The sequence below is a fragment of the Clarias gariepinus genome, chromosome 13, assembly GCF_024256425.1.
Source record: "Clarias gariepinus isolate MV-2021 ecotype Netherlands chromosome 13, CGAR_prim_01v2, whole genome shotgun sequence".
Classification (NCBI taxonomy): domain Eukaryota; kingdom Metazoa; phylum Chordata; class Actinopteri; order Siluriformes; family Clariidae; genus Clarias; species Clarias gariepinus.
The window spans coordinates 7272785-7561142 of NC_071112.1; the positions used below are offsets into that span (position 1 = coordinate 7272785).

The 288358-nt window shown below is 38.7% G+C and overlaps 2 protein-coding genes across 2 annotated transcripts; both read right to left on the reverse strand.

The window, feature by feature from the left end:
- Positions 1-781: 781 nt before the first annotated feature.
- On the reverse strand, positions 782-50179 carry fmn2a (formin 2a). Its single transcript, XM_053510054.1, has 18 exons — positions 48058-50179; positions 46847-47013; positions 45243-45341; positions 39802-40630; positions 39393-39687; positions 38948-39092; positions 30562-30649; positions 23497-23558; positions 22066-22157; positions 21218-21347; positions 20758-20904; positions 19744-19803; positions 18910-19030; positions 11346-11438; positions 6504-6555; positions 4174-4323; positions 3664-3745; positions 782-1223 (listed from the first exon to the last, which is right to left on the reverse strand). Exons 1-18 carry the CDS (start codon positions 50177-50179, stop codon positions 1197-1199), a joined length of 4761 nt encoding a protein of 1586 aa, XP_053366029.1. The 3' UTR covers positions 782-1196.
- Positions 50180-54368: 4189 nt separating this feature from the next.
- On the reverse strand, positions 54369-233235 carry chrm3a (cholinergic receptor, muscarinic 3a). Its single transcript, XM_053510583.1, has 4 exons — positions 233066-233235; positions 184439-184549; positions 68821-68907; positions 54369-57081 (listed from the first exon to the last, which is right to left on the reverse strand). Exon 4 carries the CDS (start codon positions 57060-57062, stop codon positions 55257-55259), a length of 1806 nt encoding a protein of 601 aa, XP_053366558.1. The 5' UTR covers positions 57063-57081; positions 68821-68907; positions 184439-184549; positions 233066-233235; the 3' UTR covers positions 54369-55256.
- Positions 233236-288358: the final 55123 nt, after the last annotated feature.

Consider the following 288358-nt stretch of genomic DNA (forward strand, 5'->3'; position numbering starts at 1 on the left):
TAAAACATATTTCCAGGCGAACAGGTGAACTTTTGACCTCACACCAAGTTATTGAGGGGATCTATTTATTGGCATGCTACAGTATCTGCTATCACCCAGATGAGGATGGGTTCCCTTTCTGATGACATCTCACAGAGCTTTCTCTTTCCACCCTTGCATTTTGCTGGCTAATTAGCAAGAATTTTCTTCTTATTATTATTTAAAGTGATTTTTTTTGTAACAAATAAAAAGGAACTGAAGTTTAATTTAAAATGATTTAAAATGAAAGTAACAATTTTTGTGGATGTTTTGTTTGATTAACAACACTATATATTTAAGTCCATACTACAACCATGTTCATGATGACTTGAATTAATATGATATAATAAAAATTTCTAAAACTAGAGAAAGGCGTTCCTTTTCGAATGATCAGCCAAACCAGGTGAGATCATCAAGATGAGAAAGAACTGTAGCAAAACAAGACACTGTTGAACAGTATTTTATTGCCACATCAAAAATAACAAAGTTCCAGTTTACAGTTTTGGCAGATATATATATATATATATATATATATATATAATAAATAATAATCTGATGCTAAAAAAGAACTGCAATAATGCCTTTTGCAGGTTTTGCAGAATAATGTAAACTAAATATAGTTCCGAGACAAGGTTTATTAAACATACAGGGTGGCCCAAAAATCTACAATAATATGCATTTTTCTTAGATAAACTTTATATACTAATTTCTATTTCTGCCCAATGTAGCAGATGGAGTACAGCCAGATCCAACATTACTCAGCTTTTTTCGTTAGGCTCATCAGTGATCAGTAGTCTATTAGAACAATCGCTGCACTAAAGAAGGAACATCATCTCCACATGCAACAACATAAATTCTGATAAATTCATTACCATTTAATGTTCTTCTATACCTACAGTGCATGCTCTGAAGTCAGTCACGTCAATGTGATGCATTTGCTGTAAATCATGCGGTGGATCTATGGATTCTACCCTCTGGCCCGCCCTATACTGTAGTTTGTTACTTTTTCAGTTGATAAAAAGGACACACACGCTGATTGTCAGTCGCTTTACAGGTCAGTGTTTCTCATTTCAGTTTGGTTCGAGTTCTGATTCAAATCAACGGCTAATGATCTCGCTCAGCATGCATTTAATCGGTAGTGTGAGAGAACAGAAAATGTTAAACAGCACCGCAAAGCTTCAGATCTTCTGCCCCAGTTTGGCTTTCTGTCAAACAAAGAAACGACTGTGATGTGTTATTTGTATTTAGTACCAGAAGAAAAGATGACCATCTGTGATTAATGATCATTAAATCCTATTTGGCTAATTCGTGCAAGACTCGAAAAGAATTCTTATACTCGGGTGCTTTTTTTTTTTTTTTTTGGAGTGCAATGGTTTGCATACCCCTACTCTTCAGTGATGACAAGAAGACATTTTATGTAAATAGGGCTTATATTTTTGCAGTTGTTTAGTTTTATAAATGTTCTAAACAATCAACAATCAGCATTATTGATTGTAGGCTGGTTCAGAGATTCAACACAGAACAACACATGATGTGGGCCAATTGGTAGGACAGTTTTCAGGGTTCTAGAAGACAAACTTTTCAGCATTTTCACTACATTTGCATTGCTTACATCATGTTTCCATGACAGCTGTTCAATTTACAGAGTGAACCCATTATTGCATGTGTCACCGCGTGTACATGGATATCATCAGCTGTTTGCCTTTAATCTGTCTGTCTGTGGTGACTATGCACAGTTAAAACTTGCTATGAAAATTTGCTATGAATTGCTGTGGCTCTAAAAATCCCAGCCTGCCAAGACTCTGACAGCGACAGTTTAGCTTGTAAAGTGCTAATGCAAAGCTACGGTGAAATACAGTGGAATTACATAAAAGAACAAATAGAAAGACAGTAATTTGCTATGGTTAGGTCGCGGATAACACAGATTACTTTGAAACAAGGTCCATGATGTGCTGCAAAGGTCAGATCCTGCCATGACTAATGCAACATCTTTTTTATAACAACCCTGGCACTTATTAATCCCTTGCTGTCACATGAAATGGATTTGTAGCACACCATAGCTGTTGGCGTAGTGACCTGGCATCAGTAAATATGATTAGTTTTCCTGTACCTATTTATATTTACAGATGGCTCAAAAGACCCTAAAACAGGACATACAGGTATAGCATTCTTCATCCCACAGCACACGTTAGAGTTTAAAAAGACAACCACAGATTAATCATCAGTGTATACTGTTGAGCTATTAGGATTATTAAAGCAAGAGGTCAGGAAGTTTCTGTAGGCAGGACATACTATATTAAAATATCACAAATAGTGCTACAGCTGTCCAGTAAAGGTGCGTGTTCAGGTCCCTTTTCCTTGGATCCAAACTCATATAAGAGGTAAAGGAAATGAGGGAGTTAATATGTATGCTAAAAAGAAAAAACATTAAAAATGACAGGTTAAGTTGAAAATCAAGTGTAAGCTAGATCTGAGGTCAGGATAATTATTAAGGATTTTTTTTTCAGTCAGGGGATACAGGTAGAAACGTCTACAGAATGTAGAAACGTGTAGGTACAGTATAGGAAAAATATATGGTAGGAACTGAAGGAAGGATGTGATCATCAGCCATCTGAGACTAAGACACAGGACTAAATCAAAAACTTTACGGGAGAGGACCATATGGTGGTACACTGCCTGACCAAGAAAGTCGCCATTTAAAAAGCGTCAACTTAATGTGCTGCACTAAGCAAAGAAAACAACTAAGGAGACCTGAAATTCCTGGAACTGGGTTAGGGAGCCTTCAATACATTATTTAAACCTGGGAGGATAGTGCTGAACCGTCAACTTTGTGTAAGAAATGTGGTAAAAAAAATAAAAAAAAAATCCTGATCACTTAAACACTTAACTAAGCTGCATGGTAATAAAAGCTATGTTTAGTAGTGAAAGTAAGAGCATTTCTACACACACACACACACACACACACACAATGTGATGAGAATTCACAGCCCTGGGACTAAACAGCTGTGTGTCCACAAGAAAAGTTAGTGTTAATGTGTTGGTGTTGTTAGTCAGAATAATCGGTTTTCGAGGAGGCATAAAGTTTGGACTGAAACAGGGTCATAAGTTGGTCAGGTCTAGACTCAGCAGTGTTATTTGGCAATAAAACGAAGCTAGCTGACGAGCTGCATGTACTGTATGTAGCTTGTCACATCTATGGAGTTTTTCTTCACTGATGGTACAGCCATATTCCGGGACTCAGATTGTGAAAGAATGGCTCGGGGAGCATGAAGAATTATTTTCATACATGATCCAATAGAAATCTTTTCAGCACAAAAAATTGCCCTTGCTACAAGCATATGCAGCATGCTCAAATCACGCGAATTACTATGAGTAAGGACAAATCCGCACGAGACAGATTCTTATTTCAGACTGCCCATGACTCATTAGAGTTCACGAATTCATAGCAAATCATAGCAGAAATGGTAAAAGTGAGAACTAGGCCTTACACCCCACACTGATGTTAATAATCTGCTGAATCAGGTATGAATGGCACAAACTGAGAAACTCCGTATACTTGTTTTACAAATTTCCTACAACAGGAACATAATGTATGTTATATTTCTTTCGCAAAATCTAGCGCATTTTAAAGAAAAGGCCACTTACCATTCCAGAGGCGTGTTTGGGTTTGACGCTGTAGGTTGCTTTCTCTCGCGTCTGCCTGATCGTCTCTTCGGCTGATTTCAACCTGAAAATGCAGCAAATTCAATGTTTTATACCTGAAGCTTTATTCATGTCAAACAAAAACTCAACCACTGGAAAAGGTTTGAATTGGCTATTTATTAGGACAGTCAATATTAGCGTATGGGATCAAGCTAGACATTTTAACATGCTAATATTTTTTAAGGCAAAGTAATTAAGTTTGGCCCTAATGGCTTCCCATAATTGCAGTGCAGTTTGAGATACTATAAAACTGCATAATTTGTCGAATGATTTTTTTTTTTATTCCAGCACTGCACAGTTTTTAAAAGTAAATCTGAGATTTAAAAATTGTGATCAATCATGATAAATTACCGTCTATAACTGTTATTAACTAGATTAAAAATGGTATTTTTTGGAATATTGGAATATTAAGATTTATTTTATTCATGAAACCCGACAGACCGTGAGACCCACCGTTCCTTCAGCAGAAGTTTGTTGTCTCTTTTCCACAGGTCTTTAAAGTCAGAGGAGAACTCGTACCACACAGAGAAGAACGTGTTCGGGGACACCTCCTTTTCCTCTCCTTTAGGTTTAACCGAGAAAAATACACAGAGCTCCAGAAAGCTGCAAATAAAAAAATGGAAATAAAAAAAAAAATTACTTCGGGAGTAAAACCTGAACACTGAAAAAAAAAAACAATTATTACAAAAAGCCAATAGATAAGGTAATAGATGCAGAATAAAAAATAATGATGGAGTAAATAAAAAGTTTGCATTAAAAGTATGTGTGCAAAATTCTGCTGTTCTCTGGAGGGGCCCCGCATTGTAGCCGCAACAGTAACAATAGGACAAGAACGTGTTGTACAATATTAACACTTCTACAAAAGTAGTTTTCTTATTTATTTATCCATTTATTTATTTATGACTGATATGAAAATGAATGTTGTAAGCTAGCAAAGTTCTTTGTAATTTTGCCAGGTCTATTATCTGAACATGTTGTAGTAGTATAGAGAGTGGACTGTCGTTATGTATTAAAACACATTTACATAATCATTGAAATTCACACACAGTCTATTTGTTTGGTATGATTTGCTGCACATAAACCTGCTTTTTTCACATTTTAAATATTACATACGCTACTGCTCAAAAGTTTGGGGTCACTTTCTAACCCCATGGTCATTTCTGTCTATTGAACAGTTGATATTGAGATGTACCTGCTACTCATGCTCTGGAAAGCCTTTATAGCGGCTCTAATCCACAGTGCTGTTTGTTAATTTTTGAGGCTGGTAAGATCTTCATGAGAGACAGTTTCATCATGGAGCTTGATGGGTTTTACAAATGCACTTGACACAATACTGTTCTTGCAAGAATTATTCCAGAAACGCTGACAACTGATGTTGTTGTTGTTGTTATTGTACCATATTTGCTATTTCACAGTTTTGAGATCCCCAGTATTATTTTAGTATGTAGAAAAATAAATCCCTAATTTAAAAAAAAAATTGCAAATGATCTTAAACTTTTAAGCAGTTTTAAAAAATTTCGAGATTTGCATGCCATTCTTCACTTTGAAACCTATCAGTAGAATTTGCTGTTAACGGTCTTGCAGCAACACAACGCATGTTTAAATCACACATTAGGATTGCCTGGACTGTTCCGTACGACACAACTACAATGGCAGCAATGTTGTGGATTGTTTTCTAGCGATCATCATGCACAAGTTGTCGAAAAGTTTTGACATTTTCGGGAGTTGAGCTCCTTGAAGGTCTTTCTGGTCTGTCATCGTCATTCAATGTTGTTCTTCAGCTCTTGATGCGCGCGTGCCACTCTACATCACTAAATAAAAAGTGAATAAAATACCTCTAACGACTATCTGTAAACTTGTTGAATCATGTCAAATGTTGTCCATGATAAAATAGCAGATGGTCAGAAAAGCACCAGTTGCCCAGCTCTCGATGTACACAGGACAAAGTCTTTTGGCACACTGACTTATGAAGGTTGGAGCTCCCTGTGACTGTGCGTGTAGCCTTGTGCTGCCATCTGTTGGTGTTTTATAAAACCAGTCTCCAAACTTTTTGATACCCTTATAAAAGAATAAACATAATAAAAGGGATGTTTTAAATTGCTGCGTGTTTGTTTCAAAGCTATTCTGGAATGTGGGACAACAACTTGTAATTTAGAACAGTAAAAGTTTTAGCTGTTTTTTGTTCTGCAATGAAGTGCAGCATTGATCTTGTGCGTCAGAAAAGGTTTGGATCAATTGTGAGCCTGAATCTCAACAGTGTAGACTGTCCATGCACTGCGGAGAGAGGGTGTTGGAAGGGGTCCTGCGTAGGTCACTATGTGTTCAAAGAAAAAGATGTAATAATAAGGGTATATAACATAAACAAAACATTACTTAATTGATACGACTGTAGATTATTTGATTTGGCCTCAAAATGCAAAAATGTAAGTTGTCTTGAAATTTTTAGTTTTCTTAACTTTTTTTTTTTTTTACCCAGCACTACATTCCTCACATTATGAGTTTATGGAACCGACCAGCAAGCTTTCATCATGTGAACTGATTTCAAGAATTTGTGGGAAAAAAAATAAGAGATTTGTATGAGCTTTAACAGACAGAGCTGTGGTTATGTGAGAGGTATGCGTACAAAACCAATACATTATATGCACAAATAGGCACACCGTGTTCAAATTCAAGTTCAATCAAGTTCAACTAGCACTTTACCGGCACATTGGAGGTAATAAACACACAACACACCAGCACAGAGGCTGAGTCTGAAATGAAAATTTAGTTTAACAAATTAGTACCTTTTCTGGGTTTCAGTGAGTTGTTTTTCCTGAGCCTCCAAATCTGTCCTGGCTGAGAGAGAGAGAGAGAGAGAGAGAGAGAGAGAGAGAAAGAGAGATAGGAGGAGAAAAAGAAAGAGAGAGAGCAGCAGACAGAAAAAAGAGAGGAAAGGAAGACAGATAGACAAATAAAGCAGAAGAGATAGTAAGAGGGGACACGGACAAAAAAGAGAAAGAGAAAAAAAGAGGAAAAGAAAAAGGAAGAAAGGGTCAAATAAAAGGGGAGAAAAGGCAGAGAAAAAAAGTTAAGAGATGTGGGTAAAGAAAAAGAAAAAAGGGGGGAGAAAGCAGGGAGAAAAAGGCAGAAAGACAGAAAAAAAAGAGATCGAAAGAACAAAAAAAAGAGAAAAGGAGAGAGACAGAAAGAAAATAAAAAAATTAATGATGAATTTGGCCTTTTTTCAGGAAGGGTGCCAATAATTCCAGATTTTACAATATATTAATAAGCAACGTTTAGTTTGGCATTTCTTAAAAAAAAAAAACAACAACAACAACTTAATTTTATTTTTATTTCATTTCGTCCCACCCTGTTTAAGCTTTTTTAAAATACTAACATGTGTAATGCTTACCATTTTACATTACTTGTTTGTTTTTATTTTATTTTTAGGATCTTGGTCCTTCATGTAATGTTTGTGTTGTTTAAAAGAATTCCGTTAGCGAGGAATTGTGGGATATTGTTTGAGAAATATAATTGGGCGAAACTGTGTATAAATGATGGAATCGAAACTTCGGCGTCTCCGCTAGGATCATGGCTGCGGTTGTGCGAAACCCCTTCAAAGCGCTCGCACACAGGAGAATTAGCAACAAAAGAGTTGAATGAGCACAGACCAAACAATACAGCACCGCCGAGTCTCTCGCTCGCTCTTTAGTTCCCTCCATGTCTTTCTCTCTGTGGTTAGTTTCAAGCCAGCGGGACTCTCGGACTGCTCCTCCGCCTGGAATCTCACAGTCACACATGTGAGGAACTTTTCTTTCTCCTCTTCATGTGCTCTGTCCATGGGTTGTAAGTAGTGGCAGGATAGTGGGTAAAGAGAATGGGGATGAAAGGGAGACAATGATGAGAGACGACGACTCGGCCGGCTAGCACGACACGCAGAGAACATGTGGCTATGGTTATGGACAGATGGACAGAGATAAAGAGAGGAAAATGTGAGAAGGGAAAGAGAAGTGTAATTGTGTGTAATGACCGGGACAAACAAATAAAACACCACACGCATTCAGATCTTACAGATTTTCACTTCCGAGAAAAAGACACACTGGACGAGGGTTTGGCCTGGATGTCAAGAAACCCGTTACCTGGTTTTTTACACCACTCTCCAATCTGATTTGATTATGGATCTTGGACAGCAGTTCCGACTGTAGCATATCTATTTTAACGCGCTCTTTCTATAATGTTAGTGTTTCTATAGTAACTACTAATACACAGGAACTCACATAAGGATGCTTCACATAATAGTCTACTAATAATCATACAGTATAACTGTTGGCTTGTCTAAGAAAAAAATTAAATGAATATTTATGGAAGGAGTCTCTAGTGTGAGCACTTTGTAACATAGTGAGAGAGAGGAAGAGAGAGATTGAGTAAAGGAATAACTCTTTTATCATTGCTATAAAACAAGTGCAAACCTGAACTTGTCTCTTATTCGCTACACAACATTACATTACAATTAGGCATTTAGCAGACACTCTTATCCAGAGCGTCTTACATTTTTATCTCATTATACATCTGAGAAGTTGAGGGTTAAGGGCCTTGCTCAAGGGCCCAACAGTGGCAACTTGGTGGTTGTGGGGTTTGAACCTGGGATCTTCCAAACCGTAGTCCAATGCCTTAACCACTGAGCTACCCCTGGCCCCCAATTGTGTGTCATTCTTCAATAAATACAATACTGTAATAGATGCAAACTACTGTGGTACCCTCCAAGAAGAGTAACATACTTGTGATCATGTGATAATATGAGAAGAATCCATTTGGTTTTAATTTGATAATATTGATGAGTTTACTTTAGTTCAAGTTTCTGTACTAAGATTGTACGCTATACTGCCGAAAGTATTTGCTCACCCGCCTTCACATGCATATGATCTTTAATTGACATGCAGTTCTTAATCCGTAGGGTTTAATATGATGTTCGCTCACCTTTTGCAGCTATAACAGTTTCAACTCCTCTGGAAAGGCTTTCCACAAGGTGTGTGTTTATGGGAATTTTGGAAGTCAAGTTCTTCCACACCAAACGTGATCATCCATGTCTTTATGGACCTTGCTTTGTGCACTGGTGCGCAGTCATGTTGGAACACGAAGGTTCCAGCCGCCAAACTGTTCCCACAATGTTGGGAGCATGAAATTGTCCAAAATGTCTTGGTATGTTGAAACATTAAGAGTTCCTTTTACTGGAATAAGGGGCCGAGCCCAATGACTGGAAAACAACCCCACACTAGTTCATACTGGAGACGTGGATGAGCGAGTTTGTTGTGGAGGAATTGACTGGCCTGCACAGAGTCCTGACTCCGACCTGATAGAACACCTTTGGATTTAATTAGAGCGAAGACAGACCTTTCTCGTCCAACATCAGTGTCTGACCTGACAAACGCTCTTCTGGAAGAATGTTCCACAATTTTCATAAACACACTCCTAAACCTTGTGGAAAGCCTTCCCAGAAGAGTTGAAGCTGTTATAGCTGCAAAGGGTGGACATTTAATCCAATGAATTCATAATTGAATGTCACTCAAGTTCATATCAATGCATGTGAAGGCAGGTGAACAAATACTATTGGAAATATGGTGCATCACATGCACGTCTATCGTGCATGCGCCACAAAACCTAAGATTAATAATAAAAGGATTAATCAAAAATTCTCTGATTGCTGATTCTTTCTAACAAGTGTTTTTCTGATGGACATACAGCTGTTTAATCCCAATTCTGTGAGTTCTCATTATTGTGATTTCCATTCACTACGGTATGGTGCAATAATTATTTAATTATAGGGTCGAAAACATTTGCTTATTTATTTAATTTTATTTTACACAAATTGTATGAATATATATTGCATTTACATAAATGTGTAAAAACACTTGCTGTGGTCACACAGGCCATATTTCTTCAATCTAATCAATGTCATACACTTTAGAGAATACAACTTAAATGTTTTATCATCTGCCAGAAATACAATATAACAGAAGAAGAAGACTTTTTTTTTTCCAACGTTGAGAAAAATCTAATGATTCAGTAAAAGAAGGTGACCGAGATGGACACATGGGACCAATATTATGGGACCTATATTTGCAATATTTTAATTTCTACCCCCATGTGGGGTAAACGTGCTCAGAAAAATAATAGTTATTCCAAAAGGACAGAAGCAATCAAAGCAAGTGTTAACATGTGAAATATTTACCTATTGAACAGATTATCAAAAGTTTACACCACACCTCTCATTCTGATTGAAAATTCTTTCCGATCGGGCTGGATCGGGTCAGACTGTTCTGATTGAGGTGTTTAGATGATGCATTTTTATTCTGATTAGGCTAATTTTCCAATTATTAGTGGAATAAACACCATCATTGATATATTGACAGATTGAGTGTTGTAGACTCAGAGGAATGAATCAACAGGATGTGTGGTTATAGTTATATAATTTCAAATTCCAAATTCCAAATCTCCATATTAGGTGGTCCTGCATGTACATTAGGGCGAGTGCAGCGCGTCATATCGTACGGACTCGCCTTATGGTTTGCATTAGATCGAGTGATGATGCTGTGTATTTTCAGATTCTAAATAAAAAGACTGATTCTAAGCTGAAGTGCAAACAGTACCCATGAGCCTGTGATTTATTAGATTGGCATGAGACATGGGGAAAACAACCAGACAAGTGGGCCAATCTTTCAGGACAGGAAATGAAAAAGAGAAAATAAAGGATAAAACACGCGCAGACTGGTCTTCCTCTCAACACAGTGAAAGAGGAGATGACAAGAGATCAAAGAAACAGCAGGATAGCAGGAGTGCTGAAAATGGAGATGAAGAAGAGAGAGCAGAAGAGGACAGGCCGACAGACAGGACTGTCTTGGGAGAGCTGAGAGATGACAGATAAATAACTCAGGAAGAATCATAAACAAAAATTTATTAGTAAAGTTGTACGCAGACAGTTTAATGGCGCTGGGGAATCTTTGTATTTGTCCCCTATTCATGGGTATGTATAGGGGACATGACAGCGGATGAGATAGCTAATGACTGAAATGAACAATTTACTGTATCTTAAGGAGACAAAGCTGTGAAGGAGACACTGGAAGACACCAGAAGTTAAGTCCCAGTAAGACTGATCTCCCTGGACTTCCACATAAGCACAAGATCATGTGACAAATCTCAAATCACATGACGGTACTAAACCTTGGTGCGCTTCAGCACAGGCGTCTAGCCGTCTCAGCTGATGCTCCTACACAGCCTTGATCATGCAGGTTTTCGCTTTATAATGTCAGAAGGATTTGCTCTTCTCCTTCACTCGAGACACTCAGGAAATTGTTCAGTCACTTGCCATCTTGAATGACATCAAGTTTTCCCACGGCACCCTGATGCAATATTCTCTCCATCTTCTTAATACCTGATTGCGTATAAAGCCAGAACCAAACCATCAACCACATACTTGAAAAAAATAAAATAAAATCAGGAAAAGAACAGAATATAGCAAGCTGTCAAAAGGAAAAGTAATCTGGGATGAGTGAGCTTTCATTAGGGATTATCTCTTAAAAATTCTAAGATGCAATCCCCCCCAGTGTGTGTGTGTGTGTGTGTGTGAGTGCTTCCTGGAAGTTTCTTACCCTGAGAAAGAAACCCCTCCATTTTGTCCTTAAAGGGCTGTAGATGTTTGTCTGTAGACATACCACACACTTTCTCCATCTCAGATGAGCAAGCTGCAGGAGCGGAGACAAAATAACACGAATGTCATGTGTTCTTGGACCTGTTTTGCTAGATGGCCATTATGCTAGCAACTTCTAAGAAATATTTTGTTCCGCTTGACCGTGGCTGCTTGCTGAGTGATGCGTAGAGCAGGAGCTTAGATATGAGCCACGAGTCACTTCCATCACTGTTCATGGAAAATCCGGATGTGGCATGTCACATGCTAATCTCTTTAGCAGCTATCTATTACAGCGTAATCCAATTTATTTGTTTCTAAGAAAAGTAAACCAGTGTTTAAAAAACTAAGTTATCCAACGAATATAAAAGAATAAGTAGTAGTATATTACTGTTGCCAAAAAAAAAAAAAACAGCCACATTTAGCTTTGATTACCGCACACAATGTGCTAGCCAGTTATTCCTTGTGCTCCCAGAAGCACTCTTACACAATCTGAGTTCTGGAGGATGCCTGTACCAGCAGGAAAGAAAAACTCCATAGATGTGATACCCTGGTCACTCAGTACGTTCAGGACGTCAGCTCACTTCATTTTATTGTTACACATATTGTTGCTGAGTCTAGACCCGAGCAAGTAAAGCAACCCCAGATCATAACACTGCGTCCAGCGGCTTGTACAGTGGACACTATGCATGATGGGTGCATCGCTCCCCTTCATTACCCTGACACGCTCATCGCTCTGCAAGGGGATCAACCTGGACTCATGACCTTTTTCCGTTACTCCAAAGTCCGATCCTTACGCGTCCTTGCAAACTGAAGCATTTTTGGGTTATTCTCACTAACAAGTGGTTTTCTTATGGACACAGCGCTGTTTAGTCCAAATCCTGAGAGTTCTTGTCACATTGTGTGCGTATGCAAATGCTCCTACTTTCACTATTGAACATAGCTCTGGTTATTAATGTTGATTTTTTTTTTTTTACCATGCAACTTCACTAAATGATCGCCATTTATGATTTTGTTCTGACCAGATTTTTTCCACAAAATCGACGGGTTAGCACTATCCTTCCAAGTTTTTAGTAATGTATTGAGTTCTTAACCCAATTCCAGGATTTTTAAATCTCCTTAGTTTTTTTTTTCTTTGCTTGATGCTGTCTAATAATTTGATCCTTCTGAAATGGCCACATTTTATTTATTTATTTTTTTTTGGCTAAAATGTGTTTCATATCTGATTATACTGCTATTCTTTGATATACAGTGCCAATGCATTTATGTGGTTTAAATTAAAAGTTATTATATGGATATGGAGCTTTACTCACTTTTTTCAACAGACTGCTATTATTTTGATCACCACTGTAAATATAAAGCTATTTTTCAGATATACACTACTGTTCAAAAGTTTTAGAACACTTTCTAACTCCATGATGGTTCCTGATTTTTTATTTCTTTTCCAAAAAAATGCATTAATCTCCTTTGAACATTTAATGGTGAGGTGTTTCTGTTACTTCTGCTCTGTAAAGACTTCATAACGCCTCTAATCTGAGATGCTGTTAATTGGTCATTTTTCAGGCTGATAACTCTAAATGAACTTCTCGTCTGCGGCAGAGGTAGGTTTTGGTCTCGCCCTCCTGGGACGGCCTTTATGAGAGCCAGTTTCATTGTGGTGCTTAAAGGATTTTGCAAATGCACTTGACAATACTGTTCTTGCAAGAACTATTACAGAAAGGCTGACCTCTGTGTCTTAAAATATCAACTAACTGTTGTTTTTCTTGTTGTTACGTAATTACCTAATTCCATATGTGTTATTTTATAGTTTTGTATTGTTGTAGAATGTAGAAAATAAATCACTGAACAAAAACAAAGAAATTTGCAAGTGTTCTAAAACTTTTGAACGGTAGTGTATATTAAGGTATGTTAAAACACAACGATGAGAACCGTATCTTTATCAAGAGGATAACATCTTGAACCAAGTTTAACCAATATTTCCCTTATAAGATCATTTTAAAACAAACATGAGGTCATTTAAACTACTTCTCTGTTCTCTTTCTGTTTGTAAAAATTCCCTCTTAATAAAAGTGCAAGGTTCGTTTTTGAAGGGTTTATGTTGTAGAAACGTACAAAAATGTCTGCTAAAAAAAGTTACAATTAAAAAAAGGAAACAGTAGAATAGCTGTGTATTTATTTAAATATTAGAAAAATGTACTTGCACCTTTAATGTTCCTAGGATATCACTGGGTTAAATAAACCACTTAGTGACTGTCAAAGCTGACAACATCTGCTTTAGCGTTTTAGTCTCGGATACTCTGCTAACCCCCCCAAGGCGATAATTCACTCGCTGTATGGACCGCAATATGAGCAAAGCCCAAAAGTCTCACGAGGAATCCAGCAGCTTTCAGCAGCATGAATTGTGGATAGATTGAGAAATAAAGCGCATAGCTGCTGAAGCTACAGTAACGGTCTCTTACGCAAAGCGACCCGCGACTTGATTGGTTTAGCAGGAAGATACAAACGAGTTTTGAAGGGTTGAAAGTTTAGTCATTTTGCCAGCTGGGCTCGTTTGACAGGATGTGTGATTCATTTGAGATCATGAAGTTCAAATGGGCTGAAGTCTAGTGATTCGTAACTCATTGGAACATGGGTGTTCCCAGCTCCTACAGTTGAAAGGTACCCCTACATCTGATAACATAAATCGCCTGCCTCAGGAGTTCTTACTCGGACCCTTTGCTTGTAAATAATAAACAATTCTCATATGAAATAGATTTACCTTAAAATCCTATTCTAGAATGTTAACACTAAGCTTTGCTCTGACTCAATATGTCCTTGATGAAGTGTCCAAGGGTGTGCATATGGTTAAAGGTACTGTATACATTTTTCTGAAGTACTATTGAGTACAGTTGGCAGTCACTACAGGGTATAGCATATAAAAGGAATTAAACATTTGTCTGTTCCCTAGTTAAGTTGCCTTCTCTATCTCTCACTCATCCATTCTCTCTATCGCTCATCCAGTATTGGGTCACAGTACAAGGCGGGGTCACCATGGACAGGATACTAATTAATCGCAGTGCACAAGCCCACTAACACACCACTATGGCCAATTTGGAAACCCAGATAACCTGCATGCCTTTGGACTGTGGGAGGAGACCAGAGCACTGACTCGAACCCTTGACCCCAGAGATAGTGCTAAGTACTACGCTACCGTTCTGCCATGCATACTCTATCTATGATTTAGCGGGAAAAAAGCCAGAATGTGGTTTTAAATCCAGATTAAGACATGCTTGTTTATCTTGACCTATTCTCAAGCCCAGTAAGGCACACATGAATGGTCTTGAGTAGCATTACAGAAAGATCATGGTTAAACTGAGTGTGTCAGGGTCACCTGTAGGGATCTGCAACTTACAGGCACAGGCCAAGAGACTTTTTAATATGCTCAAAAAACTCACAGTGGATCTATGGCTTTTTATACCCCATAAATCCACCATAGTTTTCATAGTTAACCGTTCCATATTCAGTGCTAAGCAGTGTAGAGGAGGCATGTCAGGCGAAGACCAGGAGTTTAAAGTGACAGAAAGGTATTACTGAAATGTCAGAGCATTTTAACATTATATATATATATATATATCCTCTCAAGGTTTCTTCCTATTGCATTCTCGGGAATTTTTTCCTTGCCACCGTCACCCTTGGCTTGCTTTTGATTCATTTAGATTCATTCTTCATACAAACTTCCATAATTTCTTCTGATCGTGTAAAGCTGCTTTGCAACAACCACTATAGAATAAAATTGCATTGAATTGAAATACATTTCTAGTCGTTTTTATTACTGATTGTACAGTACATTGCATTTTATGTGTAAAAAATGTTAAGAGTTTAAATCCCACCACCTCCAAGTTATCACTGTTGCCGCGTCTTTGCCTGAAACATGGCTACGTATCATGCATTTGAGTCTCACTGGCTGTATACACGAGCTTTACAGTTTGATGGAACGCTCCAGTTACATGTACATTAAGTGTACAGTAATACAAATTAAAATGTATTTTGTCTTGGCTTTCCCAATTCAACCTTTTTATTTAGTGATTGTTAAGAATTCTGAATATGAACTACAGTAACCCTACCATCAACTTTATAAGGAACACCTGCACATGCTCAGGTCAAGGGCTTTAATTAATGTTTACATCAAACATCAGAGTGGGGATATTGTAATCTAATAATGTTATTTTTTTTAAGTGTGCATTTTAACTCATGCTTTTCTCCTCACCATGGATGTAAAGAGTGTTTATGGACTTCCAGTTAGCTCAAACAAGTCTGGTCATTTATTTACATTTACGACATTTGGCAGACACCCTTATCCAGGGTACCAAAGACCTAAGAAACAGACAAGTCTGTCTTTAATTGTCACTTAAAGATTACCAGTGACTTAGCTGTACGAACATCTAGAGGAAGTTCATGCAACCACCACAGTGTCAGAACAGAAAACGGTCTAGACGCATGTCTTCCTCAATGCCTAAGACATGGTGGGACCAGTCGAGCAGTGCTGGAGGATCGGAGGGACCGTGGTGCAGCGCGTGCTGGTCGTTCTCCTTTGATCTTTCTCATCAACAAAGTTTTGCAGCATCCAGATCCTAAGCACACAGGATGGTCTAAGTCATGTTCCATGTCATGATGATTGGCCTCACAATTTGCTGGTTGGATAACTACTGAATACTGTAAATGAGCAGGTGTACAGGTGTTCTTATTAAAGTAGACAGTAAGTGTATTCAAGAAGAAAGGAATAAAAGAAGGTTTTATAGATGTTTCAGGATTAGAAAAGATTTCATTCCGAGTCACCCAACACTTCTTAATCGAATGAACAAAGCAGCACTGATGCATTTGTGTGTAAAGAAAAAAGAATCTAAATAAAAAAAAGTCCATTTTACGCAACACTGGTTGCATGCTGCTTCACTTTTTACTTGTTTACAACTTTTTATTCATTGCTAAATTAAATATTCATGTACTGACATGCTAGACCACAGAGTGTATTGTTTTAATGTTCTGTTTTTTTGTATTTTCATATATTTTCTTTTTATAATTAATTTATCCTCTCCTTTTGTTTAGAATTTTAGGCAAACTAAATAAGAAAATTTCAGACATGGCACGTATTTTAGGGAATGACGGCATAAATGTTATTTTCAACCGAATACATTCTTCAAAGAGAAAATGTCCATGCGAATGGGATTATAAACTAATCGTGTGTGTTACGAAACTGTTGCGGTGGTATGTTATTGATTCACTGAATGAGGCCTGGAAATACCATGGAGCTTTATTATTGCAGTCGAGTTTATCGTGTTTATTTTGCTGTAGTTCATTGCATTGACTTATTGATATAGTCCTCTGCATTGACAAGAAAATGTTTGACTATTAATATGGACTTAACCAGGCAGTGCTTTTTTTTTTTCTCTAGTTGCTATAATGAAAATGATAACCGGAACAAACTTGTTTTGCAGATGTTCCACCACAACATCTGTATCAAACGCACTGATCAACCATAACAATTCAATCACCTGCCCAATATTGTGTAGGATCCTTTTGTTTCATTAGAACAACTGTGAACCATCACAACATGGACTCCGCAAGTGGATGTCTGAAGGTGTACTGTGGTCTCTGGCACCAAGGTGTTAGCAGCAGATCCTGTGGGTTGCAAGGTAGGGCACTCATGGATCAGATTTGTTAATCCAGCACATCCTCCATATGCTTGGAGGAAATTTGTAGACTAATTCAATACCTTGAACTCTTTATCATGCTCCTCAAACCATTCCTAAATGGTTTTGCAGTGTGGCAGGGCGCATTATCCTACTGAAAGAGGCCAGGCACCTTCTTCTTTTGCTCTGTATTTCAGCTCTGATGTTCACATGCCCATTGTACTGTAGGAGCATTCAGCAGTGGACAGGGGTCAGTATGGGCCCTCTGAGCAGTCTGTGGTTACACACCAAGCTGTGATCCACTGTATGTCCTGACACATTACTATCATAGACAGAATTTTTTTTTTTTTAACAAATAGTTCTGCAGTAGCTCTTATGTGGGTTTTACCCAAACAGTCTATTCTTTGCTTCCTATGTGAATTAATGAGCCTTAGACGCCCATGACTCTGTCATCAGTTCACCGGTTCTCCTTCCCTGGACTACTTTTGGTATGTACTAACCACTGCATACCAGGAACACCCTGGAAGGCCTACTGTTTTGGAGACGCTCTAACTCTATAGCTTTTTGTCAATCACAATGTGGTCCTTGGTAAAGTGTTGACTTGCTGCAACACAACATAGTTGACAAACTACAACATAGTTTGTCAAAAACATACTATTGTTGCTTATCCTGTGGTTGCTGATCCATCTCAGGACACGCATGCACACACACACACACACACTGCTACAGACAGTTTTCGGGAATGCCAAATAGTTTTATTTGCATATCTTTGGAATGTGGGAGGAAACCGGAGTACCCAGAGGAGACCTGTCAAGCAGAGGGAAAGCATGCAAACTACACACACAGACACAAGGCGTGAATCGAACCTGAACCCCAGAGGTGCAAGACCACAGTGCTAACCACTACACCACCACGCTGCCCCAATATTACTGTATATATCACGCTTTAATACTTAATACTAATTTAAAAAAATCTAATGTTACAGGCAACAGGTACAGTAAGTCTGCTGTGTGACAGGTCAGATCACGTGCCTTTACTCATTAACTATTGGTTATTCTTGCAACTTTCTCCTAACATCTCATACATATTAAAATTATTAAATATTTTAAGTAATTTATAAAATATTGTGATAATTACAATTAACTTAAATCATTTAAATAAAATTAATAGACATAACTGGACATCCCACCCGTTCAAAGAATCATTTATTATTGTCTTTTTATTATACAAGAGGTGTTCAAGTCAAAGCAGGACTTTTTATTGTGCAGAATAATAGATCACAGTTATGAGAGTAAAAGCTACCTTTATCTCTCTATATCATCCCCTGCTACACTAATGTAACTAATTATCACAGTGTTTTATTAGTGCTTGGACACCATAGAGGTAGAAAGTTTCCTCAGTACGCCAAAGCCGTGATTGTCTAAAACGCTGGCCTCCCAGGAACTCCTTTAATAGCCCAAACATGTGAAAATAACTTGGAGTGAGGTCAGGACTGTATGGGGGGGGCAATAACTCTCACAGACAGATGCCTCTCTTCCGTAAGTTGGTGGCAAGTTATCCGCTGAGCCACGTTTGCACCATTTAAATTTCTTCCTGCGGCTAAGAGTCTCATCACCATACTATGCTTTGAAGTCTTCTGTAAATGTCACATCACTTATACGCCTTCATTCACTAGAAATTTCGTCTCAGCTTAAACCTCTTGGATAATTACATTTCGAAAAACAAGTAAAAAAAAAAAAGTACGTGTGATGTATACATATATATATGTGATGTATAACAATACCAGCCAAGTGACTGTATATGTGGGTGAGTGTGTGTTTGGGGTTATGTGATGTGTGTGTGCTGTGTGTTTGACTTTCTCACCATTTACATCTTTGCGGAATTTGCACAAATCACGCCGGAAGTCGTCAAACTTCATCTGTGATGCTTGGAGAAGGTCCTGTGGCTCAGGCAAAGGGTACACGCACGTGTCTTGGCCTGCGTCCTGACACACATACACACCAACATACATACAGTATGAGCTAAACAAGGCAATTACACTGTGAGACAGGGTGTTTAGAAACACACGCCAGATCAGAACATTATCCTACAAATCTCATTTCCTCTCGAAACAAACAGTCAAACAGTCAGGTAGTGTTATAATTAAATCTACTGGATAGGGGGAAAAGGGGGAACTGAACTCGGATCAGCGAATATCGTTCTTTGTGATGTTTAACCACAATACAATAAAAAATCTGTTTTAATTTGATATGCCAAGTGTTAATAGCCTCTGATCATCTGATCAATAACCTAGGACCTTACCCAATCAGCCTGTAATCTTTTCAGATCTACTGGTTTGACTTGCGATCACTACGCTGCATGCTAAATGCTTCCAATGATCACTTCACCCATCAGCACGTCTATGTTAATCGACTATATTTAGCATAAGACAGAAAAGTGTATATGTTTTCTCTTATTGTATCGTTTTAATCCTCAGAGCCCCAGGAGTGTGTGGTGAAGCACAAACACACCATCTTTTCTCAATTAAACACATGACGTCACATGAGCCCACATCTGTCACAGCTGCTTATTTAGACTCTCGGCTCCTCAATGTCGGCTGATGGTCAGTCGGGGGAAAAAAACATAAGGGTGAAATGAAGAAAAAGAAGAAAAAAAAAAAAGAACAAAGAGGGAAATAAAGAGAGATGGAAAGCATACCTCATCAAAGTGTCGTAGATAGTAAGCGACGATGAAGGAGAGGAGACTCCGGGAGTTATCCTGATAAATGGAGGGAAAAAAAAAAGGGCGAGAAACATGCTGTCAATCATCGTATTGTAATTGTGAGGATGGTTTAGGTACAAGAAGCTCTGAGGATGAAAGACAATCCACACACACACACACACACACACACACACATACACACACAATATTGTCTTACTCTCCCAGTCATGACCTTCTATTGAGATCCACTGAACTGAAGGTATAATCCTGCCCTTAATCTAAGCCCTAACTACAGGGAAAAAATGGAAACATTAACATTTTTGAAATAAAAGATTTATTATTATTTATTAAGACCGGGAACTCCAATTTCCTCCCACAGTCCAAAAACATGCAGTTTAGGCTAATTGGCGTTTCCAAACTGCCCGTAGTGTGTGAATGAGCGCGTGAGTGTGAGTGTGTGTGTGTGTGTGTGTGAGTGTGTGTGTGTGTGTGTGTGTGTGTGTGTGTGTGTGTGTGTGATCACTGTGATGGATACCCCACCTTGTGCGCTGGGATAAGCTCCAAGCCCCCCGTGACCCTGTATAATGTATAATAGACGCCCCATAAACAACCATTAAAAGCATAAGTTTTCCTACTAGGACTTTTTCGCATAGTGTTTATGGCAGGAGTCTCTAGTGTACGTGCTCACTGTAGGTCAGACATGAGGTCAACAGGACAAGTGTTTTTCTTCTTCGTATTAATAACAAGCACTGATGAAGAACCTGCTATTATACTGTATAATGGAGGTGAGAGCACAAACTCACTTGGGTCACGAAAGTTCAACAAGATTAAATGGATTACAATCGTGGTTGGTCATTCTCTAATGAAGAAGCGCTGCATTATTTAAGGAATGTCATAATAAGGAGTAAAACATTTGGGATGTTTGCTTTTTGTGTTTTATTTTAGCTACTGTTTTATTGTTTAGCTAGCCTTCATCATCCTCATCATCCTCATCAGGCCTCGTCCACTCACGCTGCTCTTAACGTCTTTGAGCTTGGGCAGGACGTCGAGGGTGAAGCCATCCGCTTGTCCCCGACTCCTGTTCCCTCCGTTCATGAAGTTCCCGAATGTGAGAACCAGAGCGAGAACCTGCAGCACACTTTTACTCTGTCTCAGAGCCTGAAGAGAGAAAAGTCAGGGTTTAGTTTAGTCTGTCTTTCTCATCTAGTCATGGTTTTATTCTACTGAGGTATTTATATTATCCTCAATATGACTTTTTCTATTTTTCTACCTTTCCATCTCTCTCTCTCTCTCTCTCTCTCTCTCTCGCTCTTTAACTCTGTGCCTGTCACTCTCTGTTTGTGTCTCTTTACTTCAAGTTTAAGTATAAAGGTCACTCTACTGGCATGGCAAATATTACTATCTGTATTGCCGAAGTGTGGATACAGAGCTCTCTGCTAGGGCTGACCTTTGACCCCTCTCTCGCTCTCACCGTGCACACTCTCTGCAGGAGGCTGATCTTCCTCTGTACACAACTGATGCTCTCGGTGAACGTGGACTGAACCAGGATGCAGAAAACCCGTTCTGAGAACTGAGGAACCTCCGACAGCTGCAGCAGAAACCTGTGTGTGTGTGTGTGTGTGTGTCAGAGAGTGTGTGGAGTAAGCAGAATTAGGTTGAAAAATTAAAAAACATTTTTAAAAAATAACCACCATTAAAAATTAAATTATGGAAAATAATAAACCAATCAAAATCTATTTAATACTACTTCTTTATAATAATAATAATAATAATAATTATTATTATTATTATTATTATTATTATTATTAATATAACAAACTGTGACTATGCTGATGATGGTGATGATTCAAATATTGGTTTATTTTTCTTTATTAAAAGAATAATGGCGTGATTATTGCAATTAGAAGTAATGCTAAACTTCTAATTGCTAAAAAAATAATTATTGCAAATATTTTTATCATCAATTATAAATCAAATGTAAAATAATATTTAAAATGATTTTAAAGGCAAGAAATTAATTATAGGCAAGTTTATAATTAAGACATATCGTAACTCACAATATTGCATGGGTGATTTTTTCCCTTTTTTTTTAAATCAAGTCACTGAATGAAAAAACACTAAATTATTTTTAAATAAAACAAACAAACAATTTTTTTTTAATAAATCACTTCATCATGATTAATATAGAGTGTGTGTGTGTGTGTGTGTGTGTGTGTGTGTGCGTGTGTGTGTGTGTGTGTGCGTGTGTGTGCGCGCGTGTGTGTGTGTGTGAATGTGTGTGTGTGTGTGTGTGAATGTGTGTGTGTCTCAGGTCCTCACTGTTCAGGCTTGTCTAGTGGTTTGGTGTTCTCCTTTCCAGTGCTGGATTTGATGTGTTTCTCGATCCGTTCCATTTCCTCTCTCTGCGCTCTCTTCACCAGGGAAAGAGAAATAAACTGTGATTTATAGGAAACCAGGCACATGAGCAAAGAGCTGAAAAGTGTCAGCAGTAATTACTGCAACTATGACATTAATGTGGAGACAGTTAGGGAGTAAATTCTGTGTGTGTGTGTGTGTGTGTGTGTGTGTGTGTGTGTGTGTGTGTGTGTGTGTGTGTGTGTGTGAGAGAGAGAGAGAGTGGTTTTGTGTGCAGGAGTCAGAGACAGTGTGGAGTCTCACACCACAGAGAAACAACCTCAACACTGCAATAACAGAGAGGGGGGGGGGGGTGCAAAGGGAAATACGGATATTTCTTTTTCTGGATAGAGAAAAATGGGAGGGCAGACAGAAACAGACAGGACAGGTAGATATACACAGTCAGAGAGGCAGACAGGTACATTAAACAAACACAGAGAGACTGGCAGGGAGATATATGCAATCAGAAAGATAGACACCAAGAGGCAAACAGGCAGTTCCATATACACCAATAAAGTGATGGACAGAGAGGCAGACCGGTAGACATACACAGTCATAGGGACAGACAGAAGGACAGACAGGTAGATTTACACAGAAAGGCACACAGAAAGAAAGACAGGTAGTGATACACAGTCAGAGAGGCAGATGATGAGAAAGACAAAGAGACAGACAGAGACAGACAGACAGACAGACAGACAGACAGACAGACAGGGATAAAGACTTAAATAATATATAGGGATAAAGGCAGATGAAGATAGACAGATATATAGGCAGAAAGATAGCCAGAGACAGACAGACAGACAGACAGAAATAGACAGTGACCATAAAAATGAGAAAAAGCGAGAAAATAAAATAGTATTATGAATAAAATATCATTATACATAAAAAATACTAATCAAATATTTAACTATAAAAAAAGACCAAAAAATATCTACCAAACAATTAATCATTCAAAATTTATAAACATACAAATACCAAAATAAATAAATAAATAAAACTGCTACGATGACATAAAATGGTTACCTACAGTACCTTACTAATAGAACATTTTACTCCTTTTTTTTAAGCTTTCTTGTTACATTTAAATGTCTTATTGTCTTATTCTGTAATTCTGTCCACTCTCTCTCTCTTCCTGCCCCCCCACCCCCCTCCGTCACCCTCCCTCCGGCTCCATGGTAAATAGCTACATTCCCATGGTGTTCGCGGCCTGTGTGTTTATTTTGCTCTGTAACACACTCATTTCCTCAGTGCTGTATCCATGCAAACCCAGCAGCGAAATAAACCAATAATGCTAAATGATGGGGGACGCTACCGAGATCGTCAAAAGGCATTTCCTCCAAAAGAGAAACTGCTTACGTTTTCATAGAGCGCCTGAAGGGTCTCCAGGTCCACTATGGTGTTGTCCATGTTCAAGATAGCTGCCAGGAGAAAGAAATGGGAAAAAAGACTTAGTATTGTATTAAAAGTTACACAAATTCCAGTGTGAGTTCCAAACTGAAACAGATATTTGAAAAAGCTGAAACTGCTCATAGGCATAGGCATCTTATCCATTAATCCCATCATTGGTGTTATAAAGACAGAAATAAAGAATATCTTCGGATCGCTTATTCTTTAGATGTTTTGTTCATACTGTTGGTAGGTTTACTTCGACACATGTTCAATTGTCTGGAACAAACTATTCACCGCTGGCAAGGCCATATGACTTACATTCCGAAAACTTACTCTGCCTTTGAAAGATCCAGGTCCAGACCTCGTAATGTTCAGGGCAGTATGTGCTTAGGAATTACCAGACCTTATGATTGGCTCTCAGAACTGTTCCATCCTGGACCATCACAATGTTATATGGAAAATGTAAATACCTGAACTCATATCATAAATGAGCAGTTGGTAAGCTTGGCAGATGTTTTTGAGAAACAATTAATGGTGGCCATATTGTTCTGCTATGATGGAAGATCTGTGATTGAGTCAAAAACTAGATAACACCATGGTCTCTGGGGTGTAGGTAGGGGCACGAGTTTCCCAGCAAGCTTGATTCTGGAAATCTTGGCTTAGGTACAAAATATTAGGAAAGAGATAAATTGGTAAATGTTTGGAACCATTTAAGACCACCAATACTTGGTCTGGAAAATCTGGTACACTTAGTGGTGTGTCCAGTGACTAGAGATGATTGGGCCCAGATTAGTCTGTCTCTCAGATAAAGGTGAAAGGTAGAATTAATTATTTCTTTACAGGACACTCCTTTGGTATTTTGATACATCCATGATAACATATCTGCATATCACTTTTAAACTCCGGCATCACTCACTTACTCATCTTCTATAACGCTTTATCCTGTATTCAGGGTCGCAGGGGCCTGGAGCCTATCCCAGGAGGCTTAGGGCATGAGGCGGGGTACATCCTTGACAGGGTACCAATCCGTCACAGGGCACACACACACACTCATTCTACGGGGAAATTTGGGAATGCCAATCAACATAACCTACATGTCTTTGGACTGTGGGAGAAAACCGGAGTACCTGGAGGAAACCCACCAAGCACGGGAGAACATGCAAACTCCATGCACACAGAGACGGGAATCGAGCCTGGCCGGGAATCGAACCTGGACCCTGAAGGTGCAAGGCAACAGTGCTAACCACTACACACTTTAGAATAGTGTGGAGTTTAATCTGGCAACAAACAGCGAGCTTGAAGTGAGTACAAATGCTTTGCAGTCTTTACATATTCCAAGTTTTTGTGGTCAGTATACAGTATATCATAAAGGGATAAAGAACTCCATCCAACCAGTGTCACTATTCTTCCATCACTAGTTTCACTGCCAAAAGTTTCATGTTGCTTGCATCATGATTTCTCCCCACAGCGGTCATCTTCTTGGAAAAGACTGCCACTGGATGCTGTTTAGCTTTATCCCCAAGCCTTTGGTAGAGTACTATTCCCACTCTAGTCTCTGATGCATCAGTCTCCCTAGCAAAGGATTTAGAGAGGTCTAGATATTTCAACATGTGTAGAGTTGCTGTAGAGAAAACTTTCTCAAAGCCTTGGTTAGCAGATTTATTCCACTGGATGTGCTGGGCTTTGTTTCCATGAGGGAGCTGTGATCGTACAAAACCCATTTAGGGAGCACTGGTAATAATTAGTGAATCTCAGACAGCATTGTAGTTGTTGGAACAGGCCAGTCTATGACTACCAGCACCTTATTTCTGTTACTCAATGATTTATCCTAAGAAGGTGATGTAATTCACATTTTTCTCCATTTACATGTAACTGGTACTCTACTAAATGAGACAGGACTCTTTTCACATGACGCACAAGACAGGAGAGATTTGTATCGAAATGTCATTAATGTGAGCAAACCTTCCGAGCATGTCTCTTAATACATTATTAATCAAGCAATGAAATACCGCTGGTGCTGACAAAAGCCCAAACAGCATTACACATTATTTGTAGTTGGTGTTAAAGCCATTTTTCCACCCATCCCTGAATTCGCTCTAGATTACACATGCTGTACAGATCCAGGTTTTCTGCTAAAATCTTGGCTTTGCTAAGTTGCTTCAGGTCAGACAGGCCCAGTGGTATAGAATATCCGTACCTCACCATAACCTGGTAATCAGTCCAAGACCCTATGACCCCTTCTTTCTTCACAAAAAAAAAAAGAATACAACTGAAGCAGGGGATGTGGATGGGTGGATATATCATGTAATTCCGTAGCTATGTACAGTATTCTTTGTTAGCTTGTATTTCTTTTTGGGAGATGAATTAACCCAGTTGAAGAAATGCACTTTTTTTAATTTTACTGAACACCGTATCTGAGATATTCACCTGGGTTTAATTGTCACAAAGGTGATGGACAGGTGCAGCAATTGTAGATTGCTTGTTAATATGATCACCAAGCAGTTATGACTGGTCAGCCAGGGAAGTCCAAGTCTGGTTCCTCTCCATGTTTCTTCCTTTTGCCATCTCAGGGAGTTTTTCCTTGCTTTCGTCGTCGCCCTTGGCTTGCTCATCAGGGACTATCTGATCATTTTGATTTATACACATTCGCATTTCATACAAACTTCCATAATTCTTATGATTGTGTAAAGCTGCTTTGTGACAATGACAATTGTTTATTGAATGAAATGTGTGGTAGATATGGTGATGAGAATAGAGGTTTTTAGGGAGCTCACGCCATGAGACAACTGAGCTTTCTAAGCGTTGGTTTCTATGTGCAATGAGCCACATGGCATTGATCACTGCGGCAGGAAAAATATCGCTCCTGGCATCATCATCTTTGGTCAGTCCCAATTGTAGAGGCTTTAGGTCTGATAACATGTGAAAGATGGCTGGTTGTCAAGCATGGAGTACTGGTTTCTTTTAGTGTCAAGGCAGATGGAAATGTCAATCAGAGTATCATCTAAAACCTGGTCAATTTGTCATGCCATTTCTGTTAGCAGATTCCTTCAAAATCATTGACAATGCACCACATTGAGAGCTGGTTTATTCCCTGATGCAAAAAAATAAAAGCATATTCTGCTATCCTTTGGTTGCCCTGTTTGTGCAGAAGGAAATGTTCCCCCACTACCTCACCCTCTGGATAATGAAACCCTCTTGGACCCCCTTTCATTACATATGGATAAAATAGTTTAAGGAACTGATGTTTTCTTCCCCTTCTGTCTATACCATAGTTGCCCATGCAATCACTTTGTTGGTCAAAAGGTTGAGCAACCCCCTTGCACTTTTATGGCTCCCCGGCATCTTTCTATGGATATGCAATGAGGCTGCTTGTCATGATGATAGTGGCTGCATCAATATGGCGGTTTGCAGTGAGCTGTTTGGGGCACGTCTCCAATCACCCAACCCTTATTCGTTAGGACTACAAGAATATCCAGAGGAAACCCATCAAGCATGGAGAGAACATGCAACCTTCATGCACACAGAGGCAGGAATCGAACCCAGTCCCTGACCACTACGCCACCGTGCCATCCAGTGCTGTGATTTAAGTTTGAATGTAAAGCCTACAGTATGTTTGCATTAACATTTTATAAATGAATAGATGTTTTTTAGGGTTAAAAAAACATGGAGGAATGTGCTATATTTCACTTATGCATTATTTTAATAAACTGTGAGATTTATGTGAATTGTTGGTTATTTTCTCTTACGTAACATAAAGTATTAAATAATTCGGTTTAGAAACCAAAATTGCTAGACTATTTTTAAAACAGACTTGTTGAGACGATCAATCATAACCTTCAGATGGAAACCGCAGTTATGAATAACAGTAACATTATAACTGCTTCAGATTCATGGAGCACACCATCATACCTTAATTAGCGTTCATTTCCGAACCAGCTCAGAGCAACCAAACCCATGAAAAACATGCAGGAAAGAAATGAAATGTCACGATTATCAAGCAAAACAGTGATAAGTTCCAGAAAATATCATTCACGGCTGGTTTGATCCAACATCACCACAGGCCAAGATTACAGCAAAACATGCTGAAGGGAGCCAAAGCCACTCTTCAGCCCTGATGGTGGCGAGTTGAGCAATTTCACTTCCATTATGTTTGTTCAGGCTGAACACTCAGATTCCTGACTGGCCTGAACTCTATGAAGACATCTGAAGCATTTAGAGACTCGGCCCTGGCTCCGGAGACATGGAGTAATTGACGTCTGGAATGGCAAAAAAAAAAAAAACTGGAATGCGATTTACTCTGAGACACACACAGAGCTGCAAAAAAACATGTATGCACATGTAGATTTAAGTCAGTGACCTCGGATTAGCGTATGAATTTCTTCCATAGCCTAGGCTGATTTGCAGAATTAGCTGGGAAACCTGTCAAATGTAGAGTATAAGCTCCCTTAGGAAGCAATTATTACCATTAATCATGAGTAGTAGAAGTAAAAAAGGTTGAAGTACTGAATTAACTCCCTGATAAACCTTGAAGTACATGTTCACACTTTTCTATCCTTACAGAAATCTAAATGCTTAAATTTCTACGTACTGTAAAGTATGAAAGCAAAGGTAGCAGCGTGGATAAGGAGTCTCCAGTGTCAGTGCTTTGTAAATGTAGGAGGTAAAACATTAAACATTACATTACATTAAAACTATTATCATTAAAACCACCTAGGGTTTGGGTTCTCCTTGTGCCACCGGGGTGGCTCTGAACCCCGGGGGCGTGTCTCCGCTGGAACTCTAGGGGTATGCTGTGATGTTTGGCGCCGAGATGTTGGCAGTGGATTCTTTGGGTAATGCGAATTGAATAGGAAATGCTGGTCTGGCGAATCCGAAAGGTGCTCAATTAGATTGGGATTTGGGGAATTTGGAGGCCGGGTGAGCAGCCTTGGGCTCTTTGCCTGCTGGGCCCAGTGCATGGTGGGCTGTGGTGCACTGGGTGTTCTGGTGACTTTCTATCGTGGTCAGCAAAATGGATTCAAAATATTATTTTTGTACGTATCAGTATAATGTCATTCCAGTACAACATTAGATGATCTTCTGCACAGAATGCTGGAAATTGGAAATAAATCACACCCTTTTTAAGGACAGATTTTTTTTTTTGTTGCTGCATGTGAGGCAATTGAAGCAAACAATAATGATAAAGCAGTGATGTGCACACATAAACAAGTGCTGGAAACTAAAGGTATGCCATGGGTTTGTGGACTAAGCAGGCAAGAGTGTGTTTTTTTCTTCTGCTAGGGGAAAAACAGGAGAGCTTATAAAAGCCACGTGACAGTGCAAATAACCATTAGTGATTGGAAAAGAAAAGGAAAAATAGATTATTAGTGGTGTGGAAAACACTAATAAAAACACTCAGTCTGTTCAAACAATCAGTTTATCAGAATTCCTATTCCATCGTAACCAAACCACACTGATGCCATTAATATCTGGGTAATGAATTATTCAGCATATCTTGTGCAATAGAGTAAATTCTAAAAGCTTGTGTAAGAATTTTATTAGGTCTTTTACGAATATCTTTAGCGATAACCCCGCCCCCTCAACCTAACCTGAACTTTCTGTACAAGTTGGGATTTCAAATCGTGAGAGCATGTTGTTAAGACAGTGCATAACAGGATATGGGTCTTCACTTGCTGCTATTTGTAGCAGTGAAAAGGCCCATAAAGCGTTCGTTAAACACTCTGCGGCTTGGCATTTTTAATAACAGATCACACTTTATGTGGCAATGGCACACGAAACCACAAAACCACAGGTCTTTGTACTCTGGAAGAGTGCCTCGCTTTATTTCAATCATAACAAAAAAATCCATGTGATTTAATTGCATGGAGCAGCTTTTATTGACGAGGCTCAGAATGATTATAGATAATTACAGTTAGATGTGTGTGTGTGAAATAACGAGCAGTTCCAAACTCATGCTGGCTCGCTCATGCATAATTCTTCGTCCTGTTTGGGTTTTCTCAAATAATAACGCATGGTCTTGCTGATGAACTGAAGGACTACTGTACACCAACATAGGATGAGGAGAAGAGATGGTGATAGAGTCATGGGCATCCAAAGCTCATTAATCCACATGGGAAGGAAAGGCTAGCCTGTTTGGGCTGCGTAGCCACAGACTGATCAGAGTGCCCACACAGACCCCTGTCCACTGCTGAAAGCTCCGCAATCGGCATATGAACATCAAACCAAGAAGGTGGCCTGGTTTGATGGAGCACATTTTCTTGTGCCTCATTTATCCAAACAATAGATGACTCTGGGATGCACTATGGGAAGAAGGCATGCCAGCAAAGACAGATGTGATGCTCTGGACAATGTTCTGCTGAAAAGTCCTCATTAAGAGTGCTGGCATTCATAGTGATGTTACTTTAACATATGTACCATCTACCAAACATTGCTGCAGACCAAGTATTCCCTGATTGGATGGATAATGCACCCTGCCACACTTCAGGACCATTTAGGAATGGTTTAAGAAGGATGACAAAGAGTCCAAGATCTAAAACTGGTACAGTGTGTATAGATGTATATATGTCCATGTAACACTCCATGTATGTATACCTCCGGTCAAATGTTTGGACAAACCTTCTAATTCCAGAAATAATCATTTAATTCATTAAAACATATTAACTTAAATAAATAAGCAAACTTGTACATTTGTTGCCTGTGTTCTTCATTTTTCCTTTACGATCATTCTCTATCATTAATAAAGGGGGAAACCGGTAAATCTGGTAAAATCATACTGTCGCTGAAAATTGTCATCATTCAGCAGCCCTGTTTTCCCCCAGTGATTCCCAAAAATATAAACAAACTATTACCATAATCTAAACCAGCATGAGCCTGATTAACATTAAAATATATGTAGTGTTCAAGATCAAGGAGAGTAAATACTTATACATTGCATTATATGAACAAAATCTTTCTAACATACATGCATTGGGAAGGGAAAAGACATCTACACACACACACACACACACACACACACATAGTCCTAAAGCTCACCATGCTGAATGTCCTTCATGTCCAAATGCAGACTGGACATCAGGATTCCTACAGCCTGGGAACGTTTATTACTCAAAATCTTTACCACCTGAGAGAGAGAGGGAGAGAGGGGGTCAAAGGTCAGCTAAAGCAGAAAGACTTTTCTATCTACTGTATCTATCCATCTACAATGATATTTTGGCCAAGACATTAAAGTACATTATTGCCAGATCTATAAACAGATTTGTTTATTAATACAATATTTAACAACCCTGTGATCTTGCATCAGGATATTGTGCTGAGCTGTGCAGTGTTTTATTCGCAGCTTTGTCCTCATATGGATGTAGAAATATAAAAGTCCATAAAGTTCAGCCAAATGTAATTATATGAGTGACAAAGCTGTCCAGAACATGATCCTAGTTTGGGATCTGCAATGTGCTGACATGCCCCACTATTCACCACAGGGGTGCGGAAGAGTTTGGAAAGCTGATTAATTCCGTTGTAAACACGTAACTATCAAAAGAAGTTCATGTGACAAGGTCATAAGGCATTGCCTAAAATTTCTTAGTGGAAGAGATCTTTTTTTTTAATACTTCTAGATGAGTTTTTTTTTTTTTTTTACTTTTTGAATAAAAAAAAAAATGCAAAATCTGTGTGTACAGAATTGAAAATGGGTATGGAAACCATTTTCTTGGGCAAGAATCACCACATCACACACGTCAGGTCTAAACACGACAACATTAAAAGCAATAACGGAAAGCCTCTAATCAAATATTATTCTCAGCTGCCTGTACGTGAACTCATGGCACAGGCCTGGAGGGGTAGCGGTACTAATATGAGAAACAGTTGGCCTGATCTTTCTGTGTGTGTGTGTGTGTGTGTGTGTGTGTGTGGTGTGGTTGGGAAAAGCCAGGACTCTGTGGGTTCTGAGTACAAGAGGCCACAAAGGATAGAATCAGAATATATTTCTTTCTCCACTGCTTAAAGACATCTTTTGGCAAACCCAGAAGATCCAGAGTTATTTTAGTCCATAATGCTAAATAAAAAAAAATATATAATGAAGATATAAAGTACGGTAATCATACAAATGCATAGGCATTCTTTATAAAACATATACTTTAAGATTAGCTTATACCATAAGACCTAGACAGATAAAGTGTGATGCTTCTACGAATTTTAGAGAACCTTCCCCACCTTGAAATAGCTTAAAATAAACTAAAAACGTCTAATAAATTAGTTATGTTTAAGTCTTTATTTATCATATACTGTACATTACTGCACAGTGAAATTCTTTCTTCGCATATCCTAGTGTAACTGAAGTCAGAGTCCAGGGCTAGCAATGATACAGCATCCCTGGAGCAGACAGGGTTAAGTGCCTTGCTTAAGGGCTCAACAGTGGCAACCTGATGGAGCTGGGGCTGAAAGCGTTAAACTTCCAAATCAGTAACTCAGTGCCTTAGCCCTCTGAGCTACAGTACCACTGCCATTTAACCAAAACTACAACTACGAACAACTGACAAAAAAGTCTTTAAGTTAAAGAACTTCGTTCCCAAATATGTTCTTCACGAAGTTCCATGAAGTTCCTAAATCATATATAAAAAAAAGTAATAATAAATAAGCATTTTAGAAAAAGTGCCTGGTAATATTATGAAGTTTCTGATGTTCGTATGGATGTGTGGTTGGCCAAATAGAGGGATGAATGGGTGAATGGATGGATTTGGTTCATGTAATGGATGGGTAGTTGAGTGGTTGAGGGTAGGTGAATAAATGTGTGGGTAGTTAATGAGTAGATGCATGAATTGGTGGATAGATAGATGGTTGGATAGGTGGGTGGGTGGGTGGATAACTCACTCACTCACTCACTTACTCACTCACTCACTCACTCATTATCTACAGTATACCGCTTTGTCCTGTGTACATGATCACGGGTGGACTCCAGCCTATTCCAGGAGAATTAGGGCATGAGGCGGTATAGACCCTGAATGGTTTGCCAATCCATTGCAGGTCACATACACACTCACACTTGCACTCATTCACACACTGCTGAATATTTAAGAACACCAGTTAGCCTGTTCTGCATGCCTTTGGATAGTGGGAGAAAACCGGAGTCCCTGGAGGAAACCCACCAAGCACAGGGAGAACACGCTAACTCAGGCCCCGAGGCGGGAACCAAACCAGGACTCTGAAGGTGCAAGGTGACAGTGATGATCACTACTCCACCGTGCCGCGCGTTGGGTGGATAAATGGATATATATTTTCTGAAACTAAGAAAATGTTGCAAAGTCTTTGTAAAGACCTTTAGACCTTATGAAAATATGTCTGAACACATTCCCGAGTTTCTGATAAAGTTTTTTTTGGCCTCCAGGAACATACCTAATAATGGATGAGTGGAGGGATTGATGGTGGAAATATATTTATCTTGAACAGAGATAAAGTTCTTGACAAACTTCCAGAGGTTTAGATATATTCTCCGAAATCTTTCTTGCTGGTTTTTGAAAACACACCTATGGACGGATGGCTGGATGGAGTGATGGCTCTGTGCTGACTATATATTTATCACAAACCATGATAGCTTTTTAATATTCGCCTATAGCAGCAGAACAGTAAGCATTGCTTATCATGTCTCATTTCATTTTAAATATACGTTTTTATATATCACACACCCCAAACAACAGCCCCTGTAGTGCTTTGGCAGTTAGAATCCTAATGACACTGGGGCAGTAACATCAGCTGGGATCAAACCCATGACTTCTTACGCCACATCCAAGTTCTCCAACCACACAGAGTGAATGTGATTCCAGGGTTCAAATAACTAACAGAGAATAGATGCATTTCAACAGTAGGCTGCTTCAATACACACTCGCAGACATACGGCCACAGTGCGGCGTAACCACAAAACCACACCAGGCTGGCTGGAGTCTCTGGGTAAGCCTGTGGTTTGGGCTCTGTGGATCTTTAACTTAGCCCAGACCCACACAGCGAGAGAGGGGGAGAGAGAGAGGGGGAGAAAGAGACACAGAGAAAGAGAGAGAGAATGAGGAGAAATAAAATACTGTAGAGTCAAAACACCCACAAAGTGCTTAGAACCGCTAGTCCTTACCAATAATCTATGTACGTTCCCAATAACAGACATTCCTTTGACCCAAGTTCCCATTTTCTTATTCATACCCCGGTCACTCCCTAATATCATTATCATTCTTTTCCAGTTCATTTAGAACATTTTCCACCACATAATGTGTTAAGACTCTTGTCAAAACACATCAGCAAAAACAACTTTTTTTTTTTTTTTTTTTTTGCCCTCAGTCTGTATGCACGGACATGAAGGAACACACCCATGCATGCTGAGTCATCAAGCGTCCTTCTTTTCCCCCTAACGAAGGAACAACCGCATCGTTAATCACCGAGCAGCAGGGGTTCGGAAGTTAGCGTTCTGCGTATCGTGCTGCTGACTTGCGCTATTTCTTCCTATTTGTGGCGAATGAATGGATGCTTTCCGAATACTAAATAAAAGACATATCCCCTCTGGAAAACACTGCGGTGAAGATCATTTCAATGAGAAGCTGCTGAAGGATTTACTACACTTACATAACTCCAGCGTAACTGTTGTTGTAAACTACCTCTAATTACAACGTGCATAGATCATAGAAAATGCTTGCTTTTCATTGGCTGCTAGGAGTGCATTATTTTTACTGGGATGCCTGTTTTCATACCATGGAACCACGCAGGAATGTAACAGTGACAGCAAGCAAAAATAACGGGTTAGGCTAGGCCTCACTCACCAGCCACTTTATTAGGTACACCTTCCAAGTACTTAGTTGGACCAATTTGTGCCTTAATTCTTCATGGCACTGATTCAGCAAGATGATGAAAACATACATTACCTTCGAGAATATGGTCTGTATTGACATGATCACAGCCATGATCTCCCATTCCAAAGGTGCTCTATTGGATTGAGACCTGGTGACAGTGTAGCCCATTTGAATACAATACAAGGAGCTCATTGTCACTGGTAAGAAACCAGTTTGAGATCATTTTGTGACATAGAGCAATATCATGTGGTCATAAAGAGACGAACACAATCAAGAACTAAATACTCAGGTAGGCTGTGGCATTTTAATCATGCTTAATTTGGACTAAAGGGCCCAATGTGTTAAAAAAAAGTCCAACCCCAAAACCATTATACTACCACCATTATACCACCACCACCAGCCTGAATTGTTGATAGAAGGTAGGTGAGATCCATGCTTTCATGTTGTTTACGCCAAATTATGACCCTATTATCCAAATGTCATGGTACAAATTAAGACGCATCCAACCTGGCAATGTGTTTTTTATGTTCAGGATGTTATTTTCTTTTCCTTAAATATGGTGAACACATGCAACTTGTAATCCCAGTTTCCTGTTCTTTACTGACAGGAGCGGCACCAAGTGTAGTGTTCTTTCTGCTGTAGCCGATCTGTTTCAAGGTTTGATGTTGTGCATTCAAAGATGCTTTTCAGCATGTTTTTCAGTCACTGTTGCCTTTTTATCAGCCTGAGCCAGTCTGGTCATTCTTCTCTTTACCTCTGGCATCAACAAGGCATTTTTCCACAGAGAATTACCACTCACTAGATATTTTTCTCTTTTTCAGACGATTTTCTGTAAACCCTAGAGACGTTAGTGCGTTGATCTTATGGTCTCATTGGGCTGGCACCAACAACCATGCCATGTTTAAAGTCAACTAATTGAGCTTTCTTTTCCATCACACTGGCAATCTTTGATTATTTTTCCCATAACATTTTCTTAATATAATATTACAAATGTCGCAATTTGCGTCGCATCACGGTTTTTGGTCATAAATCGGATCTTTTTTCAGATCAGAGACAAATGTTATTTTAATTCTCATTTCTTACATCTAAAATTAAAATACCATTTAAAGCAATGAACTTTTCCCCATGAACTTAAACGAAAACAGCCTTCAAGATGACCAAAGTTTAATTAAACTCATGGATTTCCCTACATGTTTCTGTGAATAAAGTCTGTCAGGTGCTAAAAGACTATAACTTTACAGAACCAACCAGAAAACGTTTCTCTTGTCAGAAACCATTTTACATCACTGGGTTCTTTTGACCAGAACTGATCAAAAACAGCTGAAGAGGTTTTACACTTCTAAAATAAGACCCTCTAGTTGGCTGTAGTTCAACCTTCCAAAACATACAGTATGGCACAAAAATGTATTTAAATTGTCATTCTGTATTATATTAAAATAATGTGCTGTATACTAACATGCAAACTAATACACTTAAAGAGCAGAGACAAAGAGTTGAATAAATGCAGCAGTGAGCTCAGCTTATTAACAGGATGACTGCAGAAAAGCATAAGGTGTCCCTCAGGGTGCAATACTAGGCCCAGTTTATCACTTACGTTCATACTGAACCCTTATTATAAGTTAAATTATTAGACTTAAGTATTGCTTGAGATGTTAAGCAGGCCAACACTTGTCAGAAATCTTTAGTCAAGTCAAGTCAAGTCGCTTTTATTGTCACATCACGTTACTGGTACACTGGTACCGTACACGTGAGTGAAATTCTTATGTGCAAGCTACACAAGCAATAGTGGTGTACAATTATAAGAATAAATATACATATGGATAGTACAGAAGTAAAATATTGTGCAAGTGTTATTAAAAAAAAAATATATATATATATATATAATTTATAAAAAAAAATAAAAAAAAGTGAGCATAAGTATACACATCTACACATACAGAATATACACACATATACACGTCTATGTATATATATACACATACATATATATACATATATCTACATATGCACATACACACATATGCATACATGTATATACCCATACACACACGATTGTGGGAGTGTTTACTTGTGTATAATGTATAAGGAATGACCGCAATGATTGTTGTGCAAAAAGGCAATTATGTGCAATGTGGAATCCATAAAGTGGCTTAGTGACTGTAAAGTGACATTGTGAAAGTGACAAGTGGAGACCTATTGGTCAGTGTTCAGTAGTCTGATGGCCTGATGATAGAAGCTGTCCCTCAGCCTGCTGGTTCGGGACCGGATGCTTCCATACCTCCTGCCTGACGGGAGCAGTTTAAATAGGTGGTTACTGGGGTGACTGGAGTCTTTGATGATCCTCCTCGCTTTCCTCAGGCACCGCTTCCTGTAGATGTCCTGGAGGGAGGGAAGCTCACCTCCAATTATCCTTTCGGAACACCGCACCACTCTCTGCAGAGCTTTGCGGTTGTAGGCGGTGCTGTTGCCGTACCAGGTCGTGATGGATCCAGCGAGGATGCTCTCGATGGCACAGCGGTAGAAGGACCTAAGTATGCGGGGGCTCATGCCAAATCTTTTTAGTCTCCTGAGAAAGAAGAGTCGCTGCTGCGCCTTCTTCACCGTTTTGTCAGTATGAACTGACCATGTGAGATCCTCTGCCATTTGGACACCCAGGAAGCGGAAGCTGCTCACTCTCTCCACAGCAGCGCCGTTGATGATGATGGGGGAATGTGCACCCCTACACCTCCGGAAGTCCACTATCAACTCTTTGGTCTTTCCGACATTGAGGGAGAGATGATTCTCCTGGCACCAATGTGTCAGGGCACTGACCTCATCCCTGTATGCCGTCTCATCACCGTTGGTGATAAGACCCACCACTGTTGTGTCGTCCGCAAACTTCACAACGATGTTGGAGCTGCTAGTGGCCGTGCAGTCGTATGTGTAGAGTGAGTACAGTAGAGGACTCAGTACACACCCTTGTGGAGCACCCGTGTTCATTGTAACAGGGGATGAGGTGATACTGCCCAGTCTGACCATCTGGCATCTGTCGGACAGGAAGTTGAGAACCCAGCTGCAGAGAGAGCTGCTCAATCCTAGCTCTTGTAGTTTCCTGTCCAGCTTTGAGGGAACGATGGTGTTGAATGCAGAGCTATAATCTACTAGCAGCATTCTCACATACGTATTTTTCTTCTCCAGGTGGGTGAGGGCAGTATGTAGAGTCAGGGCTATGGTGTCATCAGTGGACCTGTTGTGGCGGTATGCAAATTGAAGAGGGTCCAGTAAGTCTGGCAGCGCAGAGCAGATGAAGTTCCTGACCAGCCTTTCGAAGCATTTGTTCACGATGGGGGTCAGGGCTACTGGTCGCCAGTCGTTCAGGGATGTGATGGTGGAGGATTTGGGTACAGGGACGATGGTGGCCATCTTGAAGCAGGCTGGGACTACAGACAGAGAGAGGGAGAGGTTGAAGATGTTCATGAACACTCCAGCCAGCTGAGCCGCGCATGATTTGAGGACATGGCCAGGGATTCCGTCAGGACCAGCGGCTTTGCGTGCGTTTACCTGTCTGAAGCACTTCCTTACATCCTCTTCAGACACCGTGTGCGCACTTACGTCATCCATGATGCGTTCGCTGGGCAGTCTCGTGTTGTTTCCTGTGTCGAATCTAGCGTAAAATACGTTTAGATCCTCACACATAGAGGCTGTGGTCTGCGGTGTGCTGGTTTTCTCTCTGAAGTCCATAATTGTATTCAGTCCCTGCCACATTCTTCTAGGATCATCAAATTGTTGTTCCACTTTGTCCCTGTACTCACGTTTCGCAGACCTAATAGTCTTCCGAAGTTGATAGGTGGCGTGTTTATATTCCAATGTGTTAGCAGAGGCAAAGGCAGAGTTCCGTGCTGCCAGTGCCATGCGAACATCACTGTTTATCCATGGTTTCTGGTTTGGATAAATTTTTACTGTTTTGGATGGAACAACGTCATCTACACATTTCCTGATAAATCCACAGACTGAGTCTGCGTATTCATCAATGCTGTCTGCAGCCCTTCGAAACATTTCCCCATTTTCCTTTATCACGTTTTATCACGATTATGTTTTTGCTCCAATTTCTGATCATTAGTCCACCATCATAAGTACTGAGCCACTCCTGCCCCTATTTTTTTTAGAGGTCTTCATTTGTCACATATACATTACAGCACAGTGAAAGTATTTGCAGCATAAATGCAGCATAAATTGCTGAAAGAAGGCAATGCTGGCTATAATAGAAAGGTAGCAGAATACCCAAAGCACAACAGACTGCCACAGACACAGTGCCCAGCAAACAAGGCCCCAGATCCTAATCCGACTGACCACAGAGGCCCACCCCGCAACCCACAGCACCCAAAAAAAATCTGTCCTGGGACCAGACACCACAGCATACCCTCAGAGGTCTTGTGATGTTATCATTATCTTTAACGTTTTCATTTAAAATGTTAAAATTTTCAGACTTTTCAGAATTTTCAGTTCCAATTCACCAACTTTGTTTATTACAAATTACAATTTTTAAAACTAACTTTTAAACCAAAGAAGAAAAAAATAAACTAGAAACAATTGAAACAATGAATAATTTTTTACTGTACCTGTTTAGTCTTGGATTTGGAGATAGTATCAGAAATTGGCTTTTTCTTTTCTTTCACTGCAGTTTTAGCGAAAAGCTCAACAAACTCTTCAAAGTCAACATGTGGCTCCTCAATTTTTTCCCACACCAGGTGTGTGTTTGGTTCTCTGTGGTCAAAGATAATGAGATAATTATAAAGAAACACTTAAAACCAACTTTGTAACATTAAACTTTGGATGGAGTGATACTAATACTCCTACTGTAAGTTCTTACACAGTTTCTGATGTATCTATTTTTTTTCTTTAATATAATTACATTTTAAGATGTAGGCAGGATTTTTAACTTAGAACAATTAGTCCCAAGTTTATCATGATAGTAATACTCAAGAGCTCTACATACTTATATACTAGTACATATGTTAAAGCAGAATGCACACACCATATACAGTCAATGAGGCAAATGATTACTTTTTGGCATGCAGCTGTATTCTGGTCCAGTATAAAGGCTTCATGGGTCGTGGAGGCTCTATGATTGCCCTTAAGGGAACAGATTCCTGAGAGGAACCCATTGACATCAACCAGGGAAAGGATGGGGGAACAGGTCCAACACCAGCGGGATGTGGTGGAGGTGGAGGTCCAATCCCAGGAAGAGGCGGTAGAGGTGGAGGTGCAACCCCAGGAAGAGGTGGTGGAGGTGGAGGTGCAACCCCAGGAAGAGGCGGTGGAGGTGGAGGTACAACCCCAGATAGAGGCGGTGGAGGTGCAACCCCAGGAAAAGGCGATGGAGGTGTAGGTGCAACCCCAGAAAGAGGCGGTGGAGGTGCAACCCCAGGAAGAGGCGGTGGAGGTGGAACCCCAGAAAGAGGCAGTGGAGGTCGAGGTGCAAACCCAGGAAGAGGCGGTGGAGGTGGAGGTGCAAACCCAGGAAGAGGCGGTGGAGGTGGAGGTCCAACCCCAGGAAAAAGTGGTGGAGGTTCAATACCTGAAAGAGGTGGTGGAGGGCCAATACCTGAAAGAGGTGGTAGAGGTGGACATCCAAAATGTGGAAGAGGTGGTGGAGGTGGAGGTCCAACCCCAGGAGGATCAGCAGGTAGTGGCGGTGGAGGCGGTGTAGGTCCAAAATGTGGAAGAGGAGGTGGTCGTGGTCCAAAGCTTGAAGAAACTAGTGGTAAAAGGGATCCAATGCTTGAAGAAGATATTGGAAGTCTAGAAGGGGGTGGGGCCTTCACCAGAAGTTGAACAGTAGTTGTCAGGGGGCAAAAAGATTGTGGATGTGGAGAAGGTTGTACAACTGACTCAGTTGGTTCCAAAGTTGTGGGCGGCAGAGGAGAAGGTGGAAGGGTTTGTGTTGTAACCTTTGGGTGTGGTCTTTGACATTTATGTAGCTGTACTGCTAATGAGGTGGTGCTATCATTTAAATCACAAGACCCTGACTGGTCAGATAAAGGCACTGTAAACTTGAATTCTTCTTCAATTGGAGAGGTTTGAACTGATTTTGCCTTGTAAGAAGATATCGGTTCATTGATCTTTGTAAACGCATGACCAAGATTAACACCATCTACCACATTTCCTGTCAATATTTCCTCAGAGATGTTCAGAGGTCTTTGAAGTTGCTCTAGGTATAGTATCCTCTCTCTTAACTCTTTGATCGTTCTCTCCAGCTCACCAATTGATGCAGAATTCCGTTCTGGAACAGAAGAGGTGTTCTACAAAGAAGAGAGGTAGAGAAATAAAATGAAGATGAAAAGACAAATCCCATATGTTTAAAAACATTAATTCTATGTATTTACCTAGGAACAGGTTTAAAGAAACAATTTTGGGTTTGATAATGGATGACAGAAAGAAGTGTAACTAAGGTTTTATTCATTAAGTAGAAACAAAGGTTTAGGCAGTTTACAATGTTAAGTGTACATCTAAATAAATAAAATACTTGTGTTACAGTTAAATAAATAAATGGAAAGATGTAAAAAAAAATTGTTTTGTCTAAATAACAATCTCCTCATCTCCATCTGAATGCTATCTGACACTAACAATAGGAGTCTGTTTTCAAAAATGACAAATAAGATAGTTCCTTACAGAAAACCTTATTAAATGTTTTCCTTTGTTTAATAATGTTTTCTTTTCAAAACTGCTTATTAGTTCAAGACTAAGATTAAAGCTTCTACAATACAAAGCCTCATTTAGTTATCTCTTAGTAAATTTGCATGTAAATGTTAGCATACGCCAAATCAAACAAAAAAACTCAGCATAATTTAACAAAGTTTCGGGAACTCTTGTTTTTCCTCAAACGCATATGCGGATGTTGATTAATGTCAATCACCCGTAAATTACCGGATGCATACACTACATAGAACCACTGATACGCATGTGGTGACGCCCAGAAAAACTCAGATCACAAAAGTAGTAAATTAGATTTTATCAAAGGGGGAAGTGAGAGATATTTTGGTTTATATTGATGGGAATAGATGCACAAATACACAACATTGCCGAATAAAAAGTTGTAGTTTCAGAATAGGTCACATTATTGGCCTGCATTAAGCACGAAAAAAAAAAAAAAAAGCAGAAGGATTTGCTGAAGGTTATGCTTCCAGATATTAAAACCTGGAAGTTTATTCATGTTAGCTGGACTTCTTTCTTGTTAGATTAAAACGTTTCACTATTCATCCAAGTCACGTCTTCAGTCTGATGGAAGCTGGTAGGATTCCACAGACTGTATTTGTATCTTCCAGGGTCAAGGCTCTCCCCTGTCTGAAAAGGCTTGATGGGGGGAGGGCTGTAGTTTTTGAGAAGACCAGCAATAGAGAGAGTTGTTAAGGTATAATGGCCCTGGGGGGAGGAGGGGAGTCCTTAAGTGTGGCTCTCCTGGTGGACCTGTAAAGAGGTCTTTATTTTCTTAGGGATGGTCCTAGATGAAGCCAAAACCTCCACCTCTGTTGAGAGATGGATTTTCCCGACCTTTATCCGCTTTGTCCAATATTTGTACATTACTGTTCTCAAATGTAAGTCCTTTGTCCTTCAGGTAAATATATATATATATATATATATATATATATATATATATATATATATATATATATATATATATATATATATATAAACATTTTAAAATAAAATAATAAAATAAACAGTCGAAATCAGAGCTATGTTTAATTATGAAGGTAAGAGCATTTCCAAATTCTAATATTATTTGTCACATACACAGTCATACACAGTACGGTATGCAGTGAAATGCTTATAATTCCATATACACACAATGTGATTAAAAATGGCAGGATTAAGACCAAACAGCTGTGTGTTCATAAGCAAACCAAATCATTAGTAAGACTAATCGGGAAAAAGACTTCAGTTTGATAATGAGCAATTATCTTATTATCTTGACCTTTTTTTGACCTTATCATCTTGACTGGGCATGACAGTGCAACACAAGGCCAAAATCTGGAACCAAATTACATTGATATGAGAATGAAAAAATTAAATAGAATACATTAAATTACACACATAAGAATAGGATACATGTTTGTTTTTCTAAAATTCTACAGTTTTCTTGAATATCAAAATGTCTTGTTTAAAAGTGCTCTTGTACAATTATTAAATAATTCTGTTCATATCCAGATTGATAAATGTGACTTAACAAGCAATAACAGAAAAAAATAATCTGCATTAATAAATGACAATATATAAGGCTCAACGTTTTGTGGACTTTAATTCATTCATTTTATTGTGCATTATTCTATTCTAGAGAATGAGTTATTTTTATGAAGATTAGGCGAAATGATGAAATAACAAACGAGTCTTAGATGTTTTGATTTTGTTGGATATTTTCCCCCAGTTTGGTAAGCTTGGGATGCTTGAGTTAATGAAATGCATTGTAAGTAAAGCAAAACAATGCTTACAATGTGTGTGTGTGTATGAAAGAGAGAGAGAGAGAGAGAGAGAGAGAGAGAGAGATAGGGCTTTTCCAATAACACAGGCCAGGCATGCATGCGGCGTACCACAAGGCATTAAAAGTGGTTTGGCTGATGGGGGAAAATCTACTCTTGCTTCCCGGATAATGGGGTGAGGGCAAACACGGAGGAATAAAGGAATCGCCCCATTCAGCATGTAAAACTAAATGCACGCACACACACAAACACACACAAACCAGTAGTGTGGGTCACAGGAGTCTAGAGAGTCTACAGAGTCTAGACGCCAGGAGTGGTGTCTCTGTGGGCTCCTTGTAGGCGAGCCGCGGATTCTGGGGAAATCAGGCGAAAGAGCCAATGCTACACCATGATCCAGCCTCAAACAGTTTGAAAAACTTCAAACGCTCTTGTGTGCATGTGTGTTCTCGTGTGTGTGTGTAAGGAAAACCTTGTACAATTCAGGTCTTATTACTTACAGACATGATATCGGTGTCTGTCTACAGAGTCTGAAACGTTTCATCGAGTCAGATCTTTTCAATTGTTAAAAACTGTGATGGAAAAATATTTGGAATATAAATAATATTATGTAGGATCCCCCTGACACTAAGTGTGTGCAGATGGAGGGAATGGGAAAGTCATTAAATCGATCGGAGAATTTTAAGGAAATGAAATATGTTTCATGTTGTAAATACTTTCATTCCTAATAAAAAAAAAAAAAAAACAATAAGAAATCATTTACTGTAGATTATTGAAACATCTACCTATGCAGTGGACCATTAGCTACTGTAGCCCTGTAGCTGTAGTGCAAACCACCCGAGGAGGCGTCAGTCACCATGGTTTTTTGGTTTAAATCAGGGAATCTCGACTGTGTGTAAGCTTAGACACGATGGATGCAAACATCCACATAATGAATACACATCAAACTAAACAGAATCTCAACCATACTGTGCAGTAGCTCCTTCATTAACTGGCTAAATAACATGACTGGATGTAGACTTGCAGCTCACCCTGACCACCCATGAGATATGAGACATACACACACATCTGATAAATCAGGGTTCGTACTCTTTAAGGAAATCTTTTTACAATCTAAAAGTTTTCCAGGAAATGTTCCACCACTTACAGTATAACTCATCTCATGTATAAATTAGTGCCTTACATCTGTATTTGTAATATTGCCGATGTCTCAGCAGTTTGGGGACAAGTGACACGGATTCGGACCCAATATAAACATCAGGTATCAGATAGCGAGAAAACTGGGCTATTATGCATGTTATTAAAAGCTTAGGACATGGTGTAATAGGACAATAATCAGTGATGGCATGGGGTGATGTTGCCTGATGTGAACTAGACTTTCTGTGACCACTGTGGAGTTAACCGTTTTACTTTTTTATTCTTTAATGTTGTCAAACTGCCATGAAACAAGTGACTTCCTTATGTTTTAACAGATGTTCAAATTTAAGCCAATTTTCTATGGCTTAAAGTGGATAAAGAGAAAAATGATATTATCTAACATTACAAAAAAAAAAACAAGTGCAGTGTTCTATATCCTGAACACTCTTCTGATAATTGACATTCGTGGCAGTTCATGAGGCGATCATTTGTAGCAATTCATTATTCACATATATATATTTTGTTTGTTTGTTTATTTTTTTATGGCAAACTCCAGGCTCGTGCTATTTACATCCTCTGTCTGGCCACTCTATCTACTGTATAAAGACCTGATCAGTGGAGTTCTGTAGAGGTTCCCAGAGAAATGCAGGAGTTCTTCTCGAGTGACCTTCGGGTTCTTGATCATCCCCTTCTACCTTCTTTGTTTAGTTTGGCCGGGCGGCCTGCTCTAGAAAGAGTCCTGGTGGTTCCAAACTTTCTCCATTTATGAATGATGGAGGCCACTTTGTTCATTTGCACTTTAAATGCTGCAGAATTTTTTTTTGTACCCTTCTCCAGATCTGTGCCTCGATTCAATCCTGTCTCTGTGGTCAACAGACAATTCCTTGGATTTTGGTTTGTGCCAAAATCCAAGGAAAGGCACACAACAACTGACTTGTTGTGTGCCTTTCCAAATCATGGTCAATTAACTGAATTTATCACAGGTGGACTCCAATTAAGTTGTAGAAACATCTCAAGCATGATCGGTGGAAAGAGGACGCAGTCCGAGTAAAATTTTGAGTGTCATGAGAAAGACTGTGAATGATTAGGTAATTTTTTTATTTTTTATTTTTAATAACTTTGCAATTTTGCTTGAAGAATTTAAGAAAATAATGAATTTAGTCTATTTTGGTTGTAACATAACGAATGTGGTAAAAGTGAAACGCTATGAATACTTTCCGGATACACTGTGTGCACAGAATATATATATATGAGCTAAATGAGTTCATACAGTAAATAAATTTATAAATAACGACTCACACACCTGAGCTGTAGTACAGGCTGGAGGCCAGAGGGCTTGTAATCGCCCTGGTGCCCGTGCCTCAGGATGACCGAGTGGAGCCCATGTGTACAGCTGTGCTTTCTGAGAGAGAGAGAGAGAGAGAGAGAGAGAGAGAGAGAGAGTTTAGAAAATAAACACTTTAAGGACAGTGTGCAAACAATAATTCAAATCAATATTAATAAGGGAATGTAGGGAGTTTCTTTAAAGCAGGTCTCTCTAAAAGGAAGAGCGACCTCTGCTGGTGTGCTCTTAGATCCTTTTCGCCAAGTGAGTAATTCAGGGTTTTTTAAAATTAATATTACAACATCATTTTTCAACACATCACCTGATCCATATCTCTGCCATGACATCTCCATGATGCTTTGCTAGCTTGATTTAGCTCCTAAATAATTTTACTTCTAGGCCATCTTATTTTAAATTGATGACAATCTTATGATTTTCCTGCCTTATATTATTGTGATCCTATTCTGGTAAGTAATTCTTGGAAAGCCCACCAGAAATGTTCAGACAAACTAAGATGTCTTACTGTTTAGTCCTGGGCTCGACTTTAAAACTCACATCTAAGAATGTGGGAGAACCGCTGAAACAAATTCTTTAATCCTCACACGTCATAACGACGACCACACGTCATGAAATGGGAGTTGGCATCATGCCAGTTAAAGACGTCGATTAACAAGCAGAATCAAAAGAACAGATCACATGCTCCATTTATGTAATGAGCTTAGCAAATATGTGCGTGTGTGTGTGTGTGTGTGTGTGTGACCTCATTTGTTTACACACAAATCAGCTCTGATTAAGAAAGTAAAAAGGGCAGTTATAGCTGCTATGATCAGTCACATGATGATTCATGAATATAAGCAAAAATATTGGCACCCTTCATTAAAATGAGCATGAGCACACACAGGTACACACACACACACACACACACACACACACACACATTCACGTGTTCACACCATGTATACACACACAAATTCACGTGTTCACACACGTGTATACACACACACATTCACGTGTTCACACACGTGTATACACACACACACACATTCACGTGTTCACACACGTGTATACACACACACATTCACGTGTTCACACACGTGTATACACACACACACACATACATGTACACACACATTTTTCAAAATCACTTTTCTCCCCCCAGGCCCGAGTGTCCTGAGGTGTTTAATGATGTGCGAAAACAGGGTTTATTTTAGCTCAAGGCTTCAGCAGCCGCCTGCCTCACTTTATCACTTGCAAAAAATTATCTGTAGACACACACACTTTCTTGTGCATACACATTCAGCTAAATGTTAAGCCTAAGTAATAATCAGATATAATTCACAGAGGCAAACAGTTGTCATGTCCTGGATCTAAATCTTCATGAGTCAGAGGTGATGTCATTATGATAAATCTTAGTTTGACCGACAGCTACGTGGACATTATTAGACAAAGGAACAGTAGTTTAGGCTTTTTAAGCACGTCTACAGCTGTTTTCGCCTACAAGAGAAGTAATGATGAGGTGGCTTTCATAATTAAAACTGGAAATAAATTCAGGACAATAAAGTCAATAATAATGGAATATTTACGTTAAAGCTGAGCTCGCAGACCGCATCGCTTCCTGGGATTGGTTTTCCGAGACAGTCATTGAAGGGCTGGAGGATTCCCGTAGCCAGAAACCATGAACAAATCTTCTCGGCTTCTTCACCATCACCATTAGAACCAGCAGCTGAGCACCTTTCTAAAAGAGTACGACCTGAGAGAGAGGGATAAAATAAAGCTTCTCATTTATGACCAGGTAAAGGGGATGAAGTACAAATGTAAACAGAACCATGCTACCTCAATTGAGCACAAGAGCTCAAGCCTCAAACTCACTCACTTGTTCCCCGTGCCAAATGCAGGGCTGGAAGCTGACTAAATAAATTTACTTTCTTACTGTATTTAAGTAAATATTACACACATCTGAACTTTTTTTTTTTTTTACTCCTACCGCACTACATTCTGGAGCAAGCATCAGTACTTTTTACTTCACTACATTTCTGCATGACATGGTGTGTAGTATTTGGAGTGAGAAGATCACCATCTGCTGACTATTATGCGTAATTACGCTTTCCTTCGTTAAATCCATGTGTTTGAAATCAGAAGCGGAAATGGTAGCAGACTGGGTCTCTCTCAAAGAGAGAGAGAGAGAGAGAGAGGAGACTAGGGCATAAGGCGGGGTAAACCCTGGGCAGGGTGCCAATCAATCGCAGAGAGCACACACACATACACTCACTCACACACTACGTGCAATTTGGGAACGCCAATTAACCTAACCTACATGTCTTTGGACTTGGGGGGGAAAAGCGGAGTATCCGGAGGAAACCCACCAAGAACGGGCAGAACGTGCACATGCACACAGAGACGGGAATCGAACCTGGCCAGGAACCGAAACCAGACCCTGGAGGTGCGAGGTGAGAGTGCTAACCACTACTCCACCGTGCCGCCTGATTGCATGCTATATAGGATAAATATTGGCTAACATTAATAACTAATAATTAATTTATTATTAATAAATAATTGTAAGGAGAAAAAGTTACCAAAACCAACCTAGAATTGAAACTATTTGATTGCTTTAACCTTGTCAGGTTTGGATTTGGATTTGGAATTCATTGGACATTTTGGAAAGAGGCGAGTGGGTAAAGAACCTGAAAGAAACCCACACGTAAAGAGGGAAAACAGACAATATCCTGAACTCAATAGTGTTTTATCTTGCAACTTACTCATTCATCTAGTAATCTAGTACCAAGAGCCATCTCACCTAGGAATACATCTTGAAATGTGCTTCTAGCTGTTGGTTGCTGATTTCTGAAAGAGTGAAATTCTCTGTGGAAAAGCTCAGGAAACCTGTCTAGATCCTGATACCAACTACCATAGAAACCTGCTGGGCTGGCAATGCTGCAGGAACGTTGTCTCTTTGTCTTCCATCGCTCAACACCGAGTGACCCCTGACTCAAGCTGAGGTCTTGGCTAAGTTTGCGTAGACGCATAGGGTTTTCAGCAGGAGTGGCATAAGGTGACTGTGGAGGAGAAGACAACTGCCTAGTAGTGGTCTTCACATAAGATGGGTGGATGGTAGGGTATGGTTTGACCCCAGGACTCAAGGTTCTGTGAGGTTGTGATCCTGGATCCACAATGCTCTCTGACAGCCATGGCGTAATTGAAGTACCAGTACTTTTCCTCCTTTTCTGAGTAGAACTGCTGTGCCTTGTGCCATCCATGAAGACATTGTGCTCCTCGTCAGATGTCATAATGAGATCCACAGTGCTGACACTCTTCTGAGACATGAAAGTCACCTGCCTGACTGTTGTTCCTGGGCCAGTAAGCTGCTCATTACAGCTACTGCTAATATTCAAACTCTGAGACAAGGTAATGTTTCCCTGGAGATCCTCCTCAATTGGGCATGAGGAAGATGAATCTTCTTCCAGATGCTCGTCAGCGCTCTCAAAGGACGTGCTTGTTGTCAACGTGTCCTGGATGCTTGCGATACTGGTTCCTTTGCTTAAATTAGTCTGATTGTTTTGGCTAGTTTCTGGTTTTGCACTAGTCATCACGCTAGTTTGAATGTCAAAGTCACTTTCTGTTTTGGTAGCATGTGTGACTACATGGTTATGGAAAATCTTGGTGCCACCGGAGCACTGAAAACTTCTTGGTATATTTTCTGAATCTGCATCTGCAGTGGAGGACAAAGATTCCATCAAAGTCAAATCTATCTGAGGTTGATCTTTACTTTTTACTCCAATCTCCAGGTCCTGGATCATCTCAGGTGTCCCTACGTCTGGACATTTTTGTTCCCCTGCTCCTTTGCACCACTGCTGCAGGCCTATGGTCTTCTGGATATCCGTCAACATATCTTGATTCTCAGAGGCTGAATGAAAGCTACAGAGATCAGTTTCAGACCCAGAATTGCTGCTGTCCTTTATCCCATCTTCCATACCCATATCCACAGATGGCTGTCCACTTCGTGGAACGTGCTCACTCTTTTCCGGATCACTGTCAGGTAAAATGCTTCCTATATCCTCCTTTAAAATGCTACCATCACCAAGACTACTTCCACGATTATTTTCTTCAAACCCCATGTCTTTCCTGGATGCTGCCTTCCGGGGAAATCCCTTCCGGATGTTTATGTTCGAGAAGACCGAACTCCTGGAGCTCTCAGTTTTGGATTTCTTCTCAGCCAAATCAGCAGATGATTTCCCAACTTTGTCCTGAGACTTCTTTATCTTTCTGGAACCCTCTGCTTCTTTGTAATCAAATCCATGACTGTCTGTGGTGGACTCTGTCCTGGATGTACCTGCCTTCTTTTGCTTGGCTTCCTGGTTACCCATGTTCCTCAGCAAGCGAACCCCTTTAGCGATCAGGCCATACTGTGCATGACTGTTCTCTGGTTGACATGGCTGCTTTTTCTGCCTCTCCTGCTTAGTCTCTCTGTGCCATTTTTGCTTCACACTCTCTGGCTTTTTCTGTCCCTCACACTGTAATCCCTCACCCTTTCTCTTTGTGGTTGCGAGCAGCTGTTGCGATGATGTAACCTGTGACGCAACGAGGGAAGACATGAAGGGGGGTGGATCTTCATTTCTCTCTTTTGAATTTTCTCCCTCTCCTTTTTGATTCCTTTCTCTCACTCGGGCGTGAGCAGGATTGGGCGATTCGCATCCTGGGATGCTGGATGACCGGCTGGACCGCGGATGCTTAGGGTGACCCAGTAAATCCCTACGTGACTGGAGCTTAGAATCAGACACTCTTTGGAGTTCTTTTTGCTTTCTGATAAGTCCTGTGAGACTGCTTTTTCTCCGGTCTCTCTCTTGGTGGCTGAAAGGAGAAGGGTGGAAGATCTCACGCAACAAGGGAAACTGGGTCTCTATGGTCTGGAAGGTCTGCATCCTGTATCACACAAAACAGACACATCTGTATATACACATATTGCAAAGTAGCGCAGTCAGAGAATCCTCAGCTCAAAAAAACAAGCGGAGAGTTAAAGGGTTACGTAATGATCGGAAAATATATAGCTATGTACTGTACAGTGCAGTTAATTATGCAAAAACGCTCATGTTTTACATTAGTGCAGTATTACTGTATTCATGTAAACTGAGCTCTAGTTTCTCTCTTTCTCTCTACCTTTTACAGAGGTGTTGTTGGGGATGAATGTTCACTTGTTCAGTCCGTGAGGAAGAAGGAAAAATAAAAAGCCAGTGGAGACTCTAATGCCTGGACCCGTCTCTTTTTCCTTTTAAACAAAAAACAAGAGCATGTCACATGAATGCCATATGAAAGCCCCAGGCAAAAGTAATGAAGCCACAACCATGCCGTTCTTTATGCTATTTAAACAGGATTATTAAAGCAGTATGTCAGACGTAATTGTTGAAACACATCGGACAGGAATTAAGGCCATAAGTAGATGAGCTATGTGGCATCTGGTGAGTCCTCCTGTGATCTGAAATGAGAATAAATAGAAAGGAGTTTGTGGCTGTGTGTGTGTGTGTGTGTGTGTGTGTGTGTGTGTGTGTGTGTACATCATGTGAGCTCCTAGATTGCTCGCATAAACCGGAGAATGGTGAGATTTAAACATCACGGACTCACACAAATGAACAGTACAGATAAGGAATATTACATCATTTCTCATCACTCATACTGACATGACATATGCAACTTTATTAAAAGTAAAGCAGGCCTTGTCTATTCTCCTGTAATGGCAAAGTACATAATGATAAAATCTTTATACCACAGTGATGTGCCTTATTAATCTGGCAAGTGTAAAGACAAGACCATACAATAGTGGGCAAATTATTGAGACAAAAGTGAAATTTTTTTTATAACATTCTCATATTTTAAAGATTATGATAATCATGAGTTATGAGTTATTTTTGCAGTATAATTTGTATACAATAATAAATATTTTGTATTACTGTATATACGTCAAAATGTGCTGCATCTGGTTGGGCATAGAGTCAAAAAAGGCGTCGGCAGTCCTCTGTGTCAAATACTCAATCCATGCCTGCTAGATAGCTTAATGAAGATCATCTACAGAAAACTGTACATGTCTTATGTTGTCTATTCTTTAGAGAAGAAAAAGAAAAAAATCTTGCAAAACAAGATAAATCCATTTTGTCGAGTTTTAACAAAATTTGTTTTGTGCATACAATGCAAAAATATTACACACTAATATAAAATATTTTGTGCCTCATTTATTTGAGTCACAAAAATCTTAAAAGGCGCAAATGCCCATTTTTCCTATTATACCGAACGCTCAGTCACGCAGCAATATTACAGTATCACCGCAAATCAATCCCTGCCATCTCTATCCGTTATCACCTATGAGTCTGGTTTCTCTCAAGGTTTCTTCCTATTGGCATCACACTGAGTTTTTCCTTGCCACCATTACCCTTGACTTGCTTTTCTGGTATAAACAGTTTTTTTCCTCTTATTGTTCTTTTTAAAACTTATTTCCAGACTTTTTTTTGTTCTGTAAAGCTGCTTTGTGATGATGATCAGTGTCTAAAGTGCTAAATAAAACTGAATTGAACTAAAATGACAAAATATTATGTCCAGATCACTTTTTAATCAAAGTAAGGGTGTTTTACTTGACAAAAAAAAATTCTAGTTACACTTTTTCAGATGTTATCTTTCAAAATAAGTTTTAGATTATGTGAAGTTTTACATACAAAAGTTCCCTTTTATTACAGAAACAAAAATACACTAGAACAAGTGCATCAGCAATTCACTTAAAACATTCACTTGACACAAAAGCACACTAACGTCGAAGCTGCTGTTATGGAAAATGAATTAACAAGTTCTGAATAACAACAAACTGTTGTTGAATAAATTAATGTAATTTTATTATCATGTTAAAATAATCTTTTCTTCCACATCAATTTAAGGCAAATTAGCAAAATGTCTTACAGAAAAGTAAGAACCCTATGTTTATCTATTAAAATCTGAAGAATTATTATACTGTTTCACCTGCCATACACAAATGATAAGAGTGGCGTCAAACTGGGATAAAATTTCTGGTAAATAAAGGCTGCACACAAATTCACCATCACCACTTATACATTACAGGAATCGGCTGGGAGTTATTGCCACACCCCCCGTACAGTCCTGACCCCGCACCAGGCCATTTACACCTCTAATGGAGTTCCTGAGAGGCCAGTGTTTCAGATGTGAAGCAAATTCAACTTCAAATTTAAATTTTATTTGTCACATACACAGTGATGTGCAGTGAAATGCATATCGCAAATGCAAATACAGGGAGTCTGATCATGGTGCTTGACCCGAGAAATCTTAATGGTATCCAAGCAATAATGAAACACTGGGATCAATGCATTAGTGTAGGAGGGGGTTATATAGAGTAATAAAGGAGGTTTCCAAAAATGTGTTCTGTTATTCTGCAAAATTCCTGGTTTGACTCGAACACCAATTTTCAGTCAGTAAGCACTTATCACATGTGCTATATTTATTATTATTATTATTATTATTATTAATAATAATAATAGTAAAAATAATCACTATAAATAAAGATGGTAATTAATGGGAATTTACAACGCAAGTGAAACAAGACATTATTTTCATAAGAACACCACATTAAGATTATAGAAGAGCCTGACATTTAAAAACCTGACATTACAGTCTTAATGATTAAAACCATGTAAGCAAAGTAAAAAAACAACTTGTATTGACTTTCTATGTGTTTAAAGCCACGTATGATCAACTCACCGTTTTAAACAGCTGATCGCAACCTTTACTTCAGCCACCTAAACGAGAAGAAGATAAACAGGGAGAGGAAAAAAGGAAACAAACAGCATCCTCTGCAGTCAAACATCCATCCTGACTGGAGTCGAAACACAAAACAAGTATTTGTGACGCTCCTTTTGCTGAGTTCTGTCTTCGGTCACATGAAGGAAAGCTTCCCATCACATGGGCTCCTCTATTACACCAGACCATGAGTAATATCTGTTTTTCTCATTCTCAATCTCAAACACACACACACACACACACACACACACACACACACACACACACACACACACACACACACATATACACCATACAGAGTTTTAACTGTACACACAAATCAAACTAGGCTTGGTGTCAAAATGTGGATTTTATTCTGAACAAATAAAAAAAAGGAAAAACTTCCACAATTAGCTCAATTTATACTAAAGCACCAGCATTTACACCAGTAATTACACCCAATAATGAAAATTTGACAGAAGTGCTGCTTTAGCAAGAGGAGGCACGTTTCCACATTAAAGGAAGGAAAATCTTTTCTATGGTAAAAGCTAGTTACAGAGACTTGCGTAGTAGACACTTTTTTTTGTAAAAAATGAAAAAATAAAAATAATAGTCTAATGATTAATCAATTTTTTGTCAGATGTTTATTTACATTTATGAAAGGAGTCTCTAGTGTCCAGCGCTTTGTAACAGTCAGAATTAAAGCTGGAACTAAGTCGCTGAAAGGCTTTCAGGACAGAAGAGTTTGTGCTTTATAGTTTAACTATGTAAAGCTGTTTGTGTCTCGTTAATGTCAAGAGAAAGTCAGACATTTATAGCTGCTATTATATTAAAGTAATTAAGAACAGGAAGTGATCCAATCTGTGTGAGTATTCATTGCAAAAAAAAAAAATTATAATAATTATATAATTAAAATCTTTGTCCTTTTGTTGTTTTAGAATAAGAATGAAAATAAAAAAAAAAAGAATGCAAGAAATCTGGCAATGTTTTTAATTGATTTAAGGGTTTTAAAATATTAAATTCATATATATATATATATATATATATATATATATATATATATATATGAATGCATCATAGCACCATACGATAATTTATTTTAGAGCCAAAATGAGCAAACATTAACTGCCTTTGTGTTAAGCGTATTTTAGGAAAGTGGAAGATCTATCCTGGTATACCTTTATTGAAACACAGGAAATGAGTGACCTGTAAGATCACAATGTGTCCACCAGAGGGCAATGAAAGTTCAGCCAGTAACGCTGACATGCGTTTTTATTTATTTATTTATTTATTTATTTATTTTTACTAAACTGTCAAAAAAAAAAAAAAACTAAGCAAATAGTTTCACAACAACCCAATTCAACAGCTGGACCAAAATCTGAATAATAAACACAGTGAAATTACATAATTACCCAAACATAATAAAGATATTTGGATCAACAGGCACCTTGTGATTGCTGTTTACACACAAGGAATCTCAGTAAAGTACAAATAATGAGAATATGCGAAATAAAGCGATAGTAATCTATGTACTGTACATTTCATGTAAACAATAGTCACGCTCAACATGAAGCCTATCACGTACCAGAGTCAGGATCTGAGAAAAACGTATCAATAGTGCGAAAATTATCATTTTAAACTTTTTGATTGTAAATTACAGTTTAAACAAGAACATTAATACACCGAGATCTTACAATGATGCAAGACCTTCTTTCACAACATATTCACCAAAACAGCCAAACTCTATATACAGATAAATCACTTCACCTCGAGGTACATTTACAAATTTAAATTTTTTTTCCTTTTTTTTGCAAAATGTTTTAGTTTTCATGAATTCTTTCTAAAACAGTCAATTTCCATCCCTGAAATATACATGCAGTTTACTGATACATCTAAAAAAAAAAAAAAAAAAAAACTAAACCAACTTGTTATAACTCAAATAATTCATTTAACAACAAACTTGATGTTGAGTTTAAGGGAAGTCCTCTTATCTGACATCAGGTCCTCTGCGAATCATCCACTATTAAAGTCACAGTGTGGAATAGAGGTCACAATTTCGAACCAAGCAAGAACTTAAACAAGTTCTAGCACTGCTCCAATTAACGTAAGAACTTCATAACCCAAAGCCAAATCTCACGTCTCTGCTCCAATTTGGAGTCGACAGCTTCACTATATCTCAGTGTGCAAACTAAACCCACAGATTTCATCCATGTTTTCAGGCTAGCGATGCTACGTAGAGTCTCCGTGTATACTCCTGTGCAAACGGACAGACTCCTTTTGCTGAAAGCTTTGCTTGATTTTCTTCTCGTTCCATCGACATAGTAGGATCATTTTAAAAGTGCCGCGGAAAGTCTTGTTGCACAGAGCGTAGCACATCGGGTTAACCGTGCTGTTAACGTAGCATAACCAGTAGCCTAGTGCCCACAGGGATTCCGGGATGCAGCCGTTGCAGAATGTGTTGATGAGCACCATGATGTTGTAAGGTGTCCACGTTATGATGAAAGCGAAAAGAATGGCACTGAGAGTTTGGGCAGCTTTCTTCTCTTTCACTAGTGACATGCGCTTACGTTTTGTGATCTGTGTCCTTGCTCGAGAGACAAAACGCTTTGCCAGAGCTGCCTCTTTGAAAGATATAGGAATGGGGGCAGGTTTGTTGGTGGTAGCATCGCTTGTGTCAACGCTTGTGGCTGTAGCCTGAACGGCAGACATGGACTGCACATCGGCCGCGGTAGTGGCGAAGCGCTTTTTGCCATTGCTGACGGAACACGACAGACCGTCATTCTTGTTGTTGCTTTCTGCTGTTCCTCGTAGTGGGTCTTCTTCAGAGTTGCCCAACTCCCCAGAGGACTTGATCTGGGAGTTCACAGCTGCCCTCATGCCTGGTAGGCTGAGGACAATAGAGAAGATAGCACGTGCTGTAGGTGGTGCATTCTCCTCCTCCTCGGATGAGGCAGAATGATCAGCAGTGTCGTTGTTGTTCCAGGTGTCGCAGCTGGTCTGTTCTGCCTCAGTTCCACTATGGATTCCAGGTGCAGCACCAGCTCTCCACTTCCAAAAGTGGCCTGAAAGTCCAAGCAGGGGCTTTTGTCTCTGTGCTGATTGGCTGAGATCTAAGCTGCGGCCATTTTTAGAGCTCGCCCTTGTGGCAGCGATGCGGAAACGAGGCCGAGGCCGGTCTGCTCCCCCCAGCCATCCTCCTGACCCTTGAAGTCCTGCAAGTTCCCGAGAGCGGTTCTCAGTCTCTTTATAAATCCTCCAGTATAGTACACTCATAATGGTGACAGGAAGATAAAAGGCTGCCATAGCTGTACAAAATGTAATAATTGGCTCGGACAGAAACTGGATGTAGCACTTGTCAGGCGGAACTGTCCTCTCTCCCACAAAATACTGCCAAAACAAGATGGCTGGGGCCCAGAGGATTAAAGATACAAGCCAAGCCAGGCCAATCATCAATCCTGCACGCTTGGTAGTACGTTTGGCACGGTATGTAAGTGGGCGCGTGATGGAAAAATACCGGTCAAAGCTGATCACCAGCAGGTTCATGACGGATGCATTGCTGGCCACATAGTCTATTGCTAACCAGAAATCGCATGCCCAGTTTCCCATGGCCCACTGCCCCATTACAATATATGCCGTGTACAGGTTCATAGATATGACCCCTATGATGAGGTCGGCGAAGGCCAAACTGAGCAAGAAATAATTGTTGACAGTCTTGAGCTGCCGGTTGACTTTAAATGAGACGATGACCAGGATGTTGCCTATAATGGTGATGAGGGAGAGCAATCCTGTGAACAGGACGATGAGAATCACCTGCCATAATGAATGGCCACCCAGAGGATCAAACTTGCTCTCCAATCCCCCATCACTAGTGTTGACCACATAAACAGCACTGAAGTTCAGAATGGCCTGAAGGAAAGAGGTGTTGGTGTTAGCCATGCTCTGAAGTAGTGGCCATGGAGAGGATTGTGGGTAAGCCGGTGTTCCCAGACTGCCTATGGGCAGGTATTGACCTGGCTCTGTGCTGTTGGAGTCCATTATGCAGTCCAGGCATATTCTGAAAAAGAAAAAAAAAGGAATTAGGACTAATTAAAAAAAAAAGTGCAATTTAGAAGTCAGTAGTAGTAGCAATAGAACAGGATAGAGTACCGAGGTGGCCATGTTGCTTAGAGGGTTTATGTATTTAATTCAATTAATTTTGATTTTAATTGTTCTACCAACAAAACAACGAGTTGCAACATTAATAAAACAGTGAAGGAATGTTTCTCGTGCGTGTTAGTGAATAACAGGCAGCTCTTCTATTATTTTTCTATGAAACAAACAAACCACAATTTTACTCATTTTAGTTTTTATTGTCCTACAAAACTGAGGGCATTTCCACAAGTATTTTTTTAAGCTAGGGTTTTCTATGTATTTTGACCTTTTATTGGGGAACAACTTCCAGGGTGAAGATATCTAGACACTTCCCTTTCAGCATGTGGACAGGTAAAACAGCAATATTATTATTATTTATTATTTTTTTAAAAGAAACTGTTTTTAAAAATAACCATGTAGTGTAGGTGTGGACTGGGGCAGTGGTAGCTCAGGCTGTTGAGGCCTTGGTTTGCTGATTAGAGGGTCCGGGTTTCAATTCCCACCACTGCCAGACTGCCGCTGTTTGGTTCTGGTGCAAGGCCCTTAAACCTTTTCCCATACAAATTAGTTGCCAATCCCAATGCCTGGATGAGAAATGAGGCGAGTCAAGCATCGGGCTATTAACCCAGTCCTGTAAAAACACCATTGCTATAGACATGACAGACCTCATCACTTGATGTGCTCAACAAAACAAAACATTTACGTGTAGACTAGGGCAGGGGGTCAGAGTTCACCTAGATAAATATTCCCTTTAATCAGGAAAATTTTTATGTATAGTCTGCTTTAAGTGGAAAAGCAGAAAACTGTAATGTTCAGGTTTCCTTATGCTATGGCTGATGTTAATGATGGAACCTCTAAGAACATTATCCAAAAGTCAGAATCTGCTTCGGGAACAGTTCTTTCATTAGTGATTAAAGATTGATTTGAAATCGTATGTCAATTGCTCAGACGCTCTATACTGCTTAACCTGTACAGGGTCTTGGGAGGCCTATTATTGCTGTAAATTTAAATTATTGTTGTAAATTAATATCATGGTTTATCATCAGAACCCATTATGTTTTTTACTTACACATTATTTTTCTTTATTGTTTATACTTGTGACACCAAACAAACTTCAACAAGCAATTTTTCCTGCAAAAATGTCATATTTATTATACTGATCTAGTATAATCCTCTATAGTTTGCATTTAACTATCCTAAACTTCTAATAAGACATGTCTTTTTTGAACATTTAAGATGATCGCAATTTGGTTTCAAAAATCTAAACAATATTATAAATAATATTTATAATAATAATAATAATAATAATAATAATAATAATAATATCAAACCAGTTGCCAGAATTGGATTTAGACCTCACATCATTATATATTCTATATGTTTATTTCCCAACATCCTATTGTAGACTTTTAGTAAATTAAGAACTACCCTTTAAATAATGCATTTAAATCCATGTAATAACAGTTCAAGTGGACAGGTGCCAGTAAGCTAGTGAACCGGTTTCATTATAATCTTTTCATTTATAGAGACCAAATTCTGCTACTTTATCATGATGTCCCACGCTTGCTGCGGATCCGTACAGCCACTAGAGCACACTGTTGGCCTGTGGACTCTTTACTATGAGGTGGTTTGAGCTTCATACCTTTCTAAAGGGTCTAACTTGTTCTCGAACATTTTGCACAGCTGGAGATTTTGTCTCAACACATAAAAGTTTTACACAGATGTAACCCTGGTGTTTTGTTCACTGCTTATCTCAGCTGTGTCTTAATCATTTATTTAGAACATCATGGCTGCGTCATTAGTCTAAATTTAATGACATCACATTGCTGCTAAATTCTTTCCTAATACTGGCTGCAATACTATCGAGTTAAGAGGTTTATATTAAATAATTTAGCAGATTTATATAATATGAGCGGTGTTATTAGTCGAATCAGGACTTTTGATGGTGTAGAATAATAGAACACAGTTATGAGAGTAAAATCTCCTTTTATTTCTGTATATAATCCCCTGCTACACTAATGCACTTAAAGGATACCATCAAGGTAGACCATTTTTTCAGACCGACGGCTTCTCATCTGGAGTGACTAAATAGGGGATGTGGCAATAACCTCCAGGCAAATTTCTGTAATGTCCAAATGGTGTTGGTGAGTGATTGTGTCTACACTTCCTGCAGACAAAGGAGTCTCTTCTGCAAGTTGGTAACAAGTGGCCCATCAAATTTCAAGGATCAAGTTTTCTATTCACAGAATGTTTACGGGAACAACTATAGTGGGCTCCGGGCCACCTCGGCGGGGATTGTCTTCAAAATAATCCAGATCTATGGCACGTCAGGGTAAGAGGGGAAGCGCATGAAGTGATGCAACCACCATGCATCGTGTCCACTATACAAGTCTATGAATGAAGTCAGCTGGCCTTTTTTTTTTTCACTTTTTTTTTCCCAACAGAGAGGAAAAAGAAGCGAAAGAAGTTATAACGGTATTACTGCCGTACAAGATGTGTCAGGATGCATCACACGAACCCACAAGTGATTGTTTTCTTTCATACATTTATTAGACTCTTGTATAGTACTTTGTTGGCATAAATTACTCACTGCACTGAAGCAGGAAGATGCTTCAGACCTCATGGGTTTGTGAATGAGCCAAAGAAATAATGACTAATACAGCACACCTGATTAGTGTTTCCTGGCATCTCTCTGTCTTTCTCTCTGCCAGTGCCCTGTGTGTGTGACTAAAGCTAACAGTGCCAAGTAAGCTGGAAACACACTATTTGTTTTTTTTTCCCGTTTACCTTTGCGTTACTGTGTCAGTGGTGCATAGCATTGAAGTCTGGTGAAAAATATTAATTAACGGCAAGTTGAAGGTCAAAGCCTGATATGATCTAAGAACTCCTGAACTTGTTTTACTCAGTCTAGTAACAAAAAGACCATCATCATAAGCACAGCAGTGAGACTGGCACAGAAGTGTATATGTGCTTGTGCGTGTGTGTGTGAGGTTAGTAACTAAAGCTGAAAAAGGATGTTGGATGTACACATTTAAAAAAATACATTTAAATATTCTGCGAAACAAGTTCCTGTTCTCACTATGAACAGCTGCTCTTTCATAATTATAGTGACAACTTTACACCTGACAACATTAGAGACTCCTTCGACTAATTTTTCATAAATGCCACTATATTAACAATTACACATGCTTCAAAATATTTTCATGTAGTAGCGACTATACAAGTCCTTGTTCGTATTGTTTCCATAGAAACACTAACATATTAGGATGAGCGCCTTAATGGAAACCCACGATTTTTCCGCAACAACTGCTGTTCAAGAAAATTAAGTGCTCATGCTGATGAAACAACACACAACGCTAATCTGGTTCACTGAGGTGAAGAAAAGAATGTAACTGGCCCGCATTCAAGGACATACATTTTCAGAGTCAATACTTCACAAAAGTCATTTATCTTTTGTTTTTCCCTAAGCCTCAGCGCGTCCGAGTGTGTGTGGACTGCAGGAGCGATCTGATTAACACCACTGCCAATAACCCTGAAAGCTTCATGGCTAAATATAGGCAGCAAAGTGTTTTTTGGCACAGACGTGAAAGGAACAACCTCGGCGTGACGACCTTCCAGCGAAGGTGTGTTTCTGATCTCTCACTTTCTCTTTCTTTAAACATACTCGCTCTTGGATCTTGTTTTCGCTCGCTTTTAAAGAGGGTCAATCACTGAGAAAAGAGAGGAAAGCAAGCAGGAGGTGATATGAGGCTATCATCACTTCAGATTACAATCATACACTCACACTTCTACAGACACACACACACACAAAATTTTGGGCAATAGGGATGGAAAAAATCTAAGTCATACTGTGAGAGAAAAAGAACAGAAGGGGAGAAAACAAATAAAAAAAGAAAATAAAACAGAAAAAAGAGAAATAGAAGGGCAGAAAGGTAGAGTGCACACTCAGGGAGAAGACAGAATCAGACAAAGAATGATACAAAATAAGAATAAAGAGAGAAAGGACAAGACACAGACAGACAGACAGACAGACCGACAGACAGACAGACAGACAGACCGAAAGAGACAGAGGAGAAGTGTGTTTCCTGGGTGATCCTGGATATGCAAGTTTAACTAAAGACGGAATTCCATGGGTGGTCAGCCAGATGTTGCTATGGTAACCAATAGTGATGTGGACCGAACCACATGGAAGGAATGACTTTTATGAACACACATGCACATGGACGTTAAAGTGAAAGCAGGACTTTTGAATCTATATAATCATCGGCTACTCCAATGCGCAGGGCTTCACTAGTGCTTGGATAGCATTAAGATAAAATGCCAGAGCCATGATCTGACTGCCTGCATCACGTCTGAAACACTGGCCTTCCAGGAACTCCTGGCTTGGATCGAGGTCAGGACTGTACAGGAGATGTGACAATAACTCCAAGCCGAGTTCCTGTAATATGCAAGTGGTCCAGTGAGCAATATGAGGTCATGCATTATCTTGCAAAAACAGAATGCCTTTGGTAATCAATCCAGGCCATGTTTTTCATTAAGGGAATTCTTTGGGGGCCAGTGTTACAGCAGTAACAATGATATGCAGTCAGTCCAATTATGGCGCCACCTTAATCATGGCGACAGGGTCCAAAGACCAACCAGTCCAAACCCATAGCAAAGCCAATGCAGAGATTGCTAGAGAAAGTTCAAACTGATCACAATAGAAAGACAACAGAAAACCCAGTGCCCCACCCAACAACACACAGCTCACAAAGGATCCAGACTCCACAGCACACCCCAGAGGTCTTATGGAGTTATACTATAAGGGGCCAGGTGGCATAAAGAGAACCTACACAGTATATGGCATAATGCCTATTGGGCACCACGTGGCCTAGTGGTTAGCACCTCCAGGTCCCAGGTTCAATTCCCGCGGCGAGTATGTGTGCATTGAGTATGCATTTTTTTCCAGTGGTTGGGACGTTTCCCCCGGTTTTCCGGTTTCCTCCCACAGGTCAAAAACATGCAGATTAAGCTACTGTAACTGGCGTTTCCAAATTGCCCGTGTGAATGTTGACCGAAGCTCCTACCACAGTCGTAACAATGGAAATAAATACAATGGTTACCATTGGCCTCTATAGTCCCTAGTTGGACTACTGATGTTCATAGATGTACAGTATATTACACACACCACCATTACATTTTTTTCTTTATATTAAATGCCATTTAGACGTGCCTTTATGTCCAGCCATGTTTGTTTTGTTATATATGTGTGTGTGTGTGCACACTCAGTATGTGAGCTCTGCTTTTGTGTGTCTCTGCATGCATGTATATGGGAGTCTGATATCCCACAGTAAAGCATGCTGGGATGTGTGTGAGCCTCACTAGGGGATTAAAGCCTAAATGTCAGCCTGCATTGGCCTGCTATTTACAAGAGCATCAGCAAAATTTTCATACACACATGCACACGCACACACACACACACACACACACACACACACACACTTTAGGGTTTCCTGACACAAGTTAGTAGTTATGTGATCGATAAGGATGATAGCACTAAGTAATATAAGGGATAAATAAGTTACTATAGTTACTCCCTGGCCACTTCATTAGGAAAACATGTACATGTCATGACATGGAATTGGGCAGGTTGCATCATGCAATACAAAAAAAAAAAAAAAAGGAATCTTACTTTGGTATTGTTATTGGTATTTAGGTCTTTCATACACTGCAGGCATTTTCACACATAACAGTGTGAAAGATCCAGTTCTATGTGTAAAATGTCTTGTTCATGAAGAAGAATGTATAAACTGATTTGAGGTGACAGGAACGGTACGGTGACTCAAATAACTGTTATGAACAAACATGGTGAGCGGTTGAACCTTTAAACTTTAAGGCAAATTAAATACAAGATTAGAAAGTCACCTGCCCAGTTTGATAAAAGAGTCTGTAAAAGTGCAGCCTCTCGTCCCTGGATCAAACCAGGGACCATAAGTTCAAAACGTTTTGCGCTGCTCCATAATGATGCCCTTAAATAAAGGTTTTCTTGGAAACAAAAAGATGAAATAACCGAACTAAACATGGCAGGGGTATTTAACCTGAGGGAAATAAATTGAGTAAATCGACAAAGGCGCATAAAACAGTAATGCGTTATTTTGAAATTCTTTTGCACTAGGTTTTTTTTTTCTCCCTCTGCCAGCATGCAGCACTTTTAAAGTGGCCATTTACAAAAATGATTTTTTTGGTCACAACAGAGCTTGAAAAATGTCCAGTTTTTCTACAAAAGCACTAAAAGAGTTTAAACATTATCTCTTGACAAATTAGGCTGCAACGTGGAGAGTTAATTAAGAAAAAGATGCATGGACAAGGTGCAGGTGCATGAATGTTCACAGTCTGGTTAGTGAGTAAACAAGTGAAACTAGAGTTTAATTGCTATAGTCACAGGGCCCTTCTGCATTAATAATAATAATAATAATAATAATAATAATAATCAAATCTAAGTAGCAAGGAAGGATGGAGTAAACAGGTGCCTTATTTTGTTTAGATGATGGAACCAGACTAATCCCTTTGTACTGTACATATGCATATTACATATGCTGTTTGGGTGTTAAAACCTTTCCTTCCTGCTCCTCCGTTTGTGAATAACAACACTTAAATCTATTTATTTAGGTGTAAAAATCATACCTTTATATGCCAACGCTGTTCTGTTCCCAGCATGCACAGTGTCACATACTCATTAGTTTTTTCCCAAAGCTGTATATGGCACATTAACCCACTACCGAGTTGGTCTGCCTGGATCAGCCTGACATTAAGCACCATGAGCCAGGATCAAATGAGGGCCACATGGGGAACATACCGCATTGACATTTAGCTTAGTGCAATTCTCTCCTCCTGACAAGATGTAATGTGCAGGTTGTTGTAATTAAGTGTTTCTAGTGAGACACTACAGGTCAATAGTGCATTTGTTTAAAAAAAAAAAAAATCACAATAAATTTTTAAGGTAGATTTTCTCATATAGTATATACCAAAAATGTACCATGCATTTATTAAATAAGTGTAAGCCACTATTTAGTATGAGACCTAACATTTATCTTGCAATAAACTATATTTTGTGGAATTCCTCGGTCATAAATGCGAGGAAAAAGACTGTAAAAATTTTATGCATGCTGAAATTTTTTTTTGAAAGAGGAAAAATATTATATATTTCTGGTTGTGATGGGAGAGTGTTGTGATCTGGAGTTACTTCAGTTGGTCAGGTCTAGGCTCAGCAACGTTATGTGGCAATAAAATGAAGTCAGCTAAGGACTATATGATCAGGGTATCACATCTATAGAGTTTTTCTTCCTTGATGGCATGGGCATATTCCAGGACTCAGATTGGGAAAGAGTGGCGCTAAAATCAAAAGCCAAAAGTGGGCAGAAAAGTTTCTTTTGGTTAGGCAGTGCATTGTTTTAAAGGAATTGTTTTTGACTGTTTAGTCAATCAAACTTGACCCCAAAGTCTAGTTTATTTTGATCAGTGACAACAACTGCGTTGAGAACGTTCCGCAATCAGGAACTGTGCTTAAGTCTGATGCAAATCAATCCCTGCTATCCGTTCACCCAAATAAGGATGGGTTCCCTGTTGAGTCTGATTCCTCTTAAGGTTTTTTCCTATTACCATCTCTAAGGAGGTTTTTCTTACCACTGTCGCCGCCATCCTCGGCTTGCTCATCAGGGACAGTCTTCTCATTTTGATTCATACACATTCATATTTCATACAAACTTAAATAAGTGTTTTGATTGTGTAAAGCTGCTTTGCGACAATGTCAATTGTTAAAAGAGCTATACAAATAAAATTGAATTGAATTGAAAGTCTAAAAACAAAAAGCTTACTCGGGCATAGATCGAATCAGATATGGATGCCAATCGTACCTGAGAACGGAAGTAGATCACTGTTTAGATGTGACTTTATGAGTGCCATCCGTCTTTTCCATTCCTGTGTTCCTGTAACATTTGCCAATCTCATCCTTTACTATATCCTTTGCCAATCTTATCCTTTACCAACTACCCAGCTGTAGCTGATACAGTAGGAAGGCATGCGAGGGCATTGCTCGTGACATTCTGTCCGCCAAAATATCAATAATATTAGGAATAGCACAAAAGTTATCATCTGCGTTCTCTTTTTCTCTTTGTGTTTAATCATAAACCAAGTAGGTATATATTGCCACCAGCTGTATTGGACAATGTAATTATGCAAAGTGTACCCGAGAACAAAGAGCAAAAATAGTGTGAACTTGGCCAGTGGAAGAGTGGCAAGGAGGAGAGCAAATGTTTTCAGTGCAAATTGATCGAGCCTAGTGTGAAAATGCCCATAGTGACTGCTGAACCACTACTATGATTCAGAGAATCAAAATTCAGGCACCCAAATACTGTTTCTGATACACAATTCACTTACATTGCTTTTGCTCCTATCATTTATGAGGTGGAAAAAATAAATCCTCCCAAATTTGTCAATATATTTTTTTTCAATAGAAGAAAGTGTTTAGCGCATGAAATCGTTATTACTTTTCTACAAAGTGCTTTCTGTTTTATTTTCCATTTCATTTTGCCAGAAAAGATTCACATATACTACTTCAGTCATGGTTTATTGGATTCCTTAGAGACTAGATTCACTAGACTCTGACTAAAGCCGTATTCAGAAGGGGATTAGTTCTCAGTGGAAAGTTAGGGGTAATTCCTTTCTTTACAGGTGCTGTTCTTGGATTTATTCATATTTTTTTCATAAGAAAAAGACAGATGAAAATGACTAGTGCACAAGTCTAAAGGTAAGGAAAGAAATGCAACACTTAAGGGTGTGCTGTTGTAGGTAGGAAATCAACAAAAGAGGATGTGGCGTGGTGGCGTTACTGCGACCGCATGGATACTAAGCACTTTCCAGAATTTAGCAGCACTGTGGTGTTAAGAACGTTAGTGCACGTATCTTTACTGCGCTTCTCATGACCTGGAGTGTGTGAAGTGCAAACACAAGTGCTCTGTGATAAGGACTTGTATAACTCTCCAGTGACTGCAAAGAATATTTCTGCTAGACATATCTGCTGACTGTTCAGTCAAGCGAGAAACTGAGTTTTTATCATCAGCAGCTCTCGCTCACACACACACACACACACACACACACACACACACACATTCTGCCTTTTCACTTGCAAGGACACGACCAAAATTTAAAATGCTACAACACAAGGGTGACACACATGTGCCATGCCTCGTATGTGAAACCATTTTAATCATTTATCTTTTTTTCTTCTTTTATGTATACCCTCCAATCTCTTCCTGACCCTCCAGCCTGACCTACGTCAGTGTCTGATTGCCAACGAGGTATGGGGCTCAAATGGAATCGATACGTATTCCGTCCTGCATGCTTCTCAGGCATCTCCTTCTCTGCCAGCATCCTGTCATGGTCATTTCACTCTGATGCTCGTGCTGCCATTCTACGCCTCACAAAGTGCTAAACCGTGTGTGTAAGAGGACTGCATAAGAGCAGACCACCCAAGATTTGGGAAGACCTTCTGTAAGAAATGGATTAGGCGCAGTCTGAGTGTTAATTATTTAGACTAAGGGGTCAAAGTATCATGGTCAAGTGTGTTTATAATCTTGTGGAATTCCACTGGGAATGTTATTACAGCACTATAGTTAAGTGCTCATAGTGATAAATGTCTCACTGACACATCCATCTCGTCCACAACAACAGCCCAGAAAGGTGTGTGAAAATACAAGCATTTTTTTAGGTCCTTGGCGAAAAGACAGATCAGGAGAACTGCTTGACTTTACCACTCTCATTAACTTACAGTGCAGTCTTGTTTCCAATCATCATCATATATTTAGTCATCATTTACATTTATGCATATGGCAGACGCACTTATTCAGAGCGACTATATATATATTATACATCTGAGCAGTTGAGGGTTAAGGGTCTTGCTCAAGGTCCCAACAGGGACAATTTGGTGGTTGTGGGATTTGAACCTGGGATCTTCCCAACCGTATTCCAATGCCTTAATTACTGAGCCCTGACTCATCATAATTTTAGATGCTTGCATTGTACTGGTTTCTAAATCAGAGTATATTCCTGCCTCGGTTTTGGTGTTTTTTGGGATAGGTAGTAAATCCACCCTGACCCTGACCAGGACAAAGTTCTTACTAAACATACATATGACTGTTCATCACCGGGCTGGTTTTGAGGTTAGCTCTGAATGGTCACTGGGCTAGTTTTTAGGATAGTTTTCATTATGCCATGATAGTCTTTAATGCTTTTTAGCAAAAAAAATAAAAAAAAACATAAATAATAGTATTTTCAGTACTTAAGTTGGGTGTTTACATGGAAGTTTAGAATAATATTTATAATCTGAATTCTAATAAAAAATATTTTCTTATATTATTTTTACTTATATACTGTAAAGCCAGAAATCTTCCTTTTTTGTAGGTGATAAAATACTTATTTTTTCACCATACTTTGCAAATAAATTCTTTAAAAAAATCCTACAATGTGATTTTATGGATTTTTTTTCTTATTTTGTCTCTTATAGTTGAGGTATACCTATGATGAAAACTACAGGCCTTTCTCATCTTTTTAAGTCAGAAAACTTGCACAATTGGTGGCTGACTAAATACTTTTTTGCCCCACTGTATGTCATGAGACTGACCTGTCTCAGGATAAAAAAAAAATCCCAAAATGTCCCCTGATACATCCCCTAAAATGTATCATTGCCCTATCTGTCATCTGTGTTATTTCCTAATTTGTCCCATGTCATTACCTGATCTAACCACTGTGTTGTTACCTTATCTGCCATCTCATAACCTAATCTGTCCTCTGTGCGATTACTTGATCTGTCTGTTGTGCCATTACCAGGACTGTCCCCTATACTGTATATAATTTGCTAACCTGTCCCCCTTGTTATTACCCGATCTGTCTCCTGGTCATAGCCCTGTGTGGTTACCTGATCTGTCCCATGTGTTATAACTTCATATATTCCTACCTACAAATGTAGCTTCTAACTTAATTTAAAGTCCAAATGAATTAAACCATAAAATGTCAGAAAAGAAGTTTTTCAGCTAAGAACATTTATTTCAGTGCCTCACTACTATATATATATATATTAGGGCTGTGCGATATGGACAAAAGAAACCTTGAACAATATCGCGATTTCAATTTCAATTACGATTTTGACACACACACAGACATGTTTTACAGTGTGAATATGAAACATTTTTCCAAAGGAAATTTTTTTATTTATAAAAAAAAAGACATGTATAAGGAAAAATATATAAATTATATATTTTTTTTATATACAACATGTATATTTTTATATTGCTTATTTTATAATAAAAATCATTTCGTCTAATTTTTCATCATAAACAACATTCATTTAGTGTAAACATCTTTGTATTACATGACAAACCTCTGCAAATGTGCCACAAAATAAACATAATATGAGAATTTGTATTACATGTCTTAAATTGTCTATTAATTAATTTTGTATTAATTTGTAACGTTCCTATGGTTAATTATAACAGTAATAATATATTTGATAATAATATAAATTTTTGATTGTGGTGTCCTTAATCGCACAGCCCCAATATATATATACATATATATATATATATATATATATATATACACATGTGTGTGTGTGTGTGTGTGTGTCTACCTTTTCTACCTATCTTTATTCCTGGTACCGTTCTTCTGGCTCAAAGTCTCATGGGATTTGGGATTCCCTGCAGAGGAAGATCAGGCCCTGTGAACAGACAACAACAATCTAGATTTCAGAGCTGCCTTTCCTGAGCTCTCTTTCTCTCTCTCACACTCAGTCACACACACACACACACACATAGACACAAACTTCCTTAAACATTCACACAATTGAGCTATTGTACACAACATCAGAGTTGTCCTGAAATGAATTGTACCTACTTAGACTTTAGTGTCTAATCAATCAAACCATGACCATCCTAAAACATCATGTTCATCAATCAGTGTGTGTGTATGTGTGTGCACTTTTTTACACCTCTATGTTGTACACCACTCACCAATCCTTACATGGCATCTTAAAGTTCCTGTGTCGGACAGAAGCTGTCCGAGAAAAGAAAAACACACAGGCTCCTGTGTAAACACAACCGGGGCACTGGAATGTCTGCGCCCAGTGTTAGACAGCAAACTTCCGCTTTCACATACAGTACATTTAACATGCGCACATACTACATAGTACAAAGCTACATCAACACTAGACACACACACTCCTATACCATATGGGAACATTTAAGAAAAAGTGCACCCTGAAAGGCATTAATTATACTCAGATAGAAATATCTATGATTTTAGTGTTTATTTGTTGGTTGCTGCTGCGTGTTTGCTATTCCTCAGTAAAGTTACCGTTTGTCTTAGCTAGTGATCTAAAAGATTAATAATACTAATTATGCTGAGCTGTTGGATCCTAAAGTTTTTAATCTCATTCACGTATTTCTGTTTAATCTGTCATTTGTGTTGGGTATAACAGGTAACGAGCAACACAAATGACAGATCAGGGAATGACAAGGGCAGATTAGTAAGAAGACATGGGATAGCCCAGTTAATGAAGCATAGGACAGATCACAGAATGGTGTAGGGGACAGATCAGGTAATTACACAGAGGACAGATCAGGTAATTACACAGAGGACAGATCAGGTAATTACACAGAGGACAGAACAGATAATTAAACTGGGGACAGATCAGGTAATGAGACATAGGTCAGATCACATAGGGGACAGTTTAGGTAATGGCTTATCGTGGATTTCTCTTGAATGTGACGTTAAACAGAAATACGTGAATGAGATTTAAATAAACTGATCGTTCCTATGTATAATTACCTGATCTGTCTCATAAGTTTCATTTAAAATACATTTAAAAATTCACAAACTAACTTCAAATACAAGAGTTTAGTTTAGAGCTTGTATCTCTTTTATCCACCATAATTATCAATTCTAAACAAACTTAGCGAATAATTCACTCCTACCAAATTAGTATTTAGTGGGTCTAAGACTAAATTCACTTAGAGTTTGGAGAAAAAGGCATCACCGGTCATGGCCAATCAAACTGAAAACACGCCAATTCTGTTCACTGGCCAAACAACTGGTTCATCTCTATTATAAATGTAATAGGTTTTAAGAAATCGTTTCTGGAGTCAGTGTGGCGATACATAAATTGCACACAAAAGAAGCTGAGATATAACAAATCTCTAGTAGTTGGTTAAGTTAAGTCAAGCCATTATTTGTCACATATACATTACAGCACACTGAAATTTCATCTTCGCGTATCCCAGCGTAACTGGGGTCAGAGCACAGGGTCAGCCATGATACGGCGCCCCTGGAGCAGATCGAACCGCCGATCTTCCAATCAGTAACTCAGTGCCTTAGCCCTCTGAACCACCACTGCCCCCATAACCTGTCCTAGTGATGAAACGACAAGCACAGTGATGAAACGACAAGCACAATTCACCGATGGAAGTATTAACAGGACAGTTTGAACTTTAAAAGCAACATTATTTAGCCAAAGAGTACAGATGAAGAGGACTCCCTCTTAACATCACATAAATAAGTCCCCGACTTATGAACAAGTTTCGTTTTGGGAGCAGGTTCGTAATTCCGTTTTGTTCTTAAGACCGACAAAGTGAGTCTTATGCGCCTTTGACACGAATAGACAATAAAAAGCATACCAATTTTTATAATCATTGTCCCCTTTTCCAATACACTTTTGGACTGTGAATTCTGTTTGGTAGAGGATTTTCCAAAATAAAGATTTTACCATTTTCTATTATTATTTGCTCCTGGACTGATTCATTGAAGCCAGTGAGACCATACAATATACCAGACTTGTATATTTTATACATATACTTACACACTGAAAATACTATATATAATGTTTTATAATAATTTAGTAAATATTGGACTGCAGTATATATTTCATGTGATTGAACCGGAAGTAGAACCGCAGCCTTAGGGTACATATGGTCAAATATTATTGCACCATTATCGGAGGATGGTTGATTGGCATTGTGAGTAATGTAATAACCTGTTAGAAAACAGAAGAAAATAGAGCAACATGTTTATAGAAGAGGTTTAAGCTAACTAGGTTAATTTGCACAATGAATCTTAGAGACTTTAGTTATAGATCATACATTAATTACTACACTTAATATACATGTGGTTGGATTCACACAATCGTATCTATAATCAATAATGCAACTCATATGCCCAATATAGCCGATTTCATAAAAAAGGTCTGATTTTCGTTCAAAAATTCATCACACCAAAGCAAAACATTCTCCACGTACTCAAACCCATTTTCATTTCAAAAACCCGGCAGCCAATTTCTGCTGGATATGACTGTTTATATTACACTGACTGCAAAATGAATACCCTTTTTTCATGTTCATCCTTTCATAACCTCCGCAGCTGAGAAATAACATATTAAATATTCTCTTTATACCCTTCACCTTCTGCAGAGTAATTGTTTGGCTGTGTTATATGATAATCAAGACCAGTGCTTCAGACAGCCCGCTTCCTTGTTAAGAAGCATATTACACATTCAGTGCAGTGACACTACTGGGGGCGTGCAAGGTTGTCGAGAGATTTAAAATTGTCCTCTGGAGACAAAAAAAATAAAAAAAATAATGTGGAATAATAAAACGTGTAAAAGTCACAGACAGACTATGTGAAAACGTGAGAAAGAGCGTAGGTGACGGTGTATACTGCACAGCTGGAATTCGTTATAATAAAATAATAAAATAACTGTACAAATAAATATAGTTATGAAAACATACTGTCAAAACACTTGGCTTAAGACGGGCAACAAAACTGGTTTGTGGTCTGAAGTACACAATCATGGCACATGTTATATTTCGTAAAACAGATTGTGCAGTGCATTGTGGGTAATATACACAGGACTTTTGATTTCAAGCTAGACTTTTTGTTGTGCAAAATAACAAAAAGCGATACGAGAGTAAAAACCTGCTTTATTCCGCTATATAATCCCCTGCTGCACGAATGCACTTATTCCAGTGTTTTACTAGTGCTTGGATATCAACAACTCCCAGATAAATATGCAAATTTTTAGAGTGATCAGTACGAGGTTGTGCATTGTCCTGGTTTTTAAACAAAACCAGAATGCCTAAGGTGACAAACCTGACCATTTTTTTTATTGGACTGGGCCATTTAAGGAGGTCCTGCGTTTCAGACGTGAAACAGTCTGACAGTTGCTGTTATTCTGCACAATCATGCACAAGTCCTGAATTTACCTGAACACCCCTCGCACACCCCAGCTTAACACACACGCTTCTAAATATACTCAGTGCACATTAAGGGCTATAAATTGGTGGTTTTAAGACAGTTCCAGTTTGGGGTTACTTTACAGTACAAATCAAAAGTTCGGGCAACTTTTTTAACTCCCTGGTCTTTCCTGATTTCCATTTCTTTTTACAGTGTAAAACAATCCTAAAGGCATACAAAACATGAAACAATTTGCTTTCAACAGTTGATGTTGAGATGTGTCTGTTACTTAAGCTCTGTAAAGCTTTCATAAAGACTCTGAGGTGCTGTTTAGTTAATTGGTGATTTTTGAGGCCAGTGACTCTAAATGAACTTCTCCTCTGCAGCGGAAGTGAGTTTTGGTCTTGCTTTCCTGGGAAGGTCTTCATGAGAGACAGTTTCATCATGGTGTTTGGTGGGTTTTGAAATGCACTTGACACAATACTGTTCCTGTAAGAACTGTTCCAAAAAGGCTGACCTCCGTACGGTTAAATAACTGACTGATTTGCATGTCTTATTTCATAGTTTAGAAATTCCCAGTATTGTTCTAGAATGTAGAAAAAAAATCATTAAAAGCTTTAAATAGGTTTTATAATAAAGCTTTAAATGTACACCACAAGACTTTTATGTTTACTTTTTCCGATGATTGTTATAGACTACAAAAAAAAAAAAAACCTTTAAAGGTACAGTTTGCTTCTGTTATTCTTGTTAGTTTAGTTCTGATATATTGTATAGCGTAAACTCTTAGGCATATAAAGAAATATTTAATAAATACAGAGCTTACAGGCCTTACGCGTTTCATTGCCTTTATTTGGAAGGTATGTCATCCGTCTTCCATAGTCTAATGGAGAACGAATGGTCACTTCTTTGCTCATGGTCTTGAGGCTCATCGGTCAGTGGTGTTTCAGTAAAATGGAAAATGAATAGTCCTCTGCCGGCTCATGACACACACTAATGGAAAACCGGAGCTGTTCCATAAGCAGAATGGGTACTGGATCTGCCTGACCAACATGCAAAATAGTTTTCTATTAGCATAGATGCTGATAGGAAATTAATGTTAGACAAATGATGATGGATTAGCTGCACTTGTTCTTGTGTTAGAAATGTCAGGATTACAAATGAAGCCGGTTAGCGTAAGGTTTGATGTAAATATGTAAAACGGTGTTACTTTTCCCTTGTACTGTAAGTCATTTCGGGTGGTCCGGCATTGGGGAACACTTTTCCATTACACATTTGTCAATTCACCCACTCATTCATGGCATGTTTATAATAAATAATGGCATAAATATAAAAACGGGACATAGCCGAGTTAATGGATGAGGAAACATTTCCATACAGTCTTGAACCAGAGCAAACCAATCTAAATTTACCTTAACATTTTGGGTGCTGCTAGTCTAAACATGTACTGTCCTAACTTAGAGTATTTATTATACCTAATAAGTGACTTTTTTTTTCTTTTTAAAAGGCATAGAACAGACTTTCTCCAAGCCCCAACACAAAACCTTAAATATGTGGGACGTCAAACTGGGACTTGTGACTGTGCAGAATAACAGAAGACACTTATGAAAGTAAAAACCCCTTTTTTCTTTATATAATCCTCTTCTACACTAATGCATTCATCCCGGTGTTTCACGAGTGCTTGGACACCATTGAGGCAGAAAGATTTCTCAGTACGCTGTAGCTATGATCGGACTGCCTGCTTTCACGTCTAAGACACTGGCCTCCCAGGAACTCATATAATGGCTCAAAACGTTTGCACCGGTTAAATTATACAGTATACCGCGGCTAAGAGTCTCATCACCATACAGTGCTAGAAGTCTTTTATTAATTCCAATCGATTTTAAGCCTTCAATTACCATAAATTTCTGATTTGTCTGGAGCGCCCCTCACTCTACGCACTAAGACCACACTCTTAACCCTAACACATCATTAAGGACATTCACCAAGTCATTAAAACTACTACCAGAAAAAGCAACACAATTCCCTTTCCACAATCCTTGTGTATAATAAGCCAGACAAACACAACATTAAAAGAAAAAAATAAGGACTTAGAATCATTACTAGAACCATTAATAGAAAAATTTATTATAGCCTAGCTTCTTGAAATTTTTCATGTCAACACTTTGTCCTTTACTAGTCAAATATATGCAAATATATGGAAATACAGCAGCAATCATTAGGAATCTTGAAACTGTGCCCGAGGGTTTCATTTCTGCTACTCATTTACCTATAAAATAAAATAATTATTAAATAAAGAACGCTTCATAATACATCATTGTTAAATTGTGGACTCAGATTGGTTGGAAGACGTTGATTATTTTTCTGTAACAGCCACTCTGACATTAGAGCAGCTGCACATCACAGGCTTATATTAACATTAATGAGCTTATCACCGTTAACATGTTAGCGTTGCTATAGTAACAGCTTACACCAACACTCATTTTTTTTTTAAAAAGTACAATTGTTTTCATCTACTTTCATGGCAAGATAAATCATTTAAAAGGAACATAAGTAAGAGCAGAGCTTAACTTGTTTTATACAGTTTTAAGAGAAAAGTGAAATGCAACCATAAATAGAGGAACAAACTACTTTAGGATGTGCTATACAGAAACAACTTAAGTGCACACGCCTGAGTGTACAGGATATCAGGAGGCCTGGAGACTGGGGTGCCAGTACATTGTAGGGCACAAGCATGCACATGCTTACAAACACACACAGCCAAATTTGGGAACATTGGTGAGCCTAATCTGCATGTCTTTGAACTGTGGGAAGAAACCAGAGTACCTGGAGGAAACTCAACAAGCACAGGGAGAACATGCAAACTCACAAACAAGCACACGACCACTACTGTATGTACATACTGTTACGTACAATTTAAACCTTATAATTATACTTTACTTTTATTTTCAAATATATATTATATATACAAATCTTTATCTAAAAAAGTAACGTTTTTATAAATAAAATGCATTTTAAACATTAGCCAACTAAAAGTAACTACATATTTCTCTACATATTACCTTTCTATACAGGCAAAACATGGTATTGGTGCTAAAAGGTATTTCGCCCAGTTAAAAAAGTGAACCTGATCCATGCTTTATTTTCATGTAAATATGCACACATTTATATGTTCATCAGATAAGGAACACATTTGCTAAATACAAAAACCATGCTCTTCTATGTAGTGTCTATAACTTTTTTTGAATAAAAATCTTTCAATTATTTTCATTGTCATTGAGATGATACTTGGCCAATTTAGATTACGTATGAAAAGACATGAACCTGAAAAAAGTGTATTATTTTAAAACGCGAAACCATTGCGGACACTACAGATTTTTTGCCTTTCACACTTTTACCAAAATCCTTAATGCTTTGATTTAAGCAACACTCTTTACAGGTCATATGCTTCTAGAAGCTTACATCAATTTTAGTATTAATACTAAAAAAAATGTAAATAACTTTCTTTTTAAGTTATTATTGTTTGAAGTGATACAAAAAAACATTGAAAAATAGATGTTTTTGTGGGCCTCAGAGTGGCGCAGTGGTAACTCGCTCGCCCTATCATCCGGAGATTGCTGGTTCGATCCCTGGGTGATGCTGTAACCTCTCACAGCCGGAGGCCTAGAGAGAGCTGATTGGCCAAGCTCTCTCAGGGAGGAGGGATGAGAGGTACTCAGTGCTCCCATAAAAATGACGGCTACAAGCCAATCAGGGGCGTCTGTAAGCCAAAGGGAGCGGATAGCGCTGTCCCTCCGTATGTGTTACGCCGCCCCCAACCGTGCGTGAGCGAGCAGAGTGTCCAGAATTGGACACTACGAAATTAGGGGAGAAAATTCGGAAAAAGGGGGATAAATTTATTATGAGAAAAATAGCTGTTTTTGGAACACATAAAAAGATTTCTCCAAAAAAACGACCTAAGTTAGCAACATTAAATTTTAAGGGAAGTAAGATGAGTCACTTCCATGCAGTGGTGTCAAAAGTATTTACATTCATTACTTGGGTAGAAGAATAGATACTAGGGTTTAAAAAGACTTCTTTGGAAATTGAAGTATCAACTTAAGCTTTTTACTCAACTAAAAGTGTAAAAGTACTGATTTTAAAACTACTTAAAGTATAAAAGTAAAAGTAATGAAAGGGGGGAAAAGCATTTAGGATAAAAGCTTAGGCTGTGCCACGGGCCTATATACCGCACTAACACCTCATAAAAAAAAGAAAAATTTGTTGTTGTTATTATTGAATGATAATAACAAACTTCCAATCTACCTCAATATTCTTATTCAAATTAGACTGCGAGTTTTTAAAAGCCATTAGCTCGTGGTACTTGGGTGCACAGAGCTTGCAGCGCATTCGAAAATCTGTTTTTGCAGATCCAACCATTTCAAAACATTCTTCCAGGTATGGCCAGGGATGTATAGGAGTTGGCTGGTCTTCCTGGCTACCAACCTCCTCGCTGGTGCTTAGTTGTGACATTTCGCTCGAATCTTGATTCTCTATCACGGACATCTTCGTCTACTTATCACAACCTTATCAACCGAAAATGCTATTTTATTCAAGTGTTTATTGGAGTGTGTGACATGACGTCATGTGCACGTGCGATAGATGGCGTACCAACCAATAGGGTGTCGGAATGGTATGTTTATACTTCTCATCCAACCACAATCAAATTCGCTCCATCCGGATGGCGCGATTTTTTATTTGTTTGTTTGTTTTTTGAATGACAAGCTAAAATAAAATAGGAGTAACAAGGCTATTTTTAAAATGTAAGGAGTAGAAAGTACAGATAATTGCGTGAAAATGTAAGGATTAGAAGTAAAAAGTCGGCTGAAAAATAATTACTCCAGTAAATTTGTACTTCGTTACTTGACACCTCTGCTTCCATGTTACATAAACTTCAGAAGTAGCTTTATTGGCACACATTATTTCTCTTGGTTGTCAAAAAGAATGAATTAATGAATGAATGAGTAAATGAACAAACAGTGCTGTTTTATTTTGCTGTATGTCCTTTCGTGAAACAAAAACACATTTAGAGTAAAAAATAACACTTCTGTGTGAGACCTAAACTTTACCCACCATTGCACCAAGCACAATCATCATTTTCAGCAGCACTCAACAGACCAAGGTTCAGTCCTGATAAACTGGGGTCGGGGAAATTCATTCATCCACTTTCATCCCCCTTTGAATGCAGCTTCCTGGCCAAATGAAAGTTTATTAAGATCTAGAACCTTGCCCTTTTTTGAACAACTCTACAGAGAGAAAACAATCTCCTGTACATCGTCCTTAGCAATTTCAGCAATTCTCTGTGGAAGCTTCCAAGGGAAGCAGGTTTCCAAAGTGAGCACATGGTTCGGCTCAGAGAGAGATGCAGACACACAGACACACACACACAGCCTGACACTTTGGGATGCCAAGAGAACGAGAGGCACAGATCATATGGCTGACACAGAGCAGAGTCGAACAGCTGACAGGCTCTCAGAGATGAGTGTGTCACTACAATAACACACACTACATCAAGAGAGTGTCGATGTTTTCTGTTGAAAGCTGCGGTAGAAAGAGCGATGAAACATTCTGCTCGAATACACGAGAAATCTGATATTTCAAAGTGTTAAATACATAATGCAAAATATTAGCTAATTTACAGAAGGAGAGTAGTTGTAAACCCAAAACCTTGTAAAGTGCAGAATTACAGAATTTATTAACAGTAATATTTTCTGCTGAAAAAGGACAAAAATGACATTACACTTTTGAGACTAAAACCTAAAGTGTATTTTTTTCCAGCTTCTGCTGCAAATGTATTACCGTTGATAAATTCTGTACTATGGACAGATAGATTAAACTAGGTTTAAAACATTTATCTTTACATGTTTTTACAGCATGGTGCAGTTAAATTCTCCACTCATGACAACAGTACAGCATACTTGTTTGCCCTTGTTCTAAAGGAGTCACAGGGGCTTAGTATTAAGCACTGTTGCCTTGCACCTCCAGGTCCTGGGTTTGATTCCCGGATACCTCCCACGGGGAAAAAATAAACATGCAAATTAGGCTAATTGGCATTTCCAAATTTCCACACAGTAGTGTGTGAATGTTGACCAGAGGTCCTACGACGGCTGTACAAATAAGAATAAATACCATAGTCACCATTGGTCACCATACTGAGGCGACTAGATGGGTGGACTTGTTCTAATACTGTACATTATTAAATGGAACTTGTCGTAGAGGTCCTTATGTAAGACCTTGCTATTGAAATAGCAAGGTCTTACATAAGGACCTCTACGACAAGTTCCATAAACCCACAAACGTAAACCATGCATACACAGTGTTCATTTGTTTATCCATAGTAACTGCTTGATCAGGGACTGAATCCTGCTTCTAGTTTCTTTACATTTTAAGGAACTTTTAAGAAAGAAACTACAACAAGCTGGTACAAACAAACATATCTGTTGGCGAGGAAATATTATTATTATTATTATCATTATTATTATTATTATTATTATTCCCCATCCAATATCTGTGGGTGGGATAATAATACAAAAAAAATCTACATTTCTACATATCTAAAAAGAAAAATTAGATTTATTGTTTAAACCTGAATGTAGATATGAATATTTGAAGCACTAAATACTGTATATACAGTAAAAATCAAATACAGAACCATAATATTTGGATATTCTGAATAAAAACTCTGTCTGCACCTGGCAATAACGCACAACCCCCCCAGAAGGCACCTCACTTGCATTTTTCTTTAATCTCCTGTTGCTTGGATCACATCCTCTTATCTGTGCACACCTGTTCTATGTTCTTTGTAATCAACTGCCCTGGATAAGTTATCCTTTCCCTCTTTAGTTGCTGTTATATAATTTTGACTAGGCTTATCCTTCTTAAATGAGCTTTGCATTACTAGTGTCCAGGGTGTGTAGTCAGTGTGTGTTTATTAATGTATGTGCCTCAGGTACGTATTATTATTTAATGTCTAAATAAGATAGCAGGAGTCGTTGAGGTCAGAGCTTTCTCAGCAGTATGCTCTACAGGCATCATGAAAAGCTGAAACACAATAAGGATACACAGCATTAATAAAGTATAAAGTGCACCTCGGTTATTACACTCTTTTAATACTAACAGGTCACGCAAATCTAAACACATAATTTGAATCTGTTTAATCTGTTTGAGTGTTTGCTATTGCTATGGAAATAATACACAGTATTTGAACCAGTGCTGATGATGAATGAATGAGCTGCTGCTACAGGAAATTACACCACATCGCTGCTGCATTCTTGATTCTGATTGGTCAGCAGGTGTCGATTCATTTTCCATAGCGGCAGCTCCGACAGCAGTTCATGCTGTAATTTGAATCGCAGGTTTATAATATTGCAGAACAAATCATTATGGTTTCTATGGTGACAAATACAAATGGCCTTTTTATTTTTTGTCATGTTGAAGTCCAACCGAAAAAAAAAACTAATGAGGCTGGTGAGGGATTGAGTGTAGCTCCTATAAACTAAATAAAACTTAATTGTCTTGGAGCCGTTCCATCACATACGAGTCATCCTAGAAATCGGCGTACATTTCCCAAAAGTACATTACAAAAACAATGTTCTTTCTCAATTGAACAAATTCCAGTAAATTTGTTTAAATCAGTGTAACATATTTTCTACTTGCTAAACTTAAACATCAACTTTTTTTCTGACAAGTTCCTTATTTTGACCCGTAATTTTAGTGCTAGGACTCGCCTGCTTTCATTTCTCATTTTCATGCATCATAATTAAACAAATTATTAAATCAAATTTATATAGAATCTTTAACAGTATACGTAACATAGTCAAAAGTCAATTAATATACTCTGTGACAATGAGTTAATAAAATATGTTTTTAAATATACAAAGAAGAATAATCTGAGATGTGGGTCACTTGGCATTTGGAGAAATTATTTTAGAGGTACAGGACAGGGTTCTGTTAGTAACTTAGTTAAAGGAACTTTTGCAGACATTTATAATTGGATGTATTTTAATGATTTAAATGAAAATCAATTCACGTTTTTGGTATTTAGACTTAAGAAATAGACTTTAGAAATAATTTTTTTAATGGTTGTTGATTCTTATTATTTTTAGTCTATATTTTAAAACTAAGGAACACAACTGGAAACTAGTGTTAATTTTGCCAGCTATTTGTAATTTTAGTCCTAATCCGAGGATAAATGTCCTTGTTAGTTTTTATCATATTTAGTCGCGCTTATCCTCTTTTTGTTTTGTCAAGTTTAAGTCGACTAAAAGTTTTAGTTGTTTTAGTCAGAGTAACCCGTAAGTAATTTAGTCTAGTTTTAGTCAAAGAAACCTTGAAGTATGTATGTGTAAAAATGTAATATTTAACAGAGAGGCTAAGAGATTTTTAACCTCTTTCCTTAGCTTTACATGCGCGCACACACGTGTGTTATAAGAAACAGTACATGTGCGCTGTACATACACGCTTACAAACACAAAATAAAAGATGTTTTACACACACACACGTGGTCACAGTGTTATAGTAAACAGTACACACGTGCGCAGATGTTAATTATACCAGTAAGAGACGCGCACTAAGACCCAGCAGGGGAGACAATTACCCACAATTCCGCAGCACAAGAGGGAGAAAAATCATTGGCTCAGTTGTGATCATGTGACGCTCGGCATCAAAACGAGAAGCGCATGCGTGATAGATGATACTCTGTGCTCGTGAACCAAGACTTGCTCTTTTTTCAAGTCAAAATGTATTAAAAATTTTTGCTCGTCTTGCAGAACACTCGCAAACCGTGTTACTCGTAATCCGAGGCTTCACCGTATTTTTTTTTTAGCTGTGGGACGAATAATTTGAGTTTCTATTATGTTTTATGGAAAAAAAGTTTACGAGTGTTTTGGAATACGAGCCTGCTTTCGAAACGATTTATGCTCGTAATCCAAGGTTCCACAGTAGTTCTATAAACAGTAAAAGCACACAATAAAACATTCATTAATAATAAAACAATTTACTGACAACTGACAAATCAAATTATATAACAAGAATAAAAAAAAAAAAAAATGTTGTAAGAAATGATGTAATCAGAAAATAACTCAGATTGGGATGTTCAGAGTGTTGCCTGTACTGTAAGTAAACCCCCAATGGATTTATTATTTATTTAATCAACACTCTTTAAATAATTTAAGAATTCAAAATAGCTGTGGAATACGCTTCCTTGGTAGATTAGTATTTAAGGCTTTAGGGGTCAAATGAGAAATTTATGAGTTTAAATATGTATGCAGTTGATATTTTACCTCAAAGAATCACAATAAATATATATTATAATATATAATATTTATTTTGTTAAAATATTTTGTATAACAACAAAAAAAATACATAACAACAACAACAACAACAATAATAATAATAATAATAATAATAATAATAATAATAATAAACTGGAAATCTTTTAAACATATCTTTTCTAAACATTTTTGTAAATCAGCATCTCACCCTAACACTTTTTAATCAGAGTTCACATAGGCCAAGTGGTGGGCAAAGTACACAATTCTTGTAAAATTAGCAATACCCTACGTAAAATATTATTCAATATTTCTAATTGAGAAATAGAAAAATTTCGGCGGGTGATGATATTACCAATTCAACTATGGTTAGGTGTTGTAATACTCTGCAGAAATGTAGTTAAGAAGAATGTAGTGGAGTTAAAGTAAAAAGCATCCACTAATAAAACAACTCAAGTGGTAGTACAGATATGTGAGACCTGGATTTAAGTATACGGTAAAGAAGTAAATGTACTAAGTTGCCTTTCACCACTGCATAGGACATGAGTTTGGAAGACGGTGATCAGGTGATTTTTATGCACTTGGCACAAATTTATCTTTAATTAATAAATTAATCTTCGCCAATACTTGTGTAAACATTACATGTGTATTTTGCAACAAAAATGGACATTTTAAAGTACATATGTCTGATTGTAAGTCTGTGTAGCATTTATTTCGCAGGTTTAACAAGTCTGATTTTAATAAATATAAGCATCAGCCAAGTGACTTAAATATAAATGCAGAAATGACCTGATGTAATAAGCTGAAACTGCAATCAGTATGTATCTAAACTTAATGTCCTTCTAAGTGAAGGGCTGAGGATTTAATGATTAGAAAAGTGTATCACTGGGATGCCTGAAGGTGTACTGACACAAGTGTTAAAGCCAATACGTCTAGATACCTTCAGGCCAAGACAGATCCTTTTCTAGTATTAACAAGTGATGATGAGAAAATGAATTCCTCCCATTTCTTACTGATGAAGCGTGGTAAGGTGTGCGTGTGTGTGTGTGTGTGTGTGGTTCTATCAGCCTGTGAAATGGATTGATATAAGTCTCCACACCTGCCATTGATATTCAGGTCACTTTCTGTGAAGTCAAATCCATTTATCTTGATTTAGAAAAAATTAACATCCTAGTGTCTTGTTAAAAGCACACCACCTTTATTATAAAAAATAAAATAAAATAAAAAAAACCTTTTAAATTTGGTCTCAATGAATACTAAGATCACAATGACAGGAATAATTTACACTCTGAAATCACTGAGCCAGAGATAAAGCAGTAATCAGGGAGTGTTTTCCATAGAGTCGCTTCAAAGCATGTTAATCTGCATTTGCACCAAAATTCTAATGTGTGAGTTTTTTAGTTTAGTGACTTTTAGTTTGTCCTTTTGGGAGAAAAAAAAAATGTTCACATATTTAGAAGGCATGTCAGTTTGTGCAATAAATTTGACACGTGTAATACTAAAATTACAGTCTAAACAAGAAAGAAAGAAATCAATCCTAGTCATGTAGTACAGTGCTGGCGGTGCTGTTGTGCTTGGTTCCCAAAAAAAAAAAAAAGGAAACACACAAAAAAACAACAACAACAACCGTGGTACCCTGGGATATGAATGCCACGCCTTAAGAATTATCGTTAAGAACTGAATTTGAATTTTGCATGAAATTTGAGTCAGCTAAATTGTGCGTATGTTTGGGAGCTGTTCAAAACTTGCTTGCATCAGTGAGAAAGCCAAGCGAAGTGGGTTTACATCTTTTTTGTGGAATCTTTTGCATTTTGTCCAAGGTTTAGTGAAGACATAGCACCATGGATCCCAAGAATGTTAGCAAGGGTGGTAGCAAGAAGAAAAGCAGTCGGAGCCAAGAGGAATGATACATTATTCATTATTTATAATTAATTAAATATTTTACTTGTGTGTCAAAAATGTTTTAATTGTTTTAATATAAAAAAAATGATTATAGTGTTGAAAATTGGTACTATTGGTAACATTTATTGGTGGCTGGAATGGATTATCCGCATTTACTGTACATTATTTTCTAATGGAAAATGTTGTTTGCAATATGAAATTTCGCTTTAAGAACTCGCCTCCAGAAGGGACATAATTTGTATGCAGAGGTCTCGCTGTAATCCACTTCAAAAGATTTATATTATTTTTATTTATATTATCTGATTCTGATGCTAAAAATGAACCCTTGTAATGTTTTTTATATTGGAAGACAGGAAGCACTCAGTCCTAGCAGCATTATTTATACCAACAACAATTTATAGTTTTTAGTCATGCTGCAACAAAAAAGCGTTTTAAAACAATCAGCATGATGCTCACCTACAAGCGGTTGTTTTTGTGATTCATTTCAAACTAAATGTCAAAACACGTATAAAATTTCATTAGCATGACTGCACTCCCGCATTTGTTTTTATATTTAATTTGCAGTTCAAGGAAAAGACTTTTTTTTTTTATGACTATTGAGATCATTGAGAACGTGCACTGTGCACTGATGTCCGGCTCATTGTTTTTCATTGTCTGTAACCTCAATTACTGTATGTGTAGGCTTTAAAATAAATAAACAAATAATCTAAATAGCTAGCGTACGCTGTGACAGGCATTTTATTTAAATAAATGCATTTATACAGAAAATTGGCTTGGAGCAAGGTCAGGACTGTACGGAAGGTGTGGCAATGATGCGTTCTGATCATTTACAAGAATGCAGTCTTGTTTATAATTGGTTAGAATTCTCGAGCATGAAGGCAGGTCTTAAATCGTTGATTTTTATCGATGATTTTAATCGTTGATGATGTTGATGATTATAGAAGTAATTAAAAAAAAAAAAAAAAACAGCAACTGCAAAACAAGAGTTTATGTGAAGTTTAGAAATCCAGCTGTCTCCGTTATGGTTGGTTACATGATTCCTTTCTGGTCTATGATTGGTTAGGAATCTAAAGCATGAAGCTGGGACATTACTATTATGTTTAATCAAGCATGACCTAAAATGAATGGATAAAAATGATTAAAATTTAGTGTATTTACCTAGGGTAGGGTAAGGAAACCTAATGTTCAGCCATTTGTATCTCACATGCTCTTTCTCATGCACTGCATATAATAAATGGCTCGTTCACATGTTTGCTAATAATGGGTTGATCGAAGTCTACAGAGTTTATGTACAGTAATTGCCTGTTTACATTTCAAATCCTTGGTATTTGTAATGGTTAACCCCTAGAGGGCGCCAAAGCACCTGGGTTTGTTCTTTTTTATGTTGTAGTTTTGTTTAGGTTGGACTTCGTGTCCCAGACTGCACCTCGGTCAGGTGACATAAGGATTCACCTGAACCAAGGTAAGCTAATTAAGTTTATTATAAATAGCCTGACTGGAGCGCAGTCAGGCGTCTAGCTTTAGTTACAATTATTATTATATAATTTATGTCGGTGTGGATTATTGTGTTCTTTAATAAAAGCCAATATTAAACCGCCAGCTCGCCTCCTGCATTTATGCCACGTCCACGCACACGCCGATTTAGGAATCATGACAGAAAGCTAGACCGTAAAAGTGGCATAGCGGAGGTCGCTCCCCCAGATGTTTTTTGAGGGGGGCGCTATTACCATCTCGCCCGAGCTGGCGGAATGGCTGGACGGCAGCGAGGAGGAAGATGAGAGGGAGCTGTATCAGAGCTGGGAAGGCTGCAGGCTCGCCGAACCTGAGGACTGGCTGCAAGTCAGCGGAGAACAGAGAGAGACAAGGGCGCGACAGAGCTGGGAAGGCTGCAGACTCGCCATTCGGCGGACACCGTTCAAAGGTGAGGCAGCGGGGAGCTACTTGGTCCAAAGCACCGACCAAGAGGCACGGGCCGAGGAGGTCTGGCAGGACGATGGCGAGGATCAACCGGGAAATAGGGAGCGCATTTTAGACCTGCGGGAGCAGGTAGCGCAGCTCCAAATGCTGCTCATCCAGGTTCGGGAGAGCCACGCAGTAGTCCCGGAGGTTCTCCCTCTCCCTAATCTGGAAGACGCGCTCCCTCTCCTGCCCCCGCCTGTGGTCGACGCGGAGGTCTACGCGCTGTGGCTGCACGGCGACGAGGACACGTTTCCCCCACCGCCGCCGCCTCTGCACGACATGGGGGACGTCGCTCCCGCTCCACAGCCGCCCTGTGTAGCGCACGTCGCTCCAGCTCCTCAGCCTGGCTGCGAGGACGGCACGCTTCTTCCTCCGCCTCCCGTCTTTGAGGACATCGCGCCAGTTCCTCAGTCGCCGCCGGACGCAGCGAACGTCGCTCCTGCTCCTCAGCCTGGCTGCGAGGACGGCACGCTTCTTCCTCCGCCTCCCGGCTTTGAGGACGTCGCTCCAGCTCTGCCGCCCAGCTCAGCGGCCATCGCTCCAGCTCCGCCGCCCAGCTCAGCGGACGTCGCTCCAGCTCCGCCGCCGCCACCCAGCTCAGCGAGCGTCGCTCCAGCTCCGCCGCCCAGCTCCTCAGCCGCCGCCGAGCGTCGCTGCAGCTCCTCAGCCTCGCACGGGGGCTTGGACTACGCAGGCTTTGCGGCCCTGCTCGCGAGAGGGGATCGATTGCCTCAGTGTTGGGGGTCCAGTCCGGGTCCTCCGGTAACGCTCCAGGGGAGCGTTTTTTAGGGGGGGGGTACTGTAATGGTTAACCCCTAGAGGGCGCCGAAGCGCCTGGGTTTGTTCTTTTTTATGTTGTAGTTTTGTTTAGGTTGGACTTCGTGTCCCAGACTGCACCTCGGTCAGGTGACATAAGGATTCACCTAAACCGAGGTAAGCTAATTAAGTTTATTATAAATAGCCTGACTGGAGTGCAGTCAGGCGTCTAGCTTTAGTTACAACTATTATTATATGATTTATGTCGGTGTGAATTATTGTGTTCTTTAATAAAAGCCGATATTAAACCGCCAGCTCACCTTCTGCATTTATGCCACGTCCACGCACATGCCGATTTAGTAATCATGATAGTATTTCTGTTGTGCTTAGTTTCAATAAAAAATAATCTACTTTAAGCTGTTGCAAATTAGGCTTTTTTTGTATGCAGATTTTCTGTTAAAAGCGTTAGATGTGTAGTTAATGCTTTCGGCAATAGATCAGAAGGTTGTGAGTTTAAATCCCAGTGCTGCCACGGTTGGGTCTTTGAGCAAAACCTTTTAATGTTTAACTGCTCAGTTGTATCATAGCTCTGTTGTAAGTCACTTTGGATAAAAGCATGGAGCAAATGAGTCATTAAATACAATTAATTATTATAAACCTCAATCAATATGAGACCCTAGAGTCAGACTTAAAAGTAATTACAAATAATAACGGCCTTGACTGACAATAACAGCATGTTTATAATGACCATCAATTTGTTACACTAAACAAATCAATTACGTACTTTCAAAAAACTACATTTATTGTAGTTTTTTTTTTTTTAAATCGAAATAAAAATTAAAAAAAAATTCTGATACTAATGAAGGCTAAATGCAATGCCCCTAAATGATATTAAACAGCAATAAAAGATATTACAATATTCTACAAACTGCTAAATCATACTGTTTTCATATCATACTGTTTTTTTAATCACATGCTAATGTGTTTTCATTCAGACCCACTTCAATAATTCTAACAAACCACCAGACCAGATGAAGATGAACCAGGAGATGCCTTTATATTTTGGCACAGCTGTGTTATATTAGAGAACATGAGCTACAAAGAAAAGTTTAATATAATTCTAATGTCGGCAGTTTAATAAGACTCGCTTCTGTTTTATCTAAAAAGGCGGTAGACGTTAGAGCTTTCTATGCAAGAAGCCACGCTGAAAGAGAGACTGGTGTTCTGTATAATGGGAGGTGCTGGTAGGTCACCACTGTGATTACGAGGGAAGGCGACCCTCCGGCACTCAGAGCTGAGAGTTATTGGCATTTTGGACACAGCAAACGTCAAGCCGTAAAAGGCTGAGGTTTTCTGTTTTAATGTGAAGATGTCACGTCAATACGGGTCGGACAGTGGATTAGGTGAGGTGATGCACTCTCGTAGGTCGATAACAGCATCACTTTAATAATGATGGGGGAAGGAAAAGCATTTCTTTTTTTTGGGAAAGAGTTCAAGGAAAAAATTATGCATAAGTTATACTACACTAATAATAAGTAAATAATACTTTAAAGAAACATGTAATATTAATAAATAACACAGCACTAGTAGCAAATATCAAAGATTACCAGTATACAGTGGAACGTCGGATTACGAGCATAATTCGTTCCGGAAGTGGGCTCGTATACCAAAACACTCGTAAACCAAATTTAATTTTCCCATAAAAAATTATGAAAACTTAAATTATTCGTTTCACAGCCCAAAAAAATAAATACATAAAAATAATTAACACAAAAAAATAAAGTAAAAATTAAACCAATTAACCTGCATTTTATCTTTTAAAAAAAGTAAAAAGAAATCCCGACAGATAAGTGTTTTTGTTCAAGTGTTTCACACTGTGTGTGTGTGTGTCTGTGTCTGTGTGAAGCCTCTCCCATCTCAAAAGAGAGTGTATGAATCGGCTCGGTGTCAACTTACGTGTGCGCACACACATAAGAGAGGCAGAGGGAGAAAATGGATTTTTAACCTTCTAACGAGACTTTATTACACAATAAACCTTTCTTATTTTAATTTCACATAAACACACATTAATGGAAAGACCGTCTGAAAAATTTGCAAGGAACATCGCTAATGGCACTCGTGTGAGCGCATACTAACGGAATCACTGCTGTAAAATAAAACAAAAAAAAACTAATTAACCTGCACTTTACCTTTGAAAAGAATCGCGACAGAGCAGTGTTTCTGTTTAGAGCAGAAAGTGTGTGTGTGTGTGAAGCACAAACACACACACACACACCCACACACACTCTAAATGCGCGTGCGCAAGAGAAAGGGAGTGTTAAATTACGCGCGCGCACACACAGGCTGAAACAGAGGGGAAAGAGAAAACGGATTTTCAACCTCTTATAATGAGATTTTCTTTTGCTTTACACGCGCGCACACACGTGTGTTATAAGAAACAGTACATGTGCGCTGTACACACGCGCTTACGAACACACGTGGTGTTATAGTAAACAGTGGTGTTATGATAAACAGTACACGCGTGCACGGATATTGATTATACTAGTTAGAGACGCGCACTAAGACGCAGCAGGGGAGACGATTTAACCACAATTCTGCAGCGCAAAAGAGAGAAAAACCGTGTGATACATGATACTCGGTGCTCGTAAACCAAGACTTTTTTGTTTTCCAAATCAAAATTTATTAAAAATCTTTGCTCGTCTTACGGAACGCTCGCAAACCGTGTTACTCGTAATCGGAGGTTTCACTGTATTTAAATTATTTGACTATTTTTAGAGTGATTCTACTCTAATAATAGATGTTTGAGGTAACGGCTAAAGAAATTGTCTATGTTTTTCTACTTTTTGTTTTGTGATGTCACTATTAAATCAGACTATCCAATCATAAATATTCCAGCAAAAATAAAAATAAAATAAAATAAATATTTGTAGGCCATTAAAGAAAGCAGCATATCTCATACAAAGACCACTTGTCAGATAAAAAATGTCCTAGGAAGGAGTAAGCAACTGTATGCTAGAAATAAATAATCAACGGACTATTAGTTCACTAGTAATAAATAAGAAATAGTATACTAGTATTAAGCAAATAATTACACTAGTAATAAGTAAGCAGTTACCCTGGTGGTAGGCTATAGTACAGTAAAAGTACTAATTACACTACTAAAATGACACTACTAATACTGTAGGTAAGCAATAATAAACTAGTAACAGGTAATATGGCACAAGTAAAAAATAAGTAATAGCACCCTAATAACTCAGTAATAGCACGATATTAATAAATTTGTGTATACTAGTAAAGACTACACTCATAATGACAAAGTAAAAATGTATTATTAATAAATCCCTGATGGTACGGTAGTAAGAAATCAGCAATAGTATACTAGTTGAAATAGGTCAGCATACAGTAGTGAGTGAGTGTACAACAGAAATATATAAGCAAGAATCCACTAATATATATAAGTAACAGTACACCTACTGTACACACTTATTAGCTGTAACATTAACAACACATTGACAGGAAATATCAATTATGTACCAGTAGCCTGGTGACAGGATCATGGGCAACAATGGGATGAGCCAGCCAAACAAGTGCAATCCACAAAGGACTCATACTGCAATCAACAGCACTCAAAGCACTTGCTGCCTGGTGCTGGATACCACAATCTTTAAGGGAGCCTCGGTGGCACAAGCAAAACCTAAACAATACAGGGCATAATGTTTTGCGTTGTAATCATCTTTTGGCTGTTCCCTTTCGGGGGTCGCCACAGCAAATTATCTGCTTCCATCCCACCCTGTCCTCCGCATTCTCTTGTCTTACACCAACTCACTTCATGTCCTCTCTCACTACATCCATAAATCTCCCCCTTGGTCTTTCTCTAGAACTCCTGCCTATCAGTTCCAACCTCAGCATGCTTCTAAAGATATATTCACAATCTCTTCTCTAAACATCTAACATAGCTTGTCCCTCTGATGGACTCATTCTTCATCCTATCCATCCTTGTCACTCCCAAAGAGAACCTCAACACCTTCACTACCTCCAGCTCTGCCTCCTGTCTTTTCTTCAGTGCCACTGTCTCTAAGCCGTAAAGCATCGCTGGTCTCACCACTTTGCGTTGTGATATTATGGCTCATCGGTATAAATAACTAAGTGTACAAGAGTATAAATGAGTACACTAATGACAACAAGCTGGGCTTACAACATTAATCTTAAGCTACACAGAGACATCCGGATCCATTCAGTCATCTTCAGCTAAACAAAGGACAGTGTTATAAAGGACAGTAACAAATATTCTGAAGTAGTGCAGCCACATTAGTAATATCTAGGTGTTTTGAATCAGGGTCATTAGGGTCATACAGTATGTAGTAAATAAAAGATGGAGCTGCATTGACTGGGAATTTCCTGTATATTAGCACATAGTAAAAGCACTGACAAAAAAACCTCTAAGGGCCATTCATTATCTTTACAAATACAAAACAATTTACTGTAGTAGTGCTAGATGAATTCTAACAGGGCTTTACCTACGGAAAATCCCTCTGTATGTACAGTATTTCAGGGGCATCAGGGGAAGAACTCCGGCACATCAGTTAATTTTTCCCCAAAACCTTTGTTGTCATCTGAATAGCAGTGCAGAACATGAGGCACTTAGGAACCCTGTGGTGATTGCATTCTCCACTGTATCTGCTGCCACTGTTTATTGTCTCAGCAAAAATTAACCAACTGACACACAAAAAAATAAAAAGATGAAAATAAATAGACTGAGAATTTAAAGATTGACCATAATGCGACATCAGATAAAAGCTTTGTCTGTTTTTATAATAAAAGTTATATTATTTAAAATTTATTATTAAAAATGGGGTTTCTCTTTCCGGAGAAACTTAGTTTTGCTCTTATATAAAAGCTCACATGTTTTCCAATAAGTTAAATGCTTTTCTTGTGAATTTCTGGAAACGTATTAGAAATTGTGGGGCAAAAAAACCTTGCTGTCTGGATATTCTAATTATTTCTGAGCTCTGCCTCATTTTATAAGCCCGGTAAACCCTGCTTAGCAACTGTTGCTATCCGCCATTATCTTGGTCAGGTTCTCAACATGTACATTTCACATTGACCTATGCGCCTTACCGATATGAACTCGATACAAAACAACACCAGATACTCAGAATAAGCAGATAAACACACACAGCATAAGCCAAGACACTTTCTTCGGCTATAAGGCAAGTTATTTTATCCGACATATAAAAATTAGAATATCAATCATGGCATGGCTACATTAGCTGGCGTACTAAAGGTTATCTTTCTAGTTTGCTGCCGTCCTGAAAGCTTCTCTGACATTTAAAACTGATATCTATTATGCTTTGGGATGGTTGTTTATACCGTAATAGTTAATGATTCCAGCATACGTTTTTTTTTTAGGCTTGATCTGTATAGCAACAGTAACCAAGCGAAGGTGGAGCTTAAAATGGGTCAGTTTACAAAGATAACTCCACAAAAATGTATTTATTATTATTATTATTTTTAAAGGGGCGTTTTTCAATTTCGCTACAGTGCTCAGAGAGCTGATATCTCTGAGAAATACACTCAAGGTTATCTCTAGCTGTTGTCCTGAAAGAGTGGGAAGCGGAAGAGCTTTCTGACTGAGCGAGCACGATCAGTTTTTATTCGAGACTCGAGTTGGAATGGTAATATTACTTGCACATACACACACATTCACACACAATGCACTAGTCTTTCCTCTGCTAAGGAAACTCTTAACTGTCTCTCCTGGAGGTCACATGGTGTAGCTATACATTTTTCCTCTTTTTTAAAATCCATGCATGTCTGTCTCGACATTCAAAAATTCACTATCCTCACCATCTGAAAATGAGTTTTTAAATATGTATTTACTGTAAAGACACAAAGCTACTGGGAGCATGCACATCCAATTCCAGAGGCAGGTGTAATCATTAATCTAAAAATCAAATATATAACAATCATGATAAACATGAGCAGTAGTTTAGGCAAAAAACACTGTCATGCAGTTACAGGAAAATAATCATTGACAGCACGGTGTCATTAACGACATTGAAATTAAAGACATTGAGTTGAAAAGAGGCAGCATTTTAGGCACAATGTCAGGTGGATTTCAGCTGAAGCGTCAAAACACACACACACACACACGCACGCACGCACACACACTTACTTTCTGGGAGCTCTAAGATCTGTGTTAACTTAAAATAACTTAAAATGTTAACTTAAAATAAAGTATAATATGGGATCTTTAAACAATGTTATGTTTCATTTTAAAGTACACGTTAGTTTCTGTTCATTTGTGTTATGACATCTTTAAACATCATTCCTCACCAGCCATGTTTTCCTCTCTATTAAAATTAATAAAACAAAGAAATCAAATGAAAAACTTATTACTGCAATTTCACTAAACATAAGGTTTACTTTGTTGTTTATACAAATGCTGGTCTAGGATATTACTGCAGAAATAATAATGTATCACAATATAAATAGGAAATAGAAAATCACATTAATATAATCCGGTAGTGTGCAGCTGGAACTAATGTCAAAGTCCAAATCACAAATAATATCATGAATGCAAGCTCTGTGGTATAATGTGACAGATTGTGAATATGGAAAAGATGAAAACTTTAGACATTCTGAATTAGTTTGAGCATCTGACTTTTAATCTGTTTTAAATATGTATTGTGGGGATTTACCTTTGGTAATCCCGCTATTATTCTCAAACAAGATCACAGGCCCTGACACTATAGCTATTTATTAACATTCTTTTGAGCTGCTCCCATCAAAGGGGGTTGCCACAGCGGACCATCCGATCCGCACACAACTTGGCACAGGTTTAACGTTGGATGCCCTTCCTGACGTGAACCCTCCCATATTTGGGACCGGCACTGCATGCAGTGGCTGGGTATTACAGGGTGTGGCAAACCACCGACATCAACAGCGGGGCTCAAACCTGGATCCTGAAAACCCTAAACCAACACCTATAGCTACTGATATGAAGAGGAACGCTTTCTCATCAGAACATTATAGAAGTCAGATGTAGATAGTAAAGATAGACCATAGATACCATGTCCTTACTTTCTCATACTGAAATCTCGGGCTCCCGATAGCTAGCGAAAAAGACTTTTTAAGCCGTGAAATCCTCCTTTTTTATTGAACCACTTTACATTTTTTAATATTTGCTCACAAAACTCACTCTCACTGTTAAAATATTAAATATAATAATGTATATAGAAAATTCTAAGAAAATTCTTAGAATTATGACATTTTCTTAGAATTTAAAAAATCTTTAAATCTCTGCTGTTGGCTACATACATTCTAAAAATGCAACTTCATGTAAATTGGTTAAAGTTCGGTTCATTTTGCTCTCATCAATCTGAAATGGATTACAAGGAATAAAATCAGTTTGGTAAATAAATGTAAGAACTCTATCATAGTAACTACTGTGTGGAAATTGGTTGCTTCAAAAGTAGAGATATTTGGCTGTTTAATTACCTTAAAGATACACTTTGCATAAGGTAGACTGATTTATGATTATACAATTTCTACATATACAATCACTATGATTTCACTGTCTGTTCTATAATCATGTATTCTATTTTCACAAAGAGCGCATTTCAAGACTTTTACAGAGGTCAGAGGTTATTTTTTTCTCAACCAACCACAGTCCTTGTATTGCTGCATCATCCCTAGCAACGGGCTCAACCACACCCCCTCACTAAGATAAAGGTTTTTGTACTTTCCTTACCTAGAGTTGCTCTGAAAAGTTTTCTTAATTCTAAGAAGCTTTGTGAATACGGCCCTGATTTTTAAGGGTTAAAAATTTTCATTGTAAATACCAGCGGTTTGTGAAGACCCTGTACAGAATATCCAGCGTTTTTATAAAAACATTTCCCCCCCTGAGATGACTCAGCTCTGCTCGGAGCATGATAAGGCAAGCAGAAGTGATGGATGAGGCTCCAGTTAAACAGACATTAAAAACAGAATTCCCTTATTCACTCTCTGACTGCCAGGACGACAGCAATGGAATAACAACTGCGCTTTCAATAGAAAATGTATAAAATCTCGCCTCACTTTCTGGCGTCAGACTCAGAACTAATCCTGTAGCAGCTGCAGCACTGTGTCGGCTTTTCCACACTGACATTTCAGCTTCAATGCGAATATGAATACACAAAAACTGATTTCGCTTTCCTAAGACGTATAAGCCATTCTCTACACACTGTTTCATTTCCATACTACTCTACATACATTTTATATGCGTCATGTGCTGTATGTATGTAAATCACTTATTTAATTCCCGTACGCCTGTGTGACTTATTATACCACTGTGCTCTTTAGTTCTCTGTCAGAAGGTATTGATTTAATTCGACTTCATCGTTTCTCTTCATTTCTATGGATAGATACATAAATATATAGATTATTCATCATCATTGAACAGGGTACAATGAAACTGAGTATTATTCCTAAAGTTGTTTTATGCCTTACTTTCCTATCTAGATTACAGATGCTAAGTAGCCAAACAAGAAAGATTGAACTAAAGAGAAACTGATGTATAAATCTTCAGGTGTTTACAGCTATGTACTGAATTATCATATACTAGTCTTGAAATACAATGATTTAACAGATGTGTTCTATTTTAATTATTAATATTAACATGTTAATGCATGTGATTAATATAGAAATTGTAGCCTGTTATTATTTTTAATGCAAAATAATGATATGACCAATCTTTCATAAGTCTGTAATAAGGGCATGTTTAGCGCGGACTGAGGAAACATTGAACAGCTTGAACAGCCATTTTTATTATAAAAAGCTTTGGATAAAACCGAAGTTGTGTGCTTAAGCTACCTTCAAGAGGTACTATTTTTACTAGGATGCTGAAAAATGCCTGAAGAATGTAATACCTCTGTGTAACAGCACACCTAATTACTCTGGGCGTGTTAAAAACAGATAAATGACCATTTGTCTAAGCATATGCTAGCCACTTGCGCTAGCCAAGTAGAAAAGGAGATAACAGACATGTTCGCCACTATAAAAGCAGACAGTATATGTAACACAAATATTCGAAAGACTTTAATTTAGGATTTGTTAAATGTTAATGTTTGAGATATTATAAAACATGCATAATGTTTTCCCTAACCAGTTGGTCACGCAATTTTTTTATTCCAACATTGCATCGTCATCAGATTGTGGTGTAAACCAGTACAGATCCTGTTTAGTAAAGACGCATGTTTTCTTTTATAGTGTACGTGCATAAGTGGTTGTCCATTCCACATTAGCTAATCCTGCCAAATCCACCAAGTGTGTATGTGGAGGGGTCAGTAAATTCTGACCTGTTGGGTCACATTGCACTTGCGCTTCTCGGGAAAACAAGTGATCGTACATAACTCTTTCTTAACTGAACATTTTCTTCAGTTGGTATGAAAGTACAAATAACAACAAGCTCACATGATCAGGCAATACTTCTGCCTTTACCAAAAGGTGTGTATAGGCAATAAATCTATATCTTCTGACCAATCAGAATGCAGAATTGAGGAGCACTGTGGTAGTTATAACAGGACTTGTTTTAAATGCTAGTACTATAAGAGGAGTAAGACACCTTAGGAGGCGCTTGAGTTGGAAAAGACAGCTGCTTTATCATATTTATATTATTAGTGTGTATAAGCACATGATCATATTCTGACATCACCACTCAGGTGTTTGTTATTTAAAACAGAAACTCTCCACACGTTCAGTTTGAAGCTGCTGAAAACTCACAGGCGTGTGAGGCTTTTATTCTGCGGTGAAGAAGCACTGAGCAGTAGAAGAGAACGATTAAACCCGAACCAATCAAATGCCGTCTGTCTGTGTGCGTGTGTGTGTGTGGCAGGTGTGTGTGTGGGAGGTGATGGATGGAACATCTGCTTTATCTGCCTCACTTTTTCTTCCATATGGCACTTCAAAGCAGTGCAGTGTTCGCCCCTAATGAGATATTAATTGAGTGTGTAAGGCCGGATCCCTGATGTTGGGTTTCGTTCGTTTTTTTTTATTCTTTGCCTCAGAGAACCACACACGGGTCACAGACGCTTCAAACCCAGATGTATTGTGAGTATTATCGTGATATGGGAATTGTGGTGTTAATATCAAGAGTAAAATGTATGTCTGTGCGTGTGTGTGTGTGTGTCATTTAAGTCTCTGTTTCCTAACTCCATAAGTTTTAAACATATTTTTTAAATCCTCCAAAAAAAAAAAAAAAAACACCTAGCATCCAAGACAGTATAGCAGGAGTGTGCGCTGTTCCCAGAGCCACACGCAGGCTTTCTTAGTTTAGAAAAACAAGTCAAACTGAATGTCACTGTGTGACGTGCTGCCACAGCTACAAACGCTGCACTGACTGGAGGGAAAATTTTATGACACTTTCAAGTGTTTATCAGGAGGAATAAAAAGTGGCCGATTAAACATTTATCCTCCAGCCGTACCAAAACACACAAACACACCCCACACACACACACACATACACCCACATCTCCCTTGACAGCAGGGACTCTGCTCTCCTCCAAGGGAATGCTTTCTTCATAATTTGGAAACTCTTTTGATTTTTCAGCTACGCAATATCCATCACAAAACTCCACCAGAACGCAAAACACCACAGAAAGAAAGTTTGCATTTATTTATAAGATGCAAGTTATCCCGAGTTGTCGTATTATATTGTCATAAAATACATTGAGTCCTGATTTTTTGCAAAATTTCTGTGAATTCAAACAAGAAAGTCACTAGCTCCGGCCCCTTTTACTCAATAAATCAACCAAACCAAACAGGGGTTGTCATGCCAGCAGAATTTTTACTTTGATACCAACACCAAGGCAGCACGGTATCCTAGTGGTTAGCACTGTTACCTTGCACCACTAGGGTCCGAGTTAGATTTTTGCTCAGGTCTGTGTGTGTGGAGTGTGCGTGGTTTCCTCCCACAGTGTACAAACATGCAGATTAGTCTAATTGCCGTTTCTAAATTGAGTGTGTGAGTGCATGTGCGTGTGACTGCCCTGTTATGGACTGGCACCGTGTCCAGGGTGTAGCCTGCTTCATTCCCGAAGTCTCTTGGGGGAAGGCTGCCTGCCTCCCGCGACCCTGTGCAGGATAAGTTGTATAAATATTAATACCAAATTTAGTTATCACTATGTTTAATCGTGATGTGAAATTACAGTAAAAAATGCTTTTTTTTTCAATGCTTAAAAGATTTTTTCTGGAAATATGTTCTGTATGTTAGTATTTGTTATATTTGTGCACGTCGCAGAAATGCACCATTCTGTACCGATGTTCAGTGTTAGTAAAAATAGCCTGAACTATCCAGGCTATTGTTATCATCATACTGATTTATTAGCAAAGCTTTTGGCTTATGAGCTCGGGGAAAAGTTTGGCAACCCGGTCATATGCTTAGACTACTCTGTTTGGATTTCTCTGGTCATCCTTGAGGTAGGCAAAATATCTCCACACCTCACACTTTAAGAACGTAGGGGAGTGAAAGGAAACCATGTGGTTTGGCATGAGGAGAGATTTCATCAAGTTATTTTGTGGATGTGTGGTTTTCGTCGCAACATACTGTTGATTAGGAGCCAGAGCTGTAGTGTTAAGAAAAGAGGTGGGTAAAATATAAATTATGTGATGTAGGCTAAGGCAGATCATGACCTTTAGGTTGAATACCTGAACTGTTTCTTGGAAAAAAAAAAAAGATGAATTAAAAAATGAAAGTATAAAAGGGATAAATGTAGCTGAAGTCCATGAAGTTTATTAATCACCATATAAAGTATAAAACAATAAACACTAGTCAAAAGAGGTTAAACATTAGGCTGAACGCTCATCAGAGGTGGATAAACCTAAATTGAATGTAAACACTAGTCAGAGGTGGGAAAAGCAAGTAAGTGGTGGGTAATAACTAGTCAGAGGTGGAGAACCATTAGATGGAGGTGGTTAAATGCCAGTCAAGGGTGAGTAAACACTAGTCAGGGGTGGGTGAACGTTAGTCAGTGGTGGGTAAATGCTAGTCAGAGCCGTTAAAACAACGAAGAAGAAGAAAAATGGAAAAGGGACTTATCTTAAAAAAATCTTATTCTTTTCCTATTTACATACACATTTTATGTACAGCTTTAATAAAGTTTGAGAACTATAAAAAGTCTCCAGAGCTACAGAAGTTTACATTCATTTACAACAATGTGATTAAAAGATACTTTACATCATATATTTTACTAAAATATATATTTTAAAAAAACATAACCAACTGTAAACCATATGCATGATTTCCTAAAACACTGTGTCTTACCAGCATTTCTGTTTCTTTCTGTTTTAAAGTTAATAAGAAAATAACACTACTCTTTAGGGATGGGAATCTTCAGGGACCAGTTGATAAAATATCATCATGATAACTAGGGGCTGAATTTGTATTTGATTCTTAGTAGCACAATTTCATAAACATCCCGATTCCCTTAGTTTTTGCAATGCTTTAATAACTCAAAAGCGAGCATTGAATTCCCCCATCTATAATACTCGTGTTTTTGACAAACTGCAAATGAAATTTGTCCTGAAAGCCCTTCTTAAATTTATAACAACATGATTATTAGCATAGACAGATAAAAGCATGATATATGATCCTGCGATTTGTAGCTGCACCACTGTCATGGCTGTTACAGAAAACAATAATCAGATTCCAGGGAATCAGGGTTTTAGGAGAACAAAATAAAAAGGCATGGAGGTAATGGGTAGAAGTAGTGACGTGCAGTCAGAAAGAGGTAAAAATGTCCAAATGCAATGTGACACCTCTATTAGACCTGCGGCCTTAAACAGATGAGCTCGAATTCCTCATGGCCTCCCAGAATCCTTTGCAAACAGCAATTGCATGGCGGCACATTTCATTATAGTTTTGTTATTGATTGGCTTAGGTTTGTCATAGAAAGAGGGGAACAGAGAGAGAAAGACAGAGGAAAGGAAATTAAAATGGGAAGGCTGTTTGTAATGATGGCTGATGATTAGCTAGAATGCAGCATAATACAAACATACAGAGGAAAAAAGAAAGAGAGACAGAGAGAGAAGCTCAATAAGACCTCTGATCAAAGCCATCTCTACACTGTCACTTCTGATCAACGCTGCTGTAGATAGCCAAATAGGATGCAGCAAGCAGACAGAATAATGCTCGGATTAATCTGCTGTATCAAACGCCATGAGCGTGAAATTGACAGAGAGAGAATGGGAGTGTAAATGCCTTTAAGATTAAAAATAACTCAAATGCATACTCCTGTTCTAACAAGCGAAAGAGATTCAGATATTCGGACGAATTGAGGGAAGAGTGATGCCACACCCGCAACACACCTCACTGTATCTGTTCAATTCTCTGGTTAGATAATCCAAATCCTTCTGCAAACTTGTTTTATTTCTCATATATTGTACACAACGACACACAATACGACATGCAGTGAAGTGATTATACGACACACCTAAAGAAGGAAACGTTTCACTAGAATAAAGAAAATTGCATTAGAAAGTACAATTAATCAGTGTGTGTGTGTGTGTGTGTGTGTGTGTGTTTGACAACAATTTATTTGTAAAAAATCTACTGATTTTTTTTTTTTTTTTGGTGCTCAGTTGTGTGTGTGTTCTGGGTTGTCCTGAAAAAAGCCACACAAAAAAAATATGACACTTTATTGTGCAATTGCTAAACCTTGATATAATCATTTAGGCACAATGATGCAAAACTCTCCGTAAACAGCTCTGAGCTTTAAGGGTTAAACTAAAAAATAGAATTTTTAAATAGGAAAAAAAAAACATTTTAGAATTTTTTGTATGTAAAATATTTACAAAAATTACAAAATAAAATAAATGTACTGTATATAGAAAGGTATAAATTATACAGCGTTTACAGGTTTGTACACAAAAAAACTTTAAGAAACTCGTAGGTGTAAAAGTGTAAGAATATAGAAGTGTAAAATATATATATATATATATATATATATATATATATATATATATATATACGTTGTGTGGGTGTAACAGCAGCTTTTGTGATTAAAACATGAAGTATGAAATGGTACTGTACTGTATGTGTATTAGCAGCGATGTCAGGCTCATAAGTGTGAATGAGCAGTGTGCAAACAAGAACAAGAGCAGGAAATGTGTGATGTAATGTGTTAATGAATTTTACATCCATCAGTGAAGTTAGACAATCCCTTAACAATACCTGTAATACAAGGGCTGAATGTTAAGTAATGCAAAAGTGGAAATAACGTTTTTATTAACTCATCCAAGGTGGTTTAAATTGGTCACGTTGTTAGAGTAACTCTTCCTTTACAGTATATAAAGGCACTACTCAGCATACAGCAGTCTCCATCACAAGCGACATATCTGTGCCATTGTGAATCCTGGTCTCCTACTGCGCTACAGAATGTTCACAGAGATGATGACATCATCGACAAGAGCAATGTGCACAGATGGATGAAGAAATTTAAAGAAAGGGAAACCAGCACTGAAGACAAACGACGCAGTGGGAGACCCTCAGCTGTTACAGAGGATATTTTTACACAGGATTAGATAGTTGGGTTTTAATATATGTTTTATGGAGTTTATTTATAACTGTTAAATTAGCGCTGTGAAATAAATAGATAGTTAATACATCTGTATATTTTAAGAACACAAACCCTGGAACAAAATCCTAAAACAAAAGCACAGATGTTTTTTTTTTTTTTTTATCCCCTCACATGTATAAATATTTTTTAATATATAAAAAAAGGAGGAACCTGGTAAACCTGTCTACAGTTCATGCTTTAAAAGCTGTTAATAAACAAAACACTTTGTGTTTGGTGGTACTTGGTTTCCGTGTTTTTTTTCCCGCTATGCCAACCTGTCACAGTACATATGGATATTTATACAATGCTCACAGAATAGCAATAAACCAAATCAGGTATCATGATAATATTGTATCGTGAGGTCCCTGGTGATTACCATAGCTATTTTAATTTAATGCTTTATTATTACTGTTAAATACAAGCTAGCTCCTGTTAATTGTGTTGAAGATGTCTTTCTCACACAATTAGAAACTTCTCTGTCCTGAAGACTTTTCTGTGCTGAGAGTAATCATTATATAGCACTGACATGTTTAATATTTTTACCAAAAAAAAAGAGACATTATTATTACTATTATTATTATTATAAAACAATCAGTTTATTATTAGTCTTGAATTATTTCTGGCATTTGCTGAACTTCTTGTTTTCACGCCCATGTCTAGGCTGTGTGCCTCTGACCAATCAGATTAGAGAATTTAGCTGCACTGGGGAATAAGTTTTATTATGACACTTTCATGTGGAGGCGCCTGATATGATGATACAATCGTTGTACTGCTCGTAAATCTGCTGCTTCTGCTACAAACTGCACTACGAATGAGGATTTGGGATAAGACCAATGAGTAACCCTAATTCCACATCATCTAATGCAAATATTTATTTGCCAACTTTTTTCATTTCTTGCCTCATCTCAGATATAAGAACTGGAATACGTTCATGTTTTTTTTCCCCACTCAGTGTGGCATGCATTTAAGGGTTGAGGGCTCGCCTTGTAATATATTTAAAATCATAATTATATACCAGCCACAAGATTTGCAGAAAACACACGACCAAAATTCTTGATATAGAAATGTGCACAGAGCAACATGAAGTATCAAATCAGGTTCAAATAAAAGCTTTAGAAAACTTTTAAAGAGTCTAATTACTGCCCCAATTCCACCCTCTATTGTTAGACAAAAATAAAAAATGCATGCATTAGCATCCTCGGTCAATTTAGCTGATGCACACACATTCCTCAACTGGTATATAAAACTCATGAATTAAACATGAGGATAGATTTTCTTCTACACAGCCTGAAAAAGGATTATAGGTTTTTCTTTGTTGACTATTGTGTAAAACTCTACAATGTTAACTGTGTCTGTGCACATACTGCAACAAGGAGAAGGCATGGCTTAAAGCAAAATATCTAAAAAACCTTACCATTAGAACACTATCGCTGAATGACGATCACTTGTGAAAGGTGTATGCTGCTGATGTGGTGATGGTGACTGATGGGGGAAATGATAGAGGGAGGCGTGGCCTAAAATGTATAATGTGCGCTGTGTGCACTTAACACCTTGTTGAAAAAAAGTAGCATGTACCTGGTTTAACTGGTTTTACTTTAAATCTAAACCAAAACATGAAGCTAACGAGTTATTCGTTGTAATAATGTTAACTATATTCATATTTTGCGAAGACCACTATAAACCAAACTTACATGTACTCTAAGTGGGCAAATGTTTGTGTACGAACATGTGGCCATATTTAACATCCCATTCAAGACATTCTACATTCACTCCACTCTTCTTTTGGAAAGGCTTCTTCCTAGAGTTTTATAATTTATCTAAATTATAATTTTTTGGGGTATTTTTGTCAAGTTTTCTCAGAACTTCTCAGAAAATTCCTCTCATCATTAGGGCACTACTACCAGTCAGGGAGGGCCGAAGACCCGGGATTTTAACTTGTGGTCTCCGGATGATAGCACTTTACCACTGCGCCATTCTCCCTAGATTTTAAAGTGTGGCTGTGGTGATGTGTATTCCTTTAGCTATAAAAGCACTACTGAGCTCAGGCACGGATGTTAGGATGATGAGCAAACTTCAGTTCCAGTTCAGCCCCAAAGTCTTCATAGGGGTTGAGTTTAGTCAGGTCTTTGTGCAGGACACTTGAGTTCTTTTACTCCAACTTTTTAACATGCCATTTAGCACACTGTGCACACAGCAGTATTGTCATGCAGGAACAAGTTTGGTCTACTTAGGGCACTTTCACCCTAGACCTGAATAATTTGTACCGTGCCCAGGAGTGATTTCACTCCCCTCCCCGATCCCCCACTGCCCAGTGTTTACATTATTATTTTTTCCGTACTCAGGTACACTTGTGTATTTTCACCCTCCGATGCAGCAGGTGGCAGTGTGCATGTAGTTACTTTGTGAGCTCTCATTATGCAAAAATAGATGAAGAGAATGAGGAAATCAATGATACAGTATTCATGCTATGCTGAATATTACTTATATTTTGGAAATGTAAAGAGAAACACTTTCATGTGCCTTCCTACTTTATCAGCTATGGCTGTGTACAGAGATGGAAGACAGCACTAATTATGTTCCGTCCACTTTCGTTTTCAGGTATTAATGTCTTCAATATTTGATTCGATCTGTGCCCAAGGATGTCATACGTACCGTGCTCGAGACCACTTTTTTCAGCGGACTTGGGCACTGTACCAGAGCGCAGAATGACTGTGTTAAGATTAAAATGAACCGGACTTTGGGGTTTAAGTGTGAAAGCACCCCTTAGTTCATTTGTTCTTAATTTTCCAAAATTCTTTAAAAGACTGTTTATAACCAAATGTCTCTTTATCTTTCACAGAACAACCTTAATGATCCCAACCAATCTGGATTCAAAGTGGCACATTCCACAGAGACTGCCCTTCTGTCAGTCACTGAGAAGCTCCATGCTGCTAGATCAGCTAAACTGTCATCTGTCCTCATCCTCCCTGTCAGCTGCATTTGACATGGTGAACCACAAGATTCTATTATCTATTTTTACAAGCCTTGGAATTTGTGGAACAGCGTGGCAATGGTTTGCTTCTTACCTAGAAGGTAGGTCATATGAGGTAACATGGAGGGGATCTACATCTGCCCCACGTAGACTCTCTACTGGTGTCTCGCAGGGCTCAGTACTTGGACCTCTTCTGTTCTCCCTCTATACCCGGTCTCTTGGTCATATCATCGCATGGATTTTTATACCATTGTTATGCAGATGACACCCAACTTACTCTCTCTTTTTCTTCCTCTGACACTCAGGAACTTCCTCTAGATGTCCGTGCAGCAGAGACGCTGACTATCTTTAAACAACGACTCAAGACGTATCTGTTTCTGCAGTACTTGGACTAAACCCCACCCCCACGAAAAAAAAAACCCTCTGGAAGTAGCTACCTCAGAACGCTCCTCTAAAGATGATAGAGAGTATAAGGAGTTGCTTGAAGTTATAACATGCAGTCGAACGACTGCACATTTATTGGCCACAGAAGCAAGCTCACCCAAAACAATCAAAATTAGACGACAGATTTCTGTCGGGTGGCCAGGAGAGGGCGCCACAACGCCGCTCTCTCCCCTTTTTTGATGACCTCCATAACGAATTATCTCGTTCTTGGAATAAACCTTTCTCAGCCCGTATTTTTGTACCATCCACTTCGTTCTATTCGAACATCGTTGATGCAAAAGCACGAGGTTATGTTGTGATGCCCCAGATAGAAGAGACGCTTGCGGGCTATCTCTCTTCTGGAACATCATCCTCATTAAAGAAGCCAACCCTTCCCTCCAAGCCGTGTAGAACTTCTTCTCCCCTAGTTGGGAAGGTGTACCAGGCTAATCTGCTGAATGATTTGAGCACGAGCGGCACTGTGAATCAGGAAGCATTCACAGAATTACGCCGGGCTACTGATTTGTCCCTACGCGTGACTAAACAAACAGCCCGTGCTATCGGCAGTTCTATGTCCTCCGTGGTGTCCGCTGAGAGACACCTGAGGCTAAATCTGACAGGCATCAAGGATAAGAATCGAACGTTCCTCCTTGATGCCCCTGTCTCACCCTCTGGCCTATTTGGCGACGCTGTTAATTCCGTCACCACCAGGTTTCGAGAGGCTAGGCTGTATGAACAGGCTTTTGGGAAATTCCCCCTACGCCGTGCTCAAGAGTCGAGTCTGTCGGCCACCCAGCCTCGACCAGATCTGATTCTCGCCAGGCGAGAGGTGCAGAAGGAGAGCGTTAGTAGCCGGGCACCCCCCGTAAGGACTGGGGTACGGCTCGCCGCCCTTCATAGGCCGCCTCTAAAAGTTCAGATCAAAGTTTTTCAAAGAAGAAGTCCTGAAGGCTTACGCACCCAGGACCGTGGGGGTGACCCAGGGAGGGGCATGTAACGTTCTTTTTCATAAGAGCATGCCCTCCCGGACACCCCCAGGGGATCAGTGTTTAGTTTCCGCCGCCTTTGGTGTTTTGGACAAGACCGGTGACGAGCAACGACCAATGACGAGTTAGTCCTTCGGTCATACCCTGCTATATTCCAGGATGCCGAACCATTGACACCCTGCCCCGTCATCGTCCAGCCCCCCATCAAGCCCCCGCCGCAACCAAGGCATATCTCCCTGGGTGTTAAGGACTGTAGAAAAAGGCTACAGGATTCAATTTCCACATCGCCCTCCGCGTTTCAACGGCGTGATTTTCACTTCCATGGAACCGGAAAGTGCGCATCTGCTGACAGAAGTTGCTGGGGAATGGGGACAGTAAGTCATGCTACTACAGTTAATATTTCTTTGTTCCAAGAGAAACAGGGGGCTGCGTCCAATTTTTTGATTTTGCAGGGTGTACCACTATCTAAAATACATAAATATAGCTTCAATATGTTGACTGTCAAAGTGATTGCTCCAAATCCTACCAAGCGATTGATTTGTGACAATCGATCGACGCTTACTTTCATATAGAAATATTGCCACAACACAGGAGGTTCCTGAAGTTCGCTGAAGTTCCCTCCATTTGGTCTAGCTCACTCACGACTGGCTGGCCCAGTCTTAGTAGCTAGAACTTCGACATCAGAATGTCGTCCTAGCTTATCTTTGTTTCTAGGATTGAAACACAAAAATTGAATCCATTCTCAACACCCTTAAGGAAATCAAGCTAGACCAGGAAGTGACCATCACTTTCAGAGATCTTAGCTCTCATGGCAGCTGTATCCACGGTGACACCTTTGGGCCTTCTGCACATGAGAGCATTTCAGTTGTGGCTAAGACAGGGGATTTCACTCTAGGGCCAATCCCCAATAAGGGTTACGCGCCAGGTGCTTCGTACCCTTCCTATGTGGTTCAGACCCCGGTTTCTGACTCTGGGTCACACTCTAAGTTCGTCCTGTCGTCGCAGATGCTAACAACAGACGCTTCCCTCACGGGCTGGGGTGCGGTCTTAGATGACCGTCCACCCCAAGGAAGCTGAAGAGGCCTGCTTCTCGCACGGCACATCATTTGCCTTGAAACGAGGGCTCTATTTCTGGCCCCAAAGCACTTCCTCCAGCAGTTGAGAGGATACCATGTCCTAGTGCTGGTGGACAACACTATGACAGTCTCATATATTAATCGTCAGGCTGAGGACTGTGCTTGCGCCGCTAGTTAGCCTGCACACCAGGTTCCTCTCCCTCAGGGCGATATACATCCCAGTGCATATGAATGTGGGAGCAGTTGTACTGTCCAGTCAATCTCTGGGAAAACACCCTTTTAGTTACCCGTTCTATTCATGGAGCTAAATGGTTGAGGCCACCCACTAGAGCCACGGTCCCTTTTGTGGGTTTTATCTATAGTGCTCAAAGGTCTAATTAAGACCACTTTTAAACCACTAGAGTCAGCGCCTCAGGTTTCTGACCCTTAAGATTGTTTTTCTAATGGCCAATACCTCACTAAGAGGATTGGAGATCTGTCAGTTTCCCCATCCTGCCTAGACTTTGCCCCTGGGCTAGTCAGGGCCATTTTGCAAAGTTCCATTCTCAACATGCCCCCTATTGTTTTTAAAGCCTTCTGTCCTCCGCCTTTACAGCTTCGGAGCAGGAGAGACTTCACTTACTGTGTCCAGTACGTGCTCTTCATATTTACGTCCACCGCATCAGCCAGTGGCGTAAGTCAAAGCAGCCTTTACATGTTTTGGGGCCGCGGGGGGCGGCCGCCACTACACTGGGTGAGAGATGCTATTGCCCTCTCCTACAAGACGCGCGGGCTCACATCGCCTCTAAGAATCAGGGCTCATTTAACCAGGGGGATCACCTCATCTATTGCACTAGCAAGAGGTATTCCCCTGCAGCAAATGTGTGACGCGGAGGGTTGGTCCTCTCCGCACACATTTGTTACATTTATAGTCTGGATGTTCATGCTACTCCGGGCTCATGGGTCCCCGAGTTAGCTGCCTAGGCATAGTTCTGAGACCTTCTCGGCCTTGTGCGCACACACTACACAACCTTGGGGTCCAGACACTTGCAGTGCAGCGGCGTTGGTACTCTCGTTTCCATAGCGTTTTCACGCAGCATTGAGTGTAGCCTTTGAAAAGGAACGTCTCAGGTTACTTTGCTGTAACCCTGTTCCCTGAAAAGGCGGGAACGAGATGCTGCGTCCCAATGCCACACTGCCTACATGACCGGACGTCCGTTCAGACAAATCAATCTGAGGAATGTTTCTGGCTCACTCCTATTTATAACCTGCAGGTGCGTCTCATCAGATGACGTCACCCTACCGAGGTTATATAAGCCAAAATTTGGCGTGTTTGATACACACATGCTTCACAACCGGCAACATGACAAGATGTTCCCATAGCGTTTTCACGCAGCATCTCGTTCCCGCCTTTTTAAGGAACAGGGTTACAGCAAAGTAACCCGAGACGTATCCAATAATGTAAACTTTAAATCACTTCTCGTAAGTCGCTCTGGATAAGAGCATCTGCCAAATGCCTAAATGTAAATGTAAATCTTAACACTGCAGACACAAGAACATTTAAAGGTCCCATATTGTACTATTTTAACAAGTTAACACAGAGCTGAGCTCCACCCTCTGTTTCACTCATCCTGTAACTGCGCTGTTTCGGTGTCTGTAAAAACAAGCCATTGTTGATTGTTGAACAACCCCAACAGAACAACAGAGCTGAGCAACATGGGAGGGACTCTTCTTATATGAGGTCACAATAGGGGAAAAAATTAATTGACTTGTTTAAGCCCTGGCTCGTTTCGTTGCTTCCTTTATGTTTTATGTTTGTGCACACAAACACACACACACACACACACACTGGAGACACTGAATGGCTTAAAATGACTACAAAAACAATTTCATTTTGCATAATAGCTCCCTTTAAATCATATAATCAACTCACGAGACAGTTGAAGAATCTGTATAAATTTGATAGAATTTATTCCCAATGCCATCACCAATAAGCTCAAGCCTGAACTGTACTACAAGTCAACTTTTTCTGGGGCACAAGGATTTATATCATTTTCAGCCGGTGCGAAGTTCATTCTAAAAGGCCCGAAGCTGTCCCTGTACAAACAGCTCACCAGCATTTCATTAACTCTTGTGGTTATTTACTTGAACCTAAATTTACAGTGCTTCATGCTAAGTGAAAGTGACTAAAACTGTAGAAATGGTGGCCTGGGGCTTACAAGAGCTTCAGAAATGTCACGTTGCTTTAACAAGCCGATAACAGGAAATGCTCTCTGAGCCACAGGTTGTTATTCCAGAGTGTGTGACCTTTTGCAGATACAAAGGTAGAAAGCTAATGAGTTTGACTCTATGCAAATAAAGAAGGACAACAAGTAAAAGCCCAATCTCCAGGAACACTAGTCTAAAGGACCAGAGAAGCCGAGTGTCTCTCTCTCTCTCTTACTCTGTGTGTGCGCGCATGTTGACTATGATGAGTAGACTACAAAGTTTACTGTACATTTAATTCCATATTAATACATCTTCATTTACAGCATTACAGAAATCAGTGGATGTGGATTTACATTTAGATCACTAACGATCAATGAGGAAGGAGACAATTGAGAGGAAAACAATTCTCTCCAAAAAACAATTATGCATGCAACAAGCAGAAGAAACGTCTCTGCATAATTTATTATTTATAATGTTATTTTAATTATGCAAATAAGGACGTTATTAAAACACATTATCATTATAGGTAGTAGTAGCAGCAGTAGTAGTTATGTATGCATCTATTAGAAAAGGGGCAAACAAACTGATTCAGTCAATTACGATTCTTTTGTGTGTTTGTGTGCCGATGTATTAATATATCGATACATTGAGTCAGTTGATCAGTCAGTGACCGGATTTGGTCGCTTCAAAATGGTGCAACAGAAACGCATTTTTGTGGCGTCACATGATCAGAAGTCGGCCTTTTTCTCCAATCTCTGCAAACAAATTAGTCTTAAACTGCATAAATTGGAATTGCTCAACACACGCTCAGGTCTTTAGAGGCATTTGAGGCAGTAAAACTTCACATTTTCTTTATAATCCTACAGGTGGCACAGTGAACTATTCACACACTGGCATCCTGTGCAGTAGTAGTGAATTACTCACTACGTTTATTTAGAAATTATAATTATTGCAGGTGACAGCGATACATACTCAGTGGTAGGTTTCTGGTCTGCCATGCAGAAGCCCCAGGTTCTACTCCCACCTAATGCAGTGTCAGTCCCAGATACAATGGTCGTGTTGCGTCAGGATTGGCATTCGGCATAAAACCTGTGCCAAGTTGTGTGGATCAGATGCTGCATTGGTTTTTAAGTAAGAAAAAAATGAATGATGTAAGGAAAGGGCTACATTTTATTAATCACGTTCAATTCAGGTGTGAATAATAACAGTAATATTATATAAATAAATAAATATAAAAATAAATATCTGTAATATTTACAGAATCGCAATATTAAATTTAACCACAGGTGGTGCAATCCAGTGTCTTTTTGTGCCTGTCCCAAGTCTGGATAAATGCAGATGGTTGTGTCAGGAAGGGCATCTGACGTAAAACATTCGGCAAATCAATGATGCGAATTACAAATATCACTTACATACTGGATCGGTTGTGGCCCAGGTTAACAACGACCGCCACCGGTGCTGTTGATCTAAAGGTGCCGGGGGAAATTGGGCTACTGTTGGTCGAAAAAGGAGGGGAGGAATGCGTGTTCGAAAGCAGAGAGGGAAAAGGAAAGGCAAGAGTTTAGGAGTGATAGTAGGGACTTTGAATGTTGGGACTATGGCAGGCGAAGGCAAGAGAGTTGGTTGATATGAAGCAGAGAAGGAAGGTGGATATACTGTGTGTCCAGGAGACAGGTAGCAAGGCCAGAAGTTTAGGATCAGGGTTTAAATTGTTTTACCATGGTGTGGATAGGAAAGTGGAGTAGGAGTTATTCTGAAAGAGGAGTTTGTTAGGAATGTTCTAGAGGTGAAAAGAGTATCAGATAGGGTAATGGGTCTAAAGCTGTAAATTGGAGGGGTGATGTTCAATGTTGTTAGTGGTTATGCCACACAGGAAGGAGAAATTCTGGGGTGAGTTAGATAAAGTGATGCAGAGCATCCCCAGAAGTGAGAGATTGGTGGTGAGGAAGTTGAAGAGGACAAAGGCAGAGCATAGAACAAAGTGGTGAAAGTTGAAAAAGGAAGAATGTTGTGTAGTCTTCAGGGAGAAGTTGAGACATGCTATGGATGGTCGGGTGGTGCTTTCAGTTGACTTGACAACTACAGCAAATGTCATCAGGTAGAGACGAAGGAGGGTATTTGGTGTATCATCAGGAAAGGGAAAAGTGGACAAGGAGACTTGGTGGTGGAACTTCCTCTACAGAGGAAAAGGTTAGCATAGGAAAAGTGAGACATTAAGAGGACTGAAGGTAGGAGACATTAATACAGGAAGATGCAGCGTAAGTTGAAGGTACAGTAGAGGTAGCAAAGGCCAAACAAAGAGCATATGAGGACTTGTATGCTAGATTGAATAGTAAGGAGGGTGAAGTGGCTCTGTACAGGTTGGCGAGACAGAGGGATAGAGATGGGAAGGATCTGTAGCAGGTTAGAGTGAATAAAGATAGGGAAAAGTACTGACAGATGCCAGGAGGGTGATGAGTAGATGGAAGGAATACTTTAAAGAGTTGATAAATGAGGAAAATTAAAGATAACAAAGAGTAGAAGAGGTGGCTGTTGTGAAGCAGGAAGTAGCAAATATTAGTAAAAGTGAGCATTAAAGAGGATGAAGAGTGGAAAGGATGTTGGTCCTAATGACATACCTGTGGAGGTATGGAAAGGCTTAGGAGTGGTGGCAGTAGAGTTTCTGACTAGTTTGTTTAACAAGATCTTGGAGAGTAAGATGATTTCGTAGGAATGAAGGAGAAGTGTATTGGTGCCGGTTTTTAAGAACGAGGGAGATGTGCATTTGTAATTTGGCAATTACAGAGGCATAAAGCTAATTAGCCATCCAATGAAGCTTTGAAAAAGAGTAGTGAAAGCTAGGTTAAGGGCAGAGGTGAGCATTTGTGAGCAGCAATATGGTTTCATTCCTAGAAAGAGTACATCCGGTGCAGTATTTGCTTTGAGGATGCTGGTGGAGAAGTACAGGGAAGGTAATAAAGAGTTGCATTGTGGGATGGATACGATCAAGAATGAGTTCATCAGAGGGACAACCAATGTTAGGTGTTTTGGAGATAAAGTCAGAGAGGCCAGATTGAGGTGGTTTGGACATGTTTAGAGGAGAGATGGTGAATATATCGGTAAAAGGATGCTGAGGTTGGAACTGCCAGGCAGGAGGCCTAGAGGAAGACCAAAGAGGAGATTTTTGAATGTAATGAGAGAGGAAATAAAGTTAATTGATGTGAAAGAAGAGGGTGCAGAGGATAGTGTTAGATGGAGGCAGATGATTCGCTGTGGCGACCCCTGAAAGGGAACAGTCGAAAGACAAAGAAGACAGAATTGCAATATTAATTGAATCGGCACCAAGTGATCATGAAAATATTGTATCTGATGGTGACTGATGAGTCCCACCCCCAGTATCTATCTCTGTCTTTTCCTCTCTCTACCTGTTCAGTCATTCCACTATTGCCCCCTATGTGTATTATTCATTTTCACTCACTTACTTCCCGGCTATTTCGCCCTATCCTGTACAGGGTCGCAGGGGCCATGGAGCCTATCCCTAAAGTCTAAGGCACGAGGCAGGGTGCCAATCCATCGCAAGGCACATACACTATTTCCCATGTTACAGACAATTTAGGGATGCAAATTAGCCTAATCTGCAGGTCTTTTTCGAGGTCACTTTTCTTCATCTGTTTCTTCAGTACTTGGGCTAATCTCCACAGAAAACAAAACAAACAAACAAACAAACAAAAACCTTCCAGTGTTTAACTGATGGTATTTAGTTAGTAACCTGGACACCCAGTATAGGGTTATATCTAAAAACAGAAACTACAAAAAGCACTTTTGTAAGTTGCTCTGGATAAGAGTGTCAGGCAAATGGCTAATTGTAAATGTAAATTTCTTTTGACTGTGGGAGGAAAATCAAGCACGAAAAGAACATCTTGCACACAGACCCCTAGGCTGGTATCGACTAAGACCTGGAGGTGCATGGGCAACAGAGCTATCCACTAATCTACAGTCCTGCTCCATATTTGTATTAAAACTATAAAAGTATGCTCACAATGCTCGTAACCCTCATACACACCCCTACTATATCCATTACAGAATCCCTTTATAGCTGACTACAAGAACAAATGTGTACTTTTTCTGGATAAAAGTTTCCACTGATTAGCGGGGAGCGCCTGTGAGCAGTTCAGGTACGTGTGTGTGTGTGTGTGTGTGTGTCTGGTCTTGATGGAGTTTAATGGTCCTCCTGGTTTTCCTGCACAGAGGAGCTGGAGTGGATTAAGCAGCAGTGTGCGCACCATTTAAACCCTTATTTTCCCATTAGGCTTGGAGACTCTGCATCTCGGCTACAAATCACAGGCCATCATGTCTGCAGGAGAACTAAAGCACTGACACAATGGCTCCGTGTGTGTGTGTGTGTGTGTGTGTGTGTGTGTGTTCCTGTTACTGTAAGTCTGTATGCATACGACTGTACAGCTGTCCCAAGCTGTGCCACTTTATGCACTGTTGTATCTAACCGGAGATTAAAGCCTGTATGTGTTCCCCCGACACCTTGACCAAGGTCAGCATCGCTACGACTACCCGCTAGTTATGCCACTTACTGACGGAACGGGTCGGTCAGATGAAGGGTAATTTTATTTCGGTTTATTTATAACGTGATGCAGGTTCCTCCCCATCTCCTTCCGTCTCCCTCCTTAATCCTCCGCTCATCATCCTGATTATTTTGAGCCCGATATAGCCTGAGCCCATTCTTCGAGCGTATACCCTGTTTACACTCAGCCACCCTCTTGGCTCAAGCTGAGTCTGTTAAAATGTTTACCCTGTCTCATCTCGACTTGACTCGTCTCGCCTGCGGAGAATAATGCAGCCAGGATTAATAATCATGACGACGCTGCAGGGCTGTGACACTCACACGCTGATGAACGGGGCGGCTGCGTGCTGAAATAAACATACGCTCGGGTCGACCGTGACCTTGGTGATGCTCAGAGCGTGACGCACAAGACACCTTTAAGCTGTTTGATCAAATGAGAATAGAATAAACAGAAATGACAAATAATGCAACAACAGAAAGAATATTTTACCTTTCCTTTCATTTTTTATATATTTTTTTATATTTCTTTTTTTTTTTTTTAAGCGTGGAGTATAAAAGCACAGGAAAAGCCCTGAACCACTATCTTTCTACATAATGTACATCCTGATGCTGAAGTATTTTCTCTAGCAGCATTTATAATAATACAGTAGTGTTTTTATAGTTACAAATTATTCACAGGAACTTGAACGTCAGGGTCCGAATCATTAGTTTACTTTGACTGGAACTAAGAAACCAAGACCTTTTTTCTACATGGCAATGAGAAAAAAGACTCACCATTTTATACCAATCATAGAACCAAGATGAGACTAAATCCTTTAACCAATCAGGATGCAGAACGCAGGATTTATCAAAAAAGATGGTTCAGTTTAAGTATTGTGTTACTTTTTATGTTACTAATTTTGTATTAATGCTAAAACTTATAATTTAATAATAACCATTTAACCAAGTTTTAAACAATAAACGTAAACATTATAACATTGTTTTAATACTATCTGACGTCATGCCCTTTTCCTGTTCTGTTAAAGCCTCAGAAAGTTGTCCTCACCTCTAACTTTTAACCAAAAGTTTTCATTTTTGGGAACATCTCATAAAATGAACCTGGTGAATAATTAGTGACCGCCTGCCCACTCCTGGTCTCTGTCTCTTTTCTTGTTCTTTTCTTTTTGTGAAACACCCCTCATTAAGACTGTTCAGCATGAGTGCATACAGTTCATCTCTGTAAAAGGTTACGCCTACACATGAAAGTTTAGCGTATGATCCGGTAACTCGGTGTGTGAAACATCTGGACAGTTAGAAGGTCAAATCCCTGGATGGTGAAAGGTCACTGTTGGCTCCTTTACTCTCAACAGATCAGCTCTAAGCTTGGACTGGATCCTTTTTTACCTAGAAATAATACATTTTTTGGCCAAATACGGCATTCATGTCAAAGTGGGACTTTTGATTGTACAAAATAACAGAACACAGTTATAAGAGTAAAAAAAAAAACTCTTATATAATCCTCTGCTACACTAATACACTTATACCAGTGTTTTAATAGTGCTTGGACACCATCAAGGTAAAAAGTTTTACTTCGGCTAAAAGTCTCATCTGTGCTAAATATCAATTGCTTCTACACCTTCATTCACCAAAAATTTAATCAAAAGACCCGGTTTTAGTGCTCCTTGTATATACTTTTAAAAATATTAAAATATTACAGGCACTGTCCAAATGACTGAGATCTGACCTGTTAGTGAGATAAGAGTCCATGTACAAGACATTGTTCTCATTCTTTACTGGTTTATATCAGTTTCAAAAGTAAAAATAGAGGTGAGCAATGGCTTCACGCTGGTTAATACACACTTTCCTTTTCACTTTCAGCACAACTCTGTAAAAATGAGATTTCTCACCAAAAATAGTCTGAATACCTTTTGTCTACACTATAATAAGAACCTGAAAGAAGAAGAGACACATGGGAATTGAGGTGAGAGGGCGGAAAAGGGATGTGCAGAGAGACAAAGACATTAAAAGGAAGAAAACCTTCAATAGGACTTTAAATTGATAATAATCATCCATTATTGAATCCAATTCTATTTCACTTCATGACTAATTATGATTTAGAAGCCTAAAATTGCTAGCATGTACCAAGATAGACTGATCAGCAAAATACAGTGACCATTGCTCATTAATTATTCTTTTATAAAAGCCCTTTATGATGGCAAGTCCACAAATCCATCACTTTAACCTACTACTATTAGACAAGGGCTTTAAAGCCTCTCCCTTACTGCTTAAAATATTCAACATTAAATTGAGTAACTGCTTCTTTTCTAAAGCCAAGAATTTCTTGATTTAACCAAAAAAAGCAAAAAAAAAAAAAACTAATTAAATGCTAAAGCATAACTGCTTTCTAAATCTTGATACATAATGATAATCCTATTTTTTTGTCAATAAGCCTAAAACTAACTTGTGACTGCTAAATGTATACAAGTTAAATTGCTCTATTAACCAACACACAGTACAACAAGGAAGTTGTGAGGAAAAGGACTTTTTAGGAACACGAATATTGGAGGTAATTCTAAACACACACTGAAAAAAATGAATCTGAGATGTTGTAAATGTAGCATAATTAAATCTGTGTATTCAACAATAAATAATCAAGTTTGTACGTTTACATAAATATATCTAAGTTAGAACTTAATCTGCATTTGTTAAGAACACAGGACAATGTGCATTTTTTCCTTAACATATATTTTTTACGTAATCCCTGACAATCTTTTTAAGTGCACACACACAACAAGCAATAATCTTGTTCATTTTACTCTGTTTAAATAAAACTGCCTCCCCATGGAAAAAGCATGGGAAACCCCGCATCAAATTAAAAGTGTACCAAAGCCTTATTGCGGTAGGAAACAACTCTTTGGAGCATTATGTTCACCTCGTGTGTAAAAAGTTTTAACGGGTTGTTTTTTCTACCCAAACGCTGGGTTGCCGCTCTTGGGTAATTTTTCTGGGTTATTTACAGAGAGTTGGGTAGTTTTTGTGTAACCCAGCTGCTGGGTTGAAGTTTGCTTGGCTCCCCCCCAAAGTTCACCGGTGGATTCAGCGGCTGTCAGTCAGAGCTTCGTGTCTCTCTTCAGCTCCCACACCGCTGATGACGGTTCATCCTCCTCGGGCATTTAAGGGAAAATGGCGTTAAATACAAGGTCTGTATACACATGTTCACTCACCTAAGTCACATATGACTGAAAAATTATTACTATATGTGAGATTTATTACTGTTACCGTGTTACGGTTATACTTAAACTTTCAGGCTGGTCTGAGGTAAGTTAATTTAGCTGACAATAGCTGCTATAGTTAGCCAAAGAACCCCACCTGTGTGTGAAAGAAACGGATAAGATGTCTGAGCTTTTTATCTTTCTCTGTAGAATGTTTGCGGAGTGACGAAGATGCTGAAGTGATGAATGAACGCTAAACCGTTAACTGTAGTGCTAGCATGACGCAGGCATTTAGTTAGGTTACTAGCGTTAGCAAAGACATTAAGATTAGAACTTTATTAATCTCACTGCTTGAGAGAATAAAATGCTGGGGTGTTACAAAACACTGATCGTCTCACAAATATACACACCTGCTAACCTCCCGTTTTTCACTAGTTAGTATTTTACTCCGCGGTCAAATTTCTCACGAGGTATAACAATATTTTACACCTTTCCCCCTTTGATAAGTATGCAAATGTATTACCAGTAATTGCATGTAAGCTAACCAGGTAGCCCTCTTTAACCAAAGTTGCCTGTGACTCAGGCTAAATTAACTAGTCAACGCGCCAACTACAGGATAAAGTACCACAGCTGAACAGGTAACTACTAGATGAAAGTCTTAATATTTGGGTGACTGTGCCAGTATGACCCCAGCTATGACATTTTTTTCGGTAATTAGCTTAAAATCAACGCAGACCACAAGATCAACTAGTCTAACATATTAAAAGACTTCATCCTAAAAGCCATGCTTATTTTGCTGTTTTATTTTTGGTAGTAGCTGTCTCCATGTTTTTGTTTCAGGTTACCTATACCCTATCTTATTGGACAGCTTTGTCATTTTTTATTTAGTATCAATCCTATTACACACTAAAGTAATTGTTTTATTCAGTTTAATCCTTGCTATTCAACAAAATTGTTTACTTTCTTTCATTTTTTTTCTTTCTAAGGTTGGAACCAACATGGTGAAATACCAGCAGGCTGAAGGGTCAAGGCCGTACCCCTACATCCTGACGTTGGGAGAAAATGACCAGCGCTGCTCTTAGGCATTCGTCATTCTGGTGGGACAGGCTCTGGAGCAATGCACACTACTTGGGGCGGTTGATGTGTGCTTAAAGGCATTTTATATTTTTGACATTAACTATCCAAAGGAGTGTGCTCCTGTATAGGACTTTTTGTAATGTTGCTATGAAATAGCGAGGCCTACTTGAAAAGTCATAGACAGTGTTTGTATGTTAAAATGAGACCAGGGCTGGATAGTTTTGTTCTGCAAAAAAGATATTTGGAGTCACAGAGATCCTGCTCTGTAGAAGCTGCCTCAGCCTATTTGTGCAATTACTCCATTCTGCCCTTGTGAGTAATAGTGTGGTAATGATGTTGCTGTTGATCATCTGTTCTTGTGCTTTTGAAAAATAAATATTTTTTCTAGGAACATTTAATAGTATGATGTTTATTGCATACATGTATGGTTTGCAAAACTTGAAAGTTTTTTTTGTAATAGACCAGTATATCAAAGTATTTTAACTGTTTAATAGACATTTTTTTTATTCATATTTTTTTTTTTTTACTGATTCACTATAAACAAATAACCCATTTTGCTGGGTAAAATTAACCCAGCATTATAGTTAAATGTGACTTAGCATTTAGGTTGAATATTTAACCCATCTTGCTGGGTTAAACAAATAACCAATTTTGCTGGGTTAAATTAACCCAGCAATATTTACCCAGTATTTTTTAGGGTGGTTCTTACTTCAAGTTTTGTGCTGGATGAAGTTGCATTTCAAAGTACAAAATTACACAACTAGTATTTTAACTATAACTTATAAGAAATGCCTAACTAGATAATGTGAGTATATATAACTTTAAATGAGACTAGGACATTTAAAAATAAAACAAAGTAGGCCCCACTCCAAGTAATGTGGAAACTTAAAAAAATAGTTAAATTTCAATTAAAAATACATATTTGAAACTCTTAAAGTTAAGTAGCATGGACACAAAAGAATGACTAGGGAAATTATTAAATTAAGTAGGATTTACTTGCGAAATTAAATAGACTTAACTAGAAAAAATTAAGTAGACTTTACTACAGTAGCAAAAAATATTTGTTACATAAAGAAATGTAAGTAGTAAATACAAAGAATAGTCTTGCTTGAACTACATAATTATCTGATGCAAAAAGTTACCTTCATTTTTTTAAGTAGATCAGGCTGGATATTTTTTTCAGTGCATGCATATTTCCGAGATCAGTTTAAGCAGTTGAACAAAAGTACAAGTTAGCATGAAGTAGTCCCACTTTGTCATGGTCTCGAAAGTAGACCCACTCTCAGCTAAGAGGATATTGGTTCAGATGGTCAGAACCAACTGTCACGATCTGGGTGTATTGGCAGGTGTTGAACGCCGTGGGCGGAAGGAGCAGGCATAGAGGCAGAGGGGTGGTGTAATCAAAAAAAGAGTCTTTTTAATAATAATTAAACAAAATATAAATAAAGATACAAACAAAGAAACAAACAAACTTAAACGATACTTAACTTTGTGCTGACAGGGGCTCTCTGGTAAGACACAGACAGGGCGAGACACATAACACGCCCTGCGGCGAGACACATAACACGCCCTGCGGCGAGACACATAACACGCCCTGCGGCGAGACACATAACACGCCCTGCGGCGAGACACATAACACGCCCTGCGGCGAGACACATAACACGCCCTGCGGCGAGACACATAACACGCCCTGCGGCGAGACACATAACACGCCCTGCGGCGAGACACATAACACGCCCTGCGGCGAGACACATAACACGCCCTGCGGCGAGACACATAACACGCCCTGCGGCGAGACACATAACACGCCCTGCGGCGAGACACATAACACGCCCTGCGGCGAGACACATAACACGCCCTGCGGCGAGACACATAACACGCCCTGCGGCGAGACACATAACACGCCCTGCGGCGAGACACATAACACGCCCTGCGGCGAGACACATAACACGCCCTGCGGCGAGACACATAACACGCCCTGCGGCGAGACACATAACACGCCCTGCGGCGAGACACATAACACGCCCTGCGGCGAGACACATAACACGCCCTGCGGCGAGACACATAACACGCCCTGCGGCGAGACACATAACAGGGGGACAAACACAACAGGACATAAACGAGGTGTGGAGCTGAAACGAGACACTAGGGAGAACGGGAGACACTAGAGACACAGGAGACACTAGAGACACAGGAGACACTAGAGACACAGGAGACACTAGAGACACAGGAGACACTAGAGACACAGGAGACACTAGAGACACAGGAGACACTGGAGAGGACAGGAGACACTGGAGAGGACAGGAGACACTGGAGAGGACAGGAGACACTGGAGAGGACAGGAGACACGTAACGACGAGACGAGAGACCAAGAGAGGGACAGGACAAGGGCTAAAGACATGGCAATCAGCTAGGCATGGCTTCTAGCTAAACATGGTTAAGCACTGCTTAACCATGGCAGTTAGCTACACATACACCTAGCTAAGCATGTCTTCAGCCCCAACATGCACTAAGCTATACTTACCTAATAGCTAAAACACACTAGGGAATAGGGGCTCAGAAACACAGACAAGGATACCCAGTGGCTAGGCGAGGCAGCCCTCCAAGACTAAGGGAGGCAGCACTCACAAGCTAGTCGTTACTCCCAAGCCAGGAGGGACAGCACTCTAAACCTAGGCACACTGGAACACTAGGGGTAGAGGAAACACAGGACAGCTAGAGACACAAAGGGGTTAAGGCTAGAAGCATGCTAGTTACTGTAACACAATATAGATCTTAGCTAAGCACGCTCCTAGCCCCACACACACCTAACTACTTACCTGCTCTAGCTAACCACAAGAACACAGGAGGACAGGACTGAATCAGCTCCACTAACACAGACACACAAAACATACACAGAGACATTGCCGGTAAGAGAGCCCAAGTCAACACAACTAAAATCAAAGTACAAACTAAACATAAAACTAAACAGAACAAAAGCCCACACATGTGACAGTGGTAATACCCAAAAATGCTCGACCCAGTTTCCCAGTCTAAACAGCTATTTATAGATTGGTTGATGGCTACCTCGGTTCAGGTGTGCACTGCATCACCTGACCGAGGTGCCTGCTGGGAAACTGAGTCGGCCAACAAAAACTACAAACTAAAAACAGTGACCTCTAGTGGAGGACCCTTACAGTACCCCCCCCCTTAAACCGCTCCTCCGGAGCGCTATTGGTGGTCCCAGGGCACTTCCCTGGTGTCCCTTCACCCGACCCCGACGGGCTAGCTCCCATAGTCAACTGTGTGGCGGAGGCAGCACCGGATCGCTGTTGTAGGCCGGGCGGAGGGGGCAGCACTGTATTGCTCTGAAAAGTAGAGCCCCTGAAGACAGTGCTGTGTTGTCCCCCAATCCGGGCGGCCGATGCAGTACTGGCTTTTCCTCCGCCGTGCAGCGGTGGGTGCCCGACATCGAAGCCGGGTGCTGGACGCTGTGCTGGGGTGTCGCTCCGAAGGCGGTGAGCCTTGAATAAGGGCTACTGGACGAAGGTGGGGGCCTCCACATGAGGCCTGCTGGTGTTGCTGGGACCTCCTCGAGGCGCTCGGCGGCTGCTGCTGCTGGGACCTCCTCGAGGCGCTCGGCGGGTGCTGCAGCGGTGGCCTCCCCGTGAGGCGCGAAGCGTGCTGCAGCGGTGGCCTCCCCGTGAGGCGCGAAGCGTGCTGCAGCGGTGGCCTCCCCGTGAGGCGCGAAGCGTGCTGCAGCGGTGGCCTCCCCGTGAGGCGCGAAGCGTGCTGCAGCGGTGGCCTCCCCGTGAGGCGCGAAGCGTGCTGCAGCGGTGGCCTCCCCGTGAGGCGCGAAGCGTGCTGCAGCGGTGGCCTCCCCGTGAGGCGCGAAGCGTGCTGCAGCGGTGGCCTCCCCGTGAGGCGCGAAGCGTGCTGCAGCGGTGGCCTCCCCGTGAGGCGCGAAGCGTGCTGCAGCGGTGGCCTCCCCGTGAGGCGCGAAGCGTGCTGCAGCGGTGGCCTCCCCGTGAGGCGCGAAGCGTGCTGCAGCGGTGGCCTCCCCGTGAGGCGCGAAGCGTGCTGCAGCGGTGGCCTCCCCGTGAGGCCTGAAGGGTGCTGCAGCGGTGGCCTCCACGTGAGGCCTGAAGGGTGCTGCAGCTGTGGCCTCCACGTGAGGCCTGAAGGGTGCTGCAGCTGTGGCCTCCACGTGAGGCCTGAAGGGTGCTGCAGCTGTGGCCTCCACGTGAGGCCTGAAGGGTGCTGCAGCTGTGGCCTCCACGTGAGGCCTGAAGGGTGCTGCAGCTGTGGCCTCCACGTGAGGCCTGAAGGGTGCTGCAGCTGTGGCCTCCACGTGAGGCTGCCGCTTTAGTCCCAGCCCCCTCTGCTATGCCTTGGTGGGTCGAGCATTCTGTCACGATCTGGGTGTATTGGCAGGTGTTGAACGCCGTGGGCGGAAGGAGCAGGCATAGAGGCAGAGGGGTGGTGTAATCAAAAAAAGAGTCTTTTTAATAATAATTAAACAAAATATAAATAAAGATACAAACAAAGAAACAAACAAACTTAAACGATACTTAACTTTGTGCTGACAGGGGCTCTCTGGTAAGACACAGACAGGGCGAGACACATAACACGCCCTGCGGCGAGACACATAACACGCCCTGCGGCGAGACACATAACACGCCCTGCGGCGAGACACATAACACGCCCTGCGGCGAGACACATAACACGCCCTGCGGCGAGACACATAACACGCCCTGCGGCGAGACACATAACACGCCCTGCGGCGAGACACATAACACGCCCTGCGGCGAGACACATAACACGCCCTGCGGCGAGACACATAACACGCCCTGCGGCGAGACACATAACACGCCCTGCGGCGAGACACATAACACGCCCTGCGGCGAGACACATAACACGCCCTGCGGCGAGACACATAACACGCCCTGCGGCGAGACACATAACACGCCCTGCGGCGAGACACATAACACGCCCTGCGGCGAGACACATAACAGGGGGACAAACACAACAGGACATAAACGAGGTGTGGAGCTGAAACGAGACACTAGAGACACAGGAGACACTAGAGACACAGGAGACACTAGAGACACAGGAGACACTGGAGAGGACAGGAGACACTGGAGAGGACAGGAGACACTGGAGAGGACAGGAGACACTGGAGAGGACAGGAGACACTGGAGAGGACAGGAGACACTGGAGAGGACAGGAGACACTGGAGAGGACAGGAGACACTGGAGAGGACAGGAGACACGTAACGACGAGACGAGAGACCAAGAGAGGGACAGGACAAGGGCTAAAGACATGGCAATCAGCTAGGCATGGCTTCTAGCTAAACATGGTTAAGCACTGCTTAACCATGGCAGTTAGCTACACATACACCTAGCTAAGCATGTCTTCAGCCCCAACATGCACTAAGCTATACTTACCTAATAGCTAAAACACACTAGGGAATAGGGGCTCAGAAACACAGACAAGGATACCCAGTGGCTAGGCGAGGCAGCCCTCCAAGACTAAGGGAGGCAGCACTCACAAGCTAGTCGTTACTCCCAAGCCAGGAGGGACAGCACTCTAAACCTAGGCACACTGGAACACTAGGGGTAGAGGAAACACAGGACAGCTAGAGACACAAAGGGGTTAAGGCTAGAAGCATGCTAGTTACTGTAACACAATATAGATCTTAGCTAAGCACGCTCCTAGCCCCACACACACCTAACTACTTACCTGCTCTAGCTAACCACAAGAACACAGGAGGACAGGACTGAATCAGCTCCACTAACACAGACACACAAAACATACACAGAGACATTGCCGGTAAGAGAGCCCAAGTCAACACAACTAAAATCAAAGTACAAACTAAACATAAAACTAAACAGAACAAAAGCCCACACATGTGACAGTGGTAATACCCAAAAATGCTCGACCCAGTTTCCCAGTCTAAACAGCTATTTATAGATTGGTTGATGGCTACCTCGGTTCAGGTGTGCACTGCATCACCTGACCGAGGTGCCTGCTGGGAAACTGAGTCGGCCAACAAAAACTACAAACTAAAAACAGTGACCTCTAGTGGAGGACCCTTACACCAACAAGATCTGCCAAATGCCTAAATGTAATGTAAATATCATAATGGACCAAAAGACTGCCATGCAAGAAAAAAAAACCCTGCTTCAAAATTGGGACCATCAATCTTGACGTAACTTTGCATCTAAGCACATAGATAAAGAAAAAGCCTCTTGAAAGTAAAGTTTTATCCAGAAAGATATGCGAAGAAGTAAAGATGAGACATTTATTAGTGAGAACCCTGAAGCTGCGGTTAGGCATGGTGGTGGTAGCACCATTATCTGGACTGCTTCTCTGCCAGGGGAACTGGTGCATTGCACAAAGTGGATGGGATCATGAAGAAGAAGAAGGACTAACTAAAAATCCCTAAGCAGAACCTCAAATCATCGGCTAAATGGTTGTACAAAATATATAGGACAACAACCCAAAACACACATTTTAGCTGGTAGTAGAATTAATGAAGAAGGTTTTTTAAGAACTTAAAGCTTTTAAAACCTCCAACCTTTTAAAAAAGTTTGTTGACGAATTTAATCTTATGGTTTAAAAATGAGAAGCACCAAACCTGCCAAGAAGAGCAGTCATATATCCAGAAATTCTCCATAATGCTTAGTCATACCAAAAATACCACACAAGGCTTAAACTTGAGAGACATTCTACTAAATATTATGTGTTAAGTATGATATTACTCACTCATCGTCTACTCCTGTCAGTGTGTCTCCAAAATAGCGCAAAGGCTAGTCCATACAGTTAGAATCCAGAGAAGATCTTCTGTAGCATAAACTGACCTCTTTTAGCAGAATAATGGCCCCTGGAACACTGCTTAACCTGTTTAGAAATGAAATGAGGAACATAATAAAAGGGTCATGGCACTGACTTGTCCTTCAAACTTCCCAGATCTTAATCTGATCAAGAATCTGTTAGACAAATAAGTTTAATCCACGGAGGACCGACTTCACATCTTACAGTACTTGAAGGGTCTGCTGCTAATGTTTTAGTGCCAGATATCACAGCACACCTTCAGAAGTCTTGTAGAGTCCAGTAGAGCAAGAGCTATTTTTCAGCAGAAGGGGACCTACCTAAAGGTTAATTAAACATAGACGTATTGTTTTGGTCAAAACTTGGTTGAACCTGACAGTGCCTGACAGTTCCAGCAGTACTGCTGGAAAATGCAGAATTTTTAGTAAAACATTAATTTCCTATCAATTTAGTAATCTAAACAACCACAACTTGCACTGGGTTATATTGAGATGTGGGAGGTTTTATATCCCACAATGCTCTCTGTCTTATGGCCTGTGAGCTCATTAAACTACTTAGCATGACTTTCTTTTCCTGTCAATCATGCTGAGTGGCCATTCCCCTTGGCCTGAGATAAATATGCATCATGCTGAGAAGCTGTCAGGGGAGATTTGATTCGACATTGTCACTGTCGCTAAAGCCATCACGAGCGCATTAGCATGTTAGAGTTCAGTGACAAATCGAATCAATAGATTATAGAGAAGCACAAACGGACAGACAATCAGGCCAATGTGCGCTGATCCTAAAATGCTGACTTAAATCAGAATGTACTGCTCCAGTCAATCATTTTGCTCAAAAGATTGAAGTTGAGAGGATTACAGAACGGTTATTAGTATGCTTAGAAGATCAGCTTTGCCTTAACCTTTAAATGATAACACATTCATTCAGTGCAACAAAAAGTTCTGACATTGAAATCTAATAAAAACTAGAACTAATCACAGCCGCGTTTCTTGCAAACAGAAAGCACTACAAGGTGTCTGGAATAAAACCCAGATATATTTACAGTAAGAAAATGTCACGATATTAGAACAAAATGACATTATGTTGCTTAGGCTACTTTCTAACCTCGCTAGCTAAAAGTGATTTTACATTTCATAGTAAACATCAGAAAGTGCAGGAACAAAATACACACATCATTATAAATATTATGCATTCAGGCTGTAATCAGATTGTTGTTGGAACTCCAATATACAGATCAGGAAAGAAGACGGGGTCACCTTTTTGTGTTACAGTACCAGAGAATCATGGGTAGACTTTCTAATTGATTCGATATGAGATTTCTCGTTGCAATGATTAATTTTAATAAAATAACATTTCTGTTTAATGTCAGATTTGTATCAAGCAGCTATTTTTTTTTACAGGTTTTAAAGTATTAAAAACTACTTAAAGTATTTAATAAAGATCAAAATGCTTTTGTAACTTTCATTGTTAAATATTTAAATGTCATATCTTTTACAAGGTGTTAATCTTTTTTCCCCCACTAATTTTTCTCTCCAGACCAGCTATTGCACCAACCGCCCAAAAACTCGAAGAAAGAAATAGTAATATTCTTGCAAAATGCAAGTATTTGCAGAAGTTATAACAGTGTTTTCAACTTAACTTTTTAACAAATTTTGAGAGCCCTAATGCAACAGAGTTAGCGCTACTGTATTTTCTAGCCATGACCACTTTTTGAAGGTCCTGACTAGTACAGTCCAGGAACACATCAGAAGACGTGCAGTTTTGGAGTTGCTCTGACCCAGGCCTTTGGCCATTACAATTTAGCTGTTGTCAAAGTCATTTAAATCCTTATGCTTGGACATTTTTTTCCGCTTCAAGCACATCAACTTCAGGAAACTACATGTACAATTTATATAAAAAAAAGTTACACCATGACATCTTAATTAAAAGCCTAATTATTTGAGAGATTGTAGACTACAGCCTTAAGAACAGCAACTGGTTGTTTTGAGTACAACAGTATAGGGTCAGGCTCCGCCCCCTGGCTGCTGCTGATGTCAGTTCCACTCTTAACCTTTTCTGTCTATGGCTAATTGCTATGCAAATACTGTGTGACGGTGTATTCACATTACATCATTTAGTGACATCTGGAAAATTTTTAAGTAGGCTTTATTTAGGTTTAATTGAAAATAGTTGGTAATACTGAGATGCAAGCTGTTACTTTTCTGCAAAAATCATGTTTATGCGGAATTCAGCCATTTAAGACTATTTAACCTTTGTAAATGATTTTTATAAGAAAGAAAAAAACACTTAGTAACGTAAAGAGTGTGAAGTGATTCTGAATTAAAAAATGTTTGCCATTCAAAAAAATTTAAATTGCATAATCAATTATTACATTTACTGTAGGCCTATATATTTGTATATACTATATTTGAGGCTTAAAAAAATTTGCAATTTGCAAAAAAAATTATTTATGACTTTTATTGTTAATTGTATTGGCTTAAAAGTGAATGTATTGGTATTAAAACAGTAAATGATAGAAATGTAAATAAATTTGGTTACATATCAATATTCTTTTGTGTGGCAATTTATTTATCACCAAACAGACTTCAAAATCTTCTTTTTATTTATTAAAAAGAAATTTTAATTATTACATTTGAAATTATACAATTGCAATCAATTTCAGGCATTAAATTGTTGCTTTTCCTCTGTAATTCTGCATGGGCGCTCTCTAAATTATTTATACATCGGCAGACAGCACAGCATATTCTGTTGTCGTAGGGAATTATTTGCTAAGATTGTTTAGAACTGTGATGAAATCTGAACAAAATATATATTTTACATACTTGTATTACTTACATATTTGCAACACAAATGAAATCTGTGCCTAGATATCCTACTGGGTGGCCCCTGCTGATCCCCATCCATGGTTAAAACCTTGCATGACAGATGCAATGTCCTTGACTTCGTGACTCCTTGACTTTGTTAAACTGAACATGTGCACAGCAGAGAACGTCACGTCAGTCACTTTATTTCAAAAGACATTTTCCCCTCTTCATTCATCTCTCCAGCTGTTTATAATTAGGTGATTTCTACTTGCTTTGAAGGTCTGACGTGAGATTACACTTTGAACAATTTTCTAATTAGGTTCTTTGAAAAAAAAAAGCATGAGCTTTTATTAACTGGATCTGCAAAATTGTGCATTATTTTACATCATAATAACTCAACTCAATCGTTTACTGATATAAAGTCATTTAAAAAAATGTCACACTACCAGCAGCGGATCTTTAACCATAATAATGTGCTGATTAGATATAGGCAAAGTCCAGATGATTTACTAATGTGTGCAGTAATCATGTACAGCAACGTCAATCATGTGGAATGAAAAAAAAAATCAATGGTTTTTATAGACAAATTGATGTAAGTCATAAACGGGTTTAGATCCGACCACACATTACACTACACATATCTGGCTCCATTCAGACTGCAAGCTTAAGTCCTCATTTGTAATTTATTGCTCAAATCTAATTTTCTTTCCGTTTTTTTCTTCTCCTCACTGTGGCCGTTATTCGAATCACGTTTATTTATACAGCACATATAGAAAAACTATAAGTGTCAGCCAGTAGTGTTTCATCTTTTAAATAATATGAGAAGAATAATGCTGAGGTCAAAGTTAATCTGAATGCACGGTCATGAAATTGTAAAATTAGATCAAATCAACAATTCTTTCTTAAAATTTTAGATTTGTTTAATAAATTATGTTTGCATTGTATTTAATTTGTTCCAGGTGTGTATTGTTTCATCAACATATTTTTTTAAGAAGTTTGAGTATTATAATTGCTGTGTTTATAGTTTCCACAATTTTTGTGTTCTAGGCTGTGGTCACACTGTCAGCCCAAGAGGGCAATTTTTTTTTTCTTCGTGTGATTACACCTCCAGATTCCATGTTCGATTCCTGCCTCGGGGTCTGTGATGAGCATGAAAGTGTGTGCATGTGTGTAGTGATTGACACACTATCCAGTGTACCACGCCTCATGCCCCAAGTCTGGGTAAAGCCACCAAGCACCCCACAATCCTGTACAGGATAAAGCAGTATAGACAAGGAATGAGTAAGTGAGCTTGTGCGATCTAATCAGTTACTGGGATTTTCACGCACAACCATTTTTAGGGTTTACAAAGAATGGTGTGAAAAGGGAAAAACATCCAGTATGCAGCAAATGCGAAAATGCCTTGTTGATGCTAGAGGTCAGAGGAGAATGGGGTGACTGATTCAAGCTGATAGAAGAGCAACTTTGACTGAAATAACCACTCGTTACAACCGAGGTATGCAGCAAAGCATTTGTGAAGCCACAACAAGCACAACCTTGAGGCGGATGGGCTACAACAGCAGAAGAACCCACCGGGTACCACTCATCTCCACTACAAATAGGAAAAAGAAGCTTTAATTTGCAGGAGCTGACATCCTAAAATTGGACAGTTAAAGACTGGAAAAACGTTGCCTGGTCTGATGAGCGAGCTACTTCCAGAAGAATAATGCACCATGTCACAAAGCTCGAATCATTTCAAATTGGTTTCTTGAACATGACAATGAGTTCACTGTACTAAAATGGCCCCCACAGTCACCAGATCTCAACCCAATAGAGCATTTTTGGGATGTGCATCCCACAAATCTCCATCAACTGCAAGATGCTATCCTATCAATATGGGCCAACATTTCTAAAGAATGCTTTCAGCACCCTGTTGAATCAATGCAACGTAAAATTAAGACAGTTCTGTCTGTATTAGTATGGTGTTCCCAATAATCCTTCAGGTGGGTTTATATCTATACACACACAGTGGAACCTCGGATTTGCGAATGTTCCGCGAGACGAGCAAAGATTTTTAATAAATTTTGACTTGGAAAACGAACAAGTCTTGGTTTACGAGTATCTCTTACTTTAGCTTCACACACACACACACACATACACACACACACACACACACACACACAGCTAGCGCGCACAAATGGAAACACTTACTGTATCTTTTATCGGGACTACAGTATAAGTGAGTTTTTACAAGGAAATAAGAAAAGTGCTGTGATACAGTTCCACACCAAACACCACTTCGGGTTATTTCCCTGAGGTTGATTAGTTTCATTTTACTGCATGTCTAAAACTGTTTAGTGACTTTGCCTCTTAAGTGATCTTTAAATAGTTTCGTTTACACATCTTGGCTCTTGGACCCCTTCAAAGCACAGTAATATGGTATAAATCTGTGAATCTGTGACTGTCTGGGTTGCTGTTATAAAAAATTTATCAATATCTCCTGATCAAACAGATTTGAGAATTCAGCAGTGCTGTGATATAAAATTGTGGCATTAACAGCACACAAAAATGCTTCTATACTATATTAGTTTACTTAAATTGATATGTAGTTTAGCAATGAAAATAAGAAATAAAAACAAAAGAAAAAGTAAACTTGAGCACTTCTTTTTATCTGCACCCTGGCTGTAAAATTTATTTTTAATTATTTAAAAAAAAGGCAAACACATATATTTTCAACATAATCTCCTTGCTTTTTGCAATACACTTTGTCCATGTGTCAACAAGGTTCTGCAATTTCTAGTTAAAAAATACTTTAGGCTGGCCTGCGAGTAATAATGGCATCGCTGTTTTTAATTATTTATCAAAACTGAAGCTTCGTCCCCACAGATCTGCTTTCAAGTGACCAAACAAGTAAAAGTCTGATGCAGTTACAAAATGAACAGATCTACAGTATCACTTAAGTCATTAGCCTTAAACAGAAAGCACAAAAAAGACTGAGAAGGCCAACATTAGTATTACAGTGGAACCTTGGATTACGAGCTCGTATTTCACAACACTCGTAAACCAAATTGAATTTTCCCATAAGAAATAATGGAAACTCAAATTTTTTATTCCATAGCCCAAAAAAAGAAAAACATCAAAAAATAAATAACACAAAATATAAAGTAAAAATAAAACAAACCTTATAACCTTACCTAAAAAGTAAAAATAAATCCCAACAGATAAGTGCTTCCGTTTATTTTTTATATATAACTTATAATTAATTACACCTTTTAAACATTTTTTATGCCTCTATTTCTCCCTGGAGGCATAACGAATAAAGTGATTTCTTCGCCTCACAAGCTGCAGCTGCTCTAAATATACAGTATTGGATTGCTTTGAATGATCATAATAATTACTATAACTTTTTTAAATAGAACTTACAGTTTATAACTGACTTTGATTTACTATAAAGGTTCACTGCTACGGTCGTACAATATAATCCTGACCAATAATGTTGCCCAAACAAGGTCACGAAAGAGTTGACTTCTGTACGCTCTTCTGGCCGCAAGACTCCACGGGATTTCCAAACGCTTAACCACAGTTTAGCAAGAACAAGCCAACCGTGCTGTGCACGCTCCTTTGCTCTGATCCTGTAATGAACAGCCTGAAGTGGTGTACACATTATACAAGCTGGATTTTGTGTGCGTGTGCGTGTACATAGCTGTGGTGTTTTTAAAATGCACTCTTTATCCAGTGACATATTACAATGTTTGACATTTACTGCTCAACCCTCTAAATTTCCCTGCATGCTTTACTGCGGGGTAGAGGCTGGACAGGAATGATGCATGAAATGAGATTTACACATCATTACAGTGAGCAAAATGACAGAATGACAGAAAAGCTCACAACAGACACCAAAAACTGAACACACACACACACCTGCTTACTATGTCAGGTCTTAAGTTAATAACCTATAAATTATTTATACATTATTTTAAGTGAACTAGTGGATTATGTATAATTATGTGCATATTTATAAATTTAATGCCCAGCAGTTAAGACTCTGAGTTGCTGAACAGAAATTGCCACTGTTTGGCCCTTCAGCACGCCAATCATAGCTTCCCTTTTCTACTCCAGGGATGATATATATTATAATTAACAGAACCAAACCTCACTTGGGATGATGAGGCGAATCAAGTACAAAGTTTGGGTGAAGGAAAATAACTCGTATTCAGAATTGGGTTGTGTTTAAATTGGATCGAGATTATGCGTGTGGGGTTTCCAGACCACCACCTTTAGCTGTCATTTGATTCGGATGCTGACGGACAGTATTTCCTCCTGAAACAGCAATTCAAGGACTCGCTTACAAAACTGACAATATTGCTTACGCTCTGCACAACCCCGCAACCAACTCTACAAACTAAATATTGTAGTTGTGCTGACCGATCGTTCCATGACCGTATTTGACTGCTCAGCTACTCAGCCTTGGATATAATGGATTCTGTGCATGTTTCCAGATCATTTTTCTTTTTTCAAGAAATAAATTCCCAAGCGGTTCACAGTGGTAAAGTGCTTGCCCTATCATCTGGAGATCACTAGTTGGATTGCCGGGTGATGCTGTAGCCTCTTGCAGCCGAGGGCCTAAAGTGAGGGCCGAGCTCTCTTGGCGGGGAGGGACGGGAAGCACTTAGCGCTTTCACGCATCTGTGAGCTCATGCAAGTGGAAGGAGCGGATAGTGCTTTCCTCCGAGTACGTTACAAATTCCTGAAAACAATCTGTCAATAAAACTAGACATTCACTTTTGTCACATTTGACTTAAAATAAGTTTAAAATATCCAACATTTGGTTTGTTGTAATCTTATTTTAAGATATTATAGACTGTTTTGGCTGGATTTTTTTTTTTTTTAGTTCACGTAATGAAATATTTAATAAAAGTTACAAAAAAAAAAAAAAAAAAGTTTGTGTATGTCATCTGTTACAGTTCTTCCAAAAATTAAAACATAAAAATTGACTCGTAAGAATTTGATAAAAGTCAGCCAGGAAATTTCAATCTGTACTAAACATGAAGAACAGTAAGGGAGTAGAGACTTTAGACTTGATCTCCATCTGTGCAGCCTATAAACCAGAGTAGCCCAGGTGGCCTGACGCACCTTCACAACCATGGTTACATCTGCAACATTTCAGTTTTTCTGCCACAACAGACCGAGTGGTGCAAACGTACCATGGGTTCACTGAATCAAGCAACAGAGCGAAAAGATCACTCGCACATTTAATGCTGATTCCTTTGCAAATACAGTAAGACTCACTCAATCGAGCTGCTGATCCTTTTTCCAACAAGTATAAAATTATTAAATATGATAAAATGGCTTAATGAAAAAAAAATCTTCTTTAAGACCTTACATCACTCTGTCCTCTCCAGTCTGTCGAAGATAGTCAGTAAAAGCTGTAATCACTGCTTCAGCTCAGCAATGACCAGAAAACCTGCACTTTTATAGAAAAAAAAACCCTGCCATCAAACTGAGCTTTATGTGTATTTACAGCCCAAAGCAGGTGTGTGACAGTGAATATTGTGGTTAGAACAAAGTGTCAGTGTGTGACACTGGACCGAGCACACGCAGCTCCTCAGAGAGACGAGACTGCACGACAAAAAACTAACCCAGGGTTCAAGAACTTGTACATTTGAAATATATTTGGACTTTTTAGAAATTGTAAAAATTGATTGTTTGAGTGTTCTTTCAGTTTAAAACTAAATAAATAAAGTGCAAACACTCATAAGTTCACATTATACTCTGAAGTGTTACAGATTTTTTTGTGTAAGTGAGTGCACATGACAGTGTGTGTAAAAGTGTAGCTTGATTGATGTGCTCTGAAAAGTCACAGGAGCCCGAACTTGAGTTCTGGAATGTTCCGTACACACAAAACCTCTGAGCTGAAGCGCCTGAGCTGCGCTCGCTTTCTACTGCTGGTTCATGACTCGGAGCAATGAACTACATTTGAAAAAACACAAATTGCTTTTAATAAACAGTACTGAAACTCGTGCGTCTGTTGACGGGGCACAGCTCCGGCCGCTCGGGTTCCTAGTAGTAAAAAGAAAGTTGTGTTGTGCAGTTGTTGTTGGAAATGTCTCTCTCGATGGAGGAAAAGGTATCCATAGGTGAGTATTGTGAACAGGGACCGAGTAAATGGCACATACATGTATGTCATCTATGAGTCAGAATTAAAATAGACTTGCTCTTATGCAAAACTCACTGTAGAAATTTAGATGGGGGTGTGCATGGAAAGAGAGAGAGAGAGGGAGAGAGAAAGAGAGAGAGAGAATAACATTCCCTGCTTAATTTCCTTTTTCTATTTTGTATTGGCCAGCACTTAAACTAGTCAATGTTTTTTCTTTTCTTTTTTTTTCCAAGAAGACCCCCCACCCAGCTTTATGCTCAGTTCTGCAGTTCTCTGGTGGACGTGGCCTAGCAGTACCTCATTTATATGGACAGTGAAACTGTGCATTTGGAGAAGGAGTGAAACAAAGTCAGTTTAAAGTTTATATATAAATGCATTAACTGTGACACATTTCTGCTGAAGATATTAACACACATACTTTGGGGGAGCACTGAGACCTGTGTTAGCTTGTTAAAGAAATAGTCAAATACGAGGCTTTTAGATGATGAAACTATGACGATTTTTACTTTAAATGCAATTACTAAAATTTATCCTATTTGAAAGATTAAAAGAAAAAAATATAAACATAAATTTATAACAGCGTGCTGTGAATATCTTGGCAGAATAATGTAGCGGATATTTATTCATTCATTCATCTTATATACCACTTATCCTGTACATGTTCGCGGGGGCCTGGAGCCTATCCCAGGAGACTCTGGGCCAATCTATTGCAGTGTACACACACAGTCACCCACACACTCACATTCACATACACTCAGATACACTACAGGCAATTTGGGAACAAACTGTGGTAGGAAACCAGAAAACATGCAAACTCTACACACATAGAATCAAGCTGCGACTCAAACCCTCGACCCTGGACGTGCAAGGCTAATGTGCTAACAACTGCACCACCCTGTAGCAGACTGTATCAATTTTTATTATTATAAGAACTGAAAGAAGGTGGTGTATTATGCTTTGCAATGTAAAAATAACACGCCTCCTAACTAATACTAACTAACTAATACAGTGCTCATTTTAAAGAAGAGTCTGCTGACTTCTTGATCTTTTCCTTGCACAGATCTATGCAACAGCATGGAGATCCCCTGTTCCTCCCCCTCCTCACATCATTCCACAGGTTTTCAATAGATTTTCTTTCTTTTTTCTAACTGGGCTCTGACTGCACCATTCCAAAACATTGATCTCCTTCCTCTTCTATTTCTTCATTGCATTGTTTTGCTTCGGGCCGTTATCGAGCTGGAAAGTGATTTTTTTACCAGCTGTCTAACAGAGACCTGCAGCTTTTGTGTGATATTTAAAGCAATCCATGATTCGCTTCATCTTGACGCGAGCCCCAGTGACTAAACCAAACATGTCTCCATTGGTCTCCTCACAGCTCCATATATTTTGTCACATGGCTCATTTTTTATTTTACTGGGGGTGCAGGCAGATTTTTATATCTATGGATATGGCAAGAATGATAAAAAAAAAAAACAGCAAATCTTATGATAAACTGAATGAACAGAAATATAATCCACTAAAAGCCTTAAAGCATAATAAGTCGTGAGTGAGGACGGAGGCCATACTGTAGGTCGGTGGGATTGATGACGACAGAGCTAATGCCTGGCAGAGCGACGGCTTATCAGTGAAGGACAGGGAGGTACAGACATGGGGACGAGCTGTGCCTCAACACTAAAAGCCTTATTCCTATAATGTCAGAGAAAGACATATGGTATGGCGAAAGCCAAAATAAACAGGGAACTCTAAACAAATTGTGTCTGTCTCAGGACACACCTGTCAGATTCCTTTTCTTGGCTCAGAAGCAAAAAAATGGACCAATACTGTTTTTTCCCCGAACAAGCCAAGACCCACCATGACTTGGCTTTAAGCAAATCGTATGAGCAGATAGCTAATAGTTGTGCTTTAACTGTTATATATTGCTAAGCATTGAGGAAAGCACCCCATTTTTTCCTCCTTGTACAGTATGAAATGCTAATATACAGTATGAAAGGCTAATATTCATCAAAAGAAACACCCAGGTGCAACATAATAGTTCTGTTCCACATTTAAAAGGACAACTCAAAGTAAATTAAGAATCCTTGTTAATTAGATTTAAAAAAAAAAAGAAAACCTTTATTTTTGGTCGAAAAAAATATGCATAATTCGTTCATTTATTTTTAAAAAAAAAGTTTTTTATGTTTCTTAATATTCGTTTCTAAAACCAAAATAAAGAAAAATGGATAAGGTATAGTTGTTTAAAAAATAAAACCGATAACAACGCTGACAAGTTGCATGACTGGAAGTTGATGCCGAAAAGTAAAAAACATGTTAAATTGTTTCTATATTACAGAAATATGGAGTTAATTTCCATGGTTCATCTACAACAGAGCGTAGTGAGGAAACACTTTAGAAAGACACGTAGAAGAAACCTGAGAGGAACCCGATACAAAAAGGAAATATATGGGACAGTAGGACACTGATCATTAGCATTAGCATAAGGGATCAAGAGTCATGAGTAAGTAGGTTTTTTTATGTATAATACAGTTCTCAAACAATTTTGCATGTAAAGACAATAAAAATTTTTTTGGAGGTTATATAAAAATCCAATATTTTGGGATTGATTCATATTCCACCTCCAAGTCAGTGCAGTGAAGTTATGAGGTGTTTCAAGCCTCAGTGACCGCGTCAGCCTCGAAATGGAATTCGAGAGCACCGCTCTAACCAATCGTTCAGAACGTAATGTGTTCGGCTCTGCGGGAGCGGATCTGCTCGCCGCAGCAAACCGTTCTAGGTGCAAAACTAGTTGCATTTCTAACGCGGGATTGCAATTTGTTAGAAATAAACGAAGCTCTTTGTTAGAGGCCTTACAAATTAGCACCTGTGTCGGAATGAGAGCGGACGGCGTGCTTATACGAGTAACTGATTAGTGCTTGAAAGCCTGTGGAGGTTTTTTTTTTTTAGATATCGTGTGCGAGGGAGTTGAGTGTACACACAAATGTGCTCCATCAATCACTTTCCCTCGTTCCCTCTCCCTCTCTCTCACTCTGAGCTTAACCAGCTCCGTTCGACTTCTCCATATTTGGCTCTTAATGAGGGGGAAAAAATCCGTCCGGCAGATTCGGGTGATCCTGCCTGGTTTGAAGGGAGCTGGGAGAAGGAAATCAGCTCCATGCTCAATTAGACTCCTAAAGGCTGTCAGTCCGTTTCTTCTCTATACACACACACATGCGTGGGCTGCTAATTGGCTAAAACTTCGATTTAAATGAAATCACTGAAACAATAAATAAAACTTTAATGATTTATTAAATCATGATTCATTAAATCACACATGTAATTAGTTTCCGGTCCACAAAAAAAGGCAGACGTTTTCTTTTCTTTAAATCTGTGGAGTAATGTAAGTAAGGAATAGAACACTCCAGGTCGAACAGTTATATAAAAACAAAGGGGAGTGCATTATTTTATAAAAACTGCAGGGTCCGGAGTGTGTTATTTCACTAGTAGTGCAGCCAACGCGGGTAATGATTCATTTACAAAACATGTCACGGTTTATTGATAAATTTACACATAGTAGTGCATTCAAAGTATGACAAAAAAAGTTAAGTAAGACAAATGTTCCTGTTAACACTTTATATTATAACCATGTACAAAAACAATATTTCTCTTACTATCCTCTGTTTTTTTTTTTTTACTGTTGATCTCCTGGGATTTACACACACAACAGTCTCTAGACAGAATAGTGAGAAAAACAAAAGAAGACTGACTAAGCGATCAGAATGGCCAAGTCAAACTTTACACAAAGTGAACAATCAAAGACTGGAAAGAAGACTGCAGTTCATAAGGGTTTAAATTACAATTTTATACTAACTGAAAGGATTTTTTTGGGGAAAAAACAACATCCACCAAAGGGCACTGACACATTAGACACAACTGATTTGTCCCGTGCCCAGGAACGATTGCTCCTCCCTCACACTGGCCCGCTGGCCAGAGATCACATTATTTTTTATCTCTGTACTCTGTACACAGCAAGTGCCAGTATGCACTTAGAATGAGGAAGTTAATCTTCATGCTATGCCTAATATTACTAGCATTTGGGAAAAACTTCAAGAGTGCTTCATCAACTATGGCTGGACAGGACAGAGGATAAGCCTGGAATGATGCACACTGAGATTTTGGAGGACGGTGGTTCACGATCCATGCCTGGGTGTGTCGTGCTGTGCTCGAAAACAGACTTGGGTCTGTTGATTTCCGAGCCCGGAATGATTGTGTTCTTATTAACATGAACCAGACTTTGGGGTTAACTGTACGTGGAAGCGATCTCAGAGCCCTAATATAAACCTCCTTAAACATAGCTTGCTTTTTTAGCTGTCTGGAAGGTCACGAGTTCAAATCCCAGGACCAGCAAACTGCTACTGTTGCACTCTTAAGCAATGCCCTTAACTCTCAACTGCTCAGGAGTATAAAATCTAGATTTAACTTGCACTGGATAAGGTCATGTGCCAAATGTACACACACTATCCCATTATCTGGCAATCAACAAATTGACAAACTGTCACACTGTATAAAGTATTTATTTATTGTATATTCATAGAAAACCAATTCTAGAACTTTTGCGCCTGGCGTCATGATGTCTGTTCGCCATGGTGCCACACATTTCTGGATGGCAAAAAGAAGCGTTACTTATAGGATGCCAGTGGCAAATCCCAATTTTAAACCAATTGTTTTGGATCTAAGGCATTGAGCTCTGGAGCTATTCTGCCTGTTTCTATGGATTGGATCATGTGTTGCTTGAACGTGTTGCGAAATGTGGGCATACACTTCCTAAAAGCATAACATTCTGTTAAAACATTCGTTGAAACTGAAACTGTACTTTGGAAGACACGTGTCCTTTCCTGTGGCTGCGTTCCAACCTGGAGGACGGTTCTCCTCTGAGTGTGCGAACGCTGTCAGAACCTGCTCAGCGTGTAGCGCAGGTGGTCTGCAGCAGGGATTCGTGCTTGATTTCCAGCTGCGCCATGCTCCACTAACGAGCTGAGGATTAATTAGGCCATTAAGTCTTTGTCTCTTTGACTACCCTGCAGTCACATGACCATGCACGTGGCCAGGAGAACAAACCGACTGTGGCACGTGTAATCGCCCGGCACACCTGAGCAGCAATTCTAACGAGAACAAAAAGGGTGTTCATTTTTCATTTGTAATGTAAGAACGGAACGTTCTCATTTACAGTATGTCTGTATAGATTCGACCAAAATGAATGAGCGGGCACCTGAGCTTGTGTGTGTATGTGTGTTATATACAGTACAGGCCAAGAGTTTGGACACACCTTATCTATCTGTCTATGTGTTTTCTTTATTTTTATGACCATTTCCATTGGTAGATTCTCACTAAAGGCATCAAAACTACACTGATAAAAATATCCAGCCTGATCTACTTAAAAAAAATTAAGGTAACTTTTTGCATCAGATTATTATGTAGTTTAGGCAAGACTATTGTTTGTATTTACTACTTACATTTTTTTATGTAAAAAATATTTTTTGCTAGTAAAGTCTACTTAATTTTGCTAGTTAAGTCTATTTAATTTCGCAAGTAAACCCTACTTAATTTAATAATTTTCCTAGTCATTCTTTTGTGTCCATGCTCTACTTAACTTTAAGAGTTTCAAATATGTATTTTTAATTGAAATTTAAGTTTTCATATTACTTGAAGTGGGACCTACTTTGTTTTATTAAATTTCCTAGTCTCATTTTAAAGTTACATATACTTGCACACGAGGTGAACAGAATGCTCCAAAGAGTTGTTTCCTACCGCAATAAGGCTTTGTTACACTTTTAATTTGATACGGGGTTTCCCATGCTTTTTTACAATGGGAAGGCAGTTTATTTAAACAGAGTAAAATGAACAAGATTATTGCCTGTTGTGTGTGTGCACTTAAAAATATTGTCAGGGATTACGTAAAAAAAATATGTTAAGGAAAAAATGCACATTGTCCTGTGTTCTTAAAAAATGCAGATTAATTTCTTACTTAGATATATTTATGTAAACGTACAAACTTGATCATTTATTGTTGATTACACAGATTTAATAATGCTACATTTACAACATCTCAGAGTTACTTTTTTTCAGTGTATGAATGAACACGTGGAGTTATGTCTGGCATTTAAAAATAATCAGCAGAACAGAAGCTATAAATCGCTTGGTTATTAATTAATTAAAGATGATTAAAAAATACATACAGTACTTCCACTATTTTCTCAAACTTGTCAAACTTTGTTGTAATAGTACTGAAATTCCTTGGTTTAAAGGTCCCATATTTAACTTTCTCTAGCAAGTTACTGTAACATGGGTGTCAGAGCCCCCCGAAAGTGTGTGTGTGTGTGTGTTAATGCTTCAACTGAAATATCCCTCAGTTAATGCACTGTTTCACTTCTTCTCCAAATGCACAGTTTCTGTTTTTATGTAAATAAGCTACTGTTGAGTCACTGAGTCACTGCTTGACTTTCTTTAATCTTCAGTTTAGTCTGTAATTGAGCTAGTGTGAAACAGTCCAGGCTTTGTGTTGATGGTTTGGTCTGAATGACCTCCCTTGATTTAATTTAGAGATATCAGCGCTGACCTTACTCTCCAACTCCCACTCGAAGGGAAATCCAGTGTCGGATGGCTGTAGATCTGTTTGCAGCTGATGTCGACTTATTTTCCCCGTGTCCCTGACTCTAGGATTCTGTGATGGATATACTGCTCTGCTTCTCCTGGCTGGTGTCGCTGCCTATTTTCCGGTCCATGCCTCTCTGACTCTGCACAAGTGGAGTTTATATTTGTCCGGTAAGGAAAAGGATCGAGCTGTCTTCGCTGTAAGTGCTGATGGAAGCAGTGCAGCTTCGGTGTCCACGCTGACGCAGCTTAGACAGACGACACTACACGAGCTAGGTTTACCAGCGCGCTGCACTAGATCGATCAGAGTTAAGTAACATAGGAAATGTGTGAAAGTTATACTTATTGTACATCAGGATGTCAATTAGTGTGACTTTGAATAAGAAAGAGAGGGCAGGAGATGCAGATCATTTGCTCGAATTATTGTTCCAGCTATAAATCGATTCTCATAACTCAAGACCAAACTCTAAAGCTGTAAACAGGAACTACCTCAGACATTAATGTAAATATCGTAAATGCACAATTACTGTACAATATACTAATCACAAGGAGCAAGTGGAAATAAGTCAGGTGCGGTTGGAAACAATGGTCAGGGTTAAGGACAAGGCATATCTGGGTCAGTAACTGATGGAAACAAGATGTCTCGTACAGTAAGTACGCTTCTGGAATTCTTGTTATTACAGTAAATCATCAGTAAATCATGAAGACATCACTCATTCCAGATCTGTTTTACTGCTATTCTGTAACGGCAATTTAGCCCAAGAACACAGATTCCCAGAAAAGCGTGCACTGAGGAGCATTTGCAATGCGTTTGCAATTTGATTCTAAGCATCCACTGAGCCGAAAGCTGAGCGATCAGAACACGACACTGCTGCATTCAAAATGTACTGAACAAAGGACAAAATGTTAAAGCATTCCAGAAATCCTTAGGAGGTTGTGCCTGCACGTGCATGGCTCCTGTCAAAAGGAAAACTCAAAAAAAAAAAAAAGGGGGTAGACCAGAAACTTAACAGAAAAAGCAAAGCAATGTATTTGGCATAATTAAAAACTAGAAGAATATTGCTTATTCGTCAAAATTTGCAGAAAGAATGGAAGTTGCATGGTAAAAAAAAAAAAAAAAAAAACTATCTGTAGAACTCAGAGGTGTGTTTAATAATGAAAAAAAAGCATTTCCATACACACACTAATGTGAACTCACAAATTAAACAACGTTGTGTCCAGAAGAAAACCACTTATTAATGAGACACATCAAAAAAATAAATTATTTGCTACTGTAAAGAGCATAAAGATTATACTTGAAATGAATGAAAAAAACGTCATGTGGTTTGACGAAGTCAGATTAACCCTATTTCAAAAGGGAAGAACCTGTACAAGCCTCTGGAGGCAGTGTTCTGATCTGGGGTTGCTTCAGTTGCTCAGGTCCGGGTTGGTCCACTATTTTCTCAAATTTGACAAACTGGTTGCAATAGTACGTTTACATATTTTAACAGACCTCCCTTGGTTTAAAGGTCCCATATTTTACTATTTCTCTAATAAATTGCCATGGGTGTCATAGCTCTCCAAAGTGTGTGTGTGTCTGTGTGTGTGTGTTAATGCGGCAGCTTTTATTAGGCAATAAAATGAAGTCAGAATGTACTGAACAAACAGGTGTGGGCGTGCTCCAGGGCTAAAAATGTAAATGAGTGGTTCTGGGAATCACGAGGAATAATTTTTTACACTTTTTTACTTGTGTAAACGGGTCTCGTGTTCATCTTGCGATGTTACATGGATTCCTTGTTACTTACCGAAACTTCTTGCATGAGCAACAAAGCAAGACCACCATGAGGCACTTAAGAGAACTGGATACCTGAATTACCATTACAGAGTGAACAGGAAGCTCAGGTTGTAAATACTTCATGGACCGTGTTCATCAGTATGATCTCTGAGTGAGAACACTGCTATCATTATCAGCTCAAGATAAAATATGTTACTGAAGATCACACTAACAGTCATCAGCTTATATTTGACTCGGTATCACCTAAGGAAATCCAGAGATATAGTTCTCCTGCCATTACTGTATCTGGAGAACCGTGTGTTACGTTTATTTCCCAGCTGCACATTCGGCTAATTAGTTTCTCAGAAAGAACTGGTCAGGTTATGCTGCTAGCGTGCCCCCTGAAGTCGAGGAAAATCGTTAAGTGAGAGAAGAAAAATATAAGACTATATTAACGATTGCGGAAAAATATGAAATGCTTTAATAAAAAAGACGCATGAAGAGTTACATCTTAAACCAGAAAGCTGGTGTTCGCTTGACAGAACCTGTAAAACAATATCAGAGGTGACTGCTATGTGGATGCTACCGTATTCCAGGGGGTTGCTAGGTAACAACTTGGCAGTTGCTATGGAACCTCGGATGGTTGCTTGCATTATTATCATAACCATAACCATCACCTTCTAGGTAGTGTCTAAGGTGTTAGTGGGCGGAGCGGTGCAGTTTTAATTGGCCCCAGTCTACAGTACATGAATTTAACGGCATCCAGCATCATCTGAGCGAAAAAGCCGTCTCCGTGTATTTATTCCCTGTGAGAAAAAATTAAAAACAAACTTTGGAGTGGTGCAACCCCGCAACCATCGTTTTGATCATTTTCCAAAAACGCAAGCTCCCCATGACGATGTGAAATATGAAAACACGACAGTAATTATCTCTGGTTTGGGTTTTTCTGTTGCTGGAACAGATGCAGAACCGCTTCCCCAGTGTGCGGCCTGTGCAGATGTTCTAGCAAATGATACTGTAACTTGAAACCATACAAGTTGAAGTGATGTTCAGAAAATAATTTGCTTAAAAAGACTTTAGGTTTCAGTTTAGGCTTTTAGTGGAGAACCTACTTCAATAAACAATGTATCATAATATATACAGTATTTTGTGCAAACCTTTTTTCTTTTTCTTCTTTTTTTACACAGGTTACATTTACACTATCAGCCAGAAGTGATGAGACACAGATCAGATTGTTAGAGTTGTCTGAATGCACAAATCTGATGTTTTTTAGACTGGATCCGAGTCACTTTTGTACGGTATGTACTTCTGGATTGGATACATATCCGATACCCGGTCACGTGACTTGAATGAGCATGGTCAGAAGGGAATTCACATGACTTTGTGCATGCGTAGATCACCTGCTGATATCATCAGTTAGCATGAGGATTTCGTAGCATTTAATGGATTTTCCATAGTAGCATCAAGACAAAACCCTTGTATATACAGTAATAATAGTTATGCAGTATATGCAGTTTTTAACAGAAAAATAAAATAACTGATTGGGTGAGGCGTTCTGTTACAGAAACATTTATTTAATGCTTTTCAGAGGAGTCACTGGGTGTATGGCAAGGCATTTTTTTTTCTTTTAATAATTTAAAATTGTACTTGTTCAAATGCCTGTAAAGTACTGTACTTGTAGTATAAAAGCATTAAAACACTTTGTGTCATGCTGTTATTGGAAAATGATCACCTTCAGAGCACCAGAGTACCAGGAACATTACATGCATTACCTAACCTTTATGATTTCATATCCACAAACACCTAGTCTCTGTATTTTTGGTAATAATACAATAAGAAAACGTTTTCCAGTGTAATTTATGGTTCCCTTTGAATCTAATGAGTTTGGACAAACCTCCAATCAAAGAAATGTGATCTTAACATTCAATAACATTCAGCACTCAAGTAAGGACTGCTCTCACACACCCTGGTGTTTTGTTAACATCCATTTTTCACCCAGCCACAGCACAGCTAAAGAGTCCGGGGCCAAACATTACAATGTCGTGACCAGAGCCGGTTAGGAAAACATGCAGACACGGATGATGGATATGTTTATAATTTGGTCTGAATTCTGGTGAGCTCTGGAGTGGAGGCTTGTCATATAATAACGCATGCATGCAGTACGAGATACACACACACACACACACACACACGTATACAGAATTTATATGTGTGTGTGTGTGTGTGTGTGTGTGTGTGTGTGTGTGTGTGTGTGTGTGTGTCCAAAAACAATGGAACAAATCTCATTCCACCATTTTAGTAATTTTTCTGTGTTTGTACTGGCCAGGGGCTTCAACACACTAATTCCTCCTAATGTGACCTCATACTAGGGCTGGGCGATATGGCTGAAAACTGTATCACGATATCAGTGTTTCATATCGGTAGATATCGATAATTATTGATAGTTTAAAATAAGGACCAGGAAAAAAATATATTACATTTAAACATTTTTATTTTGAACGTAACCTTCCTATGATCATAGTCCCCTCAGTTAATAATGTCACAATGTCAACAGAAATGTCAATATCCATGGAAAACTCAAATAATTAAAATGTAAACATAAGTCTAAAGTCACAATGAACACTTAACAATTATCTCTAAACATTTAAGGTGCAAAATGAAAGAAAATGTAAGAAATGCTAAATAAAGTGTAATAAAATAAGTGCATTTTCTGCTTTTGAAGAGGAATCCAGCAGACCAGCATGAGACAACGACATGGCGCAACCAAACGTGATACTGTTACATGATTGACGTTAGTGTATCACTCCCTACGTTGCTAGGTTACCAGAGAGCGAGTGCCTTTGTTAATGCAACTGTCACGGGCAACCGGAAGCGGACCAGAAGACTAGCAGTTAACCCTTGTAGCGTGGACGGTAAATCCAAACGCGGAAATAGCGCGAACAGGCAGGATAACCACGTGAGTCATTGTAAGAACTCTCACGCAGAGAGCAAGAGTTTACACAATTATACCCGCTGTTGTGAGAGAGAGGTTGATTTTACGGCAGCTGTTTACGGGAGTGTAGTCCAGTGCAGACAATGCTTTGTGGGTAATGCAGTCCAATGTGTGTGAACGCGGAAATGTTAAATGAGCTGGAATATAGAGCCTGAACCTGTTTTCTTTTAGTAGATTTTGGTTCGATTAAAGTACGGAATCCACCCGGAAGTTTGTAATATCGCCTGACAACGCAGAAAATAAAAGAATGGACATGTATCCAAACTAGCTTCGCAACCTTTGTTTTTTTCCGACAAAGAATAAAAATTATCGAAAGTTTTATCGAACACATTTTTTATTGATATTGATCACGTGTCTACCCCTCCCCCAGCCTGTTGCTCGGCTTTGCTTTTTTTCTTGGGGTGTGGCTTAAAAGTAACTTATTTACATAAACACTAAAACAGCACATTTGTATAAGGAGTGAAGTAAAAGGAATGTAAGGTATACGAAATGCATTATCTAAAGAGGATTTTAGCTGGAACATTTATACAGTACACAAACTTTGAGGAAGCTCTGTGACCTGTGTTAATTAACTTGTATACCACAAAGAAGTGTTAAAATAGGAGCGTAAAATAGTCTAACACAGCCATGGATGTACTAGAAAATGTCACACACCAGATGAGTGGGCCAAATTCGACCCACAATCTGATTAGCAATCACAAAGGTAAACTTTGGTTTCTACTGTGCCTGATTTAAAGCACACTCGCGTCTAAAAGCGATTTAAAAGCACCTTATTCGTTGTGCTGGCAGCGGCTTAACCAGAAACTCTATTCTAATTTCACGCCAGTAGATTACTGAAATTAGTCAATAGAACGTGTTAATTTTGTAAAGGAGCAAACAAAGTAACTAATAAATAAATCATTTTGGCAAAGCGCAATGCTTGTGCAATAGTTCTGATTACTTTCAACTTTTTAAGCTTTGAAATGGCTTGCTTTTCTCCTATAGACAGCTCTTTCATCTTGATTTTGTTTTTTATAAATCCAAGCAGTCTTCATTAACATTCATAACGTTAACATTCTTTTTATCCATCAGTCAATCAATCAGGTCAACAGGAAACACTGGTTAGGCCAGTGTTCCAATATTTTTGTCACCCGAAACAAACAAAAGTGCAGTGTTTTCAGGTCTAAAGTATCACAAAGGGAATATCAGGAAATGTGAGCTAAAATTCTGATCAATTGTCTGATTCATCTTTAATCCTCAAAATTAATTGTCTTTATTTATTTTGTAGTAAAACCACTGGTTTTGTAGTAAAACTGACATCGCTGTTCAAATACTTTTAAAGGGCCTCAATATAAAGGAGTATGAAAAAAATGTATAAGACTTTCTAAAAAAAAACATTTGGATAAGTTCCATTGGATGACAAATAAACTAAAGTTTAGTTTTACAGGAATTAAGAAGATTGCAAATGTTAATTACAGCAGCTTTAAATCAGAGGATTCCTCTGGGTGCAACTCCTCCTGCCTGGAAATTGCTTTATCTGATTTATACTAATCCAAAGCCATGTTTTACTAAAGGACAGAACATCCATAGCAAAGTGTAACTACACAAAACCTTTTTCATCCCCCCGAGAACATGTTGCATTTTTCATCTTAGTGGCTCTGAGCGGGTTGATTCTAAAAGAAAAAAAAAAAAAAAGAAAGAAAACTAGCACATTTCAAAACTGCCATTTTGCTCATTTTTTCACACAGCAGCGGTGAGAGTTGACACCTGAGGGAATTTGAGTTGCATTGGCATTCACCGAGCTCGGTGCCAGCCGTGTGTGCCAAGTGCCTACAGACAGCAACGGCCTTTTTCCCTGTCACTCACACTCTTGCTCAAATACCAGGCTGAAGTCACTCATCCTGGACTGATGCTAATTTTAATCATAATGAGAAAAGATGGAACGCTTAACATTCCTGGTACTGCTAATACCAACGGAATGAGAATGATGTGCACGAGCCAGAGGCAGCTGGGTGTCTCTATAGATTTGAGGTTTATCCAAGAATGACAGAAATCCACGGTAAGGGTTTCAGATAGCATACGGAGAAGATCTCCGCAAGTGAACTCATTATCACAGTTCAAAGAGTCAAACGCAGGAAATAGGAAGAGCAAGGAGCTCTGTAAAAGATAGCACATACGAGAAGGAAAAGACTTAAAAAAGGCAGTGATGAACCAAGGTTTCTAGCCTGTTGAGAAGCTACTGTAGTAAAACTTAAAAACTAAATTCATTGGATTTTTTAGTTTGAGTAAAATGCTGTAGCTTTACCTTAACCAATCTTAGCTAAGCATGCTAATCTTTTGCCTTTCGGAACACTTACTGTAGATAAGGATTTATTTCATACAACAGAAAAAAGTGGTGAGTGAAGCTTTTTATAGGTGCTTTAACAGAAACTAAGTGTTATTTGGTTATACAATGTAACTACAAATGGATAAAACATGCATTTGGTTATTGTTTAACAAACAGTGCATGAAGTAGTAGCTGCGGTATAAAAGAAATAATCAATGTGCTGTTATATGTATTTAAAAAAATACTTACACCACACTGCTGTTGCCTATTTCTCTATAAAACCACATTTACTTATGTTTTTTAGTGTTTCTCACTTCTGCTTCTTTTCAAAAAGCTAAAAATGGTGTCCAGGACAGCCCTGGAGCAGGCATAAGAAACATTTGGATAAAAAAAAAAGAAAGAAAAAAAGAAAAGAAAGTTGTCATGTTAAGTTTACTGAAGAGCACTGATTAAAGTCGTGCATATAAATTACTAATGAGATCTACTAATATATGCGTTAATTAGAATTACCAGCTTTATTTTATTACACATGAGACTTTTTGTTTTTTTCTGAGAACAGTTTCACAAAATTAACATTCTTATGAGATTTCTAAATAGAGAAAAAGAAAGGAGCTTTCTAGTGTTCTAGTGTAATCAGGACAAACTGGGAGATTTATGAGGAGAATGAAAAAAGCTACGACCTCTACAACGACCCTTGAACTTCGGTCCAACCATATTAAGTTAAGTCATTAAGAAAGAGCTTGCCGAAATAATGCAATAAGAATAAATAGTGTTGATAAAATATAATAAAAATAATAATAATAAAAAAAACTCCTCAATGTGAGAGTTTTGAGAAGATTCAGACCGGTCAGGTTTTTGTGCCTCAGTGAAAAGAAAAGTCCCAGGTCTTCAGCTGGATAAAAGCACACTATATCTGTCCATGGCAAGGACTTTAACAAAGATCAGAGTTCTACTAAATTACTTCCTGAGGGATATGTGCTACCAGGTCACCCTTGAACCCTGCAGTTAATCACCGACAAGACAAAGTGACCAGCAGGCTCACACCTTCTCTTCGTTTCTCTCCTGACTAGACCATCAGACCTGAACAAAAATAGAGGCGAGCTCCTGTGACAAGTTGAAAAAATAAATAAATAAAATGAAAGGAAAATAAGGCAATAAATTCAAGAACTGTGAGCTACTGTTTCTTTCTTTTTTTTCAAATTGCTCGCCACCAAATGCAGAAAAATCAGTGGATTTGTTTAGTCATAATTTGAATCATTTGATTTTCTTGGCCAAGTCAATATTAAATCACAAGGACTTATTTTACGTTGTTTTACCCTAAAATGCTATATAGTTATATTCATAACACTTTCTGTGAAGGTCATGTTCATAATGAGCTATGAATGCATATGTTACAGCCACTGGTATACTAATTCATAACGTTTATAGACATATTTCTAACAATTTTTATACAGTAAAACCTCGGATTGCGAGTACCTCGATTTTGTTCTGCAAGACGAGCAAAGATTTGTAATAAATTTTGACTTGAAACGAGCACGTCTTGGTTTACGAGTACCGAGTATCATGTATCACGCATGTGCTTCTTGTTTTGACGCCGAACGTCACGTGATCACAACTGAGCCAACGGTTTTCTCTTTCTTGCGCTGCGAAATTTTGGGTAATCGTCTCCCTTGCTGGGTCTTAGTGCTCGTCTTTTACTGGGTATAATCAATACCCGTGCACGCGTGTACTGTTTACTATAGCACTGTGACCACGTGTGTGTGTGTGTGTGTGTGTGAAATATATTTTATTTTGTGTTTACAGCGCATGTGTAAAGCAAAAGATGTCTCATTAGAAGGTTAAAAATCCATTTTCTCCCTCAGCCTGTGTGTGCTTAATTTGACACCGTGCCGGCACACACACACAGCACACATCCATACACACACACAGCGCCTGCGTCCATAAAAGAAACACTGATCTGTCAGGATTTATTTTTACTTTTTTTTTTTTAAGGTAAAGTGCAGGTTAATTTGTTTTATTTTTACTTTATATTTTGTATTAATTATTTTTATGTAATTTTTTTTTTGTGCTGTGGAACGACTAATATGAGTATCTATTATTTTTCATGGGAAAATAAATTTGGTTTACAAGTGTTTTGGAACACGAGCCTGCTTTCGAAACGAATCATGCTCGTAATCCAAGGTTCCACTGTAATAAGCCTGTTAACATGTTGCATTATAATTATAATGCCCTAACAAATAATATAACTAATGCTTTTGTATACTGTAGTAAGACACTGAGGTGTAAACTTAACATAAACAAAACAGTAATGCTATACAGCCTTCTCCAAACTTTACACCACATTACAAAACCACTTTGCCACTTTACAATGTACTATTCTTCAACATGCTACAAAGTGGTCAAACTTTACACCCTACACCCGCAAGAGTGTAATAGATCCCGTCTGACTCATTTGGAGTTTAAAAGTGTTTACTTTGGGATTTTGTGTAGTACAAAAAGTGACAACCTGCACATACTGTATATCTTGTATTATTATACAACAGAATATAAAAACTCTGCAACTGCAGTTATATATTAATTTCAAGCAAAAATATTTATAATGTTGTTGCAAAGTTTTTTTGGTGGGTTGTGATATTTTTTGTAACTTTACAACTTGCTACAAAATAAATGAACAACAAACTACAAAATGCGACAGCTCTACGATACAAAAAACTTAACACTTTAACGACAGTTATATATTTGTTAAGCAGTATATTTGTTTTTTTAGTGTGTTGTAAGGGGTTCCATACAAAAAAATATATACAGTGGTGTGAAAAAATATTTGCCCCCTTCCTGATTTCTTATTCTTTTGCATGTTTGTCAAATGTTTCTGCTCATCAAAAACCGTAAAAAGTAACACAGCATTTCAGAAAAAGAACATTATACCAACAGTAAAATATGGTGGTGGTAGTGTGATGGTCTGGGGTTGTTTTGCTGCTGGAAGGCTTGCTGTGATAGATGGAACCATGAATTCTACTGTCTACCAAAAAATCCTGAAGGAGAATGTCCGGCCATCTGTTCGTCAACTCAAGCTGAAGCGATCTTGGGTGCTGCAGCAGGACAATGACCCAAAACACACCAGCAAATCCATCTCTGAATGGCTGAAGAAAAACAAAATGAAGACTTTGGAGTGGCCTAATCAAAGTCCTGACCTGAATCCTATTGAGATGTTGTGGCATGACCTTAAAAAGGCAGTTCATGCTAGAAAACCCTCAAATAAAGCTGAATTACAACAATTCTGCAAGGATGAGTGGGCCAAAATTCCTCCAGAGCGCTGTAAAAGACTCGTTGCAAGTTATCGCAAACGCTTGATTGCAGTTATTGCTGCTAAGGGTGGCCCAACCAGTTATTAGGTTCAGGGGGCAATTACTTTTTTACACAGGGCCATGTAGGTTTGGATTTTTTTCTCCATAAATAATAAAAACCATCATTTAAAAACTGCATTTTGTGTTTACTTGTGTTATCTTTGACTAATAGTTAAATGTGTTTGATGATCAGAAACATTTTGTGTGACAAACATGCAAAAGAATAAAAATCGGGTTTTTCACACCACTGTATTTAAAACTAAAGTTACATGCTACAGCATGCTACTGTACAACATTACAATTCTAAACTACAATGGGAGTTATATATAGTGATTTAGAGCAGAACATTTACAAAGTTGACAACATACAACACACTTTATATATTTACCACACGCTACAACTTTGTTATAAATGTTGCTCTCTAAATAAATTTATAACTGAAATTGTAGTTTTGAGCTTTGATACCACATTGAGAAATGAAATGCATGAAGTATTTAAATACAAATACACTATTATAATATATAATACTATAACAGCATGTCTAGTGTTAAATGAGCCGCGCTCCACATATTACACCCACTGCGCTATAAAGTTTAATTATAATAAACAGCTTTTTAAATGCATGTAAAACAATTAATAAAATGAAAATTACTTTAAATAAATGTTCTGTAAGCAGAATAAACAGTCATTATACATATGGCCTTCATCAAACACACAGCACACAGCATAACCATAGAATTAATAAAATGACTTATGCTTAGGTTTTTTTTAGCTTGTGCTGGAGGTTTTTCGTTCTGTACTGTCAGTCAGTACTTTATCAAAGTCCAGACTGCACCCAAACAGTCTGGTTCATCAACACCGTGTCTGTGCCGTGAAAAGAAACATTAGTGCTGCTTTTTTTTTCCTTTCTCAGGCTTTAAAAACAAAGCACAAAAATGAACCAGGCTGTTTTTCGAGCAGTCTTTCAATTGACAGGGTGAAGGGCGATGTCACGGGTCATAAAACATTAGATTAATCTCTCAAAAAAAAAGCATACAAACACTGCACGTGCACATTGTATGTGTTTACATATGTGTGTTTATATAGAATTTCGGACTATTGTGTAGCTGTCCAGGAAAAATAAATGGATGTGGATGAATGAAAAACTCTTCTCCTAATAATCCAGATCAATGTTAACAAAAAGTGGTTGCAGATAACACGGGTATGTTAACAAATACCCGGTATTTGCAATGTTTTGGTTAGCTAGCTTACAGCATTAAGCTTAATGTAGCTTAATGAAATAAGTTACGTTATAATCTGTTCGGCACGGTGGTGCAGTGGTTAGCACTGTCGCCTTACACCTCCAGGGTCCGGGTTTGATTCCCGTCTCTGTGTGTCTGTTAAACAACATTCATTAGCTTGAATGTTGTTTAACAGAAGTAAACTTCTTTCTAATTGTTGCCTGATTTTTTTGTAACTTAAATATTTTTTACATTGCCTTGCAGTACACCATCCTTCAGAGATCAAGGAAGACATGCATCTAGACTTTAGACTCTAGTTTTCTGTTCTGGCACCCAAGTGGCGGAATGAACTTCCTTAAGCGACTACTAAGGACCTATATGTTTTAGATCATTGGGTTAATTGGTTATTCAATTGCTCTTCAATTAATAAGAATGTGACCTAGCTATCTAGCATTAACTAGCTAATTTCTTATCTTCTATTTCAGGCTTTATTAGAGGTACAGTATATTAATTCGCTTAGTTAGCAACCTAAATGATGCAAAAGAAACATCAGCCTTATATGATTTGAAATGCTATCTGATTTGATACTCTGACTTAGGAAGAAATTAATTTATGCAAACCTTGATTTATGACCCTATGATTTCTGGCCTGCAGAAAAACAGCACAAGATTTTAAAAACAAAAATCTGTTCAAAATCATTATAGATTTCTGCTATTTTGGGAAACAGGAAATGTGGTTGAGTTTAATATAACGTGTCTCACACAGAGGTTGCTGTTTGACGCCTCTACTGAAACAAAGTCCTTAAATAAACTGTCTAGTCAAAAAGGCATTTTTAATCCGACTGCCTTTAGCTTAGTGTAATGTGTCCATGTGAAAACGATTCCTTATGATGCTACGGCCGTGCCAACAGCGAGGAGAAACACCATAGATGTGATAACCTGGTCATTTAGTATATTCAGTTCACAACTCCATCTTGTTGTCACATAACGTTGCTAAGTCTAGACCTAACCAACTGAAGTGAGCCCAGATCATAAGATTGCCTCCAGAAACTTGTACAGAACAATACTATGGGCTTCCCTTCGTACCCTGACGCGCCCATCACTCTATGAATAGTGTCAGTTTGAGTACGACTCATCAGATCGCATGATGAAATTCCGATCTTTCCCTAGCAAATTAACGCTATTCTTCTAATGAAGAAGATGTTAATGTTTCACTAACAAGTCAAGTAGGGGCCAGGGGTAGCTCAGTGGTTAAGGCATTGGACTCCGGTTCGGAAGATCCCCGGTTTAAACCCCACAACCACCAAGTTGCCACTGTTGGGCCCTTGAGCAAGGCCCTCAACTGCTCAGATGTATAATGAGATAAAAATGTAAGACGCTCTGGATAAGAGCGTCTGCCTAAATGTAAATGCACTTTTCTTATAGACTCACAGCTGTTTAGTCCCAATCCTATGGGATCTTATCACACTGTGTACAGTATGTGTGGAAATGCTCTTACCTGCACTATTAAACATAGCTCAGATTTATACTGTCCTATTTTTTGCAATATAACTTCACGACAAAACATTTAAGTTATCTCGGTCACGGTTATTTCCAGTCAACCCAATTCCAGTCACTGTTATGTTTCCTTTGTTTGACGTAGGTCAATAATTTGACTCTTCAGAAACAGGAACATTTTTTGACCAGGCAATTCAATAAAGCACAACAAAAATCCTGTGTCTAAAACCTCCTCACGCAGTAAATGTTGTGTTTTAACTGTGTTGTTGATGAGCTATGAGAGATATGATGAAAGGGATTTAAAGTTATTCTAAAGTCATTAAATTGTAATCAAACACTGGATGTTAAAATGTCATCAGTGCTGTGGTTTTGCGGTTTTAACAAATGGGGTTAAATTGTAAAATGGCAAAACTTTTTGTCTGGTTGAGATCTCGTGGTCTTCAGAACTACAGTACATAGTAGAAAATGTCAACATTCCACAACGAGATGGGTTTTTCCAGACCAGCACATGTACGGACAATCTAATACACTGCGTACTGTTAATTGTTGGCACAACTCACCAACTGTCTTACTCTCTATTACTTTAAAACTTCATTTTTATAATATGTGTATATGCGCTGCCCATTACCCAGCTCTATTATCAGAGCTGAATTTGTAACCGGTGTGTATACAGTGATAATCCAATGCATCCAGGAGTTTTACAGCAGGAGGAGCATTAGGTATGATTTGGACAACATTGTACCATAGTAGACATTAAATATTTCCCTGCGCTATACCGTGATTATAATCTTGACGTTCTGGGTAAATATTTAAGCTCAAAATCATGTCATCTTTTATTATTGAGAAATCAAAAGCACTTATTCAGAGTCACAAATCCGCTACTCAGCTTGTTGAACTTCTCTTGCAGCTGGTTTGACCTTTGCAGTAATCTGCTTCTTTGGGAATATTACAAGTTAACTCCTGTTGATCTTTCGGCTCCTGCTTTTATCTAACAGCGACGACGTTACGGGTTACAATTTGTTCTTTTAAAGCACTTCAGCAAATAGGATTATCACCTTTATTATTTCTAGCCCTAAAACGTACCAGAGTACAAAAAATATATTTCTCTTACTGAGAAATTTAAGTCGATGTGTTTAATTTTTACACAGTCGAAAGTGTAAGACAGAAATAATGACACAATGTTCCCAATGTAAGAATGTAAACAAGTTGCGTATTTTACTACAGCTGCATTTTAATATAAAAAAAAGTGCCGGTGTCGTTATATAAACCGAATCAATTTACAATTTTAGTTTGTTTTAAAAAATGGAACTCTTTTGTTTTAGTTAATTTTGTTTAATTTATTTTTATTCGTTTTTGTTACCATGCTGCCTAGAGCCCCCTGTCACTATGCGACGAAGACCATTACCCTCCCACGGCATCCTAAAAATATTAAGGAATGCAGCAGGAACTGGGTCGAAAATGGGAGAATTTTGAGCATATGCCTGATCACACACACACGATCATGTGCCCACCGCGCTACACAAAAAGAGCAAACGACATCATTAAGGACACAGAATGTTTGTGCCCCTCCCATCAGGCAGAAGATACAGGACAATCAGGACACACAATAACAGACTGAGGAACAGCTTCTTCCTGTATTACCCGACTGGACTTGAGGTTCTGTGTCTCTTAGACTAAAGTATTTTTCCAAAAGTATCGTTTACCCCAGTTTATAATTATTTATAAAAAATTAAGTAAGGAACTTAATTGTGTGGATGAAAATTGATGGAAATGCATTCCAGGCAGTATTTTGAAAGTCTGCTGAAATGTGACAATATCAGCAACCTGTTGTGTTATCCATGTGATTCAATACCATGTTGTCATATGTTGCATTAATTGCTTGGACAATGTACACAGTGTCCACATTAAATAAACACAGACAAATTCAAATCACCCATTTCATGTTCACATACAAGGGGTGTTCGAGTCAAACTGGGACTCACGCTGAAGGTGTAAAATTGACATTTACAGAAGACTTCAAGCGCAGTACGGTAATGAGACACCCAAGGTGCCTCAGAGACCATTGCGGTCTTTCCCCTGAACATTCAGCGAGTGAAACGCCTGGTCCTTGAAAATCCACAGGTAATGTGTTGTCGTAACTTGAGGAAAAGGCGCATCTGTCTGTGGGAACTGTACACACCATTGTTCACCAACACCACTTGCACGTTACAGGAACTCGGCTGGGAGTTTTTGGCACATCTCCAGTCTCCTAAACTTGCTTCAAATGAATTCCACATGTTTTGTCCATTAAAGGAGTTCCTGGGAGGCCAGCGTTTCAGACATGAAGTGAGCAGTCTACGTTGAAAGAAAACTTTCTACGTTGATGGTGTCCAAGCACTAGTCAAACGCTGGCATAAGTGCACTAGTGTAGCAAGGGATTATATAGAGAAATTAATGGAGTTTTTACTCTCATAACTGTTTTGTTATTCTCTTTTGGGTTGAAAGTCTCACTTTGACTTGAACACCATTCATTATTATAACCAGCCTAGACTATCAAGAAGGAACTGGCTAAGATTAAATTCTGAGATCGTTGATAATTATTTGCATTGATTTGGCCTTATTACAGAGATTCTAACATTATCATCACCATCATCATCAATAAATCAGTACATATACAAACGCCACCACATAAACAAACCAAATCTGACTGCTGTAAAGCAGCTATAAAGAGACCTGTTTGAAATAAGAGAGTTAGTTACAGAGAGTCCACGCCCAACTGCATTGCTGATTCTGGCATAGATTAGCATAGCCTGTAAAGATTTGATGTTATCACTAAAACAGGCTATACTAATTAAAGCCAGAATCATCAATCAACGATCTTCAGGATGTTGCACTGTAAGAAAAATGAAAGGTGTTAGTAGACAGATGGCTGAAAGGTGATGACGCCGTTATTGAATAATAAGCGAGTTATGTAGAAATGATACGGCCGGTCATTACACACATCTCTGAGGACTGAAAGCAAGCATGGTTTCCTTTTTTTTCTTCCTTCACACAAAAATGATCTGGAATCTTTTGCTTCATAGTGAAGAGTATTTGTCGATAGTTATTTAGAAATTGAACCATTTTATTCTGATTGATCATCAAAGAAAAATTAAAGAAAATCTCTCTCTCTATATATATATATATATATATAAGCTTTTAATAAAAATAAGCAATTCAATACACACTTCTGAAATATAACAGTCAGAGTCTCTGCATTTCTGTGAAACACTGCCTGGATGTTAATAGTGTATTTCATGGGATATTAAATTTCACTTGAAATAGTTTTTGTAGAAGCTAAATGATCATCACTCATCCTTTTTCCCCTTAAAAAATCCTGTGCAAAATATAATTTAAAATATGAAGTTTTATTAAACTCATTATTTTTATACTTTAATATAATTATAAATGTGGCACTGCTGTTTTGATGGCACTGTGTTCATAAATCTAAACATACAGTACTAAAACCATCTCAATACACAGTGAGAAGAATTACAGTGGTGTGAAAAAGTAATTGCCCCCTGAACCTAATAACTGGTTGGGCCACCCTTAGCAGCAATAACTGCAATCAAGCGTTGGCAATAACTTGCAACGAGTCTTTTACAGCGCTCTGTAGGAATTTTGGCCCACTCATCTTTGCAGAATTGTTGTAATTCAGCTTTATTTGAGGGTTTTCTAGCATGAACCGCCTTTTTAAGGTCATGCCACAACATCTCAATAGGATTCAGGTCAGGACTTTGACTAGGCCACTCCAAAGTCTTCATTTTGTTTTTCTTCAGCCATTCAGAGGTGGATTTGCTGGTGTTATTGTCCTGCTGCAGCACCCAAGATCGCTTCAGCTTGAGTTGACGAACAGATGGCCGGACATTCTCCTTCAGGATTTTTTGGTAGACAGTAGAATTCATAATTCCATCTATCACAGCAAGCCTTCCAGGTCCTGAAGCAGCAAAACAACCCCAGACCATCACACTACCACCACCATATTTTACTGTTGGTATGATGTTCTTTTTCTGAAATGCTTGGCAATCATTGAGATGTTTTTTAGCAAAATTGAGACGAGCCTTAATGTTCTTTTGCTTAGTGGTTTGCGCCTTGGAAATCTGCCATGCAGGCCGTTTTTGCCCAGTCTCTTTCTTATGATGGAGTCGTGAACAATGACCTTAATTGAGGCAAGTGAGGCCTGCAGTTCTTTAGATGTTGTCCTGGGGTCTTTTGTGGCCTCTCGGATGAGTTGTCTCTGCGCTCTTGGGGTAATTTTGGTCGGCCAGCCACTCCTGGGAAGGTTCACCACTGTTCCATGTTTTTGCCATTTGTGGATAATGGCTCTCACTGTGGTTCGCTGGAGTCCCAAAGCTTTAGAAATGGCTTTATAACCTTTACCAGACTGATAAATCTCAATTACTTTTGTTCTCATTTGTTCCTGAATTTCTTTGGATCTTGGCATGATGTCTAGCTTTTGAGGTGCTTTTGGTCTACTTCTCTGTGTCAGGTAGCTCCTATTTAAGTGATTTCTTGATTGAAACAGGTTTGGCAGTAATCAGGCCTGGGGGTGACTACAGAAATTGAACTCAGGTGTGATAAACCACAGTTAAGTTATTTTTTAACAAGGGGGGGGGGCAATTACTTTTTCACACAGGCCATGTAGATTTGGAGTTTTTTTTTCTCCCTTAATAACGTAAACTATCATTTAAAAACTGCATTTTGTGTTCAATTATGTTATCTTTGACTAATAGTTAACGATTTTTGATGAGCAGAAACATTTAAGTGTGACAAACATGCAAAAGAATAGGAAATCAGGAATAGTCAAAATAGTTTTTCACACCAGTGTACATCTATAAAAACTCTTGTTTTTTTTTACTTAATCTACTTTAAGTGCAAGTTTTCATAAAAAAAAACAAAAAAAAAACCTGGAGTCATTATAAAAGATGTTCATACTGCTTGGAAAGCATTCCCACAGTGAAGAGCAATCATAGTGAAGGTGAAGAAACTTCTCAAAGTTACAAAATTATTGTAACCTCATGCAAACAAAAAAGCTGCACAGCTATAGCAACGACCTTAAACATTCCTCCAAGTATGACTGGTTTAAAATCAAGGACTCAACTAGGCTAATTATCAGTGAACTGGTCTTATGATAAAGACTGCACAGTGGTACGGTAGATCGGCAGGTTTATGCTCTGGGTTACTGATCAGAAGGCTACCGGTTCAAGCCCTAATTCCACCAGGCTGACTGCCACTGGATTGTGCTCTGACTCCCAGTCCCCAAGGGTGGGAAATCCAAAGAAGTCATTTCATTGTGTGGAAGTGTATATGTGACAAAGGCTTAACTTAAAGAAATGAAGAGAGAAGCCAACAGTTAATGGAAAAGAGTTGGAAGGCAGCCTTAGGGCGTAATCCTGGCATGCCTGTGGAAGAACCTCATTTCCACCTACTGCACTTGTGCTAATAATTTTTTTATTTTATTTTTTATTTTTTTGGCATTTCTTGTTTGGGCCCTGAAACTTCTCTTTATTGTAAATTCGGCTATGCTATACGTATATACATTTTCTCATTATTAAAAGTTAATTAGCTTGAGAGTTTCAGAACTTTAGAGTGAAGCCCCTGTTATTGGACCTATCGTCTCTTGGCTCTGCTCTGCCGGTTTTTCATGGGGTACAGCTTTACAATCTCATTTTAAACTTTTAACATGGAGAACCGAAGCATTATCTGTACCGACTTTGACTTTGTAAAACAAACACATCACTGTAAAGTCCATTAGTAAACCTAAAAGGTGGAGAGTTTGATAACAGGCTATACAGTAGTACATCACTGCCCTGCCCTGTCAAGCAGAAACTTTGGGACATAAGTAATGGCCCACTTTCGCTCAATGACTCTCACACTCTAAGTCCCGGCTTGAGTCTCAAGTGAGTGCTCTGTAAGCTGCTTCTTTACCCTCAGTGCCACAGTGTTGTTCATTTAACGAGCCACCGGGATTAAATACAGTTCCACTCTTGAACACAGGTCACAAAATACATAAAAGACATATAAAAAAATAATAACGGCACCTAAATTCTCCATTATTATGTGTATACTGTATAGAAAAAGAAAGAAATAAAAAGAAATATATAATTATATATTATCCATAGTTTGGACGTTTCAGAAACATTTTGTATAGTGCCTTGAGCAAGATTGCTTTCCCAAATCAAAAGCAAAGTATATTTTAAACCAGTCATTTTATTTACTGTATTGATGTAATATATAGTCAAATAACCCACTTCTGGTAAAGTAATGATACAATCTTTTATAAATTAATAAAAATATTGCAATTATTAACAAATTGTGGAGATACATGAGAAATAAAACACTTTGGGACATTGTGTTCAGTGTTTCCTACAGCGGTGGTAGCCAGCGAAATGGGCCGGCATTACCTGCCAGCACAAACGTGGTCTAATACATGCAAACATCAAATATATATGAACTTTAACATGATGATATTTTTATTTCTTTAATATTTCTATTCATTTCAAATGATCCAACCTATTAACCCTCCCCTCCATCAACACGGATGTGAAGAGTAAGATGGTGTACAAAGATGGCACCGTTTGTCAGAGCATGTAGCCATTTCAAAAAACCCAGACACTAGTTGACAAAAGTCCCACAGGCAAAGAAATAGAACAGATTTATAAGATCACTTATTTTTATGGCTGTTTTAAGTTGTTTCCGTGACCAAATAATAGTAATAATTATAGTAATAATAAGAACAAAATTGGCATTTTGTGAGTTTTTAAAAGTAATGATGAATTTGGTTTTACATGAAATATCAAAAAACCCAAATAGACAGTTTGATATCTGAAGCCTCAACCATCCACACACACACACGCACACACTCACCAGTGTTTCATATTTAAAAATCGATGCTTTGTTGCCGAGTCCGATCTGTGCTGTTTGAGATTTGGTAGGTGAGGGAGCCCTAAAACCGAGTATAGAGGTGCGGTGGGTCAAAACACTTCAAAGTTGTTGTCATTGTTTTTTGCCACAGTTCCAGTCAAGGGGTTGCTACGGCGAACCATTAAATCCGCACAAGCTCGGGACGAATACTGCACTCCAAATAAAAAAAATAAATAAATAAACAACTCCGATATCTACTGTACTCACTCTGCCTCTTGTAGCTAGCTAGCAACATGACTAAGTACAGTACTTGGCAACCATTGCAACCACAAGTTCAGCAGATCTGCATGCATGAACACACTCAAGTGAAGAGATGAGATACTGCACTTGCAAGCTGAGATGTTACACGCGCGTAATATTAAAAGCTATTGCAAAAATTTAATGCCAATGAGCATCTTAGTGAAACCAAAGATAAAAAAATATAGCAGTATAGAATTTTTGATAACTGCCAATCAGTCGTTTTGCAAATTAAATTGTTTAATAAAGGTTACCACTTTAACCCCTGGTGTAATGAGAAAACATCACTTCCTATTTATTCATATAGCAGTTTTAAAAAAAAATAGTTTTACTACGCTCAAGAAATTAAAAACCCAATTGCAATTATATGTAATTTTTTTTTTATATCTGGGCTGCACATAAATTATATTTTGCTTATTCACTGGTATACTGTAAGTCCAAACAGCAAAGAGAAAGCAAAATATTTGAGGTTTGAGCTACAAGCTTAAATGTTCAGAATTAGCACAATGGCAAAAACCATTCATTCGGTGACTATACCTTACTTACTATACCCCCTCATTTAGGGTAACGAGAGGTCTAGATTCTATCGGTGCCAACCCATCACAGGGCACAAGCACACACACAGGCAGTTTAGAAATGCCGATCTGCCAATACTGGATGTTTTTGAACTGTAGGAGGAAACCGGAGAACCAGGATGAGACCCAGAAAACATAAAAAGAACAAACATGCCACATTCACAGACCAGAGGCAAGATTCGAACCCCTGATCCTGGAAGTGTAATTAAGGCACCTCGCCACGGCTAAACAAAGGGTAAAATGCCACGGCTAAACAAAGGAGATCTTGCAGCGTACTATAGAAAGGGGTGTTTTGAGTGAGTTTTCTATACTGCATGCAGGCAAGGAATAAGGAGTTCACTGACATGAACATAGTTAATAAATCAAGGCTGTCAGAAAACAAATAGCACCTTGTGCGTGTTGATTTACTTAGTGAACGCTAGGCTTGCTTTTTAAAACTTCAGCAAGCTTGTTTCGAATAAAGTGCATGAATGCATGAGTGGGCTCTATTTTCGTTCCTTTTAATCAAGTTGCATTGCAGCAGCTTATGTTCCTCTTCACGGGGAGGAGCATCACTACGACTTAAAGGACGATCTTTTGTCTTCACTGCATTGTAATCCCTCAATGTCAGTCGCTAATAAGAACATCTAAAATATTGGGTTAGCTCTAGAATTTTCATTCACTTGGCGTTTTATGAAGACGCACTTTTCTCTGCTTTACTAGTGCTTGCGCTAATGTTGTCAGGCTCCTCGTGCTGAGTTTGAAGTTTTATGCTGTTGTACCTATTGATATTTTTACAGGGAACAGTTTGGCTTTGACTGCGATCATTAACCAGACCGGGGCCTTTCTGTGTCACCCAGGAGGTGAAGCATCTTATTATATTTAAGACTTCAGGTGTTTCCCACAGGTCTGAAATATACGTACGATGGCAGCCAGCACTACATACAACCAAACAATCAATAATTATTTAGTATTACTTTTAACTAAATATTTTGATTTAGTTGATATTTCTATTTATTTCACTTTACGGAGACCCAACCTACTAACTGGCAGCCCATTGGCTTAGAGGTTGGCACTGTCGCTATGCACCTCCAGTGTCCTGGTATGATTTCCAACTCGAGGTCTGTGTGCATGGAGTTTGGATGTTCTCCCTGTGCTTGGTGGGTTTCCTCCAATAGCCTAAAAACATGCAAGTAAGGGTATTTGGGGTTTCTGAATTAACCGTAGTGTGTAAATGAGCATGTAAGTGTGCATATAAGTGTGTGTGCCCTGCAACGAATTGGCACCCTGCCTCGTGCCCTGTCTCCTGTGATAGACTCCAGCCCCTAACCCCCCCGCGCCCCTGTATGCAGGATAAAGCGGTATAGATATAAGAGTGAGAACCTACAGTACTCACCTGCCCCTCCATCTACCCCTAGGTGAAGAGTAAGACAAAGTAAAACATACTGTATACAAAGATGACACGGGTTCTCAGAGCACATAACCCTGAAAAACCCAAAGCATTTTATCCATTTATTCGCATTATAAAGTTTATATAAATATAAAGACAATATGATAAATTAAATTTTATTTTATTATAACCAACTAAACATACATGACTGAGCAGAAAAAAAAGAAAGAAAAAGGGGTAATGTGGACAAAGCAATAGGACAGGGTCATAAAATTACATTTTATAATTAATTTAGGTTTTTGCTGAGACATAATAATAATAATAATAATAATAATAATAATACACGCTTATCTTATGAGTTTTCATACATTTTCTGGTATAGCAGTTAAATGTATGTGGTTTAAAAGTAAGGATACCTTTGCTTCTACACGACATATCGGAAAAACAAATGCAAAGTTTGACATCTAAACTCGACAGACGCCGGCAGGACTTCCGAATAGGCAGTTGTTTTTTTAAATCCTACTTCCCGGGATGCATCCTTGCTGCTTGAGTTTTAAGGTTTTTTTTTTTAAAGAGAAGCCCACTACTAGTTAATTGATCGCAGATGGCATCATTCTCCCAGACAATTTATTTATTTATTTTTTTAGGGCAAATATACTTTGAACAGCTAATAGTATTAATATACTTTAATGGTCTGCCTAAGTATACTCTATATGTGGGGAAACACAGGACCTCATCAAAGCTAACTGGTATGAATGGTTAGTATTATGGCAAGGCATGAGCTTCATTTATTTGTATTCATCCAATTCTATTTGAAATTTAACACATGATCAGGCTGACCAGAAACAATGGCTGTGAAAATAAATAAATAAACAAACAGCATCATCAACATCATCAATCTCATAATAAATGAAACATGATCTGTCACTTGCCATCATACTCACAATTCCACATCACCATATTCAAACATAATAGAGTAAGTGATCTACATCACACACAGCCAAGGTTTTTATAATAATCAGTATTAACTGAAATAAACGGCGTTCGATTTAAGTCTGCCAAGGTGAGGTTGTGGCAGGACTGACTGGAAATTTCTAGCTAAAGCACAGTGAAAATACCTTGAAATAAAGACAAATGGCCCGGGTATTAGCCTGACATCTCCTGTCTTAACAAGTGTCAAGAGAGGATTATAATACATTAATAAAAGAAGTATGAGAATACAGGTCTGTGCCCCGATGCTGCTCGCACTCAAATGAAAATTTTATGCAGCAAAATGACAAAATGACATGGCTGAATAATTACAGAGAGCATATCACTATTGGAAATTGGCAAAAACACACACAAATGCACACACACACACACACACACACACACACATACACCAGAATGCTAACATCAATCATGCCTAAATGGAAAAATAATCATAAAACCGATGAGTCGTTAGTAATGAATACGTGCTTTGTGTTAATTCAATCATTTCCCGTTGAGAGACTTCCTGCATCCTAATTGGAATCTTTTAAAGTGAAGGAAAAAATAACAATACATGAAATGACTGCATTACTGCATAAGAAAAAAAATTAATTATAAAATAAACGTGTGTGTGATTCCTGGGAAACAGAGTCGTTCGCTCCTCTGACGTTTTGCCTTTTTGTTTCTGTTTCCAGCTAGTGCACGCGAAGACCAGAGGACATGACATTTGTGCCTTTTTAGTTCACACTCTGGCACAATATAATTTACATGTAGATGAGGACAGAGATCTACAGTGATATATATATATATATATATATATATAGACAGAGAGAGAAAGAGAGAGAGAGTCTGAAATTGAATGTAAGGCTCTTCTGAGCGAATCTCAGTAACGATCTGGAAATCCATAAAAAGTTTGATGTGGCATGTTTGCACAAAGACAGAAAGACGTGAGAAATCCGTAGTACTTCTGATGCACTTGGTGTAGAGCAGTGGTTCTCACCTTGTGTCCTGGAGGACCACCTGCCCTGTGTTTTCCCTGCTCTCTCTCACAACCACTTAAACTCAGAAAAGGCTGTTAATTAGCTGATTAGCTAAATCAGGTGTGCTGGGAGCTGAGATGTGCAGGGGTCCTCCAGGACCTGAGCTGAAAATCACTGGTGTAGGTTATTACTGTACTGTATGTGGTTATGATTTGATATAAAAAAGTATGTTCGGATAATATATCTAGAATTTGCATAAGAGACTATAGCAAATAGACTGGGAAAAAAAGAGTCTTATACTTTATTTTTATACACATTGCACAGCTTACTCATGCTTGGCCAAAAATAAAAAAAATAAAAACTTAATATCTTAAATGCCTAAATTTCTTTTTTTTTTTCACTTTATGATTGTAACCAAAATAATTTCCACTTCATGATTGTAACAAGATTCTAAGTGAGTGTTCAGACAAAGACAAGCACACGCTTGGGACATTTCTGTAAGCTGAGAATATGACTGATCCACATGAACCTTTTCTACAACCTAAATTCCAGAATTTTTGTTTTTAGTTGAATAAAAGGAAAAACTAAAAGAATGTAAATTGCATGAGACAATATTTTATTTACAAAATAAATGTTTAAACAAAAAATTTTCACAATTTTATGCACAAAATGAGCTCATTTTAAATTTGATGCCTGCTACAGGTCTCAAAGTTGTTGGGACGGGGGCGTGTTTACCATGATGTAGAATCTCCTCCTCTTAATGATGTCTGGGCATTAAGGTTATGAGTGGCTGGAGTTTTCATGGTCTTCTTTGACGCATTTTTAGTATAAGCCGAATGTTCTTTGGAACATTCAGACTGGACTGCAGGAGGGCCAATTCAGTACCTGGACTCTCCTACTATGAAGCCATGATGTTGTAATAGCTGCAGTATGTGGTTTTGCGATGTCTTGCTGAAATACACAAGGCCTTCTCTAAAATAGACGCCGTCTGGGGGAGAGCATATGTTGCTCTGAAATCTTTATATACCTTTCAGCGTTCACTGTGCCTTCCAAAACATGCAAACTGCCCATACCGCATGCACTTATGCATTCCTTATGCTGTTAAACTGAATGCTATGAACACGTTGGAAGGTATCTCTTCTCTTTAGCCCTGAGGACACGGAGTCCATTATTTCCAACAAGAATGTCAAATTATTACTCGTCTGACCACAAAATACTTTATCACTTGTTTACAGTACAGAATAAAGGTTGTTTACTTTATTTATAGCTTGCTTCCAAAGAGCCAGACCTTTTTTTTATTATTAAAATTTTGGGGGGATTTTTCAGGTTTTCTATCCAATTTAGTCATTTTCCAATTCCCATCTGTCAAACGGTCCTACTGTAATGCTCTCGCTTTGTTAAACGACAGGTTTTTTAAATCTGTCCCAGGTTCTTGTGTATGAACTGTTATTAAACAGTAGAACCAAGATCAAACCAGAACGAGTGCAGTAATATTAACCCGGTCACACATGACACAGGTTGAACGGCAAGTTTGTAAATGGAAGGTTGAGCTGGAAAGAGTGGTAAGGATCTACACCTAGGTGAAATTTATCTGATGAGTGTTTTGTGTTTTGGTGAGAGTAATGAGTAAAGACAGAAGAGACAACAGTTTTGGGATGGAGAGCTGAGCAGCACAGAGTCGAGTGAGTGTGTGTGTGTGTGTGTGTGTGTGTGTGTGTGCAATAAAAATAGAACAGACTTGTAAAGAAAGTCTCCTTATTTCCAGCCCAACATGTAGAACTGTCATATGCAAATAAACCAAATAATCAAGCGGATTAACAAATCTTCACCGTCTATCAATGAAGTGTCTTAACAACATCTTAATGAATCCCAAATGAACAGGTGTGAGGTTGTGCCTGCGAAAGTGAGCTTGAAGTTTAATCCCATTAAGGCTTTAAACCATCACAACCCAGTTTCCAAGAAATTACCTCCAAAAAATTAAATGACATCAGAATACAGACACTGGTGCTCTTAATAAAAAAAAAAAAAAAAAAAACTAACTAGACCCAATCTGGAACCCTGTGGGTCTCTTCCTTTCTTTTTCTTCTTTTTACCGAGTTCTTTCTATGGGGATCCTCGAAAAGTCATTTCGGAGCAGAACTGATCAAACCCTGACATAAATGTGTACACACACTAATAATTAAATGAAATAGGTTTAGAGATAATTTAATATACATACTGTAATGTGCAGTGTTGCTGACTTTCAACACAGCAAATGGCAGCATTACCTGCCAAAACAGCATAATGAAGAAATTGTAACTATTTTAGATTTATTTTCCGCACATAATGGCCCGGATATGTCTTCTCTTGCTAAAGAAAATTAGCCTCTCTGTGTCTCTCTTATACACACACACGCGCCTTTACAAACAGCCCGTGAAGTCGGGACAAAACATTGCCAAATTAAACATGTCCAGTTTTAACATTATAAAATAATAAAAACGTATGAGTTTTTAATGAGTAGCAGAACTGTTTCTGGTTTATGCCATCATACACACACTCATACAGAACAGCTCCTATAGAGAGATGCTCATATTACCCAAACTCCTCATCGTTTAATGGATTTGTGCCAAACTTGTTTGCATGCAAATGTTAAATTTGCGCACGACGAAACATGAATAGAAACAAACTGGGTCTCATGAATGCAAATTCAAAGGAATTCGCGTAAGCCAAGACATGAAGGGAAAAAATAAATAAAAAAGCTTTATGATTGGTTTCACATTTATGTGTTTCATGCAGGTAATTTTTTTCTATTAAGAATTTTTATTTTTTACATGGAATGGGAAAATTTGGGGCTGAACTCAAAAAGGATAAAGACTAAAAGTAACAACATGTGACGATTGATTTCGGCAGCTTGCCTTTTCTTAAATAAATACGCAAGGGCAAAGAAGATTCTACAAAGCAAAAGGGGCTGAAAAAAAGAGGAAAGAGATCCCCAAGGACAGCCACAAAGCCAGCACCAGCAGCAACGTTGCTCTTGTGAGTTTGCCAGCAGCGTCGAGAGGAGCTAGCAGGGGAGGAGAGATGTGAAGCGGGAGTTTGGAGAGCTGTCTAGTGGAAACACTACCTGACGTGCCTACAGACGTGAATGCAGCAAGAACTCCGTCAACACCACTAAGCTATGATTAATACGAGATTTTCTTCAAGAATGCAAAGGAATTGCTAGAATGATTCCTCAGAATAATCCTACAGAATGCCTGCTCCAACATTTCTTTAGTCGCTACCTGCACTTAATTTACTAATTGTACACTGCTTCCTTTTCAAATATAACTCATCCCTTTAACCCCCCCCCCCTTTTTAATGTGAGCTCATGTAAGGAAAGCCCCTCCCCCCAGCTTGTTACTCAGCTCTGATATTCTCTGGAGGGGCGTGGCTCAGCAGGTGCTCATTTACATAAACACTGAAACAGCATGTTCAGCAGAGGAGTGAAGCAGGAAGTTTAAGGTCTAAAATGTATTGTGTGAGGGGTATTTTAGCTAGCGCATTGACTTACACTTTAGGGGAGCTCTAAGACCTGTCTTAACTTATGGGACCTTTAATCCTCTGGCAGAATCTTATTTAGCTTCACAAGACTCTGCTGTCCTTATATGAGGACTGTGTGGATGTCCTTGTAAGTCGTAAACTGTTGGGTTTTAGTCTTCTGACAAACTTTATCGGGTTCAGTATCTTTTGGAAATAAACAAACACTGAAAATACACTCATCTAAAGGATTATTAGGAACACCTGTTCAATTTTTCATTATTTATTACAAAATTTGCAATTACAGTGGCTTGCAAAAGTATTCGGCCCCCTTGAACTTTTCCACATTTTTTCACATTACAGCCACAAATATAAATCAAGTTTATTGGAATTCCACGTTAAAGACCAATACAAAGTTACAAATAAATGACTGAAAAGTGGGGTGTGCGTAATTATTCAGCCCCCTAAGACAATCCTTTGTAGAGCCACCTTTTGCTGCAATTACAGCTGCCAGACTTTTAGGGTATGTCTCTACCAGCTTTGCACATCTAGAGACTGAAATCCTTGCCCATTCATTTTTGCAAAACAGCTCCAGCTCAGTTAGATTAGATCAGTGGTTCTCAAAGTGTGGGGCGCGCCCCACTAGTGGGGAATACAGACATGACAGGTGGGTCACAATGAACGGGAGGGAATTAGTGGAAATTAATAGAAAAGTACCTATTCTAATTCATGCTTTTCTTTATTGACAATAAAGATCGGACACTCGAAACTAAACAATCACACGCAAAGAAATGGATCATTAATACAAGTAAATTAAAATAACTTCAGAGAAAAAGTGGAACGATAGTGCAACAATTACGGTTTAACGTCGGCATGTTAATAACAGAGGAACGATATATAAGAAAACATTCGGTATTATATATGTCATTTTATTCATTTCAATGTGTATGTTTCTGTATTTTTGTTAAACATTAATATTTTATTAGGCAGTACTAGTCCTGCATTTCTAGTTTCCAGTGTGGCAACAAAGTTGCTTTTTGATCCTTTAGGCGCTGAACAGAAGGGAAGATCAATATTGTACGCTTTTTGTTGCTGTGCGGCATTTTTTGATGATCCCTAAATCATTTGTTGCGCCGTAGAGAATAATGGTGTTTATGCTTTTAAACAAGTATAATTTAAGGCGGATGGAGCTTAAAGACAGTGTAGAGAGGAAATATATCTGGGTATCTTATTCGCGGGTTTATTTACGCAGCTATTGAATTCGGAGATGCGAATATCAAACTAACTTTACCGTGGATACAAACCGGTGTTATGCGCTAAAATGCCCCCTGCCACGGATTGCTCTCCTACATAATCTTTATCAAATTTTATATTAGGACATACATTCAAAGGTTTATTTTTATCAAATATATTATTACTATTATAATTAACCCTAGGCACGTGACAGCCGTCGTTTATAATTAAATTTGTTTGTTATAATTTGTAATTTGTAAACCATAAACCTATGAATTTATGTTCTAATATATTATTTGAAAGAGATTATGTAGGGGAGGCAATCCGTGGCAGGGGGGGGCATTTTAGAGCATAACATCGGGTCAGTAGCGTACTGTATGTAGTGAGCATAATAACGTCAATGGATACATTTGTTACATAGACCACAAAAAAGCAGGTGATTCAGCATTATCAGCCTAATCAACCAAAAAGCCCATAATGAAGTCTACTGTATGTTGCGCTTGGATTCATGGTGGGGATGGTGGGGGCAGAGGAGAGACCCGTGTGTGTTTTGTGTCTTAAACCGCTGGCAGCAGACAGCATGAGACCCAACAAAGTAGGAAGACACTTAGAGACAACACACCCTAGTCACGTTAATAAGCCACTCGACTTCTTTGAAAGAAAGCTCTAGATAAGTGACGAAGTAAGCCTGTTATAACAACGTGTATTTATCTGTTTTGAACTTGGCGTTATTTGATCTTATTGATTTAGAAATTGATATTTCAATAAATAGTAAACTTGGCCGTTTTCGGTATCATTTTGTTGACAAGTGGGGCTTGAAAATTTGCCCACCTCCTTAAGTGGGGAATGACAGAAAATGTTTAGGAAACCACTGGATTAGATGGACAGCGTTTGTGAACAGCAGTTTTCAGATCTTGCCACAGATTCTTGATTCGATTTAGATCTGGACTTTGACTGGGCCATTCTAACACATGTTTTATTTTAAATCATTACATTGTTGCCCTTGCTTTATGTTTAGGGTTGTTGTCCTGCTGGAAGGTGAAACTCCGACCCAGTCTCAAGTCTTTTGCAGACTCCAAGAGGTCCTGTATTTGGCTCCATCCATCTTTCCATCAACACTGACTAGCTTCCCTGTCCCTGCTGAAGAAAAGCACCCCCAGAGCATGATGCTGCCACCACCATATTTGACAGTGGGGATGGTGTGTTCAGAGTGATGTGCAGTGTTAGTTTTCTGCCACACATAGCATTTTGCATTTTGGCCAAAAAGTTCCATTTTGGTCTCATCTGACCAGAGCACCTTCTTCCACATGTTTGCTGTTTCTAGAGTCACCATGGGCCTCTTGGCGGCATTTCTGATCAGCGCTCTCCTTGTTCGGCCTGTGAGTTTAGGTGGACGGCCTTGTCTTGGTAGGTTTACAGTTGTGCCATACTCCTTTCATTTTTGAATGATCACTTGAACAGTGCTCCGTGGGATGTTCAAGGCTTTGGAAATCTTTTTTTAGCCTAAGCCTGCTTTAAATTTCTTAAGAACTTTACCCCTGACCTGTCTAGTGTGTTCTTTGGACTTCATGGTGTTGTTGCTCCCAATATTCTCTTAGACAACCTCTGAGGCCGTCACAGAGCAGCTGTATTTGTACTGACATTAGATTACATACAGGTGCACTCTATTTAGTCATTAGTACTCATCAGCAACTGACTGCACTCAGACCAAAGGGGGCTGAATAATTACGCACACCCCACTTTGCAGTTATTTATTTGTAAAAAATGTTTGGAATGATGTATGATTTTTGTTCCACTTTTCAAGTGTACACCACTTTGTATTGGTCTTCCGCGTGGAATTTAAATGAAATTGATTCATGTTTGTGGCTGTAATGTGACAAAATGTGGAAAAGTTCAAAGGGGCCGAATACTTTTGCAAGCCACTGTATCTAATCAACCAATTACATGGCAGTTGCTTCAATGCATTTAGGGGTGTGGTCCTGGTCAAGACAATCTCCTGAACTCCAAACTGAATGTCAGAATGGAAAAGAAAGGTGATTTAAGCAATTTTGAGCGTGGCATGGTTGTTGGTGGCAGACGGGCCAGTCTGAGTATTTCACAATCTGCTCAGTTACTGGGATTTTCACGCACAACCATTTCTAGGGTTTACAAAGAATGGTGTGAAAAGGGAAAAACAACCAGTATGTGGCAGTCCTGTGGGCGAAAATGCCTTGTTAATGCTAGAGGTCAGAGGAGAATGGGCCGACTGATTAAAGCTGATAGAAGAGCAACTTTGACTGAAATAACCACTCGTTACAACCGAGATATGCAGCAAAGCATTTGTGAAGCCACAACACGCTTGAGGCGGATGGGCTACAACAGCAGAAGAACCCACCGGGTACCACTCATATCCACTACAAATAGGAAAAAGGTTACAATTTGCACAAGCTCACCAAATTTGGACAGTTGAAGACTGGAAAAATGTTGCCTGGTCTGATGAGTCTCGATTTCTGTTGAGACATTCAAATGGTAGAGTCAGAATTTGGCATAAACAGAATGAAAACAGGAATCCATCATGCCTTGTTACCACTGTGCAGGCTGGTGGTGGTGGTGTAATGGTGTGGGGGATGTCTTCTTGGCACACTTTAGGCCCCTTAGTGCCACTTGGGCATCGTTTAAATACCTGAGCATACTGAGTTTCTGACCATGTCCATTCCTTTATGACCATCATGTACCCATCCTCTGATGGCTACTTCCAGCAGGATAATGCACCATGTCACAAAGCTCGAATCATTTCAAATTGGTTTCTTTAACATGTCAATGAGTTCACTGTACTAAAATGGCCCCCACAGTCACCAGATCTCAACCCAATAGAGCATCTTTGGGATGTGGTGGAACGGGAGCTTCGTGCCCTGTATGTGCATCCCACAAATCTCCATCAACTGCAAGATGCTATCCTTTCAATATGGGCCAACATTTCTAAAGAATGCTTTCAGCACCTTGTTGAATCAATGGCACGTAGAATTAAGGCAGTTCTGAAGGCGAAATGGGGTACACCGTATTAGTATGGTGTTCCTAATAATCCTTTAGGTGAGATTACATTACACATTAGAATTAGTCTTAGGGTCTCTGGAGATTAAAAGCAAGGAAAAGAGCTTGTAACAAGTTACAGCTGGATAGAGATTCCTGATTATATTTTCATATTCCTAAATTATATATTCATATTCCTGAATATATTTTATATTTCTCATTCCCAAAACATTCGTGTTTTGAGCAAGAATGAAGACAAAAAAAAGCACATGGGTAACAAAGACATTAAGCTTAAAATGTCAATGAGGATTAAAGATCTTCCCATGACCACCAGCCAAACTTCACCAGAAGCATGCTGGGTAAACAAACAGTCTTTCAACATCCAAAGACTAATTTACCAGAAACCTTTGAATTCTGTGCCGCCGTATCAGTGAGGATCAAACGGAGCTGAGCGCTTTCGGGTAAGAAACTCGAGCTGGGAACGTCACCAAACTGCTTTGATTGAATAACTGAAAATCTGATGAAACCACGAGGCAGAAAAGCCAGTGGAACACCAGGGAATGAAGGAGCAGCTCTGGATTTTTTTTTTTTAAAGGCTGCATAATAATAAAAAGGTGAGAAAATGTTCATGGGAATGACTAAAGAGAAATTTCACACGGAGAGACGTACACAAGTGGTCCTTAACACAAATTACGTCCTCTTTCTGAACCTGTCCACGAATCCAATAGCCAAGGAAGTGAATGATTGAAAAAAAACGGATGCTGATTGTAAGCCAGGTAGAAAAAATAAAAAAAGACATCAGATGCATCAATAAAGGAGGAGAAAAACATATCTGCACTGGCACCTGAACGGTCCAGCAGGTCTGTTCAGATCTCTTCTTAAGGGAAAAAACTTTAACCAGAAAAAAAGCTACACTTTATTGACTTCTGGCTTTATCGATTTCTGACTGCTATCTTCACAAACACATCAGGTAATCTTGAACCAGGTTCTTCATGTCCCACGCATCTCTATTCTGCACTTCATTACACAGCCTTAAAAACACTTATAAAAGTGAAACATTACAATGGAATAAAAACATTTATTTGCATTTCATTTGTAAGCATTAACACATGAATATTACACCATGTGCTGATGCAAACCTGAAGTAATTAAAAGACTAAAATAAAAACTCGTTTTGTCTTAGAACATTTTTTTTTCTTTAAAAAGAAAAAATGTTAATCCAATTATTAAGTTTATATATTTAATTAATTCATATTTATAGAGGACTTTGAATGTCTAAAATTCACGAGTGTATCGTGGACTTTGAATGTAAAAATCGTATTTTGCGTGTGTGTATTTTTGACACTTTGTTTGGTCCGTTTAAACTTACAGTTACAGCAATAAATACATATAGCATGTTGTACTTTATGTAGCAACTATGTTGAAACAATGATATAAACAAGCATGTGCAGCATGATTTAAAATATTTATTTTTAACGGTATAACTTACTGTCTGTACTTTCCTTAAATAACTTGAGTAATTTGATTACAAAAAATGATCGAGGCCTCAAAGCTTCTTTTAATTAATTTTAAAAGCTTGCGTTATGTTTTTGCGCAATAATCTTTTTGCCGTGACACAGCGCGCTTCCGGATGCAAGCCGCCACTAAACACAGATGAAAAAGAATTGCTTACGTCACCTAAAAACGCGGACAGAGATGCAAACAGTTACCTGTGTAATGATGTGAAGGAGCGTTCTGTTGCGGGCTGCAAAATGGAAAGGAGCGATAAAATTATCAGCAAGCCAAGAGAAGAAGTAAGCAGCAAGAGAAAACAACCGGAATTGTCAGTAAAGGCTTATATTATGCCTGAGCTGTGAATTTTTTAACTTTCAGTTCTAAAGGTTAAGTTGCACAATGTAGTGTTTTTGTATAATTAATCATTTTAATGTGTGTGTTATGCGCTAAAATGCCCCCCTGCCATGGATTGTCCCCGCCTACATAATCTCCATCAAATATATTAGGACACCACGATCAAATTTAAAATGTATTTATTTATTATAATTATCAAATATATTATTACTATTATAATTAACCATAGGCACGTGACAAATTACTGTAATACGCATTAAGACACGTAATACAAATTCTCATATAATGTTTATTTTGTGGCACATTTATTTTACATGGATTTGTCATGTAATACAAAAATGTTTACATGAAATAAATATTGTTCATCATTAAAAAAATTACATAAAGCGATTTTTATTATAAAATAAGTAATATAAAAATATTCATGTTGTATATAAAATATATATATAAATTATATATTTTTCCCTTTTTTGTATTGCTTATTTAATAATTAAATTTGTTTGGTGCAATCTGTAATTTGTAAATCGTAAACCTATGAATTTATGATCTAAAATAATATTTGATCGAGATTATGTATGTGTGTGTGTGTGGGGGGTGGGGGGCTGGCAAAGGCTGGCAATCCGTGGCGGGAGGCATTTTAGCGCATAACAGTGTACCCTAGTTTTTTTGCTACTTAGTCATTTAAAATACCTTTTTTTAGTTTTTTCATCTGGGAAAAGGCTTCAAAATAAGAATGTATGGCTCTGTAATGCACTTAATTCATCTCAGTAAACTTTAAGCTATTTCTTGTATTGTAAATAATGACTTTTTATTTTTGATAAAATGCGGTATGCATTTAAAAAATAAAAGTAAATGTTTCTAAAAAGTAAACCCATTAATCTTGGTTTCTTATATTGTACATTGCTGTTTAATTAAGCAAAATAACATTTTATCAGTTTACTCGATTATTCAATTACATTTTTGAATGAATGAATAAATGAAGTAAATTTTTAGCAACCACTTTTCGCCACCTTCTGATATAATTTATCAGGTTAGCTTTATTTGAAGCTAAAGTTACTTTTAAAATGTTTTACATTTTCAAAAACTATATTTTGTATCGTAGACATTAGTGTTTATATCAGAAATGCAAACTTTTATTTCAGTACCTCCGATAATTTTGATTATTGTAAGGAAATCATATTGTAGGAAATAATGTTGACTAAAGAGATTGTTTGTGAAGCTGTTTAATAAAACCTATAAATGACAACTGCTTTCTGGCTTAGTGACGGCACCAAAGGAAATTAGAAATCGTGCAGCTTTAATCCATCATGTTGTACACATTTGAGCTTTTAAAAAAATAAAAGCAAATCTGGTGGCATACAAATATATCAGAATAGCCTATAACCCTTAGAAACATCTACTGTATCCTGCAAATTTAAAACTGTGACTGTCTTGATTGACAAACAGGTAATGAGGGTAAAGTGTTTATAAAGATGATGAACTGGTTAGCATTTTCGGCAAAGTTCATTAATGAAACAAAGTAATAACTTACACATGCATCCTGTTTTTGGTTTGAGTAGGTAAAACTTCATTTCTGTTGTAATTAACTTAGATTAAGCAAAAAGTGTGCAAAGCTGAGCTACTTGAGTGCTGCGCTCCTGGAAGGCTGTGATTGGTTAAATGGTGAGGTCCCATTTGATTGGCTAAAGAGCATGAATGACCCACATTGGAGCCAGCAAAGTCTCAAAAAAACACATACAAATCCAGAGATTTGCGGAAGAGATGCATCTGTCTGTGTGAACTGTACACCATCATTCACCAACACCATTTACACATTACAGGAACTCGACTGGGAGTCATTACCAAATCCCTGTACAGTCTTGATCTCCCTCTGAGCCATTTCCATATGTTTCGGTCATTCAAGGAGTTCCTGGGAGGCCAGAATTTCAGATGTAAAGCAGGCAATCTAATCATGGCTACGGCATATGAGAAAACTTTCTACCTTGATGATATTCAAGCACTAATAAAACACTGGGATAAGTGTATTAGTGTAGCAGAGGATTATATAGAGAAATAAAGAAAGTTTTTTTTTTTTTTACTCTCATAACTGTGTTTTGCTAGCATGCTTGGTTGGCTTGTATTTTAACATTAAAGAATTCGATTTAATCTAAATATGTATCATCACTTAATCTCTGGAACCATGGGAACTACTATTAAAAATGTTTTTAAAAAAGCTAACAAGCCAGATGAGATTTGCTGACCCATATACACACAGTCGATGGACGGTGTGGCAGGATAAGCTACTATGGATTAGGCAGATACTTGCACACCTACCCCACAGAGTAACCACACATCTCACATGAGATCATGACCCCTAGTTTGACAACACTTATTCTGACACACAATAATTTCTATAGTAACAGCTAACAGGGACTTACATAGCAGATGATCCATTAAAATATGGCCACAAGGAGACACTTTTATTAAAACTAATAAAAGACAAAATTAATAAAAGAATTCTCCAGTGTAACAAGTAAAGCTAAGTCTGTAACTTTGCATTGTTCTGTACAACAGATTTTGGTCCATGTTGACATCTAACGTTTGCTACCGATTTGTCGGATGCACATCCATGATCCCAAAGTGTGCCAAGAAAAGATCGCTTACACCATTACACCATTACAATGCAGCATCTGTGCCAGAACTTGACTGACCTGCACAGAGTTCTGACCTCAACCCAATAGAACACCTTTGGTTTGAATTAGAGCGGAGACTGCGAGCCAGACCTTCTCATTCAACATCAGTGTTTGACATAACAAATGTCATTCTTCTAGAAGAATGGTCAAAGATTCCCATAAACACAACCCTAAACAAAGCTGCCAGCATTACAGCTGTGTTGTGTTTTAAATTAAATATTTTAAAATGTTAGATATACTTTTATCTCATGTAGAAATACATAACAGTAAGAAAAAAAAGTGATTAAAAAAAAACATTTTACAATGAAGTATTTAGAAAGCTACCAAATCCGCTTTCAGGATCAATATATACAGTCTGATAAATATATTTAACATAATAAAGATCAACAAGATAAATAGACTATTAAATAAAATAATCAATCAGTAAATGTTAACAATCCATATGCAGAAATCAAGTAAGTAATTAAGAGAAATTAAATGATTAAATGAAGTTATACATAAAATACAAAATAGACACTAAAGTTGGTGTTTAAATAAATAAAAAAAAGAGTCTTGGCTGCTGTTTTTAAACTCAGAGATGGAGTAACAGGGTCAAATGTTAAGAGTGAGTCCTGTATGTACTGTACTTTCTTACTAAATAATGGAATAAGTTGTTAAAGCACTAGATATAGACTTTTGAGTGAAAGCATCTATCTGTCGTCTTCTCTTCTCTGTTTTTAAAGTTAATTTAAGGACTGGGTTACATCCAACTTTGTCTTATGATCCAGACCTTCGACTTTGAAAGTACATTTCCTCAACAAATGTGTCCAAGAACTGCCTACAGTTCCCGGGAAAAAAAGCGGTCTAATTGACAGACTTGATGCAACCCTTGAACCAACCTCGTCCTGTAATTCCTCTGTGGGTGGGACCATGACCTTCTTTTGCGGTCCCACTGACCCTCCTCAAGCCTTCCGGAGTAACAAATCTGCACCTCTTTATTTTTGGAAATGCTGATATAATTCTCCAAGAACTGAAATGAAGCACCGCTTGTCATTGTGGAGCTTGGAATCTGTTATGCAGTCCACTGTATATGGGCCAAGAAGAGCTAATAATCTCTGTCACCTTTCAGAAAGCTGCTTCTTGGAGCCATCGAAGGTCCAAAGTGTTGTGAAAATAGCTATGGAAATGTGATGGGAATGGCATCAGGGACAGTTCAAGTGCTGAACTCAAATGGCTGGGCCATGAAATTAAAAAGGAAAATTTTCCTTCTTTTTCTTTCTGCTTACCTTTCGAGTCGACTTTAGTGATGCTTTGTTATTTGTGAATTAAACTGGCCATGAATAAAATTAAAAACACCAGCCAAAAAAAAAAAAAAGTGTCAATACTGGGTTTTTTGTTTATTAGCTGGGATTGACTTTTGAATTTTCCTAATGACTAATCAGCACTGATCCAATAGCATGTAAGACTTAAAATAAACATACTCTATTATTTCCATTTATGAAATCCCTTCATTGTCTCTCTTCTCGCTAATACTTTCTCTAACATAACCTTCTGGTAAGCAGCACGATGCATTTTCCTTTAAAAGCCTCATTGATTGAGGCAAAAATGAACACATGATCAAAAACAACTACAGGTTCCTCAATCCTTATTTTCCTGTAAACGCTTCTATCAATTCAAGTAATAAATGACTTATAAATCATGAGACATGAAGGCGGTCTAATGGAGTTTTTACTGAAGCCATCCAAAAATAATCCAGACCCAGAGCTGTGTATTGCATGGTAGATTACTTTATATCCAATTTATCTAACAAAGACAAAGAGCAGGGACACCCACTCAGAGCAGGAACATGTCCAACCTGCAGACTTTAAAAATCTGGCTATGTGCTTTCTTGGGTCATCTTGTAATTTGAGCAGATCGGACTCTGACTCTCGGCTGATTGAGCCCCATAGCTGTAGTGATGATGCTGGCTCGGTCTATCAATGGAACACCAAATGTTTTTTTTGTTTTTTTTTTTATTTGAATTTACTTTGTTTGCACTTCACCCCTATTAAGTGCAAATTACCCTGAACACAAATCTTCTGGAACATACCATGTAACAACAAGATGATCTAGCCATTCAGTTCCTATAGTTGTGGGAAAATAGGATAGTGTGATACATAGAGATCTAGAGTAGCTTTACTGTCAGCACTACAAACGTGACTTTTGGAAGTGTTTATTCTTTACTTAAAGCCCCTCATTTTACTGTTCATAATGTTTATTGTAACGACAGGCTTAGAGCCAGTGCACCAGATAACACAAGAACCTCTCGCTTGAAAAAAAACTAGGAGAACACAGTGCGCATCCAGCACCCTGGATAGCTCCAGCCGTTCCAGAACAGGGGCGAGGCACAGAGACTCACCACGGCTGGTAGAAGATAATCAGCTACCCTCCCATAGTCGTCCTCTCCGTATAAAAGACTTGCGGCTGCTTCACATGGTGGGTAGGATGTTCGAGGCACATTAATTACGCATATATCCTCTTTCCCAGTGTCGGATCGTTCCGAGGAGCTCTCAGCACACCGTAAACTGGAAAAAAGAGGCCGTCTCCCACTGACGGTTGCATTCATAAAACATGCAATGCTTTTTTTACATACATGTTACCATAACAACATGCTAAGTTTAGCTGTAGACGTAACGAACTTTAAAATAAACTTTACTGCAATCAGATTTTGAATTTCTTCCTTGAATAAGGTCTTGTTTCCAACTGCAAAGTCTCAGGAATCAACTTATATCATCAATCTGTGTTTGTGTGTGTGTGTGTGCGCGTGTGTGTGCGTGTGTGTGTGCGCGTGTGTGTGCGTGTGTGTCACGCCTCTTTATCAATGATCGTATTTAAACACCAGTATATGTTCATTGCAGGGTGAAAAAATAACAGCAGATATTCCAAAAAGAACACTAACTAGAATTTAATTCCATCATTAGGAAGACATTTTTCTCGTTTTGGCCTGAGCGCTACAAGACAGAGAACCGCGAGCACGATCCCAGACGCTGATGGAATTTATTCCTGATTCTCCATAATTTCTGCTTGGGTTTATTTTTGGATAATTACAGGCTTGTCTGCGAAGCAACGCACCGCCTCCGGGCATGAAAAACCTTTTCCATTCTACAGGAGGATCATCTGCATTACAAGATGGAGTCCAGCAGTGAGGGCCTGTCCTGTAACATCAATATCAGATTAGAATATTCAGAGACGATTCGCTCCGTCAGTCACGACGCGCTGGAGGACACAAGCAAACGCAAGATGAGGGACATGTAAATAAGTCACAACGTGTACAGAATGTGCCGGGTTGTATTGAGTTGTACGCACACTCTTACACCGAAGTCTTTCACTTCTATTGACATGTACAACTCCCTGAAGCTCGAGCAAGTTCCCAATTAAAACCCCGCTCGCGCTTTCTCTCTCGCGCGCGCTGTCATGCTTATCCTTCGTCCCTCAGTCAAGCATGGACAGCTCTTTATTCCTTGCTCTCGAATCTCTTGTTCTTCTTTAATGTGTTAAATCAAAAAAATGGCCAGCTTTCACAACAGCCTCAGAAAGCATACGGCTGCAATCGTTTACACACACACTTACAGGAAGGGAAAAAATAAATAGCTGTCATTCTGTCACAGATAGGAACAGGAAGTAAGAGAAATGACACTTTAAAGAAGTGAAAGAAAAAAACTGACTCTGTGAGTGACAGACAGACAGGTCAGGTTGTCTGAGAAAAATTAGGGAAAAAAAAGGCTGAAAGCAAAATAGCTAAAAAGACGGGAGGAATATTAAGAAAGTGAGACGGGGGTGAGAAGGAGAGCAAAAGACTGAGAGACAGACATCATCATTAAAAAAAATGCGAGAGACAGACAAAACATCTTGAGAACGCTAAAACATTCCCATAAACGTATTCATATTTTAGAAGCCTATTTAATCTGTCGATAAATAAACACCAGGAGAACGTGTTGAGACTGAGAAGCTCGTTTATAATCAAAAATTTTCAATTTCTAGACATCAACATGCTGTAAACAAGGATGACGGATCTCTGAAAAAAGCATTTAGACAATCAAAGGAGGAAAACAAGTTTGTTCTACATAATCAGAAAGCAGAAGGAGGGGAAGAAAATCTGAAAAATAACCTCTTTGGTCTTAAAGGAAATCTCCACCCTGATCAACATGCATGTCAATATGAATATTTATAATTAGTAGTTGACGTTTTCTCTAGGTGAAATATTAAAACGTAGGGCTGGGCGATATGGCTGAAAACTGTATCACGATATCAGTGTTTCATATCGGTTAAACTAAGGACCAGGAGAAAAATATATTACATTTAAACATTTTTATTTTAAACTTAACCTTCCTCTGATCATAGTCCCCTTAGTTATTAAGACAGAAATGTCAATAACCATGGAAAACTCAAATAATTAAAATGTAAACATAATTCTAAAGTCACAATGAACACTTAATTATCTCTTAACATTTAAAGGTGCAAAATGAAAGAAAATGTCTGAAATGCTTAATAAAGTGTAATAAAATAAGTGCATTTTCTGCTTTTTAAGAGGAATCCAGCAGACCAGCATGAGACAACGACATGGCGCAACCCAACGTGATACTGTTACATGATTGACGTTAGTGTATCACTCCCTACGTTGCTAGGTTACCAGGGAGCGAGTGCCTTTGTTAATGCAAGCGGAAGCGGACCAGGAGACTAGCAGTTAGACCTTGTAGCGTGGACGGTAAATCCAAACGCGGAAATAACCACACGAGTCATTGTAAGAACTCTCTCACGCCGAGAGCAAGAGTTTACACAATTATACCCGCTGTTGCGGGAGAGAGGTTGATTTTACGGCAGCTGTTTACGGAAGTGTAAACAGCTGCCGGGTGCGGGCAACGCGGGGCAATGCTTTGTGCAGTGCGGGCAATGCTTTGTGGGTAATGCAGTCTAATGTGTGTGAACGCGGAATTGTGAGATGAGCTGGAATATAGAGCCTGAACCTGTTTTCTTTTAGTAGTTTTTGGTTTGATTTAAGTATGGAATCCACTCGGAAGTTTGTAATATCGCCTGACAACGCAAAAAATAAAAGAATGGACATGCATCGACTCGTTTGTCTTTCTCATCACTGCATGGGCATGAATTAACGGGCTGTTGCGCTGCCGCGAGAAAAGACAAAATAAAGCGGAGAAGCTAACACCACGTTCTAGCAACACACACTCAATTAGGAATTGGACCCAAAATCACATAAGATCCGGCGAAGCGTCGGAAACGGCATGGGCAGACTTAATGACTGAGCGATGTGAAGCGCCATCTTGTCTCCTTTTATACTTTTTGAAACGCGACCGTACTACTTTAGGGTCATAGTGGCGGTCGCGGACTGAGTGCGCATGACAGCAACCAAACTACACTAAACTTCGCGACCTCTGTTTTCTTCCGACAAAGAATAAAAATTATCGAACGATTTATCGAACAGCTGTGTTGCTGTATAACTTCACTGCATTCTGAGAATACAAAAGTCTTCACTTTCTGGATTTCCAGAGCTAGGAATGAAAACCGACTGTTATTCATCACCAATGTCCAATAATTTATTTTTTCATTTATTCTTTACATGTACAGTACAAATATTTTTAGAGATTACGTAATATGTAGAACTTCCATGTTTCTTTTTTTCTTTTTTTGGCAAAAAAGCCGTTGTCCTGATCGGGGCTTGACCTTGTGTGTGTTCTCATCACTAGAACGTGGTGCTGAGGCTAGAAAGCATGCACACTATATGTATATATATATATATATATATATATATATACATACACACACACACACACAGCTTTGATAATGCGCACCAGAAAATAACTCTTTTCAAAAAAATCCCAGAGAAATGCAATTTACCAAACAGAAAATCAGAAAACCAAGATCTGTTGTGAGGAACTGATGCAGTTTGGACATTGTGCGAACACCATGTTATTATCCGTCCCAATTTCCGACTGGAATTTCAAACCGTTAAGGGTTGAACATTGTGCGAGCGCACGTCATCAGGCAGACATGCAACAAAAGGTTGAATTCCGTTGATTTGAGATCGTTGTGTTTGGGTCATTCATCAGTTATTTTTTTAAATATATTAAAGTCATTCCAACTTTAAAAAACATGGTCCTGATGTTGTCTCCATGTTGTACTGTTACAATGTTGTAATGTTACCTTATTAAAATCAGCCTTCATCATGTTTTATTTGACCGACACCACTGTAGGCTTTCCTGGTTAGATTTTTTTTTATTCAACAGAAATATTTATGCAACCTCACATAATACAGAGAGCAGTTTTATTACAAACAGGCTACAGAACATATCGTTCTACACAAAGACATATCGACTCGACAGCCGTATGAGGTGAATGTGGAAACACCGAGTAACGGGTGTAGTGGATGGAGAAAACCAGGAAGCAGCAGGCTTTCGTGACAAATGCGCTCAATTTCTAACTTGATATCTACTTCAGATTACACTCTGACAAAAACACAGCATGTTTAAAAGGTCCCTAATGAGTTTCTCAATCTCAAAGCAAAAGTCACTTCAGCCTCTCTGTTACTGTATGCTTGATCCAGATCTTTTCTCCAGAACATGCACACACATACACAAATACACACACACACACACACACACACACACACACACAATATATACAAGCAGACAAACAGATGCTCATATGGTAAAGCTCTGCTCTCACATTACTGTTAGCGATAAGCCAGCTTTGATGAATGCAGCTGTTAATTTCAGTCTCTGTTTGGGGTGGTGCTTTAATTAGCTGCTAAAGTACGCTCACGCTGTGTGGGAAAATTGCACCATTGTACCGGACAGAAAGGCCTTTCAAACCCATCAGACAGCCATCGTCATGGTATTAACATGAAGGATAATTTGACACTTCACGTTCGGAGAAGGTCTGGCATTCAAAGACATGAAAAAAAAAAAAGCTTAATCTCTGAAGTACTCCAGTCAAGCCCACTCAGCTCACTCGATGCGTCTGAGAAATGTCAGCGTGTAAACATCACATCCAGGCAGGACTTTTTTTATTTATTTATTTATTTTAAACACAGAATAATTTGAGAATTAGTGTCGCAGTGCCGTCCCAAAGACGACTCGTAATCCAGAAAAGTCTTTTCAAGCCGCGTCATGCTTGTAGTACGTCAATTACGCCCCTAAGAAGTGTTAGATATAATTTCACCATCAATAATCAATAATCTGTCCAATAATAAGGTCTTCCTGGATCTTGCTTCGACCACGTTCACAACAGGTTTTTTTTTTTTACCTTGCCCCCCCAAAAAAAAACCAGCAGGGCTGCATCAATAAGAGACAATACTACATTCTTACCGGTTTCTACTGTGTTCCTGTCAAGTTGTACAAGGTCTCATCACCCAGTTTTTGTGCACATACTGTAGTGTGAACAGAGCTCAGTGTGTGTGTATGTGTGTGTGCGTTGGTGGGGAAAGAATTGTTAGACAACAGAACAGCAAATTCACACGTAGTAAAGCAAACTAATGAATCATAGATGAGGCTGAATTCTGGTAACCAATAGTAATCCAGAAGGCGGGATTTACAAAAAAGGCGGGAAGCCCAACTTAACCTCAAAGAAGGAAGAAAAAATACTTTCTCCTTTTCTTTTTTTTCCCCCATATTTTGGGCAGATTGAACACTTCACAATAAGCAGAACCGGTTTGCGGACGTCAAGAAAAGTTACAAAAGTTCATTTCGGCGTCCAGGTAAAAATAACCTTTTATTCCAATTGAATTGAAAAAATATTGTCCACATAAATGGGTCAGACTGGGTATAGAGCCGGTAATAGGTGAGCATGGTAAAAGAGCAGACAAAGAAGGAGACACTAAACAGGTAGTATGGTGAAAAAATTATTTAATTTGACTAAATACGAAGAAAAACAATCAGACTGGATATAATGCTGTATTAAAATCAGACAGAATATACAGTTATAACCTTGAGTGTGGCAAAAGACTGGACTGGGTATAAAGCTGTTAAACAGTAAGTGTGGTAAAACCCAGCATGTACAGTGAGACTTAAAGGAGTTTATGCACCGGTGATGCAATTTATCATAAAACAAGACAGTAACTGTGGTAAAGGAGACTGGAGTACTGTGAGAGTGTATAGTGAGAATGATGAAGCACCAGAGTACTCAAAAGGAGCAGTGTGTGTGTGTGTGTGTGTGTGTGTGTGTGTGTGTGTGTGTGGAGAAAGGATGCATCACTGACCATACAGCGCTGTATCTGGGGCTAAGAAGTCATCACCTTCTGGGAGGCGACTTCAAGTAAGAACTCGAACAAAGAGGCTGCAAGGAAGTCAGGAGCATGCTGTCTTGGAGCCTGTAACCACACACACACACACACACACAGATGTGTACATGTATACACAATTCTTCTTTCTGAGAGCATGAAAATTTTTCAAAGAAAGAACAAATCTTTGAAACTGAAAATAAAGGCTTGGAAAAGCAAACTTTCCACTTGAAGCCTCCTTGTTTATAGTTCACGCATTGTTTTCTTTTCCGGAACAACGAATTGTCACCGCTGCCAGCTCCTTGCGTTTACGCTGCCGGGCTTTTTCGGTTACGGTTCTGACACAAATCTCTCTAGTGTATGGATTTCAGAAGGGAATCGCTCCCCGGTGGCTAGTGAGGCTTGTCTAGAGGGACAGAGCAATCGCCTAAAAGTGGAAAATGCAACCGCCGGTGCCAGATCTGCTTTACTGCTGCCAAGGGTTTCTAATACGCACAAAAGAGGCACTCTTTCTTTAATAGCATTAGGAGTTCTCTCCCCCCCCCAAAAATTTATTAAATAAATAAATAAAGGGGGGGGTGATTTATAATATAAAATGGAGCAGCAGGAAGCATCAGTTTTCATTAGAGTGTGCTAGCATTGGGAAGTCAATCGTGGCAGCTTTTGAAAAAATTGGGGTTTCACAAATGGAGAAAAGATCCGCATGAGAACAGAGTGCGCTGGAGGGAGGTGGCGCTTAAGTGGAAAGTCGTGCTCGTGTTCTCGTTTATACACTATAAAGCCTTTACTTTTTTTTTCAGCACAAATACTTCTGACATTAACGTGTGTTGTACTGGTAGAAACCCTCCTGCTCCCCAACCTCCTGGAATGAGGTGCTTGTCTTTTTCTAAATAATCGTCCCACGCTTGACCCCTTTGCTCCCATGATTCCAAGTTAGCCTGTTTATCGGAAAAAACAAGGCGCGGTGATATGAACATAACACAATTTTCTACCACGTTCACAGTACATTTATGATGTTAGAAAAGGTGTTATGAGAACTCCATGAGACCCAATGCAGTGCCGTCCCAAAGACATGTCATGCTTGTAGTTCCTCAATTACGTCCCTAAGAGGTTTTAGATATATCATCACCGTCAATAACCAATAATATGTCCAATAATAAGGTCTTCCTGGGTTTTTCTTCAACCAGGTCCTCAACAGGCGTTTTTTGACCATGTCCAAAAAAATAAATAAATAAATAAAATGCGTCAATAGGAGACAATGCCACATTCTTACCGGTTTCTACTGTGTTCCTGTGAAGTTGTACAAGATCTTATCACCCAATTTTTGTGCACGAAGTGTGAACAGGAAAAAATAAAAAATAAATCCTTCTGCTCCTCAACCTCCTAGAATGAGGTGCTCGTCTTTTTCTAAAGAATCATAGCACGCTGAACCCCTTTGCTCCCACGATTTCAAGCTTGGCCGTTTGTCAGAAAATGAGACGAGGCGATAAATGGCTCAAAAATCGCTACCAATCAAAAGAATTGATAAAAAATTACATCAATCAAAACTACATAACCCTGCCAAAATTGTCTTCAAAAATGACATTCTGCTAAATTAAAAGGTTCATTTAGCATTGAAGGTTCCTGAAATATCCGACAAAGAGTTAGTACAGCCCACTTTCCACTTCAACTTAAAGCAAGGGAGTCAGCCACACATACAGACCACATACTGTACAAATGCACAGGTGAATGACCCTATCTCAGGAACCCTAGCACCTACAAATTAGCCGTTTTCTTCATTGTGCCGGGTACACAGATCTATCCACATGGCTCCTACTTCACTTTCCCCAGGATTTCCCCAGGAATCGTCTTTAGTTCTCTTTACTTTTGGTTAAGTTAGTGACATGCCCATGTGTAGTTTACAATGTATAGTGTAACATTATAATGAACAGAGTGTAATGTGAGGCTCTTTTCCCCAATTTATACCTGCATAGATGAGGAAAGGGAATCAGAAACACAGCCTAAGTGCATCAGAAGAAAAAAACCTGGTATAAAAATCAAAGTTAATGAAAATACTGCTGTGTTTGCAAGGAGGTGAAAGTTAAAAGAAAGGTATTAAGGAAGGAAGTGAAGTAAGTGAAGGATGAATGTGAAGGTTAAAAAGTTAAAAAAAGGAAGCAAATTGTAGAATTAAATCAGATGAAAAGGTAAAGGGAGGGAAATATAAAGTAAAATAAAATGATATAAAAGAAAGGAAATAAATGTGCCTTGACACTAAGCAGAATTTGTACCATGCCCAGAAACAATTGCTCCCTCTCCCCACTCCCTGACTTGCCACTTTCACATTTTTTTGTTTCTTCTCCATACTCGGGTACGCTTGCATATTTTCACCCTTCAATACAGCAGGTGGCAGTATGCAGATACTTCACCAGCTATGGTTGTGTACAAGAATCATATGACTGTGAATCATTTTAATCAGTGGGAAAAAAATCATCCCGCACTCGAAAAACTGTGCCCGGACACGAATCAAATCAGATATGGAAGCCAATTGTACCTGAGAATGGAAGTATACACGACATCATCAGTGAGATCTCTAAAATCTCAGTGTTCTCTCTGATCAAAATAATCCAGACTTTGGGGTTCTAAGTTTTCTTAGAAATAGAGACCTAATGTAAAAAATGCCCTAAATAACTTTAAAAGGAAGAAAAGAAAGTAGGGACATCAAGTGAGTTTTGGAATTTAAAGAATTAAAGAAAGTGAAAAGAAAACCTTTAAGGAAATTTGTTTAAAAGAAAATTAACTGAAAGATGAAAAGAAGTGGGGAAGAGGAAAGGAGTGAAAGGGTTGAAAGAAGGAATCATAAGAGAACATTAAGGAAATGAAGGAAGGAGTTAAGAGGTAATAAATTGAAGAAAAAAAGAAAGAAAGTTTATCAGGGGAAAAAGAGAGAGAGAGAGAGAGAGAGAGAGAGAGAGAGCACTTTATGGCGAGTTGTCAGGTTGCTCTGGTTGGTCCTGGGAACACTGACACTGAAGCGAAATCAGACTTTAAATTAAACTATAAATCAGACTGTAGATCATATTTTACTGTAGTCCACCATAGACACTGTATCTAAATTACACCCCCACAGGTTGAGCAGCTAGATTCCAGCACAAAATGAAAAGCTTTGGGTCTGGATGTCAGAGTGAAACTTATAAAGGCTGGAGATTAGATTTAGGCAATCACACACACACACAAAAAAAAACCAACCCACCCACCCTGTGCTTGCCCATGTTAGTCGCTGTCACTCCAGGGATTAGAAGAGCCTGATCTGGCCTTATATAGAAGCGCTGAGATTTACACCTTTCCATTCCTGCTCGAGACAGATTTCCCTGAAGCTCTTTGTTTTTAGGAGACCTGAGATAACACACCTCCTCCTCATCATGTCCTTAAATAATCCCCCTGCCTTCTGATGCTTTCCTTAATCGCCTATAAATAGTGTGCGTGCAGTGTTACTCTCCAGCATGAGGGGACAGCTAAGCCATGCACGGGGTGTCTTTTTGTTGTTGTTGTTTTTTTTTGTTTTTTTAAGAAAACTCATTAAGGTTGGAATCCACCAAAGGAAACAGCTATCTGAGATGGGCATCAGGACACATACCTCGCACACTCACGCACATACTATCAAACGTCCTTATGTGGTTTCTACTCACCACTCTGATGTTATCATATCATTGCATTCTTCTGACTTTTTTTCAGGGACAAAATCATTTTTTCCTAAGATAGAGAGAACATTCAAGAGAAAGCAATTTTCCCTCAGGTCTCCACAGTCGATAATCCATTAACCAAAGTCTGTCTTACTTTTTATTTTCTCAAAACTGTACAGATAAATTACCAAATAAAAAAAAGAAAAAAGTGAAAAAGTAAAATAACCAGGGTTAATAGAATTACTCACATAGGTAAAAAAAAGAAAAAAGAAAGATGGATGAAGTAAAGATGGAAAGAAATGAAGGAATCACAAGATGAATAAAGGAAGAATTGAGAGAAAGAAATGAGTGAGGAGATGATTTAAGTTCAGGAAGTGAGTAAACAAGTGAGAGAGCGTACGCAAGTGAAAGAGATAAAAGCAATCAAATAAAGAAAAGGTGAAGTATAGAAAAGAAAAATAAGATGTTAGTAAGGAATATAAAGAATTAAGGTGTGAGGTAATGAAAGTGAAACAAGTAAAAATACTGTAATGTCTAACAAACTGCTGTCACAGAAGAGGAATAAAACACATGGAGCACTTTTGGTAAGTCCTGACCACTGCAGATCGGGAACATCTGACAAGAGCTGCAGTTTTGGAGTTGCTGTGCAGTTTGTCTAGACATCACAATTTGGTCCTTGTTTGCTTTCGACACATCAACTTCAGGGACAAAAGGGTTACTTGCAGCTTAATATATCCCATACATTTCCAAGTGCCACTGAAATGAGATATTGTAACTGTATCTACTGTGAGAAGGGCCAAATTGTGATTGTCTAGACGTCTGGGTCAGAACAACTCCGAAACTGCAGCTCTTGTGGGATGTTCCTGGTTTGCAGTGGTCAAGACATACCAAAAGTGATCCATAGAAGGAAAACCGGTGAACTGGTGCGACAGGGTCATGGGCGGTCAAGGCTCAATGATGCACATGGGGAGTGAAGGCTGGACCGTGTAGTCCTATCCAATAGGAGTGCTAGTGTAACTCAAATTGACCAATGCTGGGTCCAACAGAAAGGTTTTAGAGGCTCTGTGTAAATTATCATACTGTATGTAAGCGAAAGCAGCCTATCCAGGGCATCTTATTATTGGCTTCATACTGTAGCATGAAGTCAGTGTGAACGTTTCTATAGAATAATACCTTCTGACCAATCGGGGGCAAAAAACTGCCTGCGTGTAACATTGTGGAAAAAACATGCTTGGATTGGTGAAAGCTGCTTGTCAAGTCTTGACAGAGATATTTAGGAAATGTCAGGAGAAGCTGTTTCATGGTGCTGGATGAGAATGAGTGTGTAGCTGAGGATGCTGAGATTGAGCAGCTTCAGCACACTCAAAGCACAGTGATGTTCTGATTTCAGGCATGGCGAAAAAAAAAAAAAACATGAGACGGGGGAAATTAAAATGTGACATTTTTGCAAGCCTGAATGTCAGACGTCAGATTACAACAAAGGTCTCTCTGCTATCAGCCAGAAAGTAATCATCGTTTGTATGAATTATAAAACAAAGCGAAACAAATGACTTGCTAGATAATGTGATAACGTCTAATTAAACCAATTATTGTTATTCTCATATAATCTAATATGCACGGCAATTCTGACTACTTTATGGGATCTCGCTTTGCGATTTTAGCGCTCGTGTTATATTAATTAGCTTACACAAACTGAATAACACGGAAAGGATGCCTTGCAGCCGGAAATAAACTTGCCATTTTTAAAAGTTTCAGATTTCCCAATGCCCAGTATATTATAAAACTGTCAGTTAAGGGTTTTAGGATATAAAAATGTTTTTAAATCAAAGCATTTTATTATTAACATTTTATCTTTTTTTTATATATATCTGAGGACTTGATGGTTAAGGGCCTTGTCCAAGGGCCCAACAGTGAAAACTTGCTGGTGCTAGGGTTTAAACCTGAGACCTTTTGCTCGGTAAAGTTTAACCGTAATGAACCCTAGAGTGTAAAAATCCCGGCAGATCAGCGGTTTCAAAAATACTCAGGCCGTCCCGGTTGGCACAGACAACCATGCCATGTTCAAAGTCACTTAAATCATCATTTCTTCCAAAATTCTACACGTCGCTAGTCTACTAGTCGCTGCCATGTGATTGACTGATTAGATATTTGTGTTAACTAGCGGTTGAACAAACAAAAAGTGTCAGTGAGGGTTTTAATGTTTCTTATGTCAAAAATGACCAATACATTCACAGACTGTCATTGTTTTTCTTTAGTTTTTATACTTTTTTTGCCACTTTATTTATTCAAAAGGTCTGATTTCTGCTTAAGTGATGAAAGAATTTCTGATTCTGATTTCTGCTTTACAGCAACTTTCATCAAAAAGATTTAAAATATGTTTCACGTTAGTGCAAAAGAAATGGCACTGTTTGCCTGCAAATTGTTGCTATTAAGGTGTTTAGAGGAAATTTTAACTACAAGAGAAAAATCTTCACTGACTGATTTTCATGCCTAAACAAGCTTGTCAAAAACTAAATTAACAAAGTGTATTTGTTTTCGTGCCTGAATAAACCAATTGAACAATGTGACCTTAAAAGGACAAGACAACACGAGACTGTAATATCAAAATGATCTGAAGTAAAAGTTAAATGATGCCCAAAGGGACCAGCCGTTTTCTCCTTCTTTCCAAATCAGTAGGATGCTCGAGCTCCCGTGGCGTCTGCCTTTTTTGAGCAACCATGAGCGAGCGCTGCATGATGACGAGAAAAGTTGCAGAATATATGTGGATTTCCAGCATCAAAAAATACCTTTTAATAGTTTCAATACCCAAAAAAATGCTGTTTTTGGGTTGATTTTGGGTTGATCCCATGATCTACAGTGCACTACAGTAGCAGCATTATGAAAAAGTGGGATTCTTTATCTCACGACAAGGCACATCTCCATTTAAAGCAGCAAAAATTGAGCATGCAAAAGATGCGATGCGATATGAACGGGCGATACGACAGGCAAAATACACAGCAGCCTGGTTTGAGAAATGGCACGGTCTGACTTCAATTAGCGGCATAAACCTCGGCACAAAAACCATGTGGTTTCTAGATGGAGACACTGATATTTTTGCATATTTGGAGCGTGACATCTTCACCACACAGGAAAGTCTTGCTTTTTTGTGCCTGGAGGACAGAACATGAACGCCTGCCAGCTGTTAGCTAACTCGCTAATTTTAAACGGGCACCTGTGACTTTTAAACCCCATATACATAGGTCATGACAACGACTTCATGTCAAAAATGAAAACGGTCACGTTTAGCCTTAATCTCAGGCTACGTAAGCTGTAAAGATCTTTAAATAGACTACAAAAGTAATAATTTATTGGTAAGGATATATATATTTTTTCTATTTCAAAGTAGAAACATGCGTTTTATTCCTTGTCTGGATTGACTTGCTGTCCAGTCTATGTCCAAACTTTGAGAAGCCCTGAAATAAGGTACCTACTGCCATGCCTTTTCCATTTCTCCATCTTTTGTTCTCTCACACACTGTGTTTAAAACTGAGAACGATGACCTGGATGAGCTGATGGTTTAGGAAGAAGCCATGCTCTTTCGATCAGAGTAGACATTAACGAAGCTGGCTCCTGAGAATCCCTGTGGAATTCAAGGAATTTGATGAGAAACATGTGTGCTGTGAGGAAGATGACCTGGATAATTTGATGGAGCAGGCTGAAGCCATGTTTGCACACTGATTAAGTTAAGCTTTTATGTGGCACATGTACATTACTGCAGAGTGAAATTCTTTCTTTGTATATCCTAGCATAGCTGGGGTCAAAGTGCATGGTCAGCCAGGATACAGCGTCCCTGAAGCAGATAGGGTTGAGGGCCTTGCTCAAGGGACCTACAATGGCAACCTGCTGAAACTGGGGCTCGAACCGCTGACCTTCCGATCAGTAAGTCAGTGACTCCCCCTCTGAGCCACCTCCGCCCCTTCTGTGGTAACCACAGCCCCTCCAATTAAAATTCAAGTTAGAGGAATAGGAATGCAAAATAAGTGTGCAAAAGCTTAATGAAAATACACCCATCTCGTGTTATGTTCACTGGACATATGGAGCCTGTACCAGGGAACTTTGGGTACAAGGCCGGGTGCAACCTGAATGGTATGGCATTACATTGCAGAGTACAAGCACTCAATTTTACCCTGTGGGCAATCTGGAAACACCAATCACCCTACACCATGTCTTTGGGTTCACAAAGCACAGGGAGAACACACAAACTCTATACACAGGCAAACATAGGCAAGATTTGAACCCCTATCCCTGGAGGTGTGAGGTGACAGTTCTAACCAATAAGCCACAATGCCACCTGGATAAAAATGCATCACACAAATTGCTCGGCAATATGGATTATATATACATACATATTATCATGATATGAATAATTGTACATCTTAAAATGCTACCATTCGCTTTAAAAATGATCTACACATACTAACCTCATGCACTCATGACTTATGGCTTTCCAAAGTGTTTCCACCCAAACCACGTGTGGTTCAGTGTTTTCGCTGGGAGCTTCGTCATGCTTTTCCTTCAGTGTTATTACTGTTAGCTCCTATTTCAGCCTTCAGTTACCAAAAAAGTGTATTTTTTACATTGATGATGCAGAAAAATACCCAGCAATAGACATTTATGTTACTAGATGTATCACCATATTGCCCTGGTTCACTCGATACAATACTATCACGATACCTAGGGGTCAAATTTAAAATTGCGTTACTGAATCACACTTTTATAAATATTTATATATACTATTTTTTCTTTGTCTCTTATTATACTCTTCCTGCATTTTTACATCTTGTTTTTTACAAAAGTGAGAACCACAAACCTTCGTTGTTTTTGTTCCTCAAGAACCCTTAAAGTATTAGTTTAAACTAGACTACCATTAAACTTCAAAATAAACAAAACTATTTTCAGCAGGGAGTTTCACAGTATGAGGTCCAGACTTGCACTGTTTCTTTTTCTCTCCTCTCTCTCTCACACACACACACACACACACATGATGGGTTCAAGTGCTTCAAAAGAGAGCCAAATGTAAATCTGCTGCTTTGCTCTCACAGGAGGAGTCTTACACTGTTATTGGATTTAGATCACATTTCACGCACACATACACACATGCACACGCACGCGCAGCTCTGTCATGGGGATTGATACCACTAAAGCATGACGAGTGCGTATGATGAATCGATCGGGATGTGTCGTTATGAGGCAGGTTTGATGAAAGGTGTGGAGAATCATGAAAGACGAGTAAAAACGAGACAGAAACATTACACACACACACACACACCAATAAACTCTTATATAAGGGGTGTTCAATCCAAACCGGGACTTTTTATTGTGCAGAATAACAGAGCACGGTTTTATGTCTTCATTCACAAGAAAATTCATTACAGGTCCTGGTTTGACTTGAACATTCCCTTCATGCTGATTAGACTACTGAATTAACTTTAAAGCAATGTTTTATTGAAAAAGGTTAATAAAAAAAAAAAACTAATTCAACTTTATTCAGATTGAATAAGTTTGGAACTTATGTGTGGTTTGTAACTTTTTCTTTAAAATTTACCAAAACAAAACCAGGAGCCAGGGTCGATTCCCGTCTCTGTGTGCATGGAGTTTGCATGTTCTCCCCGTGCTTGTGTGTTTCCTCCGGGTACTCCGATTTCCTCCCACAGTCCAAAGACATGCGGATTAGGCTAATTGGCATTAGCAAATTGCGAGTGTGAGTTTGTGTATGCATCCCTTATGCGATGGATTGGCACCCTGTCTAGGGTATACCCCGCCTCGTCCCCTAAGTCTCCTGGGATAGACTCTAGGTCCCCTGCGACCCTAAATACAGGATAAAGCGGGATAAATGATAAGTGAGTAAATGAGAGAAACCAGGAACTAGCTGATTTTTAGAAAACACAGAATGATTGATCGCAGAACGTATGCTTCCACAAGCACAGGTTACAAATACAGTAAATGGTGGTCATGTGACCTATCGATGATGAAGCTCAAGCTGTGCGGCCATTTTTGCAACACTCCAATATCAATATGAAAATGTACAAATCTAGCACACTCTACAGTTTTTACTACGAAGACGTAGTGTGTATTATATTTACAAAAAGTGCACCTACTGTATCTGATAGTACTAACTCCTTTCTAATCAATACCTCAGAGAACATGATTCATGACACCTACTGCCTGGGTCGGCTGGGACAACTGCGTCCTTCCTCAGAGTTATGTCAAGCCAACATGCTTTCCATGCCAATGTTACACGCTCGGACGATAGTGCCATCTACCCTCTTCCGCATACAGGAGCTCGGAGACTCCTACGATTGGCTGGTGCTCTGATTGATAAAGGAGGAAAGAGTATGGCTGTCCATCCTTTGTACAACCATTTGTAGGACTAGCTAACTACCCTGTTATATTTTACAGTATGCTACCTACCACGTTTTAGCAGAGTCAGCTAGATTTCCAGGCTTTACGAATTAAGTTCCAGACTGTTTTCAGGTTACTACGAATGATGATGATGATGATGATGATGATATAAGGTTTAAACTGCACTACATATTTACAGGGATTGGACAATAAAATTGAAACACTAGCCAATTTAGTGTTTAAGGTTTCATGGCTAAATTTGACCAGTCCGGTCAGTAATCATTGATTGCTCTTACTGGTGGAATGTGCAGAGTGTGAAGGTTTAATTAGCAGAGTATTAGCACAGTTTTGCTTAAAATATTGCAATGCACACAACATGGGTGTCATATCAGAGTTCAAAAGAGGACAAATTTCTGGTGCACGCCTCGCTGGTGCATCTGTGATCAAGACAGCAAGTCTTTGTGGTGTATCAAGAGCCACAGTATCCATGATAATGCCAGCATACCACCCAGAAGGACGAACCACATTCAACATGAGTAACTGTGGAAGCAAGAGGAAGCTGTCTGAAAGGGATGCCCGGTGGCTAACCACAGCTGCCAAACTCACTGCAGAATTAAACGTGCACCTCAACACTCCTGTTTCCACCAAAACTGTTCGTCGGGAGCTACACAGGGTCAATGTACATGGCCAGGCTGCTATAGCCAAACATTTGCTCACTTATGCCAATACGAAACGTCGGTTTTAATGGTGCCAGCAGCGAAAATTCTCTGATGAGTCCACCTTTACTGTCTTTTCCACATACAGGAGAGTTATGGTGTGGAGAAGTCCCAAAGAAGCATACCACCCAGACTTTTGCATGCCTAGAGTAAAGCATTGGGGGGGATCAGTGATGGTTTGGGCTGCAATATCTTGGTATTCCCTAGGCCCACTACTTGTGCTAGATGGGCGCATCACTGCCAAGGACTACCGAACTATTCTGGAGGACCATGTGCAACCAATGTTCCAAACATTGTATACTGAAGGCGGTGCCGTGTATCAGGATGAAAATGCAGCGACACACACAGCAAGACTGGTGCCAGAGTGGTTTGATGAACATGAAAGTGAAGTTAAACATCTCCCATGGCCTGCACAGTCACCAGATCTAAATATTATTGAGCCACTTTGGGGTGTTTTGGAGGAGCGAGTCAAGAAACGATTTCCTCCACCAGCATCACGTAGTGACCTGGCCACAATTTTGCGAGAAGAATGGCTTAAAATTTCTCTGGCCACTGTACAGGACTTGTATCTGTCATTCCCAAAACAAATTGATGCTGTATTGGCTGCAAAAGGAGGCCCTACACCATACTAATGAATTATTGTGGTCTAAAACCAGACGTTTTAGTTTTATTGTCCATCCTGTGTATGTATACAGTTAAGACAAAATAAAAACATATACAACAGTAAACTGACATTTTTAAAAGGCAGAATGCGTCTGCTGTGATTTACTTCTAATGACACACATCACACACTCTCCCACACATACTTTTAGACCTGAGAAAGAAACAGTCATGGTTATCAAAACACATTTGCAGCGCTTTACCGGATCCCTTAGATTCTCCATAAAAGTATGATGGGATATGCCTCGGCATTTCCCACCGGGTATGAAAGTTATTCGAGGCGGATCATGAGCATATTACAAAGGCTTTGCTGAGCTTTACATAGACAAGCTATGCACTTTAATAACATAGCAGTTTCGTATCTGTGAAGAACCGACATGGATATGAACATATATGGTGCTAGTCAGATGGAGCAGCCGGTACAAGACAAAATGATATGATCAGTTTGGATGCTTATAAGGGAAGATCTGAAGCTTGAATACCTGCAGAGCCTTGACGTTGCTTCTTATTCTATACAGATTTATTGGTTTCAACGTGGGAAATGTAAATTCGGTACTTAAGACGACACAGCAGAAAATTGAACATGCAATATGAATAAGGAAGAGCATAACATTGAGACTGGATGTCAAAGATGTCCAAGATTCGCCTGAAGGAAAACTGATTTTAACAAGCAGACAGGGGAAAAAAAACAAACGAAAACAAAATGAAATGGGAATCAGGGCCACGCAGGTTAAGTGGAAACGCTGACCAGCGTCGTGTGTAAATCTTTCGGTGGCACAAGGGGTACAGCGAGTAGCAGTGTCTCCTTAAAGGTCCTGGTTTCGATCCTGAACTTGGTTTCCTGTCTGTGTGGAGTTTCTCATTTTACCTTTTTGGTGTGTGTTTCCAAACAGTTTGTCATATTCAGTTACAGCAAATGACCAAAATAAATAAGTAAAAAAATGAAAAATGTAAAAAATGATTTATAATGATAAATTATTCTAATTAAATCTTTCATTTTAATACTTTATACATATGTATAAAATATTAAAATGTAAGATTTATTTACTATATACATTTTTAAAGCTTTATTATATTCATTACGCTGTATTTATTACACAAACCGAACAAAAATAACCTTTTTTAAGCTTGTTTTTAGAAAACAAAGGCAATATCAACCAAAAATAAAACAACAAAAATAAAAATAAAACAAAATATTTTACATTATTAAGTCAGGTGGGCAATAAAATAAATGTTTAAAATAGGAAAAAGGAGGGGGGGTGACACTTTCTTGGCACTTTTGGTGATAAAATGCTTTTATTAATCAGATTTAGATTATATTAGATTAGACAAAGTTAAATTCAATTTAAATAATACAATCCTAAATAGTTTAGAGGCTTAAAATACTGATGACTTGATTTTTTTAGTCATATATTTTACAGGAACGCTCTCCAAATAGGCTTTTAGAATTCACTACAGGAACTCTTATCAGAATTCTACTGCCCGGAATATTTCCTTGCCATTTGTCAGGGTGCTGACAGCGGTATGTTTTAAAACTTTTAGACTGATAATATTGCTCACGTTCGTCACGGTGAGCGCAGACACATTTGATTTGTCCCATCTGATCTGATTTTTGAGCGGCCATTATTCAAACAGAGAGCCTTCTTTTTTCCTGCTGTTAATAAAACGTGATGTAAAATGACATCATTTTAAACACGGAGGCAAAACGACCAGATAAGAAGGAGATTCACAATTGTGATCCCAATAATCACTCGGGGTAAAAAAATTACAGAGAGCACCGTGAGATTTCACTCACAGTCTACTGATAGAACTATAAAATAATAATAAAAAAAAAACACTAGGATTTGTTAACCGTAGCTCTGACCTACATCGTTATTTTAGTACCTCAATGTTAAGAGTTTATAAACCAACCATAAAAACATGAGTGAAATCCACAACTATAACTTTTATTATAGCTACTTACTACAGACATAAAAAAACAAATGCTGCATTGTGACTCACGATGAACCGTTTTGTTTTGTTCTATGAATGACAGACCGAAACATCACACTGTGCCAAATCTGCCAAGTAGGTTTACTCTGCTTTTGATTTAATCAGAGTGAAAGAAGCTGTGTGACTCTGACATCACAGCTAACAACACAACTAGAAAACCCTCATGTTTCAGACACACACAAATATGAGTTGCATGAGCAACATAACACTGCATTACACACTGAATAAAGTCTGGCGACACGGTGGTGCATTGGTTGGCACTAGAGCCTTGCACGTCCAGGGTCAAGGGTTTGCATGTGCTTGGTGGTATCCTCTAGGCTAATTGCAATATGCAAAATTGCTACTAGTGAGTGTGTGTGTGTGTGTGTGTGTTTGTGTGTGCGGATGTTTGTGTGCCCTGCCATGGATCGACATGCCTCCCAGAGAGCAGCTGCCTGCCAAAACCCACATTCAAATCCCATCACAAAAGCACCTTTTTTTTAGCAAAGAAACACATCTGAGATAACATTGTCGTCAAGGTTATCTCCTTAATAATCGTTTCTGTATCGTGCTGAATTGTCTAGAGTATGAAGTGCCCGTGTTATTCTTTTCACTGCAAACATGATCTAAATAAAGCTGATAAAGGGCACTAGTTGGGGTGTGGACGCCCACACCCTACACTGCGCACTTCTTTTTTCTTTTAATGCTATTTAGGATTCTTACCGTGGCACCCGAATGTTAACTGATATTCTACAGCAAAATAGGGTGGAAATATAAAGAGACACATAGGAGATTTACAGGACTGTTCAACATTTGGTTACATAGTACCAGAAAGAATTTAAAACTTCTTAACCCCCTGTTAATTACACTAAATGTCATCATTACTGTAGCTTGATCAGTCACAGTTAGTTCCTTCCACCAGGTGTGGAAAGATGCATGTTACAAAACTGATTAAATAAAGAAACAAATCCTAATCTGTCGATTAAAAAAACAAACAAAAAAAAAAACATACAACTGTGTAAGGGTTCGCCACTAGAGGGAACTGTTGTGTTTGTAGTTTTGGTTTGCAGACTCAGTTTCCCAGAAGGCCCCTCGGTCAGGTGATGCGGGAGCTCACCTGATCTGAGGCAGGTCATTAAGTCTTCCATAAATAGCTGGTTAGTCTGGGGAAACTGGGTTTAGCATTGTTGGTTTATAATCACTGTTGTGTAAGTGGGTGGTTTTGTTTACTTTGTATTTTCATTTATATGATGGGTAAATTTGTATGGATAAATAGATAAATATATCCGGTGAGTTTTAGTGTGTGTGTGGAGATTCGGTGTCGTGAAATGTTGTGTTTTGTGTTAGAATTTAGGTAAGAATTGTTGAATGTGTTCCCCCATTTGTGTTATCCTAGTGTGTGTAGCTATAGGTAGGAATAGCTAATTGTCTGTGGGGCTGAGTACATGTTTAGCTAAAGGAATGTGTGGCTAATAGCCATGTGTAGCTAATAGCCATGGCTAGCTTATTATGATTAGCTAATAGCCGTGCTTAGCTGATTGCCATGTACCTCGTCCCCAGTCTGTGTCCGTCGTCCCCTGTCTCGGAGCTGGCCTCTGGTCCCTCCGTGCTTGTCCCGTGTCAGCTCCATGCCTAGCTAGTATGTTCTGCATGGTTAATCATAGAGCCTGTGTTTCGCCATAGAGCCTATGCACTGGATGTTAGTGCCTAGAACCTGTGTTTCGTCATAGACTCTGAGTCCTGTGTGTCATGTCCTAGAGCCTCGGTTTATAGTTGAGTTTGTTCCTTTGTTGGTTTTGTTTCTTCAGTGTTCATGTTTTATGTTTTTAATAAAAAAAAAGACTTATTTGGTTATAAACACGCCTATGCCTGCCCGTTTGTGCCCACGGCAACAACAGCTATACCACCCAATTCATGACAAATTGTGCCTACAACTGCATGACAGCTGTGCTGATATTCAGTACAACAGCACAACCTCAGATGTGATAGTTTAAATAAATAATTAAATAACAATGCCAAATCTAACTAACTAAACAAAATAAATATAAAACAAAAGTAATTTTAAAAATATAAACAATTTATTTTGTCCATTTTTGTTTTTAAAATTAATTTGTAAGTCCTATTGTTTCTATTTTTACAGAATCAGATCCATTTTCCCTCTGCAGTCTGTTTCTAATAAATATATGCACAAACAAAAGTATATGTAGAAATAAATGTATACATTTCATATAAAGATATAAAAGGTATATAAAGTTTGAGAAAAATAGTGAAGATGTTTCAACTCTGACAAAGAGGCTCAGAGCTGTTTATTAGACTAAATACTTATAATAACAAATGTAATTTTTCCAAAGAAGGAAAAAAATCTGTGTACTGTATATGCAACACGTTTCAGTTAAAATAAACACACAGCACTGGGTTCCACTCCTGTCAGCTAAGATCAGGAAAGCAACATTGAACAAGAAAAGATTGGGAAAATGTTGCCAGATCTGATGTGTCCCGATTTCTGCTGTGACATTCAGATGTCAGGGTCAGAATTAGGCCTAAACACCGTAAAAAGCATAAATCCCCTCCTACCATGTACAGAATCAACAGATCAGGCTGCTGCTGGTGTGGGGTTGATTTCTTGGCACACTTTGGGCCCCTCAGTACCAACAGAGTATGCTTTAAATGCCACAACCTACCCGAGTTGTGAACTGAACACGTCCTTCCTGCTCCAGGTCACAAAATCATCTCAGACTGGGGTCTTTAACATGACAATGAGCTCACTGTAATTAAATGGCCTCCAAAATCACCAGATCTCAATCGAATAGAGCACCTTTGGGTTTTGGGATTCACATCATGGATGCACAGCTGACAAATCTGCAGCAACTGCATGATTTTGTCGTTTTAATACGGACCAAGATCAGAAATGTTTTCACCGCCTTGTTGAACTGATGCCATGAAGAATTAAAGCAAAAGTGGTCCAACCCTGTACTTGCGGGTTGTATCTAATGAAGTGGCCAGTGGGTGTATATAAATGGGGTATATAAAGGAGTTTCTGTATATAGAGTTTAGGTCTGTTTGTAGGTAACTGTGTTTCATACAAACAGACTCAAAGTAATGCAGAGAACGTTCACATCGAGAACAACAAATACAACTGAAATATGTATGAGCTTTTACTTGTGTGCATTTTCTTTATATACATTTGTGCTTCCTTTCATGGTTTTGTTTTTAAGCACTGATACTTAAAAAGGGTTTTCTCCTCTTCACTTTCTGAGTTGACATCGCAGCTGGCAGGGTCGTCCCCATCATTACAGTAACAGGAGTGGGAAGAAAAATACGAGGAGTGAGTCCTGATTGATGTCGCTGTAGAAATAATGAAACAGTAAAGCCTGAGATTCCATCCCACTGAAAAACGAGTGCTGGGGCTGAGCCGGATAAAATACGCTCTGACAGGCAGGCAGAAGTAGAAAAAAAAAAGAAAGTCTAAAAATAAAGAAAGGTAACTTATGAGTTCACACACACACACACACACACACAATCACAGAAGCATCCTGGTTATTAGAGGGTGTCAGATTAATACACATTCGACCGTTTGACACTGACCTTTATGACACAGCACTTTTAAGTAAGTGGACACACACACTCACCTCTACACACACACAGGGAAGGACACAAGCAGGCTTCAGGAAATGAACAGAGCCCTAACATATAAAGGATAAAACACCCCAGCTAAAAAGTCCAAGGTTGTTTCAAGGAATTAATAAATAAAATCCTACTAGCAGTTTTTGTTTTTCTACAAATTTCTACAAATTAACAATAAAAACACCAACTTATTATCAGTTGCAGTTTTTTAGCTTTGATTTTGAGCCTACAATTTAAACGACAAAATGAATGTAAATATATGTAAGAAATGATTAATATGAAGAAACCCAGAAATTGTGTAGGGGTGAGCTGGTGGCTGGGTGAACCTCCAGCATAACACTGAAACTCTTTATAACCACGTTCACCACCAACGGCCGCTGATCCGTCTCTGAACTAGCTGGGGATGATTGGATAGTAATGTGCAACCCAAAGCACAGGACAAAACGGATTTCCTTGTCTACCACAAGTCTCTTTAGTGTCCTGCGTTTTTAGAACTGTGACCTTAAATGCCTACTTTCTGTAAGCTGTTAAGGTCTTAACGACCATTCCACAGGTGCATGTTAATTAATTGATTATGGTTAATTGAACATGCATGGAAAACGTTGTTTAAACCCTTTACAACGAAGATCTGTAAAGTTATTTGGATTTTTACAACATTATTGTTAAAATACACAGTCCTGAAAAAGGGCCGTTTCTTTTTTTGCTGAGTATAGTTAGCTTTGTAGCTGTAAATAAAAGAGCACCGATGGTTTAAAGACAATTCGGAACAATTTAGAAGCAGTTATTAGGAAGAAAGTGTGTTGTTTACCATGACAACCTTATCATGGCAGCTGCTCTCTCCTCAGTTTTGCGGACCGTTTTTTTCTCCCTCTATTCCTCTATATAATCCCCTGCTACACTAATGCACTTATCCCAGCGTTTCACTAGTGCTTGGGCACCATCAAAGTAGAAAGTTCTCTGAAACCATAATCGGACTGCTTGCTTCACGTCCTCGTCACTGCTGAAACACTGACCTTCCAGGAACTCTTAATGGGCCAAATATGTGGAAATAACTTCAGCTGAGTTCCTGTAATGTGCAAGTGGTGTTGGTGAATGATCATGTGTAGAGCTCCCAGTGACAGATGCATCACTTTCGCAAGCTGGCAAAAAGTAATTTGTGGATTTACAAAAATCAGGATCGTCATTCACAGCCTTCATTAAAACATCTGCAACATTCAAATGTTTTACTGCAGCTAACCGATTGACATTTACAGAAGACATCATGCACAGTACGGTGATAAGACTTCTAGCCGCAGTAAAACATTTGAATCACATCCAAGCCGATCAATACACTTCCCTCTATTCTATTCAGCTTATCTCACTGAAGGATTGTTTACCACAGACGTGAATGAGAGCTACTTCTTCTTTGTTAGGGTTTCTCTCCACTAATGGTTTGGATGGATCGCCTTCACGCATCGAGTGCTGCACATTTCTGTCAGTGAAATCTTTGTGACGTGTTTCACTTCATGGACCCACTTGGTATTCATCAGACATGAAGTAACTCTAATCCTCATGAGTTGTAATGACGTGTCAAAACACATCAGCACTGATGTGCTAACTTCATCGAGCAGAGATAAAAACACACACACGGAAGCCTTTGAAGTGTCATAGTACTTTTAGCTAACGCTAACCTTAAAAGGTGATGACCAAGAGAGACTGATCAGGATGATCACAAAGATTTTAAAAGTGGCTAAAGGGGTGCGTTTAAGGGCTAAAAGTTACCTTTTCCACAGAGCAGCCTTGAAGCTCTCATTGCTTTGGGTTATACCCTAGAAGTGTTATTATTTCTATTATAATAAACAGTAAGATGAAGTCTGAGTGCAGGGTCAGCTATTATACAGAACAAGCGTGAACTAGCACAGTCACTAAATAATCTGACATGTTAATGATGAAATTCTGGTAAAGAAAAAATTGTCACATATACCTTAGAGCACAGTAAAATCCCCCTCGCCACACATCCCAGTTAGCAAGCCGAGGTCAGAGCGCCGGGTCAGCCAGGATACAGCGCCCCTGGGGCAGACAGGGTTAAGGGCCTCGATTAAGGGCTCAGCAGCGGCAGCTTGGCGGGAGCAGTAACTTTTTGAGCAACCACTGCTCCTATATCTTAAACTGAATAAAAATGGATTGGTATAGTTGTTTTGCATGTGGTGCTAATCTGGGCAACCAATCTAAAATCCAAATGCTAGCTTAGCTTTCCTAAGTAGCCAGACCCCTTACTGTACATGCTCACTATTAACCTGAACAGTTGGATCTCTAAGATTCCTTTCACGTCCAAGGGACTGAGTTGGTCTGCTTACAGTACGATCCACTTCCTTTTCTGACATATTTACTTTCACTGAGTACTCGGTCGCAAAGCTGATCACTGTTGCCCTAAAACACTTTCAATAAGCCAACTGTTGTATGTTTAGCGAGCGCTTCATGGGCGCTTTATACGCGCACAGAGGGCCGGGCTTTGTGTGTTGATGTTTGAGAAAAAGAGAGCTGAGTGAAACAATGCTCTAAGTCCAATAAAATAAGACTTTACTCATTTAAATATTAAAAAAACACGCACCTGTTAACATGTAATGATCAGTATTGACCCTGCAGCAATAAATAGTGAAACTCTGGATTGTGCCACTAGAACTGTTTAAATAAAAACTTAACTTGAGGGCGTTCAATCATTGTTTATGATTAAACAGATACTTGTTAACATGGTACGGCTACTGTTGGTTAAGAAAAACATGCACTATTTGCGATCCTAATTAAAAGTAAGCGGTACTTATTTTAAACACAAATAACTCTTGGGGTGCTCTGACTCGGGTTTTTGAGGCCGATCACTGATCCCTAATCACAGATATCTAAATCTGCTAATACTGATCCCAAGTGTGTAAAATGTTATTAGAATCCTTCATTTAAAGTGTTTTATTTATGGTGTAGTATTGTTTATTTATTTACTATTTATAGCCAGAAAAAATATTACAAGCAGCAGTGCACAGATATAATTAAGATCTAAAAAAAAAAGCATTATAAAGTTTTATAATTATAATATAATCTTTTATTTATTAAAAAAGGCAACATATGCTTTATATCCCATTCTTGTACTATTCCATGTAGAGTAACTGTAAAAAAACAATAAAATAGCCTGTACCAGCAGCAAGTTTCTTCCTTAAATATGTAAAATGCGAATGCTCTGCTGTACTTACTCGTTATAACGTGCAGCACATGGAACAAGGCTGCGTCAATGAATAATAAATTCAAATTCTTAGCCACTCGTTAGTAAGCAGCCCGGGCAGGCATTTCTTTATAAATATGAGAATTCCTGCATTTTTTAGAGCTGATTTTCCAAAAAAAAAAAAATCGTTGCATCATGTATCACCATGCTTTAAAAATGTTTTTTTTTTTTATTTTTTATATACGTTCACATTAGAGGGGGTAAAATGTTGCTGTTCATCTACAATCCTACAGATGGTGAGCTTAAAACCATTCACAAAGTCTTAACTTCGTTACTAAGTGTGTGGCGTCGAGCGTGGATTCATGGCTTCCATGCCATCACGGTAAGCCTTACAGTAAATCATTGTTTTCAAGAAAATCACAGATTGTATTTCTGGACTGCGTAAAGACTGTATGCTGTGTAAAGTTTGGAGCGGAGGAATTCGGGGGTCCTGACTGAACTCAACCCCACTGAACACCTACAGGATGACCTGGAGCCTTCTCGACATCTCAACATCATGTCTGAGCTTAATAATACTCCTGAGGCTGAATAAACGCAAATCACCATAGGCACGCTGAAAAATCTAGTGGAAAACTTTCCCAGAAGGCAACTAAAGAGGATGTGAGGGTACTGTATGGATGCACAAACTTTTGACCATATAATTGAGCAAAAAGGCTACAGGGCGAAGATTCATAGCAAGATTACTCAGAAAGAAATATAAAATATTAGTATGAATATGTTTATAATGATGGTAAAAACCAGAAAGATGATGATGATGATGGCTTTTAAGTGCATCAGCTTTAAAGCCGTGTGGTTACGCAGCTGGAGATCAGCATCCGACACTTGCTGCGTGGGAATGATGAATGCTAACCTCATTAAATCATCATACATCATTAACTCGAGTATCGTTAAATCCTGCCTGAGAAGATCTGGGCCGGTGTGCGTAAAAATTTCATCTTACGCTGCAAAAGAAACCTTAGAAATCAGTGAAACGGACTCCTCCACTTTTTTCCTTCATCCCTTTCCTCGACCCTGGCTTCAGTGCGCGTGTGTTATTGAAGCGGATCGGGATTCTGTTTGAAAGAAAGTTTCTCTTTTATGAAGGAGAACAGCTTGTGTCTCGGTCCATGTCTCTGGATCTGGTGTCACATGTGTGGGTGTGCTTTAAACAACTCTTTTCTCTTAAGAAAGTTTGGCCTCATATCGGAAAAAAAAGTATTTTTGTGAGTTATTTATATTATTAGGATCTTCATTCACAAAACAGCAGCAGTGCAATCAGGGTGCTAATTACTGTAACTTCCATGCACACTTTAGCTCGCCCTCTCTCTGCCTGCATCCTAAGGCGTTAAGCTTTTTAATTTTTTTTTAAAATTGCCCTTAATTTAGGGATGGTTCTGGACTTGAATGAAATCTCTAAGGTCAAAAAAAATGTCGGCTCAAACAAGTCCACTGAGACATGAGATTCATTTTAGGACAAACCTTCTGCTAAGCAAAGATACTCCTCGTCTTTATAAGCAGAATTATGTTAATAGCAAAACAAAACAAACACTCATTCGTGACCTTGTGATTTAAGCAAGTGGAAATAAATATAGACAGAGGTCAAACATGTAATAGGGTGTGTTTACATATGAGGGAGGGGGAAGAAATGTGCCCAAGTGTGTTTACTTCTACAGCTTCACCGCAGTATGCAAATGATTTTGTGTTGGAGCTAAAACTGAACAGACATTTGTTCTCAAAGAAATCTGTGTCAATGCCAGAGGAGTTCATCTATGAGCATATACAGTACATAAACACAGTGTGTGAGCGCTATATGTAGGCAGTGCAAACAGGGATAAGTGTCACTTCATTAACACAAGATTTTAAAACTTCTTTAAACAAACAAGTTGACTTTATTGAGAAGAACACTTAGCATTGTGCAAACAGAAACACCTAAACATTTTAATCAGCTTAGAGATATTTGGCCTCCATTACATACACACACACACACACACACACACATACTTCCCTACATACTTTAACAGTATGTGATTGAAGAACTTTCTGTAATTAAAATGCATAAACATCACTGTAATATTACAAACATGTCAAGGGTAGTGAATAAAGTACCAAGTATAAATTAAAAAGCTGTTTGTCACGTCTATTATATACTGTGGTCTATATTAACACAATTTCCGGATGAAACGAACAACACTGACCAACAGGATCATGAGCACTCAAAGCTCACCCATACCTGTGGGGGACCAAATCCCAAAGCTGGCTGTGATAAAAGGGCACCAGAACACCCAAAGCACCACAGCCCACTGTGCACAGAGCCCAGACATGGAGAAGTTAACCATAAACACATACACTATATTGCCAAAAGTATTTACTCACCTGCCTTTACATCCCCATGTAACATGCAATTCCTAATCCATAGAGTTTAATATGATGTTGGCCCACCCTTTGGAGATGGCCTCTTCCTGTGCCAATGTGACCGCGCACCAGTGCACAAAGCAAGCTCCATGAAGACATGGATAAGTGAGTTTGATGTGGAAGACCTGCAGAGTCCTGACCTTAGATTAGAGCAGATACAGACCTTCCCGTCCAACTTCACCTCGCAAATATGCTTTTGAAAAAATGGTCAAAAAATCCCATAAACACACTCCTAAACCTTGTGGAAAGCCTTCACAGTAGAGCTGAGGCTGTTATAGCTGCAAAGGGGGCGGGGCCAACATCATATTGAACCATCAGGATTAAGAATTAGATGTTACTCAAGTTCATATGTATGTGAAAGTAGGCGAGCAAATACTTTTGGCAATATAGTGTTTTTTTTTTAACTCTATTGTTGTAATAAAAAAAAACTTCAGGGTGAAAGAATGTTAATCTGTGTAAACATTTTACACAAATTATGACAATAATTTGTGTAAAATATTATTTATTTAATATGACAATCAAACTCTTAAATTTTCACGTGGAGCTCATGAGTATGTATCTGGACAATGGCTGGGAGCCCAAGGGAGCAAAAAAAAACAAGGGAGCATTCTTAATGACAGAGGAGACACACTGTCAGACCCCACCGTCAATCTTGGGTCTCTACAAGATTATGTATGTTAAAGAGGGCTAATAGCTTTTTCCTCAGTGTATGTTGCACTGCCTGTTTTAGCCTTCAGCCTCCGCTTTACAGGATAATTTGCCCAATTATTTGCTGTTAGTGTAAATAAATTAGTTTTTATTAGTACAAAATGTTAGTTAATAGTTAATTGTTAAACTTAAAAAAAAAAAGTCTAAATTGCAATCACAATGTCATTCTATAATCGAATCAAATATTATATAACAAATGTAAAATATATACTGTACATAAAAGATGTAAACATATCTTTGTTTCGCAACTGAAAAAATGCTATTATACACATATATCTGAAGTCATAGCCAGGTCTAGACCGATTGCACAGACAAGACGGGCTACTTATTTGTCAGGGCGGCGGTCCAATAACTGTATCAGTGATGAGAGGTGCAATCTCTCCATGATACGATTGTAGAGCGCCAGGCTTCGCAGCAGCCTGTGATCTGTATTGTCAACTTGTCATAACAAAGAGAAGGACCTGAGATGGAGAAAGCTCAAAAGAATCTGTCAGGGCCTTGGAAAATGACAGAAAAATCAAGAAAGCACATAAAGGAATGGAAGAGAAAAAAAAAATCCATAAAGAGAAAAAAAAATGTATGTATAACACACAGCTTAATTTAGGCTTTAGTTATTGCCTTTTTTCTTTCCGGTACTGCTTTTTTTTTTAACTGCCAGTTGTGCAAACATGTTCAAGGGCTGTTTCACCCCATTATTTAATCATACGATGCCATTACCTCCACTTAGCTCAGGATGGATTACTCCTATTTTGACTTACTTCATAATTTCAATATTATTTACTGTATTATGTTATTTTTTGACATTTTATCTCATTATTTGTTGAGACTTAATAACCCATTATTACTTGAAAGTCTGAACTTACTGCATTTCCTTACTTTGCCTTAATGTTTCATTACTTCAACATACTAAGATATGAACTTAACATTATTCAAAAATAATGACTCATTATCTCAAGATAGTATGCCGTGATCTTAACTTAATCTTTTAAAATTTTCGACATAACTCATTATATTAACATATTGTGTCATTAGTTTGATAATAACTAAGTATTAAGCTCAATTTTACATTTCTATTAAATTCAACTTTAAGACAGTGTCATTATTTAACGTAATAAATTTTACTACAAGAAGCTATTACAATATTTTGTCACATTTTATTATCAATTAAGAACTCAGTTGGATACTTTTATATTGCGACTCATTTTCAAATATTATGTCATTATTTTAGAGTTAACATTAAATTACTTTGACTCATATAACTCAGTATAAAATCTATTGTCATTGCTTCAACTTAATATCAAGACAGTATGCCTCTACTAAAATATAGTGAAACCTCAGATTGTGAGTAACGAGGTTTGCGAGCGTTTTGCAAGACGAGCGAAGATTGACGCCGAGCGTCACGTGATCACAACTGAGCCAACAGTTTTTCTCTCTCTTGTGCTGCGGAATTGTGGGTAATCGTCTACCCTGCTGGGTCTTAGGGCGCGTTTCTTACTGGTTTAATCAACATCGGTGCTTGCGTGTACTGTTTACTATAACACTGTGACCACGTGTGTGCATGTAAAACATATTTTATTTGGTGTCTGTATGTGTGTGTGTACAGCGCGCGTGTAAAACAAAAGCAAGTCTCCCCCCAACGCCCACCCACCCACAGACTCCTCCTACTTTCACCTTCACCCCTTTCCCCTTCTCGTCTTACACAGTTATCCTTCTTCAATTCTTTTCACACACACATACACAGCGCCTGCGTGCACAAATGGAAACACTTATCTGTCATGATTAATTTTTTCTTTTTTTTTAAAAAAAAAAAGGTAAAGTGCAGGTTAATTTGTTTAATTTCATCCTTATACTTTGTTTTAATTATTTTTATGTATTTTTTGGGGGCTCTGGAACGAATAATTTGAGTTTAAATTATTTCTTATGGGAAAATTTGATTTGGTTTTTGGAGTGTTTTGGAATATGAGCCAGCTTCCTGAACTAATTATGCTCGTAATCCAAGGTTCCACTGTAGTACATTATACCCATTATATAATAAAACTGTAAAGTGGGTGTGTTTGTACATTTAGAATATTTATAAAAAACATTATTTGAGAAGGCGCAAAATCGAACAGATGCCGTTGTACATTTTTTAAAATTTTGCTTGCTATTGTGTAATTAAATTCAACGCAAACTGTCACGGGCACATCTAGTGTTAAATACGATTGAAAAGGGAAATAAAGTCAAAGTACATTGTTTTGTAATGTAATTTTTTGCTGGGAAATTCCATGCAAAGCTCAAGCTTACCTTGGGGAAAAGCATAATTCCTACCCCACAATACTGATGCACTGAATATACTAAATATGCTTATACTTGGCAAAAATTTCCCATGTATATTAAACCATAAAAGTCCAATGATAAGCATCAGGAACAACAAAGAAGCACAAAAATGATCAAAACTACAAGTGAAACACAGTTATGAGAGAAAAAAAATCCCTTTATTAAGTTGGCTTGAGAAAGCCAACTTACTGATATCCGACTTAAACTTATTAAGTTGGCTTGAGAAAGCCAACTTACTGATATCCGACTTAAACTTATTATTATTATTCTGAGACTAAAATTTTCAAACGCATCTCCTCCTAGAGCTTTATCTCCACTAACTCCAAACTCGGCCCAGACCTTCAGACTGATCTCACGGGGTGTGCTATATCTTTTCTAACTGATCGGACTTACTAATTGCCCCGCAGGGGCAATTAACCGCCCCAAAAATCCCATTGACTTAACATTGAGAGAATTTTGACGGTTTGTTGCGCAGAGAGGGAATTTGGTAGAAACGTTAAATTAACCCTATTTGAAGATGTTTACAGCCTTTGTCAAAAGATACCATGCACAAGGGTATAAGTTTTACCCCCGGGGCAAGAGAGGTCCCCAATTTGCCCCATTGACATATAATGGGGATTTTGGCGATGAACTAGTCCCGCACCATTTATCGTAGACCCATGAGTGAGGTGTCAAAGCGTGCAGAATATTCGGGAATAGTTTTCTATGACTTTACTAAGGGGTGGGCGGTTAATTGCCCCCTGCGGGGGGCAATTAACCACCCACAGACTTAACATTAAAACCAACTTTGACCGAGTCCCATGAGTGAGGTGTCAAACCGTGCGCCTTATTCAGGAATGGGGTGCTGTGACTTTTCTAAGGGGTGGGTGATCAATTGCCCTCGCAGGGGGCAATTAACCCCCCACAGACTTAACATTGAGACTAACTTTGCCCGAGTGCCATGAGTGAGGTGTCAAACCGTGCGCCTTTTTCGAGAATGGTGTGCTATGACTTTTGGTAGGGATCCGTCGCACGGTTTTCCTGAAATTCCCAAATAACCATCCTATTTTCCCCTATTCATTTCAATGGGAAATGGCCCGAAAAAGGGTGAAAACATGGGTCAATTTGAAAGCTTACCGTTCGGCCATAATTTGTCGTAGAAACATCATTCAAAGTTTAAACGGGTCACAAGACTTTGGACTTTTACGGATTGGGTCCATGTTTTGATAACTTTCACGGTTGCTTCACGAGAGCAGCTTAAGTTTGATGAAAATTTTGATTTTCCACCATGCGTGCCACTGTCAACTGCCATATTCACAGAGTGTGAATCGGAGGGTGTCTTTACACTGTCACCACGTCAATATAATACACTCTACGGGCATGAGGATTCAATATGTCGTAGTCAGGAAGTTCCTGCCACTTACGGTGAAAGAATTTTTGCGATTGGACCTACGGTTCTCGGTTGGGAAGCGTTTGTTTGAGAGCTTAATTATTACAGTTTGCGGTTCTCTATGTCTGTCACAGAAGAGTGTGCGTGCGCATGCACGACCCATCCCCCACACCACCACCTCACTAATGCCAATTAGACTCAATCAAACTTCTCTTCTATGTACTATTTCTAACCCATTCAAACTCATCTATCTATCTATCTATCTATCTGTAATCTGATTATTTCTATCTATCTATAGACTTCCCTTTTATGTACTATTTCTAACCCATTCAAACTCATTCAAACTCATCTATCTATCTATCTATCATCTGACTATTTCTAACTAATCTATCTATCTATTTATCTATCTATCTATCTATCTATCTGTAATCTGACTATTTCTATCTATCTATAGACTCAATCATGAATCTATCTATCTATCAATCTATATATCTGTAACTGTCTATCTGTCTGACACTATCTATCTATCTATCTGTCTTTTAAACCTTTTAAACTTAAACTTTTTTAACTTCTTAAACTATTTTAAACTTTTTAACACTTTTAAACTTTTATCTCCGGCTTTCTCAAGCCAACTTAAAGTTTGTCTAAACAAACTTTTGTATCTAGTTACTCTATATAATCCTTTGCTACGCTAATGCACTTATTCTAGCGTTTCACTAGTGCTTAGATACCAACAAGGTAGAAAGCTTAAACCAGAGCCATGCCACCGTTTGCTTCACGTCTGAAACACTGGCCTCCCAGGAACTTCTTTAATGGTCCAAACATGTGGAAATGGCTTGTACCAAGGTCAGGACTGTACGAGGATGTGGCAATAACACCCAGATAAATTTCTGTAATGTGCAAGTGGTGTTTTTGCATGATCGTGTAAAAAGTTTCCACACACAGATGCATCGCTTCAGCAAGTTGGTGATAAGTTATGCATTGATTTTCAAGGATCAGGCGTTCCACTCGCTAAAGGTTCACGGGAGCAATTGCAGTGGGCTCTGAGCCACCACAGCCAAGATCGTCATTCACAGATGTACGGCCTTCTTTAACACATTACCATTACGATACCATTCAAATGTTTTAATAAGACTAAGAGTCTCGTCAGCGTACTGTGCTTTTAGTGTTCTCTTTTTTCACAAGAAATTTTATCACAAGTGCCGGTTTTACTTGAACACCCCCCATACATTTTTTTTCCATAATTGCTATTTTACAATGTTTTTTTATCTATAACACAAAAACGTGACATCCATAACAACACTTACCTGTAATTATTTATTCTAAACATTAAAAAAAAAAAAAAATATATATATATATATATATATATATATATATATATATATATATATATATGTATTTAAAATCTGCACTTTAAGTTTTTGAAGTCAATTTCATGGTAGAATAAAATGCTTTCCGCAGCTATCTTTCAAATTGATGGAGACCGCAGAAAACTTGTACTGTCAAACGTTTGTGCATTTAATGCCACATCCATAATACTAATAAAATACCGTATATTTTTAGGATGTGAATGATTATATGAATTTTGGCAAATTTGTTTTTAATTGAAGAGATTACAGGTAATGTTATGCAAATGAATGCACCTGATACTAAGCTTGTCCATGCTCTGATGCACTTTGTTTACTCATATGAAACTAAATGTCACATCCATAACACTTAAAATGCCCTGCTTTTTTTCTGGGAACATGAACTCTACTTCAGTTTAGCACTCAAAAATTTCCAAACTGTCAGAATTATTCCTAATTGGGGAGAAAGAAAGATCCTTAAAAGTTAAAGCTCTTGAAATTTAAAACATGTAAAATGTTCTGTTTTCTTTCTTGCAAACTTCACACTAATTAGGAAAAAAACTAAACTAAAAAGACAGAAGAAAAAATGTGACTTGAGAGGGGAAAGGGAACAAAATCACAATTAATTGCCATGGCCTGCTTTAAAGTTGCATCACAATGAGACACCAGATAAAAAAAAAAAAAAAACAATTAAACAGTTTGATTTTTATCCTCTTGTTTCTGAGAATGCAGCACTTGACAAAAAAAACTACAGACATGAAAAAAGGGATCAATGGCTCATTAACTCTTGTGTAAGCCTTCGCGTGGTGGAAAATGAATTTACAATGTTGTGCCAGACAAAACATCAAGAACCCACTGAGCAAGCAATGTAGAAACACAGAGGATGAGGGAACGACTGAAACAGACACCGCAAACGGAAATTAAGCTGGTGGCCATAATTCTGTATTGAAACCTGATTCATAGGTGGTGTGCTGGTGCCTCTGTCCAGTAACAACACACTCCGCAGGCACATGGACAGACTGTCTTCCCCTGCGTAACCATTGGCGACTTTCCACCTCTATAGTGTTTCCCAAGAAAATGTGTGTGACACCTGGTTGATGGATATTAACCTAATTTTTCAGATCTCATCAGGAATTTCCTTTAATCATGGCGTAATGTGTCCTCTACCTTGAGTCTAATCATGAAGGTTACATGTGGCAGGTACCGTGTTCATCCAGATGATCCTAATTATCCAAATTATTGCGGTGATGTAACTAAGATGCAATTGTAATGCCTAAAAAGAAAAAAAAATTACCAGGACTCTCTCTCTAGTTTTTTTTTGTTTTTTTTAACACGTTTTGGAGCCCATAGTGTGAACAAGAAAACTATAACACTGCTCCAGACCATTCTTGCCAACTTCCACATTTATATTTATGCTTGATTTTATTGATTTATTTATTCTACTGTAACAAGCTAAAGCTTTTCATGATTCCTTTGCTAGCTGAAATGATGCATTACCACCGCCATACATCCTACATCCACCTTTCAAGGAAATATAAATACATTTCTTCACTAACAACTTTCACATTGACATTTTAAGCTCCGTGAGCTTGTCATATTATCAGCTTATTGTAAGCATCAGTTTTGTTTAGTATTTTCACACAGGTTGTGTGAATGCTCTGAAGTGCGAGTCAAAAAGTTTGCCACTAAAAGAGAGCTTCCCAATTTCACTGACGCAGCATTTTTTGTTCCTTTTATATATTATCACATTTGTTCCTTTTTTCGATCTGGCCAAAGAACAGTATTAGTGCAGATTTTTTTTATATGCATATAAAACAGAAAAATGTATACGCCAAATGGTGCACATGTTTAAAAGAAGGTGTAGAAGTGGAATACCCGATCCTAAAATCGACGGATAACTTGTCACCACTTTGCGGCAGTCCTATTATGGCTCTGGTGTACTGAAAAAACTTGTCTTGATGGTCTAACAAATCCTGGTTCAATTTCAACGTTCCTTGTAATATACTTTATTACATTTCTTTGCAGTTTAAGTGAATTTTAAGTACATACAGTACAGTATATATACAGCATGGTTCAAATATCTGGGTCCTTTTTCTTTCATGGAAAACGAGTTTTTCATATTTCAACTTAGAAATGAGCTAATTTATAACAAACAGGGTTTTTTTTATTTACCACAATGTGTTGTAAGGGCAGGGACTGGGTTTTTCTGAGTGGCGTTCATGCCATCAAGTCAGAAGGGGAATCAGCGTTTGTCTCTTGTTCATTTGCATATGTCTAGGAGATGGATGGTGTACAAACACCACTGCGTTGACCTCTCGCTCCTGTCTACATGCTAAATATTGACTTAGTGTATACATGTCCTGACACATGTTAACACTGAGAACGCTTCTTTGAGTGTGTGTGTGTGTGTGTGTGTGTGTCAACTTTTATGCGTGGCTCTGGAAAAAAAAAACAGGGTGGGCGATGGGGAAGTTGTGTCAACCCTTCAGATTAAAGCTGCATAATTGTGCTTTGTAGGCGTGAACATGCTGATGAGGCAAAACTGATTGTAATAACACTTGCTGAAAACGCTGTAATTGTAATTGCTGGCTTAAACCGTGTCCCAGAGACGCAACACAATTTGCACAACAAAGCGTTAGATTGGAAAATCTGAATGCACAATAATGTTGGATTTAATTCTTAACAAAATGAAAGTAGGATGAACAGAGCTGTAATTCCTTTTTGAGGTGGAACTGGATTCCCTTCCACTGAATCGACTTCAATACTGGCATCGCTGTCATTTTTCGGATTTGATTTTAATTAGAATTCAGTGAAGTGCTTGGGAGAATGTGTAGATTTGCTCACAGCTCTCAGGGACTGAAAGTCTGTGTGACTCCAAATAACCCAGATTTGTCACCTTTGCACTTTGGGAGGTTGAGCCTATTGGGTTAGGAGCTTTTAAATTGAATGCAAGTTGCCCAAGATAGCCACCAATATAAAATCACAATGCTCTAAATCACAAGTCAGGAGGTACATCCCAAACCTCTTATTGAGGCCTCCTTGATTCCTCGACTCTTCTGCACGTCCTTCAGTCAGTGACCCAGTAAACAACTGACGTCCATCATCTTTATGAGCGTATGAACTGTTAAAATGCACTCAAGGAAATCAAGGAACAAGGAGGGATAAAGTTCGTAGATAAATAGAGCTCATGAGTCATGCACTGAAAAAAGAAAATTGATTACTGCATCAGCATATTAAAATCAAGGGCAAAATTACCACTCAAATAAGAATATTTTAAGTTGAAGAAAAACAAAAAGGGTGAATAATGAAATAAACTAATATATTAAATTCACTACATAGATTTAAGTACATTTACAAACTTAACTTGTTATAATAAATACACATGATATCAGTAAGCTATACAAGATGTAGACCGTCTATTTAATTTCATTTTGGTGCATAGCAATTTTAATTTGAATCAATGTAATACCGCTAAAATTAAAAATTTAATGTTTGAATCTGTGCAGCGTAAGTGAAAACGAAGCGTCAGGGCGTAAATTTAATCATGCCAGAGATTGAATCAATCTCTAGTAACTATAAACAATAAAAAAAAGTATGAAAAGACATCTTTTTAAAAAATACAAAATTATAACGGTTGAAAAATATTCATTGCATAAGCAGTTCTGGTGCTGTAGAAAAATTATCAACTTAAAAAACATTTTTTTTTATAACAATTCCTCAAGTGTTATTTTTTTTTATTTCTAACCCATTTTAATGAATTCTGTCTAAAATCAATACAATTTGATTTTTTTCATTACAGTTCTGGGATTTTTAGGAGCTTCTATTTAAAAACAACTCAATAATAATGAATTATTGATACATGTCTTTAAATGACATGAAACATTCATCCCTCAATAAGGCCACACAAATCTCATCTTCATATTTAATAGAGCTGATGAGGCTAGTGAGGTTACGGCTTCCAAGTCTCTGTCTGCTTTCTCTCTCTCTCAACATTAATAAATATAATTTCTCATCAGCTAATTACATCTGGAAATATCTCTGTTAGTCATATGTTCATAATCAGCCATGGAAGATGCAAGGGCATTTACTGTCTCAGTTATTTTTAGGCCTTCACTGATAAGGGAGAAACTTTTCTTCACGAACATTATGAGGAAGAAATCATGTGCTGAACTCATCGTCACCTGGGTGGTGGAAGATAGCGAGGTTATACAGTAAGTAAGGAGGCATTAATAAAATTTAAATAAACAGGAATCGAAATCGGTGCATATGAATGATAGAACCTGTGAAATTATCAGTTAACCAGTTTTTAAGGTCTGAAAGCATGGCTGATTAGGTCAGGTATTATAAAAAAAAACACTAAAATTAAAAATCCTGATGAAATGGAGAAATGAAATTAAAACTTGCAGAGAAGCAGGGGGTGGGGGTAATATGAGAGATGCGAGTTAAAAATAGACTGTTAACTAGATTACATTTTTGACCATTGGATTTTTTTATTTAATTCAATTTAATTAAAAAAGGAATTATTATAAAAAAAAAGTTTTGAACTATCAAAAGTACTTGCTGAAGTACTTAATAAAAATTAAAATGTGGTGTAACTGGTGTTGTTGATTGTTTAAAAGTCACATACCATCACATTTTTTTCCTTCCTACTGTAACAATCATTGGCCCACACTTCAGTCCAGTAGGTGGCAGTATTGTAATAACTGCCCATAAACTCAAAAGAAGAAGCAGCTATACTCTCCCAAATCAAGTATTTGTAGATGATGAATGTGGTTCATATATAATTTTTTTTTTTTTTGGTAGAACTGTTTGATTTGTTTATTTTACACAATTTTAAATTTGTGGGTTTAGATAAATAATTACAAGGAGTCAATCAATTTATCCACAGTATCCAAAGTGCTTTGAATACAATAGCAGCATATTTATAATAAATGCATATGTTTCATTATTTAGTATAAAATGTCTTTTGATCTACTTATTAAAGCATATATTCATAACCACTAACAAATATATGCTCAAACAAAGCTGATAGAAAGAAAACTATTCAGACAACAAACAACACCAATAATAGTGCTTTCTTGCAAAGCTTTGTTTGGCAAATACAGTTTCAAAACATCTCTGGTAAGGAGGAATTGATTTAAGCCTTATTGCGATATCTTGTTGGTACATTTGGGGAAAGTTGTTATAGCGGATAAGATTTAATTCTCTAACAGGTCTCAGTACAGTTTACTGTGATGATGTGTAATGATCTAGAACATTAACAGAGAGTGAGCTCTGTTATACGTTATATACCAGAATACTATTATTTAAGTTTAAAAAATTACACTCACGAACCCAGTCGCTCATCAGCGAGCTCACACATCCACATGGAACCACTATGAATAAAAGATGACTTTTATTAAAGCATTCACACTCAGCGTCTTCGGCATTTTCCTGTTGGTTGTTCAAAAAAAAGATGCACTGCACAGCTCTACCACATGGTCCATGACCCCATAAGCTTTTAGGGACAAGAAGCTTGTTGACAAAGAGGAAAAACATAAATAAAATATGACTACCCTCTTCAGTGGCCTTGCTCACATAATCTTCAGTAGTAGAGCAAAGCTTTTCAGTTCTGCTCCTCTACATCTCCTCTACTCACTATAAAAGCAGCAGAAAACTAAAAAAAAGACGTAATACGAGAGAAAAAGAGCTAAAAACACAAATCGTAATTAGTTATGTTAACTTATCAACCATAGTGTACATAGGTATCGGGCAACATTTACCTTTTAGCCTTGTGTCTGCCTATTAGCCTGTAGGCTGTAGCTGAGGTTGGTTAATTGTGGTCTGAGATCCAATATGTTGTGCTGTAATACTTCCCATAATGTCGATGTGTTGGGAAATGACAGCTGGGTGAGATTATTTTACTGTCTCAGAAAAAAATCAGCAATGTACTGTACAGTTTGTAAGATATGTTCCAGCAAATGCTAACACGAGCAAGAACATTATATTTTTACTAATAGCTTTCACATTTGTATTTTATATCATTCAGATTTCACAAACAGGCTTTTAATGGGCTATGTAAGTATTGAAATTTTTCTTATTGAGTATGTAGCTGTATTTGAGACTAAATTTCTTTTAAAAGAGAAATCTGTTGTTTTATAAATTTGTATGATGGGATTTGTGCGAGTGAGAGCTTAAAAGCATTACAGATATTTTTATAATAAGGATTTCTTTGTTTCCTGGTGTATATATTGTGACAGAAGGCTTACAGCCAATGCTCACACAGTAAGGAAACCTTTTCGCTTTGACCTGTCGCACACACACACACGCGCCGCTCTACTTGCAGCCCTGTGTGCGTGTTGAAAGTGGGTGGGGCTTACTAATGCACCAGGGCTGGAGAACAATTCAAATTCCAATCAGTAAACAAAAACAAAGAAATTTGCGCTTTTGAGCGGTAGTGTGTATATACATAGGGGTTGGACAAAGAAACTGAAACACTGGCCAATTTAGTGTTGGAGGTTTCATGGCTAAATTTTACCGGCCTGGTCGCCAATCTTCACTGGTTGCACACTCTACCAGTAAGAGCAGAGTGTGAAGGTTTAATTAGCAGAGTAATAGCACAGTTTTGCTTAAAATATTGCAGACATAGGTGGCAGAGTTCAAAAGAGAACAAATTGTTTGTGCATGTCTCGCTGGTGCATCCGTGATCAATACAGCAAGTCTTTGTGGTGTATCAAGAGCCACAGTATCCATGGTAATGCCAGGATACCACCAAGAAGGACGAACCACATTCAACAGGAGTAACTGTGGACGCAAGAGGAAGCTCTCTGAAAGGGATGCCCGGATGCTAACCCTGACTACAGCTTTCCAACTCACTGCAGAATTGAATGTGCACTTTAACTCTCCTGTTTCCACCAAAACTGGGGTCCACAGGGTCAAAGTACATGGCCAGGCTGCTATAGCCAACCCTTTGGTCCCTCGTGTCAATGGCAAACGTCAGTTTTAATAGTGCCAGCAGCAAAAATCTTGCGCTGTGGACAATGTGAAATGTATTGTTCTCTGATGAGTCCACCTTCACTGTTTTTCCCACATCCAGGAGAGTTATGGTGTGGAGAAGTCCCAAAGAAGTATACCACCCAGACTGTTGCATGCCCAGGGTGAAGCATGCCGGTGGATCAGTGATGGTTTGGGCTGCAATATCTTGGCATTGCCTAGGCCTAATACTTGTGCTAGATGGGCACATCACTGACAAGGACTACCGAACCATTCTGGAGGACCATGTGCACCCAATGGTTCAAACATTGTATACTGAAGGTGGTGCCGTGTATCAGGATGATAATGCAGCGACACACATAGCAAGACTGGTGACAGAGTGGTTTGATGAACATGAAAGTGAAGTTGAACATCTCCCATGGCCTGCACAGTCACCAGATCTTAATATTATTGAGCCACTTTGGGGTGTTTTGGAGGAGCTAGTCACGTAATCCACTATTCTGCAAAAAGAATGGCTCAAAATCCCCCTGGCCACTGTGTAGGACTTGTATCTGTCATTCCCAAGACTAATGGATGCTGTATTGGCCGCAAAAGGTGGCCCTACACCATACTAATGAATTATTGTGGCTAAAACCAGGCGTTTCAGTTTCATTGTCTAACCCTTGTATGTATATATAGTATATAAACATGGACATTGGATTACACTTTTTGTCAAACTATTATTTTAAACATTAGTATTAGCCAGAATGTTACAGTCAGTGCATCCCTATTAATTTTATGTACATGGTCTGACCAATCAACATTCAAAAACCTTCACCAATTGCCATGCAAAACCTGACCAATCCACACTCAAAACCTTAAAGACATGGGCATGGCCAGCACCAACACTCAGGTAGGCTTGGTACCAAGGGGCCCACCGAGTTGCTGCCATGTGATTTGCTGATATCTGTGATATTAGACATCTGAGATAAACACAGTTGAACAGGTTTACGTAATAAAGCAGCTGGAGAGTGAATACAGTATACTGCAATATTTTAAACGTATATTTCATATACTATATCAAATCATATTATCTTACATTATATTAAGGTCACATGGTCTAATGAGTCCAGATTGACTAATAATGTCAGGTCTACAGTAGGCTCAGCAATGTTATGTGGCAATAAAATGAGGTCAGCTAACGACCTGAGGTTAAGGTTAAGGCATAAGGTTGACGAATGTGTGCCATAATTAAAGCTAAAGGCAATAAGCCAACAAAGTATTAGTTTGCACAAGTTTTTGTTTGCCTAACTAGTGTACTTTTTTATTTATAATAAATAAGTACAAAAATAAAATGCAGTTTTCTCACTCTCGGGGGTTAATTCTTAGTTTTGACCATATTTATAGCCAATTCTAAAAGCCTATAAAAATTCTGTTATTCGGAATAAATACAGTGTATGATGTTTTAGATTTAATATTAGCATTATATGATTGCATCAGCTTACATTAAGTCTTTAACAGTGTATAAAAGATGTCGGGATAAAATAAAAACATGATTACTAAAAAGTCTTGTTTGTAGGCTTCATTAAACAGCAAATAAAGCAAAAATAAAAAAAAAAGCTCTTCAGAGTGCTTGAATATAATAAACTGCTCAGCTGTAAAATTAGAAAGATACAATTTTTTCCCTAACTGTCTGTGACAAGATGCAATTTCTACTCCAAAAAAGTATTGTAAGTAATATAGCACTAAAGATCTTACAATGTAATCTTCTTTCTTGACACGCTTAAAGTTAAAGTTAACTAAACATTAATGGAAATATTTAATAAACACTTTGTATGTGAAGTAAATTGTGAAATCCAAATAAACAGCAGCACTTTCTTAGATGTCTAACATCTCCAGCTTACTCCAAATTACTTGAATAAATGTCTCGCTGCAGGCTGAACTGAGAGAGATCTGTCGAGAAGCAGACTCGACTGGTTTCAGCCTCGACCACCCTTGTCCGAATGAATTTTTAATGAAATTGACGCTGCAGGCTCAGGGATCCTGCTGTACGGTGATGGAGCGTGTCGATAATCAGTTTTAGAAAATATACCACAATATTCTTAACATTAGTACTTCAAAGCGAGTGGCGTTTTTTGATGGACGCGTCAAGCGTTTATTTGAGCTGACATCAATCTTAGGAGCGAGTTTTTTTTTTACCATTTCACCCGGTTTTAAGATGGCAGGTCTCACCTCTCTCTCTATGAGTTCAGTCTGTCTGACTGACAGGACGGTCTGATAAACCCAAGTCTGTGGAGTCCTGTTGAATCCTGTCAAACTGCTGAAGTTTACACGGCTGCTCAAAATTCTAATAGAGCTTTGTTCTGTTCAGAGACTTAATTGCTTTTGGAGTTGTTTAAATTACAAAAGGTGTTTTGGTTGGAAAGTATAATATATCATATCTCTAAATCAATAATTCGAAAAATTAAATATTAACTCTACCTATAAACAGATTAATAGTTAATAAAGATGGAGGCAAAAATTGATCCGGTGAGATACCACAGTTTTTTTCTATGGCATTTGTTTATCGCAACACTGACTTTTCAATTGATAAAAAAAAAGATAATAATTAATTTGTATGCTTTATGTTTGCATTTAAGATGATACTGATTTTTTTTTTTTTTTAACAAAAACAATAGAAATTAAATCGTGCCTAGGTATTGTAATAATATCGTATCTAGGGCTCCCTGCAGATTCCTGTGCTCTAATAGATAACAAGGTTAAGCAATATGAATGAAAAAGTTTAATTCTTTCACCAACTTTACATAGTTCCTTATCAACATTTAGCCTTAAACTTGACAAAAGAGAAAAAAAAAACAGTCAGGGTTTAAGTGCCACAAAATTTAGATACCAGCTTTGATTTACTTGTTTGTACAATCACGCTTCCGAAACAAATTTTACATAATAATGATAAATGTTAGTATGATATACGGTACATCATAAACTATAAATTGATTAGCCATTGAGCATGAAAAGTAAATATAATGCAGAAATGAGGGTGTGTGTGAAGGAGTGTTTCTTTTGTTTTAATTATCTGTACATATAATACAACTTTAAAGTTGTGTCTGTACATTAAAGATATTTCTATAAAAAATTATTTGGGGAGGGACACAATATGAGTAATAAAACACATTCAGTTTGTCTGTACAAATCACATAGAAACTACTGCTAAATGGATCTTTACGGGGGTTTTTCGCAGGTGTATTTGGCCGAGTTTGAGGTAACATATAGGCTTTGTTTCATCGCAATTGGCTCACGGGAAGGGAAGATATGCAACTTAGAAATTGAAATTTTAAACACCCTTATATTATAAATAAATAAATAAATAAATAAATAAATCAACCTTGAAAAAAAGTCATTACTTCATCTCAAAGTTCAGCCGCAGACACATCTAGTCATAGTTCTAGTCACTTATGTATTAGAAAAAAAAGGGAGAGTACAGTACAAGAGGGCTTAGTAATACATCATAGCTTGCAGACAAGAACTATAACTATTATCAAAAAACTAATTTAGTTATGTAAATAGCATTAACCAAAAAACAAATAATAGTTCAGATAAAATTCCTTTTCACAAATTGGGTGTTGTGGGTTGTCTTTCACGTAGCTAGAATTCTCACATGTTGTTTGTATTGCTACACTGCAAAAAATGACTACAAGTGACAGCAAGTAAAAAATTTTTTATTTTAGCCAAACCTAGCTGTAATGTCTTAAAATAAAATTACAACAGAGAAAAGACAAGATAAGCTAATTTCTCATGAAATTTTGCTAAAATTACAAGCAAATGTCTTGTTTTATTGGCAGAAAAAGACATACCTCTTATTTGTATGTTGGGCTCATTGCTGTTGTCTCAGGGAGAAAAAGTTCCCTCCTTCAGGGTATTTTCAAGTGATAACTCATACTAGTATACTGCAATGTTTTTGTAAAGCTCCTACACACCATGTTTAAAAGTTGACAGGTCTGGGGATGAAGTACAATCGGCGTAAACATCACTGGAAATCACAGCAACATATCATTGTGTGGTGTGTGTGTGTGTGTTATATTATGGTTGAATCTGTCGCAAGACAAAGAATAATTCAGACAAATGATGAGGTAAATTATGTCGGTCAAATTAGCATTGTCTGTCTGCTCTCTGACACGTCCGATCCACAATTACGCTGCTAGCCAGGACACGTGTGAAAATGAAGCAGAGGAAGGATATAATTAGTGAAAGGTCAATGAAATATCTTAGTGCGAAACCCTCCTTGGAGATAATCAAGAGAACCAGACAACAATGGCAAGACGATCTATGTTTAGCTTGCATGAAAGTGCAACGTGTTTACTCCTACGCTGTAGGATTCGTGAGGATTGCCTCATTAAAAGGTTGGGAAGGAAATAATTAACTGCGTCGATTAGCAGAGATTTTTCCGTCCTCGCCGAGGCTGCAGCGATCAGCTAGCGCAGGCGCGCTGCCATTCAAGCACAATCAACTTTGTGCATTGCGAAAAGCGTTACAGAAGGCAAAGGTTAAGAAGAAAAAAAGAGAAGAAATCGGTGCAAGGTAAATTAATCTGAAGGTCGTGATTTAACTTTTATAATGGGTGTGGTTTCTTTTAGCATGACTGTGCATGACCACATGCAAATCTGGAACCTGGGTGAGATTTTGGAGCAATGTGTTAGCCAGCGTAATCCATCATGATCATCGGCAATACCGCTGAGACATGTAGAGATGATGCCAAAGCTCACTGCAGCTGTTCTGTTTCCTGCACACTGATTATACTCGAGTGCATTTTGGATTGGTGAGAACAGAGCAGCTGTCACACAAGCATCCTCTAAAAATATGTTGAGTTGACAATATGTTGCTTCTCTGTATCATATATACTGCTAGTCCTCTCTGAGGTATATTTCCTCTGGCTGCAATGATCTGTTAATTCCGACTGCAGACACACTGGCACTGAAATGCAACCAAAACAAGACTTAGATTCCACTCCTTGAGGATTTAGAAAACAGATCAGTTCCATAAGCAAATTCTGCTCCAGTCACATGTAAGTATGTTTCTCAATGCTTGGTCAAAGAGAGGGGTGGGATTTTTTTTTTTCTTTTTTTTTTAAACATTCAACTTAATGTAACCTTGTCATGCGTGCCTCCACACGGGTTGCGACTGTCTGAATTGTGTCTATAACAATACAAGAGAAGCAAAGCCAGTGATGCGTCTCTGGAAGTCATCCAATCAGACTCTCTCTTCATCAAACCAACAAGGACGAAAAAGGGACGCAAACACTGACCTGCTGGACTAGAGCCAAATCCTGTTCTATCATTAAGGAGGATGTTCTTCCAGACACTGCATACCAATGCATCACACACACACACACACACACACAAAAGTATACAAAAGTAAGTATTGATTGATATACATTTAACTAAGTTGACATACAGTATAAAAAAAAACTCTTTTAAAATTTTCTCACAGCTAATTGTGATTTGTTAAAAATGCACTGTGTAAAAGTTGAAAGGAAAATTTGATGCTTTTTAAATCCTTGCCAAATACACACGTACACGCACGAGAAACATCCTCTAAACGTCCTACTTCTTATCGTTTTCGTGTAGTCATGCATTATTCATAAATGTCTAGGAAACACATCTCTAGAGATGTTTGCACTCAAAGTCATGCCTACGTAATCTTTAGAGATTGTTCGCCATTAACCATTTTCATACTTCTCCCCAACATTAATTAATATTAATTATCTGACTACAGTAATAGCATTCACAACTAATGGAGAGGCCTTTCTTGCTGTTGATTGCTCTTTTAAAACAGAAATGTTTTTCTTAATGTGCATGTTCTTATAAGATAAATAGACAATATGGCCAAAAATATGCGAACACCCCTCCCAAGTTCTCGGGTGCTCTTCAGCCACATCTGTTCTAAAATCAAGTCCTGTAGTCATGCTGTCTGTATAGACAAGCATATGCAGTAGACATTCCACTGTTGTAGGATGCCGTAACTGCAACAAGTCATTAGAGTTAGGGGGAGGGGACTGATTCAGTTATGCATCACAATTCTTTTGTGTGGCGATTCATGTATCGCCATATTTGACTACAAAATTAATCAATCTATTTATCGAGGCAAATATACTGGGTTGGCTGTCAATATACTTAGGCGGCCCACCTAAGTGAACTCTATGTGTGGGAAATCCTGACTGTAAAAGCACCAAGAAGAACATCAACTCAGGCATGAAGCGGTAGACCTGGCAAACTCGTGAAGTGCTGTAGTAAAAAAAATTAAAAATCGGCTCTACTTTGTTGCATCACTTACTATGTATCAAGACCTTGATGAAAAATGTTTCCATGGCCCAGCAGCTGCACAGAACCCGAAGATTGTGGTCTAAAGAACTAAGGACCAGCACTAGACTTCGAAGCGATCAGTCACCAGATATCGATCTGAATCGAGTGCCAAACTGACATGGTTTATGAGTTTAGTGTGAAGGTGCTCGAGTGTCCTGGCCAACACCACTGAACACCTTTGGGATAAACTGGAATGTTTGTTTGCAAACAAGTCAGTGCCTTCTTGTCCTACATCAGTGCCCAACCTAACAAATGCTGCTGTAATGGAAAGGGCATCAATTCCCACAGACATGCTCTGAAATCATCCAAAATGCTGTCCTAGTAAAACCTGTTACAAATGTTAAAAAAGAGGACTTTGTCTAACTTTATGTTATGTATATGGATGTGTTGGTTGGGTGTTTAAAATTTTTAAGCTGTACTCTGGGGACACTTCGAAGAGCCGTTGGTTGGAGAATCAGCAAAAACAAGCGATAAACCCCAAAAATTGTATTGTTACACTGTAGTGTGACTAGGGACAGTGAGTATATGGATGTGATCCTAGGATATAAAAGGACATGATGTACTGTATAGAAAGTGATGCTTGCTTTTGCAAGCATCTTGCAATCATAGGGAATTAGGTAAACAAATCTTTTTTTAATGCCTGTCATTTTAAACACATTGGTAAAATCATTCTGGTCACTGCAACTGTTCTCAGTCTTACCAAAAAAATTCTGAAAACAGAATCACAATCGTTCCCTTTTAACGAGCATTATATCCAGTTATTATCAGGGAGCTTGATTCAAAACAGATGTTGTTCTCATGAATGAATTCTGATATAAGGCTCCACTAGTCCCTAATTTACAAATCGATCCAGCCTGGTGATGCCTAATGAGTGAGACAAACACACACAAAAAAAGAAATGTGTGTGAGGAAATGTCAGTTCTAAAAAAACTGATTAGTGAAAATAAAGACTTAATAAATTTATTAACAGCTTAACTTAACTTAATAATAACCATTTTTAATAAATAGTGTTTGCTCTGTTATCACAATGTTAACTCCTCTTCTTCTCACTACTATCGCATCATATTGACTCAGGAATGAAAGCAGTGTTACAGGAAAACGATCCACAATGGGGTGGTGTGATGATGCAGAGTTGCTAAGATTAGTCTGCTATAACAACACATCACATCGGTTTTCCCGTTTTGCTTTCTGTACTAAATTTATACCCAAGTGTTCCACTGTGTATACATCTCACAAAGGTTAAAGAGGCAGTTTGAAGTCAGAATACTAGTGTAGAGCAAGATTCTCCTCTGGGGGCGGGATATGGTTGTACATAGAATATAATTTGAAAATCAATTATTACACAGGCATAAAGAATCAATTATTTTTGTTTTTTTTTTGTATTCAATTAAATCAGTTATTTTGATTTTTATGTCCAAATCACTAAAGAACAGACATAAATCTCTCAAACACCAAATTCTGATTTCAGCAGCATTTTAATTATGACTGGACATTTCTATACCTTTTTTTTTTTCAAAACGTACCACAAGTTGGTTAAGCATTATAGCCTGCATTGACTCTCCTACTTAATCAATCATCTGTCAACAGTGCATTCTCTGTAGTTCCCTTACTTGCAAACATGCCTCCCTTTATTTCCAAACATTTATGTTTGGTTAATGTAAAACACACTTGAAGTTTCATTAATGGTGTTAAATTAATTGGGCAATTAAGAACTATTACAATGTGTCTGCGCATTTCTGATAACATGGTATACTGGTAAAAAATGTTTTTTTTTCCCCCTTATTCATGAAAAACCAAAGCAGGGAAACTAATTAAAAACACGATCATTATTCTGCTCGTAGTGTTTTTTTGTTTTTTTATAGTACATGGAGCACCTTTATTTCGCAAACAGGGACACTGGGCTCATTAGAAGCGCTAAAAAGTAAGTCATTGCGGATTTTCCCTGTCCTTATGATATAGCCGGATCCAAATACATAAACAATATGACAAAAATTGTCTTGCGTGTCAAAGTACACGTCCACTTCCTACTCCTAAAGCATTGTTTGAGCTACAGGTAAAGAAAACTTTAAATCATTTTGAATCGCCTCTAAAATATATGTTGATTTACAGCTACAAAGCTAACTAGCTTCTAAAACAAGGCTGAATCCCAAATCGCTCTTCAATTCCCGCCCTGATTAAAGGCACTACTAGGTGTGTGGAACAAAGAGATTAAACCAGCCATCTAGCTTTTCATTTACTCCATTTGGGATTCAACCCCGAAACCCGTAAGTTAAATGAGTTTTACAGGACTGTCCACCACATCCATGGTTTATTCACCTCACCATTTGGCTATATGGCACCTGTTAAAATTTAAAACAATTTTAGCCCTGTCACCAGTCACGGAAGGATGCGTGTTGGCAGAACAAAATAATCGGTTAAATAAAAAAAAAAAAGGTCTTGTGGGATATTGCTTAAGGATATACTGTGATTATTAATATCAATAAATATAGACAAATGTATCATGGTAGCATTTCTGGCCATCTTTTCAACCTCTTTATTTAAGTCCTACCTGCTGCAGTGACTAGGCTTTTTGCAGTAAGTAATAACCTGTTGCATTTTGGATATGTAATAAACACTGTGGAAAGGTAAGAGAATGAACACCATTTATTTATTTAGTTATTGTGACAGGAGGGAAGAAATTTCTCACACTATCCTACATGTAAATAATTGTGCGCACTTGCATTGTGTGCTTTACATCTACTCTACATCTAAAAAAGAGAATGTGGAGCTGATCAGATTTGAAAGACTGTATTACATATAATTTCCTAAACATATTACAATAAGTTTTTTTATCAAAACATTTTTTATTCCTTATATAAAACTTTTTAATTACTATATTGGGTTTTGTAGAGTGACCATGGTCAATCTTAGTATTATTCATGCAAACTATTAACATAACATACAGTCTCATGCTGGTGCTGATGGGAACTCTAACTCCAAGATTTAAACACAAGATAGGATAGTGCAGTGGTTATGTGTCAGTATGTGTGTTATCTGCAGTGAGCTAGATCCGATCCTGAACTAAAATTAATGGTTGATTTTATTCAGCGCTTTAAACCAATGTACACACAAATTAAGTTCATTTGTTATTCAAGTGTATTAGTTTTTTTTAATAACTTCACAAAATGACATAATATGAGAATATGTATAAGTTTTAAATTGGTATGTGAGGATAATGAGATGAGATATAAATAATAATTAGATAAGTTAACATGTCATATCTAATGACATATAGACAAGCTTAGATATTAAAACAAGCCTAGATACAATATGATATTCGACATAAAATATAAGATTGGATGAGATTAGAAATGACATTCAATATACTGTAGGATGAAATGTGATGGGATTAATGTATAGCAAGAGATTAGATATAAAGATGAGAGAAAAGGTGAGGTTTAAACTACTAGATTAGCTAAATGATATGAAATTAGATTTTTTTATGAGATTGGATATTATTGATTAAATAGGATATAAGATGAGAAGAAATATGATATGAGATAATACTGTACTGTATGTTATATGAGATTAAATAAATTGTGACATGAGATACAAAATCAAATTAAGCATAAGATGAGATATGGAATGTGGAGAGATAAGTGAGATTAGACAAACAAAGAGATGAATATAAATGTGACGTGATACGGAATGCGAGATAAAAGATTAAATGAAATAAACTTAAGAAAATGAGATGTAGGATGTGATGTGAGATGAGATTAGAGATGTGATAAGAGATTAAATATGAGATGCAATGGAATTTGAGATACAAGATGAAATATGAAGTATGAAATGTGTGAGGACATCAGATTTAGATGTGTTATGAGATGTGAGATGAGGTGTGGTGAGATTGGATTTAAGATGCAAGATTTGACATGAGATGAGAATACAATATATGATAAGAGGTGATATAAAATGAAACATAAGGTGATATAAGATGTGGAAAGATGATGTGAAATGTACGACTGATAGATCAAATAGGAGATGTGATGAGAGACGAGATGTGAGATACAAGATTGTGTGTGTGTTTTAAATAGTCAATCAGTAAAATTTTGTTTCGTCTTTGACAGGGTGTGATAATTTTAAAGCAGAACTCTTCTAGCGGTCAATAAAATGTACAGCCAAGACAAACTGCGTTGCACGGTGTACTCATTGTGGAAGTAGTGTTCACTGGTGGTTTACCAGATTTATGATGCACTCTGGGTAATAAAACACTCCGAGTTATAAAGCATAAAGGGAACGTCATTCCTCCACTGAGAACGTTGATGAGCAAAATGGATGAACATTAAATAGTGCACTACAGGTATGTAGTGGACAGGGAACATGATCAAACAACAGGAGGCAGGTAAAGGGAAAGAAAGAGGGGAAAAACAAGGGAAGAGTGAGATAAAGGGAATGATTGGTCCTGGACCTCTATAATGAAATCCATTTCTAACTTCAAGTCATTTCGTTCTTTTGTTTCTTTTTTTTTTCTTACTGTCTGTCTGTCTCTCACTTCCTGTCCTTCTCTCCCACTGTCTTTCTGTCCCTCACTTCCTGTCTTTTTCTCCCACTGTCTTTCTGTCTCTTACCTCCTTTCCTTCTCTCCCACTGTCTTTCTGCCTCTCACTTTCTGTCTTTTTCTCCTACTGTCTTTCTGTCTCTCACTTTCTGTCCTTTTCTCCCACTGTCTTTCTGTCTCTCACTTCCTGTCCTTCTCTCCCACTGTCTTTTTGTCTCTCACTTCCTGTCCTTCTCTCTCACTGTCTTTCTGTCTCTCACTTCCTGTCCTTCACTCCCACTGTCTTTCTGTCTCTCACTTCATGTCCTTCTCCCTTACTGATTGTGTCACTCACTTCCTGACTTTCGCCCTTACTGTCTGTCACTGAATTCCTGTCTTTTTCTCCCACTATCTGCCTGTCACTCATTTTCTTTCTCTCCCACTGTCTCGTCTCTCACTTACTGTCTTTTTCTCCCACTTTTTCTTCCACTGTCTGTCTCTCACTTCCTGGCATTTCCCTTACTATCTGTCTCTTACTTCCTGGCATTTCCCTTACTATCTGTCTCTCACTTCCTGGCATTTCCCTTACTATCTGTCTCTCACTTCCCGTCATTTTCTCTTACTATCTGTCTCTTACTTCCTGTCATTGTCTTTTACCATCTGTGTCTCACTTCCTGGCTTTCTCTTTTTCACTGTCTGGCTGTCACTTAATTCCTGTCTCTCTCCCACTGTCTATACAGTATGTTACTCACTTTCTGTCTTTCTCTCTCCTGCTGTCTGATACTCACTTCCTATTTTTCTTCCTTACTATCACTCTCTTCCTGTTTTTCTCTCTCACTGTCTGTTTTTCACTCCCCATCTTTCTAACCATCTGCCAGAGGATAAGTCATCACCAGGTGTCTCATCTTTTATCACCCAAAGTATGTGTGTGTGTGTGTGTGTGTGTGTGTGTGTGTGTGTGTCATACATATTCTTTTAAACAGACCACACAACACCAATATAAAAGCAGTCTGAGAGACTCTCCCACTGTCTGTCTGTTACTTACTTTCTGTCTTTCTCCCTCACACCATCTTATTTCCTGTCTTCCTCTATTAAACACTTCCTGTCCCTCTTGCTGTCTGTAACTCCCCATCAATTTCTCTTACTCACTTCCTGTCCTTCTCTCTCCATGTGTCTGCTACTCACTTCCTGCCTCTTTCTCACTGTCTGTAACTCCATTCCTATCTTTCTCTCTTACTAACCTCCTGTCTGTCTCTCACTGTTTGTAACTCACTCCCTGTCTTTCTCTCTTATTATATTCTGTCTTTGTCTTTCCCTGTCTGTCTATCTGCTACTTAATTTCTGTCTTCCCCCACTGTCTCTAACTCACTCCCAGTCTTTCTCTCTTACTTACTTCCTGTCTTTCTTTCTCCCTGTCTGTCTGCTTCTCACCTTCTGTCTCTCTGTAACCCACTCCCAGTCTTTCTGTCCTACTCACTTCCTGTCTTTCTCTCTCACTGTCTGACTGTTTCTCCTTCTCTGTTTCTACTGTAACAATCTGCCTGAGGATAAGTCAATATCCATCACCAGGTGTTTCCTTCTCTTTTACCGCTCAAAGCATGTGTGTGTGTGTGTGTGTGTGTCATACACATTTATTTTAAACAGACCAACAAATCCAACAAAAAAAATCCTAAAACAGTGGATGCATATATCAAAACACCAGATCTTTTAATCCAATTTTAACCCACATATCTGAAACAATACCCACACAACACCTAATTTATTAACACTGATAAGATTTCGGTAATGATCAACAATCGACATATTGTGCAGCCCCTAAAGCTGGGTTTTAGAAATAGACCAAATAGGGAAAAAGTAGTTATATTAAAAAAAATGTAAAACCATAAAGACAGATTCTTGTGTGTTATTCAGGGTAAAATATGTGTAAAATGTCAAGTTTTGTATATATATATATATATATATATATTTTTTTTTTTTGGTTTGTTCTTAATCAGTCACGCGCAGGTGCCTCGCGCCACAGGAACGCGCGCGCGCGCGCATCCACATCATGGCAACATCATGTCACGCCAGTCAGAAAACGCACGCGCACTTTAAGCGTCATTTTCTTGTTCGTAATATTATTATTTGTACTGCAGGCGCGTGTCACAGCGGCGCGCGCGATCCACGCGCGAGACCCGCACATAATGTTACCAAAGTGACACAAACACACATTCTGTATATGTTTATTTTTATTTACTAAATAACACACCGTTACCTAAAGCATATTTACATCAATGTGTAATTTGTTTTACATTTTCCAGAGATAAAGTTTGAAAACATTCCCTCTAATAAAAACATTCGTTTAACCGAGTCTAATAATTGTGATTGAATAACGAGTATTATGACTTACCTTTACGAGCTAGACGCGAAGAGTTCCAGGGAGAAAGAGGTGGGGGGGAGAAAAGAGAGTCACGACGTTTAACACACACACACACACAAACACACAAGTCGTTCAGTCGGTCCCGGAGACGCTCCACCACACAGGCTAAAAACCGTTAAATGCGCGCTCCCATCTGGAGAGCCGTGCACGGCGCGCTCGCACGCGCACTCTCTCCAGGACACTAATTAACCTACCGATGGAATGCGCACCCGCGCGCACGAGACCAAATATCTCATTGAGTAACACAGATTAGATCAAAATCTCTCCATCCGCAAATGAACACTAAACCATTGGACTAACACAGAGAAATCTATTGCAATAATAATAATAATAATAAAAAAGGAACCCCGATTTTAACAAAGTCCATTTCCTTCGGCGGTGTACAGTAATTAGAAGAACAGCTCGGTGTGCGCGGGAAACCTCTCAAATGACTGGATTGCCATCTGCTGGTGCGTCATAAACTCCTCAACCAATCAGGTTAGTGCATGCGGGTCGTGTCTCAAGTCACACACCAGCCTCTGCACTCGAGTCTTATTCTATGTTACACATTCGACCACTAACCAACCGGCATTTCAGGTATTCTTTACCTTCTAGGCTGTGTTAATTGAATAATGTATAGTGCATTACATATTCCATCGTGTGTGTGTGTAATATTTTAGGTTTGTTTGTGTTTGCTCATTTTCAGATTATGTCCTGTATTTGAAATAGGTGGTGGCACAGTGGCGTAGTGGTTAGCACTTTCGCCTTGCACCTCCAGGTTCTAGGTTCAATTCCTGTCCTGGGGTCCCGCACTAAGTTTTCATGTTTGCCCCTGCTTGGGGGGGGGTTCCTCCAGATACTCTGGATTTCTTTAACAGTCCAAGACATGCAGAATAGGCTAACTGGCTTTCCCAAATTGCCCCATAGTGTGTGAATGAGAGTGACCATTCAGGGTGTACCCAGCCTCATGTCCTAACCCTCCTGAGATAGGCTTCAGGCCTCCCACGACCCTGTATACTGAATAAAGCGGTAGAGACATTGATTAAGTACTTGAAATAGGCTGCATTCACATTACCATCCCCTGATCTGATATATATCTTAAACACTGTCATGTGATTTGATGAGAACGGCCAGGACTGAATTTATGCGACTTTTTGTCTCTGTGCATGCACAGTGCGTTCCCTAAAGTCATCAATCAGTATCAGCAACACAGGGAGCTGATATAACAGTTAAAGCGAGCCATCTGACGTTCTTTCTTCTTCTGGATCTCAACACATACATCCATGTAACTGCTTGAGCAACATCCAAAACATATTTGTTGCTAAAATTGCATCCACTCTTTGAAATGAGATGGCACGAGGGACAGGTGGAGCTCAGTGGTTAAGATGTCACACTACTAATCAGAAAGTTCCAAGTTCAAACCTCAGCACTACCAAATTGCCACTATTGGCCCCTTGAGCAAGGCCCTTAATCCCCAACTGCTTATAAGATGTATAATGAGGTGAAATGTAAGTCGCTCTGGATAAGGTGGATAAATAGTGAGGAATAACATTAATGTTGTGACACTAGACGTTACTCTTCTCTTCCGTCTAAAATCATGCTTCCTCTGATCATGGTCAAACTTCTTTTGTTAGTACTAATCTGGGATGCCTTCTGCCCATGGTGAGCTGATTTCTGCTTGGACTTCTATTCATATTAGAATAATTTGTGCCGGTGCAAACTCTGCTCAAGCTGAGTCTTTTGCACACTCTGTCCATTAGAGACTTCCTTTATTTCTTTCTACCCATGCTGGTGCTTCCTCTGCCAAAGGGAAAGCTTCTGCCCAATCTGGAAATCCTGCCAATTAAAAAAAAAAACGTCCTCTGTCCAAAATGAGACTTTCTCTGGGGCATCTGTTTAAGTTGCTAAGGCAGCTTTATAAGCTGAGGTTTTTAGTGCTTATGCTAGGGATAGTTTTTTGAAATGTATGCATGTTGTAGATCCCATTTTTCAAAAAGGCACTGTATGTCACCATTTGATTTGAACCAAACACTACAACTCCTGCATGATAACAAGGACTCATGGGTTCTGCACCAAAAGTTGCAACCATTGTAAACCCTAACCAGTTGTGGGCATCTGTGTGCTCATGTGTTGATCTGTGCTGTGATGTGCTTAACATCTGCAGTAGCTTCACAACTCTCAGTGGAAACACCTATTATCCTGTAGCTCCTCTGGTCCCTAAATGATGTGTGTTAAAGGGAGATATTTATTGTGATGAGAATTGGGAGGTAAACAAATTTGGAGAAATATACACCACAAAACCTGGGTTGATTCCAATTTAGATACCAATTAATTGCATTTACAAATTTGCAAGGAGACCATATTGACTATGTAAAAAAATTCCAGTCTCAGTGGAACAAATACACATTCTTGTACAACTAATGAGGAGTGATTTATAATGGAACAAATTCAGAACACATTCTGCTTGACTGGGGACTTTAATAGAAATTAGGACACTCCAGACATGTGCTTATCTCATTAGCGCTTATAAATCAGAACAAATGTTCGAATGTTTTACACACACCTGTGTGGGAAAATATGCAGAGAGAAGTAAACTCTTAACTACAGTATACTGGGGTTTATATTTAACATACAAAATATATCCAAAATACACCTGAGCCATAAAGTCAAACATTATTGCACATGTTGATTTGTGGCTCAGGTGTATTTTTGGAACAAAAACATGAATGTACAGTTCCCTTCGGCTTCAGATGCCATCCTCAGCACAAAGAGGAACTTTACTTGGATAATAATGGTTAATCTCGCATATTAAAGTGTTAAAGAACCACTAATGCACTACGACCATCTGTATAATACAATGCGTGTACAGTGCCATGCAAAAGTATTCATACCCCTTGAACTTGTCCGTGATGATTACAAATTTAAATGTATTTTATAGTGATTTTATGTGATAGATCAACATAAAGTGGCACAAAAATGTAAAGTGGATACAAAATGATAAATGGATTTAAAAAAATGTTTACAAATAAAAATCTAAAAAGAAGTTGGCGACGAGCCATTTGGAGCTGCAAACAAGACTTCTTATGGCTTTCTTTCAACAATGGCTTTCTTCATGCAACACTTCTATAAAGGCCAGATTTGTGAAGTGCACGACTAATACAGTGGTTGTCCCGTAGACAGGTCCTCCAACTTGAGCTGTGGATCTCTGTAGGTTCTCCAGAGTTACCATGGGCCTCTTGGCTGCTTCTCTTATTAATGCTCTCCTTGCCCGGCCTGTCAGTTTAGGTGGCCGGCCATGTATCGGTACTGTAGGATTGCAGTTGTGCCATACTCTTTCCACTTTTGGATGGTGGTTTGAACAGGGCTCTGTGAGATGATCAAAGCTTAGGATATTTTTTTCATAACATAACCCTGTTTTAAACTTAAGCCCTGACATGTCCAGTGTGTTCCTTGGGCTTCCTGATGATGTTTGTTCACTAATGTTCTCTAACAAACCTCTGAGGGTGGCAGTATGTATACAGCTATATCTGTATGCATCTGTGATGAACTGAACAAATAAGCAAACCTTAATGTTACACAGGTGAAATGCAGGAAACAAAACAAAGAAAGCTACATTGAAAAGTTAACGTTACTTACAGTTTTGTTGTCTGGCATGTTGTTCACTTTGTACACTGATTAAGCAATGTAAACTTAGTCTAATTTTATGACATATTAATAATGGGTTACAGCTCTCTCTTCTTACATGAAACATGTAATGACTGACATTTACACCTTACTTCAATCACAGTACAGTGATGAGACTCTTAGCCACAGGAAAATATCTGAATGGTGCAAATGTTTTAAAGAAGCCTATATGTCCATGAATGACAATCTAGGGCCACTGTGGCTTGTAGCTCACTCCCGTCGCTCTCTTGAACAAGTAGAATGCCTGATCCTGGAAAATCGATGGATAACTTGTGATTGATTTGCCGAAGAGATGCATTTGTCTGTTGGAACTGTACACACAATCATTCACCAACACCACTTACACATTACCGGAACTCAGCTAGGAGTTATTGCCACATGCTCCGTACAGTCCTGACCTCTCTCCAAGCCATTTTCACATGTTTGAGCCATTATTAAAGGAGTTCCTGGGAGGCCAGCATTTCAGACATGAAGCAGGCAATCCGATAATGGATCTGAAAATGTTTTGCTTTGATGGTATCCAACCACTAGTGAAACACTGGGGATAAGTACTTTAGTGTAGCAGGGGATTATATAGAGAAATAAAGTTGTAAAACTTTTACTCTCATAGCTGTGGTCTGGTATTCTTTACAGTTAAAGTCCCGGTGTAACTTGAACGTCCCTCACATTTAAAATGTAAAAGTTTTCTAAAATTGAAACTTAATCTTAGCTAGCACCTCCAATGTAAATAAAGAAACAGGGAAAAAACAAGAAGCCTTGTACAGGTAACTCACACTTAAGGTGAAGGCAACTACCCTAAGTTTCTCTTTATTATAAATGTTTGCCATATCTGATCAAATTGCAATTTGGTGAAACAATCGAAAACACAACATAGTCTTAGACAAGTAGATAATCAAGACCCAAGAACACAGATAAATATCTAAACCTTAAAGCTGGGACAACTAAGGAACCAAAAACAAAAGTTCTGCATTAATAAAATATTCCCTAAGACTCAGTAAAGAGTTAGGGAGAATCTAACTCATATTCCTGGAAGATGATTCTGTACTGTACATGGCTCTCAGCATTTGGTTTTGTGCCCAAGTGGTCTTCTCTTCTTCACCTTGGTCTTTGTGTCTATGTGCTTGATTGAACAATGTCTACCTTCTACTGTAATAAATCTGCTGACTGGTTGTTTTCATGCTGCCCTGATTAGTCCCTATGAGCTATTCTTTATTCTTGGATCTTCCACCCCTTGTCAGCCACTCAAGACCATCCTTTGGTGGAAACTTCCCCAGATAGGCTCAGCACAGCACCTCCACATCCCCAATCAGTTTTCATTATCTTGGCCTTTCATCCTCAGGAGGAATGTTTGGATATCAGGATATTCATTATCCTAATGTATCTTATTCCTTATTTTCTATGATGGTGCCCTAGGTGGCTGACGTCGCGACTCTGTGGTCGCAAATTAATTTCGCTGCATATTGTACTCTGTATGATTGTGCATGTGACAGAAAATAAATTCTTGATCTTGATCTTGATATTCAGGATCTGACTTTTTGTAAATCCATCCATCTCCTTTCGGTTGTACAATCTAATTAATTAGATATATGTGCATGCTGTAGATGTTATCTGTTGGGTTTCTATCGTTTAATTGAATGATTTGCCATGTTCTTCAGTTGGCCTTTAGTACTGTCCTTTCAAAGGAGATTGAAATAAATGGTGTCAGATCTTTTTGAACTTGTATAGGGCAAGCCATTCCATATGCATGTATGCAATCAACAAAATTCTCAGGTTAATCTGCTCAGACTTCTCAGAATCTCAGTAGACATTTCAAAAAGGATGTACTCATGGCCTCCTGTAGTGCATTAGTAACTTAGTTGTAGGCTTCATTCCGACAATGTAGAAGGCCAGTGTTTGAGATTCAGCCAGTGTCTCTAGTCAATGGGAATTCAGGGCAGCATTAGTACTGGTTCCATGGTAAAATGGAAGGGGTTGGGTCAAAAAGACCATCTGGCATTAAACCTGTGCCAAACACCAAAGGTTTGGATTGGCTACTCCATGGTGGACAACTCTAAAGGAGCAGCTAAAAGAACAACAACTTGTGTACTCTTTATATGTACAGTAGTGTTCAAAATAATAGAAGTCCAACATCAGTAAACAGTAAATAATTGTTTTGGGGAGAAATTTTATTTTTTCATGGTAAATATTTTACTTGTAGGTTTAGTGGAGTAATAGAAAACCAACAGACCTAACAGTCATGACTCGCATGCACCGGATTCTGTGAAATTCAAGGATAACAAAAAAAATCAAGGATAAATGCAGAAAAGGTTGTCCTGTGAGTTTCTCTCTGAAAATAAAATGGGTCGTTCCAGACATTGTTCAAAACAACAGCGTACTTTGATTCAAAAGCTGATTAGAGATGGAAAAACATACAAAGGAGTGCAGAAAATGATAGGCTGCTCTGCTAAAAGGATATCAAATGCTTCAAAATGGAAACCAAAACAAGAAAGCTATTGGCAAGAAGCCCGCGCAAAGTCCCATTGTTAAAAAAAAGACATGTGCTGAAGAGGTTACAGTTCGCTAAAAACACTCTGGATAGAGGCACCAGTCTATTGCAGCATAAAATGTACACAATTCACACAATCACTTAATACATTATCCAACATGTTTTTAGGAGGTGGAAGGAAACTCACCTCTTTTTTAAGAGAAACCCAGATGGTCATGGGAAGAACATGCAAACTGTAACCTGAGCCTACTGTAGGTGCCATAATGGGAACCTGGCACTGTGAGGTAGGAGCTCTACCAGCTGCACCACTACACGGGATTCATAGGTTTAAATGAGGGTAAAAATATCTTAAAACTGACCAAAAATTAAGGGTAATATCAATGTTAAATAAGGCTCAGTAGAGTTGGCAAAACAAGCTTGGAAAGCAGCCTGGTGAATGTTATGGCTCATGTACGGAATGGAGAAATGAAGAAGGAAAGGACCTGCAGAGGGAAAAAACATGGAAGTTAAAAGAGAGAACTGACAAAGATGAAACTGCTTGAGAAAGCGATTAATGAAACTGACAGGTGTGACAGTGGGAATGAGAGAAAGGATTGAGTCCTTGCAACCAGTTTGCATTAACAGCATGAAGGACAAGACAATGACCCCAACACACACAGACACACACACACACACACACTAACTTCTACACCACAGGCGCTCATGCTCTGACCAATCATAGAAGAAACCAAATTCTTGTAATTGTTGTAACCCATCATAATGCAGAATGTAGGTTTTGTCAGAAAAAGGGCATTTTTACATCATACCTAATGTGATTAATGCTAAAATTTGTCCAGCCCTCTTGCTTAAATATTTTGACAGGATTCAAAAATAAGACTCAATCGCAGCCGGATTTTTTTGTACTATTTAAGTGCATATTAAGTGGGTGTGTCTAATCTAATCTAATCTAATCTAATCTAATCTATACATACAGTTGTGTTTGTGTTTTATACATACAGCAGTCCAGCATCTGTAACCAGATCAATAGATTGTTTTTGGGAGAAATTATATTTTCCCCTTATTCAAGGATTAATGCAGAGAAGGTTGTCCTGTGCATTTCCCTCTGAAAATCAGAGTAAAACGGGTCGTTTCAGACATTGTTCAGAACAACAGTGTACTTTGATTCAAAAGTTGATTAGAGATGGAAAAAAAACAAAGAAGTGCAGAAAATGATAGGCTGCTCTGCTAAAATGATATCAAATGCTTTAAAATGAAAACCAAAACCAGAAAGATGTAGAAGAAAATGGATAACTACCATTTGAATGGATCGAAAAATAACAAAAGTGGCAAAGCCTCGGCCAAGTCAGTCAGTTCCAGCATGGTCACAGTTACCTGTGAGTACTGTTACTATTAAAAGACGGCTATGTGAAGCCAAGCTATCAGCAAGAAGTCACATTGTTAAAAAAAAAAAAAAGACGTGCTGAAGAGATTACAGTTCACCAAAGAACACATTGACTGGCCTAAAGAGAAATGGTGCAATATTTTGTGGACTGATGAAAGCAAGATTGTCCTTTTTGGGTCTCGAGGCCGCAGACAGTTTGTCAGGCCCTCAAACCCTGAATTCAAGCTACAGTACTCTATGAAGACAGTGAAGCATGGAGGTGCAAGCATCATGATATGCTTCTCGTACTATGGTGTTGGGCCTTTTTATTAAATTTCAGGGATCATGGATCAATTTAAGTATATCAGAATACTTAAAGAGGTCACGTTGCCTTATGCAGAAGAGGAATTGCCCTTGAAATGGGTGTTTCAACAAGACAACGACCCCAAACACACCAGTAAGAAAGCAGCATCTTGGTAGACCTTTTTAATCTACTCTTGGTAGATTGACGTTATGGAGTGTCCAGCCCAATCCCCAGACCCTAATCCAATAGAAAAGTTTTGACCTGACATTGAAAAATGCTGTTTCTGAGGCAAAACCAAGAAATGCAGAGGAATTGTGGCGTGTAGTACAATTGTCACATGTGTGAAGAAGTTCTAAGAAAGCATGGTTATACAACTAAATATTAGATCAGAGATGCACAAGAAAGATTCAACTTCAAGCATTTTAGTTTAAACTGTAAATTTATCACTTTGTAAAGATGAATGATGACTGCTATTTTTTTAAACAGGATCATATTTGTTTTTCTTTACTTACATTAAACTAATAATCCATTTAGCACATTTTTCTTCATGTTGTGATTTAGAATAGAATGTGCAGGGGGTCCAATGCATTTGTGTGATTTAAGTGAAAAGTTATTATATGGATATGGAGCTTGACTCACTTTTTTCAACACACTGATTTTATTTTGAACACCACTGTATAATAAAACTGTAAAAGTGTGCGTGTCTGTACATTGAAGATATTTGCAAAAAATTATATATGGAGACATAGGATGAGTAATAGAACACACCAAGATAGTTTTTGAAATTTTTGTTTGTCTTTTTTTGTGCATGCATATGATATCTTTTTGGTTTTGATCTTGACATTATTTTAATTTGTCATTGTCTTGCTTCGTTCCATGTCATTGGTCTGTTGACTGACCCAAAGTATTTGCTGGTGTTTCTGCTGTTGTAGCTAAGCAAAGGATTATTGTAAATGTAAGAACGTTTTCGGGACAGAAGAAAGATTGCCTCTTTGTCATAACATATCAAATTGCGTTTAGTCAACTATAGTATAAACAGATTCCCTTTTTACAAATTACATAATGTTGCTAAAACTTGTATTTCAAATCAATAATACAAGAATAAAAGACCTGCATTAAGATGAATTCATTTTATTCTTCTTTAGACGGGAAAAACTACATGAGTTTTTGACTGAACTCAGGCTTTTGGACTGAATTAAAAAAACAATATTTAACTCATAAATGTCAGATGCTTTAATCCCAGTGCACATTAGCCCCAGTTTCAAGACTCATGAACTTGGCCTTCTTCCCAGATCAGACAGGTACATAAGAGACTCGCTGGGTACACACTGAGGCCGATTATGTATTAAACACACTTATGAACAAACACACATCGTTTTTAGAGAGATATGGGATTTAGCTTCTATTTTGGGAATGTGTGTGGTGGCAGTGAGTGGGCTTATTAATGGAAGTGTAATGAAGGATTTTGTGTGTGTGCGTGTGTGTGTGTGTGTGTGTGTGTGTGTGTGTGTGTGTGTGTAATCAGGCTGTCAGAGTAAGCTGGTAATGCTGTAACGGTTGTTGGTTGTGTTGCCATCTAAACTGTAGAGATCAAAGGGTTGTATGTTTCTTTATACTTGTATAGATGTTTTTTTTTTTTTTTAGATTTCCTCCCTAATTAAAAGTGCAAGGGTGGACAAGGTGCAAGGCCGCTGGACATATCTTTTTAAACTGATGCTCATGCACCGTTATGGGGTGGCATAACACACACAGAAGAAAGTGTTATCTGCTATCTCATCTCTCCGTTTGTCCACTTATCTGCCATCCATCCACTCATTCCTCTATACCTTCAATTATTTATTTATTCGTCTATCCATCTATGCATCCATTCTTTTATCTGTCAATCTATCCATTTATACATCTGCCTAACCATCATCTTATTCATCCATCCATCCATCCATCCATCCACCAACTCATCCCTCTAAACATACATTATTTGTTCATCCACCTACTCATTTCTCTATGCTTTCAATAATCCATCTATTTATCTCTCCATCTCTGCATCAATCTATACATTATACATTATTATAATCCATCCATCCATAAACTCCATGAACTATACTGAATAAATAAATCTGCTTGTTTGCTCATCAACCAGCCAGCCAGGCATCCATATACTTTTTATTTTTCCATCCAGCGTTCACATCATCCACTTATACGAGGCACGAGGCAGGGTACACTATTTGATCACCAAGCAATACGTGACGTTGTACTTGGTGAAGAAACCCTTGTTGTCAAGCACAGAGGTACAGTAAGACGTTTTCTGTAGATTTCTTTCAGGTTTGCACACATCTCAGGAGGGATTTTGGTCCACTATTTTTTACAGATCTTCACCAAATCCTTAAGGCTTTTTGCCTGTCGCTTGGCAACTCGAAATTTCAGTTCCCACCATAAATTTTCTATATGTCTGGAGACTGGCTGTTTTTTTCTCAGATTCAAGGACGCTCCATGTCCTTAGTGTGCTACTTCTTAAGCCATCCCTTTGTTGCCTTGGCGGTATGTTTTGCATCGTTGTCATGCTGAAAGACCCATCCACGACCCATCTTCAGGAAGATCTCCTCCAAAATTTTACATTACATCCATGGACCACCCAATGCAGCAACATCTCTGGCAGTATCTTGAGCAGAGACACAGCCTTAAAGCATGATATTTCCACCTCCGTGCTTGTCTGTAGAGATGTTGTTCTTAGGGTCATAGTCAGCAGCCTTAGATGACAAAGAGCTCAATGTTGGTCTCATATGACCACAGCACTTTCTTATAATCCTTCTCTGTTCATTGGAAAAACTTCAGACAAGCCTGTACATGTGTCTCCCTGAGAGGTGGACCTTGCAGCACGGATTAATTTCAATCCATGGCGGCGTGTTGTGTTACAGTACCAATGGTTCGTTTGGTGACTGTGGTCCCAAATGCCTTGAGATCATTCACAAGCTCCTCCCATGTAGTTCTGGGCTGATGCCTCTCTTTTCTTATTATTATCCTTAACCCATGAGGTGATTTCTTGCATGAAGCTTTAGACCTATTGCAATTTATGATTATTTTGTATTTCTTTGCATTTCGAGTTGTCTTACCAAGCTTCTTGATGTTGGTCTTGTAGCCCATTCCAGCCTTGTGCAGTTCTACAGTCTACAGTTATGACCACCTTCTTTTTAATATACTGTATATATTTATTTATTTTTTTTTGGGGGGGGGGGGGGGAGGCAATGTCATGGCCAATTCCTCCCCATCACTAGGGGGCTCTCACATTAAGGCTACTACTACCATACAGCCGGGAGGGCCGAAGACTATCACGTGTTTCCTCTAAACCGCGTGACGCCAGCCGACCGCATCTTTTTGAACTGCTCGGTTCAAAGACACTCGGAGAAAAGCGCTGGCCGCTTCTTCCGCGTGCGCGAGCTCAAACTGATTGGCTGTAGAGCCGTGATTAATGTGGGAGCACAAACTACCTCTTACCCCTTCCCTCTGAGAGAGCTCGGGCAATCATCTATCTCTAGACCTCCGGCTGTGAGAGGTAACAGCATCACCCGGGGATCGAACCATCTCCGGATGATAGGGCGAGCACTTTACCACTGCACCACTCGGAGGCCCCATGACCACCTTCTTAAATTAATCTGTTGAGTATTAACCACGTGAGTACATACCAAGTCTGTGGGAGCCAGAATTATTGCTGGTGGATGGGTAATCAAATACTTATTTTACTCAGTGAAATGCAATTTAATTTATAACATTAATATAATGTGTTATTTTTTTGGTGGGGGGTGGGGGATTTGATATTCTGTCTCTATCCATTAAATTAAACCTATGATAGAAATTATAGACCCATCATTTCTTTGTAAGTGCGCAAACTTACAAAATCTACAGGGGATCGAACAATTATTTTCCCCACTGCATATATTATTTATTTATGTATTAATCTATCTATTTATCCATCCAACTATCTATTCATTCATTCATTCATTCATTCATTCATTCAACATCTACTTATTTATTCCGACCAGCCATATGTCCACTTTTTTGTCCACTCACCCACTTGTCCATTTATCAGTTATCCATCCATCATCTGAATCTTTTGAACATTAACATCCACTCATCCATCTATTATCCAACCATCCATCCATCCTTCTACCTACTTGTATTCATCCATTTAGCCATCCATATATCCGCACATTTATTTATTCATCAACTCATACAGTACATCCCTTCATTTGTTCTTCCATCCACTCATCTACTGTATCTATCGATAAATGCATCTAGTCACTTATCCATATAATGCATCCATCTACAGTATCTGTTCCATGCATCTCACCTATTCACTGAATGTTTCCATCTCAATAGAAGCATCATTCATTTATCATCTATCCATTCACTCACTGTATCCATCCATGTATCTATCCTGTATCAATGTATCTGTGAATGTACAGTATATCTCATCTATTTAAGTCAACCCATCAATCCATCCATACTAGTTACATTCTTCGTTTTCCATTAATCCGCAATTAGTGAGATTAGTAAATCTATTAAACCATTCATCTAGCCAATCTTACCTTCATTCAATCATTATTAATTTCTTCAAGAAACATTAGTCAGGGTTGCTGTGGATCCAGAGCCAAATCCCCATCAATAGGTTTTTACCCTGGAAGAACATTTATAATAACTCCACACAGACAGTAACCCAAGTAAAGCTGGAGCTGTGTGGTGGCCATAGCAATGTACCTGTGCACCACAATGCCACCCCAATCATCCGCTTACTTATTAATCAGTTCATCTTTCTGTCTATTCGATAATTCCTTTATTATAATCCATCTGTTTAAACATTTTCTAATCACTGAAATGACTTGAATTAGTTTAATTCAACCAATTAAACCATTTAAAATGAATCCATCCGTAATGGCCTAAAGTATTAAAGCTAAATTTAAAATTCAGTGTTTTAATGACATGCTCAATTAGAAAGGAATACTGTAATAATCCGCATAAGAGGATCAATGTGTTATTTTTATGCAAGAAAATTGTTATACAAAGTAACGCATTAGAGTACTTAGATTCCTTTTTTGAAGTAATGAGCAATCTAATGCGTTAGGTCCGCCATTTAAGTACTTATTTATTTAGTTATTTTTTTTAGAAATGTAAACCGTTATTCAGACAATATATGTAATCCATTACTCAGACAGGAGTTTTTGTGTGTGTGTAAAAGTTGTCCTACAAGCCCCGCCCCTGATAACCCGCCCCCCTCTGTTATTCCTGCTGTTATACTTGTGCGGCTTGATTCGCGGTAAGAAGCAGTGTTAGGCACCGAAGTGCCGAAGATCTGCAAGGGCCAACGTGCGTAAAGATGGAAACGTACTGGAATGGAATGGAAAAGTACTTTAAGTACTGTAGTTACTTTTATCAGAAAGTCACGCTGTAACATAACTGATTTTAATGACAGTAATTTTGTTATGTAATTAGTTACTTTAAAAAGTAACGTTCCCCAACACTGATTATAAAACAGTGAATTTTCAGTATGAAGCCCTTAATTATTTAAAAAAAAATCTGACTGGGCATAGAGTCAAAAAAGATGTCTATGCTACTCTGGTGCCAATTGTTCAATTCATGCCTGCTTGATCGCTCCCCAAAGATCAGGCACAGAAATCTACCATAGAAGTTTGCAATTCATTTGAGAGTTCCCAAGTTTTAGTCATATTTGTGCAGAGGGGACAGTACTCCTGCCTCATATTCGTTCCATCCATTCACTAAACCATCTGATTCTAATTAGCACAACTGTTTAGCTAAATAGGCAAGAACTCATTGATGACATCACCTGTTTTGTGTTCAGGGAGAACTAGAATGCATGACATATGTCGTCTTAATGCTTTTGGCCACGACTGTATTTGTATATCTGTCTCTTACTTATTCACCAGTCATTTCAGCTTTTTGTCTCCTTTTTGTCTCTCTATCTGACATAAGCTAAAACTGTCAATAGTTTAATCAGATGTAATTTCATCACGAGCTTTTTTTTGCTTGATAATACAATTATCATGTTTAGCTTTGACAAATATCTCATTAGAAAAGCTCTAACAATCGAATTAGCAGATCTCTTTCTTTTGGCTCGTTTAGGGAGATGACGAGATAGAGAATTTGGCTCCAGACAGCCAGCTTCTGTATCGTTTGTTCAGCCTCTTTAAGCACAACACCAGCATCCAATTTGCGTCTCATAACTAAGCAGTATTACACACCAGAATTATTACGAGTGTTATTATCCAGGCTCCAATTAGCTGTTTCAGTCAGGAGTTCCACAGTGTGCCGTTAACAAAGTTGATAAAACATTTCAATGTTGTTAATGATGTTGTCTTCAGTACTAATATTTTGATTATTGAACGTGGGTGGAATTGATTTATCAGATAGCGCAACACAAATACACACACAGAGAAAACACATTTGCATGCAGACATGATTGCAATCATAAGCACGCACATATACAGCACTGATAGATTCTTGATCACGATTGATCATAAAGTGTTGATACAACAGCAGTCATGGTAACCTAAAATGTGGACTTTGCGTACTTAAGATAAAAACATTTTGAATTGAAATTTAAAAGCATACTATTCTATATAGAGTAGATGTTCTGTAAGGGTAGCATGATGGCTTAGGGCAGTGGTTCTCAAACATTTTCTGTCATTCCCCACTTGAGAGGGTGGGCGAATTTTCAAGCTCCACTTGTCAACAAAATGATAACGAAAATGGCCAAGTGTACTATTTATTGAAATATCAATTTCTAAACCGATAAGATCAAATAACACCAAGTTCAAAACTAAAATACACGTGCAATTGTTATAACAGGCTTACTTCGTCACTTATCTAGAGCTTTCTTTCAAAAAAAGATGTTGTCGATAAGTGTCTTCCTACTTTGTCTCATGCTGTCTGCTGCCAGCGGTTTAAGACACAAAACACACACAGGTCTCTCCTCTGCCCTCACCATCCCCACCATGAATTCAAGCGCAACATAGGCTTCATCATGTTTTCCTTTCGGCTGGATCTTTGGTTGATTAGGCTGATGATGCTGAATCACCTGCTTATTTGTGGTCCATGTAACAAATGTATCCATTGATGTTATTATGCTCACTACATACAGTACGCTACTGTGTTATTGTCTAAAATGCCCCCGACCTAGGCCACGGATTGCCCACCTAAATTCATAGGTTTATGGTTTACAAATTACAAATTATAACAAATGAATTCAATTATAAAGTAAGCAATATAAAAAAAAGGTTGTATAGGGGGCAAAATATATAAATTATATATTTTTTCATATACCACATGTATATTTTTATATTGCTTATTTTATAATAAAAATAATTTCCTGTAATTTTTCACCACAAACAATATTTAGTGTAATTTGTGATAAATAATTTGTTATTTGTACATTGACAAACCCCTGCAAACTAAATGTGCCATAAAATAATCACTTTGGGAGATTTGTATTAATCGTCTCGACGGCTGTCACGTGCCTAGGGTTAATTATAATAGTAATAATATATTTGATAATAATAAACCTTTGAATGTATGTCCTAATATAATAATTGATAGAGATTATGTAGGAGGGCAATCCGTGGCAGGGGGGCACTTTAGCGCATAACACGTGTTTGTGTCCGCGGTAAAGTTAGTTTGATATTCGCATCTCCGAATTCAATAGCTGCGTAAATAAACCCGCAAAAAAGATACCCACATATATTTCCTCTCTACATTGTCTTTAAGCTACATCCGCCTTAAATTATACATGTTTAAAAGCATAAACACCATTATTCTCTACGGCGCAACGAGTGATTTAGGGATCATCGCAAAATGCCGCACACCAACAAAAAGCGTAGAACGATATTGATCTTCCCTTCTGTTCAGCGCCTGAAGGATCAAAAAGCAACTTTGTTGCCGCACTGGAAACTAGAAATGCCAGACTAGTACTGCCTGATAAAATATTAATGTTTAACAAAAACACAGAAACATACACATTGAAATAAATGAAATTACATATATAATACCGAATGTTTCCTTATATATTGTTCCTCTGCAATTAACATGCCGACGTTAAACCGTAATTGTTGCACTATGGTTCCACTTTTTCTCTGATGTTATTTTAATTTACTTGTATTAATAATCCATTTCTTTGTGTGTCATTATTTAGTTTCGAGTGTCCGATAAAGAAAATAAAGATTAAAAAAATCAATAAAGAAAAGCATGAATTAGAATAGGTACTTTCCTATTATTTTCCACTAATTCCCTCCCGTTCATTGCGCCCCACCTGTCATATCTCTATTCCCCACTAGTGGGGCGCGCCCCACACTTTGAGAACCACTGGCTTAGGGGTTGGAGCAGTCACCTCACACCTTTAGGGTTGGGGTTCGAATTTTGCCTTCACTACTGTATGCATGTTTTTCCTCCCAAAGTCCAAAGACATGCATAGTCGGTTGATTGGCATTTCTAAATTGCCCATGTGTGCCTGTGCCCTCCAATGGATTGACACCCAATCTAGAGTGTATCTTACCTTGTGCCTTATGTTCCCTGGGATGGAATAGACTCCATGCAGACTCGACATAATGGATGGATGAATATTTTATATGAACTAATCTCTAAAAATGTTTACCAACCAACATCATCATCATCATCATCATCATCATGGAAACACCCAACACAGAAAAAATAACAATCAAAGCTTTCTAATCAATCAGAATAGAGCGTTCAGTAGTTCTGTATTATAAATTCAAGTAATTTACTAAATGTAATAAATTACAAATTACAAAGACCTGAAAAGAATGGTTTATATGGTGACCAACAGTAAAAATAACTGAATAATAAAGTATCTTGTTCGGTACAGAGAATATTTAGCAATCAGCACCCAAGAGAACTCATACATTCACTGTTCTAAGTCTTCTCCACAGACATAGTGGACTGAATATGCTCTTCTCTTCTGCAACTAATTCTCTGCTTTGGCTAGCGTTATCTCTCTGACTCAGGCTTCGTCCCCAGACAGTGCAGAGAGAAACACTGGCAGATGTTCTGGATGTAAAAGTGTTCCTGAGATTTGGAACGCAATCAGACACCCACAAGCTGTTCGTCTGCGTTTGTTTGAGTTTCCTATGTTTGGTGCTGTGCGTGAAAGGATTTGGATTCATCAACAGTTGGTGTGTCTGTTGGTATTAATGCCAAAAAGTTTGCCACTAATGCTCTCTAATTACAACTCACTACTGCATGACTATTCTATATGAAAAGAAATTGGCAGCTTATAGACTTGGTTCCATCTCAAAAGTTTAGAAAATGACATCCCAGAATGTTAAGTAGGGAGTAAAACCTTTTACTCTTTGGGTGTCCTCTTAGACGAAACTAATCCATTGTGGAAACACCGTTACCATCCGAGGCTGATTATTTTCCAATTAGAGTACGTCCCAAAATTAGTCATTCCTCTTACACCCGAGGAATTCGACCAACAATGACAATTATACTTTTTTTTAATGACAGATTCTGGTTTTAACCTGGTTATTTTTAGTTACAGGATGTATCTTTGTTAAGGCTGTGGGATACTATGTTTGTGATCGGAAGGTTGGGGGTTCAAGCCCCAGCACTTGCAGGTTGTCACTGTTAAGCCCTTAACGCCCTTTCCCCCTGTTTGCTCCAGGGTCGCTTTATCTTGGCTGACCCTGCATCCTCTGACCCTGGCTTTCTAACTGGGATTTCATATTGAATATTATTTTTATTATTATGTAAATAATACACCCAGCTACACTACCCCAGCCTTCCTGTTTGCAAACGATTCCCTTTTCCCTTTTCCCTTTTCTTTATTTGAGTTATTTTTATTTGTAAAAGGGCAAAAAAAAGCACTTTTTTTGTTTCTGTATTCTGTATTCAATGTCTGGTAACCTTTCTTTTTTGGGGGGAGTTTATAAGTTCCAAATAAACTTAAATAAGGGATTATAATCATATTATCAGACTTCACATGTAACAGTCTCTCACATTATACAGTCTCCAATGAAAGCAGTCTCTCACTAGAGGCCGTCTTTCCTTTTTAATATCACTATACACAAACTAATTTACCAGTGTGTACAAATAATTAAATAAAGATTTATAAAAGACTATTATGCTTTAATGCTTTATATGTCTAAGTAGTATGCAGTATTATGGAACTGCTGTAAAAAAAAAAAAAAAGCTTCTGTAAATAGACAAAAATAAACGCTCAATTTTCTGCTCAAATTTCTGCTCAAATTTCTTTATACTGTAATTCTCAGGTGTCTGCTTAGAAGGTTTAGTTTGCACATTTCAGACCCCATTTGTGTGAATGCACTTTTAAATGAATGAGGGCCCCAATCACCACTGCTCCCGCTCGACACCCTGCTGATTGCACACACCTGTTGGCTATTTACACTAATCACTCTGTGTATTTATTCCACTCATTCACTATGTCACGTTGCAACACCCCGCTTGTTAATCATTACATTTATTAATTTTTATTCCTTTTTTGGTGTTTTATTTTGGTTTTCTACTATGTGAATTTTCTTGATTTTTTTTCCCCCTGCCTGGTTTGGTCTTATGGTTTTGAATTGGTTGCATCGCTTTTGTTCAATCTTGACAATGCCTTCAAAAAACATCAACTAAAAAAAATTAAAAAATAAAAATGTCGCCATTCCGGAAGAACCAAATTATTGGCTGCATCAAGCAAAGAAAACAGTTAAGGAGATTTAAAATGACTGGAACTGGAATGAGAACTCTTCAACACATCCTATCCATCAAAACCTGGATGGATAGTGCTGAACCGTCAACTCTGTGGAAGAAATGTGGTCGGAAAGAAATCATGGAAAAGTTGCATGGAAAAAAAAATCCGTTGCATGGAAAAAAATCAAAAAGTAAGAGCATTTCCATACATACTGTGGTAAGAAGTCACAGGATTGGGCCTAAACAGCTGCATGTCCATAAGAAAACCACTTACTGTATTAGTGAGGCTAAGTGTAAATATTGGACGATTGAAAAAGGTTATGTGGTCTGATGAGTCCAGATTGACTCCATCCCAGAGTGATACTGTACATAGTGCCCACTGTACACACCTCTGGAGGCAGTGTTATGATCTGGGGTTGCTTTAGTTGCTTATGTTGAGGCTCAGCAATATTATGTGGCAATAAAATGAAGTCAGCTGACCTGAATGAATTGAACGACCAGGGTATCCCATCTCTGGAGTTTTTCCCTCCCTGAAGCACAGGTACATTCCAGGACTCAAAGTGTAAAAGAGCGGTTCTGGGAGCATAAGGAATCATTTTCACACATGAACTGGACACAACATTGTCAAATCAAAGCTAAAGGTGGTTGAATTAAAATTAAGTGTGTAACAATTTTTTTTTATCTAGACAGTAGAGTGAAAATCTTGTTTTTGCATATTACTGCTTGTTAGTTAAGTCGTGCTCAGGCATAATACTGCACCCCTGGACAATGGCCCATAGTGGCAGTTTGGCGGTGTTGCGGCTTGATCCATTGATCTTCCAATTAGTAGATGTTGAGCCACTGGTTTCTTTGTTATATACTCCCCAGAAATCTTAGGTGCTTGATGTCATACTGCAGTAGTTTGTTACACACTGTCAGGTACCAAAATGTGTTCAATTATCATTAATATGGTACAATCAAGCATACAACGTTTTTACCTTCAGTATGGATGATTTACCTTGCAGGATGCTCACAGTCTGCCTTTAATTAGCTTTTAGTAAATGTAAATAAATATAAATCCAGAGACATATAAGTACAGTTGTTTAGTTTAAATGATTTATAAAAGCATAAAGATACAAAAGATGAAATATTGATGGTCCCACTAAAGCACCAGCTGGTCCCTTTAGTTCTAAAGCCATAAAAATGATCATGCTAATCATATTAGAAATAGGGAGACAGCATGTAGTAAAAAAAAAACTCTCTTCCCATCTTCCTACTTTACATTTATATCTATACGACAACTTTTCCATTTGAGTCAATTTTTAAAATTAGCTTCATGTCTGTGATTTTTTTTCTCCTATTTGAAATTTGATTGAAGCCCCACTTAGTATTTGTGTGATGCCAGCATATGTGTATGTGTCCCCTCCATTTCCCCATCTCCGTGTGCCGAGCTCATAAAAGCACCAGCAGGCAGGCACAGCGTGCTTTATTTTAGTTGCTAATGGAGAACCGAGCCTGGCCTGATGGAGAAAGACATCGGCCTCTAGCACAGCAATCTAATTACTGCTTTAAAGAGGCTCTCTAGTCAATGTGATTTCATGTTGTAAGACTCCATATTGTAATGATCAGGACACAGGATTGTAGCGCAGACTACATTTGGTTTGATCTATCGCGCAAAACTGCAACATACTGTAACAGGTAACATGGGTCAAGACACACACATGTGTGTGTATGTGTATATATATACACACACATACATACAGGTTAATTTGTTTAATCTTTACTTTGTATTAATTATTTTTATATGAATATTTTTGTGCTGTTGAACGAGTTATCTGAGTTTCCATTATTTCTTATGGAGAAATTCACTTTGATATACGAGTGCTTTGATATGCTGTACAAACATGCTTTCAGAGCAAATTATGCTTGCAATCTAAGGGTTAATTGTATATAGGCACAAATGCATTTGACATTGATTCAGTGTGTACGCTTAACTCTATTGAACAGTTTGACAGAAAAGTGAGAAGTCTGCATCAAATTAAATGAAGCAAGGAGTATATATAGAGAATATTAATGTTTTCTTTGAGTCACGAGTGTGTTAAAATGTTAAAATATGTTGTCAAAATTATTTGGTTTATATAAATGTTAATGTATAATGTTAATGTATAAATGTTAATGCAGCGAGAATGAAAGGAAAGGTGTACAGGACAGTGGTGAGACCAGGAATGCTCTACGGCTTAGAGACAGTGGCGCTGAAGAAAAGACAGGAGGCAGAGTTGGAGGTAGCAGAGCTGAAGATGTTGAGGTTCTCCTTAGGAGTGACAGGGATGGATAGAATCAAGAATGAGTTCATCAGAGGGACAACCCATGTTAGATGTTATGGAGATAAAGTCAGAGAGGCCAGATTGAGGTGGTTTGGACATGTTCAGTGGAGAGATGGTGAATATATCGGTAGAAGGATGCTGAGGTTTGAACGGCCAGGCAGGAGGTCTAGAGGAAGACCAAAGAGGAGATTTATGGATGCAGTGAGAGAGGACATGAAGTTAGTTGGTGTGGGAGAAGAGGATGCAGAGGATAGGGTTAGATGGAGGCAGATGATTCGCTGTGGCGACCCCTGAAAGGAAACAGTCGAAAGACAAAGAAGATATAAGTGTTAATGTTTGGTTTAATTTTATTCATGCTTTTTTAGAGAAATAGTTTTTGTTTTACACAAAACGTTTTAAATTACAATGATTGCTGATGAACATATAAGCAATACACAAACATCAGTTTACATCATCATAAGCCTCGGCTATTAGTTTTAGCTTAACTTTGGTACATGCTGACAGCTCCCTACCATAGAACAGGTACGGCATGTCCATCATTCGTTCCCTAAAGTTTATGTTACAGCAACTGTGAACAAAAAAAGACCAGTGAACAAAAAAAGACCAGTGAACAAAAAAAAAAATTAATTCAACAGCTTTCCAACACAGCACGTGCCTCTCTTGTCTCTCGTACATTAATCACTCTTACAACAGTGCTTACTACACTACGGTATGCCACATCATTTTATTAATTATGCAATGTTGTGTTTAAACAATATCTAAATCACATAATGTCCTCTTTCACAGAATGTTTTGCAGATGTTAAGCAATGCATATCTGTTATTTCTTACAGCTGGAGTTCTTTTTCTGCCTTTAACATTCTCTAAAAACCCTTTGAACACATTTAACCACTCAGAGCAGCAAGGGAGTACTTTATCTTTGCTTCACTGACAACATCACGGTAAGAAGCAATGTGATTGGCTTGACATGTCACTCCGGCTTTTGCTTAAAAACCAGTCACACTTGGCTCAAAATGGCTTAAAAAGTTACAATAAAAAGAAAAAAACCCTTATATATCAGTTTTCAAGTTGATTATTTTGTTACAGACTACCTTGTGTGTCAAACAATAATAATTTGACAAAATTAGTGTAAGGCTTAAAATGCCATTTATCATGTTTTGCTGTACACTGTATACACACACACACACTAGCTTCACTAAGCCATTGTTTTCTTTTTCCCTCAATTCTTCAGCTTTCCACCTCCAGAGTTTGTTGACTTCATAATAATACGGTATCCATTGTTGTGAATTATCCTGGTTTGTTTTCGACCCAAACTATGGACTATTGATTTCTGGTTTGCCTAAAATTAAATCAAATTATGGGCGCTTGTCCCCTGCTTCTAACTGCATCTCACACAAGGACAACAATATTAAAAAGCAATTGGTTTAATAATGTTCAGGTGGAAAGGGAATGGAATTATAACTACTGAGAAGTCACTGGAAATTCTTGCAGGATGACCTGAAAGCAGTTACACAGAGAACAAGTAAGTAATAAACTGCACCACAGTTTGCTTAGAGGAAACAGAAAAAAAGTGAAGGACAATACTACAAAATCAAAATACTTAAACATATCGAAGCCGGTACCTCTTTACAACAAAGTTCAGTACCAATGTTGTACCAATAATGTGTGATGTCTGATCATTTTTTTTTTTTTATTTATCAATTTCTTTTCTCATGTTTTAAGAATACATGCTTTCATTTGTAAGAAATTTTAAGTGCACTTATGTTCCTGCAAGTATATTAAATAATTTAGACATATTGATTTTTTTCTCTCACTGTATAGAAAAAAATATGCTTGTATGCCATTTAAATATTTATAATAAGATAAATCTACTTTCATCTTCAGTAGTAAAAGGGGTGTTCAAGTCAAAGCAGGACTTTTGATTGTGCAGAATAACAGAGCACAGTTATGGGAAGAAAAACTCCCTTGATTTCCCTATATAACTCCCTCTCCACTAATGCACTTATCCCAGAGTTTCACTAGTGCTTGAATACCATTAAGGTAGAAAAGTTCCATGTTAGGACTGCATGCTTCAGGTCTGAAACACTGGCCTTCTAGCAACTCCTTTAATAAGGGCTTGGAGCGAGGTCAGGGCTACATGGTGGTGTGGCAATAACTCCCAGCTGAGTTCCTGTAATATTCTGGTAAATGATTACAGTTCCCACAGATAGATGCATCTCTTCCGCAAGTTAGCAACAAGTTATTGTTGATTTTCAAGGATCGGGTGTTCTAGGTGTTCGCTGAATAAGAAGAGTCTCATCACTGTGCTGTGCTTAATTTCTTCTGAAGATGTAATCACTTTGTTTACACCTTGATTCATAATAAATTTCTAAAAGTCCTGGTTTGAATTGAACACACCTAGTATTTACATTTGAAGAGGTCCCTGGTTATAAAATGAATTCATTTATTTATTTATTTATTTTAAAAAGATGATGAGGATAAGGATCCCTGAAAATTATTTTAGAGCACTGAACTGAGCACAGATTATAAACCCATGAAAAAAAGTCATGTTCATTAATGCTCATCATTTACGGGTGAGTGTCTGCATTAAGGTGGCTGTGTGGCTGAGCCTCCGTTGCAGCTCCAATCAAAAGCTTTAATGAAATGTATTAGCATAAGACAGCTAATCAGAACAAAAACTTGCTACTGAGATATTTAGTTTTTAGACCAATTCACTCTCACAGTCTCACCTAAACACCATGAAGTCTAGTGTTTGTTATATTTTTCAATAATAGAACTTAACACGTCATGCTTCTTCCTGTTCCTCTCTCACTTGGTTATAATGGATAGGTGGGAATTCTCGGATTGCATTTGGCTCCATTCAGATTTGTGCATCGATCGGCATCTGGCTCATTCATAAGTCGTTCGGGACGACAGGGTCTGGTAAATCTATAAATGTAAATGTCAGTGCGAAGGCTCAAAACAGTGTGACATTTCCAGAACAGTTCAATATCGATGTTACATGTGAACAAGCTCTAGCATTAATGCGTCAAAATGTTGGTCACCCTGTTGTAGGACGGTCGACATGTGAGAAGCCAATGCACGTTTTTTCCTCTCCGGCCGTCTCTCACTTATCAGCATGTCAAAGTGCTGATTATAAATGTGGAAGATATTCTGGGAGTGAAAATGATACCGTGTGCTATTTCACTGGCAGAAGATAAAAGCTGATTGGATTAATTAACGAATTAGCTCCAGACAATCTCTAGTTACAAGCGGGAACAGGTGGCTTTGTTGTGTCCATCACATCAGACAGGAAAAGCCAAAGAAGTTAGAAACTCGACATGGCCTCAAAGTCTACGTCTAGAGAACAGCAGCTGAGAATAAAAAAATTCAGTTTTTTAAAAAATGTAAAATTACATTTTTGGTTAAATCTTTCGTTACATTTTACTTGGTGAAATCAGAATTGTTCTATAACAAAGTTTTCGAGAGGCAACAGCACTTCTTATTTATTCAGGTCACTATTTTACAGTAATCTGCAAACATTTAAATGCTTTAAAAAAAAAAAAAAAAAAAAGCTTCTTTTTATTTTTGATAAATGCATTTTATCACAGATTTCAGCTTGTAGTCAGTCTCTGGTGCTTTCCAAAGAAATGTTCAACTAATTAACAGCCTTTTCTTAATTGAATTAGGTGTGGTAGAGCAGCAAAACATTAAAAATGTTTAGGGCCGTGGTCCTCCAGGGGGCAGTGATAGATCATGTAGCTGAGGGTCTGGGTTGATGACTAGAGGGCCAGGAGCTTGAGCCACGTCACTGCTGGTTGCCACTGTTGGGCCCTTGGACAAAGCCCTTAACCATACGCTCATACAAGTGTCGCAAGGGGTACACTGGGTGGGAATTGGGTGGGAATTAAACCCAGGTCTTCTGCATGGCTGGCAAGTACCTTACCACTGAGCCACCAATTTCCTAACCTACAATTACCTATTTTAGTAAGTAAACTAAATTATTTAATATACTGTTGCCAGAATGATAAATTGTAATCTACTAGTACAACAGAACCCCATTTTTTTTTTAATAAAATGCTGTAATATAACAAAATAAATGTCATTTTTGTAATCTTTTTGTGATATAGGAAATAACATACAGTAATGTTGTCTAGGAAATAAATATGTTGACCAGTGTAATTTAATATATAATGGTCTACATTCTTCATAAGTGTAGCTATTTTAACTGAATTAGTATTGTTTAGTTTGTGACTTTTGGACTTTTCTCAAATATATCAGACATTTGAAGGTCATTCTCTAGCGCTGGTGAGGTCGGCTGTCGTCACGACTGCTGCAACCCCTGTTTCTTTGTTTTTGTTCCTTAAGTTACTTTTCAGTGATTTAAAACCGGCAATTCATCACCATTCAACACCATTAGGAATAATAGAGACACCCTTGTTTCTATTGTTATAAAAGGTACTTACAATTCGATGTTTTTAACTCCGGATCCAAGCTGGTCGAGTGAGAACAACAATCCTGAGAAGATCCTAAGGTAGAACAAAGGATGCAACGTAAAGCGGTGACCCCGGAAACGACCTGGCGTCAAAAACAGGCTGAGAGCCCGTGCACACCCCACACCTCTGCCTAGCATCCTGCTTTCCAAAGTCCAGTCACCGGAGAACAAACTCGATGACCTCAGGGCCAGGATAAAGTTCTAGAGAGACATTCTAGACTGCAATCTCCTCTGCTCCACCAAGATATGGCATGGCCTAGCGGTCCAACCAGCCGGCCAAGTTCTTCTCAGTTCACCGCATGAACAGGACACGGGACTCGGGGGAAGTCAAGGTGTGTGTTTAATGGTGGACAACAGCTGGTGCAACAGCGTGAGCGTTGTTCCTCTCACATGCCCCTGCACACCCAACCTGGAACTATTGACCGTCAAATGTCGTTGTTTTTACCTTCCTCCGTAATTTACATCAGTCATAATCAGCGCCGTTTATATTCCACCACAAGCGGACACTATCACTGCCTTATGCGAGCTGGATGAGGCACTCGCACAGCACCAGACACAACACCGGGACGCCAGCGCTAACCTCAAACGCGCAGCAACAGACTTTCATTAGCACATCACCTGCCACACCAGGGGTGTAAGGACACTGGATCATTGCTACACAACAGTCAAGGACGGCTACAAGGCACAACCCTGGCCCCCATTTGGTAAATCCGACCTTGCCATATTACAAATACAAACAAAGGCTCAAACAGGAAGTTCCGGTTCAGAGGGAGGTCGCGCACTGGACGCATCAATCAGTGGGTGCGTTACAGGACACACTCGATGCGGCAGACTGAGACATGTTCCGAAACAGCTCTGAAGCAGTGGTGGGATTCGACGGAAAACTACGATGTGGGGCTTGTGTCCGCGGACATGGACCGATACAAGGCTGCGTCATACAATGCCCGAAAGTGAGTAAAAGAGGCGAAGCAATGCTATGGGAGAAAACTAGAGTCACAGCTCCAACAGAGTGACTCTAGGAGCCTGTGGCAGGGACTAAGGTCAATAACGGACTACAAAGCACCATCATCCGGACGAGCTGAACACATTCTATGCTCGCTTCAAGGCTGCAGCTAAAGACCCTAGCAATGCTAATGCTAGCGGCACCAACGGCTGCAGACAGGAAGACAATGCCAGCACCAGACATGCGTTCATCATCTCAGAGCATGATGTAAGGAGAGCCTTTAGGAGAGTGAACACCAGGAAAGCAGCAGGACCATAGGCCTCTCAGGTCGAGACTTCAGAGCCTGTGCAGACTAGCTAGCACCTGTGTTTACAGAGATATTTAACCTCTCCTTATCCCAGTTGGTGATCCTCACATGCTTTAAGTCGATCATTGTTCCTGTCCCGAAGAAACCCTATCCTGTTTCCCTCAAGGACTATTGCCCTGTAGCCCTCACCTCAGTAGTGATGAAGTTACAGGCTGGTCAGAGACTACATCGTTTCTTCACTACCTGACACATTGGACCCATTACAGTTTGCATACCGCTCGAACCGCTCTACAGATGATGCCATCTCTAACCTCCTCCATACATTACTCACTCACCTGGACACCCAGTAGGGGAATGATGTTAAAATGCTCTTTGTTGACTACAGCTCAGTATTTAATGCCATAATTCCCTCCATCAATACCAAGACACCAATGTCCCCATCAAGTTTGCTGGTGACACTGTTATAGTGGGCCTGATCACAAACAACAATGAGACGGCCTACCTAGAGGAGATTGAAAATCTGGAGAAATGGTGCCAGAGAAACAATCTCCTCCTGAATGTCAAAGGAGCTGATAGTGGACTTTAGTACAAAGCAAGAAAGGAACTACCAGACCCCCGCCATCAACAGGAGCCCAATCGAGAGAGTGGACAGCTTCAGATACCTCAGTGTTCACATCACGCAGGACCTGTCATGGTCCTGTCACATCAACACCGTGGTGAAAAAGGCCCGGCAACGTCTCTACCACCTTAGATGCTAGAGAGTTCAGACTGCCCTTCAAGGTGCTCAGGAATTTCTACTCCTGCACCTTAGAGAGCATCCTGACGGAAAACATCACGACCTGGTTCGGCAACAGCACCATGCAAAACAGACGAGCTCTGCAGAGGGTTCCGCTGAGCGCATCATCTGCACCGAGCTCCCTGATCCGCACTTAATATATGGCAAGCGGTGCTGGACCAAGGCCAGGAAGATCGTGAAGGACCTCAGCCACCCCAGGAATGTACAGTTCTCTCCATTGCGGTCTGGAAAGCAACTCCGCTCCCTGAAGGCCAACACAGAGAGACTGAGGAGGAGCTTTTTCCTGCAGGCGATAAGGTCTCTCAACCACACCACCACACTGGACTAATACCATATTTTAAACATCCACAATTATGACATTGTCTCTTTGCACTCATCCTGGACATTGATGGACACTTATGAACACAATCATGCACACTCACATATTTATATTTCATTTCCTGTATCATTGCACACAAATCATTTTAATATGACACTTCATGCATATTTGCACACCCCCAGTCATTTTCCTTTTTTTACACAAAAATTTCTTTATTTTTTATATTTTTCTATATTGTACAGAATATTTTTATTTGTACAGAATATTTTAATTTTATCCTAGCTAAATTTATTTTTTATTGTATTTCTTTTTTATTCAGATTTATTTCTTATTAATAAGCTTTTATTTTTAAGGTCATGGGCGGTCGTATAAACATTTCACTTTATATCGTACCATGTATTACTGTGTATGTGACAAATAAAATTTGAATTTGAAAGTTCTGACACTTAAGACTTGGTCCAAAAATAAACATCTAAATGCGGTGAGCTGTGGCTGGTAGGGTATTCTTAAGGTGTGACTAAGCAGAACGGCGAGATGTAATGCACACGTCTGGGGGGAGGCAAAAATGTTCCTGTGCATGGTATTGATAAATGAACTTGTCATCAATATCCTTGAAGGGAGCTCTAAGCGCTGAGAGAGCTCACACACACACACACACACACACACACACGCACACCAGGTGAGATCAAATGCAGTCATTTACTTTATTCCTATAAATAACCCAGTGTTGCACAGCTGTTTTACTGTTTCATATCGCCAAAAGGTCAAGGTTATCCTCTCCATCCTTTCTTTACACTGCTCTCCATCATTTAATGCGTTTCACCTGTAATACGTCCTCACGTTAAAGCTAGCGACTAATTAAACTGTCTAGTGGAAGCAATAGGAAATACATGAAGTCCATTGTGTTCACATCAATAATCTTACATACTGAGGATGCAGCAAAGGGTAACAACGACAACTCCTACGACCTTCAAAGATAAACTTCAACCCATCTCACTGTCTGATATACAGTACAGTAAAGAACGCTTTTTAGACAATTCCTTAATAATTACAAAACGTGTTCCAGACACTAGCCCGACCTCAGGATCGATCCGGTGTTCTCCAATGATAAATACTGTCGTTAATTATTTAATAGACATAAATTGGTAATTATTCATCAGTTTGATGGCACAATGATTTTATTACCATCTGTAATGTCACAGATTAATTGTAACGTGAGCGGCGTGCTGGTGTACCACTGTGGCTTTGCACCTTTATGGTCAGAGATTTAATTCTGTGTGCGTTGGGTTTGCATGTTCTCCCCGCACTTGGTGTGTTTCCTCTGGGTGCTCTGGGTGTGACTAAGCAGAACTAGATGTAATGCACACATCTGGGGTCCTTCCACAGTCCAATAACAAGCAAATTAAGGCTAATTGATATTCTCACCCCGCCTTGTGCCCGAAGTCACCTGGGATAAGGTCCAGGCCTTCTGCGCCTCTATACAGAATAAGCAGTATAGAAATGTAATAAACGAATGATTTAATTAACCATAATATGTTTTAGCGCTGCGTCGAGTCTGCAAATGGAAAAAGAGATGAGAATGAGCCAGCACAGAGAGAGTAGTGTTACACCTACCTAAGACATAAGAAGAGGAGATAGAGTGTGAAATGGAGTGTTCCCATGATTACCACCCATAAAGTGATTTACTGTACCCTGAGTATACATTTATATTATCTTATAAACAAGCCAGGGCTTTCAAACAGGTCCCATAGCAAGTGCAGAGCAGAGAGTTTACACACCGAATGGCTTTATCTGTCTCACTCAGCTGCCGTCTCTAAGCGGGGGTTTGTCATTTCGAAAATAAACTTAACCAGGCAGGAGCGCACCCATGAGAGGGTGTAATGATGCCTGAAGAACAGTTTAGAATAAAATAATACAACTTAATTTAATCCCAGTTCAGTCATTGACAGGTCCAAATCACCAAATCACCAGGCGGTTCTGTTTGATCACGTAAGAGCTTTGTGAAAAGGTGCGGAGTCTAAGATTCCAAACTTCACTGATGTACTACAGTATATTGTATGTACTAATATATCAGCTAGTTTTACTTTTATTGAGTAATTCAGGTCAATTATGCTCTTTTGAGATCCTTCAGTTAGCGCTTTATCCAGGTCAGTGCTACGTCAGGAAGACTGGATGGGAGGAGGTAATGCAGCTTGCATATGATCAATAAAGTCGTGTTCTGAGAGGTGAAAGGGAGTCGGAGCGTCCAAAGGAAGCCTGCATGAACGGTAACTTGAGATCAGGATCAAATCCTGAAGGTTTAAGGTTCATACCCTTTCTTCTGTGTCATGATACGTGAATAGTCATAATAGTATAGTCAAAGTTTTTTTTTTACACCGCCTGATTAACTCCAACAACAAAAAAAAAAAATTCACATAATAATCATTTATATTTGTGCCCACATGAAAGAAGGTAAGTGTATGAAGTGATGCACCCATCATGCATAGTGGCCTCTGAACAAGACTCTGGAGCCAGTGTTATGATCTGGGTTTGCTTTAGTTGGTCAGGTCTAGGCTCAGTAACGTTATGTTACGTTATGTAAATCAGTTGATGACTTGAATGTACTGAATGATCAGTTTATCATATCTATGGAGTTTTCTTATTCCAGGACTCGCCAACCAACGCTAAAGGCGCTCCAATGAAATATTCGCCTGTCCAACTTTTTCTTTAATCAGGCAAAACAACTAGCAACTGAGCAGAATAAAGACGTCCCCAATTCATATGAAGCACATCATTTCAAACTGCCACATCACAGTTCAGCAGGTAGTAAAAATTTGGAAGAGCCATCCACCCTCTTCCTTACATGAGGTTATCTTTGTCTGGTGTCATTGTGATTTGGTGATTACTTTTCTATCGTGTCACCCTCGAGTGACTTGCCAATACATACATCTAAAGTATACTGTATGTAAATACAAGAAACTGCATAAAGTATGTGTGTACTTTACTTACACTAGCATCATCTGACTCCCCTTGGCTTGGCCTCTGTAAAAATCTTTGACCTTGCACTAGGTCCGTGATGTGCCACCAAGCACGGGGAGAACATGCAAACTCCTTGCACACAGACCCTGAGGCAGGAATGAAACCTACAGTGCTACAGAAGGCTACAGTGCTAAGCACTAAGCTGCTGTGCCGCCAGGTAACACAAATAGCATGCAAAATATTGCAGTTCCAAATAAACAGCATCTCTTATCTTTATATATCTGTTACCAGAATATTCTAGATTATGTTTTCTCCCTGATACTCATTACAGTACAGCCAGTCTTAAGCCAAAAACCTTCCTCCAAAATGGCAAAGTGATATTTAAATGACTAATAAAAATGTAACTCACCTGATATAACTGTGTTAAAGGGTCTAAATATCACTTTGCATTACATTTGCTCAGGCGGGACGTCTACTCTCGTGCTATTTTGGATGGAAGGTTTTTTGGCTGATGGATGGGCATCACTTGGCATCAGGACCAGCTGTGAGACCAGTAGAAGGCGGCCCACACCATGGTGGCAATAAGCAGTGCCAGATGCTTCACTACAAACTATCGGTCCTATATAATTATAAAAAAAGATCAAATCATAAAAAAATCAAAAGGTAAGGTTCAAAAGGATAAACAATCAAAATAGTAAGACCCTCATATTGTTTCTTTCTCCTATACAACTGCAAGAAGAAGTAAAAAAAAGTATTATGAGCATCCTCCAATGAGCAACTGAATTAAGAAATTATATTAAGAAGGATTATTGTCTGGTATATAACAGTAGTGGTAATAGGGGTAGCACATGTGTTAGCAAAGTATAGTCAGGATCTGTATCATTCTGTTTCATCATGTTGCATGAGGCCCCTTGACCACCCAGTCAGGGAATCGACCCCGGCTACTGAGGCTTTCCACGAGTCAGTGGACTCATAGGGCTCATCCGAGCCCTGTATAAATTGGAGAGGGTTGCATCAGAAAGGGCATCTGCTGTAAAAACTTGTGCCAAATCTCAACTATGTAGATCCCCTGCAACCCCAGGTTCACCTAAAAAAAAAAAAAAATCATAAAAAGAATCCATAAAAAATCAGCTGTCCTGGCCTCCTGTTTAATTCTCAGTCTCTTATCAGAAATAAGAGCACCAAAAGGCTTTCCAAAATCAGGTTGATAAAATTTGTAATATTTGCCATGTCATGTAAATAGCATGCTGCTATCTAGCTCACCAAAAATATATACAAAAAAACATTTTATTCTAGTTGTGTAAGTCTATTACTGACCTCCACTGTAACTGGACTGGAAAAGATAAGTTTGAGATGCCATGCATTCATTACCATTTCTCTGGTTACTAGTTGGGTACAAGGATTCGTCCCTCTGTGAGATCTGATGGAGATGATGGAGAACATGTGTGTTTGGGTTGGGCAAGCATAGAGGGTCCAATTATTAAGAGGGTTATTTCTATGCAAAATAGCTATGCTAACTCTAACTCTTTTCCGATTGAATCCCAGTGAAGCAATATAGCGAGCCTACACCTGCTTTACCTTCACAGAACATCATTTTGACCTAATTAAAATGTATTGGATTAAAATAAACAAAAAAATCCAATCAAATCCCATAAAGGTTGATATAAGACAGAAGACAGAAGCCTTAAGAAACCCATAGAGACCCCCAGAAGCCTATACAATTATATACAAATAAAGCCCACAGGAGAATGGAAACGTCAGAAGTATAAAAAGCCCACAAACACCAAGAAAATTTTACAGAAGTCCATGGAAACCTATAGAATTCCGGAGAAGCCTGCAGAAAACCTATACATACTGTATAGAATTCTACAGAATCCCCAAAAGCCCACTGTAATTTTTGGCATAGACAGCAGTGTGATGCTATTATTCTGTCATTTTCAATAAAAAAAATGGCATCTTTAATTCTATAAAATAATAATAATTTCATAATTATATAAAAAAATTAATACTGCCTATAGAAGCCAAAAGAATTCTACAAAAGCCGACAAAAGCTAATGAAAGTCTATAGAGGCCATTAAAACCCATAGAAGCCTGAAGTTCATGCAGAAGCCCTAGAAGCTGTTTTCGTGCAGACTTTAATGTCTAGTGAAATCAGTTTGCATCAAATGAACCATTTTTTCATTCATAATATACCATAATAATAAGTTTCATCAAGTGTAATAAATAATATAAATACATTTGATCACATTTCTGTGATTTATTCTAATAATTACATTGCTTTAATAACATTGCTTATTTAGCCTGAAGGCAGTAGCCTGTGGAATAAACAATATTTTACTAAGAACTGTAATGCAATGTTAATTCAGCTTTTTTTTTTTTTTTGGAAAATGACAGGAAGATATCAAAAGAAGATGTAGTCCCTGATTAAGGACTGGGCAGATTTAGAGGGTATGATGGGGGTAAAGTATTACACTGTGCCTATGCTAAACAAAACAGTGTCAAGATTTCATTATTCTGGGTCAGTGTTTAAACCCACTGAAAATAGAAACCATTATATACATATATATATAGTACACTGTAAGAAAGTACTGTTAATGTAAAGCCATATTCTAATAATAAAAAGGGTAAAATATTTAACAGTAAAATCCAATATTTTCTTTTTGCGGTACTGTATAGACCAGTGAGCCACATGGCACAGTCACCTTCAAAAACAATCAATACTCATCCTCCTTTTTTGAAAGCAACAAAAAGGTACATGGTGTGTAGATCTATTTCACTGATACTCTTGGACACACCTTCACTAACGTTTCTGGAATTATCGTGTGTTTCTGGTCATATTCCCTCCTCCAGGTGACCCTTACGTACTGTCGTGGTTCTCCTCTCTTGAACCACAGCCACCTTTAGCAAGATTACTCAAAAAGAGTGATGTTATATTTAGCAAGGCTGAGATGTGTTCTGATCATAGTTCTCATAGTGAGTTGTGGAGATAAAGGTTTGATTTTGTTGTGAAAAGGTTTATGGATAATTTTTAAGTAGCTAAGTAGAGATTGGCCATGCTATAAAATTACTACCAAAGCAAGTGTCACGCTAATGAAGAATTGAGCTAAACAAGCTATTTCCGAACACTGGCTTTAATTAGCAAGCCTCTGCAATAGAGTGCATTTTCAGATAGTGTGTCTTCAGCAGGTGGAAGTTAAAATATTTTAAACTTTATTTTGCATCTTTATTTTGGTTTTTTTTCCCCAATACTTGTACAGTAAAGTAATGATCAGTATTTCATGAAAGTTAAATCCAGACTTCATAAAGTGTTTATACTTGATAAAATATACAAACTTGAGATGGGATTCCAAAGTACACTGAAGATGATTTATAGATGTAATACATTTTACAGTGATAAACTGTTGAATGCATTACAGTAGTAAAACTAGAAAAACAGTAAAATACTATATTATGGTCAAAGAATATTTTAGTCAAAGAAACTGAGCTGTTTTATGAAAGTAAAAGGATAAGAATTTAAAAAGTTTTTAAAAAATTTTATATTCAGGATTTTTTTGCACACCTAAATAATTTAGATCATCAAACAAATTTTATAATTACTCAACAACAACCTGAGTAAATACAAAATGCAGTTTTTAAATGATGACTTTAATTATTAAGGGGGAAAAGCTGTCTATCCAACCTTGTCCTATATGCTTGTTACAAACTTTATTTGTATATATTCATATACAAATACTGGCAATGACTTTCTCGCATTGCTGTGGAGGAATTTTGGCCCACTCTACTTTGCGGAATTGTATTAATTCAGCCACATTTTTATGCATGAATGGCCTGTTTAAGGATCTCAATCGGCTGAAAATCTCGACTTTGACTATGCCACTTCAAAACCTTTTATTTGAGCCACTCAGAGGGTTGGACTTACTGGTGTTTTCGGATCATTAATCAATTTTAGCTTTTTTCTCATTAGTTTACAGAATATTTGCCCCAAAGTGTTGGGGATAATCAAGATGTTGTTGTTTTTTTTTTTGGCAAATTTGAGTGGCTTTTACCTGGAAACTCTTCATTGGATGGCATTTCTGTCTCTTTCTTGTTGGTAAATCATAAACATTGACCTCATCTGAAGCAAGTGCCTGCAGTTCTTTAGATGTTGTTCTACTGTAGGTCCTTTAATGAACTCCTGGATGAGTCGTCATTGTGCTCTTAAAGAAATGTTTGTAGGCCACCCACTCCTGAAAAGGTTCGCCAATGTTTAAAATTTTTTCATTTGTTGGTAAAGGCTCTGACCGTGGTTTGCTGGAGTCCCAAAGCCTTAGAAATGGCTTTGTAATCCCCTCCAGACTGATGAATGTCAATTACTTTTTCACATAGGGCCAGGTAGGTTTGGGTTGCTTTTTTCCTTAATAAATGACTATCATTCAATGATAGTATTTTGTATTTATTCAGGTTATCTGTGTAATATTATAATTCGAAAAATCAATCTGAATAACTTAGATGTGAAAATTATGCAAGAAATTTAATAATATAACATTAAATACTTTTTCATGGCACAGTATAACTTCAGTCTACATTAAGAACTGCATTGTCCGAAACTGATTAGAGTTTCAAAACCCCTGAATCAACACTGGGAGCAACAAACCGGCATGTAATAGCCCGGTTCCGACCTGCTGGCTGTGTTGTTGGTACTGCTAACGAGCTTTAATTACATTAAATTGAGCCATGTCTCTGGGAGCCTTCGTTTGCAGACACTGCTGAATAATTACAGTAAATGAATGAATAAATGTGATTTAAAGACATGGATGAAAAATGGCACCCAGCAGCCTGATGGCATTCAGGGAGAAATGACTCAATTCCCTTTAATCAGGGCTGCAGTGTAAAGTGTGTATACACCCACGCTTATTCAGAAAACACACATCTAGTCGCAAACAGAGTCTGGCATCGGATGCATAATGTATACCAGCGTGAAATCCCTTAATTAAAATGAATTCTCTTCTACTGTGACTGCACATCTGTTTCTTGCATGCAGTTAACTCCTGTCTTTAATTTAATGTACTAAGAGCATCCTCGACATCCAACCGCATGCTTTCCTCCAAGGTTGACCTGAGGGACAGACACCTGACTGTGTTCCCAGCAGGGGAGAACACGCACATTCACTTTAAGGCCCTCAAACACACCAAGAGCCTCCTAGCAGTAAGGCGCTTATTATCTTCTCCAGAGCCAGAAAAACAGAATCTATTGTTCGACTGGAAGCCTATAATGATCCCGACTGCTGCTTCTAGTCGCTCCTCTGGAAAGAAAAGCAAAGGACATCTAAAAAAGGTTTCCAAAACTGGTAAAGAACACACGACAGCTCAAAATACCAAACCATATAAAGACCTGTTAAGCAGAAAACAAACTTGATGGTATTTATGTGATGTTTACCAAGATGTATTAGTATTGGGGTTTAAGTGAAACAAAATCCAATCCATTTGCATATGTTCGGATTAATAACTCTTTGGAAGTTGTTGTGTTTAAACTCGTTATTAAGCGTCTGATAACTAGCAAATAATCTTTATTTTTCTCCTAAACATACAGAAGTAAACAGTGCCCTATTGTTTTATGGTGAACTGTATGCACCAAAATGTGTCGCCATTGTTATACCTTTGATTACTTTTCTTCTTTTCAGACCCCCCTGTAAGCATGCCTTTAAACAAGTGACAATCCCAAAGAAAGAGGTTGGATAGTTGTTTATTCTGAGGGTGGACTGTCCCAGAGACACGTAGCTGGAAATCTTAATATCCACCTTTCTGCTATTGACAGAATTCTAGTTAAATTGAAAGAAAAGGGTAAAACATCAGCAGAATTGTGACTTGGTTGGCCTTAACCTTCTGAAACACGTCTACATGCTGTTTGAAAATCAGTTTAAAACAACCCAGTTAATCTATGCCCAGGTGAGAAATAAAAAGAAATATTGCTACTGTATTAATATCTAAACCTTCCTTTGTTCGAAAATGTCACATCACATTTTGGTGTATACATTGGCTCATAAAACCATGGGGATTATTTACCTCTTGCATGACTGAATATAATAGTTTCTATAAAAACCTACAGAAATGCATAAAATATGGAACGAGCCCACACAATTCTGTAAAACAAAAATCACAGATGTTTAAAAAATGATATAAACGCGCCACATAAGCCAGGTGAGACGTATAGATACGCATGGCATTCTATAGGAGCCTTCTTACTGTAAGTCTATAAAAGCCCAAAGAAGTCCATTAAAGCCTAGAGAATCCTATAGAAGTCTATTAAAGCATATATAAGCGCATTAAAACATGTCAAAGCCTATATAAGACAATTAAAGACTGTCAAAATCTCTAGAAGTCAAGCAAAGCAAACATAAGCCTACATAAGTCCATTAAAGCCTATGGAATCCCAGCGAAACCTATTAAATCCCAAATAAAGCCTCTAGAAGTCACTTAAAGCATACAAAAGCCTATGGAAGCCCTATTTCCATTAAAATCTGTAGAAGCCTACATAAGACCATTAAAGCCTGTGAAAGCCTACATAAGACAATTAAAGCCTTATGTAGTTGCCTATATGATGTAATATCATTTAAAACGATCTTCTTGCGAGAATGAGAGACTGATGATCCAAGATGGCGCCGGTGAGGTCGGCTGCCGTCACAACTGTTCCAACCCACGGCAGCATCTCTTGCACCTCAGACGCTTGAGAGACTTCAGACTGCCCTCTAAAGTGCTCAGGAATTTCTAATCCTGCTCCATTGAGAGCATGACTGTGTATGTGACAAATAAAATTTGAATTTGAAATTTGAATTTGGTTATGTTTAATTCTATGAAAATTGGTGACATTTTACACAATGTTAAAAAAATAAATAAAAACATAAAGCAGGTGATAGACACCTTTAGGTCAGTCCAGGCCAGGTGATACACATACACACACACACATACACACACAGAGCATCTGTTATCTCTTTCATTCAGGCCTCTCACTGCGACACAGCATGGCCCATATACACACCAACTCACAAGCTCTTCATCACTGAACATCATCCCATTTGCATACACACACACACACACACACACAGAAACAGATTTATGCTTTTATACAGCTATGCTCTGGTGGTGGGAATTCAGAGACAAAGAAAGAGAAAGAGAGTGTGACAAAGTGATATAAAAAGAGTTTATAAGAGAGAATAAAAGAGAAAAAAAGATTAAAATATGAAAAAAGCTAAGAAAAAGGCTAAAGTGAGCTAATTCAAGCCCTGTATTTTTTTCCCTGATATTTAAATAAATTTGAAGGTAAGTAATTGTAATCAGGTACACAAGCGAACACGGGGACTTTTACTTGACTAATATTTGCCCTTAGGAATCTGTACTTTTACTTAATTTTTTAATACATTTTGTGTATTTCTGGCCATTTATGGTAATGAGACAAAGACATGCCGATAAAGTCAGATTGTAAACCTGACAATTTGGCAGATTTTGAATATAGTTGTAAGTATTTTCATCAATTATTTAAAAATCTGCTAAAGTTTTCAAATGTAACTTTTATGTAAAAGAGAATAACCTTACAGTTCGACAAAGTGTTTTTTGTTTTTTTTTTTCTAACAAGAAAAAAAACGAAAAAGAAGAAAATGTCACAATTTGTCCATGAGAATGGTTTTTGCAGGTCACCGCACACATTCACTGAACATGTCCACTGTGACAATCAGGATGGAAAAATCTTTATCCTGAAATCTGCCTCGTCTTGCTCTTTCTTTCTCTCCATCCCTTTGAAAACAGACAGATAGATCCAGCTTATCTCCCTGACATACAAGATCCCATTATCCACCATAGATCCAGCTCTGATTATCTTTAACACCTCGTATCTACTGATGCCTAAACCCGGCTCTTTTAAGCTAAACAGTGACAGCAGGTCTGAAGCAACTGATACTGTTTTAAGTGCATCCCTGTGTGATTCGAAGCTTCATCCTTTCAAACTTTTATATTAAGTTATTGCAGATATATAGTGTTGCTTGGAATATAAAATCAGCTCTTATTAAGGTCCCACTAGCTTATCAGCATGCCAAACCATGGTGCTTGTTCTATGCTGATAATGTTAATTGAAAAATAAATGTAAAAAAAAAATGCTATTTACAATGCTATTTAAAAAAATAACCAAAACAAGATAAACAAGTTTTTTATTGGTGACTGCTAATCATGCAGGCATGGCACAGCTGAACTGCTTTGGTTTCACTCACCTCAACTCTGTAAAAGGCCAAGCCCAAACAGCTGGAAGGTCCAAGACATCACAATTGAAATCACAGCTTATAAAGGCAAAGGCTAGCGATTGTACCGTAGCTGATCATATAACTTCATTACATCTTTTGAATGTTTCTCACTTATTACAGTGTTTAGTTAATTATATTATGAGACTCTTTTTGGCACTGTAGGTGCATGTTATTCACAAGTTCTGACGCGTGTCTTTAGTTACACAGTGTCACTGACGACATCAGACGTTTCGTTGATTTCTTTGTCTCTTGTTTATTTCCAACATCAAAAACAATGGTTGTTACAGTTTCTTGCATAAATCCACTGTAGTCACGACAAGTCGCTTGCTGTGTTCTGTAGCTTCGATAGATTACAGTTACAACAACTTATTTTACTGTATTCCTTTTAGCTTACTGTCTCACGTTATCACGGTCAAAAGCTTGTGTGCTCCACACCTTTCTGTATCCTTCCGTGTCTTAACAACAACTACAACTAACGTGCGTGATAGACATGGAACTGCATAACTGTGGGATGATGTCACAGAACAACACATGAAATGATGTCACAATACAAATTATATGTATGATAATTAATGCTTAATGCTTAACTAATAAACTGAAATAAGATAAACATAACAACAAATCACAAGAATGAAATATGGCCCTTACATTTCCAGCCCCTAATTGACAGGCAGGAAGACTGACAATTACACACATTTTTTGTTTTGTTGTTTTTTTTTTTTACGATTGGGCCACAACATTTAATATTGGATTAAAATTTGAATTAACTTTCTTAACACTTTAGAATTAACTTTCTTAACACTTTAAACATTTTTTAACGGTTTAACTTAAGGTATTCATATTGCTGCGTACCAAATGAAAGGAACATGACTACTTTATAAGGTAATTAACAGTCCATTTCACATATCAGGCACAGCTTATCGATGGGTCTTTCCAGGGTACTGGTTTTAGTTTTGACCAGTACACGTCTCACAAGTCCTTTTTTATCAGGGAACACTTTCATGATCCGTCCGATGACCCATGAATTTCTTGGAGAAGACTCATCAATTATTAGAACTACGTCTCCAATCGAGAGGTTTTTTCTCACCTGAGACCATTTTTGGCGCTCCTGAAGCAAGGGCAAGTATTCACGCACCCATCGCTTCCAGAATAGGTCGGCAAGGTACTGAATTTGCTTCCACTTGCGACGTGCGTAAGTGTCCTCTTTTTTGAAAAGTCCAGGAGGCAAGTTTGGCTGTTTTTTCATCAGCAGCAGGTGGTTAGGTGTCAGGGGCTCCAGGTCTGTGGGATCGTTTGTAGCGGTGGTAAGGGGACGGTCATTTATTATAGCTTCCACTTCACACAGGAATGTGTGCAAGCTCTCATCGTTTAGTGTTTGTTCTTTTAGTACAGACCTCAAGATTTTTTTTACTGACCTTATCTGCCTTTCCCATATTCCACCGAAGTGAGACCCAGCAGGAGGATTAAATATCCATTGTATCCCCTTTTGCATGAGGACGCCTTCAATTTTTGACTGATTCCACTGTTGGATAGCTTTACGCAATTCAGTCTCAGCGCCTATGAAGTTTGTTCCATTATCACTTCTCATGACTGACACCTGGCCTCTTCTGCACATGAAGCGTCGAATAGCGTTTAAGCAGGAGTCTGTATCTAATGACTGCGCGACTTCAATGTGCACGGCTCTTGTTGTCAGACAAGTAAACAATACGCCATATCTTTTAACATTACTTCTACCCCGTTTGACCTCGAAGGGTCCAAAATAGTCTACCCCTACGTTAGTGAACGGTGGGTGATCTGGTGTTATTCTATCGCGTGGCAGTTCTGACATTTTTTGTTCACTATTCTTCGCTCTGATCTTTCTGCATGTCACACAACTGGACAGAAACTTTCTCACAAGGGAATTTGCTGTCGGAATCCAGTATTTCTGCCGCAATTTTGAAAGCATGTAATTCCTTCCACAATGTCCAACCTGTTCGTGAGTGTTCCGTAAGATTAGAGTTGTAATGTGTGAGTCTTTAGGTATAATGACAGGGTGTTTTGCATGCTCAGGCATTGCAGACCTACCAAGACGTCCTCCAACTCTTAGCACTCCGTCCTGCAGTACTGGATCTAGTTTGAAAAGACAACTGTTTCTTTTTACGGATGCATTACCCTTTTGTAACATGGAAATTTCGTCTTTGAATTTTTGGTTTTGAACGAACTTAATGACTTCGTTTTCTGCCATTGTTAAGTCCTTAATTGTCAGAGACTTATGGTTTTCTGTTATTGAGTTGTTTGCCTGTCCCTTAATCCTTTTCGTTCTCTGTTTAAGCATGTCTTTAACGCAAAGAATCCAGGCAACGGATCTTTTTAACTTATACCAGTCGGAGTGATAGTTAATCAGTTTACTCACGGCATCTGTGCTCTCTGTAGTTTTTACGAGATTCGCTGAGGCTGAGTGTTTAATCTCAATGTCATCCTCTTTCGTCGACAGATCGTGAATGTTTTCAGGCCATTTACTCTTTGGTGTTTTAAGAAAGGGCGGACCATGGATCCAATTGTTGGTTTTCATGAATTTTTCACAGGAAACTCCTCTGGAAGCAGCGTCGGCTGGGTTTTTTAAAGTGTTGACGTACCTCCACTGCTGTGGCTTGGTTGACTCTCGTATGATGGAGATTCTGTTAGCGACAAAGGTTTTGAAGCGAAGTTTTTCATTAACAATGTATCTCAAGACAGTTGTGCTGTCGGTCCAAAACACAGAGTCCAGCAGTTCTATTTCCAGTTGACCTTTCAGCATTTTGTCGTTGTTTACGGCGACCACTGCCGCTGTCAATTCCATTCGGGGGATAGTAGTTTGTTTCAAGGGCGCTACGCGAGAATTCCCCATCATGAATGCACAGTGTGTAAGTCCATCAGCATTTACTAACCTAATATATGAGACAACTCCATATCCCATTTCACTTGCATCTGAGAAGTGGTGAAGTTGTGCTGTATTTGTGACTCCAAAGTCAACTGGTTTTACGCATCTTGCTACACTAAACTCAGACAATTGATGCAACTCGTGTAGCCAGGCCCTCCATCTTTTTATAAATTGTTCGGGAATGTCATCGTCCCAAGCGAGTCTCTCTTTACATAACTGCTGCATTAAGATCTTAGCTGGCAGTATGACTGGTGCAAGGAAGCCTAAGGGGTCATAAATTGAACTAGTGACTGACAAGATTCCTCTTCTAGTCACAGGCCGCTCTTTTAAACTAATCTTGAACTTGAGCGTGTCTGAATTAATACACCACAGCACCCCTAGAGCTCTCTCAACAGGGAGTGCGTCTTTACTCAAATCTAAGTCCCTCATGTCTTTAATTCTCTCACCCTCAGGGATGGAAGCTAGCAATGTACGACTATTACTTGCCCACTTGGTGAGGTGAAACCCTCCACTTGCGCACAGTTTGGTGAGATTACTATATTGCGCAACTGCTTGACTATGACTAGAGACAGACTTCAAGCAGTCGTCTACATAAAAGTTTTTAAGTACTGTGTTGACTGCCTCGGCAGATGCATTGCTGCGGTTTTCTTCTGCTGTTTTCCTAAGGGCGAAGTTAGCTACACTTGGAGATGATTTTGCACCAAACAAATGAACAACCATTTTATACTCAACCAAGTCCTGACTCACGTCTCCGTTCGGCCACCACAGGAAACGCAACAAGTCTGTGTCCTTTTCCGGAACTCTGACCTGATAGTACATGGCTTCCACATCTGCCATCATGGCAACTTCTTCTTGTCTAAAGCGTGCGAGCACCCCAATGAGTGAGTTTGTCAGGTCGGGTCCCTGCAGGAGCTCGCTATTTAATGATATTCCCTGATAGCTGGCAGCACAGTCAAAGACTACCCTTAGCTTTTTCTTTTGAGGATGGTACACACCATGGTGAGGTATGTACCACACTTGCCCGTCTTGTCGACTAGGGTGGGGCGTGGGGACCTTGACTGCATGACCCTTTTCAAACATGTCGTTCATGAAGTTTAGATACTCTTTGTGAAAGGAGAGGTTATGCTTAAACTTCCGTTTGAGGTTCAGTGCGCGCTGCATGGCTGCGCTTCGGTTATTGGGCATTTTAATAGCTGCTTTCTTAAATGGGAGACCGATGTAGAAGTGATTATCGGTAAATTGCAGGGAGTTAGTTACAGAGTCTAAAAACTGATAGTCCTCTTGTGACAGCTCAGCTTTGTCATCACAGTTCCGTTCAGGAAAATCATGGTTGTACTGTTGTATCAGCATTTGTTCCACACTTTCGATGGAGACTCTGTTGACTGCAACGCTCACTTGCTCATTGTCACATGTGCCTTCCTCGACCGACTCTCGAAGAGGTCCATTTATGGTCCATCCAAGAGCAGTCTTTACTGCATATGGCCCATTGTGCCTGCTGTTAATTACTCGCCATGGTTCTAGGAGCCTGTGCTCTTTGTTACCTATGAGAATTTCAACTCCAGCATTAATGTAAGGCAGTTTTACTTCGCTGAGGTATGGCCACTTATCAATGTCGTGCTGTTGTGGAATATTTTCCACTGAGACTGGGATACTCTTTTGTGTGAACACTTTGGGGAGTTCAACAAAGGTGTTTTCTTCCAGACTGCTAACCTCTAGATCAGTAAGCACATAGCTTTTTACTTGTTTCTTCGCATTCAGGGTGCTTAACATGATGTCAATTTTTTTACCTTGTACGTTTAATCGCCTTGCTAGTGACTCTGTACAAAATGTAGCAGAGCTACCTGGGTCCATAAAGGCGTATACTTTTACTGTCTTGTTGCCCTTTTTGGACTTTATTTTAACAGGTACTATGGAGAGAATACAGTCATCTCCAGCCCCGATACACGCACTCGTTTCGTGACTCGCTGTAACAGGCAATGTTTGAACTGGTTCGGTTTCGTCAGCCTTTGCGATCGCTTGAGCTGTGTCTTTTGCTGCAATGTGTAGCATGCGAGGATGTTTCTTTGAGCACAACTGACAGGTAATTTTCTTCGTGCAGTCTTTGCTTAAATGTCCTTTTACTAAACAGCCAAAGCAGAATCCATTCTTTTTTAGAAAGTCCAATTTGACCTTATATGTCTCATTGTTAAACTTGTGGCATTCGTCTAGGGTATGATCTTGCTCACAGGATGTACAAGGTTTAGTGAAGGCACTAATAACTAATGCACCACTACTCTTTACTGTGATTGAGTCTCTATGAACTTTACCAACCTGTTTTACGCCGGTCGCAAAGCTGCTGCCCCTCTTTTCTTCAGTTTTTTGCTTGAATCCTGGAGAGGATTTGCTGCTGTGTTTTTTACCACTAGTCGTTGTACCACTAGTCGAAACGTTCAGGTCTCCAAAGAGTGGGTTGGACATTACCTTTGCTTCTCGTTCTACGAATTTCATCAGCTGCACGAACTTAGCTCTTTCCTGATTGCGCTCCTCGTACTTATATACGTGGCTTCTCCATTTTTCACGCAATTTGTAGGGCAGTTTTGAGGCAACACCTCTCAAGTTGGTAGCATTGTCTAGCTCATCCATGTAATCGATGCTTGACATGGTATTGTAACATTCTACTAGGAACAGGGAGAAAGTTTTTAGCGACTTTCCGTCCTCTGACTTTATTTCCGGCCAGTTGAGTGCCTTTTGCATCAGCGTTGTAGCGATTATTTGTCTATTTCCGAAATTGTCATGTAACAGTTTCATAGCCTCTGCGTAGCCACAATGTTCTGGCATGAGCAGGCAGCTTCTCACTAGGTCCTTAGGCTGTCCTTCAGTATACTGCTCGAGATAGAACAGCCTATCATGATTGCTATCAGTGTTGGTTTCGATGGCATGTTTAAAAGCTCTTACGAAGGACGTGAACTTAAGAGGGTCACCATAGAATGGAGGAACGTTGTTTACCATGAATTCTGAGCAGCGCGTTAATCTAGGGTGAAACCAGTGCTGCTGATCGGTTTCACGCTCTTCGTCCTTTGCGCGCGATCGCACTGTTACATTACTTTCGATAAAGTCATTTAGCAGCGCTCTGTATTGGCGGCGCTTGGCTTTAACGTCATGCAAATTACAAGCATTGTCCATAAGCGCCTCTAGTTCATTGTATAATACAGTCAACTGACTCCACTTGCCTTCTCTGGCGCTCTTCAGTTCGTCGGCGATAGCGGCGATAGCGGCGTTGTCCTCGCCGTGTGACATGGTGAAGTTTAAGGCAGGCAAGTCCTCTTCTCGCTTTCGGTTTCGGTTGATGCGCGTTTTTGAAGTCGCACGCGCGCTCTTCACAATCTTAAATCACTTATCTTCATTTCTGCGGCGGAGCCAAGCTTTTGACTTTATTGTAGGTGCATGTTATTCACAAGTTCTGACGCGTGTCTTTAGTTACACAGTGTCACTGACGACATCAGACGTTTCGTTGATTTCTTTGTCTCTTGTTTATTTCCAACATCAAAAACAATGGTTGTTACAGTTTCTTGCATAAATCCACTGTAGTCACGACAAGTCGCTTGCTGTGTTCTGTAGCTTCGATAGATTACAGTTACAACAACTTATTTTACTGTATTCCTTTTAGCTTACTGTCTCACGTTATCACGGTCAAAAGCTTGTGTGCTCCACACCTTTCTGTATCCTTCCGTGTCTTAACAACAACTACAACTAACGTGCGTGATAGACATGGAACTGCATAACTGTGGGATGATGTCACAGAACAACACATGAAATGATGTCACAATACAAATTATATGTATGATAATTAATGCTTAATGCTTAACTAATAAACTGAAATAAGATAAACATAACAACAAATCACAAGAATGAAATATGGCCCTTACAGGCACTATGAATCAATTTAGGTTGAATTCATTAGAACATTAAAATTATGATTAAACTTTAACCTCTTAGGTTGGACAAATGGAACACTGCATACTGTAGATAAATTGATGCATGAATAAATGGATGGATGAATTAATACAGTATAAGACAAATAAATAGGTAATAGATGCTTCAATATACAGATTGATGAATGACAGCAGAGATGAATAGATGGATAAATGGATAGGTTACTACAAGATTGCTAAATTAATTGATTGATCGATGATGGATGAATCAATTTATAGACTGGGATAAATAATGGATGATTGGCCTGCTGTCTAGATGATTGGCTGGCTGTCTGGGTGGATGGATGGATTGTTAAATCGATAAACGGAAGGATGGGTAGTTTATTCAATTGATTTATATACAGCGTATAGATTGCATATAGCCTTGATGGATGGAAAAATGCATGGATTGAACATACAAGACATCAGAATGAAAAACTTATTATCTTAAACTTATTAAGGCTTATATTATAGCTTATAAAAGAAGAGGGCTAGTAATCCTTGCTGATATTATAACTTTATTCCGTATTTTCAGTTTCACTCATCTTTAGGATGTCTAATCATTATATTGTGAGATTCTTCTTCCTGTTCCTGCTTCATGGTGTTACCTCTTCCTATTTTCTAACACTCTATTTATGCCCTCATTAATCCTTATCCAGGCCTGCGGACCCAACTGAAGATTAATGGAGAGGAGTCAAAGCGTCTCATTTGATTTCTGCATAATGTTTAAATTTAGAGCAAATTGAGATGATCATATTTTTACTGTTTTCAATTCAGCCAGTCGCTTTACATAGTTCAGATCTTTCTACCGCTTGTCTAAAACACATTCACATAAAACAATTTTCTCATTTCTCATCACGGCCCTGAGAGCTGAATTTTCACCCATTAACGTGTGAATATTTGCTGGTGTGATCAATCAGCCAAAACATAATGATGCATACGAATATTCTGTCTTCGAGATGACTGGCTGATGAGTTCCATAATTAATTACCATGCGCTGAGGTGCAGATCAAGGGAAATTGATGCTAATTGCTAATTTCAGGTCTCATTGATGCAAATGTGCATGGTCTTATGGCATATGAGTGGCACTAGGAAATTTCTAATAGTTTTATGATTGACTGATGATATTAATAACCTTTAATAATATGGTGATATTTTTCTACTCGTTTAAAGTGTATTTGTTCTACCATTTTAAGTTTGATACTTTAATAAGTTCATAGATTTTGATGAATGGCATGGTGCATGGATCTTAAATGAAACACTTGTTGATGTTAAAATGTCTAACCTGGGTCCTAACCATAAAGCCAATAAATATGTTTAAAGATTTATCTAGTAAGGTCTTGCATGTGGTAATGAATTATTATTTGTTATTTCTTTTTATTATTATTCTGGTTCTCCCAAATACAGAAAAGTTTAACACAAAAAAAAAGAAAACACTGATTCAATCGAAATGGACTTAAAAATAAATGGATAAAAGAATTGTTAAACAGATGGGTAAACTAATTGATGTACTGTATAGATGGATTATAATTATTATGATTATGGTTGTTTATTAATGGTATACAATTATTAATTAATAATTAATGGTTAAGGCATTAGACTACAGTTTGGAAGGTCCCAAGTTCAAAGCCCATGACCAACAAGCTGCTTAGATGAGATAAAAATGTAAGTCGCTCTGGATAAGGGCATCTGCTGAATGCCGTAATGTAAATGCAATGTAATGCAAATGGATGGATTAATATGTTCTGTACTTTAGATTGGTAAATACTGTAGATGTCTAGGTAAATGGATGGTTGGACAGGCAGACAAAAAAAACTAAATGTTTTAATTAATATATTTTAGTTAATTAATGCAGAGATAAATGGATGGACAGATGAAGGATGGATAATTTTGGGAAAATATATAGATTGGTGAACAAAAATTATTATATATTTTTTTATTCTTGTGCATCAATATGCAGTACTGGTAGATGTATGGATGGATTGCTATATAGATTGGTAAATCAATAACTAGGTAGATGGATAAAAAATGGATGGTTGGATGGATGGATGGATGGATGGATGTGATAAACAGATTAGTGTATGGGAGTATAGATGGATGGATGGATAGATGGATGGATGGATGGATGGATGGATGGATGGATGGATGGATAAATGGGATCAATAAAAGATTGCTGAATATATCTGCTGATGGATAATGGATGAAAAACATACAACTTAATGGATGAATTGACAGATGTACAAGTGTATGTACTGTATGAACTACCTTGCTGGATAGATACTGTAGATAGCTCAACATGCAATCAGATAAACAACTTCCTGAATAGATGGATGGATGGATAGAAGGTCAATATAAATGAAAATAGCTGCTGCAGTGATTGATTTCCTCTGTAAGGTTTTGCTGCTCACTAGGGTAGGTGGAGTGATTTGAAGGACACAGGTGGTCTTAGACTAGCACCATGCAGCCCTGCAATCACACACTGGAGATGCAGACTGAAACAGCAGAGGCTAAAACATTTCATCTATCAGTGAGGTATAATCAGAATTTCACACTGTCTTCCTGACCTCGGAACAAAAAACCAATAAACCAGACAAAAATGAAAACCTTTCCTAAAATATCTTCGCCTGCCTGGTTGAGAGATTGACCAGTCAAACATATATTTAAGGGATGTATAATGACTGAAGATGTATCATGGTTAGTGTAGTTTACCAAAAATCTATGATAAAAAAAGGCAACCAGGGCTCAACCAGCACCATGGACAGCACTAAAACTATAAAACATGGCTCACCGGCATTAGTAAGGACAGTAGGAAAAAGAATGCAAATGACTCGTACCGCTATCCTCTCCTCACAGACTAGAGGCCCCCTGCGCGTTGCCTTTTGCATTTTGCACTAAAAGCCTGCTGTCCAAGTAAGAAGGGCCTGATCCAAATTATACACCTTCAATCTCGACTAAGGTTTGCAGCTGATCACATGAACAGAGAAAATCCTTGTGGAGGAACATTTCAGCAGTAGTCACAGTTATATCTCACAGTATTATTAGTAATGATCCTGGGGAAAAATGATAAATGAATGATGGATAAATGAAGGAGGACTACCTGGAAAATATTTAGCAGACCTTCAAATCATCAGCTATTTGGTTGAAACTTTTATTGTTCCAGTAGAATAATCATGTTAAATGCACAACCAGCCTGAATGTGAATTAGTTAAATAAGGCAAATTTTAAGCTTTTGAAGTCTTAACCATAAATCTGCCAGAAACGTACTGTATTAATGATTACCAAACTTGTCAGCCTGCCCCTGTGTGAATATTTTTTGATCCTGCACTGATTTCAAGAAGCCCAAGATCAACTAAAACTTGTATTAGATTTCTGGTGTTTTTTCCTATTAAAGTTATATGTTAAACAACCATCATGCCCCAGAAAAAAAAGACAACTTCATACTGTAGAAACCATAGAACTGATTAGTCAGTTTCAGGTCCTACAAATAACCTAGTCAATGTTTGTGCAGACATATAAACTAAAAAAAAAAAAAAGATTTTAACGTATGTTTTATTAGGAATATATAGTTCTTCATTGGAACTAGAATGTAACTCGAATGTGAACTAAACACAACACTTCCTTAGCTCTGATCCACAGTGCATAAACCTGTACAACCACTAGAAACCACGGAGTGACTACATTACCCAGTCTCCCACACCGCTGCCATCTATCACCTCACTCTCTCACACACACAGGCGGCTATAAGGGTTTCTCACCGACACTCGTTCATCTTCCCTTTGGCCTCCAAACCGCATGTAATCCAAACACAGAACAAGTGATTATGATTGATGTGCTGGAAAAGTTCTGCTTCAGAGACAGGAAGTGAGAACATGCAGTATTTAGGGGTCTGGATGGAAGTCACTGTGGTTTGTCCTGATTAGCAGTGAATCAGAACTGTTTTTTCCCCTTGTTCTCACTGAAATTTAATCTTCTTTTCCAAACCCAGAATGGAATAAAATGTATAGGCCAAGTATGTTAACATGCAGAAGAAATTTGGTTCTGACTGTTGGTAGCTCTCAAGACATGCAAACAACAATGAAGTGCATCTCTTATGGAAATAAGTGATAAACTGTATTACTGTTAGTAAAATACAGTATTTATAGATGTGAATTGGGTTTGAGCCAGACTGTGAGAAGCTAGTCGTGATTATGCGCAGCCAACAACTGCTCCTGTGCATGGAGGTTTGGGTATACAAGGTTCTGTAGCACATGCCAGAAGGGAGGAGATGGAAAAGATTACATCCAGAATGTGAGGAATCTGTAGTAATTTTGTCAGCATGTTCCCTTGTTCTTGTAGAGTACAATTCAGGAAGTGGACTTTTTCCCCCACTGTTTTCTGCTGTCAGCTCCTCTTCTGTTTTGTAGCTGCTCCAAACCAGATGGTGATGGATGTGCAGAGGATGGATTTGATGAACAAACTGGATCAACAACTCCTGTGGCAGACCATACTTCCTCAGTTGGCACAAAAATTATATCCACTTCTGGGCTTTTTGAGAATGAGGTTTATGTTCAGGTCTTCGGAAATGTTAGTCCCTAGAATTCTAAAGGTCTCCATGGATGACATGGGGCTGTTGAATATTGTGAGGGGAAGCAGTGCTGATGGGTGTCTTGTAAAATCCACTGTCCCCTTCACTGTTTCTGCATGTATGTTTCCGGGTTGTTCCGACTGTAGCCAAGCACTAGCTGCTCCACCTCCTGTCCATATGCAGACTTGTCATCATTTTTGATGAGTCTAATGATCATAGTGTTTTCAGCAAATGTCAAGAGTTTAACAGCTGTGTCCTTATAGGTGCAATCATAACTAAAAAGATAAAACAAAAGTGGGGAGCAGACACATCCCTGGGGATCACCAGTTCTGACTGTCTTCATACGTGAAGTCCAGCCTAACCTGCTGTTTCCTGTCTGTCAGGAAGCTGTTGATCCACAGATAGATGGCAGAGGGTGCAGTGAGCTGTGAGAGCTTGGAGAATAGGATTTCTGGGAGAACTGTTTTACATGCAAAACGGAGGTCCACAAAAAGATCTGTACAGTACATGCAGTATATCCCTGGACAGTCAAGGTGTTGCCGGATGTAGTGCAGTTTTATGTTGACTACCCTATTCACTAGCCTTTTTGCCTGTTAGGATCCAACAGTTGTTCTGTGATGCTCTTGAGGTGGGCCAACACCAGTTATTCAAAGAACTTTATGAAAGAATAAAATAAAAAAAAAGGCTGGAGCTAGTTGGCCAGCACAAATTTGAGACAGTAAGGGAAGAAATTGTCTGTATCAGGTGATTTCTTGGACTTCTGTCTCTGGTGGAGCCGTCTCATTTATTTAGGGATTTGGAGACCTTGTTAATACAGTATGGTCACTATGACAAACATGAAAGCTCCTGATTTTTTATTTTTATTTTTTACCTTTGAGTTTCTTCTTTCTGTCCTTCTTTCTTTCTCTTTCTCTGTCTCCAAGGATAAAGTTATCTATGTAGCTCCTTGTCTTGGTGATAATGAGGTTTATATCAGCAGAAGACATACTCACACACACGATAAACGCTTCAGTGGTTTAACGGCTCAAGGGAATCAGGAGGCCATGCGTGATGGGGGCCACCATTTAATTTCACGCTCAGGATATCTCAGAGAGAGGAACAGAGAGAAAGAGACAGAGAGAGAGAGAGAAAATGGTGGAGCAGATTGAGGTCAAGAACTTTGTCCACAGGTGCAGGTCAAAAAGGGTGCAATGAGGAGTGCTCCATTTTGGACAGCAGGGACAAAGAGAGAGGGGTGGATGACAAGAGGAGGTGGATAGAAAGCAAAGAAAATTACATGTGAGTGAGATAAAAAGACATTAAATTATGGTAAAAGGTGTAGGAAAAAAGCGGAAAGAAAAAAAGTAAATAATGTAAGCGGGACAAAGAGGCTAAAATCAGAAAACTAGTTAAAAAAGTATTACAGTAGTAGAATCCAAGCACACCAGTAGAATTATAAGAAGATGAGTAAGTAGTAGCAAATAATGCTGTACCAATGCCATATATGAATGTCTTATAATGACATGAAAATTAAAAGGAGATTTGCATTTGTTTATTCTGTAATTAAATCCTAGCTTTTGTGCAACAAAATTTAAAAGCATCAAAAAACAAAAAACTGGCAAAACACTATATCTAAAGATGCTAAATGATTTTAGAATATTCATTAGTTATTATTATTTTGTGCTAAATACTAGCTTATCAGGTGGCATGGAAGCTTAGTGGTTAGGACTGTTGCCTTGCACCTCCAGCATCTGGGTTTGATTCCCACATCATGTCTGTGTGCATGGAGGTTGCATGTTCTTTCCCTGCTTGGTGAGTTTCCTCTAGGTGCTCTGTTTTCCTCCCACAGCCAAAAGACATGCAGATTAGACTGATTGTACGTATGTGTGCCCTGCAATAGATTGGCACCCTGTCTATGGTGTACCCTGTCTTGTGCTCTTCAATTCCTGGGATAGGCAATCAGGATAAGTGGTATAAAGAGAGAGTGAGAGTGTGTTATGCAGAAAAATGTGAAAAAACAAAGAAAGTGAGAGAGTATTATTTTAAGAAGCATGGGAGTAAATTAAATCAACAAAAAAGTATCACAATGTTCCTGCCATGCTGTGTAAGTTTAACCCAGCTAAATGCGTTTTTACGATACATCTCATTGCAGTGTCGAACTACTGTATGGTCTGCTAGCGTATCTGATCTGTGAAACAACAACAATGCCTTCTTTAATCTTGGCACCAGTTTTTCTTGGAAAGATCTGTCTCACGTAAAACAAAAATCTTCCAAAGGTTTGGAAGCAGAGGCAAAAATATCTTTGTCAGGTGAAGTGCTTTGTGCGCCATGTTTTTCTTTCCCTGTGGCCATTTCTTTTTAATGTAATGTGACTCTTTCACACAGTTGTTCTTTTTGCAAACGTAACAACAGTGCTTGGTATATCCACTACTTTAAGTTCTCCACAGATATTCCTATTGTATCTGGTGTACTGGATGATATTGAACAACAGTTAAATGTTTCTTTCAGGTATGCACCATACTGTAGGTATAGTAACAGGTGGATTTGGATTTATGTGCGGGAGCCACCCGAAAGTTTGTACTATAACCTGACAATGGGACTGAACTTGAATCTCTGTAGTGCTGATGTATACTTAAGACATGCTGTCAATCAAAAAAGGGGTTCCGCCCTTTAAACAGCTCCTCCAATCATCATGCAGAAGCTCAGAGTCCAGACCTGCCCACTCCTCATTTGCTCCTCATTCACCCCCAGAGATGCTGAGCGTCCATTGGCGGGACATAATCGCAGCGTTTATCCAATGACCGTCTAGTTTCAAAGCACTGAAAAAAAAACGTTCAAAGCAGCCGCATTAAAGTCAATGGGCGCTGGTCATCAAGTCAGCCGACCTGCTATATCTAACTGATTCTGAACGAACTCGTCTTTGAGATTAACGTTTTCTAACGCATTTTAAGTCTATAAAATGTTAATACAATAGTACATAATTTGACCATTAATTTTGTGACATTATAGGGGAAGCTGAGCTTCTCTTGCAGTCTTAAAGAAATCGGCACTGATTCCAAACCATGACCAGGGCTGTGGCCTACACATTGGCAAATTGTGTTATTGTACAAAAGAAAAATTGATTGTGCCCTTTGCCGACACAGTATTGGATTAGTGAGGAACAAAACTAAACTAAAAATTAACTAATGACATGATGAGAGTAAAATACATACAGAGAAACCAAATGATATTTTGTGTAATTTTTGTATTGCAATATTTTGAGAAACCCAGGGTGTTTTTTCACCTGACTTACAGTGTACCTGGGATTGGCACTGGATGCTTAGTGGTAGGTTTCTTGCCTGCCATGCAGAAGGCTCGGATTCGATTCCTAGCCAATGCCCAAACCCTAGATACTGGTCCCAAGCCTGGATAAAATGGGAGGGGTCCCAGTGCTTTTCAGAAAATTCTTCAAAATAAATTATTGATTTGGTGATTATATATATATATATATATATATATATATATATATATATATATAAAGGATTATTAGGAACACCTGTTCAATTTCTCAATAATGCAATTATCTAATCAACCAATTACATGGCAGTTGCTTCAATGCATTTAGGGGTGTGGTCCTGGTCAAGACAATCTCCTGAACTTCAAACTCTGAACTCTGAATGGCAGAATGGAAAAGATAGGTAATTTAAGCAATTTGGAGCGTGGCATGGTTGTTGGTGCCAGACGGGCCGGTCTGAGTATTTCACAATCTGCTTAGTTACTGTGATTTTCACACACAACCATTTCTAGGGTTTACAAAGAATGGTGTAAAAAGGGAAAAACATCCAGTATGCGGCAGTCCTGTGGGCGAAACCACACGTTACAACCGAGGTATGCAGCAAAACATTCGTGAAGCCACAACATGCACAACCTTGAGGCGGATGGGCTACAACAGCAGAAGACCCCACGGGGTACCATTTATCTCCACTACAAATAGGAAAAAGAGGCTACAATTTGCACGAGCTCACCAAAATTGGACAGTTGAAGACTGGAAAAATGTTGCCTGGTCTGATGAGTCTCGATTTCTGTTGAGACATTCAAATGGTAGAGTCAGAATTTGGTGTAAACAGAATGAGAACATGGATCCATCATGCCTTGTTACCACTGTGCAGGCTGGTGGTGGTGGTGTAATGGTGTGGGGGATGTTTTCTTGGCACACTTTAGGCCCCTTAGTGCATATTGGGCATCGTTTAAATGCCACGGGCTACCTGAGCATTGTTTCTGACCATGTCCATCCCTTTATGACCACCATGTACCCATCCTCTGATAGCTACTTCCAGCAGAATAATGCACCATGTCACAAAGATCGAATCATTTCAAATTGGTTTCTTGAACATGACAATGAGTTCACTGTACTAAAATGGCCCCCACAGTCACCAGATCTTAATCCAATAGAGCATCTATCTTTGGGATGTGGTGGAACGGGAGCAAAATCTTAATCAACTGCAAGATGCTATCCTATCAATATGGGCTAACATTTCTAAAGAATGCTTTCAGCACCTTGTTGAATCAGTGCCACGTAGAATTAAGGCAGTTCTGAAGGCGAAAGGGGGTCAAACACCATATTAGTATGGTGTTCCTAAAAATTCTTTAAGTATATAGATATAGATATGGACAAACACTCTGTGCCATCACCCCACAGGTTTCCTTTATAATAATTTAGGAGCTCAGCCATAGGGGTTCTGGTTGTCACCATATTGGCAGGAGCTGACTCCACCCAAACCCTGGTTAATCCATAAATGGGCAAATGAGTGTAATGAACAGAACCTACCAGTTGGTTGGAACACACCTACAGTAATTAACTCACTTTAGCCTAAAAAGTAGATAATGTGAATCTATATGTTAACTGTACTTTGCATTGTTTGAACACCAATAAATTGGCCAAGCCCCCAGAAAGAAAGAGAGGCATGCATCAGTCCAGCGTGTGTACTCAGTTTAAGTATGA

Bases quoted from the DNA above. Each gene is read 5' to 3' on its own strand.
- chrm3a (XM_053510583.1), bottom strand. From the start codon at position 57,062: ATGGACTCCAACAGCACAGAGCCAGGTCAATACCTGCCCATAGGCAGT.
- fmn2a (XM_053510054.1), bottom strand. From the start codon at position 50,179: ATGCAGACCTTCCAGACCATAGAGACCCAGTTTCCCTTGTTGCGTGAG. The intron at 45,342-46,846 runs GTAAATATTCCA...TCTCTCTCTCAG, and splicing joins TCTGCGAGCTCAGCTTTAAC to AAAGCACAGCTGTACACATG. The intron at 1,224-3,663 runs GTAAGTGGCCTT...TTTGTTTGACAG, and splicing joins CCAAACACGCCTCTGGAATG to AAAGCCAAACTGGGGCAGAA.